We start from the raw sequence: 288,358 nt of genomic DNA on the forward strand, positions 1-288,358 counted from the left end.
TCCTCTGCACTTTACATTCCAGCACCATTCCATTGTAAAACAAAAACAAAAACTTATTCTGTCTGGGCATGGTGGCTCACACCTTTAATAACAGCACTCAGGAAGGGAGGCAGAGTCAGGAAGGTCTCTGAGAGTTTGAGGCCAGCCCGAGTTACATGGTGAGACCCTGTCTCAGAAACAAAACAAAACAAACAAACAAAACCTTATTTTACGATGTTTAGTTCATGAAGATACCTGAACTTTAAAAAAAAAAAAAAATGAGTATTGGGGCCAGGAGTGTAGCTAACATGTATGAGGTCCTGAGTTTGATTCTAAACACCATAAGAGGAGGAGGAGGAGGAGGAGGAGGAGGAGGAGGAGGAGGAGGAGGAGAAGCAGCAGCAAACAGTTTAATATGTGATTCTCCAAACTCTTTGCTTTGGTTTCCTTCTTTATTCTCTCAGATATGGGAAACTGTTTTTTTTGGTTTTTCTTTTTTTTTTTTTTCTTTTTTTAAATAGCCCAAGTCCTGTTGCGGTGCGCACCTGTAATCCCAGTACTCGGGGAAGCCGAGGCTAGAGGATCTCAAGTTTAAAGCCAGCCTGGATTGCATAGCAAGACCCTGTCTCAGAAGAACAAAAGCGAAACAGAAAAACATCTCTTTAAATATGAAGTTATTGGTCACTTCTTGGAGTGGGAAAGGAAAGACGGTGTCACTTAGATGCGCGTGTGGACAGATCTTAAGGGACTCCAGTGTGGTCAGAGGTGGGCGACACCTGCTCTTGCTAAGAGGAAGTGTTCTGAGAGGAAGAGCATTTTGATGAGTGGGGGTGTCATTGGTTAGCACCCACTGGCAAAGATGCCATGTGATAAAAATCACAGAGGTGTGAAAGCGTTTCATGCTGGGGCCAGTGAGGAGCCCAGCCCTTTTCAGCTTGCTGCTGAGGCCCTCACACAGCAGTGTGCTTCATCTGACTTCCTGGCTTCTTCTCTTCTCCTCTCTTGACTCGCTGAAGTCCTGCAGACTGGGCACCTAGGTCAGCTTCCAAATGGTGGGGGATTCCAGAGCTTGCAGACTGCTCTACAGTTTGGTTTGGTTTGGCTCATCCTGCCAGCCTTTGGGATCCCTTCCCTTCAGATCTGTCCCCCAGTTGGGAGATGTCATGTGCAGTCCTGCACTGCTTTTGGAGATGGGGGACCTGGCAGCCTAGTGCTCCCCCACTCTTCCGTAGTAACCGTCAGCTCTTGGCTCAGAAGTCACTGCCTGTGTGAGGTTCCTGTTGCTGTGATAGACACCATGACCAAAGGCAACTTGAGGAGGAAAGGGTTATTTTTACCTGACAACTCTGAGATCATGATCCACTACTGAGGGAAGTCAGGGCAGGAACCCAAGGTAAGGAACCTAGAGGCAGGAACAGAGACTAAGGAGGAACACTGTTTACTGGCTTGCTTCCCACGGCTTGCTCAGCCTGCCTTCTCATCCCATCCAGGACCACCAGCCCAGGGATGGCACCGTATCCAGTGAGCTAGTCCCTCCCACATCAATCATCAATCAAGAAAATGCCCTTCCCTACACACTTGCTTTCAGGCAATCTGATGGAAGTGTTTCCTCTTCAGCAGGGCATATTGCACACTTTTAGTCCCAGAGCTCAGGGGGCAGAAGCAGGCATTCTACACGAGGTCAGCCTGGTCTACATATGATTTCTAGACCAGCCAAGGCTACATAGTAAGACCCTGACTTAAAAAAAAAAAATCAATCAATCAGTTAATTAAAATTCCCTTCTTAGATATGTCTTGTCCCGTTGACAAAAACCAACTAACACACTGCCCTTTGCCAAAAGCACTTTATCCCTGGTCCCTACCCCAGACCTCTGTCTTTTATATCTGTTATTCCACCCCACCCCCAGACATTTATGTGGCCTGCTGGATCCCTGAGGGCATCCAAGGCCTCCTGACCTCTGTCTGGGAGGAGTACCTTCTGTCCCCTGGGCCCCTGGTGCTTGTACATCCTGTCTCCATCCCCCTCACTGCTGATTGTCTGGCGCTCAGTGCCGAGAGCTGGCTCTGTCTTCTCTGAGGGGAAAGTTACCATTAGATGAAGATGCAGAAGGCCACAGGGTAAGAAGCAGGCAGGGACTTGCCCCTCACTGCCCAAATGGCACACCCACTTCAGCAGTAACCCTCTGGGAACCCTGCCCATGCCTTGCTCCCCCACCCCCACCCCCTTCCATTAGTGATTTTCAAAGGGGAAGTTTCAGCCAGCCAGAGGGAGCAGATGGCTGGGCTTAGGGCCTCCTGCAGCATGAGTGATTTGGGGGAGTCAAGGCTTTCCTGTGCTGAGTACCTCAGGGTCCCCGTGCAGGCTCTTGAGGTATGCTCTCCTGAGAGTCACCTTGGTGATTGAAAACTGCTCTCCTTGCCCTTCTTTCACAAACAAGGAAGCTGGAACAGGGCTAAAAGAGGCTTTTTCATGCACTTTGGGAAAGAATGAGCAATGGAAAAAGGAAATGGAGAGCTTTGGGGAGTTTACAGCAGCCCAGCACTGGAGTTTGAAATAGGAGCTGGGAATCCATATGTTTGGGAAAGGAAAGAAAGGAGCAGCCACACGCACAGAGCTTTAAGGAAATAGTTATGGGAAAGGGGGCAGGGAAGCCCACGTGGGTCTCCCTTTATCAGACCCAGATGTTCAGGCAGCAGCTCTCATGATGCCTGTGAAAGGGTCCAGAGCCTGCTGGGCTAGACTGTATTTTCTTAACTACCAAGAAGCACGTGAAATCAGTGGCTGGGCGTGCACTCAATGACTCCCTGGGGTCCCGCTGGGGTCTGTGCCATACCAATTATGCAGAGGCCTGGCTGCCTAGGAGCAGGGCTTAGAAGTGGATAGGACCAGGCTCCCCGGGTAATGACACAGTCCCTCACAACCACAAGCTGCTGAAGCTGCCTCAGTTGTTTGCCTCTTGCCTCCAACTGATCTTATAATGCAGGAGTTGGAAACCCAAGGTTCAGCTTAGTTCTGTGTTGCATCAATGGCTTGGCCTCTCTGGGCTTCAGTTTTGCTGTCTTTAAAGTGTGTGTGTGTGTGTGTGTGTGTGTGTGTGTGTGTGTGTGTGTGTGTGTATCTGTATCACTTATGAGGTGTATTCAAGATAAGTGTGAAAGAGGCTCTTTACAATAAATCAAGCCCAAAACATGGTATTAAAAATATTCATCATGGTGACATGAGCCTGTAGTTGCAAATTTTTGGGAGACTGAGGCAGGGGAATCACTGAGCCCAGGAATTTGAGGCCAGTCTGGGCTTGGGCAACAAAGTGAGGTTCCATCTCAAAAATTAAATCAAGCTGAAGAGATAGCTCAGAGATTATGAGCACTGGTTACTCTTCCAGAGGACTCAGGTTTGATTCCTAGTGCACGCCCACATGGTGGCTCACAACTGTCTGTAATCCCATTCATTTCCAGGGAACCTGACACCCTCTTTTGGCCTCTGCTGGCATTCATGTGGTACACAGAGATACATGTAAACAAAACACCCAAACACATAAGTAAATATATTTTTAAAAATTAAATGATTTGGGCAGGGTGGTGTTGGTGCATGCCTTTAACCCCAGCACTCGGGAGGCAGAGGCAGGTGGATCTCTCTGAGTTTGAGGCCAGCCTGGTGGGTCTACTGAGTGAGTTCCAGCACAGCCAGAGCTGCACAAGGAAACCCTGTCTTGAAAAATAAAAACAAAATTAAATTATTTGGTACACTTTAAATTTTGCTATAGCACCAGTGAGATGGCGCAGCTGGTAAAAGGCCCTTTATCATGGATGATACTGCACGCGGGAGGCCTGGGCTGTCCGGGCCAGGGTGTCCCACTCATGAGGGAAATGTGCCGGGCAGATGCAGAGGCGGGCTGTGCCACATGAACAGTCAGTCACTTACACTCCGGGCACTTCATCCACGTGGAAAGAGTTTATTTGATAGAAAGAGCCGGGCGGTGGTGGTGCATGCCTTTAATCCCAGCAATAGGGAGGCAGAGGCAGGTGGATCTCTGTGAGTTTGAGGCCAGTCTGGTCTCCAAAGCGAGTTTCAGGAAAGGCGCAAAGCTACACAGAGAAACCCCGTCTCGAAAAAACAAAAAACAAAAAACAAAAAAAAAGAAAGATAGAAAGAAAGAGAGAGGGGGAGGGGTCGAGGCTGCACACCTCCTGGGAATGGAGAGAGAGAGAGAAGGGATGGTTTTCTTTTTTAAAGGGGACTTTATGTCAGGATGCTGGGTGGGTCTCCAAGGAGTAGATCAGAATACTAACACCCTTGCCACCAAACCTGACTGCCTGAGTTCAATCCACAGAACCCACATGATGGAAGGAGAGAACCAATTTCTAAAAGTTGTCCTCTGATCTTCACATACACACATACACCCCAAATAAATAAGTAAATATTAAAAAGATTTCATTACCATAGGTTATCGAACATGCTCAAATAGGCTGCACCCATCATATAACTTCAGCAATTATTAGCCCATGTCCAGTTCTATTTCAAAGAAAGTCTCCCCTACTTTATTTGTCTCTGGGTTATTTTGAAGCAACTCCCTAATATTCTGTTGGTTTTTGTTGTGGTGGTGGTTGTTTGCGATAGGGTTTTGCCAACTAGCTCTGGCTGTCCTGGAACTCACTCTATAGACCAGGCTGGCCTAGAACCCAGAGATCCATCTCCCGCTGCCTCCTGAGTGCTGGGATTAACAGTGTGTTCCACCACTGCCTGGTATTTTATCCCATTTTCAAAGTTATGTGGCTGAGTTTCATCCTCAACTAGTTAAAACCCACCCAGTTCTTGGGTATCCATTTTTGTACCATTCCTTTCTTACACAGTGGCATATCTCCTGTCCCTACCATGTACCTGGTACCCCAACTCCTTGCTACAAGACTGTCATGACCCACAGTAGCCCAGGATGTCAGCCCTGAGAGGCCTGAGTAGTGTTTGTATCTTATCAGGCTTCCTTAGCTCCTAAGAAAGAAGTGATGCTCTGACAGGCAGACACCGAAGTGTCTCCCTGAAAGAAATGGACCAACAGGAAGGCTAGCCTCAGCTATATAGCAAGTTTAAGGCCAGCCTGGGCTACATGAGACCTTGTGTCAAAAATAAAAAATTCTCTCTGATGAGGACTGAGTGGTGATCTGATCTGTGGGTATAGCAATATGCCACTAGGAGTCATTTTATTGCTATGTTTCTTTAGCAGAGTACTAATAGTAAGTTTTCCCCAGATCCCATGACCTGTGTGTAGTCTCAGGTTCTTGACCACTTTAGCAGGGTCAGGTAGGGGTTCCATGACAGGGAGTGGGCCCTAAATCCCGTCAAGAACGTGGTTGGTTCCTTCCGTAACATTTGTACCACTGTTGCAGCAGTGTGCCTTGCAGGCAGGCTGCTGTGAAGGGTCACGGGGCTTGTAGCTGGGTGATACTGATCACTTTTTTCCTCCTCCTGGCACAATGAATGGTAGTGAACAGATCCTTACCATCAGATTATAAAGAGTGACCCATAGCCTCATCAATAAGCTGTAATGTTTGAGTGCGGAGTTTATGGGATCCCTTTGGCCCATGACTCAACAAGATGTCACCCCAGTCCTGGCACCGAAGGTTTTACCTGGTAGCGTGAGTTGTCTAGTTGGGGCGTTCTCTCAAGCAGTATTCGGTGACTCCATTGAAATACTTTCATACGCGTGTATGTTTTAGGAAGCTTCTACAGCAGTAGGTTTCCATATGGCTTTCAAAAGGCCTTTAGTGTTTGCTGTCCTTCCTCTGCCCTCTCACCCCTTTCCTTATTTAAAATATGAAGCCACAGTAGCTCATCAGGCCACAACTACCGCTGTATAAGTCTGTCTGCATTTCTGAAAAGTATATTTTCCTGAACACTTAGGGTTCTCCCAGCATTTTGGGCCTCCTTACTCTTTCTCTGCCCCTGACATGTGTGCGCTTGTCTGCCATGTGTCTCAACTCTGTGGCATGGCTTTTTCCTTTTTTCCATCCTCCTCCTCTGGGCAGCTGCTGAGGCTCATGACTGGTCTGCCCTCAGGGTTTTAACGCTAATAAATTGTCCTTGAACTTCCAAAAGTATAATAAAAAATAAAGGACTAATGTGGTAACTAACAGGATTCTTTTGGTAGCAAGTGACAGAAAATTCAACACAAAATATCTTTGAGCAAAACATCAATTCAGGAGCTTTTTTTTTTCCTTTCCTTTTCTTTTGTTTTTTTCTTTCTTTTTTTTTTTTTTTTTTAAGAGTTTCTCTGTGTAGCCTTGGCTGTCCTGGAACACCCTCTGTAGACCAGGCTGGCCTGAAAGTCACAGAGACCTCACTGCCACTGCCTCCTGAGTGCTGGGATTAAAGGCGTGTGCCACCACCGCCAGGGGCCTAGAGATGGGCATGGTGGCTACAACTTTAATCCCAGCACTCAAGAGGCAGAGACAGGCAGAACAGGCCAGCTTGGTCTACATGGTCAGTTCGAGGACAGCTAGCACTACATAGAAAGAACCTTTCTAAAAAAAAAGGAACCAAAGACATATTGGTAGACTACTTGGTGTTTGTGAGATATTGGATTCTATTCAAAACAAAACAAAACTCTCCATGGATGGATTTAGGGTTCAAATCAGAACTTGAATTCTTCTATTTTTGTTTATTAATTTTATTTAATTTAATTTTATTTTATTGGTTTTTCGAGACAGGGTTTCTCTGTGTAGCTTTGTGCCTTTCCTGGAACTCACTTGGTAGCCCAGACTGGCCTCGAACTCACAGAGATCCGCCTGGCTTTGCCTCCCGAGTGCGGGGATTGAAGGCGTGCGCCACCACCGCCCGGCCTTGTTTATTAATTTTAATATTGGGCAGCTATACCAAGATGGCAGCATCAGTTCTAGCCCATGTGTTCTTTCAGGTTTCAGATACAAATGGGTTTTCTTTCCCAAGAGACCTAGAGAAAGGCTCATTGACCATGCCTGGGTCCCATGACCTTCCTAGTAGCCAACAAAAAGGAAACCCCCTTAATGTGTGTTGGCTGAGATTACTGAATCTTCCTGGACTGAGAGACTGTGGGGGAGTGGCTCACACAGGAGAGGTGGGTGTATGGATATGTTATGGTTTGAATGTTTAAAACTCTTGTTTAATGTGTGTGTGTGTGTGTGTGTGTGTGTGTGTGTGTGTGTGTGTGTGTGTATGTGTGTGTGTGTATGTGTGTGTGTGTGTATATGTGTGTGTGTGTGTGTGTGTGTGTGTGTGTGTGTGTGTGCGCGCTGGGAATGAAACAGAGGGCTTCTCTGGTGGTGAGCAAGTTCATTGTCACTGAGCTATAGACCCAGAAATTGAATTGCCACTGTAACACTTTTGGGAGGTAGGACTTTTAAGAGGTGATTAGGTCATGAGGACTCTGCCCTCCTAGGAGGTTATCAAGGGGGTGGGTTAGTTATGGAGGAGTAGGGCCTGGACATGATGATACCTTTAATTTTAGTACTCAGGAGGCAGAGGTGGGTGGATCTCTGTAAATTCAAGGCCACCCACCATGTCTATATAGCATATGTAGCAAGCAGCAGGCCAGCCAGGGCGATACCTGTCTCAAAAATAAGAAAGAAATAAAAGAAGAAAGGAAAGAAGAAAGGGAGAAAGAAAGAAAAGAGGGTGAGTTTAACTGGCTTTTACGTGCCCACAAGTGACCTTTCAACAGCACAGAGGCCCTTCTCAGAGCCTTATTCTTATTCTTAGACTTTTCATCCTGCAGAACCATTAGCCAAACAAACAAACAGATAAGTAATCCTGTTGCTTATAAATCACCTACTATATGGCACTCTGTTACTATGGTGGATGGGTATAGTTACCCAACCTGGAGATGCTACTGCAAATGCCTAGTAGCACCTCATGAAACACTACTTCTCTTCACTCCTCTTTGGGCTAGTCACTATTTCACGGTCTTTGTTTTTCAAAGCTATGCCCCCTGGTTAGCTGGTACTCATTCTCCTATCCTTGGCTTCTCCATTGGTGGGATTTAGAGGTGTGCCACGGAGCCCAGCTTGGGGTTAGTCACATTTGTATTGCTGTAACAAAATACCTGGCCAAAACAGCAGAAAAGATTGGTGCTTTTATCATTTGCTTTTGTCTTTGGGTCCTGAGAATTGACCCTAGGGCTTCACACATGCTAGGTAAGAGCTCTACCATTGAGATCCACCCCGAGTCCAGGAAACGTTTATTTTGTCCATAGCGTCATAAGTTATAGTTCATAGTCAGCTGGCTCCATTGCTATGGGCCTGAGTAGCATGATAAAGGAGACTGCTCACTTCATGGAGACCAGAAAGCAGATAGACAGACAGACAGACAGGAAGGGGCCAAGGCCAAGATAGAACTTTCAAAGGCTCAGTCCCTGTGACTTCTTCCTCCAGGTAGCACCACCTCCCACAGTTCCACAGCCTCACTGCATCAAGGTATTTCTGTGGAGTTGGGGAGAGGCATGCCAGACACAACAAGCGAACAAGCTGGGGTATGGTGGTGCACACCTGTAAGCTACTACTCTTTCTTCTTTTTTTTCACTGACTATCAAGTCTGTTCAGATCCATCAGTGGATTAAACAATGGATTACAAACACTCATTGTGATCCTATTGCCCCCGGAAATACCCTCATACAGACCTGGAGCCGAGCTTCATTAGTCTCTCAGGCATGCCTCTATTCAGGCAAGTTGACATTGAAAATTAATCATCACAGTCATGGAGTGCTCTGACCCTCTGAACCCTCCCACCAGCCAGGCCTGTCTTTCCATTTTGCAGGGAGGAACTCAAAGCACAGAGCTGTCATACAGAGGACAGTGTGGACTTTGCCAGCACTCACCCAGAGCTACAGCTGCTTCAGAGTTCGCTGCAGATCTGATGGGATACACAGAGTCTGACATTGGGTTTAGGTTAGCTGCCAGGGTGTGTTTCCTGAGTAAACAGTCTGGGCTGGTAACAGTCGGACATGTCAAGGACCCATTGTTGATGCCCTGGTAGGTGGCAAGGGAAAGAGCTGGTGATAGGCAGGACACTGTCACTCCAGAAACACCCTCTTATGACTAGTTCCTTTTATTCCAAATAGTCAGTACAACACTTGGTTTTCCTTGTGGGGTTGGGGAAGGACATGCCAAACAAAACAAGCAAACAGGCTGGGGTGTGGTGGTGCACACCAGTGGGCCTAGGAGTACTCTTGAGGGGGGAGCAGGAGGATCATGAGTTTATAAGGAGAGTCTGTCTAAAAGAAGAGCCGGAGGAGGCAATGTTGCCTTCTGCCTTCTCCCAAGAGAACTTGGTCCTGAAGCCAGGAGCATCCCTTACCAGGATCCAGTGAGAAGGTGGGGGAGGTCAGCTGGAGGTGGTTTGCATGGAGCTTAACCAGCCTTCTAAGCATGTTTGAATCTCCTAAGAATTGTTCAGAAAAACCAGCATCCCTCTTCTGTATCCAGGTTCTGAACACATAAAGACGACAAAAGCGGGCTGGAGAGATGGCTCAGAGGTTAAGAGCACTGACTGCCCATCAGTCCAGAGGTCCTGAGTTCAATTCCCAGCAACCACATGGTGGCTCTCAACCATTTATAATGAGATCTGGTTCCCTCTTCTGTCTTGCAGGCATACAAGCAGGCAGAACACTGTGTACATGATAAATAAATAAATCTTAAAAAAAAAAAAAAAAAAAGACAAAGACAAAGGCAGGCAGTGAGCCAAATACACCTTAACTCCCACTAAACTAGCGTGGAGAAGGGAGCGTATTGTGAGAGCAGAATCAGGTTCTTGATTGAGCCCGGGAGAAGGATGGAGCTGAGAAGATCATTCCAGAGGCTTCCCATGCTCTCCAGTCGAGAGAAACCATTCCATTGGCACACACAGGGAGTTAAGATGGAAAGTGTGTTTGGAGAAAACCCCTCATTGTATGAGCCAGAAGCCGTGAACACAAGTGACTGTAGTCTGTTATTAATCTCTCTGCCCATCAGTTCATTAAGATGGGGACAGGAATAGCCCTCTCCCTGTCAAGGAAGGTGGTAGGGGTTCAAGCGTGATCCTGTGTCTGGAATCCGGGAGGGTGGGAAGGCAGGCAAGGCTCAGAAAAGGGCTGACTGTTCCTGGGTCCAGATCAGTTCATAGCAGGTGGCCTTGCTCTTCTCCAGGCATGAAGCCCAGGGCTCCAGAGTGCTGCTGTGCTTGTGTGTTGCCCTTCCCTCCAGCTGTAAAAATTCGGGAGAATGTGGGTGTGGAGCGGCTTTCTGGCTTCTTGGCTGCTTCCCAGTCTGTGTTCTCCCACTTGGGGGGTAAGGGGAATGGCTGACATCCTTCTCATGGTGGTGAGTGCCACCCCATCCCAACCCCCATGCCCTGTTCCTGCAGAGCCTGGCTCAAAGTTCAAAGCCGAGATGGTTCTGTTGAGTAATTCAGGGACACTGCCTGCCGCATAAGGGGTAAGTCGCACTCCCACACAGGCATTTGCCGAGCATCTGTTGCCCTGTGTTTTGTGGTGTACAGCCTGGGAACAGGCTAGCCACCCCAGCCGACCGCAGTGGGGCCGCGCTTCCTTCCTTTCTCTGCTGCCCCTGGGCTCTGGGTCTCACACACAGCTCTGTGCTGGGCAGGTTTCAGATCCACTCCTAGGCCACTTGGCGTTGACTGCATCTGGATTCACACCAACCCCTTCCTCCTGGGGGTTCAGAGTGTTCTTGGAAGGAAGCCTGGGAAGGGAAAGGCCTTCCCCAGCGTTCTCTGGCCAGGGCTTGGCTGACAGCACAGAGCAGAGCTGCCAGGAGCTCTGGAGTCAGACAGGGCCGAGTTCAAATCCCTGGGTGACCTTGGATGAGCTGCTCTCTCCACTACAGTTCCTCATCTCTGAAAAATGTGACAGTAACAAGACCCGCCTCCTGGGACAGCCATGGGAATTTGACGAGATACTAATTGGCCCGTACGGCCCTGCATCTGGCCAGTAGGAAGTGCTGGAGAATTGGTACTCTTGTTCTTCAGGGAGCAACTCCTGCCTTCCAGGGGTGTGGTCACAGGAAAGAGAGTGACCAGGACCTCCTTTGTCCCTCACCCTTCCCAGACCCACCATTGTGTTCCCTTTCTTTCTTTCTTTCTTTCTTTCTTTCTTTCTTTCTTTCTTTCTTTCTTTCTTTCTTTCTTTTCCTTTCTTTCTTTCTTTTTCTTTCTTTCTCTTTCTTTCTTCCTCTCTCTCCCTCTCCCCCCCTCTCTTCCTTCCTTTCTTCCTTTCTCTCTCTTTCTTTTTTTTCTTTCATTTTATGTGCATTGGGGATTTGCCTGTATATATATATATGTGTGAGAGGGTGTTGGATCCCCTGGAACTGGAGTTACAGACATGTAACTGCTGCCATGTGGGTGCTGGGAATTGAACCCTGGTCCTCTGGAAGAGCAGTATGTGCTCTCCACTGCTGAGCCGTCTCTCCAGCCCTCTACCGTAGTGTTTCTAACCTGACCAAGATTCAGTCCTATACAAGGAGTCTTGCTTCTCTTCTCTTAGGGGATCCCTTGCCTAGTGTGCTGGTGCTTCGAAGGTGCCAAATGCTTGGAGCAAGTAAGCGGAGGGTGAAGGATCAGAGGAGTCTGGCTGGAAGTGTGTTCCAGGATGGTTTCCTGAGCTCTAGGTGGTTATTTCTGCCCCTCCACCCTTCCTCCCTCCGGTTCTCCCTTCCCTCACTTGATCTCTTCTTCCCTCCCTCCCTTATTTCCTTTTCACCTTCTTTTCCCAGACCTCTTTCTCTCTCACTTTGCTAAATGGAGATTGCATCCTCCTTTCCTTTTCTTGTAATAGCCAAGCTGCTAGACCATCCCTTGAGAGCCCTTCACCCAGCTCGGAGAGCAGCGATTCCTCTTTCAAATTGAGTCTGTCCCCTGGCTCATTCATTAAAATGCATAGGGCATGTGAGCAAACTGCATAATGATTCTCTGCTGAGGAAGGCTGGGAGGCAGGCAGAGCTGCCAACTGCCAAGGCAAACACTTGCCCCCAGCTGCGAATCAGGCTCATTGGCTGTCATGCCCTGGGAAGGTTGGGGGGCTGCCGTTCATCTCCTGTAAACCAGCCAAGCCGTGGAGAGCTGCAGGCTGACTCAGGCTGAAGTCTTGGATGCTGTGTTGCTGAAGAGAGTCCAGCCCATGACCTTTTCTCAACCTTCCTCCATCCACCCCCACTTCACATAGTTTTTCATTCATTCATTCATTCATTCATTTCAGAAGGGGTCTTGTTTTTTGTTTTTTTTTGGTTTTTTTTTTTTTTTTTTTTTTTTTTTTTTTTTTGAGATAGGGTTTCTCTGCGTAGTTTTGTGCCTTTCCTGGATCTCGCTCTGTAGACCAGGCTGGCCTCGAACTCACAAAGATCCGCCTGCCTCTGCCTCCCGAGTGCTGGGATTAAAGGCGTGCGCCACCACCGCCCGGCGGGGTCTTGTTTTCTAGCACAAGCTCATCTTGAACTTAGGTTCCTGCTGTCTCATCTCTTGGATGCTGGGATGACATGTGTGCATCTTTAATTATACATTTTAAAAATGTTTACTTTTTTCAATTATGTGCATTCGTGTGTCTGTGTATGGGTATGTGCGTGAGTGCAGGTGCCTGGAGAGGCCAGTTTGATTTTCTGGAGCTGAAGTCACCGGTGATTATGAGCCACACAGTGTGGTTGCTGGGAACAAACGGTGATCTGGAGCATCAGTGGACATTTTTAACCACTGAGCCGTTTCTCCAATCGCTTAAATATATATTTCAATGATATAACTAATATACAATGCATTCTTTTTATTGTTTTAGTACTGGTGAGAACATATTTTCCTTTTTCAACATTTTTATTTTCCATGTATTCATGCATGTATGTCTGTGCACCAAGTTCATGCGGTGCCCAAGGAAGCCAGAAGAAATTGTTGGATCCCCTGGAACTGGAGTTACAGAAAGTTATTAGCTGCTGTGTAGGTTCTGGGAACTGAACCCAGGTTTTCTGCAAGAGCAATCAGTATGCTTAACCCCTGAGCCATCTCTCCAGCCTGAAAGAGCATGTTCTTATCACAAAAAGACAAACATAAATTAGGCTGGGAAGGTGGCTCATTGGGTAAAGGTGCTTGCTGTCAAGGCTTGAAGCCTGATTTTGATTACCAGAACCCACATAATGGGAGAAAACCAACTCCCACAAGCTGTCCTCCGACCTCCACACAGATGCACCCCTCCATATATATACATTGTATGTGTATATATGTATACGCACAGTTCTCAGCAAGACTATCAGTATTCATCCTGTATATCTCCTCAGCTCCCTTCTGCAGTGTCTGTGTCTACCAGGTGTATCCCACACCTACCCAACCAGGCATCCCCCCACCTCCACACCCACCCCCATACCAGGAATCTCATTATTTGAAAAAAGCCAAAGAGAAAAAAAAGAAAAAAGAAAAAAGGCTTACTGGCTAATTCTTAGGAAGCAAAGAGGCCATTCAGATTACTTCCTGCATACAGATTGAAATTAGTTTCCCAAGGCATGTGACCTTTAATTCTGTTGTCTTAGTATGAGGAAGATACCAATCCAGTGCTTCTTGGGCACCAGGCCCACATGTGTTCTACTTTTAGGTTCTGGAACTGTGATTTGCCAATTCACAAAACTTGGGTAATAATTTCTTTACTTGGCTGTGTGACCTTGGGAAAATTATTGACGTCTCTGAATTGCAGAATGGGACTAATAACTATAGGATCTCCTTCATTGAGTTGTTATCATATTTAATTGGGATTATCCATATAGGGTCTAATTACAGCCCTTGGCAAGATGCATTTAATAGCCCAGGCTGGCCTCGAACTCACTGAGATCTGCCTGCCTCTGCCTCCCAAGTGCTGCCATCAGCATTCTTTTTTTTTTTTTTTTTTTGGTTTTTTTTTGAGACAAGGTTTCCCTGTGTAGCTTTGCGCCTTTCCTGGAACTCACTCTGTAGCCCAGGCTGGCCTCGAACTCACAGAGATCCACCTGCCTCTGCCTCCGCCTCCGGAGTGCTGGGACTAAAGGCGTGGCCACCACCGCCATCAGCATTCTTAACCTATTTACTGGGCACCTACTGTGTTCCAGGCGCTGTCCTTGGTCCTGAGGGTAAAGGAAAGAAGGAGTCAGATACGGGCTTCGAAAGGCTTCTTTCTGCTCTAAGCATTTTGTCGTTTGTTTGTTTGCTGTTGTATCACATGGTCCTCATTAATGCTTTTTACTTTAAAAAGGGCAATATGGTTGTGGCTGTTATATAAATAGAAAGCAGAGATTTCCACGGTTAAGCCAGTGGAAACATCGAGACGCTGACCAGGGGTCTTCCTGGCTCCAGCACTCTCAAGACAGGCACCGAGGATTGTTTTGGGGTACAGAGGAGTGCAAAAGCAGCTCCCAGAGCCATGAGAGCCGGAGCCCAGCAGACCCCAAAGATTGTCCTCTGTCAGCCTATCAGAGTCCCAGCCCGTGAAGCATGTATGTCAGCAAGAACTGACAATGTGTTTCCTGTGGCTGGTGCTAAATGTGTGGGTCTGGAGAACCTTTTCCTATGAGGATAAAGAGAACCAGGGGTGTCATGACAGCAGGCAGCTGGCTCCCTGAGAACTCTGCCCCCTGGGCTGACCAGAGCAGGAGAGAAGATGACTAGAGCCACAGGCTCTGCAGCCTCTGCTGCATGGTCTTCACAGCTCCAGCTGGAAGACGCTCCACTGCCCACACCAGCATCCTCCAGGCAGTGCCCTGGCAGGACAAGACTAGCGCTGGCTCAGAGTATCACTTAGAGGAAGTGAAAGTCCTGCCCAGGGGAAGTGGCCGGGGCAAGTCTGGCAAAGGCCAGGGTCAGCATTCACATTTAATCCCAGCACTGGGGAGGCAGACACAGGTGGATCTCTGAGTTTGAGGCCAGCCTGGTCTACAGAGTGAGTTCTAGGACAGCCAGGGCTACACAGAGAAACCCTGTCTTGAAAAACCAAAGGGGGGGGGGGAGAGAAAAGAAAGAGAGGGAGGGGAGAGAGAGAGAGAGAGAGAGAGAGAGAGAGAGAGAGAGAGAGAGAGAGAGAGAGAGAGAGAGAGAGGTGTCCTGAGCATGACTAGGCTAAGGGTTCCCTGACCCCATTTCAGTAAAACTCACTCTACCCCCTGACCCCAGGTGACAGTTCTAAGCTTCACATCATCATGTCGCCGCCGATAAAGGATCTGTAGATGGGTGCTGGGAACTGAATTCAAGTTCTCTGCAAGGGCAGCAATCACTCTGAACTGCTGAGCCATCTCTCCAGCACCAGTAAATTCTTTTTTTTTTTTTTTTTCTTTTTTTCGAGACAGGGTTTCTCTGTGTAGCTTTGTGCCTTTCCTGGGACTCACTTGGTAGCCCAGGCTGGCCTCGAACTCACAGAGATCCGCCTGGCTCTGCCTCCCGAGTGCTGGGATTAAAGGCGTGCGCCACCACCGCCCGGCTAGCACCAGTAAATTCTTTAATGAAGTATTTTCTGTCCATAACCATAGAAAGGGCCAAATGCCTTTGGCTCTTTTTACATTTTCACTTACCAAATACGACTTAAATGTACTCACAATTTTGCTTATAAACAAAGCTTAAAGGATTTTTAAATTTTCAAATATAACTCATCTAGTCGTAATTATAGTTTCTCAGTGGTCATCAGGCAGACTTGAGCGCTCACTGTGAGACAGACCTAACCTACAGGTTGTTCTCAAATGTCAAGAAGTGTTTACAAATTCCTTCTTTATGAAAAAAAAAAAAAATCTCGCCTTTAATCCCAGCACTCAGGAGGCAGAGCCAGGTGGATCTCTGTAATTTCAAGGCCAGCCTGGTCTACAGAGTGAGATTCAGGACAGGCACAAAACTACACAGAGAAACCCTGTCTCAAAAAACCAAAACAAAACAAAAATCTCATACCCTGTTACTATTTTTCTGTTATTAATCACACTTTCTACCTCTAGTGTACTATCTAAGTCACTTACTATTGTATCTTTTACTGACCTGCATAACTCTGTCTATATCTTGTTGACTTAGCACTCATGTATTCATGATACCTGGCACATAGGCCACCCCAAAAATGTTACTGGGATGACTGACATGCAAGAATGAATGAATGAATGAATAACGAATGAATGAGTGAATGAGTAAATAGGAAACGGAGCAGTTCATGAAGACTGACTTTAGTATTCTGATTTTGTGCTTTTTTAAAAAAGATTTTGTAGCCAGATAGTTTTTCATATGTCAAACATCTGTCTACATTGGTAAAGAAGCTGAGAAGTCTGAGATTTTGTGTTTATTGTGCCTAAAAGATAAAACCTCCATAACCTGGACACCCAAAGCGATGATGTCTCACCGTCTTTTCCTTTATCTCTTATAAAGCAACAATGAGCAGCCTGCCTCATCAAGTATAGCCTCTGGTAAAGAAGCAGAATGCCTTTGTATGTATTCTAAACAAAACAACAGAAAACTCCTGGCAGCTTGCGTGTAGCTGGCCTTATCAGCCTTGGGTGTCCTGACCCAAGGCACCCCATTACATACGCAAAACATCTGATATTTGGGTAACAGGTCCTTAACCCCTGGCAGTTATGCTTATGACCAAAGTGGGGGGCGGTGCACTAGATAGATGCAGAAATCAGGAACTTCCCTCCCAGTGAAGGATCATCTGTGGCTCACTCAGTTCTCAGAGCTGGGCCAAACAAGTAATTATAGCTTCCCTCTGTGGTGAGCAGGGCAGAAGGCTGATTTAATAAAGGAAGCTTGCTGTCTGTCTCCAGCCTGGCTGTGACTCATGGAACCCGGGAGTCCCGGCAGCTCTACCCAAAGAGGGTGGTGAGCGGCTGGGGGAGGGAGGTGAGGGTGGCTAGCTCAGCTAGCCAGAACCCCAAGAATGAGGAAACTCCCTGCTTGGCCGGTAGGAACCGGCAGCTGGAGCCAGAGGAAGTGAGTCTGGGACAGAGCGAGCAGCTGCTGCCTCTCCCCGGAAAGAAGCCTCCTGCCATGTGGACACCTACAATAAAATGGGTTAGTGATTTTCATATTCAAAATCAGGACGGAGGGGAGCACAATCCGAGTGCCTCTGATAGGGGTGGCTGCTTCTGTGTGATATGCCGGTGGCCTTGGTTTCTCTGGAGGTCTGGGTGGATGGAGTCTGGATTGATCCAGGATGTTAATTTGGTCTCTCACTTTGGCAGGGAGGTGGCTGATGAGGTGTTCACAGCCACAGAGACAGCGGGAGGCGGGTGGTTTTAGCTGCTCGTGGGATGACAGCTGCTCTGAAGAGGATTTGGATGCCACCTCAGACAGGTCACCACAGGTCATCTTATCCTTCCTTTGGTCTCCAGCAGCATCTTCCTCCTCTGCTGATAATCAGCCAGACAGGCAACTTGACCTCCTCTTTCTCCTGCAGGCCCCGCCGGCAGGGAGATTCCAGAGCCGCCCCTCCTTCCCCATCCTTCCCGCTGAGTCACCACACCTCCGGGTCAGGTGATCCTCCCCTGGGCCCTTCCGAGAGCACCTTGACCTATATTCCGAACTCTGCGACAGTAGATTGTAATTGTCCCGAGACCAGCCCGCCAGGCAATGGGCATGGTGCCCTGGCAGCCCGGGCTGCAGACAGGCGCCCCGGGCAGCGGGAGGGGCGCTCCTTCCCCGGGAGCCAGCAGCGAGAGGCCTGGAAATGGAAAGTTAAGAGGCTGCGTGCGGGCGGGTGGCCCAGGAGGGTGGTGGCGAGCTGAGTCAGCTGGGAAAGCTGACAGCCAGCCACTGGGAGCCGCATGCAGGCTTCCTCCCTCCCCTCCGTCTCTGGGTGCTTCCAGCTCAAGGGCAGGCCCTGCTGTGAGGAGGTAAAGTGGTGCCGGACAGATGCCATTGTGACTGGTGACATTACCACCCACCCCAAGGGGAGAAGTGAGGACTGTTGCAGAGAATGGGATCAACCTTGATGACTCATCCGGTCAATCGGCTCAGGAAAACTACCCCTCCACCCCACACAGAGACTAGTTCCCATCCCCACTTTACCCACAGAATGGCCTGTACTTATCTTGTGTATGGGTTCTTTGTGCAGTCCTGTGCAGTCTTTGTGTCCTCTGAATGGGAGGTGATGGGGGTGCTGTGGGAAAAGGGACTAAGAGAGAAGCGTCCAGAGTCATACTTGAAGCCCTGTCCCTGGGCATAGTGCCTGAAAAAGGTGACCGTCAGCCAAAGATCACAGTCCCTTTTGAATTGGAAAGAGCTCTGAATTCAGAGGCATTCTTTAAAACCAGCCTTTACAGCCAGCAGGACCGTGACCTTGAGGAGTTAGGTCCTTCTGGCTGTCCTTCATCAGTAGGGTGGGGATTTTAGTAGAACCCCTCCACAGAGTCACAGTGTCCACATTAAATCAGCTAATTCCTGTAAGGTTTATTCATTATGTATAATGATACCTTCCTGAGCCAACACTTGGTAGTGCAGGCCTGGAAACCCAGGTAATTGGAAGGCTGAGGCAGGGTGATCAAAAGTTCAAAGCCGGCCTGGGTAACTTAGTGAGACCCTGTTTCAAAAATAAAAAGTAAGTAAGCAAAATAAATAAATAAATAGAATGAAGAAGAGCTGGAAAGCTGGTTCAGAGGTTAGGCACTGGCTGCTCTTCCAGGGGACCTGGATTCAATTCCCAGCACCCACATGGTGGCTCACAAAACTGTGACTCCAGTTCCAAAGGGCCTTCTTCAGGCCTCCAGGCACATGCATGATACAGAGACATACATGTAGGCAAAACATCCATACACATAAAAATAACAAAAATAAATAAACAAATAATAAAAAACAAGAGCTGAGATCCAGGTTTGGTGGTTTATACCTATAATCCCAATACCTGGGAATTAGAGTGTGTAGAGGGGTGATCAGAAGTTCATAGCATTCCTCAGCTACATAGAGAATCCGAGGCTTCATGAAACAGTCTCAAAAAGAGGACAAGAGAAACTGTGTCACCTCTGACTATAGGGTCATCTACCATATCAAGCAGCTAGCCCCACAAGTTAGTCATATATTGTTTTATTATCTTATATAAAAAATGCTGCATGTTAATCACAGTTTAGGTAAAAACCTTCAGATAAAGCACAATTTGTTATTTTGTTTTTGTTTATTTCCCCCTCAAAGCCAGGGTCTCATGCTAGGCAAGCTCTACCAAGCCATGCCCTCAGCCCAAGCACAGTTTTCATTTATTTTGAGACAAGGTTTCATGTCGCTGAGACTGAGCTTGAACTCACAGTGAGGATGACCTTGCACATCTGTTCTTCCTACCTCCACTTCTTCAGTGCTGGGATTACAGGCGTGCACTACAATATCTGGTTTATGCTATGTTCGGGATCAGCCCCAGGGCTTCCTGCACGCTAGGCTAGCACTCTTACCAACTAAGCTACATTCCCAGCCCCCAACTCTTTTTGTTAATATATTCATTTTTCTTTTAATGTGTGAATGTTTTGCCTGTATGTATGCATGTGTGTATATATACATACACACACATATATACACACACGTATATATATATATATATATATATATATATATATGTGTGTGTGTGTGTGTGTGAGTGTGTGTGTGTGTGTATGTATGTATGTATATATGTATGTGCACCATGTGCATGCTTTGTGCCTGGGGAGGTCAGAAGTGGGTATCAGATCCCATGGAACTGGAGTTACAGATGGTTGTGAACCACCATGTAGATCCTGCAACTTGAACCCTGGTCCTCTGCAATAGCAACAAGTACTCTTTAACAACTAAGGTATCTCTCCAGCCCCCAGGTCCTAAGTATGGATGTGAATTTAGGAAGTTAATGCCTCAAATGTATTGGATGCTAGATGGTAGGGCAGGAACTGGTTATCTGGATTGAAAGGATGATGAAGGAAAGAAATTAGACAGCTGTCTTAGTTAGGGTTTCTACTGCTGGGAAGAGACACATCTTGACCGTAGCAACTCTTATAAAGGAAAACATTTAATTGAGGTGGCTGGCTTACAGTCCAGAAGGTTCAGTCCATTATCATCATGGTGGGGAGCATGGCAGTGTGCAGGCAGACATGGTGCTGGAGATGTAGCTCAAAGTCCTACATCTTGCAGGCAACAGGAAGTTGACTGAGACATTGGGCAGTATCCTGAGCATAGCAAACCTCAAAGCCGGTCCCCACAGTGACACATGTCCTCTAACAAGGCCATACCCAGCCCAACAAAGCCATGCCTCCTAATAGTGCCACTCCCTATGAGATTATGGGGGGCAATTACATTCAAACAACCACAACAACCGTAGATTTATCAGGACACTATACCTGAAGTTCAGGGCCCTTCAGTTACATGCCTTCTTTCTAAAATCACAGACTTTTTTATTTTTAAAAAAATGACTGGGCTGGTGAGATGGCTCACTGAGTGTCTTAAAGGGTCAAGATTCCATTGCTCTGATAAAACACCTTAACCAAAGGCAGTTTGGAGACGAAAGGGTTTATTTCATCTCACACTTCCACATCACAGTCCGGTCATAGAAGGCAGTCAGGACAGGAGCCCAAGGCAGGAACCTTGAGGCAGGAGCTGAAGCAGAAGCCCTGGAAAAGTGTTGCTGAGTGGTTTGCAGCTGCTTTTTTACAGCACCCAGGCCCTGGGAACGGGCCCTCCCACATCAATTAAGAAAATGCCCCATAGGCTTGTCCACAGGCCAATCTGTCAGGGGCATTTTCTCAGCGGAGGTTCCTTCTTCTTGAATGACAGTAGCCCATGTCACATTGACATAAAAATGAGCCAGCACAGTGGGTATAGTGGCTTGCTGCCAATGCGGATGACTTGAGTTTGATTCCTGGGACCCAGGTGGTGGGAGGAGAAAATTGACTCCCCAAAGTAGTCCTCTGGCCTCTACCCCCCACCACATACACAAAATAAATAGCAGATCAATGTAATTTAAAAATTAAATGAGCCGGGCGGTGGTGGCGCACGCCTTTAATCCCAGCACTCGGGAGGCAGAGCCAGGCGGATCTCTGTGAGTTCGAGGCCAGCCTGGACTACCAAGTGAGTCCCAGGAAAGGCGCAAAGCTACACAGAGAAACCCTGTCTCGAAAAACCAAAAAAAAAAAAAAAAAAAAAAAAGATAAAAATTAAATGAAAAATTTCAGGGGAATGTAGGTAAGTAACTGTTCTATTACTGAACCACCCTAAATTTGTATGTTCTTGAATTTAGAATCTTGCCCATATAATCCTGGCTGCTGGTACTCACCATGAAACCCAGTTGCCTCAGCTTCCCAGGTCCTGGGATTATAGGTATGGGATACTCTACTCAGCTCTGAGCCCTGCTTGTTACACAATTCTTTATATCCGTTTCTAAAACCAGTCCCCAGTATAGTCTATACTTCACACCCCACCAAGACACCCTGGCCTTGTTTAAGATTTATAAGCAGTAATGTACATGCTACTGGCTTAGTCCATCCTGCCTTCCAGATGTGACATTTGCTGAACGATCCATGTGTAGGCCAGGCAAGGACATCATAAAGAATGAAAACTTGGAGATGGTGGGGTTCGAGAATATAAGGAATTACTGGGCTAATGTCAGTGGACTTTTAGCACGTACTCTGATACTACAGGGCTCTGAAGTTTTCAGAAGGTCTAGATCTGGCTGATGCTGGTTACAGAATCATGGAGAAGCTATGGTTTCTAATCTGAAGCTGTCACTCACCCTGACTGGTCTTCATTGATACTAGGCATAGATTTGGCCTTTCGTGTCGCCTTTTACATCTGTTTTGTCCAGCCTCCCACATGATGTAAATGCAGCACGCCAGTAGCTGCCTTCCTAGTCCTTCATTTAATTTACTTAGGACTTAGTTTGTCTGCATTTAGGATAAATGGCATATGATTTTAGGCCTGTTTCTTAAGTTTGATGAAGGAAGGGACCAAACCCACTCTGTTCACCAGGGGGTTCTCATTTTGACTCCCCCATCTCAGATGATAACAATTGCTGTAGTTTACACTATTATTATAATTTTGTTTCATCTTTAGAAAGGATCTCTCTGTGTTGCCCTGGCTGTCCTGGAATTCCATATTTAGAACAGGCTGCCATGAAACTCCCAGAGATCCTCCTGCCTCTGACTCCTGAATTTGGGGATTAAAGGCCTGTGTCACCCACCACACTTGGCCTTTTCTTTTTATTTTATTTGTTTATTTTTTTATTTTGGTGTTTGAAGACAGGGTTTCTCTGTAGCCCTGGCTGCCCTAGAGCTTGCTCTGTAGACCAGGCTAGCCTCAAACTCACAGAGATCGGCTTGCCTTTGCCTCCCTGGTGCTAAGATTAAATGTGAGTGCCATCACACCTGGCTTAAAACGGTTTCTCTTGTTTGAAATCCCACCTCACTGTTTAAGCCTACCTTGGTCATGTCCCTTTGATGGTCTCAGCTTCTTGAGAATTGAGATTACCTGTGTGCATTACCACATGTGACAGTAAAGCAGTTCCATTGAAAACTGGGCAGTGGTACATGCCTGCAATGCTAGGATTTGGAAACCAAGCCTGATGCCAGCCTGGGCTGCAGAGTGAGAGTAGGTTCCAAATGCCCTATGGGATAAGGATGTACCTTGGGGAAGTGCTTGGCCAGCATGAGCAACCCAGCATGGAAAGAAGGCAAAGAGCAGACAGAACAGGAGTGTGGTGAGTGAGCTCATCAGTGAAGTGCCCCCCTCGTGGAAAGCAAGATGACTCAAGGCTCAGGGAAGGGGAATGCCTGCTTGTGAGTTCGCTCTGTGCACAGCACTTTGTGTGGCTGTCCTTACTTCATTCTAAAAGCATCTTGTAGCTAGCGTTAACCTCATTGTTTTCTAGTCAGACAGCCAAGGCTCAGAGAGGCTAGGGTACCTGCTAAGTTACCCAGCAAATGAGGAGACAGGACTAGAGAGTTCTCATCTGTTTGATCCTAATGACTGTATTTGCACTTCTAATCACAAACGGTTATTAAAAGATATTTTTGCACAGGGTATAGTAGCTCATGGTTATAATAACTGCACCGGGAGGCTAACATGGGAGGATTATTGTAAGTCTGAATGCAGCCTATGCTCATCTATGTGGCGAGCCCTTGTCTTCCAAAAATAACAATATGCCGGGTGGTGGCGTGGCATGTCTTTAATCCCAGCACTCGGGAAGCAGAGGCAGGCGTATCTCTGTGAGTTTGAGGCCAGCCTGGTCTACAGAGAGAGGTCCAAGATGTCCAGGGCTACACTGAGAAACCCTGTCTCTAAAAACCAAAATGAACAAACGAACAAATAACCAACCAAATAAATAAAGGGAGCTGGAGAGATGGTTCAGTTGGCAAAGTTCTTGACCTCAGCTTGTAACACCAGCACGATGTAAAAGCCTGGTATAGTATCACATGCCTGTAATCCCAGAGCTGGGTAAGCAGAGAGTTAGGAGGGTTGGTGGAGCTGGCTGGTCTGCCAGTCTAGCTGAGTTAGCAGGCTCCAGGTTCAGTGAGAGGCCATGTTTCAAAATATACAGTGGAAGTCAATTGGAGAGAACACAGGATACTGACCCGTGGCCTTCACACACGCGTCCATACAGAAACCAAAAACAACAACAAAAACAAAGCAAAGGTGTGGTTTTCCTTGAGCTCTTCCTTCCTGATGGTAAAATCAGACCTTGCGCTGCCAGCATGACAAGCCTGTTTCACGATGGAAGCTAAGTAAGCTGTGGTGTCTGCCAATGGCTCTCGGACCAAAGTAAGCACACCTCTGAATCAGCCGTCCCCTTCCGTGTGCCAGAGCTCCAGACCGCCATGAGAGGAAAGGCTCCTTGAAAGTTCTTCCTTATTGACTTGTTCTGTTTATGAGATAGTCTTGTTGACCTGGAATCTGTGTTCCTCTTGCCTCTGCCTCCTGAGGACTGGGATGACGGGAGTGAGCCCGGCTAAACCTCTAGGAAATTCTCCTCATCTCCTGAATGAAGAACTTCATCTTTTTGTTTTGTTTTTAGTACTGGGAGAGGAACTCAGGGCCGTGTGCATGTCAGACAAGCTCCCCACTCCTGAGCTACATGTCCCCAGCTAGTTGTTGTTGTTTCTTTTTCTTTTTACTTTCTTGTGCATGCGCACACACACACACACACACACACACACACACACACACACACACACACACCTAGGGAGGTCAGAGGGCAACTTTCGGAAGTTTGTTTTTTTTTTTTCTTATAGCTTGTTCTCTCCTTTCTTTCCAATTTTGTTCTCCAGCCTCACTGGCTCACAAATTCTAGGCAACCCCCCTGTCTTCTCCCATCTGGATGTAAGAGTGCTGGGATTACTAAAGTGTGCCAGTGAATCACTTTTGGTTTTTGTTTGTTTCCCCTTGGGTTCCAGGGACTGAACTCAAGTCTGTAAGGCTTGTATGGCAAGCATTTGTCTGCTCGGTCAAATTGCTGGTCTAGCCCTTGGAATTTTGAGACGGGCTCTAGGAATGTAGCCCAGGATGGTCTTGTCTCACCTTCTTGAGTACAGGGGCTATCGGTATGTGCACTACTGTGCCTGAGTTATTTAATGTAATTTTCTCTTTAAAGAGTTGATTTTTTTCAAGCCAGGTGTGGTGGCCTGGCACTTTAATCCTCTGTAGATCTCTATGAGTTCAAAACTAGGCTGGTCTACATAGTTCCAGGACAGCCAGAGCTATGTAGAGAGACCCTTTCTCAAAAGACACAAAAATAAATAAATAGCAATAAAATTAATTCTTCTTTATTTTGAATAGTAATTATATTTTCTTGCTTTAAAATTCAAAGAGTTGACTGGGAGGCATCCCCTCAGCCCACCCCAATCATCTAGTGGTTCTTTCTACAAGCAGCCAATCATTTGTTTTGTTTTGTTTTGTTTTACATTTTTAAAAATTCAAATAAAACACCATTCACCTTCCTCATCTGTCCAACCCTTCCTATGCCCCTGTTTCACATTTGTGGCTTCTTCTTCTTTAGTTACCTGTGTGTGTGTTTGTGTGTGTGTGTGTGTGTGTGTGTGTGTGTGTGTGTGTGACGTATAAGCAAATAATGGGGTCTAGATAGATGGCTCAGTGGTTAAGACCACCTGCTGCTCTTCCAGAGGTCCTGGGTTCGGTTGCCAGCACCCACATGACAGCTCACAATGATCTGTATCTCCAGTTCTAGGGGATCTGACCTTTCTCCTCACTTCCATGGATTCCTGTGCACATGAGCCCATATGTACACCCAGGTACACAAACACATATGCTTCAAATTAAAATAAATATTAAAAAAGAAAATACAGCTAGGTGTCATGGTGCATGCCTTTAATCCCAGCACTCAGGAGGCAGAGGCAAGCAGATCTTTATGAATTTAAGGTAGGCCTGATCTACATAGCTAGTTCTAGGACAACTAAGGCTACATACTGAGTCCCTGTGTGAAAAACAAGAAACGGAAGAAAGAAAAAAGAAGCTACAAACTTAAGTTTTGTGTGTGTGTGGTGTATGAACGTGTGTGATGTGTGAGTGTGTGTGGTACAAGAGTATGTGTGGTGCATGAGCTTGTCTGGTTCTTGAGTGTGTGTGGTGTGTGAGTGGTGAGTCTGTGTGGTGTGTGAATGTGTGTGGTACGTGAGTGTGTGTGGTGCATGAGTGTGTAGGGTTATATACTCTTGTGGAGGACAAAGTAGGACACCAGGTGTCCTGCTTTATCACTCTATTCCCTTGAGGCAATGTCTCTCACTGAACCTCAGGTTCTTTTTTTGGCTAAGCTGCTGACTGTTCAGTGAGCTCACAGGATGCAGCAGCCTCCATGTCTCGGCGCTGGGGTTACAGATGTGCATGCTCATACCCCGCTCTTTTATGTGGGAGCTGAGGACTCCAACTCAGGTCTTCAGGCTTGCACAGCAATCATTCTTTCCTGTGAGCTATTTCTCTAGAGCCGGAAACTATGTGTTCTTAATCTGTGTCTTACCCCTTTCTCTGTTAACCTACAACTTGATTTTCTTATTTGAAACCCATTCTGGTTCATTTTGTAGAGTGTTCTTATTTTATTTAATGATTTGGTTGTATTCTGTTGTTTGAATATTCCATAGTTAGGTTAAACAGTCCCCTAAAGTAGTATTGAGCATATTTCTCAGCCTTAGCTGATACTTAACACTGTAATGAAGCCTTATGGGAATGTGATTCTATAGGGTAGTTTGCAACTTTTTTGGTTGTGTTTTGCTTTGGTTTGTTTTATTTTATTTTATTTTATTTGAGATAGAGTCTCTCTATGTAGTCCTGGCTGTCCCAGAACTCTACGAGACTGGCCTTGAACTCATAGAGATCTGTCTGCCTCTGCCTCATGAGTGTTAGGATTAAAGGTGTGCAGCACCATGCCTTGCTACTTTGTGTGTGTGTGTGCTTTATGACCTCATAGTCCAGAGTGGCCTAGAACGTACTATGTATCCCAAGCTGGCTTCAGCCTCTCAGGTGCTAGGATTCTAGGCATGGTCTACCACAACTGGTTTAGTTTGCAACTTATAAAAAAGACTAGCTTTGAGGTTCTGCCAACAGCTGTGTCCAAAGGGACTGGAGGGTTTTCCTCAACCTCCAGCAGAAGGCGCCTAAGTTAGTTCAGTGAAAGAGGGCCTGTTGAGCCTGTACTAGGCCTGAACCCTAGCAACAACAAACTATGCAGAAAATTTCCTGCGTGCAAGTATTTCAAAGCAAGGTCATCTCTTGTGTCTAAGGTCTTTTGATGTGTTAGGTCCTGGGTTTTAAGTTTCTGTCTGTGGTCTCAGCGGTGATCAGGGCTGTTCTCAATAGGGTGCTTTCATTGGGTGGAAGTGCTCTCCCTGCTTCTTACTGTCAGCATGTCACACATTCATCCACACTGGCCTGTGGAGTCTTCAGTCCCCTGTATCTGACCTTCATGCTATGCTGGGTCAGTACACTAGAACTGGAGGTTCTGGCTTTATGAGATTTGTGTTTGGGAAATGAAGCAGAGTTCTCCAAGTGTGACTCTGAGAGAGCTCAAGCATAGTAAAAAGGCATAAACACCAACAAAATACCACAGTAAACAGCTGGTTCCCAAGGGATGGCTGGAGGCGGTGTTATAAAGTAGTTAGGAACATCCTCTGCAGCTTCTGTGAGTGTGGTCTCAGTTCTGAGACAGGATCTCACTATATAGCTACCCCACATCCATGTTTGCTCAGAGGAAAGGAAGAAAGGACCACAGTCTGGGGAAAGATGCCCCTGATGAGAATATAAGCCTCAGTGTACATGTGGGGTAGTTCTGTGTGCCACCCTTCGCCCACACCCCTACCTCCAGTGCTAGAGCTCGAGTACAGTATTTTGGGAAGGAAGGAAGAAAACCATCACATTCAGCGTCCTAGACTAGCTTACATTTCTTCTAGACTCTTAAAGAGAAGGAAGAAGAGGCCAATTTTCAGGGTGCTGATCCCTGCCAAATTGCTTCTCTCTTCTGCTTCTGTATTGTATATTTAGCCAGTAGGTTATTTTGAAGAAGCTAGCCACAGTTGTGGTGGAGGAGAAAAGGCCAAGCCAAGAAGTCCTCAGCTGGAGCCTGGTATGGGTTCTATAAACTCTCTGCTCCTTTGGTTCTGATTCTTAAAGATATGAAAGGAGCTGTGTGCATTTCTAGCAAAGGTACGTGCAGGGCTGGACCTAGGGATACAGGCCTGTGATCCAAGCTGTTTGGAAGGCTGAGGCAAGAGTTGGAAGCCTGAGTGGGATAGAGCATGATTTGGCCAGCCTGGGCAATTTACCGAGATTCTGTAGGAAGAGGCCAGGTGGTGGTGGTGCAGGCCTTTAATCTCAGTACCTGGGAGGCAGAGGCAAGTGGATCTCTATGAGTTCGAGGCCAGCCTGGTCTACAGAGTGAGTTCCAGGATAGTCAGAGGTGTTACACAGAGAAACTCTGTCTCAAAACACACAAACAAACAAAGAAGTAGGGAGAGGTCTGGGTAGGGACTATGAAATGGCTCAGTGGGTGAAGGTGCTTGCCACCAAGCCTGACAACCTGAGTTCCATCCGAGGAACCTATGTAATGAAAAGAGAAGAACCAATTCCTGCAAATGATCCTCTGACTACCACTCACACCGTAATAAGAGTATATGCACACCTGTACACCCCTGAAATAAATAAATAAAATGTAACACACATGTACTCACCACCACCAATCAGAAACTACCCAAACTTTTGAAATAATGGTCACTTAGTTATGTGGGCTTGGGTAGGACAAGTTCATTTGTTTAACAAACATTTATGGAGTACGCACTGTGAGTCTGGGTACTGTCACAGCACTGGGACTATGGCAGTGAACAAATAGAAAATTTTATGCCCTGGAGCAGAGGAGGGAGAGGACAATAAAAGGACAATCCTGGAAAGGAGCCTGTTCTCACCGCAGCACTGAGAATGGTGTGCTGCCTGCAGGAGATGGGCTGCTGGGGCGCTTAGTTTCATTGGAGATCAAACACTGCAGCTTGGGCAGGCTGGGTGAGGCTGCAGCCCTGAGCTAAACTCCAGCTCTGTTGTGTGGTTTAATGATGTACCTGGGAGGAGGGGGGGGAGGAGGAGGGGGAGAAGGAAGAGAAGGGGGGAGGAGGAAGAGAAGGGGGGAGGAGAAGGAGGGAGGAGGAGGAGGACGAGGAGGAAGAGAAGGGGAAAGGAGGAAGAGAAGGGGGAGGAGAAGGAGGAGGAGGAGGAGTTGGGCCTGTTAGGAGTTGTGCTGTTGCCTATCAGTGGGGACATACGCAGAAAACAGAATCAACAGCCTCAGAAAGGTAAACAAGGTGGGACCCTGAGAGTTCATTCTCTTCTTTTCCTCTTTCCTTCCTTCCTTCCTTTTTTTTTTTTTTTTTTTGTTTTTTTTTGTTTTTTTTTTTGTTCGCCTTTTTATGACTGTTTGATTTGTTTTTAAGAGCTGGCTTAGTGGTTAAAAACAGAAGCACTGACTGCCTTCCAGGGGGCCTGGGTTCAATTCCCAGCCCCCACCTGGTGGCTAGCCTTCTGTGATCCTGGTTCCAAGGGATCCAACAGTTTCTTCTGGCCTCCACTGGCCCTGCATGCACATGGTGCACAGACATGTGCCCAGGCAAAACTCCCAGATACATAAAGTAAAAATAAATATTCATGTTGGCCTGGAACTCACTATGTAGCTCAGACTGGCCTTGAACTTGCTTATTTGGTTTGTTTATTTTGTTTTGTTTTTGGGTGGTGGTGGTTCAAGACAGAGTCTCACTATGTAGCTCTGGCTGTCCTGGAACTCGATCTGTAGACCAGACTGGCCTGAAACTCACAGAGATCCTCCTGCCTCTGCCCCCAAGCGCTGGGATTAAGTCATGTGCCACTATGCCTGGCTTGGCTTTAAACTTGCGGTAATCCTTCTGCCTCAGTTTTCCATGTGTTGGAATCACAGGCCTGTGTCAACTGTACAGGAAAACAGCATTATTTCTGGCAGCATTTACTCCATCTTGGAGATCGGATGGTTCCCTCTGTACCCTTGATTTATCTTTGTTGCTAAAAATTCACTTCTTCCAAAAGCTTCTGTGGCTGTAAGGTTTAGACCACAGTGACAAACATAAATGTTCACAGGGAACAGACCAGAATGGGCACAAGCGAGTGTAACGCAGTAGGGACAGGTGGGCTGTGCCAGTTGTGGAGTGTGTACTTCTGCTTAGTCTGAGGATGGCACTGAGCATGGCAGAGGAGCTCAAGGTTACTAGACTTCTAAAAAGCTTCAAGTCTGAACTTTTAGGTAAAACATTCTGATTTTTAAATGTTGGCAATTGAGGTGTGCAGATGAGTTTATGATCTTTGACATAAACAAATAAGTTTTGCATAACCAGGACCATTATTAAAACAAAACAAAACAAAAAAGGCAGGCAAGTGCCAGGCATGGCAGCATATGCTTCTAATTGTAGCTCCTGGGAGGCCAATGCAAGAGCGTCTTAGGCTTAAGGGCAGCCTGGGCTACAAAGGAAGACCCTAACTCACAAAGCAAGGAAGAAGAGGCAGGCAGGCAAAAGACAGAAATTTGATCAAACTGATAGTTGGAGAATGTGAATGTATTAGGGAGTTGACCCGTTGCCAGGGTTCTACCCCATCTGCTCAGTCCCCAGGTTATTTTGGAGAAAGTAGCAACATCTGAGTCATCCTAGTAGAGTGGGAAAGATGTGCCACTGAGGGTAAGCCCCTCCAGTGAGAGCTCTAATTTCCTCTTCTGCAGAGTGGGCTGGAGTCAAGGGTTTTCAGTATATGTCCACCTAAGCCCAGCAAGTCTTCAGAGATGCCCTCCCCCTAGCTGGGGAATGGTGGGGTACCCCGAAGGCTTCTCAGAACCTCAGCTCAGCCTTTCTTCTATTTTCTCTTCACGGTTTGCTTTTTCAGTTTTGTATCTTGGAACTCTGCCAAAAGTTTAAAAATAAAATCTTTCTGAAGAGTTTCCCTGTTTTTCTAAAGTTTGAAAATCTGGATTAGAGGCTCAGCTCTGCTGTAAGGTGTTATTAGCTTTTCTCCATTTGTCTAATGCTGCTTGTCTGCTTCCAGGTGTCACTAGGTCTATCCCCAGGCACAAATGAACAAGTAGCTCTCAAATGCTGTAGGGGTGCAGCTCAGTGGTAGAGCAAGGACAAAGTCAGTTTTCTCACCCACACATGCATGTGTACAAGCACACATATGCATGCGCTATACACACCTCACACACATGCTCATATACCAATGCACAAACATAAACATATATGCACACAGACACAGATACACACACACACAGACACACAGACACAGAATTATAGGAAGATTCTGAAATTTAGTTCAATAATTTTTTATATATATATATCTTTTTTTTTTTTTTTTTTTTTTTTGAGATGGTCTCAGTATGTAGCTCTGGCTGTCCTAGAACTTCCTATGTAGATCAGGTTGGCTTTGAACTCACAGAGATCCACCTGCCTCTGTCTCTCCAGTGCTGGGATTAAAGCTATGCACCACCAACATCCAGATTTTATTTATTTATTTATTTTGCTTTTTAATTGACAAACAGATGTAACACTAATTGTTAGAAGGTCTTATTAATAAAAACAACCCAGGAGCCAGGTATTGGGGTGAATGCTGAAAGATCAGAGAAACAGAGCAAGCCACATCTAGCCTCACCTCACTAATTCCTCATCTGATCTCATTTCCTCAAACTGAAAGCCTGTGTCTTCATCCAAATGGATCTCAGCTGAACTGCTGCTCAAAAGCCTAAAAGCTTAACCAGGCTCTAGTTCCTGGTCCTCACGCCTTATATACCTTTCTGCTTCCTGCCATCACTTCCTGGGATTAAAGGCGTGTGGTACTATGCCTGGCTGTTTCCAGTGTGGCTTTGAACTCACAGAGATTCAGACAGATCTCTGCCTTCAGAATGCTAGGATTAAAGGTGTGTGTGCCACCATTTTCTGGCCTCTATATCGAGTGGCTATTCTGTTCTCTAAGCCCAGATACGTTTATTAGTGTTCACAATATATTGGGGAACACAATGTCACCATCAACAGATATGTTCTTATTTCTAGTATTATGCTCCTTATGCTACTGAAAAGCTTTCCTAGCCATACATGGTGGTGTATTATCTGTATGGTGGTGTATCTGTATGGTGGTGTGTCTGTATGGTGGCGTGTCTGTATGGTGGCGTGTCTGTATGGTAGTGTGTTTGTCTGTAGTCCCTGTTACTTGAGAGGCTGAGATTGGACTTAGATTCAGGAGTTTGAGGCCAGTTTAGGTAACAGGAAAACCCTGTCAAAACAAATAAAAACATAAGGAACCACCATCAATAAAAGAGAAACAGATCCACTAGCAACAGAGCCTTGTGGAGACATGTGCTTTGATAAAACAGATCAACATTTCTCAGAGATCTTCAACCTTCAGTCACTCTGCTCAACATAAACAATACTACTAATCACTTTTAAATGTTATCTGGGGGCTGGAGAGATGGCTCAGGGGTTAGGAGCACTGGCTGCTCTTCCAGAGGACCGGGGGTTCAATTCCCAGCACTCACATGGTAGCTCACAACTGTCTGTAACTCCAGTTCCAGGAGATCTGACACCTTCACACCAATGTGCATAAAATAAAATAAATTATAAAAAAAGTTCAAGGTCATCCACTGCTACATAGATAATTAAAAAAAAAATGTTGTCTAGACAACTGGGTGTAGTGGTCCGCAGCCTGTAATTCCTGCACTTTAGAGGCCCACAACAGAGCATCAGAAGTCCAACGCTCATCTAGACTACACACACAGACACACACACATACACACACACACACACACACACACAGCTACAAATTGTTGATAATAACTAATGGTGACTATGTATAAGGTTCAAAATATTAACTGTGTAAAGAAGATATATTTTTGTCTTTGTTGTGATAATAGAGAAACTAAGGCTAGATGAGGCCCCGGCTTGCCTGGACCACCAAGACTGTAATGCATACCTGTCCAACATATTTTCCCCAGGCTCCCTCTAAGGTTGCTGCTAACTTTGAGAAGTCGGGTGGCAGGAAGACTCTTGTTTGAAGCTATCTTCAGATTCTCTAGCAAACTGCTTTCAACTTTAGCTTTCCATAGCTTCTTAGCTACTAAAAATGCCTTGAATAGAAGTTGCTAACACACAGCTGTTTTTGTTCACTGCCTTAATCTTGACCGATCAGAGGATCTGTGCATTTAAATTGCCCCCTCCAATGACCTGGATTTCTTTGGTGGAAATGAAAGAACTTTAGATCTGGGGTGGAACCCATTATTCCTGCTGGGTTTCCCATGATGCAAAGGAACCTGTTTTTCCACACCTACTTTAAGGGTTTCAGGGTCCCTAGTGGTGAGTATATGTGGAGAAGATGTCATAAAGTCACAAAATTATTGATTGCAAGACTTTTTTTTTTTTTTTAACGTAGCACTTTGCTGGACACAAGGGATCCTATCTCGTATCCTTCCTTAGCTGCTAATCTCCTAGCATGTAGCAGCCACAGGTAGGCAGGTAGGGTGGGGCGATACAGTTAGCTTCCTAAATTATGGTCTTCTAGTCCACCTAGTATCTTTTTTTTTTTTTTTTTTTGTACAAGGTTTCTCTGTGTAGCCCTGGCTGGGGCTGGTCTGGAACTCTCTATGTAGACCAGGCTGGCCTCGAACTCAACAGAGATATGCCTGTCTATGCCTTCCAAGTGCTGGTACTAAAGGAGTGTGCCACCATCCCCAGGCTCCGTCTAGTATTTTAACTAATATGCTAAACACAGAGACAGGGTCTCACTATGTAACCCTGGCTGGTCTGGAACTTTCTATGTAGACCAGTCTGGCCTCCAACTTACAGAGCTCCATTTGCCTCTGTCTCTTGAGTACTAGGATGAAGGTGCGAGCCATCACTCCTGTTTGAGACACCATCCCCCACAAGTCTGTAAATTTAAGGGATTTCCTTTGCCCTGCTGGTTGAGGTTTGGATCTCCACTATAGTCTAGCTTCTTCCACCATGAGTGGATGGTGTTTTCAGAGGACTTGAGGAACATGAAGCAGGCCTTAGCACCTGTCTAACAAACCTGAATTCCAGCCCAGTTTTCTTTCCCACCCAACAGTCAGCACTGATGTTTTTTCCTTTAAATTTGCCTCCAAGACAGAAGACTAGTAATTTTCACTTGCGCACTCTAGGACTTACCGAGAATGCTTATGAGCACATTTAGAAGGAACAACCTAAAGGCAGGCAGCTTAGGTGTTCATCTCACTCCACAGGTGAGAAAATTTGCTGATCAGTTAGTCAGCGACAGCTTGTAGTGCAGTTCAGATCATTTTCTTTTCATCCTTAGCCTTTGCGTTTTATTATAATCCTCTGGCCTTTTGATGTGTGCTAGTTTGTGTATTGTTGTTTTGAGTCAGGGTCCCACTGTGGAAACACATAGGCCTGCCTGGCCTCTGAATTCACTCTTTGGCTAAGGGTAGCCTGAGACCCATGATCTTCCTCTTCAGCCTCCCAAGTTAGGAGCTGAGAGGTACCACAGCAGGCTTGTCATTTGACCATACTAATTGGTAAAGGAGAATGGCTTCTAGTTTCATTCCACTGAAAGCCATTTCCTCCTTCCTCCTCTCCCTTTCTCCTCACCCTCCCTTTTGCCCTTTAGAAACAGGATCTCATCTTATAGCCCAGGCTGGCCTAGAAATCTCAACCCTCCTTTTTCTTGAGGGCTGGAATTATAGACATGCTTCATCTTGTCAAACACGTGGAATAAGGGTGCCGCCACTCAGCGACACCCCTAAAGCAGCCTACAGTGGTGTTTTCCTCTCTTGTCTGCACAAGTCACCATGTGAGGAGTTTTAACATCCCAATGCCAACACCCATCGCCTCTAGGTGTGGGTAGGGCATGAGTAGAGACAATTTTCAAGTCTCTCTGAAGATACTCTTGGGCAGTGTCTTCGTCCCTTTTCTGTTGCTATGACAAAATATCTGATCCTGGGTAGATTAGGAAGTTATGTAGCTCGTGGTTCTGGAGGCCAAAGGCATAGCACTTGTGGCTGCTTTCTTGTCTAGTGAAGGTCCTCTTACAACATCATAATGTGGCAGTAGACATCACATGGTGAGATCGAGCAAATAAATTGGTCCACATCTGTCTTATAAAGCCATCAACACCATCATGGAGGCCCTCACCCCCAATGACCCCATCTAATCCTAGTTTTAAAGGCCCCCTCTCCTAATGCCATCAGCATATGGAATTGAAGATTATATTTCTACCCTGTGAACCTTTGAGAGACATACTCAAACCGTAGCACACAGCAAGGCTTTTAAATATTTATTTATTTATTTATTTATTTATCATTTTTGGTCTCACTACATAGCCCAGACTGGCTTTGAACTTATTATGTTAGCTGAGTCTGATCTCAAACTTGTGATCCTCCTGCCTCATACATGCTGAGGTTATAGGTTGGAGACAGCATGTTTGACTCATAAAATAAGGTTTGAGAACTTATTAAATTTTTTCACTTTGTAGGACTTGGTGGCACATGCCTTTAATCCCAGTATTTAGGAGGCAGATGGAGTGAATCTCTGTGTATGTAGTCTACACAGTGAGTTCTGGGACAGCCAGAGGTGCACAGAGAAACCCTGTCTTAAAAAAAAAAAAGAAAGAAAGGAAAGAAGGGAAAAGAAAAAATTGTTTGATTTTTATGTGTTAGTGTCTTGCTTTCATGCATGCCTGTGCACCACATTTGTGCTTGATATCAGCACAAGTCAAAAGAGGGCATTGGATTCTGCAGGACTGTAGTTACAAATGGCTGTGAGACACCATGTGGGGTGCTAACTACCAAACCTGGGTCCTTTACCAGAGCAACCAAATGTTCTTAACCAGTGAGCCACCTCTCTAGCCCCCGGAGTTGAAAACTGTTGGTAGCAGTGTCCAGTGTCCAAAGCTTGTTAAAAGGCAGGTATTTTGTTTTTCCCATTTCTGAGCCCAGAGCATCAAGCATGTTAGGCAAGTGCTGTACCACCCAGGTATCTCACCAGCCCGTGTCATGGCAGCAACAGTTGTCTCTGCTAGAATATTCGATGTGTCTTAAGGAACGACTCATTCTGTGTAAAATACACATTTATGGAGCAGCTGGCTACTGGGAATACTGAAACTGTTTATGCCTCAAGCTATTTTCTTTCTAGTAGATGGAGACAAATAGTAAATAGGTAATCAGGATGGGATAAGTGGCAAAAAGGGAACTGGGGCAAAGGAAGGCTAACTGAGGTACCAAGTTCCTCTCAAGACCTGGGGGTGGAGGAGGGTGTCTAAAGCTTCTGTAAATAGATGAAGAGGCCCAGACAAGGAAGGCTGTGTACTTAAGGAGCAGAAAAGACTCACGCTGCTCTCAGTTATCTAGAAAGGGATTAGCAGATAGTGAGAAGTGGCAGCCCGACCTTTCTTATCATTTACACAAATGACTCAGTATGTCCTTGCCAAATAATACACACTCTGCAAAGGAACCACACAGAGAAACATCCCTCAGGAACCAGGGTGATGTGTGTCAGACAATGACACTGTCACTTTACTAGCCTCAAATTGCTGCTGCTGACAAAAGTTTTGACATTAGACTAAAGGAAGAGATGCATTACACGTTTGATATTCAGAGGATTTTGTCTAATCCCTTAGTCTTTTATCCTCTTGCCAACCATTGCTTGAAAATAGGCTGTTAGTGTGCAGGAATATGGAGTACGTGCTATCAAGTTTTGGGAGTATAGCTCAGTGGTAGAACAGATACAAGACCCTGGATTCAATTGTCAGCACTGAAGAAGGGAGAAAAAAAGAATAAAGTAGAATCCAGATTGTCAATGAGGCAAACTGGATCTAGACATTTACATTTGGTTCTCTGATATACATATTCTGTCTGTGTGTGTGTGTGTGTGTGTGTGTGTGTGTGTGTGTGTTCTCCTGTATCCTAGGCTGGTCAAAACTCCTTATGTAGGCAAGGATTACCTTGAATGTATGAACCTGCCCCAGATTTCCAAGTGTTAGGATCATAGTAGGCATATGTCATCATGCCCAGTTTATTAATGCTGGGGAACCTAACCCAGGGCTTCATGAATGCTAGGCAAAAGCTCTACTATCCGAGCTACATCCCCAGCCCCTCTGGTGTAACTCCCTCTGTCTCTCTGGTGCAAGTGGTGGTGGTAGTAGAGGTGACAGACACTCCCACCAGGTTCTCAAGCATAGGGTCTCATGTCGATGTAGCTCAGGCTGGCCCTTAACTTGCTATGTTATTAAGGCTGACTTTGAACTGCTGGTCCTCTCACCTCTTCCTCCTAAGTGCCGAGGTTACAACTGTGCACCACCATATCCTACTATGTCTTAGCCAAGGTAGCCCCTTTTAATCTGCCCCATTCTAGAAAAATCCTGAATGGACATCAGTGGGGCTTTTTCTTGTTTTCTTAAATAGTTTAAATTTTACTTTATGTCTGTCTGGCCTGCTTGTGTGTCTGGTGCCCACAGAGACAGAAGAGAGCATTGGATCCAGTGGGACTGGAGTCACAGGCAGTTGTGAGCCACCATGTGGGTGCTGGAAATTGAACCTGAGTCCTTTGGAAGAGCAGCCAGTGCTTTTAACCACTGAACCATCTCTCCAGCCCCCAAAGGAACTTTTCTTCTTGTCCTTCCTGTCTTTCCTTCCTTCTTTCTTTTTCTGTTTTTGAGAGACAGAGTGTTATCCTGTAGGCTACACTGGCCTCAAAGTCACAAAAAAAATCCTCCTGGTTCAGCCTCCTGAATGCCAGGATTACAGTAGGCACCCAGGTTCCCGAAGTTCAAAAGTGATAATTATATAGTATCCACATTACCCGGGTTGTGATGGTGACATGAGGATACATGTACATTCCAATCCTCAGGTTAATGGTCACTAACTGTGTGCATTTTTTACGTACTGGCTATATCTAAATAAAGTTGGAAGGAAAATGAATATAATTTTAAAGTTATTTTTCATATTAACTTTGCAAATATACAAGAATAAAAGAAAAATGAGTACTTATGAGGCAAGAAAAAGATTGAGGCAAGGCGTGGTGGTACACGCCTTTAATCCCAGCACCTTGGAGGCAGAGGCAGGAGGATCTCAGTGAGTTAGAGGCCAGCCTGGTCTACATAGCAAGTTTTTGGACAGCCAGGACTAAGTAGAGAAACTCTTTCTTAATCCCAACCAAAAAATATTGACCCTATAATCTGAAAAAAGGGGGAAAGGAAACCATGCAGGACTATGATATGGTCATTGTTAGAGGAAAGGATTGGTTTTTTTTTGTTTTTGCACCCATGAGAATCTAAGCCAAGGCCTTGTACATGCTAGGCAAGTACTAGGCAACTGATTAGAAAAACACATTATTGAGCTGGAGAGATGGCTGAGTGGTTACAAGCACTAACTGCTTTTCCAGAACCTGTGTTCACTTCTTGGCACTCACATGGCAGCTCACAACTGTCTGTAACTCCAAGATCTGACACTTTCATATAGATGTACATGCAGGCAAAACACCAATGCACATAAAATAAAATAAATATATTATATTAAAAAAATAAAAATACATTATTATAGTTTCCATCAGACTTTTGTTTGTTTGTTTGTTTTAGACAGTATCTCATTATGTAGCTCTAGCTGGCCTGCCCAGAACTTATTATGTAAGCCAAGCTGGCCTCAAACTCACAGAGGTCCTGCTGCCTCAGTTTCCCAAGTGCTGGGATTAAAAGCGTGTGCCACCACCACACCCAGCTCCATCAGTTTTAAGGCTGAGTGGTAGGGGTCACATATGCTTTTAGAGTACAACAACCACAGTACCTGTAAGTGATGACTGTTACCAAAATTAATTATCAGGAGTTAATGAGCTGATATTTGCCTGCTCATAAAATAATTTGCCATGAGGTCAGAGGATGGTGTCTGTCATGTTCGTTGTTATATTCCTGGCAATGAATATTCCTGTGTCTGACTTCCAACAGGTGTGTTGGATGCATTCATTTTTCAAATTTCAGCCAGATTTTAATGCATCTGAATTCCTCCCAAGCTAGACACAGACCCAATTTTCCTCAATGGGACATATCATACAGGAGTGTGTATATGGCCTCAGAAGAAGATGTAAATGCATAGACAGGGAATCGGATACTCAGGGATAGCATCCAAACTTCTTTTTCCTGGAGGTCTTCTAAGGCTAGCACAAGCAGCTGTATATAAAAGCTCACAGGGTGAGATTTGACCTGTCAAGCAGGACGAGGCTTTGAAGTCTCTTCCTGGATAGGAGAAGGGGATAAACTAGATAAAGCCTGAGCGTTCTAAGATCTGCCCCAATCAAATGGGCCTAGGAGTAAGAACCCGAAAAGCATCTTCCTGGCTGGAGGAGCCCGCTGGCTGCTGCCATTCTCTGCCAACACTAGATTGGAAAACAATGCTAACCTAGCTTGCTCAGAAATGCTGGGTGGTGTGCTTCATCTACAGCTAAAAGTTTGTCTGCCCTCTGCTAGCTTCAAAGAGAGTCTGGAAAAGAAACGTAAAGAGCTTTGTGGGGATAGCCTTCACTTCTGTCTAAGAAAAGCCTCATGTTCTTCCCTGAGTCAAGGCAATTTCACAACTCCCAGGGAGCTAATGGAAAATAAACATCTACTCACTGATGAATCAACCAGATCCCTTTTCCGGTTCTTTCTCTGGAGTAGAGTATCTGAGTTGCTCAAGCTACCTTTAGTGTAACAGCGAGATAGACACAATGTTATTTCCTACAATATAATGGAATAATATATTCAAGTTAGGAATTTATATACAATGTATAAAATATTTAAGAAGCATACTTTTAGCATTAATAAGTACATATTATTGATCGGTAAAAGAACAATTTTTTAAAAAATTTATTTTATGTGTATGGGTGCTTTTGGTACCTGTGGAGGTCAGAAGAGACTGTCAGATCCCCTGGAACTGGAGTTGTGAATGGTTGTGAGCCACTTTGTGAGTACTGAGAACCGAACCTTGGTCCTTGTTGGAAGAGCCACAAGTGCTCTCAACTGTGGCGCCATCTCTCCAGCCCATTGTTAGTTTTTTTGAGACAGGATTTCTGTCTGTAATCTAGTCTAGCCCCAAACTAACTGCAGTCTTCCTGCCCCAGCCTCCTGAGGGCTGGGGTTACAGGCTGCCATTAGTGAGCATCATATTTCCAAAGCTCATCCTTGGACCATCTATCAGTACTTAATTCTTTTATAGCTGGGTAATAGATTCTACATACACACCACTGTTTGTCCGTTCACCAGGTAATGGACAGTTGGATTAGCTCTACTTTGAGATTATGAGAATAAGTCTTCTGTGAACATTTGTGAACAGGTTTTTGTGAGGATAATTTTAATTCCTTCTGTGTTGCCGAGTCACGTGGTAACTGTGTTTGGCATTGGAAAGACATGTTTTGTTGAATAGCTGTATCGTTTTACATTTCCAGAAGCAATGTGAGGCCTCCTAGTTTCTCCAGCTCTTCTTGCTCTTTTCCCTTTATGATTATATCCATCCTAATGGATGGAAAGTGGTTTGGATTTGCATTTTTCTAACAGCTAATGTGTTGAGCATATTTCCATGTGCATATTGGCTATTTGTATGTACTTTTGGAGAAATGTGTATCTAGTTGCTTTGGCCACTTTCAAATTGAGTTTGTTACTTGTTTGTTTTGAGACTGTCTCACGTATTCAGGGTGGCCTCAAACTCATGTTTACAGAAAGACCTGGAGATCCTTCCTGACTTTTTTTGGTCTTGATAATTCGGTCACCATTTTTCCATAGAATCACTAGCTAAATTCCATTCCACTACTGGGGTTTTAGGAAGAACTTCCAAAATGCATCCATATTTGCTAATAATAAAACATACCTGGGCTGGAGGTGTAGCTAAGTGGGACAGTACTTGCCTAGCATGTGCATAGGCTTGGCCTCAGTTCTCATAGGTACAAAAACAAAAACCAAATCCTTTTAGCTAACAATGACCATCTCATAGTCCTACATGGTTTCCTTTCCCTCTTTTTAAAATTATAGTGTCAAATTTTATTTTATGTTCGTAGTGGGGATGTTTGTTACAGGGTCTCTCTATTTAGTCCTGGCTGTCCTGGAGCTTGCTATATAGATGAGGCTGGCATCATCTCATCCTCCTGCCTCTGGCCTCCCAAGTATTGGAATTTCAGGTGTGCACTCTCAGAAATTTATTGTTGGTTTGTAAGAGCCCTTTCTTTATCCTGGATACTATACTATATAGTAAGTATATGGTTTTCTCTTATCTGTATTTCTTCTCCTTCCTTCTCTTCCTCTCCCAGTCTCTACCTCTTTCTCTACCTCCAGAGGCTTACTCTGTAGCCCAGGCTAGCCTGGAACTCCTTATCTGTGTAGTCTAGGATGGCCTTGAATTTGCAGCAGTTTTTCTGTCTTAGGCTCCTTTGTACTGGAATTGCTTTCGTGAACCACCAAGCTTGTTCTTTTTGCTTTGTTTGTTTTCCAAGACAGTGTCTCTCTGTGTAACAGCCCTGGCTGTTCTGGAGCTAGTTCTGTAGACCAGGCTGGCCTCAAACTCACAAAGATTGGCCAGCCTCTGCCTCCTAAATGCTGGGATTAAAGGTATGTGCCATCACTGCCTGATTCTTTACATTTATTATTATTATTTCTTTTTTTAATTTTATGTGTATAGGTGTACCTGGTACCCAAAGAAAAGATAGTCAGATCCCCTGGAGCTAGAGTTACAGACAGCTGTGAACTGCTGTGTGGGTGCTGTGGAAGAGCAGTCAGTGCTCTCAACCACTGAGCTACCTCTCCAGCTTGCCCTAGCCTTGCTCTCTTGAGACAGGATCTCATGTTGTCCAGGCTGGCCCCTTGGGCTTTGTACATGCTAGGCAAGAACTCTACCAACGGAACTATATCTCCAGTCCTCCGTTCACTTTTTTTTTTCTTTTTAAGGAAATGTTTTAGGAATTATCTTTATTTATTGGGATGGGGAGGTCAGAGGTCAGAGGGTAACCCAAGGCAGTTAGTGCTGTCTTTCTATCATGAGTTCCAGGATCAGACTCAGGTTGTCAAGCTTGCCCAAAGTGCCTTACCTGCTGACCCATCTCTTGGGTCCTCTTTTCACTTTCTTATTGGTTTCTTTGGAAACACAAAAGTTTTCCTGTTTTGATGAGGCTCAGTTTATCTGCTCTTGAGTGTGGGGCTCAATTTTCCAAGTACAACAAAGTTGGATTCTCTTTTGTCAATTTGTTTTGGATGACGTGTGTGAGAAGCCATTGCCTAATCCAAGGTTCCAAAGACCTTTCTCCTTACTCTTGTGCGCTTCTTCCTAGTTAAAATCCTATTGCTTCTGTGTAGTATGATCCCTTTGGTTTCTTTGTGTAGTTTGAGGTGGGGTCGTTTTTATTCTCTAGAATGAGTGGGCCCAAGTATCTATTTGTTTAAAGGACTGTGCTTTCCAGTTGAAATGCCTCCCCCTTCTGTGAACCATACATGGAAGAGTTTATTTCTGGACTTCTTGTTCTGTTATTGATCTCTGTGTTTTGTCCTTCCCTCACTACCACACTGTGCTCTTAATTACTATGGCTTTAAAGGAAGTTTTGTAATTGGGGATATGGATTCTCCAACTGTCTTCCTTTACAAGGCTCTTTTGACTATTCCATTGTATATGGATTCAGCTTACCTGTCTTGAGACATAATTGCTTCTAGTCCATTTTCCCTGCATGGTATCCCAGCAAACTGTAATAGGTAAAACCATTAGAGTCAGACATGGAACTTTCACCAGCAGCTCTGATTTCAGGGATATTATATTAGGATAAACCAGGTGCATTCTAGCCAAGATGAAGTCACGTATGGAACATTGTGAGGGATGGGTACAGTGGCTCACACCTGCAATCCTAGTAGTTAGGAAACAGAGGCAGGAGGGCCAGGAATTCAGTCATTCTCAGTTACATAGTGAATTTTTTTTGTTGTTGTTGTTTTGTTTTGTTTTTCGAGACAGGGTTTCTCGGTGTAGCTTTGCGCCTCTCCTGGAACTCACTTGGTAGCCCAGGCTGGCCTCGAACTCACAGAGATCCGCCTGGCTCTGCCTCCCGAGTGCTGGGATTAAAGGCGTGCGCCACCACTGCCCGGCCTACATAGTGAATTTAAAGCCAAAAAAAAGAAAAAAAAATTGTGGGGATCCAGCTGTCTTGCTTCTGTAAGCAAGTCTCCCAATCAGTTTTACTCTACAATGCAAGATCTATGTGCCTCTCTTTCTTCTATACATGGCAGAATGGGCCCCGTCTTGGTACTCTGGCGTTGGGGCATTGGGAATATATGGACATCACTATTCAGGGTTTACAAAAGTAAGTTCTAATCCTGAGTTTTGTAGTTTCATGCTTGAGTGTATCAGTTTACTCCCAAACAGGGACTGAAAGGAGGTACTAATAAAATCATTATTTATTTGTTTGTTTTGTCACTTACACCTGTGGTGTCAAGTACAAGAAACCAGTACTCAGGTATGGAGGTGCGGCTGGAGAATTACCATTTTTCAAATGTGCAGAAATAGTTTGCCAATTTGCTTTGTGGGATATTCTTTTGGTGACCTAAATTGAAATGTCTTTGCAGGGAATTCTCCCTTCTAAGGTGTCAAGTTACTTACTCACCCCTTCAAAATAAAAGTTTTTATAAACATGGAATTGGAAACTCAAACTGAACACAGTATAATGGTTAAGAATTATAGGCATTGGGGTTGGGGATTTAGCTCATTGGTAGAGCGCTTGCCTAGCAAGCGCAAGGCCCTGGGTTCAGTCCTCAGCTCCAGAAAAAAAGAAAAAAAAAAAAAAGAATTACAGGCATTGAGACCAGATAGTTCTGCGTTTAAATATTTCTGCCAGTCAATGACTGTGTAACTGGGGCAAAACTCTGAATCTTTTTTGGTTATCAAATGGGGGGAAAAATCCTTTTCTCATTGAGCAGCTGTAAAGATTGTCTAAAAAAAAAGTCAAGGTAGAATGAAATAACAACTGTCAGCAGCACAGTGCCTGCGAATGGCTACATTTCAGTAATTGTCATCTGCTGTCAGATGCTTCATTCAGGGAGGGGAAATAGCTGTGTCACTCCGCCGGCTTTCTAGTGATCTGCATCATTGTGGCCTTGCTTTGAGATACACTGTGTAGGAATGGAGCTGTTCTTTCATTGGTGTGGGAAGGGGTCCCTGCCCAGGTCCATTGTGGCCACCACTTGGCTTTGGACATCCCATGGCCTGATAAGAACAGTCAGCCACTGTTAGTAGGTTTGGTTTTTTCTTTTGTTTGTTTGTTTTTCTGAGACAGGGTTTCTCTGTGTAGCCCTTGCTGTCCTGGAACTCTCTCTGTTGACCAGGCTGGCCTCAAACTCATAGAGATCCACCTGCTTCTGCCTCCTGAGTGCTGAGATTAAAGGTGTGTGCCACCACCACCAGCCAGTAATTGTTACTAGGCTTTGATGCTGTTCATGATATGGCTCCTTGTTGACTTCAATTACAGAGTGTTAACATAGACCACGTTGCTTCAGAATCATCCCCTGCTATAACTTTTTGGGAGTCCATGTATCAAGAAATATCACTGAGAGTACCACCAGGATTTAATAGATAGATGGCCTCACTTGTGATCTCAGCAATTGGGAGATAAAGATGGGGAAGACCACAAATTCAAGGCTAGCCTAGGCTACATAGTAAAACCCTGTCTCAATAAAACACAACAGCAACACAGTGAAAACCAGTAACTGTATAGCCAAAATTAGCAGCGTGAGAAGACGGAAAGGTTGTGGGGAAGATGAGCCATACCAAAAATAAACAAATCCCAGAAATCTTGATAGTTTAGGGCCAGCGAGATGGTTCAGTTAGGTAAACGGTATCTGGAAAGTTCGATGGGATGATTTTGATCCCCAAACCCATATGGTAGGAGAGAACTGGCCCCCTTGAGCTGTCCTGTTAACTGCTACACACATGATGTGGCAAGCCCATGCACTCATACAATAAATAAGTGTAATGAATTTTGAAAATTTTTATAATTTGAACTCTAATTTTGAGTATTATAAAAACACCAAAAAAGTAAAAAAATAAATTAAAAAAGAAGTAAGTTATTTGGTTGAAGCATTGAGAAGTGTCAACTAGCAGTGATCGAGACATAAAAAAATAGGTTAAAATAAACAGTATTGTGGAGGCTTTTATTATAGAGATAAATTCTACACATATTTGAGGGCACTCACAGATTGTAATGGAGTACAGCAATGTTGATAATTGTTGATGCTCTGTAATCACTAACTATACATAATTTCCAGAAAGCTGTGTTCAAGAGACCATGAGTTTTCCATCAGAGATGGGGAGGAAAGTTCTTTAAAGTAGCCAAAAATTTTCACCTATATGGAATAATTTCTGCAATGCCAGACAAATGGTACTGGCCTTATATTCGACTCAAATTTTGTTTGCGAAATAGAATACTGTACAAATAAGCAGTGTAGGGAGTTCAAAGTTCTGAGAGCCTGACTGCCCATGGTATTTTTGTTTTGTTTTGTTTTTGTTTTTGTTTTTGTTTTTGTTTTTGTTTTTCGAGTCAGGGTTTCTCTGTGTAGCTTTGCGCCTTTCTTGGAACTCACTGAGATCTGCCTGCCTCTGCCTCCCGAGTGCTAGGATTAAAGGCCTGCGCGCCACCACCGCCCGGCTCCATGGTATTTTCGTTCCGTATCATTCTTGTTGTTATAAAGTATCCTTTAAGGGAAGCACAGCTGAAACTGTAACCTTTCTTTCTGGCACCTTTTCCTCCCAGCTGTCAGTATCTCAGTCGGGAGGATCTACTCTGGAGATGATGAGTATTCCCTCATCTAAAGAATGAGATTACTTAGGCAGAAGATGTAGCCCCCTGTAGAGTGCTGATTAGCATGTGGAAAGCCCTTAAAAACTTGGCTTCAGGGATGACTCAGTTGGCAAGAGTGCTTGCTGCCAAGTCTGATGACCCTAGTTTGGCCACCAGAATCCACGTGGTGGAAGGACAGAACTAACTCCTGTCAAGTTGTCCTCTGACCATCAGATGCCCCCTCTTCCATAAATAAATGTATAAAAATTTTTAATTAAAAATTCACCATGTATCCCGCAGCACAAACCAGGAACAAACCAGGCACAAACCAGGAACACTGTTTCCTGTGGAGCCTCACGTTCAGGAGATTTTGGATGCCTGTTAAGTCCCACCCACACTGTATTTGAAAACAGTAAGCAGTTCTGAACAAACATAGATAGGTTTGCCGAAGTTCAAACATTCAGTTATTTTGTCTGTCTTAAACCTAAATATGGACTGAAAAAAAATTTAATTAGGTTATAAGGTCAGCTCTGGGTCTGAAGGTAGAGACTGATAGAATTTTAGAGCTGGAGGGCTTTTAGAAGACATGTCTAGCCTTTTCGTTTTACAGAAGAGAAAACCAAGGCCCTGAGACATATTGAGACAATGTAGGTCACTCAGTTAATTAGTGACAGAAGGAACTCCTGTGTCCCAGCGCCTTCCGAAGACAGTGGTTTTCAAGTGCATGCTCAATTCCTCAACCAGTGCGGCACGCCTATCATTTATTGATGCAACCCCTCTTTCGTTTTCCTTCCCCTTTCTGCAACGTGAGTCCTGAGCCCGGGGCAGCCCTCTCCCTGGAGGCACGCTGTCGCGTGGATTGGGACTCGGTCCCCGTGCCCTTTTCGCGGCAGGTGCTCCACACCTGGCTTTAATCGCTGCATCATCGGTGGCGGCCTTCACAGGGTTCCCGATTTTATAGCACACGCGTGTCCCCCGGGGGGCCTTGGCGTGCACCGGGGACGTGGTGGGTCGGAGCCCATGCGGCTCACCAGGGCTTCCCGAGCCGGTGTGAGTGACCTCGGCGCCGACCCCGCGGGCCGCCAGCAGCCGGGGCGTGCCCGCGGGGCCTGACGTGGCGGGGCCTGACGTGGCGGCGGGGGTAGAGCCGGGCTCTGCACTGCCCCACGCTCCGGCCAGAGGGCGCCCGGCCACAGCCCTTTCCCCGCCCCGAGGCCGCCCGGGGCTGCGTGGAGGAACCGCGCGGGGGCGGGGGGGGGGCGCCCTGGTGCCGAGCAGCCACCCCGCCTCCCGCCGCCCTCAGTCCGAGGTCGGGCCCGGCGGAGGGGAGCGGAGCTGCGTGGGTATCCCTCCCTTCTGGGTAGCCCTAGCTGGCCCGAGCGACGACCCGAGCTGCGCCGGTCACGGCCGCCCCTGCGCGCCCGGGCCAATCAGCGGCGCGGGCACAGATATGCAAATGAGGCGGCGGTTGCTGCGGGAGTGCCGCTCGCAGGGGCTGGTGGGGTCGCGCTGGGGGAGTGAACCGGGCCAATCAGGCGGGTGCGTGGCGCGCGGGGGGGCGGGGGGGCGGCGCCCCTGCTCGCCTCCCTCCTTCGCTCCCGGCCGGGCGCTGACAGGGGGGCCTGGCCGCGCAGCCGGTAAGTGCCGCCGCTCGCCGCTGCCGCCCTCCGCCTCCGGCGTGGGGAGGACGCCCGGGGCGCCCCGGGACAGGGAACACCGCTCAACTGGTGGAGACCGGCGGGGGAGGGTCTGTTACCCCGGTGGTCGCCGGAGGCCGCCCCCCGCCCGGCTGGCCGCGCGTGTCAGTCTAGCGGGGCGAGGCGGGGGGCGGCGGGGAGCCTTAGCCGCGGCGGTGAGTACGTGCGCCCGCCGCCCTCCCGCCCGGAGCCCGGGCTCCCCAAGCTGAGGGGTGGCCGGCTGGGGCTGGGCGCCGGGGAGGGGGCGCTGCCCGCACGTGCGGCGGGGCGCACCGGGGCCCGCCCGCCTGTCATGGCTGCGGCGCTGCCCTCGCCCCTGATTGGGGACCCGGGGTCGGGACCCGGAGCCGCGCCTGTTGCGTGGGCCGGAGGTGAACCCCGGTTGGGCCGGGCGCTGGGCGGGCGCTGCTCATGGCCTTCCCCGGGACCGGTCCCCGCCTAGGCTCGGGCTTCCCTCGTCCCGCAGCCTTGTCCCCCCACTGGCTGTCTCGCCTCAGTGACTGGTGACAGGGCTTCGCGCGCGAACAGTGGGGTGCCCCGGAGCACTGCGCGGCCCCCTGCGCTCCCCCAAGCTGTGCCTCTGGGTTCCCGACACCGCCTTCCCCACGCCCAGGAGCCACATCTAGGGCCTCTCCGCGGCTGCAGTGGGTCCCCGCCAGCCAGCCGGTGCTGCTGCTTTCTTGGTGTCTGTCAGGGTGTGGGACGTGTTGGGTGGTTCCAAGGCTCTCCTCATGGACATCCATCCCGAAGCCAAGCACAGACCCGGAAAGCCTGTGTGCCTTCCTGGCCTGTCACAGCTGCCAGCTCAAAGAGTGATTTGCTTGTTCCTTTTTTGGTTTTGTTTTGCCTGTTAAAAGGGGAAAAGCAAAAACTTTTCAGGACAAAGTAGCCACGAATTAAAGTTGTGACACAGTCGAGGTATTAGCAGTGCTGTACTGTTATATTCCTGGGAGCTTGGTCCTGACACTGTGACTTTTATCCATTTACTTGAACTTGCCCTAAGCAATAAAGTTTATTAATGAAAACCACCATCACACGAGGTCGGAGAGATGGCTCAGTGGTTAAGAGTGTGTACTGTTCTCTGTCAGTACCAGAGTTCAGATCCCAGCACCTACATCAAGCAGCTCACAGACATATGTAACTCAAGCTCCAAGCTGACTCTTGTGGGCACCTGTACACGCACGTTCGTGCACACACACATAAATAAAATTTTCTAAATCCTAAGAATTACTATCGAAATTTATTTTTCCAGTTTTGTTGCGGCTTTTTCTGACTTTCAGTTCTCTAGTTCTTCGATTTAAGATTTGAACAGAAAATAGGGCTTATTTTATGTAATGTTACTCTACCTAAACTGTATAATTATAGTCATTTTGAAAAAACCACTAGGTCTACAAACACATGCATACACAGAATACAAACTTAGGATTTCACATTTCGGGGGTGGGGAAGATGTTTTTAGCATAAAGAATGATCATAGAGTTTCTCTTGGATTTACAAAACTTGAATTTAGATGACCCTTTTTGCTAACAGCAGGCTGCACAGAGCCTTATGCTGGATGTTGGATAAATGTTACATGAAATTCATCTGTTGCTCTGAGCAAGTTAACCTGTGTTATATGTTCAGGAAGACTTCTGTTTCTAATGTTCCTTTAACAATTCCCACTAGGTAGTTACAGTGTACAGAACTTTTCTTTTTCTCACTGGCTTTAATAATTCACTGGTTTGAGAGTGGTGGCATACGACTGTAATCCTAGTACTGGAAAAGCAGAGGCAGGAGGATCCCTGCAAATGAAGTAGGTTCCAACCTAACTAGGGCTACATATTAAGATCCTGTCTCAAAAACAAACAAACTTGGTGGTACACGCCTTTAATCCCAGCACTTGAGAGGCAGAGGCAGGCAGATCTCTGAGTTCAAGGATAGCCTGGTCTACAGAGTGAATTCCAGGACTGGCATGGCTGTACAGAGAAACCTTGTCTCCAAAAACGAAAACAAACAAGACAAAAAGTCACATTAAATACAACGAAGTATTCATATTAAGTACAACTAGCATGTGTCAGTCCTTACAGTTTCTGAACTACAGACTACATAATAAGGACATGAAATGCACTGGGGGACAAACTAGTTGTCACTCAAAGTTGGTTAAGAGTAACTTTATTATCCTTGACTCATAAATATCCAGGGAAATGGATATTGTAGTAAAAAGAAGAAAACAAACCCCACTTACACATACTAGCTTGTGATTGATTGATGATAGAAATACCATTAGAAAATAACAGGGTGCTGGTGGTGTAACATTAAAACCCCCTTCTTGGAGTACTTGGTAGAGAGAATGAGTCAAGAGTGTGTCTTAACGACAAAGATTTATTTATGTATATAGGTACTTTGGTCTGTGTGTACATCTGCACACCAGAAGGGAGCATTGGAATTCATGAAACTACAGTTATAGACAGTTGTAAGCTGCCATGTGGGTGCTGAGAATTGAACTCAGGACCTCACAGAACAGCCAGTGTTCTTTACTGAGCCATAGCTCCAGCCCCAGCCTTATATTTCTGTTTGATCTAGTTTCTTGGATGCCAGAAGTGGTGGTACACACCTTTAATCCCAGCACTTGGGAAGCAGAGGCAGGTAGATCTGAGTTCAGGCTAGCTTGGTCTACATAGGAGTTCCGGTCAGTGAGGGCTGCATGATGAGACCTTGTATCAAAAACAAAGAAAGAAAAAGCCATTTTCTCCAGCTTTAGATTTTTAGGATTCCAAGTATCTCATGAGATCCGTCATCTGAAACACACACACACACACACACACACACACACACACACACACACACACATTTTATGTTAAGAGCTCCTCCCTCTGTCTCCCAAGTGCTGGGATTAAAGGCATGTGAAATCATGCCCATTGTGTGTATGTTTAATTTGTAAGTTTTGTTTCATGTGTACAAGTGTTTTGCCTACATGTGTAGATGTGTACCATATGCCTGATTGGTGCCTGTGGAGGTCAGAAGGCATTGGATCCCTTAGAACGGGGAGCTGCCCTGTGGGTGCTGGGAACTGAATTCAGGGCCTCTGGAAGAGCAGCAGGTGCTGTTAACTGCTGAGCCATCTCCCCAGCCCAAAGACATTTTTTAAAAAAGAAAAACAAGTGGATGAAATAACTGATCTAGTGGGGGAATTGTATAAGGTAATGGTGTAGTAAGTCAAGGATATAGGTGAGAATATAGACGATTGATGCAGTCGCTCGGAGTGAAAGTTTGTTTATAAGTGTTTGAAAAGGCTTAAAAGCCAAAAATTGGAGAAGGAATTTATGAACATTTCACAGAAAGATTTTACTTTTAACCTTTTAAAGCTTTGTAATTGTAGTCTCAACATGGGACATAGATTTCTTATATGAGTAGCGTTTTTACACTTACTTTGCCATTGAGAGTTGCCCATTAACCAGCCTTATAAATGTTTTTGAGAACTTGGTACCTCTGTTTACTTCTGTTTTGAGGCTTTGTGCTATAGCTTTCCACCTCTTGGAACTTTACCGCTCTTGAATCCCCAGGTTTGGATCTATAAGTGAAATCATCTCTTGTTATTGGGACCATTGAGATTTCTCCTTCCCATTACACATTTGTCTCACTCATTTGACATACTGCCCATGACCTCTTGACTTTGCATTACCTTTGAGTTTTCAGGAACATTTCTGTTCCTCCCTTTTAGAAACAAGTGGAAAGCGGACCAAATGGCACTGGGAGAAAGGGAGAAGGGGCAGTCACTTTTAGCTGTAATTCATTCTTTAGATGCCAGTGGATCTGTGTCCATTCACTCTAAGTAGATTTATTGTGCTCCCTTAATTTACTTTATTAGATATAGCATATTAAGTGATAATATGCAAAATGATTCTTGCCTTAATGAAATTTACAGTCCAATAGTGAACATAGAACAAGTAATAATTTTAAAATGACAATTTTTGATGAATCCAATGAAGAAAAAGTACATTGTTGTGAGGCACAGATGTAAGGGATTTTAGAGTCTGTGTTTAAGTCTGGCATTTAAGTTAAGACATTAAAGAATAAGGAGTTACCAGGCAGTGCCAGCCTGGTCTGTAGAACAAGTTCCAGGATAGCCAAGGCTACACAGAGAAACCCAGTCTTGAAGAAAAAAAAAAAAAAACACCCTCCCCGACACACAAAAAAATCAGATGGATAAAAGAAGAGAATTTTTTGTGAGAAAGAAAAATATATTTGAAGACTATGAGGAAATTACATTTATTTTTTAAAAGAAAATAGTGTTTTGGAGCCAGGTGTGGAAGCATATCCCTGTAATCCCAGAACTTCAGAGGTGGGGGCAGGAAGATGAAGAATTCAAGGCCAGTCTTGACTCCATAGTAAGTTTGAGACCAGCCTGGGCTACATACATGAGACCTTGTCTCAGAAAGCCACTTTGAAGATGGATTGGAGCTTTGCTAGAGTGACAGTAGTGACACTATAGAACTCCAGTTGTCTAGGTAAGGCGACTGTAACTGTCTAGGTAAGGCATCTGTAGTCTAGGTAAGGCTACTGTAGTTGTCTAGGTAGGGATACTGTAGTTGTTTTGGTAATCAACTGTAGTTGTCTAGGTAGGGCTACTGTAGTTGTCTAGGTAAGGCAACTGTAGTCTAGGAAAGGCAACTGTAGTTGTCTAGGTAGGGATACTGTAGTTGTCTAGGTAGGGCAACTGTAGTTGTCTAGGTAGGGCTACTGTAGTTGTCTAGGTAAGGCAACTGTAGTCTAGGTAAGGCAACTGTAGTTGTCTAGGTAGGGCAACTGTAGTTGTCTAGGTAAAGCTACTGTAGTTGTCTAGGTAAGGCAACTGAAGTTGTCTAGGTAGGGCAACTGAAGTTGTCTAGGTAGGGCAACTGTAGTTGTCTAGGTAGGGCACCTGAAGTTGTCTAGGTAAGGCTACTGTAGTTGTCTAGGGAGCTGGTACTAGCAGCTGTAAAGCTAAAACTGTACAGGAAAGTAAAAGGTTATATGTTACACACCTTCTGAATGTTTTATAGATATCCTTTACTGATATATACATTTGAGAGAACCTGAACAGCTGATGTACTTGGAGATAGAATGGGGTGGAAGCAGTTGGCAGCTTCTTGATGGATTGAATGTTAGGAAAGGTGTCAACAATTCTTTCATTGATGATTTCTGGCTTAAGGAACAAGATGGATGGTGTGTGATTTGCTGAAATGAAGATGATGAGTGGAAGAAAGGGTCTGGCCAGAAATCAAGTTTTGAACATCATCCCCAGACCAGTGCTTCAGAAGGTTGAGTCTGCCTTTATGTGGATGGTAGGTGTCTCGGGACAGGTTTAATGTATGTGAGACTGTAGTAAGGTATGTTCATAATGTATTTTTCTCTGTTGCTTGTTTTTAAATTTTGTTTTGTTTGTTTGAAGAGTCTTACCTGACTGGTCTGAAACTCCTGGTGTAGACCGGACTGCCCAGACTCACCTTGAACTCACTGCAGTCTTGCTGTTTTAGGTTCTTGAATGTGGAAGCTACAGGCTTGCACTACCACACCTGGCTTTTTCAGAGAGTATATGTTCATAAAAAGAAGCAGCAAGTTTCAGATTTATATTTAGAACTGATAACTAGGGGCTGGGGACATGGCTTAGCAGTTGAGAGCACTTAGTACTCTATCAGAGTTTGGATCCCAGAACTTATATCAGGCAGCTCACAAATGCCTGCAACTCCAGTGCCAAAGGAGCCTATGCCCACTTCTGAGCTCCATGGGCACCTGTGTTTACACATATGCAGAGACATACACACACAGTTAAATAAAACTTAAAAGCTTTAAAAAAAATCATAACTAAGGGGACCTCTTAACAGTGATATACTTTAATTTTTGTAAATTCTTTTTTTTCCCTTTTGGTTTTTCTTTTCTTTTAAACAAATTTTTGTTTTATGTATATGGGTGTTTTGCCTGAGTGTATGTCTGTGTGAGGGTGTCAGGTCCCCTGGAACTGGAGTTACAGACAGTTGTGAGCTGTCATGTGGGTGCTGGGAATTGAATCCGGGTCCTCTGGAAGAGTAGTTAGTGATCTTAACCGCTGGACCATCTTTCCAGCCCTCTTTGGTTTTTTTCAGGCAGGGTTTCTGTGTGTAGCCCTGACTGTCCTGGAACTCACTCTGAAGACTAGCCTGGCTTAGAATCCAGAGATCCACCTGCTTCTGCCTCTCAAATGCTGGGATTAAAGGTGTGTACTACCACTGCCTATCTGAAAATTCTTACAAATTTCAAATTATGTAATTATACTGACAGCTGGAGAGATGGCCGAGTGGTTAATAGCACTAACTGCTTTTTTAGAGGACCCAGGTTCAATTCTCAGCCCCCACATTGCAGCTCACAACTCTGTAACTCCAGTTTCAGGGGATCCCACTCTCTCACACAGACATACATATAGGTCAAACACCAATACACATAAAATTAAAAAAAAAAAGAAATAGAAAAGATTATACTGGATATGAAGTTTTGAGAACTTAGTGGGTAAAGGCACTCACCACCAATCTGACAGCTTAAGGTCAGTCCCCAGGATACATATGGTGAAAGAGAGAGCCATTTGCAAGTTGTCTTTATGTACCCTCCAACATAAATAAATACAGTTACAAAGTAGGGTGGTGAGCAGTAGAGGGATACTCTGACTTTGACCTCTAGCCTCCATACATATGCACACACACACATATGAACATACACACACGTACATAAATGATAAATAAAGCTATAGGAATGTTTAAAATAGTCCTTAAAAATTTGTTATTTGTGTGTATGTGTGTGCCATGGTGTGCATTTGGAGATCAGAGCACAACTTTGTGGAGTTAATGCCCTTGTTACACCTTTACATGGATTCTTGCCAACCCAAAGGGACTTAAGACTGGATTTGACATTCCTGTTTATTTTTACAGGATTATACCAATTAAGGTACAGAAATATTAAACAAATATACCAATTAAGGTACAGAAATATTAAATCTCTTGAGGTCCAGATATTAGGGAAGACTTTGAGAGATTCCACAACTTAATGAATTCACTACTTATCTAAGTATGTAACAATATACTAACTGATTTTACTTTGGTGAAAGTATCTTCAAATCCTCAGTATACAGACATTAGGAAGTCTTTTTGTAGACCAAGTGTTTGCTCTTTTTTGTTGAGTGACATCTAATTCTGTTATTTATAAATATTCCCTTATTCTTTACTGTAGTATTTTGTTGTTGTTGTTGTTTTGCTTTTTGAGACTGGGTTTCCCTCCCTATCCCAGATTGACCTAGAACTCACTTTATAAACTAACCTGACCTCAAACTCATGGCCTTCTTCCTATCTCAGTCACCCACGTACTACAATTACAGGCATGAGCCACTCTGCCTAGCTTAGTTAGGTTTTTAAAAACTATTTTTGTTAAATTATGACAGATGTGCAGAAAAGCATATAAATCACATGTATACAAGTCTGTGATTTATTACAAAGTAAACACATCTCTGAAACTACCACCCAGGTTAAAAAAAAAAATAGAACATTGTCATTAGCAGTCCGGAAACTCCCCTCATAGGCCTTTCTAATTACCACTCCCTTTCTGTCTTTCCAGACGGGCCTATTATCCCGACTTCTGTAACTATAGAATAGTTTTGCCAAGTTTTGAACTTTATTAAGTGGAATGAGACTATATATTATTCCTTTGCTTAGTATTTCTGTGAGTCAAGTATGTCCATTTAAGGAACAGTACTCTATTCTCATTGTGTTTATTCTGATAGACACAGTTTTGGTTTTTGACTATAATTTGTAGTACAGATATGAGCATTCATGATGTCTTGGTCAGTGTACACAAATGGATGTATATTTCTAAGAGTAGAAAATTTGGTTATAGATAGGTACATGTTCAACTGGCAATAATGCCTTCTTGTTTTCTAAATTTGTTCCAATTCACACATATTTTAAGAATGCATAAAAGTACTAGTTATCAACGCAGTTATGCGGTTTTATTAACCTACTAATGTATTTGGTAAGTCTTCATTATCTTCAGAGATAAATATTGATGATAAATAGCTATTTTTACCTAAGTGAAAGGAAATATAAACTAACAAACATAAAGATTATTTTAGTTTAAAAATGAGGCAAGGTAGATGTTAGCCTGGGCTATGGGAGAGTTTGTCTCAAAAAAACCTTGAAAACAGTTAAGTAAGCAATAGCTCAGAATAGCTATTTCTGCTCTCCAACCCCAAAACAAAGGGAAAGAAAAATAATGGAAAGAGGAAAGGGAGAAAAGGAGAGAATCAGTCTCTCCTAGGATAGGAGGATAAAATATATTAAAAAGATAATATTGGCCAGACTTGGTGGTGTATATCTTTAGTCCCAGTATGTGGAAGGTGGAGAAAGGCAGATCTCAGTGAGCTGGAGGCTAACCTGATCTCCTTAGTGAGTTTCAAACCAACCAGAACCACATAGACCATCTCTCTCTCTTTCTCTCTCTCTCTCTCTCTCTCTCTCTCTCTCTCTCTCTCTCTCTCTTCTTTCTTTTCTTTTTAACTATGTATGTATGTATGTATATATGTATGTGCATTGGTGTCAGGGTGTCAGATTCCCTCGGACGGGAGTTACAGACAGGTGTGAACTGCCTTGTGGGTGCTCGGAATCGAACCCAAGTCCTCTGGAAGAGCAGCTGGTGCTCTTAACCACTGAGCCATCGTTCCAGCTCATGTCTCTCGTTTTAAAGATATGTGCCACCATGTCTAGCTTTGCTTTGCTTTATTTATTTATTTATTTATTTATTTATTTATTTATTTATTTATTTATTTTTCTGACTTTTTTGTGACAGGGTTTCTCTGTGTAACCCTGGCTGTCCTGAAACTTTCTCTGTAGTAGACCAGGCTGTCCTGGAACTCAAGAGATCCACCTGCTTCTGCTTCCAGAGTGCTTGGATTAATGGTGTGTGTCCAAAATTTTACTTAAGCAAAATCTGTAAAATAAAAACATATGGAAGGTGAACTCGGGTAGGGCTAAAGGGAGGAAGGGGAAGCCTAATGCTATTTCCTCCTTTCAGTGGCTACAGATTGCTAGCTTCCTTGGAAAACATCAAGAGTTTACCTAATGCCTTACTGGGATTATTTTACAGTCTTTCTCTATGAAGTCCTTCCCCATTTTACAGATAAGAAACAGCTTCACAATGATTTTCCTACAATTACATAGCTAATAAATGATGAAGCTAAGATTCTAACCATGCTAGCCAGTTCTCAGAACACATACAGTTAGTATGCAGTAGCAATGTATCACATGTCTGTAATCCCAGCACTTGGGAGATGAAGGCAGGATGATTGTCCCTAGTTGGAACCTGGGCCGTGTAGTGAGTTTCTACACAGACTGTCATAAAAAGCCAAAACAAAACAAAACTTAAAAGACTGCTGCGGCACAGGGTCTTGTGTAGAACTGTCAGTTGAAAGTGTTCTTTCAATAAGGGATATTTGTGAATTTAAATAGGATCGCTGGGCTATTTCTGTTAAATGTGGTAAAATATCCATAATTGTGTTTGCCATCTGTATTAGGCTTTTCTAGAGTAACAGCATTTAAAGAATGACCACATATATAAAGGGGATTTATTAGAATGACTTACAGGCTGAGGTCCAGCTAATCCAACAGTGCCTGGCTAGGAACGGAAAGTCCAAAAATCCAGTAGTTGCTCAGTCCATGGGACTGGATGTTTCAGTTAAATTTCTGTATATGCTGGAATCCTGAAGAAGTAGGCTCTAATGCCAGTGAAGGAATGGACTTGCTAGCAAGGTGAGGGCAAGCAGGCAAAGAGCAAAACCTTCCTTCTTCCATGTCCTTTCTATAGGCTGCTATCAGAATGTGTGGCCCAGATTAAAGTGTATCTTCCTGCTTCAGGATCTGGATTAGAAATGGATCTACGTACTTCAAATTAAGCAAAATTCTCTCACAGTTATGTCCTTCATTTTTGGATTTTAGTTAATTCCGGATGTAGTTAAGTTGACAACCATGAATAGCCATCACCCCACTTTAATAAATTATTTAGATTTTTATTTTTTAAAATACATTTTGTGTGTGTGTGTGTGTGTGTGTGTGTGTGTGTGTGTGTGTGTGTGTTTTGCCTGTGTGCACCATGTGTGGAGGTCAGAGAGGGCAGCTGATCTGGAACAACTCTAAGTCAAAGATGGTTGTGAGCCACCATGTGGGTGCTCTGTAACTAAACCGGGGACCTCTGCAAGAGCAACAGGAGCTCTTAGCTGCTGAGCAGCCTCTCAGTCCCAGATCATCTTCTTCTTCTTTTGAACATCTCTCTTCAGTGTGCCGTGGCAGGTGTGTGTACAGCCAGAGACCACTTGCAGCACTTGGGTCTGTCTTCTCCCTCTGGATCCTAGGGAGGACACTCAGGCCCTCAAACATCGCAGTGTGTACCTTTACCATTGTGTTAGCTTGCCTGCTCCCGTATCAGTCAGTTTTTTTTTTTTTTTTTTTTTTTTTTTTTTTAAGAAGGGGTCTTAGGGCCAGAGAGATGGCTCAGTAGTTAAGAGCACTGGCTGCTCTTGCAGAGGATGGGGTTCATTTCCCAGCACTCACAAAGCAACTCACAACTGTCTCTAACTCAAGTTCCAGGGGATCTGACACCTTCATACCAATACACATAGAATAAAGTTAAATAAATAAGCCGGGCAGTGGTGGCACACGCCTTTAATCCCAGCACTCGGGAGGCAGAGACAGGCGGATCTCTGTGAGTTCGAGGCCAGCCTGGGCTACAGAGTGAGTTCCAGGATAGGCTCCAAAACTACACAGATAATCCCTGTCTCGAAAAACCTAAATAAATAAATAAATAAATAGCTTAACTTGGCCATGATGATCTGGGTCAGTGGTCTTTCTCCTCCCATCTTTGGGATTAACAACAGTTAAGAGCTATCACGTGGGTGCTGGGAACTGAACCTGTGTCCTCTGTAAGAGCAACCAGTGCTCTAACCACTGAGTCATTTCTCCAGCCTATAATTAAAAAAAAGCCAGGTGGTGGTAGCGCACGCCTTTAATCCCAGCACTTGGGAGGCAGAGCCAGGCGGATCTCTATGAATTCAAGGCCAGCCTGGTCTACAGACAGAGATCTAGGACAGGCACCAAAACTACATGGAGAAACCCTGGCTCGAAAAACCAAAAAAAAAAAAAAAAAAAAAGACGAGGGAGTCTCATGTAATTGTAGGTGGCCTCATGTGAATTTTTGATCTTTCTCCCTCCACTTCCCAACTGCTAGGATTACCACAGCTGGTTTTGTAGTGTACGGTAACAATTTTTAAATGTACATATCAGTGGGGCCCTATAAAGCCAGGAGAGTGATGTTTTGTTGTTCAAAGAAATGCTTTTCCATCTCAGCTTTTATTTTGAGACAGGGTTTCTCTGTGTAGCCTTTGTAGCCTGTCCTGGATCTCGCTCTATAGCCCAGGCTGGCCTCGAACTCACAGAGATCCACCTGCCTCTGCCTCCCAAGTGCTGGGATTAAAGGCATGGGCTACTACCGCCTGATTGCATCTCAGCTTTTGAAATAATTGCTAAAGACAAAGAAATTTTGTTTTTTGCTTTGGTATTATTGAATTTCTGAAAGTATGTACTTACTATAGGCCAACAATTTATAGTAGATATTGGGAATTAAAAGGCCTGCTTATCCTGTTTAGTAGAAAAAACAGACTAGCACACCGAAAATGATAATTCAGTATGTAAGATGCAGAATATATAAAGTCAGTACATAACAACTCTGTGTGTGTGTGTGTGTGTGTGTGTAAAACCTTGCAAAAGTAGTACCTCAATTCAGTCTCAAAGATAGTTGAAACACCAGACTGTGAGTGGTGATCAGACATACATGCCAGCAGAACACCCAAACACCTAAGAATAAATTAAACAAATTAGTTGGACAATAAGTACAGTGCAGTCATGATACTATTTCAGGATCTCACCAGAAAATTTTGATTTATGCATCTAGTTCTACAGGCCACTGAGAGTCTATAATTACTGAGTTACTGTGCTTTAGGACTTTGCATGTGTTCTTTCTAAATTCTGTCACTTGTGACTTAGATGGTGAAGTGAAGAAAAAGACTGAGAAATTTTAAGAACCAGAAGATTCAGGGCTTGGTAGTAAGGATTTAAAGCTGTCCCTCTTTTAACTATGCAGTGACTGACTTGTATTTACCAGACGTTTTTTCTGATTTCTCAGTGAAATCTGTTGTTGTTTTGAGACAGGGTCTCACAATGTAGCTCTGGCTATCCAGGAACTCACTATATAGACCAGGCTGGCCTGGAACTTAAGAGATCCTGCCTGCCTCTGCCTTCTGAGTGCTGGGATTAAAAGTGTGGGTCATCACCACTCCGCAAATCTAATCCTCCTCCTCTTGTTCTCTTGATGAGCCATCTCTTAGGACTATGTTTGAATTAAAGAGTTGAAATTATAATTAGTGGAGATTATCATCAATATGTCAAGGATACATAGAGTAGTTATGTAGTTCTAGAACATTATGAATTATGTTTTGAAGAGAAAAAAAATCCCACCCAAGGCCTAACACTTGTCCTTTATCATGGAGCTAAATTCATGACTCCATCTTTCTCTTTCCTTTAATTTTAATGTAGAGGACGTTTTTTTCCTGCATATACATATATGCATAGGACATCGGATCCCCTGGAATTGGAGTTATAGATGGTTGTGAACCACTGTGCAGGTGCTGGAAACAGAACTCGAGTTAAGACCATGTATTGTGCTTCCAGAGGACCCAAGTTCAGTTCCCAGCACTCACACCATGCAGTTTACTACTGCTTCAGGGGCTCCAGTGTCTGGTTCTGGCTCCTTGTGCACTCGAATGCACATGTGGATGCACAGACATGTATACATACACACTTAAAATAGTTTTAAAAAGTTCACGTCTTTCATCTGATGTGGGGAGATTTCAGCTATCTTCACTGTCCCCTTTCCTCTGCTCCAGGATCTCTCACTGTGGCTTGTCATCGTCACAAGTCTCAGTCTGTCCACTTTTCCTCATTCATTTTGCTTTGTATTTCTCAGACTGGATGGTTTCAGTGGCCATGTTCTCTGTTTTTCTCTGTTTGATTAAACCTCCCTGCAATGAATTTCAAATTTGTTGTTGTTCTTTTCAGTTCCAGAATTCTTGATTGGTCTTTTTAATAAGTTCTCCTTAAGTATTAGTATTTTTATTTGGTTTATGTTATTTTCCTAGTTGCTTTCATCCTTGAGTCATGACTTCCATTAGCTCTCTGAGCATATTTAACAAAGTTTATTAATTCTTTTTCTACTAAATTCAGTAACTTTCTTAAGGACAGAGTCTACATGCCCTTTGCTACTTGTTTTTTTTTTTTAATATAAAAATGTGTGTGTATGTGTGTGTGTGTGTAAAACAGACATATTCAGCATTTGATACTGCAAATCTGTAAATAAGATTATTTTAAGTTTTGCTCCAGAATTTTCTCTTTCTTCTAGGTGGTCATTGAAGTCTCATCTTTAGCTTGCATTCAGACTCCATTTTTTATTGTTTCTCTTTTGGTGCTGGAACTGAGTCCAGGCTTTCTTCCTTCACCTTAGATACATTCTCACTGCTCTGCCAGTATTTTAATACAGATTTCTTTAATGATAGGGATTTGCTTCTTGTTACTTTTCTCTTCATTCTCTTAGTTGTTGTAAAACTTTGGCTGTTTCCCAGGTTCCTGCTGAAGCTGGTTTCCTTGATTCTCCTTTGAGAAGCACTGGCTGTTTGAAGCTGCCTACTGGGCTATTTTGCTGACATCACTCTCCTGCCTTTGCAGCTGAACAAGGGAGTGATCAAGAGAGGAGATCATGAGCTGTGGGCAGAGAGCTGTTCAGGTGGGAGTGGAGGGCTATAACAGAGTCCGAATGAGGAGTGCTGTTTTTATTATGGGTGTGATACAGAGTCACTGGAGGGTTGTGAGTGAGGTGACCTGAGACAACTGGGAGAAGGTCACTTACTGGTTTGAAATATGGCCTAGTATCGGGGCTAGTTTCATATCTATTATACAGGAGGAGAAGCCAAATATTTGTTAGGTATATATGGGTTTGAGGTTGAGGCAGAGAGGGAATAGATTTAAATTAGGAAGTTACCAACATATGTGACATTTAACACTGTGAGACTACTTAAAATTACCTTGAAAGTTGGTATAGACAGAAATGAAAGATGATTAGACTGTCCCCAAATACCATCAACACTTAAAGGTTAGATTGCCCCAAGTACCCTTAACATTTAGAGGTTAGAGTGCTTTCAAATACCCCAACATTTAGCAGTGGATTTTCAACCTCCCTAACACTATGACCCTTTAATACAGTTCCTCATGTTGTTGTGACCCCCAGCCACAAAATTATTTCATTGCTACTTCATAACTATAATTTTGCTACTGTTATGAATTGTAATGTCAATATCTGATATGCAGGATATCTAATAGGTGACTCCAAAGGGATCTCAACCCACAGGTTGAAAACTGCTAATTTAGAGGTTAGAGTACCCCCCACTACCACCAGCATTTATAGGTTACAGTCATTTACAGAGTCTGAAATTAAATATTCAGAAAAAAGGAGAGAAATGAGGTGAATTTCTTTGTCTATCATTAAGCATTTCGAAAAAGCCTCAGTGGTAGCTGTAACAAACACTGCTGATAGATATTTAAATAGTGAAAAATGAGCTGGGCAGTGGTGGTGCACGCTTTTAATCCCAGCACTCAGAAGGCAGAGGCAGGTGGATCTCTGTGAGTTCCAGGACAGCCAGGGCTACACTGTCTCGAAAAACAAAAAAAAACAAAAGTAACATTATACCTTTGGTTGGGTCACTTTAGAGAGATGGTAGGAATAAAACTGATCTCAAGAGATAAGGTGGGCATGGTGGCTCATATGTATAATCCTGATACCCAGGAGGCTGAGGCAAGATTGCCTTGTGTTCAAGGCCAGCCTGAGTAGTTTAGATTCTGTCTCAAAAGAAATAAAAAGGATTAAGGATGTGGCTTGATTAACATATATAATAAGTCCCTTAGTTCATTCCCCGTTAACATACACACAATACATTTTTTTTTCCTTATTGAGACAGAATGGCCAGCAGGAAGGGGTGGGCTAGCCTAGAATTTATTGCGCACCCCAAAGCAATCTTGCCTCAGTCTTCTGAGTGCTGGGATTACAGATATGAGTTTTCATGCTTAGGGGAAGACATTTCAAATACATTATCTTCCCAAAATGTCTCTGATGGTTTTGGGGGCGGGCGGGGGGGGGGGGGGGCGTTAATTGGCTACTTCAGTTTGTAGGCAAGACCATTTTTGCTGGAATGTATATATCTAGTCTTGCAGGTAATATTCCCTAGGAAAGGAAAGAAGACCAAATAAGAAAATAAATAGAAATACCTGACCAGTTCTTACATATTTTAATCCTTAATAATATGCAGAATTTAATAGTCTTCCCTGCCATTTAAAAGGTCTAAATAGCCGGGCGGTGGTGGCGCACGCCTTTAATCCCAGCACTCAGGAGGCAGAGGCAGGCGGATCTTTGTAAATTCGAGGCCAGCGTGGTCTACAGAGCGAAATCCAGGAAAGGCCCAAAGCTGCACAGAGAAACCCTGTCTCGAAAAACCAAAAAAAAAAGGTCTAAATAATGAGACAATATTAACTCCATTATTTGTAGATTTGTACATTTTCATTTAATATTTATTGTGCAAAACTCCCTGAGCTTCCTGTTTTAAAAATTGCATTGTAAGTGGCTAGAGAAATATTTCAGTGATTAAGAGCACTGCCTGCTCTTGCAGAGAACCTGGGTTCAGTTCCCAGCAACCACATGGTGACTACCAACCATCTGTAACTCCAGTTCCAGGGGGATCCAGTGTCCTTTTTTCAACTTCTGCAGGCACTGCATGTATCTGGCACACAAACATACATGCAGGTAACACACATACACATAAAATCATAAAATGATTAAAAACAAATAAATTACATTTTAACATACTCTAAAAATTCCATTTCTACTAATATTTCCTGTTGCATCCTAGCATAAACTTTTTCTCAGTCATTTATTCTCAGTAGTTATAGTAAACATGACATCTTCCTTTGATATGGAAAACATTTTAATATGTATTATATACTTAGTCATCATATCAAGTACTTAGGATAGGTAGTGGGCTTTTTGTTAATTTTTAAAAATTTTTACTAATAAGGAACCTTATTAATGACAGTTGCATTATCTCCTAGAATTTTTCTTTTATGACAGAGTCAGGATCCTTGTTACTCATTTTTTTTGTGTAACCAAATGCTGTGGGTTTTTTTTGTTTGTTTGTTTCTGTTTTTGTTTGTTTTTTTGAGATAAGGTCTAACTATGTAGCCCTGACTGGCCTAGAACTTACAGAGTTCCACCTGCTTCTAACTCCAGAGTGCTGGGACAGATGTCTTTTTTTTCTTTTTTTTTTTAGACAAGGTTTTTCTGGGTGGTCCTGGCTGTCCTGAAACCAGCTTTGTAGACCAGTCTGTCCTCACAGAGATCCACCTGCCTCTGTCTCCCCATTATTGGGGTTTAAGGTGTGTGTCACTGCCACTACCACCCGGCATCCTTTTTTTTAATTAAAATTTTAATTATTTGTATATGTGTGTGTCAGAATGTCGATTTGTACACATGAGGTGCATTGCCCACTGAAGCCAGAAGAGACTCTTGGGTCCCTTGGGGTCAAAGTAAAGACAGTTGTGAGCCATCTGATGTAGGTGCTGGGAACCAAACTCAGGTCCTCTGGAAGAGTAGTACATGGCTCTTAACAGCTAAGTCATCTCTCTAGTGACCAAATGTTGGTTCTTTCTCCCAGGGGAGCAGAAGCAATAAGCACACCTGAAGTCATTTAAAGATACAGAACTCTGTTTAGGACTGGCTTCGGGAGTCAAACTCTCAGGTTAGTGTATGTGTTCTTCACTCCATTCCCGAGTGAACAAAGAAAGATACATTATCTTCCTTCTCAGAATGGAAGGAAGGGTCAGGTAGATTAATGAAAAAGTGGAATACTTAGGACTTTTCCAGCAAGATACCATGTCTCCAAGAATTAATTTTCTGCCTTACTACTTTGTGCGTGTGTGTGTGTGTGTGTGTGTGTGTGTGTGTGTGTGTGTGTGTGTGTTGTGTAAATTATGCCCTTGATCTTAGTGAAGGGACTGAGAAACAAGGAATTGTAAATAGTCATGGTATTGATGGGCAGGAAATTTACATTGCTAGAGGAAGGTAATGAAATGGGAAGACAGTAAGGAAACAGGTAAGACGATAAGTTGGTTTGGCCCAGCCTGGCTCTGCTCTCTGTCTAGCATCTTTTTATTTTACCACAGAAACTTACCATCTTGTCATAAACAAGGCATTCTTAGTGCACGTAGTAATCATGCAGGGTGTACTTGGGTCAGGTCCCAGGAAAGGAAATTAAGGAAGACTACTAGGGGAATGGAGAAAAGAAAAATTGGCTAGCAACACAGGGAAATTTTGTTTTCTATTTTTTTCTCCTGTTTTCTGAGACAGAATTTCAGTCTGTAACCCAGTCAGCAGTCCTCTTCCCTCAGGCTCCCCAAGAGCAGGAATTATAGGTGTGAGCTACCTGGATAGCTAAGTTTTGAAGTTTAAAACTTTGATTGAGTGAAATGATCACAATAGCTCACTCTTACCACTACCCCCAGCTTACTTTGAAAAGAATTTTTGTCATTTTAAAACTTTCTTTAAAACGATCTTTGTGTGTGTGTGTGTGTGTGTGTGTGTGTGTGTGTGTGTGTGTGTGTGTTTTGTTTGTTTGTTTTTTGTTTTTGCTAGAGTCTTCTTGTACTTGTAGCTTTCCTGGAACTTGCTCTGTAGGCTGGCCTTGAACTCACAAATATGTGCCTGCCTCTTACTCTAGTGCTAAGATTAAAGGTATGTACCACCACACCCAGCTCCACAGTGGAATTTTTTCTAGCCTAAAGAAAAATGAAGTTATATTGTTTTAGAAAAACAAGGAAGCAGAGGTTAGAAATAAGGGGTTGATGCTTGGGGTGATGTGCTTAAGTAAAGTTTATACATGTATGACCTTATGAAACCTTGTATCATTTAGGGTACTATTTAATTTTTTTTTTTTCTCTTTTTGAGACAGGATTTCTCTGTGTAGTTTTGGATCCTGTCCTGGATCTCCCCTCTGTAGACCAGGCTGGCCTTGAACTCACAGAGATCCACCTGCCTCTGCCTCCCAAGTGCTGGGATTAAAGGCGCTAGTCACCACCACCTGGCTATTTAAAATAATTTCATTGATGTACTTCACATACTATATGATTTAATCTATTTAAGTGTATAATTCACTGGCTTTTTCATCCCTCTTTTAAAAATTTTATTGCTTATGTGCATGTGTCTGTCTGTACATGTGTATATAAATTGTGTGTGTGTGTGTGTGTGTGTGTGTGTGTGTGTGTGTGTGTGGTGGTACATGTGCCATACTAAACAGCAAGCAGTTTTATCTGCTGAGACATCTCACTGGTCTCATTCTTTCCCCTCTTTTTTATTTTTTCATTTTAGAGATCTATTTTTGTTACTGTGTATGTATCTATGAGTGTATGTCACATGTGTCTTTGTGCCCATGGAGCCCAACAGAGGGTGTCAGGTCATTCTCTGGAGCTGGAGTTACAGGCTGTTGTGAGTCTTCCAATGTGGGTTCTGGAACCCAAATGCAGGCCCTCTGGAGGAGGGTTGAGCACTCTCAGGCGCCAAGCATTTCTCCAGACCTTCTTCCTCTGATCTGATGGCAGAGTCTTTCTCTTTAGGCTGGCTTCCAACTATGATTCTCTAGAGTTACAGGCATGCATCACCACACCCAGCATGGTTTCTAGTAATCACAGAGTTGTTTTTTTGTTTTGTTTTGTTTTTTGGTTTTTTTTTCTTATTAAGAAAATTTTTTCATTCATTTTACACACCAAAGATCCCCCTCTTCCCTCCTCCTGCCCGCCAAGCCTGCCCCCCGACTCAGCCCCCGACTCCCCTCCACAAGAAGGCAAGGACTCCCTTGGGGAGGCACATCCAGTAGAGGCAAGTCTAAGCCCTTCCCCCTGCCTCAAGGCTGCAGGAGGTGTCCCATCATTGGTAATGGCCTCCAAAAAGCCCCCTCATGCACCAGAGATGGATTCTGATTCTACCTCCAGGGGACCTCCCAAGCATATCAAGCTACACAATTGTCTGGCCATGCAGACAGCCTAGTCCAGTCCCATGCAGTCTCCACAACCATTGAGCTTTCATGAGTTCCCACTAGTTTGGTTTGGTATCTCCGCAGGTCTCCCCATCATGATCCTGATGCACTCGCTCATAGCATCCCTCCCTCCTCTCTCTCTCCTAGTGGACTCCTGCCTCTGCCTGGTGTTTGGCTGTGGATCTCTGCATCTGCCTCCATCAGTCATTGGAGAAAAGTTCTGTGATGACAGTAAGGGTATTCACCAATCTGACCACTGGGGCAAACCAGTTCAGTTCAGGTACCCTCTCCACTATTTCTAGTAGTCTAAGCTGGAGTCATCCTTGGGGATTCCTGGTAACTTCCCTAGCACCAGGTTTCTTTATCCCCATGATATCTCCCTCCATCATGGTATCTCTGTCATTGCTCTCCCCCTCCATCCCTGTTCCAGCTCGACCATCCTATTCCCTTATGTTCTCATCCTCCATCCTCTACCCTCCATTGTCCACCCCTCATCCCTATTTCACTCATGGAGATCTCATCTATTTCCCCTTCCCAGGGCGATCCATGCGTCCCTCTTTGGATCTTCCTTGTTAGCTAGCTTCTCTGTAATTGTGGGTTGTTGTCTGGTTATCCTCTGCTTTACTTCTAGTATCTACTTATGAGACAGGATTTCTCTGTGTAGCTTTGGAGCCTGTCCTGGAGCTTGCTCTGCAGACTAGGCTGGCCTCGAACTCACAGAAATCCACATGCCTCCACCTGCCGAGTGCTGGGATTAAAGGCATGCGCCACCACTGCCTGGCATGCACAGAGTTGCTTAAATATCAGTGAAAGTAGCTTAAAACATTTTCATCGCCTCAAAAAGAAGCCCCGCCGGGCGTTGGTGGCGCACGCCTTTAATCCCAGCACTCGGGAGGCAGAGCCAGGTAGATCTCTGTGAGTTCGAGGCCAGCCTGGGCTACCAAGTGAGTCCTAGGAAAGGCGCAAAGCTACACAGAGAAACCCTGTCTCAAAAAACCAAAAAAACAAAACAAAACAAAAAACAACAACAAAAAAAAAACAAGAAGCCCCATAACCTATGACCAATACTCATTGGTCACCAGTCATGTCACACATCCACCCTGCCTTCAACTTTCTAACCACTAATGTACTATTGGTTGCCAGCCTGGGATAAATATTGAGACTCTGTCTCAGACAAAATGGGGTTGGGGAGTAAGCCTCTGTAATTGTACTCCTTCACTTAGTATAAGGTTTTCAAAATTAAGTTACGAGTTGAGTCACTGTTTCATTTTTGTAAGATTTTTAGTTTTGCAATACTGGGAGTTGAACCCAGGTCCTCATACATGCTATAAAAGAATTCTACCACAGCCTATTTTTATTTTGAGACACGGTCACAGCAAGTCACACATGCTGCTTTGAACTCTGGCTGACCTTGAACTTGTGACTTTCCAGCTTCAGTCTATAAGTAGCTATGATTTTAAGGTTCAGCTCACTTTTTATTATTATTGGGTAACTCCATTACACTAATATGCCATGCTTTGTTTGTCTACTTATCAGTTGTTAGTTGGTGATTTCCTCCTTTTGGTATTGTGAATAGACACTGCACTGGGCATTGGACATGCAAGTTTGTGTTTAATTCCTGCTTTCAATTCCATTGGGTATTTTTCTAGAAGTGGAACTACTAAACTATATGGGAATTGTATTTTTAAAGTTTTGAGGACCTGCTGAATTTTTTTACAGAAGCTACATTCCCATCACTAATGTGTAAATTCAATTACTTCCTCTCCCTCTCTTTTTTTCTCAACCACTCTTGAATTCAGTTGTTTTCTTGGTGTTTTTACTTTTTCACCCTAATGGGTAAGAAGTCTTTCTGTTATGGTTTTGGTTTATAGTTCTGTGGCAATTATGAGGTTGAACATTTTTTTTCACATCTTTACTAGAGGTTTATATACCTTTGGAGAAGTATCCAGATTTCTTTCCAGGAACTTGTTAAAATGTTTTATGTGTTTTAGATATAAGTTCTTATATGTTCTAGATATAAGATGGCTTTTTTTGTTGTTTTTTGAGACAGAGTTTCTCTGTGTAGCCCTGGCTATCTGGGAACTCACTCTGTAGATCAGGCTGGCCTTGAACTCAACGATCTGCCTGCCTCTGCTTCCTGAGTGCTGAGGCGCCGCCGCCGCCGCCGCCACCACTACTACTGCCGGGCTAGATAAAAGTTCTTTATTATATATATGATTACCAAAGATTTCATTTTTTTCCCCCGTGGGTGGTTTGTCTGCTTGCTTACTTCCTGTGTTTTGTTTGTTTGACAAGGTTTCATGTAGCTTAGGTTGGCCTCCAGTTAGCTATGTGGCTAAGATGGCTTTGAATTCCTGATCCACCTGCCTCCTTCTCCCAAGTGCTAGGATTGCAGGGCAGGTGTCACCACCCCCAACACTTGCTGTTCTTCTCTCTCTCCCCACTCCTCCCTCTCCTCCCTAGCCCTCTCTTCCTTCTCCTCTGCTGTCTTCCCTTCACTGTCCTCTCCATTTCCTTTTAGTTTTTGAGACAGGGTTTTATGTACCCAGGCTAGGCTCGAACTCATCCGCCTGCCCTCACCTGAAGTGCTGTTACTACAGGCATGTGCCCACAAGCCTGGGTATTCCTTGAGTATGCCACTGGTTGTTTCTTTTTCTTCTAGAACACAGCTGAGAACCAGGGTCCTGAGAGGTTGGGCTTTACTCATTGGTGAGAATGTGGACTTTAGAAGATAGTCTGGCAGCTCTTTAAGGTATCCTTTGAAGCACAAACATTTTGACTTATTTTGAGGCGATCTCTCACCAGGTCACTCACAATCCTCCTATCTCAGTAAGTGAGTAGATGGGCTGTGTATTTCGGGACCATACTGCTTGTTGTGGGGTTTTGTTGTAGTTTTTCTGAGACAGAATCTCACCATGTAACTCTGGCTGTCCTGGAACTCACTATACAGACCAGGCAGGTCTTGAACTCACCAAGATCCTCCTGCTTCTGCCTCCTGAATACTGGGATTACAGGTGTGTCCCATAACACTAGGCTTTTAATTTTAATGATGTAGCCTATGAACTTTTCATATCAAAACTTTTCATTTTGCTGAAGTAAAAACTAGGTTTTCATCTAACTAGTACTATAGGAGTATTTTGTGGCAAGTATTAGAGTATATTATAATGTATAATACAATGAAATCCTAAAACTACACAATTACACGTTCTTTCTAATTGTTTTATTATGTCTGCTTTTCCTAAAATCAAGTTAAGGGTGAGTAAATTGTTGTTAGCTATTATTTCCATTTTCCCCCTTATAATTTGTGCTGAGTGAATAATTTTCTATTCTGCAATTAAAGGGACAACTTTAGTAACTAGGTTTTTGTCACCTAAACCTTTTACTTTTCTGAACTTCATTTCATCCCATTTTTACAGGATAGTTTTCGCCAGTTAATTAAGATTATCGTGAAGTATTTTATATTCCAAGCTTGTTTTTGTTTTGCTTTGAGGCAGGGTCTTATACAGTAGCCCAGGCTGTCCTTGGAAACTCATCCTGTGGTCTAGACTGTCTGAACTGGATCTTCCTGCCTTAGCCATCCAAGTGCTGGGAGTGTAGGCATACACTACTAGATATGGCTGCATGTGGTTTATTTTTTAAAGCATATGATACTGTTGTGATTGGTAATACATCAATATCTAGGTATAATTTATCGAAATTGGTAGTTGTTACTTCTCAGAATTAAAAAAAATAACATTTCTACAGTTGAATAGTTAGTGGAGATTTTACTTAGAAAATTTATTTTTAATACTTATCCCTCAAAATAGAAGTTCTGAAAAAGTTTGTTAGCACTTTGGTAATTTTTAAATAAACTAATATATATGGGAATAAGTACCTTCATTTGTGATTTTGTGTGTGTATGTAAAATAGGAACATTAGATCCGTATTACTTTTAAAAATTTTGGAAATGATTCAAGCCTGGAACAATAATGGTTACCTATTTAGTATTAGAAAGTAACCAGTCAGTAGATCACTTTTACATCATCTCACTGGTATATACATGTGTGTATGTGTTCATGAATGCTTGGCCGTCTGTATCCTAAGGTTCTGCATTAAAGGAACCGCCACATGCTTATTAAAAACATTTCGAAGAAATAAATTACACCTACTAGTTCATTCTTACTTTTATTCCCTAAACAATATAGTGTAATACCAATTTATATAGCATTTGTATTGTAGCTGGTATTTTAAGTTATCTAGACATGATATATAATATCATGAGATATAAACAGAAATATGTGTTAAGGTTATATGAAAAATAGATCATTGATATAAGTGACTGGAGCATCCATGATTTTGATTCTGTGGGAGTTTTAGAATCAGTCTCCCTCATATACCTGGAGACAACTGCATATGTATAAGTTTGGTTAGCATTATATACATACGTATAAACTTTTACTTATTTATTTATTTGGTTTTTTGGGACAGGGTATCTCTGTGTAACCCTGGCTATCCTGGAACTTGATTTGTAGACCAGGCCGGCCTCGAATTCACAGAGGTCCTACTGCCTCTGCCTCCCAAGTGCTGGGATTAAAGGCATAAGCCTGACTGACTCAAACCTTTATCGATCTATCTATCTATCTATCTATCTATCTATCTATCTATCTATCTACCCATTTATCCATTTATTTATTTATGCACGGTTGTCATAGGAGCAGTTCATTATTCACCCATTTATTTATTTATTTATTTATGGCTTGTCACAGGACCAGTTTATCATTTACTTAGCCCAGGCTCCTGTTTGTTTTCTTTCTCTTTCTCTCTTTTTTTTTTTTTTTTTTTTTCTTTTTCGAGACAGGGTTTCTCTGTGTAGCTTTGTGCCTTTCCTGGAACTCACTCTGTAGCCCAGGCTGGCCTCGAACTCAGAGAGATCCACCTGGCTCTGCCTTCCGAGTGCTGGGATTAAAGGCGTGCGCCACCACCACCTGGCTCCTGTTTGTTTTCTATTTAGCTTTTGAATTTCAACATTTGCACAATTTGATAAATAAAATAGGAAACATGTATATGCCTAATGATTTAGCAGTTTCTCTAGAGATAGAATAATGAATACAAGTAATTATAGGAAGATACAAATACCTAAGTCCTTTGGCTGTTAGGCTGGTCTTCCATGGTAAATAAGCAAAAGCACCATGAGACCTATATGAGCATATGTTCCAGCATACTTTGCAGCTTATTTGTGTTAGTGATATCAGGTAATGAAACCAAATTTATTTCATTCTGGGTCACCTCATAGTATCTTGAAAATTGAGCTTCCGGTATTTCTGCACACACCCTACGGGACCTAGAGCTGTGATCATAATCTGATTACTAACTGAGGACATCTGACACTAGTTCTCTTAAACATATAACGTTTTGAAGGGTAGTACCTCATTATTCTAATCGTTGGTGGAAGTGCTGGGAGTTGTAGATATTTCATGCTGTAGTGTGACACATTGTTCCTAGGGGTTACTTTACATTCCTTTGTCATAATATATGTACTTCAGAGTAAAGTAATGTGCATTTTTACTTTTAAATAGTTATGTCCCCCACAGGAGCCCGTTTTCCTCTGTATAGATTATTAATGACCTATTTGCAATGAATTAGCACACACAAAATACTGTGTTTTATTTATATGTTTAATGAATACCTACTACTAAATTTAAATTATTTTTGTTCTTATTTTTCTAGGATTCTGACACTTCATGACATGTCATTATGTAGAGCAATAATAAACACTGGCCTGTTTCGGATTAGTTGATGACCCTCCGAAATGATACAGTACTGTCTACCACAGAGAAGCTAAACATAGCTGTTTGGAGTGAACACCCAAATTGTCACTGAAGTTTCAAAATGACAGACCCAATGATGGATTTTTTTGATGATACTAATCTTTTTGGTGAGACCCTAGAAGGTTTGTCAGATGATGCATTTGTCCAGCCAGGACCTGTTTCATTAGTGGATGAATTGAACTTGGGTGCAGAGTTTGAGCCTTTGCACATAGATTCACTAAACCATGTACAAGGTACTCCTACGCATCAGAAGATGACGGATTTTGAACAGTTAAATCAGTTTGACTCAATGAAATTTCATCAAGTTAATCAGTCTTTTGGCAGCCCAGCTGAACATGTATTGTCTCCACACTCTCAATATAATTGCTCTCCAATCCATCCCCCAAACCAAGCCAATGGCTTGTTTCAAGATGTAGCAGATGGTAGTCCAATGTGGGGTCATCAGACAGCTACTGGCCTTTCTAATCAGAATGGATCTCCTTTTCATCAACAAGGACATTCACACACTCTTCATCAAAATAAAAATTTTGTGGTGCACCATGATTTTGCCTTATTTCAGGCCAGTGAACATCAAACACAGTGTACTTCACTTCGCTCACAACAAAACAGAAGTAATCTTAACCCAGGGCAAAATTCTCTTGGCCAGTCTAAAAATTTTATAGACGTTAATGTTTCTGGTCCCCACAGAGTTAATGCTAACCACCCACCACACATAACTAATGCGTCCTCTTCACCACAGTCTCTCTCAGTGCAGTTTTCTCAAGCAGCAAATCCTCCAGTCCACTTCCTCAAGTGTAGCAGTCATCAGGAAGGAAACTTTAACAGACCTTCTCCAAGTATGACTTCCTGTTCTGTCAGTAACTCACAGCAGTTTCCTGCACATTACTCCTTCTCCAGTGGTCATGTGTCACCAAGCAGTCTGCTTCAGTCATCTACGGTTCTTCCACCCAGTCATACAAATCAAGCTTTATCTGATTTTGCTGGAAGTAACTCCTTTTCACCTCATAGGGGAATTAAGCAAGAATCTGCTCAGCATATTCACCTAAACCCCACTCCATCATTGAATTCAAATAATTTTCAAATTTTGCATTCGTCACATCCTCAGGGTAATTATAGCAATTCAAAATTATCTCCTGTGCACATGAACTTCCCAGATCCTGTTGACTCAGGACCTCAAATGGGTCATTTCAATGATCATGTGGAAACTAATGGTTTTTCATCTTTAGAAGAGAATTTACTTCATCAAGTGGAATCTCATACAGAACCATTTTCAGGACTTGACCCAGAGGACCTCCTTCAAGAGGGTCTCCTCCCCCAATTTGATGAACCAACATTTGGACAAGATAATTCAAATCATGTTTTAGATCATGACCTTGATCGGCAGTTTACTTCACATCTTGTAGCACGGCCTTCCGACATGGCTCAAACTCAGTTGCAATATCAGGCTCGGAGCTGGCCTTCCTCATTGTCTAATCATCAGCATTTACACAACAGAAGTCATCCATGTTTACAGCGACAGGTATGTAGCTCTCTGTTTTTATTTTGGCAATTTGAAGGTGAGTAGGCTTCTACTCAGTTAATTTTAAATGAGACCTATTCAAGATTTCTTAAAATTGGAATTCTATTGAGTGCATATTTTGACAGGTTTATCTTGCTATTAAAATCATATTAGAAGCAATTCTTTGTATTTTGGAGCTGTAAGTTTTGATATGTGTTGTTGCTTTTGTGCTTACTTTTAACAGAAGGTTATAACCATGATCGTTAAATAGGAAACAACAGTCTGGAGATGTTTTATTATGAATATGATAGACATAGTACTGATATTCGTATACAAACTCATACAGATTAACTGGCAAACCTAATATCTGTCTCATCACTGAGTAAAGCACTGAGGAAGAAACTTAGAAAACAAGCACTGTGGATTTCATCTCTGTCATCTTAGCTGAAACTGGCTAAGGCAGGGTTGCAAGTTTAGGCCAGTTTGGGTACTTTAGAAAAGCTGTGGAGAAACAAAACACACATCAAAAACCCAGGAAATCAAAATAGTAAAGCCAAGGTAATGTGGAACTTTAGTTAAAATTCACTGTGTTGAAAAAACTGATAAAATGTAGAACATTTGTTTCATTTATTAGAAACTATTTTTGAATATTCATGCTTTCAAAAATGCCTTTTATATTTATATATTCATTCTGTGTATAAATGTATGTGGAAGCATGCATGCTGAGGTGCATGTAGAAGTTGGTACTCTGTACCTCCAGGCTTATCAGCAAGCACCCTTACCTACTGTGCCATCTCACCAGTCCTAATGTTCATGCTTAATGCTGGCCTATTTGTGGGGAAATTAATAATGTTCATGGCTTTATTAACTGATAGAATCTTTTGAAAAACATTTGACACAGCAAAATAATATATCAAAAAATATTTTTAAAATTTATTATTTTATTTTATGTGTGTAAATTGTTTTGCCTGCATACATGTCTTTGTATCATGTACATGTGTGGTGCCCACAGAGGCCAGAAGAAGTTGTTGGATCCTCTTGGGCTGCAGTTACAGATGGTTGTGAGCTGTCTTGTGGGTGCTGGGAATTGAGCAGAGTCATCTGGAAGAGCAGCCAGTGCCTTTAACTGCTGAGCAATCTCTCCAGCCCCCAAAGATATTTTATGTTTATAGCAGGGAACTGGAAGCATCACAGCTTATTATCACATACAAATTAATGGATTAATATCAACATTAAAAAAAACCTTGAAGACTAACTCTGAGAATGTTACGATGCCCCAGGAATAAGGTATAACTCCAAATTATGATCATAATAAAATAGTTCAGACCTTCCCAGCTGTATAGTCTCTTGACAAGGTTTATGGTAACAGATGTGGGGCATCTCAAATCCAGTGAGACAGTGCTTGGTCATCCTCATAACAGACTTGACACTGCTGTACCAGTGGCACAGCTTGCTTGGCCAATAACAGTATAGCACACAGCTGGATAAGAATTGTTGACGACAGTTCTCTCCCAGCAGTCTGCATCGCACTTTCCACGATGATAAGGGATACTTTTCAGGGAAGACGCTTCCAGATCAAGTCTGGCTTGATGTTTCTATATTCTGCAACCAGAGCACCAACACACAGTTTTTGAAATGTCTAAGATGGACATACCAAAAATATACTAAGGTATATTTAAAAGGCACAAACTTATCTTCCAATCTACTTGTTGAGTGTTAGGATTTTGCTCCCTCTACTGGAGGGAGGGTCAAGCATGTTAGTCAGAAGGACCCTGGAGAAACTCTCCAATGACCAAATTTAGGTTCATCTGTTCAATTTGTATGTAGTCTTTTACTGGCTTTGACTAATTGCTTTGTCCAATGTATAATTAAATTATGAACCATTAAGTTTATTTACTTTTTTTTTTTTTTTTTTTTTTGAGACAGGCTTTCTCTTTGTAGCTTTGTGCCTTTCCTGGAACTCACTCTGTAGCCCAGGCTGGCCTCGAACTCAGAGAGATTCGCCTGGCTCTACCTCCCGAGTGCTGGGATTAAAGGCGTGCGCCACCACCACCTGGCAAAGTTTGTTTACTTTTTGCTTGGTTTTGTTTTCTAAGAGCTAACATGTTGTTTTTTGTTTTCCAATGCATGTTTTTCTAAAGATGTTTCCAGTTTTCAAAGTAGTAAGGACTTTCTTTTATTTAGATTTTATTTATTTTCTTTTATATAGACTTGCAAGGTCGTATAGATAAGTGATGTAGCCTCCATTGCTAGCATATAAACATATAGACATTGAAGAGAAATTCTTTCTTCTTGTTGTTTTTGTTTGGTTTTTCGAGACAGGGTTTCACCCTGGCTGTCCTGGAAATTGCTTTGTAGACCAGGCTGGCCTTGAACTCACAGAAATCCACCTGCCTCTGCCTCCCAAGTGTGAGGATTAAAGGCATGCACCACCACCAGGCAAGAGAAATTCTTTTAAAACTCCATTTCTTAGGGCCTAGAGAGATGGCTCAGTGGTTAAGAGCACATATTGTTCTTGTGGAGGACCCAAGTTCTATTACCTGCACCCATATCAGACAGCTCACAGCTTCCTGTAACTCCAACTCCAGGGGATCTAACACCCTCTGTTCTCCACATTCATGCAGATATATACACATACACACAAATGAATAATAATAAACAGTTCTTTTTTGTTTTTTTCGAGACAGAATTTCTAGCTGTCCTGGAACTCTAGAGATCCACCTGCCTCTGCCTCCCAAGTGCTAGGATCCATCACCTCCCAGCTAATGAAAAAACAAATTTTTTTTTAGACCTGAGGACCAAACCCAAGGCCTTGCGCCTGCTGGGCAAGCGCTCTACCACTGAACTAAATCCCCAACTCCGAAAAATTTTTTTAAAAACATCATCTTGTTCTATACTGATAAACTAATGAAATTTAAAAGCTACTAACCTTTTTTTTTCTATGAAAACAATGTTCAAAAATTTACAAAGGGCAATCAATTTGGGATCAAATTGATAGGCAATCAATTTGTTTTTATTTTTCAAAATTTATGTGTATGGGTGTTGTACCTGCATATATGTCTGTGTACTGTTTGTGTACCTGGTGCCTAAGGAAACCAGAGTTAGGAATCAAATCCCTTGGAACTGGAGTTGCAGATGGTTGTGAGTCCCTGTGTGGGTTCTGGGAATCAAACCTGAGTCCTCTGGAAGAGCAGCCAGTGCTCGTAATCCACTGAACCATCTCGGCAGCTCCAGTGTTCTATTTTGTTTGCTTGTTTATTTTTGTTTTTTTGTTATTGTTGTTGTTTTGTTTTTTGTTTTTTTTTTTGAGACAGTATTTCTCTGTTTAGCCCTGGCTGTCCTGGAACTCACTTTGTAGACCAGGCTGACCTCAGACTCAGAGATTCGCCTGCCTCTGATTCCCATGCCCTGGGATTAAAGATATGTACCATCACCACCCAGCTTAAATCAGGTTTCTTTAGTTCTATCTCTTGCAATAATTTTGTTTTGGACTAAACTAGCAAGCAGTATTACATAAAAAAATACAGTGATGTGCTTTAGTTTTTCAGTTTATCATAACTAATTCTGAGGTAGTCCTGGTGAGATGGTGTAGCAGGTAAAAGCACTTGCTGCACATCCTCCTGAGTTTGAAACAGACTTCCCAGAGTATATATGCCCTATGGTACACAGCTGTGCACACATACCAATAAACAAAATACATTCTGAAATAAATCATGTATCCTAGACAAGATATTCTTTGATCTACTTTCTGAAAAGTCAGTGACACTTCATTAAAATTTATGAAACTTTGATGAGAACATTGAATCTTTTTATTTTTTTATTTTTTGAGACAGTATTTTCTCTATGTACCCCTGGCTGTCCTGTCTGTCGACCAGGCTGGTCTTGAACTCAGAGATCTGCCTGCCTCTGCCTCTGGAGTGCTGGGACTAGAAGCTGTACACCTCCACTGTCTGGCTGAGAAGATATGTAAATGTTTAGAGAACATTTCTAAGCTTTGCCTTTGTTTGTCTCTCAAGAGCAGTCATGTAGACAACTGTCAATAGCTTAGCACACTTTGAGGTTTGTGTGCAGTGTTGGAAACGGTGAAGATGGCTATATTTGACTCTAGGATTTTATTTACTTTTTTGTTGTTGCAACAAGGTCTCACTATGTATCTTGGCTGGCCTGGAACTCTATGTGGCTGGTCTCAAATTTATAGTGAGACCTGCCTCTGCCTCCTGAGTGCTGGGATTAAAGACTTATGTGCTTATTTGCCATTTGAAATGGAGAAAAAGAGCAAAGGAAGAGGTCCAGGTATAGGTTAGCGGGCAGAAGGTGCAGGAGAAGCCACAGCAAGTATTTGCAAGTGATTATTTACAACTTTGGAAGCAGATAAAATACTGATTTACCACCATCTTTTGTTTTTGGAGAGAAGAATTTGAGAGACTCTAAAACTTTAAAAAAAAAAAAAACTTTTATGATAAATATTTTGTGCTATTTTATCTCTTTAGTTTTTGTCTTTGCAAAGTGAAAATGTGTAAGCTCAGTGTTTGTAAGTTAAATTCAGTGTACAAGTTCTATAGCAATGAGACGGAGAGTGGCTTAAGTGCCACTCAGAACAAGAAACACTGTTTTAGATGTGCTTATATAAATTCTCTTTTAACTTTGTATTCTGATAAGTTCTTAACTTTGCTTAATTCCTTGATGTTTTTCCCCCTCTTAAGCTACAGAGATACTTACTGCTTAAATTTTAAAAAGTTATTAACTGGTTGGGTAGCCCATGCAAGGCACATTTTTAAGATTTTATATATATCTTATTTAAGATTTTATATATAATATGTATATATATATATATCTAATATATATATATTAGACAAGGTTTCTCTGTGTGATAGCCCTATAGCCTGGCTGTTCTGGGACCTGATTTTTCGACCAGGCTGGCCTTGAACTCACAGAGGCCTCTGTCTCCCTAATACTGGGATTAAAGGCATGTGGCCACTACACTCAGCTTCCTGATAAATTAATACAAGGTTGTTATAAGCAGCTTGATTAAACAGAAGACAAATACGTAAAAATATTGCCAAGAGTGGTATGGAGTAGATATGGAATATGACTATGATTCCTTACACTCCAGAGATTAAAGCCAGAAGATTGGGAGTTCTGGGCAAACTTGGACTACTTAATGACACTCTGTCTCAAAAAGGAAGAAAGAGGAGAAGGAAGGGGGAGGAAAAGCATTGAAGTAACTACTTACTTGTGAGGTTGTTAAGAAAGATAATCACTATTGACACTTTGTTATCTAAGTATCCAGTGAGGTCTGTTATAGGGACAATTTTGCAATTTTAGGAAACAAAGTTAGAAAACAGGCCTCACTGTTGACACTTAGTTACATATTATTCAGTAAGACAGTACTCCTATGTAGTGTTTATTGGCCTAGAACTGTGCAGACCTGGACTGTCTCTCTCTGCTTCTGCATAGGCCTCCCAAACAGGCAAGCACCCAGGAATCTTGCTAAGAAAATGTAATAGCCAGCAGAGCAGTACTTGGCAAAAAATGCTATATATAAAATATTTGACATACATTAATACATTGGGTCATCACAATGAACATTTTATTTGGATTTGATCATTTGCTCTAATTTACATGGGAGGAAACTGAGTTGTAGAGAAGGTAAAAAACATCAAAGTACATAGTAAGCGGTCATGGTTAAATCAGCTCCACCTAATTTGACTCCATTATTACTTAAGTATGTTAATGCATTATACTATATAACAATACTGTGCTAATTTTCCCCCTCCTTTTCCCATTCAAACGTCAGCATTGCTAGTGCTGGGGCGATGATTCAGTGGGTAAGAGCACTTGCTGTGCAAGCCTCCAGTAAGCCAAGGGTGCTGTTGCACTAACTCCTCCATGTGAGGGGCAGAGACGGAAGGACTGATGGGACTTGCTGGCCAGCCAGTCCAGCCAAAGATGCTGAGCTCCAAATTCAGTGAAACACTGTCTTGAGGAAATAAGGTGGGGAGTGATAGAATAGGTAATCCAGTGTGCCTCAGCCTCTACTAGGGTGTAGGCGTGCGTGCGCGTATACACACGCACGCACACACACACCTGTGTGCACACATGCACATGCATGCACAATCACATATGAATTATATTGTTATTTGTCATATCATATTCTGCGTGTACTCACGCCCATCTACCCCTCCCCCATTCTGTTGAGAACCCTCAATTTTAGAAGACCATGGATTTCTTTAGGCAGTGTTGGTAATAGATTATCCATTAGCAGAGAGCGAAAAATCCTAAGGCAAAACAAACAAAAAAGATTACATGTAAGATAACACCAAATGTCCCAAAGGTAAACACAATAATTATCTTCAGATAATTTGAAGGACTGTAGAGGCCAGAATGAAGCCCAGCAAGCAGAAATGAGATAATGTGTGCAGTGTATGGAAGAAGTTTCCAATAAAGTTATTTTACTGAAAGCGGGGAAGTAGAATAATAGCCCAGAATTTTCAAAGTAGGATCTCTGGAATAGGTGGAAATTGGACTAACTTGACAGGTTATTTCAATTCAAAATTCTATAACTGTAATTTTAGGACATCTTAGAGATTATATCATTTATAGTTTGTTTAGCCTCTTAGCAGTGATTATAATATTCTATTTTTTTAGTTAAAGTAGGACATTTTAATCTAGAAGATTTGACAGAAATATCAAAATCAAGCATTAATCTTCTAACTATAGGTAAATTCCCAGATAATTTCTATTTTGTGCTTTGCTTACTCATACAATCAAGATTTTTGACAGGAGCACATAGCTGTTTTATATAGTGAAATATGACTGACTAGGTTTCTCTATTTGAGTCATTAATCTGAAAGTATTATAAATCAAAGAAGTATTTTACTATGGTATGTTGGTAGTGCTATAGGAGGAGATGTCAAGTGTGTAGTCGGGAAGCATGTATTATATCTTTCAGTTAAGTGCATTGTGCTTAACTGTGTAGACAGTATCTTACACATTTACCACACAGAGAGTACTTTACAAATTATGGAAAATGGACAGTATTTGAACAGATAATTTCTCCCACTTGAATATATATTTGTATATCTCAAAACTGACTTTTCCACGGATTCATGAATTTTAGCACTAGACAAGATCTTTCTATAATCTCATATACTAAAAGCAAAGTGAGTTAGACTTACTTATTGTTACAGTTTCCTTTCATAACTAAAAATCTACAGGTGACCAGAAATGAGAGAAATACCCCTCTATGATGAGATGTTATATTTAGAACACTGTGTTACAGAGAACAGTTATAATTTACTGACTCCAATATTTATACTATTGTTTAACTATAAGGGACTTAAATAGCTACAGATTTGGTGTATGGAATTCTGTAGATGGGGGGGGGGAGTTCTACTATATCTTCTGCTTTCCATACACTTTGATTTTACTCATACTGCTGTGTTTGGTTTTTTTGTTTTATTTTATTTTGTTTTTTCTTTCATGCAAGGATTGGGCCTTAAAGATTAGGTAGTTAAATTGGTCATCAGCCTTGATGTTTATGAAGGAGAGGAATAAATAATTTCCTCTATCCTTTTTGTTGTTGTTGTTGTTGTTGGTTTCTCTGTGTAATAGCCCTGGCTGTCCTGGAACTCCCTCTGTAGACCAGGCTGACCTTGAACTCACAGAGATCTACCTGTCTCTACCTCCAGGGTGCTGGGACTAAAGCTGTGTGCCACCACGCCCAGCATCCTCTATCCTTAACAAGTTATTTGTTCTTACACCCCCCCAATTTATTTATTTATTTGCTTATTTATTTATTTGTTTGTGTGTGTCCACTCTGAGAGGCCAGAGGCATCAGATCCCACTGGAGCTGGAGCTGGAGTTAGGTGTGAGTGGTTGTGAGCTGCATGATGTGGGTGCTGGGAACCAAACTCTAGTCCTCTACAAGAGCAGTACACTCTTTTTTTTAATTTTTATTTTTTCCCCCGGAGCTGAGGACCGAACCCAGGGCCTTGCGTTTGCTAGACAAGTGTTCTACCACTGAGCTAAATCCCCAACCCCTGAGCAGTACATTCTTTTTTTTTTTTTTTTTTTTTTTGGTTTTTTGAGACAGGGTTTATCTGTGTAGCTTTGCACCTTTCCTGGAACGCGATTTGGAGACCAGGCTGGCCTTGAACTCACAAAGATCCACCTGGCGCCACCACCGCCCGACGAGCAGTACACTCTTAAACACTGAGCCGTATCTCTAGCTGACTATTTAACTGTTGTTAACAGAATGAAAAATTTGTTTAGTATATTTCAAGACACCGAAGGCTGAGCTGAAATAACAGTATAGCCTACAGCCAGATTTTTTTAGTTAAAAAAAAAAAAAAAAAACTCAAACTGACCAGACCTTGAACTTGGGCTATAAGAAAGAAAGCTAACTTAATTAAATGAAGTAGTAATTTAAATGAGGTTTTAATAACACCCGTCTTTATGTCTATTATAAGACACATATTTAGTGCTAGTGAGATGGCAAAACAGGTAAGGGCACTTCTCATCCTGCTTAACAGCCTGAGTTTGATTCCCTAAAACCCTTAGGATGAAAGGAAACTCCCATGGGTTGTCCTCTGACCTCTACACATACACTCTCTCTCTCCCTCTCTTTCTCTCTTTCTCTCTCTCTCTCTCTCTCTCTCTCTCTCTCTCTCTCTCTCACACACACACACACACACACACACACACACACACACACACACACACCAAAAAAAGAGTTTAAAAAATTTATGTCTTTCATCAAAATTTATTGTGTGTAATTTGAATTTCCCAACAAGATCAAGGATTTTAAGTTAACATATGTATGACTATGTAATTTTGTATGTACTATTTGAACTTAGGTAAATAGCTCATAATTGCTTGTAACCCCAGCTCCAGGTCAGACATCTCTTGTCTTTGTGGGCACCTGTACTCATGTGCACACACCTATACACAAAAAATGACACGTAAAAATAATAAAATATTTAAAGATTTATTTATTTATTATATATACAGTATTCTGTCTGCATGTATGCCTGCATACCAGAAGAGGGCACACCAGATCTTATTATAGATGGCTGTGGTTGCTGGGAATTGAACTCAGGACCTCTGGAAGAGCAGCCAGTCCTCTTAACCTCTGAGCCATCTCTCCAGCCTCCAATATAATATTTTTAAAATATTGAAATTATTTTCTTTTGTTTAGTAGCCATATAACCTTGAGCAGATTTATTTTTCCAAACTCAGTGTATTTTCCCATAAAGTGTGATTGGTATTGGCACCAACCATGTAAAATTATTTTCTATATTGACAGACTTGCTGAGAAAGAAATCAAGGAAAATACCCCATTTACAATAGTAAAAAAGAAATCTGGTAATAAATGCAACTAATAAGATGAAATATATCTGTGAGGATAACTTCAGGACATGAGAGAGAGAGAGAGAGAGAGAGAGAGAGAAATTGAAGACCATACCAAATGATTGAAAGACCTTCCATACTTTTTAGAATTGATACTAATTGCTCACAGATGCTTGTTTGAACAGTTGAGTCTCTGCATTAACTGCTATCCACTGTAGTAAGCATTGCTGAGCCAGGCATGGTGGCAGACACCTTTAATTCTGTCACTCAGGAAGTAGGGCAGGAGGAACTCTTTGAGTTTGAGGCCAGTCTGGTCTCTGTAGAAAGTTTCAGGAAAGTCAAAGCTACATAGACCCTGTCTCAAAAAATAAAATGAAAAAAAAAAAATAAAAGAAAGCAGCAGTAGCAGTTTCTCTGTGAACAGCACAAATCTGTGACTTTAAACACAGGAAAGCAAGTCAAACTTCCTTGACATTCCATCTCACCTGAGCCAGAGTGGCTATTAAGAAAGCAAGTGACAGCAAATGTTGGGAGAGCACATGGAGAAAGGGGACCTTTATTGCTGTTGATAAGAGTGTGAACTGGTGTAGCACTGTGTCAATCTCAAAAGAACTAGTTAGAACTGTCAAATGACACAGCTCCACTTTTCCTGGACATATACTCACAGGACTCCCACCACAGAGACATTGTGGTGACCATGTGGTCTTAAGACACACATTCTGTATTTTACCATGAAACTTGATGCTTGTTGTGGGGTTTACATAGATGTCCTATTTAGCAAATTGTTGGCTATTCCCTTCTATTCTTTTTTTAATGAAAGATTTATTTATTTATTAGGTATACAGCATGTATGACTGCAGGCCAGAAGAGGGCACTAGATGTCATTACAGATGGTTGTGAGCCACCATGTGGTTGCTGGGAATTGAACTCAGGACCTCTGGAAGAGCAGTCAGTGCTCTTAACCTCTGAGCCATCTCTCCAGCCCCCCTTCTATTCTTAATTGCCACATCATGAGTAGTTTTATCATGAAAGGATACTGAATTTGGGTAATCTTTTTCTTCATCACTTAATAGGATGTGAAGTTTTTATTAGGCTCTTGAGAAGCTATACTACATGAATTGATTTTTAGATATGAAATTAGGCTTGCAGGCTGGAGAGATGGCTTAGTGGTTAAGAGCACTGACTGCTTTTTCAGAGGACCCAGGTTCAATTCCTAGCATCCACAAGGTGGCTCAAAGCCATCCTTAACTCTAGCCCCAGGGTATCCAACATTCTCTTTTGCTCAGACATGTACAGGTATGTATGCAAACAAAACACCTATATTTATAAAATAAATCAGTAAATTTGTAAAATATAACCAAAACAAAATAAACAAAGCTCTTTTTTAAAGGGGGGAAAAAAAACCTGTCCTTTCCCTTAAGAAAGAAAAGGAGGGGTGGTGGAGGAGAGAATTAGGCTTGTATTCCTAAAATATATCTACTTTCTCAGTCTCTTTCACTCTCTCCCTGCCCTTTCCTTTCTCTTTCCTTCTATTAGTGGTTATTTTATGGTTAAGAGTTATTTTTGTCTACAGTCATCCTTAGTCCTTAGTTTGTTTTACTTTGTTTTTAGCTATGATTTTAATTCATTAATTGTAACTGTTTACTTTTTCTTTGGTTTTAATAGGCTATCTAGATGATTGTATTAGTAAACAATGTAATTAATTAGAAAATATTTTTTTAATATCTGGCCAGAAATTAGTGCATTTGCAGACTTCCCCTCATATCTTACAGCAAAGGAAACAAATATATTTTGCTTTTAATAAGTAAGATCAACAAAGTAGGTTAAAAATTAATATTGACATTATTTTCTTTTTTTTTTTTTTGAGACAGGGTTTCTCTGTGTAGCTTTGCGCTTGTCCTGGAACTCACTTGGTAGCCCAGGCTGGCCTCGAACTCACAGAGATCCGCCTGGCTCTGCCTCCCGAGTGCTGGGATTAAAGGCGTGCGCCACCACCGCCCAGCTGACATTATTTTCATAAACTATCTTCAGTGGAATGTTTTTATGTTTGCATTTTACTTTTATTAAATTTGTTATTTGAAATATTGTGTATTCTAAAAGTGCCATATTGAACAATGTTCTTTCCCCTTTCCCACTTTCTGAATTACAAATTACAACAGAACCAATGAATGTTGTCCACAATGGTTCCCCAAACTCTTTTTTTTTTTTGTGATTTTTTTTTACATGAGGTTATTCTCTGTGGCCTGGCTGTTCTAGAACTCCTTTGTAGACCAAAATGCCCTCAGAACTCCCAGAGATTTGCCTGCCTTTGTCTCCCAAATGCTGTGATTAAAGGCCTGTCCCACCACCCAGCCTACTGAACTCATTTTTTTTAAATTTATTTTTAATTATGTGTATGTGTATGCACTTGAATTGAGTGCCCTCAAGACCACACCTATTGGATCTTCTGGAGCTGGAGTTACAGGTGGTTGTAGCTATCTGATGAACATGGTGGAAGTTGGACTCAGGCCCTCTAGAAAGAACAGAACTCACTCTTAACCACTGAGCCATCTCTCTAACCCTCTCGTACTCCTTCTTAAGGTCTTATCAATTGAAGGATAGATTGCTGATTGAAACCCTCTGTTGCCAGTTATCATAGTTTACAATGTAACTTTCTACCTGGCAGGGGAAAATACAATTTCTTTCTCAAATTTTAAAAATATTTTGTCTGTTAAAATAACAACAAAACCAAAAACAAACAGAAAACAAATCACCAGCAACCAACTAACACACTAACCAAAATGATTTAAAATTGACAAAGCATAGGATTTGTCTATAATCTGAATCAAAGGTTTCTCAAACTTGTGCCTCATCCAATCCTTGTATCCACTACTTCTCCAGTGCGTTTGAATTTTTGAGATTGAGCAGTGTTTGTCCTGATGTTTAGAGGGGGAAAGACTGTAGTGCCTCAGCATCCTGTCAGTGAGCATTTTAATATCTCACGATTTCAAGTCTACTGGACGAAACTCTTTGTTACTTGTTATGTATGATTGTCTTCCTTCCTTGGAAAGTGTCTTGCCCTTTCTTCACTTTATTCCTTAAGAGGACAATCTTCTTTTGTTCATATTGACTTGTTTCTCACAAATATGTGGTAGTTTCTTATTTACTCTTTCTTTTATCTTGCACATGCTATGTATTCTACGTCTATGATAAGAATATCAGTGTGTCTGTTTGTGTGTGTGTGTGCATGTCTTTGTGTGACTGTCATTCAGTTTCATGTTTCTTTTCCTTTTTGTTTTAAGATTTATTATTATTTTATGTGTGTGTGTACTTTGCCTTTATGTATGTCTGGGCACCACATGTGTGCCTGGTGTCTGCAGATGCCAGAAAAGCACATTGTTATGACTCTATATAAATGGAATCATGTTGTCTCTCTACTCTTGTTTCTGTATTTTTTCAGGAACATTTGTCTATATCATTTCATATATCAACATACCATAGATCTTCTTTTAAAAGATACTTATTATTGATGTGTATGTTTGTACCTGTATGAGTGTATACACACATGCATGCAGGTGTCTCTGAAGACCAGAAGAGGGCACTAGTTCCCCTGGAACTTTAGTTAGAGGGTATGTGAGCCTTCTGATCTGGGTGATGGGAACTGAATCCAGGTCCACTGCAGGAGCTGTACATGCTTTTAACCCCACTGAGTCATCAAAGAACATTTTTAGAAAGAATTTATGTGTAGTAAGATAGCCTTTTTGGTTTTTGTGCTACTATATATTCTAAGACCTTTCATATACTAGGCAAACACTCTATGTCAGGTACATTCCTAAGGCCATCATCAACTTTTTCCTCCTTCCCTTCCTCTTTCTCTCCCTTCTTTCTTCCCTCTTTCCTAACTTTCCTTCCTTTTTAAGGCTACACAGTTCCAACTATCTTAGATTTTACTGTATACCAGATATGCCCCAAATTTAGAGTAATCCTCTTGCTTTTGCTTCTCGCTTGAGTTCTGGGCTACAGATGTATGCAACCATATCCAGTCCAAAGTCATCTGTTAGACACATACACATACACACACACACATACACAGACATGCACAGGGGAGAGAGAGAGAGAGAAAGAGAGAGAGAGAGAGAGAGAGAGAACTGATACTAATAAAAATAGAATAGAGCTGGAGAGATGCTTCAGGGCTAAAGTGCTCACTCTTTGCTCTGCAAGTGTGAAACTGGCATCCATCGTGGAATTCTGGTCTCAAAAGGCAGAAACAGCAAGCTGACTAGCCAGAATATCTGCAGAAGTGAGCCCTGAACTGGACTGGGCGATCCCACCTCTGTAAAGTGGGAGAACTATAGTTCTTGACATCAGCCTACAGCTTCCACACACGCACATAGACCACATGTATATATAACATGAAAACAACAAAAACTGTATTGTGGTTGTTATTACATATTACAATGTATGAGAATTTCAGATGTTTCTCCTCCTCCAAACAGGGAATGTCAGGTCCCCCCACCCCCACCATGGTTTTTTGTTTTGTTTTGTTTTTGTTTTTTGGTTTTTCCGAGACAGGGTTTCTCTGTGTAGTTTTGGTGCCCGTCCTGGATCTCGCTCTGTAGACCGGCTGGCCTTGAACTCACAGAGGCCCGCCTGCCTCCCGAGTGCTGGGATTAAAGGCGTGCACCACAACCACCTGACTCCATCATGTTTTAATGTAAGGCTCTAGCACCAAGCTTTGGTTTTGTTTTGAGACTAGGTCTGTTGCATTTAGCATAGGTTGGCCTTGAATTTGATATGTGACCCAGGCCTCAAACCTGAGCTCTTCCTGCCTCTACATCCTGATTGCTTTTCAGTCTTTTTAATTTTAACTATTATAGTTGTGATTTGTAGTTTCCTAATAAATCATGATGTTGTATACCTTTTGGCTCAAAATGCCTATCTTGTTTAGTGAAGAGTTTGTTGAAGTCTTTTTCATAGTCAGATATAGAAGAAGTCAGTGTCTCTAGTGTGACAAAGACCCAACTCTATGTGTTGGAAATGGGGACAGAAGGTTGGAAAGGAGTTGAAATACTCAGCAGTAGCTATAGAAAGAAGTCTAGTTGGCAGTTTTGTGTGATTAAGAAGTTCCAGCAGGTTGTTGTATACACTTGTGACCCCACCACTGGAGACTGAGGCAGAATTGTAGGTTCAAAGCCAATCTGGGCTATGTAGTGAGACATTGTCTATACACACATACACACCAAAAAAACCCCAAAAAAACAAAAAAGCTTCTGGGACTGCAGAGATGGGTTGGTGGCTGAGAGCATTGACTGCTCTTCCAGAGGACCCAGGTTCAATTCCCAGAACCCACATAACAGCTCGAAACTGTGTATAACTCATGCATGTGGTGCACAGACACATTCCAGCAAAACATCAATACACGAAAATAAATGTGATTTTTTTTTTTTTTAAAGAGAGCTACTATAAATATTGATGTGCAGGTTTTTAAATCTTAAATCATTCAAATTGATGTTTGTTGGCAGCTACTTCAAGGGCAAATGAAATCATATAGTGTTTTTTTGTTTTTTTTGTTTTTTGTTTTTTTTTTTTTTTTGAGACAGAGTTTCTCTGTGAAATAGTCCTGGCTGTCCTGGAACTCACCCTGTAGACCAGGTTGGCCTCGAACTCACAGAGATCCCCCTGCCTCTGCCTCCTGCATACTGGGATTAAAGGGGTTTGCCACCACTGCCTGGCTAGTGTGTACTTTTATAATTAGGTAGTTTGAAGTGTTTTTGTTGTTGTTGTTGTTTTTTAATGTCTTACAATGTGAGTACCTTTTGTTTATTTGACATTCTTTTGTTTTGGTAAAATGCTTGTTCAAATATTTTTTTCCCATTTTAAAAATTTCTTTTATGGGCCAGGCTGTGGTGGTGCACGCCTTTAATTCCAGCCTTGGGAGGTAGAGACAGCTGGATCTCTGTGAGTTCGAGGCCAACCTGGTCTACAAAGCGAGTTCCAGGACAGCCAGGACTGTTACACAGAAAAACCCTGTTCGAAAATTCAAAAAAAAAATTGTTTTTATGTTATTATTGAGTGCTGTTGTTTTGTAGCATTGGATATTAAACTGAGGGCCTTGTGTATGAGTATGTGACACTTAGCTATACATGCCCAGTCTCTAGATTCCTTTATATAAGAATCATTAATCTTAATCACATTAACTAATACTAGCATTTACTAAGTGCTTATTTGTTAATGTTTTAAGAGCTATTAATTGAATTATCTCATTTAAATTCACAACCTATCTAGTAGGTTGTGAATTTAAATATGAAACCATCAAACATAAGGTAGATTCTAGAGCTACAAATTGAATATGGCCTTAGCTTATAAATAACTATAATGTAACATGATAAGTATAGCAATAAAGTTACATATAATAAAAAGTAGTAAATGAAAGTAAGCTTTGTTTATTTGGTGTGTTCAGGGTCTCATGCCTACTAAGCCATACTTTGTAATGGCTGTAAAGTGAATTTCTGAATAGACACTTACTAGACTGCCTTTTTCAGAAAGGGCACTGTTTTAGTCATTTTTGTTGTTGCAATAGCAAAACACTAGAGACCAAGTAATTTAGAAGAGCGGTTTATTTGGCTCACTTTCTAGAAGCTGAGAAAACCAAGAGCATGGTGTTGACATCTGCTTTGTAGACAGTTTGATTGCATTATAACACAGCAGAAGACATCCCAGGGTGAAACAGAAGGACTTTGCCAAAGAGAGCTTGCTTCTGTAACATGGCCACTTTTCTGATACTCATGAATCCATGAATGGATATTTATGAAAGCAGAACCTTCACGGTTCAGTCCTTTTCCTAATACCATGGATGTAATTTGAGGGGTTATTTCCACCCACCCCCCCAAACACACACCCTTTTTTTTGAGACAAGGTTTCTCTATGTAGCCTTGGCTGTCCTAGAACTTACTGTGTAGACCAGGCTGGCCTTGAACTCAGAGATCTGCCTGCTTCAAGTGCTAGGGTTAAAGGCATGTGCCACCATGTCCAGCTCAAATATATTCATTCTGATTCTGTGTGATACCAGACTGTGCTTGATTTAGTGGTTTAAAAAAACACATTTATTATCTCATTGTTTCCTTCAGGCATATGTCTTGTCTTTTTTCCTCTCCTCCTCTTTATTTTGGGATATTTTAAAAATTGGTTTGCGAGACTATCTCTCTCTCTCTCTCTCTCTCTCTCTCTCTCTCTCTCTCTCACACTGTTCTGAGCCACCAATGTGGGTCCAGGAAACCTCTCACTCTTAGCCACTGGGCCATCTCTTCAGCCCAGGTTTTAGTTTTTGCTCATAGATTTGTCCTCTAGTTTTCTCTAATATAAATGTTATGATATTCTAATTGACTTTTAGTGTAGAAAATGGCAGTATAGTTTTTCATAATGGCAGACAAACAGAAAGGGTGCCCTTCTGCTATCAGAGTCTCACAGAAAATTCACCAAATAAGAGTGTGCTGCTCTGTCACCCCCAACGTAGACCTAATATATGTTGAGGTTGCTTCTATGGTGAATATATTGTCTCTATGAAAAAAAAAAAAGGAGGTGGAAAAGAAAAGACTGAAAGACATTGGTGGGCTGGCGTAAATTTAATAAGAGTGTGGGTTTTACCTAATACTGTTTCTTCTTTTATTTATTTATTTATTTATTTATTTATTTATTTTGGTTTTTCGAGACAGGGTTTCTCTGTGTAGCTTTGCGCCTTTCCTGGAACTCGCTTTGTAGACCAGGCTGGCCTCGAACTCACAGAGATCCGCCTGGCTCTGCCTCCCAAGTGCTGGGATTAAAGGCGTGCACCACCACTGCCCGGCTCTTCTTTTATTTTATTTTTGGTTTTCAAGACAGAGTTTTTCTGTGTGGCCCTAGGACTCCATCTGTAGACCAGGCTGGCCTCGAACTCACAGAGATCTGCCTGCCTCTGCCTCCTGAGTGCTAGGATTAAAGGTGTGCACCACCACGGCCAGGCTGTTTTTTCTATTTTATAGTGGGAATAATAACTTCTGTCACAAAACTGTTTTCTGGGATGGATGAATGAAATAAGGTAATACAGATGGAATGTTAGTTTTCATTTCTAAATCATGTTGATAATTGTAGTAGTAGTTGAGTAACATTCTTTGCTCAACAGTACATAAAGAAATTGATATTTATATGATCAGCCTAGTCTTGGTTTATTGAGGTTTCAGAAAATGTAACTTTCCAGAAGACCTCAGCCCACTTAAAATACCTAGAAAGTAATTTTGTATTGGTACTTCATTATATTGTTGGAGGAGGCGAGATTTAACTGACTAATGTGTTCTGTTCAGTGGGGCAAAGTTTATTTTTTAAAAGTTAACTTAAGAAGTTTATGTGTATGGGTGTTTGCCCGCATGTGTGTTTGTGTGCCATGTACTTGCAGTGGAGGCCAGAAGAGGGTATCAGGTCCTCTAGAAATGGAGCTATAGACAGTCACCATGTGGGTGCTGGGAAGCAGACCTGGGCTTCTGAAGAGCAGCCAGTACTTTTAATTGCTGAGCCATCTCTTCAGCCCCAAGCATTAAATTTTCCTTAAAGCCTCATAACATATTCTTTTCTGTGTTATATTTTAAGTGTGTTATCATATCTTGTATAACCTCCCCGCCTTCCACTCCTTGTCCTCCTCCTCCTCTTCCTCTTCCTCCTTGAGGAGCACTCCTAAAAGTCAATCCAGCTGCAGTTAACACAGTTCCAGGACAGCCTTCACTCTGGCAGCAAATGCAAGCTTAGGGCAGGCGTGGGTAGAGGTTCCTGGAGCTGAACTGACTCTAGAAACTCATAAATACTAGGAGCTCTCACTTAGGATTTTATTACAGAGAAAGGCAACACATTAAAACTCTTTCAAGCTGGGCGGCAGTGGCACACGCCTTTAATCCCAGCACTTAGGAAGCAGAGCCAGGCAGATCTCTGTGAGTTCGAGGCCAGCCTGGTCTACAGAGTGAGATCCAGGACAGGTGCCAAAACTACACAGAGAAACCCTGTTTGAAAAACAAACAAACAAACAAAATTTAAAAACTCTTTCAAGAAAGAGGAAGAGCAGACTGGGGATTTCATACACAAAGTTTCTGTTTTCCTCTCCTGAGGATTCATGTCTCAGCTCTGAGACATGACAACATATATGGAGTAGTGCTCCTCAGGGAAGCTCACGAAGACTCTTGATGAATAATTGTCCTCAGAGCACTAATACATAACTGTTTGGTTGATTGCTTACTTACCTGATCTTAAGATTGGTGGATTCTAGGTAACTCATATCCTGCAACCTAAATCACATAATCTATTTTTCTGATGGCCAACCCTACCTAAAAGTCCAAGGGGTCTAACTCCTAATCTACAGAGAGGCATTCCTACTAAGTAAAGTATAAATTTCTCCTAAAAGTCAAGGACGGGGAGCCAAACTGATTGTATTGAGACAACCCACCGTAACTCGACTGTTCTTGAGCCCTGATCCTCCTCCACTTCCCAATTGCTTGGACTTTAGCCCAACTCAGCCAACAAGGCTAAATTCCTTCCTTCACTATTACATTTAACTGTTAGACAAACTCTAGCCTTTGGTAACTTGGTTCAGCCTCATCCACTCATTCTTTTACCAGATATTTTGCATTCAGTAGACATGTGTTGCTTCAGAACACAGTCTTGTTTTCCAAAAGCTTACTTCCGTGGTGTAACTTTTAAGTTTTTCTCCTTTGATTCTATAGTTATCTTCCAGCCAGACTTACAAAATAATATAGAACAAAATAACCTTCACTGAATTGCAGTACAGCCTTCCTACTTCTCCTAGTTCATGTTACTATTGCTGTGATAAAACACTGTGACCAAAAGCAACTTAGGAAATTGGCTTCTATATCCACTTCATTGTACATCGTCAAAGGAAGTCTGGGACCAGAATTCCAGCAGGAATCTGGAGGCAAGAGCTAATGCAGAGGTCATGGAGGGATGCTGCTTACTGGCTTGCTCCCCATGACTTGCTCAGCCTACTTCCTTAAGAATACAGGACCACCACCCCTGGGCTGGCACCACATGCAAAAGGCTGGGCCCTCCTACCTCAATCACTAATTAAGAAATTGTTCTACATGTTTGCCTACAGCCCGATCTTATGGAGTCATTTTTTCAATCGTGGTTGCCTCCTCTCAGATGACTAGTTTGTGTCAGGTCGACATAAAACTAGCCAGCACACCACTAAATGAAATGAAAGCATTCAGTAACTTCTTAGAATAGTGTTTAAGGGAAAAGGGCACAGAATGATAGAGGACACCAGACATCTTCCTTTAGTTTCCACAAACACATTCATGCACACATAAAAAGATCCCACCAATGTCTGACAAAACACTAGTCCATTTCATTCATAAAGAGTGTTACTGTCTTAAACTGAAAGCCCATAGCGAAACAATGCCTCATAGCTTAAAAACCAACGAACAAGCAAAAAACAGTCTTACACAGGCAAACCATGGAGAGTAATGATGATGGCCCATGATGGAAAGGAGATAATCCTAGCAGTTGGGAGGCAGAGGCAGGCAAATCTCTTGAGTTCAAGGTTAGTCTGGTCTACAGAGTGGGTTATAGGACAGCCAGGGTTACACAGAGAAACCCTTTCTTGAAAAACCACCACCAGGCTGGCCTTGAACTCACAGAGGTCCATCTGCTTCTGCCTCTTGAGTGCTGGGATTAAAGGTGTGCGCCACTATACCCAGCTTAAACTTATGCATTTGTGTGAGTGTCCGCATGTATATATGTGTACTGTTTGTGTGCATGGTGCCCATGAAGCCAGAAGAAGGTGTTGGGTCTCCTGTAACTGGAGTTACAGGCAGTTTGTGAGCCATCATCAGGATGCTGGGAACCAAACCTAGGACTTATGCAAAAGCAACAAGCACTCTTAACATTGAGCCATCTCTCAAGCCCCTAACTCAGTATTATTATACTGAGAATAACTTCTTGTGTTAAGGAATTCAGAATGTTTATTGTTTTCAGCAAGTAATGAACTTGATAAGGTTTTGTGATTTGAATTGTTAAATGCATACTTTTCCGTTGGATACATTGAAAAAGTGACACAAACTGTATATGAGGTATATATGGTAAGATATATAGAGTAAGATATATATTGTTTTTTTAAATATGTATGGCTTTGTTGTAAATTAAAAATTATCGGTATTCTGGTATTTTAGCAACCCTATATACCATTCTTTATCTACCTATCTCTTTCCCTCCTTTCCTTCCTTCCTCCCTCCCCTGCTTTTCCCTTCCTACAATCCTTTTGTCTTAGCCTCTGAGCACTCAGACATTTATTCTTAAAGATAGGCCTTGCTATATAACAGTTGGCAGGGGCTTATTGTATAGACCAGGCTGGCTACAAACCTGTGATTTTCCTACCTGTGCCACCAAGTGTTGAGACTGTGGGTGTGTGCTAGCATCCCTGGTTACTGTTATTCTGTAATCATTTATTGATTCTTTGATTCCCTCTGCATGAGGTCTAAATATATTTAGTATAACACATCACTTGATCTAACAGTGTTTATCATTCTTCCACATGCATCTGGTTTTCTTGTCATGATGAACGACTTGTTATTTTAGAATATAACTTCAACTTTAATTGTGCTGACATTTCAAGTGTACACAGAAGTCAGGGATCAACCCAGCTGTAGCAGCCACTTTTTCAGTGGTGTCGTCTTATAGTCATATCTTGTCAGACTTTAGATTTTCCCGGTTGTTGAAAGTGCATAACTCAAGTTCAACTTGTTCAGATCAATACACAGTGTTCATGCTTTGCATTTGGTGGATAACTCTTTTAAGTTTCTCTCATTTTAAGTCTTATCCTTCATATCCTTTGGGTCTATGATCCCCTCCCTCCCTCCCTCCCTCCCTTCCTCCCTCCCTCCCTCCCTCCCTCCCTCCTTTCCTTCCTCCCTCCTTTTCTTTGTGAAAGGAGCAGTCCCTTACCTTGAATAGTTTTTCCAAATTGTGGAATTTATTGATTGCCTCTGGATTTTACTGTTGCATCTATTATATTCTTTTCTCCTTGATTTTTCCTGTAAGTTGGGGGAAAAAAACTTGCAAATTATTTATTTATTTATTTATTTATTTATTTATTTATTTATTTATTTATTTATTCGTTCATTCATTTATTTTGTTTTTCAAGACAGAGTTTCTCTGTGTAACCCTGGCTGTCCTGGAACTCATTCTGTAGATCAGGCTGGCCTTGAATTCACAGTGATCTGCCTGCCTCTACCCAGGTGCTGGGATTAAAGGAGTGCACCACCACTGCCCAGGCACTGTTATTTTTAAACACAACTTTTAAGACTATCTATTTACTTGAGCTGTCAGTTGGTGATTAAAATACAGACACTACTGAAAAAGCATTACCATGTCACTATAAACTGAAAGTTTTAACCTAACAAGAAAAAAAGCAATGTCATCATTAACTATTGAGGAAAGCTGGATACTCCAATCACAAGATGAAAATTTAGCATTTTAATTTATAAATATTACAGTTCACAGATATGAGGAGAATGAAGCAAAATGATCTCTCCACTTTAGGTTAAAAACTCTGAAAATAAATTAAGACAAAACTCAGGAACATATTTGACTTAAGTGTAATTTTTTTCCTCTCTAAAAGCAACTCTTAGCTGGGAGTGGTAGTGTGGCACACACCAATAATTCCAGCTCTGAAGATATCTAGGGCCCCTAGTTAAGGCCGGCATTGACTAAAAATGAAAACTATGACATCAGTTTACTATTGACAACTAAAACTTCTTATGAATTGTGATTTCAAGTTATTATGGGATATTTGCTTTATATACTTACCTTTTGTGACTGGAGAAATTCATTCATTAGTTTATTCATTGATATTTTGGCACTGGGGTTGAACCTAGTGCATCAAGCATGCTAAGCAAGTACTGTATCACAAACCTACAGAAAAGTTGCAGTGGATTAAAAGGAGTTCTTGTACTTTACCTCATTTGAACAAAGGTTGCAGATCTCATGTTTCATATCCCCAAATACTTTAACAAATATTTCCTACAAATAAGAACATTTTCCTACATAATCCCAATGTGGTAAATGAGGAATTAATATAACAGAGGCTTTAGAGAAGAGGAGGAAAACAAACTATAATTAAGTAGATTTTGACAGAATTTGATTAACATTTAGGAGGAGAAAGTAGATACAGTGATAGCATTGTGTTTGTATTTTTATATTACATAACTTAGAAAATAACTTTCTCCTCATGGGGATATAGTTTAAAGCTCTGAATTCTAGTAGCAGAAGGACTGCTTGATTATTATTCTGTTAAGATTAATTGTTAAGCAGTTACAATGTTTGAGTAAGGTAGTGGAAGCTGCTGAGAAGCTTTGTAAGAAGTAAGGTGGTTTGGGGATTGCTCCTGCTCTGTGACTTGAGCACTAAGGAGAACAGCAGGGAATTGAAATATGGCCTTGCACATACTAGTTCATGTCTGAGCCGTATCCCCAGGACCTACATCTTACCTTTCAACCCAGACTGTTCTTTGTTTAAGGAGCTAGCTCCAATTTCCTAATGTTAGTGCTCACTATTTGAAACTCAAGATGAGAAGAATTACATACACATACACTTTCTCAACTAGGTTTCCTATTTCTTTTATCTTTTCGTATACCAGAACTTTGTCTAGAACCAACTGTTGACTCTTCTTGTAACTCAACCATATTCCATCCTTACTTTACTAGTCTTTGTGTCTTTGAGTAGGTGCTAGAAAGAGTTAAAAAAAAAATCCTATCTTTATTATTACCAACCTGACATTTTGAGAAAGTTGCTCACTTTTATTTGTATTTAAGTTAATCCCTGTAAATTACTATGATTGAATTAATATGCCATAAGACATAGCTATAAAGCATGGTCTCTTTAAGGAGGTTGTCTTGTCTTATAATCCATATTCCCCTATTCAGTAGCAATGGGATCTTTTAAAATGTATTTTTTTAAGAGCATGTACCATGTATGTTACTAGTGCCCACAGAGGCCAGAAGAGTGCATCATTTTCTTGGAACTGGAGTTTCAGGCTGTTGTGAAGTTCTGGGAACTGAACTGGGGTCCTTTGCAGATTAGCCAGAGTTCTATTGCTCTTAAATGCTGAACCATGTCTCTGGCTCCCTTCAGTGGGATCTTAAGCAGGTCACTTCTTTTACACAAGTGTCCTTACTGCAAATTAAGATTAGGAGCAGTACAGAACTAAAACAGATCTGTCTTGAATGTTAACTAGAATGATGTATACAATCTATTAGGATTTGTGAGAATAGTACTTGATGCCAAATAAGCAGTAAGTTTTATCTCTTATGTCAATATTTTTTTAGTTGTTTGCTCTTATGTCCCTTTGTCATTCTGTAACAAGAGCCACAAGAGTGTCTGTCCTCTTCGGTTTGCCGTCCTCCATCTCTTTGTTAATGTTATTACCTGTTTCTCATTCAGGATTAAATTAGTTAATATCCGTAAATATTTAGGCCAGTGCCTGGAGCTAACTAATTACTAAGTACATTTTAGCTCTTAATAATTTTATGAATTTTTGCATCAGTAATCACTCTGTCACTGTGATCCTTCCTTCCTTCAGACCAGGGCTCCCCTGCCTTGACACTCCTTTTACATGCTGCCCAGCTTGATCGATCCTTGTAGGACTGTTCAGAGTGTTGAATTTCTCCTCTAACCTTTGGTTTTCCTAAAGGGAACAGTAATAAAACACTGTTTTCATACCGCTATTAGCTGCCTTGTGAAGAACAGCTGGAAAGAGGGCATTAATGCAGAGATGAATCTGAATTTTGAATCAGTGAAGTTTTAACTATTTAAAGATACTGCTTGCTAATATCTCTCTCTCTCTCTCTCTCTCTCTCTCTCTCTCTCTCTCTCTCTCTCTCTCTCGGAAAACTTTATCAGTGATCAAATTCAAGAGTCAAGTATTCTGGCATTTGCCTTTAACTCTACCACTCCAAGGCAGAAGCAGGTGGATCTCTGTGAGTTCCAGGACAACAGAAGCTGACTTTGTCTCAAACAAACAGAAAATGAATTCAAATCAACCTATTTATTTTTAACAAGATATTAAACTTAAATTTTATCTGACTCATAGGTTCAGTTAGCACATTATGAAGAGTCTTTAATAAAGACCAAAACAATTAAGATTTTTGTTGAGAAATCAATGTGCCCATGGAGATAATGAAAATAGTTTCATTTCTTTTTTCTTTCTTTTTATTTATTTATTTTATTTATTTTTATTTTTTCCAGACAGGGTTTCTCTGTGTAGTTTTGGTGCCTGTCCTGGATCTCACTTTGTAGACCAGGCTGGACTCGAAGTCACAGAGATCCCCCTGGCTCTGCCTCCCGAGTGCTGGGATTAAAGGCGTGCACCACCACCGCCCAGGTTTCTTTCTTTCTTTTCTTTCTTTCTTTCTTTCTTTCTTTCTTTCTTTCTTTCTTTCTTTCTTTCTTTCTTTCTTTCTTTCTTTCTCTCTCTCTCTCTCTCTCTCTCTCTCTCTCTCTCTCTCTCTCTCTCTTTCAGATTTATTTATTTCATGTGCATTGGTGTTTTGCCTGCATATGTCTGTGTGAGAGTGTTAATCCCCTGTAACTGGAGTCTACAGACAGCTATGAGTGGCCATGTGGTTGCTGGGAATTGAACCCAGGTCCTCTGGAAGAGCAGCCAGTGCTCTTAACCACTGAGCCAACTCTCCAGTCCCTTAGTTTCATTTCTTAACTTAGGAAATAACAGTTGTTTTGTTATTGCTGCCTTTAGATGCCACGTAAAGATACTAATTTCTGACAAGTCACTTGGTTAGTGTTCATTTGCATGACCTGCTCTTTAACCTGTTGTTTATCGGCAGCTACTTTTTAGTAGTCTAAATATTTTATTTAATTTTGTGAAGAAAAGTATTTTTCTCCGGTAAAAAATGCACTGGATTAAAAAAATACTGAGCCACATGAAGCCATTTCTCTACTATTTTAGTTCCCAGATGATTTTTAAAAACTATCTTTTTATGTGTATTTTTAAAAACCTGACTGTAGAAAGTGGCAAGTTGAGAGTTAATGTGTTCCGGAGGGAAGAGCAGTCCGTCGGGGGTTAAACTGCAGTCTAATGGAATAATAACTGGTAGCACCATCTGCTGGCCTACTTCCGCAGAAGGAGTCAGTATTTTTAACGACATCTCTAATATTCATGCTGATGCATTTTGATGCTTTGTGCATTCATTTCTTTCTCTGCTTTGTTGGAATCTGGCTATCTGCTTACAGCTATTGAGGAAACAGCTTTTAGGAGGGCTTGCAGCCTTTATCAGAGCTAAAGAGGATGAACGGTGGATATAAACTTGCCAAGGCAGGAATGTGTTGATAAATCAAAATGTGTATTTGTGGACGGTTGTGCATCTCTTGGTTGCAGCTTGCTAAATAGGCCATTTAGGAATCTTCTTTCAATGCTTTTTTCTTGAGCACTGCCTGGGGTGGTGAAAAAGCAGAGGGCAAGCCTTTGTCTGACGCCAAAAATGTCTTCAGTGAAGAGGCCAAGAGGAAGGGTAAGTGAAAGCCTGAATGAGTGGGAGGAGGAGGGGTTCTTTGGGCTAAAAGGCTAATGGGATTGAATAACCCTCCTCGTTACTGGCTGCTGCTGCTGCGGGACTCGCACTGCATCGCCATCTTGAGCTTGGTGCTGTTTTCTCAGTCTTGGTTATTTGTTGTAGCCTCTAGGCCTTAAGGTGGCATTTTAGTGATTGTGGCTAAGCCTTCCTTCCTTTCCCAGTGCTGTAGCACTGCTCTAAAACCTTGATGAGGCAGGTATAGAAAAGACACTCAGTAGAACACACTGGAATCGGCATGAAAATGTGTTTGGAAATTCCTGTTTTTTTTCTCTGCTGTAGTCAGAGGCATGTTTACGGGTAAGAACATGACAAAACTGTGATCTAAGCCTATATGGATGAATGCTTGTTTGGAGAGGAAATTTTTTGGAAATGCTCTTGGTCTGCTTCCTGTGGGATTGCTAAAATATTAGTAATTGTAATATAAAACTGTAAAACTTGTTTCTTTCCCAAATTGCTTGAGTGAAATTATGATAAAGAAAAAGACAAAAATCCACATTTAACTCTTTCATGGGAAAATAAAAACTTTCTTTCATTTTTAGGTTAACTAACTAGCTAGCTATATTCCTACATTAAAATGATTGTGTGTTCCCTTCCTAGTCTTAAAATAGGGTCTTCATTTTTCTAAAACTCAATATAAGGATAAGTGATTCTAAGTTACAATAGCTATTTCTGAATTTACTTGAGTTTTGGGGGAAAGGTGAAAGAAAAGACTTTCCTCCTAAATGCAAATAATAATTACAGGACAAAATTAGAAATAACTACATTTATAGGATAAAATCTGAATCACCAAGGAGTGCTGTAGAAATATCAACAAATCAATGTCTTCCCTTAACCTTTATTTCCAAGGCAGTAGCTGAGCTGTTTACTTTGCACTAGTGTCCAGGTAAGCAGAATGCCTTACGTGTACATTGGTTTGCAGGACTCATGTATTTGCTTATATAATTTTAATGCTCTGGTTAATTTAAAATTTTCAGATATTTATGTCAGTTTTTTTTATATACTTTGGTGTTCTATTTTTTTAAAATTTGTTTGTATGTTTGTTTGTTTCTCTAGCCTCCATCTTCCAAGAAGAGTGATGGTTCTGGGACATATACTAAGTTGCAGAATACCCAGGTGAGGGTCATGTCTGAGAAAAAGCCAAGAAAAAAGATGGAATCAGAAAGCAAGCAAGAAAAGGCTAATCGTATAATATCAGAGGCCATAGCAAGAGCAAAGGAACGTGGGGAACGTAATATTCCACGAGTAATGAGCCCTGAGAACTTCCCTAGTGCTTCAGTTGAAGGGAAAGAAGAAAAGAGAGGTCGAAGGATGAAATCTAAGCCAAAAGACAGAGACAACAAAAAGCCAAAAACCTGTTCTAAGTTGAAAGAGAAGACAAAAATTGGGTAAGTTGATTGTTAGTTAAATGTAATCTTGTGCAGTTTTTGCTGAAGTCTAAGCTGTGTGACCTGTTTTTCTGCTTTTGATTTGAGTGTGATGTGTGGACTCCAGTAGGAGAGTTTGACATTGCTAGATACCAGATACACTTTATTTTTATTTTCAATGAGTTATGTAATACTAGGGTTGCACAAATATTACTTTTCTGTCGACCTAGTATTTTGTGTATTTGTATTAATAAAAGAAAACTTGCAAGGGAGGAGAATAAAAATCTATATTTTTGTGACAGTTCCAAAGTAACTTTCTTTAAAAACATATTTGAGATTTTTTTTCAAGGTTGCTTTACCTGTTAGTGGCATTGTACCTCACAGGGTACCTAATAGTTTAAAAGCATGACATAAAGTATTTTTTTCAGAAAACCCAACCACACAAAAACTCTGGACTGGCATTCTGCAATTACAATAGACATTTACTGATTTGTTTTATGTAATAAAGAAGCCAGGTGTTAATGCTTCAAGAGAATCCTAAGAGCAAAGAAATATTCACCGATTCTATTTATCTATTTAATTTTTATTATTATATTTTTTTGTGGTGCTATTAAGGATCAAAACCTGTCTTTGTTTTTTGTTTCAAAAGTTAAAACCAAGGTCTTAAATTTTATGCTAAACAAAAAAAAAAAAAAAGAAAAAAAAATGCTAGAAAGCACCCTGCAGCTCACCTTAATTCCCAGTGCCAATTCTATGAATTTTAATTTGATTGTTTATATGTCTTCAAAAAATAAATGTATTCTTTGTAATGTAAAGCTAAGCATAATGTAAGACCATCATAGAATGGAATTGTTCTTGAAGGACTAGTTAGTTATTTTTGAAGTTCTATATAGAATTTTGCATAAAGTGCTTTATCTAAGGTAATACAAGTTTTTGTTGTTCACAGATGCACATACACAGAGAACATAGTAAAGAAAATTCCTGTGTTCTGAGACTTCTGTCATTTGTTTACATTATTGCTATATAGGCTACCAACAAATTGAATTCTTTACTTTCATTCTGATGCAGTCAAATAAATGCACTCTGTTCTCAGTATAATGTATCAATAAGTAATATTATTATTGATTGTACATTATTTGCTGACAACCAACATGAAATTCAAAGTTAAATTTCTTCACATTTTTTAAAATATTGTCTCTATGTTAGCAGTCTTCATAGCCAGCATAAATTGTGCTGAGATTTCTTTTTTTAGGTTCATTTCTTTATTTTCTGTGTATGCCTGAGTGTATACATGTATAGATTCTGGAAACTGAACCTAGGTCCTCTATAATAGAAATAAGTACTCTTAACCATTGATCCATCTCTCCAGTCCCTACTCATTCAGTTTTTAAAAAGTTTTTGTTCATTTGTTCTTAATGAAAGTATCTATTTTTCCAACATTATGTCTATTTTTAACTTAGGAAGCCTACATTTCATCTTTCACTATACTAAAAGTTAATATTTTTAAGATTTTTTTGTTGTAGTTGTTTTGGTTTTTTTTGGAGAGGAGAGGGTGTTTCAAGACAGGGTTTCTCTTTGTAACAGTCCTGTGTGTCCTGGATCTCACTCTGTAGACCACGTAGGCCTTGAACTCACAGAGCTCCATCTGCCTGCCTCTGCCTTTGAGTGCTGGGATTAAAGGCATCTACCACCATCATCTGGCTGTTAAGATTTTTCTAATGTTAACATGTTCAGAGATATGGGTGAAGAAATGTAGTATTTAGAAAGATAATACTTTGAAAACAGTGACATTGAAATTGGTAGATAAGCTTTAAAAGCTATAACAACTGTTACTTGCTCTAACTCTGAGGATGAAGGAGAGACCCAAGCACCTAGAGACAAGTAATTTCAGACTTGAGTCTGATTTAAGAAAAAAATTTGAGGTACAGAAAGTAAAGATAGAAATAATTAAATCAAAGAGAAACATGGATTTTTAAAAATATGAGTTAATGTTGTTGGAAATAGTAACATTGCCAAGGGCTGTTTGGAAGAAGAGTGGATTTGTAGTTTCTTTTTCACTTTTATTTTATTTTTTGAGACTGGCCTGGAACCTGTTATGTAGATCAGGCTGGCCTCAAACTAGTGTAATCTTTCTGCCTTGCCTCCTTAATTCTAGGATTAGTCCCTGGTTTTGGCTTTTTTTTTTTTTTTTTTTTTGAGTCAGGGTTTCCTCTGTCTAGCCCTGTCGGTCCTGGAGCTCTCACCCTGTAGAACAGGCTGGCCTTGAACTCACAGAGATCCACCTGTCTCTGCCTCTCGAGTGCTGGGATTAAAAGTGTGCGCCACCACCGCCCAGTATTTGGCTTATTTTTTTAAGAGTTATATTTTTGTTAAAAGTAAGTAGATTATTTAAAATACAATATAATACTTCATCACCAATTGCTTTAATGCTTTTTTTTCCCTCTTCTTTCTCCCCCCAATCCTCAAGTCTACCAATCACTAGTAAGCAGAAAAAATTGTACTGAAAGCTCTTTTTTTTTTTTTTTTTTTTAAATTTTGGTTTTCTTTCTGTCTTGGTTAAATGCATGTCAAGATACTAAGTAGTCACCACAGAGAAAAACTTGAGAATGTACAGGCTTTATGACAGTTTATTGTCAGGCTGAACATGAACCCAAGGCACTGCCTATGGTAGGCAGACACTCTACCACTAAACTACATCTTTATCCATAGACCCTTTTGATAGAGGAGTTGATAAGTTATAGGCAAGTAAGTAAAATTGTGTTTTACCTGCTTATTATGAAGTTATTGCAGCAAATAAATAATCTTGATTATATTTATCATCAAGAAATTAAAAAAATATTGTTGTACATCAGGAAAAACTATAAAACATCTTAAATTACATTTGTGTGTGTATGTGTGTGTGTATGTATGTGTGTGTGCACACATGTACTCATGTGTACAAAGAAGTTGGAGGAGAACACATGGCTCCTAAGGATCAAACTCAGGTCATTCATGCTTGGTAGCAAGTACTTTATCCACTGAATCATCTCACCAATGCGGATAAAATATATTTATATTTCATTATTGTGTATTCTAACAAGGCAGTGTGCTTTATTGTTTTGATTGCTGAGTTCTTAGTTATTTGTTGCAGGATTGGAGGGCTTCAACCCCAGATCCTCTACATGTTAGGCAAGCACTCTCCCACTAGTCTGCATTCCCAAACCTCGTTTTGTTGTTGGCCTTTGCTTATTTTGTTTGTTTGTTGTTGTTTGAAGGGGGTGAGTTTTTGGTTTTTTTTGGGTTTTTTTGAGACAGGGTCTCACTATGTAGTTCCTTTGGCCTGAAACTCATAGAAACTAGCCAGCCTCTGCCTCTCAGATGTTTGGTATTAAAGGGTTGCAGTACCATGCCTCCTCACAGCCCTAGTTTTTAATTGTTATGTGAGAAGTTATTCCATTAGAGATCAGTTTGTATTGTCTTAACTAGCATTTTATGATATGTGAATATTTCTTTTTGAAAAAAATCAGATCCTCTAGAACTGAAGTTGTAGGCAGCTGGGAGCCATCTGATGAGAGTACTGGGAACCAAATCCAGGTCTTCTGCATGAGTAGCTTTCTCAACTGTTGACATCTCTCTTATACAAGCAGTGTACGCCTGTACAGATACTTTCCTGCCATCTTTAGAAGAGGGATAATCATATTATTCGTCTCCTGGTATCATTTTGAGGAGGAAATGGGTTAACATTTAGAACAATATGTAGACTATATGTAGTGATCAATGGATGTAAAATATTATTTTCTGAGTCCACAAATAGCGTATAGCTATTTAGGAAAGAAGTCAAGGCCAAGAGCTACACATCTTCCTAAAGTTATTCTCATTCACTGTCTAGGCTATCTTTCTTTCTTAAGGCTTTGTTCCTAAGTGATCAGCTTAAAAACCAATCAGAAAAATATGAAGAAACAACAGCAACAAAACTTAGTTACTATTTTGTTTTGTTGTTTGTGCTTTTCTTTTGTGGGACTGTTGGTTGACCCTAGGGTCTCACACTCTCACTGAGCTGTACTGTGGGTCCAGCTGTTGCTACTTTCTTTTTCTTTTTCTTTTTTTTTTTTTTTTTTGGTTTTTCGAGACAGGGTTTCTCTGTGTAGCTTTGCGCCTTTCCTGGAACTCACTTGGTAGCCCAGGCTGGCCTTGAACTCACAGAGATCCGCCTGGCTCTGCCTCCTGAGTGCTGGGACTAAAGGCGTGCGCCACCACCGCCCGGCTTGTTGCTACTTTCTAAGGTCTTTCTTAATCAGGACTTCCTTTCTTACCGAGTATCCGACTGACATAAACAGAGTACTTTTGATCTTGACATGGTCTCATAGATGTATAAATTTCATCAGTTACAGCCCTTGATGATTAACTCTTTGGTTTTGTATTGTTCATAGTAAGTCTGTTCTCTATAGGAAAATGATTTATTAAATATTTGAAGTAGTTTTCTGTTTAGTTATAGCAAAAAAAAAAAACCCTTAAATTTTGAGATATTTATCAAGCTCAAATAGAAATTAAATTTGAGACATTATGACAGGAAGCAATAAGACATTAAATCTCAATGCTTTGGTTTTGGTTTTAGGGGGTCAAACACAGGGTCTTTTTTGTGCTAGGCAGGGGTTCCACCACTAAGTTCTATGCTCAGCCTCTTTTGGACATTTAAGAGTTTGAGACCAGCCCAACAGTGGTGGTACACACCTTTAATCCCAGCACATGAGAGGCAGAGACAGGCAGATCTTTGTGAGTTCAAGGCCAGCCTTGAATGAGAGAGAGAGAGAGAGAGAGAGAGAGAGAGAGAATTTGAGATCAACTTGGGCTACATAGAGAGACCCTGTCTGACGACATGATAGTAAAGTGACATGTGAACTGTAACTTAAGTTTTTTTTTTTTTGAAATAATTGGAATTTTGAAATGATGTCAGTTTCAAATATATAGTTGTTTGGCATATGGTAACTAAAATAGCTATAAAAGTATATGGTATAAACTTATTATATATTCCTAGTATACTTTAATAGTCGGTGTAAAGCCAAGCAGTCAAAATGCTCTTCTAATTTTCTTGTTTGAACCTAAATTATGAAACTCAGATAATGTGAAACAATAATCTACAGAATGAGTAGGTATACATGATACTTAGGAATCTCAGTTATAGTTTACTTCTCCATTCTTCAGAATGATGCCTTTACGAGACTACTCAGGTTTTGTCATTCGCAGAAAGAGATGTCCTTCATTGAATATAAAATGCTATTGGATCATGAGGCACCGTCATTTTGTGTGTCAGAAAGAAAAGTGTTGCCAATTAAAGCTATGGCAAAGTACTAAAAGAATCCTGGTTGCAGAAGTATTACATGTGGTTCTTTATTTGTTTATTTATTTTGTTTCATTTTTACATGTATTTTTTTAAAAAATTAAAATTCAGCTGTGCTGTCAGTTATGATGGTGCACGGTTTAATCCCGGCACTTAGGAGAAGTAGGCAGATCTCTGAGTTCGAGACCAGCCTCTTTTATATAGTTAGTTTCAGGATGGCCAGTTCTACATGGAGAGACTTTGTCTCAAAAAATAAAAACAAACTGTACACAAATATGTTGAATGATTGTGTAGATTCTTAATATTTATATGACACACTCTCGAAAAAAAAAGCAACATTAAATTCTGGACAGGAAATACTGAAAAATTAAAGTTACCAAAATCTGACCATATAATATCCTTTCACATATTTAAGGATTACTGTTTTTTTTTTGTTTGTTATTTTGTTTGTGATTTTTCAAGACAGTTTACCTCTGTAGCCCTGCCTATCAGTGGAACTTGCTCTGTAGACCAGGCTGACCTTGAATTTAGAGACCTGACTGTTTCTGCCTATAGTGCTAGGATTAAAGGTGTGTCCACCATGCTTGACTTGAAAAATACATTTTTTTTGATGCCTTTAAAAGTGACCTCATTTCTCTTTACTTACCTGGCAAAAATAAAATAATGTAAAGTATTTTTTGCCTGTTTTCTATGCATACAATTATGTGGGTAGTTCTTGGTTTGGTTTGGGTTGATTGAGATAGGGTCTTGCTGTATAATTCAGGCTGGCTTTGAACTCATAGCCCTTCTGCCTCATCCTCCTACATGTAAGGATCACAATTGTGAATCATTTGCACCAAGTATGATGGGCGTATTAATCACAGCATATGGACTAATTGAGTAAGATTTATTGTCCAATTACTGCAATGAGAGAATCAACAGGGGGCAATTACAGCTTGACACAGTGTCGAGTTTAGCCTGTTAACAGAATCTACTAATAATCAACGGGCTGGATGTAGAGGAGTGCATAAATTACACTCAAAATCAAATGTAGGTACGTCAGGTATAGACACTATACTTAACAAGTCAATCAAGAGCTCAATTTTGGTTAGAGTTCTTTTAGGCTTTTCTCTCAACTTCCTCAAATGTTGACATTTTATGTAACTGTAGCACAAGGATCGAAACTAGGAAATAACCATTTGTAATCTTGTTAACTAATCCACTGGCTTCATTTCCAATATTGTTTTTCTTTTTGCCTCCTTTTTAACAGCCACTCTAGACAAGGTCTTGCTATGTAGCCAAACTTGCTTCAAATTCTCAATCATCCTGCTTCTACCTTCCACACACTGGGATTACAGATGATGTTTACACTTGTGACACCTACTGGTCAGTCCTTTCTAGACTTTCATTTTTACAGTCTCTGCTACTTCTCATGAGGCATCTGCATTTTAAATAGACTGCTTTCCTATTAAAGCCTAGCCCGTCCTAATCTAATACCAAGTTAGTAATTATTCCCCTAGTAGTGTTGTGTAGATGCCCTTTCACAACAGAAAATAATAATACAATTTCACACTTTCCAATTAGTGTTCCATGTAAGTAACCATGGTTTTAAATCTTCAAATATTTATGTGCTTCTACCCCCACCCAAGAATTAAGACAGTCAAAAATTATGTCGAATATTGGAATAACATGGGTTTTTGGTTTTTTTTTTTTATCATGAAACTGTGTCATTTGTAAACAGAAACGATATGTAATATTTTAGACTTAAACTTAGTAAACTACTAGATCTGAAACATCTGCTGCCACATTAGGGTTTTGTCTCTGTCTCCCCCACCCCTCCAGTGTTTGTCTGTGTAGCCTTGGCTGAACTCAATCTGTAAACCAGACTAGCCTTCAACTCAGAGATTAAAGGCGTGGGCCACTACCACGTGGCCACATTAGGGTTTTATTTTGCTTTGTGATGCCTGAGACCGAACCTAGGGCCTTGCACATGTTAGACAACAGTCTTCCATGGAGCTCTACTGCTCTCAAGAGTTAGTCTTCCAAGTGGAATGTAGTGGTATAGCTCTCAAATCCCAGCACCCAGCACCCAGGAGGCTGAGGCAGGAGCCATACTAAAGTCAAGGCTGGCTTGGCCTACGTAGTCAGAACTTGCCTAAAGAATGTCAATGAGAATTTGAAAAGGATTTTTCCCTGTGTAATTAAAAATTATTATTAAGATTTAAAATAAAATTATATTCTAGGCCTATGTTAGAAGAAAAATATAGACTATATGTAAAATAAATTTTATTAAATTTATTTTTTATTATTTGTTTATGTATATGGGTATTTTGTATGATGTACATGTGTATACCAGAAGAGGGTGTCTGATCCCATGGGACTAGTTATATATGATTTCTGAGCTGGGAATTGAACTCAGGACCTCTGGAAGAGCAGCCAGTGATCAGTGAGTTAACTTTCCAACCCTGTGAAATTAAATTTAAAATTCTTCGTTTCTTTTAAAGTACAATTTTTTAAAGACTTTTTTTTTCAGTTATTTATTTTGAGACAGAGTCTCATGTGTAGCCTTGTCTGATCTAGAACTCTGTCAGACTCAGAGATCTGGCTGTGGTGTATACTACCACCACATATTGTCCTGAGGATTTATTTTTGCTTCTGTTTATGTGTATGTATGTCCATACATACACATGGATGCCTACAGAGGTCAGTTGAGAGTGTCAGATGCTGTGACATGGTGATTACAGGTGTGAACCACCTGACCTGGGTGGTGGGAACCAAACCCCAGTCCTCTGCAAGAGCAGCGGTGCTGTTAACTGCTGAGCCATCTCTCCAACTCCTTAAGTCATTTTTTTTTAAGATTTATTTTTTATGTATACAGATGCTTTGTTCGCATGTATGCCTGCAGGCCAGACGATGACATCAGATTGTGAGCTGCCATGTGGGTGTTGGGAATTGAACTTAGGACCTCTGGAAGAGCAGCTAGTGATCCTAACCTCTGAACCATCTCTTCAATCCCCTTATGTAAATTTAAAAAATACATATAGAACAAAGGCTTTTGTTGTTGTTGTTTTGAGACAGAGTTTCTCTGTGTAGCCCTGACTGTCCTGGAACTCTCTCTATAGACCAGGCTGGCCTCAAACTCACAGAGATCCAACTGCCTCTGCCTCCCGAGTGCTGGCATTAAAGGTGTGTGCCACTACTGCCTGGCAAGAAAATGCTTTTTTAAACCTTTGTTAGGTATACTTTTGTTTATTTGTTTATTTCCATACCAAAAACAGTTTGTATTAAGATGGAGTTAGTAGTGCATAGTAATTATTGTTTAGATAATATTTATCTGTAAAAATTATTTTTCAGCCGCCTAGTACTTTGAGAATTTTCTTTTAATTTTTTTTGGAAATGAATAGTACAACCAGTTCATAGTCATTTATATTTAAAAAAAACCGATTAAATGACTGTGTGTCTTTGTCCAAGGTGTATGTGTGTTTGTTTGTTTGTTTGCTTGTTTGAGACAGGGTCTGACTGGTCTGAAACTGACCATATAGACCAGGCTGGACTCACACTCACAGAAATCTTTTTGCCCTTTGCCTCCCAAGTGCTGAGATTAAAGGTATGCATCACCATATATGGCTCACTATGGTTTCTAGAGAGTCAGGAAATAGGAGATGTAAGAGGCTGCTGCTAGGGGTTGGGGATTTAGCTCAGTGGTAAGGCCCTGGGTTCAGTCCTCAGCTCTGGGGGTGGGGGTGGTGTAGGGAAGAGGCTGCTGCTAATATGTGTATTATTTTGTAGCAAATATGTTCTTTAAATATGTTTGGTCATTTATTGTGTGTACGTATGTATGTGTGTGAGTGCATGTGTGCCACAGCATGTGTGGTGGTCAGAGAACAATTTGAGAGATTCAGTTATGTCCTTCCACTGTGTGGCTCCCAGGGACTAAACCCAGGTGGTTAGACCTGTCAGCAAGTGGCCTTCCTTCATCCACTGAGCTATCTTGCTGTGGATATCGCTCTGCATAAATAAAATGCTGATTGGCCAGTAGCCAGAAAGTATAGGCAGGATAAGCAGAGAAGAGAATTCTGTGAACATGAAGCTGAGTCAGGAGACGCTGCCAGCCACCATCATGAGTACCAACATGTAAGATACTGGTAAGCCACGAGCCATGTGGCAAGGTATAGATTTATAGAAATGGGTTAATTTAAGATAGAAGAACTAGATAACGAGAAGCCTGCCACGGTCATACAGTTTGTAAGCAATATAAATTTCTGTGTGTTTACTTGGTTGGGTCTGAGCGTTTGCGGGACTGGCAGGTGAGAGAGATTTGTCCTGACCATGGGCCAGGCAGGACTGGAGAAAACTTCAGCTATACCATCTTGCTACCCCACATTACTTTTCAAGTAAGTAGAAGTATACTTAATGATAAAAGGCATCATAAATGCATTAATCAATACATTTTTTTACTGCTGTCACAGAATTATATTTTGTGTATGATCACAGTGCACTGCAGTACAATAGCTTGTTTACACCAGTACTGCAATATCACTGCAAAGCACATATCACTGCAAAGATCCTTTATGTCAGGATGCAACAGGAATGCTTCAGCTCCTCTATGTTACATGGTTTGTGACTAGATAAATTTAGGTTTAACAACAGTTTGAGAAAGACGAAAGCTTCCAGGACTGGCAGAGAAGAGTTGATAGAGACCAAATCTCCCTGAAAACCAATATTTAAAGGGGAGGGAGAGGTAGGAGAGGGTTTTTGTTGTTGTTGTTGTTTTTGTTTTGTTTTGTTTTGGTCGAGACAGGGTTTCTCTGTGTAGTTTTGGTGCCTGTTCTGGAGCTGTTGCTCTGTAGACCAGGCTGGCCTTGAACTTAGAGATCCGCCTGGCTCTGCTTCCCAAGTGCTGGGATTAAAGGTGTGTTCCATCACCGCCCCCCCACCCCCCTTTTTAAGTTTTTTTTTTTTTTTTTAGATTTATTTCATTTTATGTGTGTGAGTGTTTTGCTTGCCATGTATATCTGTTTACCATGTACATCCTGGAACTGGAGTTGTGGGTGGATTGTGAACTGTCATGTGGATGCTAGAAATCGAACCCAGATCCTCTGTAAAAACAAGTGCTCTTACCACTGACCATCCACCTGCCTCTGCCTTCTAAGTGCTGGGATTAAAGGAGTTCACCACCACCACCCAGCTGGCTCTTACAATTTAAAGGTACTTTCCGGCTTCAGATTGTAGTACTTCAGGCTTTAGAGTGGGTCATATTTAATTTTGATCAATTATTTAAGTTTTTAAAATTTTACTTATTTGGGTGAGGAATACAAGAATGGCATGGTGTACATGTGAATTTCATAGGACAACTTGAGAATTGTTTCTTCCTTCCACCACGTGGTCTTGTGGGTTGAACTCAAGCTGTCAGGATTGGTAGCAAGAAGCCTTCCTCACTGACCATGTTGCCAGCCCATCTCTGTTTTTTCCTTTATTTTTTATTTTATGTATATGGGTGCATGTGGGTATACTATGTGCAGAAAAGGATTTATCAGTTTTCCTGGGACTGGATTTATAGACAGTTGTGAGCTGCCATGGTGGGTGCTGGAAATTGATTCCAGGGCTTCTAACCACTGAGCTATTGCTGTAGCCTTTCCCACCCCCACCGCCCAAATTCTCTATTCTTAATTTACAGTATTTTGAGCAAAAGTAATACTCCTTGCCTGTGCACTTGAACATCAAATAAAAGAGAGCATTTAAAGTTAGCAAAGAAGCTAACCCACAGCCCCGAGTAAGTGGAAGCTGTGAAGATAAACCTTAGTTCTAAGAATTGAGGTTATTTTGGATTGGGAAATGAAAATGAAATACATTGAAACCGTAGATGAGGAGGGAGAACCAGAGCATGTCACAAGAGTGAATATGGCTTTCGGGCAGATTTGTATTTTAGGAGGGAAAACAGAGTAAGAAAAGTGCCTGAATGAGGAAGGAAGGAAGCGATGGAAGTGGAAGGACAAAAGGACTATAACTATGGCTGGTTCCTTCAGTTTGTTTCAGATTATTTGCTTTCCTGGCTCCAAAAAATAACTACTTTTTCTCCTTACTTACTTACCACTACCCACATATTCACAAGGTTGCAAGTTAGAAGACAAGTAAGAATTAATATTATCTTGTTGAACCTGTCTAATTAGAGGGAAAAAATCATCTACAACTTTTTGTTATGTCACATCTTTGACTGAGAATATCTTATCAGTTTTACATCCATAGTAGAAGATCACACTTTCTTCATCTAGATTATTGTCTTCTTTACATGAATTGTCCTTTACCTTTTCAATAGTTTCTCTGGCTTGTACTTCACCTCTTTTTTTTTTTTTTTTTTTTTTTTTTTTTGGTTTTTCGAGACAGGGTTTCTCTGTGTAGCTTTGTGCCTTTCCTGGGACTCACTTGGTAGCCCAGGCTGGCCTCGAACTCACAGAGATCCGCCTGGCTCTGCCTCCCGAGTGCTGGGATTAAAGGCGTGCGCCACCACCGCCCGGCCGTACTTCACCTCTTTCTAGTGACACTACCCCCTTCTTTAAAAATTCTTATCCCTTAATATTGTTTCTTTTTTTAAAAAGTTCACTCAGATATATTTGAGGATTTAGTCATTAGGTGGTGCCTATCCTGTGGAACATAAGAGCTGACTTGAACTTTAAAATGTTCGTCTTTGCATGTCATTCCAAGGCCTTCTATGATACTCACTGCATAGTTCTCCAGCCCTCCCTTCCTCGTGGTGTGTGTTTTATTCATTATTCCTGCTGCACATTTGCCTTGCTTTCTTATGCATCTTTCTGCTGGGGATGTACCATATATAGCCTTTTCACTGTTTGCTAAACTCCTTTTCATCATTCAGTTGACACCTCAGATTCTTCTACCTTTTCTGTAATGCCTTCTCTAATCTTCCATGAACATAAACACTTACAAAATAGTCACACTGTTAAGTGATCTAACTGCAGCACACATATTTAGAAGTCATGACCAGGCAAAGACTTTCATTTTGTGGTTCATATAGCAAGAGATATTGAGCAATCCTAAAACATGGTCCTAGTTTCATTTGGACCTGATGTTAGTTATTGTCATTATGTTTTTGCTCTTTATAGTAGAGAACAAAGTAAAAGGCATACCTTATTGGTCTGTAAAATGTAAACCTCCATTTTAGCATTTTTGTCGTGCCTCTGCCTCACTACGATGCTGTAAGGTTAAACTGTCATTTTGCAACTGATATAATTTGTAGTTTGTATTTGCTTACTATTACTATCTGTTAAGATTATGTTATGAGCTAATAATATGTTATGTTAACTTCACATTGCTGGGACAAAGCATCTGAGATAAACAACTTCTTGAATGATATATTAGTTTTATCTCCTGGTTTCTGGGATTTTAGTCCATAGTTTCATCTCTTGGTTTCTGGGATTTTAGTTCCTAGGCACTGACTGTTGTTGTGGACCAGTGAAGGATCAGAACATCATGTTATACTTTCTCTGTCTTGTAGGCAGAGAAGTAAGACCAAGAGATCAGGCAGTTTGCTCAATGTTGAGGATCCAAATTGCTGAATCTGTGATCTTATCATGCTTGTAACTTCCAAAATTGTTAAATAATTGTTATAGATTTGAATCTATTTGATGTACCATCTATGAAAATATTGGAGGAGTTTTTGGATTTGGAAATAGAGATATCTAAAAGAGAATTTTGCTTGTTAGTAACATGGTTTATGATTAACATGGCACTTTAGTAATGGTGTTGTTGAGGCAGATAATGAAATCTGGAATCCTAGTTCTTATTTCGCAAGAAAACAGATTTTTAGTTTAGAGATATATATTTGATATGTATGTAATATTAAATGTAAAACCAGAAAGTTATACTGACACATACTATAAGAATTATATAAGTAGTATTTCTTATTCCTAGGTACATATGGTATAGATTCTATAAGCTCTGACATACAATTAAAATGTTAACAAATAGCTGGTCGTCAGATTGTCAGCAGTACAGAAGACATTATTGCAGGGTAGAAGAATCAGAGGCTTTTGCAGAGGAGGGTGTTCAAGTGCAGTGAGCAGCATCTCTGTAGGCAGGAAGTAGAGAAAAGTCCCTGTTTCTGATTTGGTACAGTAATAAGTTCTTTTTATTGTTAAAGAGTTGTGTGACTTGAACATTTTCCCATGAAAAGTACATTCAGAGTCCAAGAAGCAATGTTAGGACTTGACTTCTTGCCTGTATTATAGGCTGTAGTCAGTGCATTAGAAGAGTTTGTTTTGAAAATATCTATATGGATTTCAGTTTAATTAACATATTCGGTTAGACATGTATAATATAAAATTATGTTTGTCATGGCTACTCTATTCACCGAAAATGGAAACTCCAGAGTTCTGAATGTTAATTTCTTTCTTCTGAAACAGCAAACTCATTATTTCATTGGGTAAGAAACAAAAAAGAAAGAATGAGTCTTCAGATGAGCCGTCTGATGCTGAGCAGATGTCACAGCACACATTCAAAGACCAGCACTCTCAAGTGAGTACTCACGTTTATTCTGAGAAATGGAACACTATTAGAGTTATTTAGGGAGCATAATATTGCCTCTTGGATAATTACACTCTAGTTGAGTGATAAAAATACAATTTATTATATAGTAAATCCTGTAGGATAGCATGATTTCAATATACTTCTAGAATATTACCATATAATATTAGACATGGGAGGAAATTTATCTGCCTTCCTTTAACCCCTCATTTTTCAGTATTGGAACTGAAACTCTGAGAGATTAAATAACAACAAAGTCCTGGATGACTTTTAATGTAAAGCAGTATCCAGTGGTATCTTGGACTTACAGAGTGCTTTGAATGAAATTAATGGTATAGATATTAATTTTAAAAATAATCACAAATCACAGAACAAATGGATTGACTCATTATTAGAGTTAATACTTTTTGTCTGCTTGTGTTGAAGAAAAGATAACCTATGATACTAAAAATCCTGACAGACATAAATATTGTGCATTTTGCCTTTAAAAAAATAGGTAGATATCAAAATAATCCTATGGGGATATATAGATAGATAGATCGAGATATATATATATATATATATATATATATACACATCTGTAGTGAAGGTCATAATAATTCAGGCCACCCTCTGCTTTCTAATCCTTAAAATACTACTGTAGGCCGTAGGGGTGGTGGCAACTGTTGAATTATGGGGCCAGAAAGCCCCTGAATGGCCTTTCTTCTTCCTTATGCAGCTTCTTATCCAATGGGAGAGTAGTGGCTCAAGGCTCCTGGGCTGCTGCAAGAGTTGAGGTAAGGGCAGTGATTGAAGCTCCTAATACCATATGGCCTGGCCTTTTCTTCATATGCTATCCTTAACTTAGGTAAACTTCTACTTAACTTACTCAGTGTCAGAATTTTTAGTTTAATTTTTGCTAGAATAATGCTGGCCATCTTCCCATTTTGTAATTTACCAAACAGTGAAACAATAGTATAGTTCTTTGTGAACGTATCTTCCTTTTTTCACTGTAGTGTTAGGTTGCTTTGACAAGTGTGCTGCTTTAACAAAACAAAAAGCAAATGTATATTTTATAATAAGTATAAATCCTTATTATGATATATTTGATTGTGTCATTTTATAAATGAGGGAAAGGTCCATATAGCTTTCAGTGACAACAGTGGATTTTTAAAGTTGAATTAAATTTTAGAGTCAGCAAAATCTAGAATTGTGAATGTGATGTTTAATTCTCTTTAATCTTGATAAAGAGTACTTTTGTAGTTAGACTAAATTTAGAGACCTATATGGTTTTATAAATGCCCCTGCAGCAAATTATGGTAAATATTTATAGGAAATTAGTTCTAACATAACAAAGTATTAGTCACTTAAAACATAAATCCTGTGCTCTCTTTATTCATAGGGCAGTGAGCAAATCTGCCAAAGCCTTTCATTTTCATAGAGGAGGGGAAAAGCTACAAATACACTAGAAGAGACAGCATGTTACTGTTTCAAAACATGGAGAAAGCCAGAAAGGCACACTTACCAATCGTGAGGATGTCCGATTAGTTTCCAGATTTTAAAAACCCATTAGAAATGTTGTATGATAGAGAAAGGTAACTGGAGAAGTGGCACAGTCTTCAACTTCACCTGAAATGTGCTGCCATATGCTTCACCTAAGATGCTTTAGGGTGAGATCATCTGCAGTCTTCTGTCAAATCAGTTAATTAGGCTGATAAACTCGTTATAGGATGAAAGAGCAGTTTATATTAAATTGTCTTCATTTTATCCTGTGAAGTTGTCTGAGTGTACATTTTTGTGAGTGTAAGGGAAATTTTCACACCATGCATTTACTTTTTACTAGAGAACAGTGGACATTTCAGAGTACCAATAAGTAGCCAAGTAACCAGAAAGGAAACTATAAAATAGCGGAAACTATGTCATAGAATCATACAAAAATATATTCAATGACTCTCAAACTTAATTATTTAGAAATCATGTATAGTAAAACTTTGATAATTAATACATGTTTTAATATAGTAAATGTCAAGTTGAGTACTAATTTAAACTATTTTGAACATTAAGATCTATATGATGGTTGTAATAGAATTCTAAACATAACATTTAGCCTAAGTATGTTCATAGAACTTTCCCTCTAGGGAACAATAAATATTTCATGCGTTTTTCAAATTAGTATGTGAAAAAAGTAGATTTCTTGAAGTCTTTTTATTATGGTTATATATTACCTTCCTATCTCTTCCATTAACAAAGTATTGCTTTGATGTTAGAAAATGTAAATGTGAGGCCGGGCATGGTAGTGCACAATTTTAATCCCAGCAGAGGCAGGAGGATCTCTGAGACCAGCCTGGTCTACAGAGTGAGTTCCAAGGCAACCAGGGCTATAAGAGAAACCCTGTCTCTAAAGCAAACAAACAAAAAACACAAATGTGTTTATGTCCAACAGAAAGGCAGGGAGTTAGTTCTTCAGTCATAGAGTACTTGCCTAGCATCGACTTGATTCCCAGTAGACCTTTTTCCTCACCAAGAGAAGTTTAAGCAGATGGTGACCCATTCTAACAAAAAGGCATGGAATTTGGATACCCACATACTACCTTTCTTACAGTATTGCTCATCTCGGAAGACAAAGAGGCGTGATCTTACAAAGCCACAACCATGGCAAACTTAGTACAATAACAACTTGGTGCCTCTCTGCTACACAGATTCAGCTGGTTCTGTTACAGCTGGTTTTGTTATGGTTGTGAAAATAATGAAAAAGCTCCCACACAGATAATATTGCAGAAACCATTGGTAGAATAAATATGTGGGCTATTTTCTGGTTCAACTTTTGAGGAATGTCAGGAAAATTACTCTGCATAAAAGGAAATGGTGCAGGAAAAGCAAGAAGGATTGGATTCACCCAGTAGACTGCTACTGCCCAGTTGACTAGTTGGCTGAGACTCCTCCACCCGAAGGGTTCATGGAAGTACAAGAACATTTAAAAGTCCTTTTTTATTCTGAAACCAACCTGAGTTTTGAGTTTGGGGTTTGTTTGTTTGTTTGTTTTTAGTGAAAACATAAAAATTGGTATAATTTTGTTTTGAAAAATTCTCCTTGAATTATAAACTGTCAAAACAGGTATTAGATAATAGGGAGTTGGTTCTAATTCAAAATTAGACTATTAAAAAGACCTATTACTGCAAGTACTACCTTTAAAAGGTTTCTGTTGTATGATTGTGCCCTTTTTTTAATTTTTTTTTTTGTCCAGATCTGAGGACCGAACCCAGGGCCTTGTGCTTGCTAGGCAAGCGCTCTACCACTGAGCTAAATCCCCAACCTTGCCCTTTTTTTAATGTTAAAGAAACTAGTAAAGCTAGTGAAAAACTAAATTTAATTATACAGGATCATTTTATATATTTAATCTAAAACATTTCATTTTTTATTGTAAATATTTTCATATGCTTTAGAGAATACTTAATTTCTTTTGTGTTTATGCCCCAAATATTTAACAAATAACCATTTAATAAACTTTTAGGTTTGGGGCAAATGTATTAAATTATTGATAGTTTAAAATATGTATTGTCTAAGGAGTAAATTAATAACTCAGTAAGATAACCTTTTATTTTTGTAATTGTTTATAAAGAAAACTAATCCAGTAATAAAGGTATTACTGATAGAACCCTGCCTTTCCAAGCTGTGAACTAGCTGAGAACAAAACCAGGTCTTTGTATTCTTAACTTACAAAGAAAAACAAACAAAGGGGGGGGGTCACTATACTTTCATATTTGAAATTATGGGAGGTAAAGCTTTGGGAAGAGTGTGAACTCATGGCCATGGGCATGTTATAGCCTTTAGTCAGAAAAAGACAAAGAGATGAATGTTGCATATATTTTTGAATTTTTTTCTAAGAAATCACCAACATAAAGAGTAATATTCTTTAAATCTCTGCTAAAGATTTTAAAAATAATTTATATAAATCAGATCCTTATGGTTCATTACAGAAAAGAAGATCAAATCGACAAATTAAGAGAAAAAAATATGCAGAAGATGCAGAAGGGAAACAATCTGAAGAGGAGATCAAAGGCACTGTGAAAACAAAGAAGAATTCAACTCCTCTGCCTGGTGAACAACCTTTGCAGTTATTCGTGGTAAGACTGCAATTTAAACCACCACACCAGGAATTCATGCTGCCCTGTCTCCTTCATTTCCATGTCTAAATTATCACCATAAGGTCTATATTTCTATTTTTTTATTTTTCTCGTGTGCATTATGAGCCAAACATTTAGCCACTACCTGTTTGAGTTGAAACCTTGGGCAGATATTTATCTTACGTACACCTGAATTTCCTAATTGGTACAGTGGAAATGGTGATGGTGGAGGAATTGGAGATGAAGAAGCACAGTGTGGTTCCTAAAAGGATAGTGATGCCCTAAAATGTCAAATGATGACAAGGGCAACAAGGGCAGTAATAAGACTTCTCTCTCCTTTTTTTTTTTTTTTTTTTTGTTCATTCTTAGTATTTCCCATAGTGCTCAGTCTTAGTGCTACACTGATATTTGTTGAATGATGCTTATTTTTTTGAGAATATATTCCATCATATATTTTTCCTCCTCATAGGAAAATCCAAGTGAAGAAGATGCTGCAATTGTAGACAAAATACTATCTTCTAGAATTGTAAAAAAGGAAGTAAGTAATGGTACAATATACTTTACACTTTATATTTTGTGTCCTGTTTGAATCACAGTTGTTAATTTTAATTTTTAGATATCATCTGGAGTAATGCTTGATGTAGAAGAATTTTTTGTGAAATACAAAAACTAGTAAGTATTTGAATTAAAAATTATGAAATGGTGTTTAATTTTATTTTATTTTATTTTATTTTATTTTTATTTTTTTTTGGTTTTTCGAGACAGGGTTTCTCTGTGTAGCTTTGCGCCTTTCCTGGGACTCACTTGGTAGACCAGGCTGGCCTCGAACTCACAGAGATCCGCCTGGCTCTGCCTCCCGAGTGCTGGGATTAAAGGCGTGCGCCACCACTGCCCGGCTGGTGTTTAATTTTAAATATGAATTATTTAATTTGTAAATGTATTGAGTTACAATTAATATATTTTCATTTTATTTACATTTTAATGAAAATGTTTATTTCTTATAAGAACACAATCATTAAAAAGTAAAAAGACTGTATTTGAAAACCTTTTATGGCCAGGTGTGGTAGCACATGCCTTTTAATCCAAGCATCAAGATATCTGAGTTCAAGGCCAGCCTGGTCTATAGAGCTAGTTCCAGGATAGCCAAGGCTACACAGAGAAATCCTGCTTCTGAAAACAAACAAACAAAAAAAAAACAACAAACAAAAAAAAAGAATGTTAAGATTGAATTTTTTGAAATTATATCAAAATGTAAGAATCTTTATAAAATATGATTTTATAAATCATAGGTATTTATCCCTTTTCTATGTTGAGCTTTTCAGGTTTATTATTTTTATGCACAACAATTGATCTTTAGGTTGCTACATCAAATCTGTACACTGATGATTTGACTTTAAGGTTTTAAATTTCTGTATTGGTTATAGGTGAATTAAATCAATGGAGTCAGCAGTTATAAGAAATGTATTCCTTCTGTATAGTTTCCAGTTTTTCTCCATACTTTGATTAAATCTTTCAAAGAAAATTATGTTGGTTTTAATACATACAGCTTTTTGATCATGACAAAATCAACATAATAAAATAGTAAGTCATATTTTAGAAACAGTGTTTGGTCAGTTGATCACTGTTTCCATATGACAAACTGTGACTCCTTGACTGCAATTTCTGTATCATTCAGGGATCAAAATGGCTGTTTTAACTAACAGTCTTATGGAATCTATTGAAATTGAATGAAGTGATTACCTATATGTAAATTAATGGTAATATTTTTGTATTGGAAATTATAATTAAATATACATATGAAGAAACCCTTTTCTATATCATTCTAATATGTTGTTTTTATGAAACTTTTAGCTCTTATCTCCACTGTGAATGGGCCACAGAACAGCAACTTCTGAAAGATAAAAGGATCCAGCAGAAAATCAAACGATTCAAGCTAAGACAAGCGCAGAGGGCACATTTTTTGGCAGACGTAAGGAAAAGCTTTCCTGAATTTGGTATTATTTATCAAAATTTTAAGGATGGAGCTAGCAATGTAATTCAGTGGTAGAATATTTGTGTAGCCTACACAAAACCCTGAATTCTATTTTCAGAACCATAAAACAAAGCACTGCTTATTTACAATTCCAGTGTTAATAGTTGATTATAAATGTTATCTACATGTAGTATTTTTCTCTTCCCAAAATTAGCTTGAAAACTCACAAAATAAGAGCCGTAATAGGTAAGCATAGTGATGCATGTCTTTTATCTTAGGAGGCCAGCGTGGTCTCCATAGCAGTTTCAGGCTAGCCAGGGCTACCTAGTGAGTGCCTGTCTTTTAAAAAATAATAAAAAAGCACTGATGGTTCACTGGCAGTTAATGCTTGTATTTTCAAACTGGTATGTGTTTTGTTGATTAGAGTTGAATGTGGATATGTTAATATCACAAGGCATTTTTCAGTGTGTTCTTTAAGTAATAGAAGTAATAATGCAGCAAATAAGTGGGAAGCATCATTTTTATTATGTGAAACATATTGCATATTTATCATGAACTTGAGTGTAAATATATATGGCATCAGTGAAAAGGGCTTGTTCACTTCTAGGCTTGCTGAATGGCCTGATGCCCTTCTCTAATTTTTTCTTTCTTTGATATCTTTATTTTTTGGTCAGGTCTCCTATGTTGCTCCACGTGGCCTGGAGCTCACTGTGTGTACATTCAGTTATGAGTAGATCAGGATGGTCTTGAACTTGCCATGGTCATCCTGTCTCTGTGTGCACCACTACCTCCCAGCTTTGTGGGTTCTTTTTTAAGGTTTGTTAGACTTTAAACTCTATCTTGAAAAAGATAGTTACTAAACCAGCACAACAAATTCTCACATGCATTTTATCTCGATTTTTTTTCATATTCACTTTAATTTCAGTCATTGTCTCAACATTTTCCTATCATTCATGTAAATTTTTTCCTGACACATTTGAACATATTTATAGTATTTATTCTCTTATGTAAACATAGTGCAGTTATTATTTCATCAATAGGCCTTATTTATATTTCACTAATTATTTATTGTACCAGGACTCCTTTTTTTGCTTTTTGAAACAGGGTTTCTCTCTGTAGTTTTGGTGCCTGTCCTAGAGCTCGCTCTGTAGACCAGGCTGGCCTCGAACTCACAGAGATCCACCTCCCTCTGCCTCCGAGTTCTGGGATTAAAGGTGTGTGCCACCGCCACCGGCTTGTACCAGGACTTTTATAGTAGAAATGTTTCAATGTCCCAGAGTTCAGTCCAGCACTACATGTTACGTTTAGTTATTATGCTTCTTTTAATTTGAGTTTGTTTTTCATTCTTGATACTTTTTTCCTTCCTATCTTTCTTTTGGGTTTTTTAAGACAGGGTTTCTCTGTGTAGCTCTGGCTATCCTAGAACTCTATAGACCAGGCTGACCTCTGTAGATCCACCTGCCTCTGTCTCCTGAGTGCTGGGATTAAAGGTGTGCGCCACCACACCCAGCTCATTCTTGGACATTTTTGAAGAGTCTATTTTGTTCTTATTCTTTATTCTTTATTTGAAAAAAAAAAAAAAAGCCATGGGAGTGGTTCATTTTCCTTCTTCATGGATCCTGTTACATAGTGCATGGTAGTTATTTGTTTCAGATGTTATACCTGGCCAGGGTGTAGCTTGATCATTCATTGAAGATAGTACCTGCTAGATTTGTCCTGTTTAGCCTTGTATAGCCTGGAGCTTGCTTTTTAGACCAGGCAGGCCTAGAACTCTAAGACCCACCTGCCTTTACCTCTCCCTCCAGAATGCTGAAGTTAGTGTTAGCCATTATACCCAGCTCTTTCTTTGCAATCATTAAAATTCTCTAAAAATTTGGTTACTCTGAAGATATGTAACATTTTATGGATGTTGGGAGTTTTTCTATTCCTCCAGAATCTTTGACTTTCAGTCTGGAAATTTCAATAATTAGTAATCTTACTTAAATATCATTGAATTTTTCACAAAGACAATTTTTCTTTTCAGCTGACTCAGGTGCATCATAAGTAAGACCTATGTGATTTTTTTTTCTTTTAAGCATTTGAAATTTCTTTTTATTATTGAACTATATTTAACAAAAATTGCATGTATTTAATGTCCACAATTGAATGTTTAGCTTTATGGAACATCATGAAATAATCACCTCAAACACATGGGTATATCCATCATAGAAAAATAGTTACCCCTTTCTCTTCTCCTTTTTTCCATTCTGAAAATACCATTTTTGTGTTGGGTTATGCACATTGTTATCAGGTAAATCCAGTATCAAGAGTGGTTTGGTCTTAAGGCCCAGCATAGAGCCCTCCGCTTGTGCATTTGCATTTAAGCAGCTGAGAAGCAATTCGAGCTGAGCAGGCTGTGGAAAATAGGCTTTCAAAGATGTGTAGGAATTGCTCGAGCAGATGAAAGACACGGCAGCAGTGTAGTCAGCAGAGAGGAAGCTGAGGGTAAAATTAGATGGCTGTGACAAAATATGGAGTGCTTTGTGGTTTGGGAAAACATTGTATTGTACTTCTGTAGCAGGAAATTTGGGTTAACGTGTTAAGTTTAGGAAGTGATGCTTCAGGAAAAGGAAATGTGGATGTGAAAAGAAAAAGAATGTGGACCTCTTCTTTTCTTCTTTCCTTCTTCCTTTTTCCCTTCCTTCTTTCTTTCCTTCCTCTTTTTTTTTTTTTTTTTTTTTTTTTTTTTAAATGAATGTGGACCTTAGCCTCAAATAGGAAGAATCAGTGAAGGGTTTTTTTTTTGTTTTGTTTTGTTTTGTTTTGTTTTTCGAGACAGGGTTTCTCTGTGTAGCTTTGCGCCTTTCCTGGAACTCACTTGGTAGCCCAGGCTGGCCTCGAACTCACAGAGATCCGCCGGCCTCTGCCTCCCAAGTGCTGGGATTAAAGGCGTGCGCCACCACCGCCCGGCTCAGTGAAGGGTTTTAAGCAAGGGAGGCAATATATGCAATTTGTGTTTGAGAAAGATTGTGTACACTAGGGACAATAAAAAATTATTTTAAAAAGTCGAGGCAGAAGTTCAGAGACTCCTTAGAAGGGACTGTAAAATTCTCCATTAGGGGCTAGAGAGGTGCGTCATTCATCAAGAGGACTTGTTGCTCTTACAGAGGGCCCTGGTTTGGTTCCTGGAACCTACATGATTTCACAACTATCCTTAAATCCAGTTCCCAGGGTCTGACTTCCTCTTTCTGTTACCTGCAGGCACCAGGCGTGCACATAGTGCATATACATACATGCAGGCAAAACACAGACACACAAAAATAAATGAATCTTTAAAAGTTTAAAAGATTCATGGAAGAAGTGACACAGTGAGGATAAGAAAGAAGATCCCAATTTGAGTTAGTTTTAAAAGGAGAGACTGTAGCTGGGTGGTGGTGGTGCACACTTGAGAGGCAGAGGCTGGTGGATCTCTGAGTTTCAGGTGAGCTTGGTATGCAGAGTAAGCTCCAGGACAGCCAAAGCTACACAGAGAAACCCTGTCTCAAAAACCCAAAAAATAAAGACCTGAAAGGAGAGACTGAGGTCAATATATATGTTGCAGTGGTAGAATATGGTCATGATCAAGACCCTGGGTTTGATCTCGAGCACCGTATACACATATACAGAATCTATACAAAACGAACACATTAGCAAATGACAGTAATACTACTTAATTTAAGAGGATCATGAGTTTGAACTGAATTTGGACAATATACCAAAACCCAGTTTTATACATGCACACACATGTATGCATGCTCATACATACAGATAGAATGTGTACATGCATGCATGCTCATACACACGGAATGTGCACATCACCAATTTATTGATTTATTTATTTTGGATTTTTGGAACAGGGTTTCTTTGTGTAGTCCTGGCTATCCTGGAACTCTCTCACTAGACCAAGCTGGCCTTGAACTCCAAGATTCTCCTACCTCTGCCTCCCAAGTGTTGCGATAATAGGCATGCACTACCATGCCCAGCTCCAAATTGCCGTTTTATGCTTTATTAGGTATCATAGGGTAAAGGAGGGAAAGGAAATCTAGCATCATTTCTCCATTTTGGCAACTGTGAATGTGGAGCAGAGAGAGCTGTGTTTCCACTTACCAGTTAAAGACTGTGGGATGACTCACAGATTGAAGAAAATGAGTGCATTTGATGTTTAAGTAGCCACATACATAGTTGGTGTTCAGTTATATAGGTGCATTTGAAGAAAAGACCGTACATAAAGATGAGGAGTATGATAAAGTGACAGCTGCAATGTGGGGCAGTATGTGGAGTCATTGGTCTTCACGTCTTCCTACTAAAGCAAAGTTGCAAAGGAAAGATGCACAGGCTACTTTTAGAGCTTTGAACATATCTGCTAGAATAGGTTACTTATCTGGAATACATTATTTTTTAGTCCTGTTAGTTTGCTTGTATTACTTACAACATGTTTTTATTTATGTCTTTCTACTTTCTCCTCAGATATCATTAAATTTACTTTTTAATTTTAGATGGAAGAAGAACCCTTTAACCCAGACTATGTTGAGGTAGACAGAATATTGGAAGTTTCCTTTTGTGAAGATAAGGATACCGGTGAGGTAATTATTCCGTAAAAATAGTTTCTAAGGGGTTGAGAGATGGCTCAGCAGTTAAGAGCACTGGTTGCTTGTCTAGAGGATCCATTTCAATTCCCAGCACCCACATGGTTATTGTGGCTACCACTGTCTTTAACTCTAGTTTCAGGGTATCCAACACCCTCTTCTGGCATTCAAGGGCACCAGGTATACATATGGTATACAACATATGTGAAGATAAAGGTATACATTAAAATAAATAAAAATTGGAGGGAAAAGTTTCTAAGAGATAAGAAGATAAGGCTGGTAGTTAAGAGCACTGGCTGCTCCTGCAGAGGACCCTGGTTCAGTTCCCAGAACCCACATAGTAATTCACAACCATCTATGATTCAAGTTACGGGTAATCCAGTGCCATCTTCTGGCTTCCATGGGTACTATTTGTACACTTAGAACACATACATATATGCACACAAACACTCATGTACATGAAATAAAAATAAATTAATCTAAAAATTTTTTTTCTAAGAAATAACTTAAAATTTCTAAATATTCAAACCTAGTACACTTGTAAAAAAAAAAAAAAATCTAACATGTAAACCACATTCTAGAGGACCCAGGTTCAGTTGCCCACACACGGTGCCTTAACACTGCCTAAATCCAGTGTCAGAGGCTCTGATACCCTCTTTTGATCCCTGGAGACACCTGGCATACACATGGTACACATACATACATGCAGATACCCAGACATACACATAATTTAAAAAAAAATAGTTACTTTGTTTTTTTTTTTGGATAGGTGTTAGTATATATTTAAGTTGTTTTAGAAATATTTCCTAATTAAACTATTTACTTCTTTACAAGTGGTAAAATGAAAAACATTTCCTCTTTTAGGCTGTTATTTACTACCTGGTAAAGTGGTGCTCATTGCCATATGAAGATAGCACCTGGGAATTAAAAGAAGATGTGGATGTTGCAAAAATTGAAGAGTTTGAACAACTGCAGGCTTCAAGGCCTGACACAAGACATTTGGTGAGAGCCTTCCTTAGACAGCTTTTTAAGGTCTTAGCCCTGTCTGTTTAGCGGGTGTAAGGTTATCTTCAGTTTTTGTGTTTGTGTGGTATGTGGATTCACAACCAAAGCTTTTTGCGTCTAAGCATCCACTTCTTTCTTAGATCCATAGCCCTAACTTTCAGTTAATACAGTCCTTGGTGTACAATTGATACAGTATTCTTCTAAATTGCTACATAGTATCCCACGCAACTAATTTAGCTCTTCGCCATTGATAGATAATGCTAGGGTTTGTTTTTGTTTTTGCTATTATAAATAATGCTTCATTGAATATTAAATCCTTGCATAGTTTTTGAGAGATTAGAAATGTAATTTATTTGAATAAGTGTACATTGAGGATTTCACTAAGTATCTCTTTACAAATTCCATTTCCAACAAAATGTTCCAGTTAACAGTCTCCCTGGCTGGGTGGTGGTGCACGTCTTTAATCCTAGCAGATGCAGAAGCAGGCCTGGTCTACATAGTGAGTTTCATGACAGCCAGGGCTACACAGAGAAACCTGTCTCCAAAATCAAAACAAAACAATATAAAAAAACCCACATAGTTCTCCCTGTCTCTGAATTTAAGGTTCCTATCGTCTTTCTCAGATCACTCATATAAACTTTACTCTCTCAATTCTATCTCTTAACATTCTTAATTCTCCATTAAACAAAAATTTCAAATCAAGCCTACTTTTTCATTATTTTCTCTAAGCCAATTATTAATCATAACTATGCAATTCATCTGTTTCCATACTAACTTTATTTCCTTTTAAGCACCTAAAATGTTTTCATTGTATGGGTTAATTGGATTAACTGTGTTATTTCTGTATTATAAATGGTGAAACTGGAGCTGGAATATTGCTTATATTGCCATTACTGCTAAATGATAATACTACCCTGGAGCTTTACACATTATTCTCTGGCAATCTTCATTCTTCCTCACCCTCTGCTCACATACTTGGTAGCTGAGACAGATTGGCAGTGAAGCATTGTGGGGGACCCCTTACCTATTTTGCTAAGCTTTGACAGCAGTCTGTAAGCCAGCTAGTCAACATTCTGTAATTCCCATCTTGATGACATTTTTCCTTTCCTTGCTTAATTTCTACTTATTTGAGCCTACAATACAGTGTTGATAGTAGTTTTTGTTACAAAAGAACATTTACCTTTTTGCGATGCCTTTTTCTATATCTACTAAAATTCCCTTTTTTTCATTTTGTTTACTTAATCTGATTGATTTAAAACTTTAAACCTACTTGGCTATTCCTTGTAAAAACCCTAGGTTAATGTATTGCCCTTTTAAAACTTTGTCCATTTAGTGAAAATTCTGCTAAGAAAATTTAAATATCTGTTTATGAATAATATTCATGTATAGTTCCTTTTCATGTGATATCACCTGATTTTAGCATCACGGCTTCACAGAATGAATTACAATGTGAGCCTTGTTGTTCTATTTTCTGGAGGCGTCTAAGTAGCATTAACTGAACACTTAAATACTAGGTAAAGTTTTATCATATACTGTATGCTTTGGCTTCTAGGTTCTTTTAAAGGCAAGGTTTCTTGCCATGAGTAAGTTGTTCAGAAGGTAAACATCTGAAATGCATCATTCATTTTATTTTTATTCACAAAGGATCGTCCTCCCTCTAATATTTGGAAGAAAATAGATCAATCCAGGGATTATAAAAATGGTAATCAACTCAGGGAATATCAACTAGAAGGACTCAACTGGCTTTTGTTCAATTGGTATAATAGGTATGTAGTATATTATAAGATGATGTCAGTGTATTCATTTTTATGTATATACCAAAATATGTAATTAAAATAGGTACTTATGTTGATGTACTGTTCATGCCGGGAAGTTTTTATTATTTAAAATGAAGATACCTCAAAAAAACAATGTAAATTATGATTTTAGGTGCCAGTTTTAACATTGCTTCCTTTAAGTATGTATCACTCACATGTTTGTTGTGGAATATTATTTTAAGGTAGGTTACATTTGTTTATGGTATGGAACATTTTTTTAATGATGTAAAGGTGTGTTGCATTCTTCTATGTTGCATTTATTTAACTCTGTGAAGCTGTGTTACTGTGCCAGTCTAAAACACCTGATGGTCTAATAAAGAACTAAACAGTCCATAGCAAGGCAGGAGAAAAGATAGGTGGGGCTGGCAGCCAGAGAGAATATATAGAAGGAGGAATCTGGGGAGAGGAAGATCAAGGAACAAGAAAGAGAAGGAGAGGAAGACACTGTGGGCCAGCCACACAGTCACACAGCCAGACATGGAGTAAGAAGTAAAGAAAAGGTATATAGAATTAAGAAATGTAAAAGCCTAGAGGCAAAAGATAGATGGGCTAATTTAAGAAAAGCTGGCTAGAACAAGCCAAGCTAAGGTCAGGCATTCCTAAGTAATAATAAGTCTCCAAGTGTGTATTTATTTGGGAGCTGGGTGGCGGGCCCCCCAACAGTTTGTTTGATTAATAATTAAATTTGAAATAACTTTCCTATAGTCTCAAACTGTCCACTCAGGTTTAGCTTTCAACATACAATTTATGTCAACAATTGTAGCTGTAGAGTGAGCTGTATATAAATACATGTAGAAATTATATAGAGCTCTAATATTTAAATTTCAAATGATATAGACTGTGAGCAATTATTGAGTGAACATAAAATTATGGGAACATAACAATGAATTTCCCTTGGCTATTGTTCATTTTCTAAGTTGTTCAAAATACTTTTTAGAACATATCTCAAGTAATTTATTGAAGTAAAAAAAATAATTTCAAAGGAGTTAAAAGGTAGTACCATAAGTAAGAAAGAAGTATAAGTATAGTACTATGTACAGACTATCACATAAAGTTGCTGCTACTAGACATGATAGCAAAAATGTAATGGTTCTTATTTGAAAAATCCATTTTCCCTGTTTGAATTCTCATCCCTTTGTTCTGAGTTGTTACACTTAGTTATGTTGAGTTATGTGGTTCAGTTAGGTGGTATGAGAATGACCTGCTAGCCCATGCAGTGTTCTCTTCTCTGATTTATGCTTTCTAAATACTAATCATTATTTCCTTCTAGAGAGTCATTCAAGTAAAATAATAAAACATTTTTAAATTGTCTTTGTTCTTTAGTACCCCTGTACATTTTTATATTGCCTGCTTTAAACTTTCACCATTTTCCTCTAACTCCTTGTCATACTTTGTTCTGGTTACTCTCTGTATGTGACTGCTTCATGAAGAAACCAGAGACAATAAGCTTCAAATTCTCAAATTCTTGCCTGCTTTCATGTCCAATTCTTCTAACACTTCTCAAATTCAGCCCTTCATAGCTCTGACCTCATGTGTCACAACTCTTCAGGCTGTCTTGTAGTCCAGTCTTCAGTAAGCTCTCCTCTTTAATATCTTCAGGCTATGCTGGGAAACTTTTCTACCTAAATCTATCTATTTGGGCATTTATTTATAAAACTGAAATAGAAAACTGCTTTTCCTACTGACTACCTCAAGGCCCCTTTGTGTGTTCTGTGCTAAACTAGAGCTCCCCGTTCACTTCCTCAGCCCCAGTTTTCTTTTCAGTCTGTTACAGTCCAGATTTCTATTGTTTGTGGTTTACTCAATAGACTATGTTGGTCTGAAATTCACTGTGTAGACCAGGCTAGCCTCAAATTCATGATAGTCCCTCTGTATTAGTCCCATAAGGTTTACAGGCATGTTTCTCTATATCCACCTTTGGACTTTGTTTCAGTAGTTTCTCTGAAATTTCCTAATTAATGGAATATTCTTAACCTCCAATTCCCCTCTCCTGTGTTAAATATATACAAATTGCCATTTCTTCCTTTAAACTTTCTTCCCATTCTTAATTTCAACCCCTTCTACAGTGTGACTCCAAGATCTTCAGCATCTCTGTGATTCTTCCTTCAGCAGTTTGCTGGTTCCTCTTCTATAGTTTATCTGTTACTTTTTCCTTCATGCCCGAGATTTTTATCTTTAATTCATTTCTCTGATTCCATACTTTTTCTCCCTTAGCCATCTCAACATGCTACCCCTTCCCCATTTAGACTAGCCAATATTTTAATGGCTCTATAACTTTATCCCTAAGGCCTTGAACTATGACCCCATATTTTTTGTCTTTAGCTACTTGAATATGTGATCCAACAGTTTCTTTTGATATGTAACTGACTTGAAATTGATCTTACTTTCTATTTTCTACATATCAGACTTGTTCTTTCCCATATTTCCTACATGGTTAATAATGACACATTTCATTTACTCACTTAAACTCAAGTCTGGCTATTACCCCATACATGTAGTTGGTGAATAAGGCCAAGTCATGGTAACTTTGGCATGTTCTGCCTTAACTACTACTTTAGTTCCTGTGCCTGAACTTTCTTCCCTGTATTATTATAGTACCTTGTCAACTAGGCCCAAACTTCTAGTACTTTACTCTCTGTTTTCTACCATAGCAGTGGAGTAAAGCTTACAATACAAACTTAATTCTATTGTATTTTTAAAAAATTGTTAGTGCCTGACTTTGTGTAACAGAATACTGTCTAATCTCTTCTATTCATGGCTTTACTAACCTCTCCTTCCTTCTCCTTCCCCTTGTTGATCATGTTAAGCAACTGTTCGTCTCCTAGTTGGAACTTTTTTTTTTTTTTTTGTACATCTGATACTTCGCTTTGCCCTTTGAAAAATCTTACCAAAAACTGACCTGAAGCTTTCTCCTTTGTTCTAGCCGGTTTATTATATATTGTCATATCCCTGTGAATTTCCATAAAAACATTTGCTGTTTATTCTTCACTGGCCACATATCAAAACCATCTGTGGAATTTATTTTAGAAACTGCAACTGCTTAGATTTTATTCCATACACCCTGAATCAGACTATATAGAGGAAAGACTTAGTTATCTGGTTATTTGATTTTTTGTTTGTTTGTCTGCTTGTTTTGCAAGCTATGTAGGCTTTTTTAACACAAAGCCACAGATGACAGACAGGGCTGAATTTGTTCTTCTAAAATAGCACAATGCACGACTACTTATTTATGTATTTGCATCTCTAATACTATCTTGAGATAATAGAAGGTGTTTAATAAATGCTTCCTGAATATTTGACATGCCTTGCTCTTACCTTCTCACTCTTAAAATCAAACACTTACCCGGCAATATCTTTATTTGGTGCTATAAAAATCTTTAGTGTTCCCTTACAGGATTATAATAAAATTGTAATCTTGAGCTTACTCTGCTTTAGCAACTTTTTGTGTTTTTATAAATGCATGTACTTTCATGGGATCTTTGCTTCTTTTTGTATATTTATCTTTAAAAATAATAGAATTCAGAAAAGCCTGATGCTTTGTGAAAAGTATGCATGGATAATATATTTATTTATTTCAGACGAAACTGCATTTTAGCAGATGAAATGGGTCTTGGCAAAACCATTCAGTCAATTACATTTCTCTATGAAATCCTTCTGACTGGTATTAGAGGACCTTTCCTGATTATTGCACCACTTTCTACCATTGCAAACTGGGAAAGAGAATTCCGTACGTGGACTGATATCAATGTTGTGGTTTATCACGGGAGCTTGATTAGCAGACAGATGATACAGCAATATGAGATGTACTTCAGGGATTCACAGGTGTGTTATTACTGATTTTGTTTATTTTTTTTAAAAGATCACAGCTAAATAAGACTGTATTAAATGTTAACAATTTACAATTTGATACAGATTTTAATTGCATACTTAACTCTTATGTTAAGCTCATTCGTATTTATATTGTGATAGATTTAGTACTTCAAAAGCAATTTCTAAAGCCAGTTTACTATTTCTAGTTCACTATAGCATTGTATAAATTTATACACTATAAATGTATAAATTGATTTTTGTGTATAATTTTTTAGCTATAATAATTTATTTTATTTTTCTAATTCCATTTAAATATATGTTATTTCTTGATATAACTGTCTTCGACTACCCTCTTGTTCCTCCACTACCCTCTCTTAAGCACTTACTCTTTGGTGACTGGGATAACGTTAAATGCAGTTTGAAGCGAGACTAAGATTCAGTATAGTTTGATTGTAGAGTTTTTCGTTTAATTTGGTTTGTAGGCTGGCAGGGGAATCTCCACAGGAACACACCTGCCTAGCTTGTATGATTCCCTCTGAACACGGGCGACACAGAGACAGAGACAGGACAAACTGGAAGACATAGAATTCCAAGTTGTGGTCTTCAATGTTAATATGAATTTTTCTGATAAAAAACTTCATTCAGAAGTAAAAAGAAAAATCAGTAAATAAAATTACACTTTTTAATTGGAACAGGTTTGGCTGGCTACCTAAGTAGCACCTAATATCTTTCCTCTCATTTATCACTTTGTCCTAAAATAATTACTCTGCACTATGGCCATATGATGGCAGTAGAAGTCAAAGCAAGAGAGTGTGCGTAGCCTTGTGCTTTTGCTTCCAATTATAGCTGATTTTCTGTTAGATTTCCTGCTGAGAATGAATGAATGAGATAGCCAGATTTGTTTGTATGGCATCACTTTTCCTCCCGCTTACAAAGTTGAAACTATTGCACGTGTGTGAAATTGAGCATAAATACAATCTTTTATTTCTTAGCTATATCAAAAACTGATTCTTTTGTACTTTTATACTCTGTGGCATCTGGGATTCTAGTTTGATTCCCTTACATAGTATATTATCCCTTATCAAACAAGTGCAGAATTATAAAGTCTATGTTTCATAAAAAAAAAAAATGCATAACTTTCCCCCCCCACAAGACAAGGTTTCTCTGTGTAGTTTTTGCTGCCTGTCTTGGATCTCGCTCTATAGATCAGGCTGGCCTCGAACTCACAGAGATCGCCTGGCATGTGCCACCGCTGCCTGGCGCCTTTTTTTTTTTTTTTTTAAAATAGCCGGGCGGTGGTGGCACACACCTTTAATTCCAGCACTCGAGAGGCAGAGCCAGGCGGATCTCTGTGAGTTCGAGGCCAGCCTGGGCTACCAAGTGAGTTCCAGGAAAAAAGGCGCAAAGCTACACAGAGAAACCCTGTCTCGAAAAAACCAAAATATGTATATACATATATATATATATATAGAGAGAGATAGATAGATAGATAGATAGATAGATAGATAGATAGATAGATAGGAGCCTTGCTGTATAACTCAGGCTGTCCTTAAACTCATGGGAGTCTTTCCACTTGAAGCTTCCAAGTACTGGAATTAAAGGCCTATGCTCCCGTGCCTAGCTTCTGGATTCACTTTTTGAGAAAACACAACTAAAATTGTGAGACATTAAGAGGTTTATTTTATCTAAGCTGTAACTTTAATACAAATAACATAGTTTAGTATATAGCCCAAAGCCAAGAGATTTTTGATGTATAATAAAGTGAATGCCATATATCAAATATTATATTTTATGATTGTTAAAGTTTCCAAAATATTAGCTGAAGAGATTTTTTTAAAATTTTGTTTATTCATTTTACATACCAACCATAGAATCCTCTCTTATCCCCTCTTCCAACAGGGTAAGGTCTCCCATGGGGGGACTGCTATGTCTGGTACATTCAGTCGAGGCAGGACCAAGCCCCTCCCTTCTCTATCAGGAGATTTTTAATTTCAAAATGACTCATAATGAACGAAATAGATCTGTACTATAAAATAAATACAGGTACAACTTTTAGAGTTAAGACTCATGAATATATTTTAATAAATTAGTTGGATATTTCCTTCGGTTTTTAATATTTTTGAATAGCTTAAGAGTTATAGTAGTCACAAATCCTTGCTAAATATTTTACTCAGGAAAGAGTAGCATAAGGAAATAATATCTATAAATAATTATTTACTGTGTGTCAAGCATTCTTTTAAACAATTTACATATTCTCTTTTACTTAATCTTTATAATTGTAACCTTGTAAAATAGATTTTATTAAATCAGCTTTATACTTAAGTGAAATGAGTCATAAAGAAATTAGTGGATTACAGTAAAAGAACATAGCAAAACTGTTATTAATCGGACCCAAGAGCCCTGGTTATAATATGTATCCTGTTTTCAAGGCCTTATAAATGCCATGAATTTGTACTTTGTACCTATGGTAGTAATACTCTACTGGAGCTGCTGTCTAAGTTAGTGGACAGTGTGTAAAACCAGTATGAGCTAAACTACAAACAAACTGAAAGTAAAACTAAATAAGAAGACACAATTCTTAACTTCTTTTAATACGTAAGAGTTCGTGTCTCACTTGCACTTAGAATTATTAGATTCTTAGACTTGATCCTATTTTACAGCACCCTAGTTACCATCTCCATTTGCACATAGCTAATGCATATCTCAAACTTAACATGTACAGGACCATGATCATTAGCTTCCTTAAGTTAGTGAACAACAGCTCTACAATCTGACTGTTCAAGCCAAAGCTCTAGATGAGTGGGTCTCAACCTTCCTAATGCTGTGACCCTTTGATACAGTTCCTCGTGGTGTGGTGACACCAACCATAAAATTATTTTGCTGCTACTTCATAGCTTGATTTTGTTACTATTATGAATCATAATATAAACATCTGGTATGCAGGATATCTGATATATGACCCCTGTAGGGTCGTGGCCTATGGTTTGAGACCACTGCTCTAAAGTAAAGTTTTGAGTCTTCTCCATGTCTCATTCCACACCTGTAACTTAAGAGACCTGTTGCCGCTTCCTTCAAGATATATCAGACCTGGCCACTTCTGACAACACTTTTAATGGTTCCTGTGATCCTGTCCTTGGCTGGGCATCTTTAGATCATTTCACTTCAGCAGCCACAAATTCATAATCTTATCAAATCCCTTGCTAGCTTCTTGTTGTGAATAAAGCCTACCTATCAGTTTCTAGATGCTTTGGCCAGAATTTATAATGATCAGTTTTTAAGTTGGCTTAATCTCCCCTCACCCCTCCCTACCCCTGAAACAGTGTTACTATGGAGCCTTGGATGATCTGGGACTCATTATGTAGACCCGGCTGGCTTTTAACCCATAGAGATCTACCTGCCTTTACCTTCTCTGTGCTCAGATTAAAGATATATGCCACCACACCTGGCCTCAAATTCTTTTTTGTTGGTTTTTGTTTTGTTTTGTTTTTTCAAGACAGGGTTTCTTTGTGTAGCCCTGGCTATCTTTGAACTTGCTCTGTAGACCAGACTGACCTCCAACTCAGAGATCTGCCTGCTTCTGCCTCCTGAGTGCTGAGATCAGAGGCATGCACCGCCACCACCTGGCTTTTGGCCTCAGTTTTTTTCTTGAGACATTTTACTAGGATATACTTACTTGGATGTATGTTTAAATAATACACATGTGTAGGCATGCTCTGTGTTTGTGTGTGTGTGTTTTTTTTTGTGTGTGTGTGTGTGTGTAACACAGGTCTTTTGGACTGCCAGCTCTCACACAGTGACATGGAGATGTATTATTATGAAATCTTGGCCTTACTGTAGGCTTGTTCCCAATTAGCTGTTATAACTTAAATTAACCCAATATATTAATCTATGTTCTGTCACATGGCTCGTTACCTCTCCTCCATACGGTATATCCAAATTCCTCCCCATCTTGCTGGTTAATCTCTGTCTGTCTGATTCTTCTCCTGAGTTTCTCTCTCTCCCTGGAAGTCTTGTCTATCCTCTCCTGCCTAGCTATTAGCCACTCTTGACTAAACCAATCAGAAGGTGCTTTAAGCAGGTGAGGTAAAATAGACACATCTTCACAGTTTACAAAAAGATTATCAAGCCGGGCGGTGGTGGCGCACGCCTTTAATCCCAGCACTCGGGAGGCAGAGCCAGGTGGATCTCTGAGTTCGAGGCCAGCCTGGGCTACCAAGTGAGTTCCAGGAGAGGCGCAAAGCTACACAGAGAAACCCTGTCTTGAAAAACCAAAAAAAAAAAAAAAAAAAAAAAAAAGATTATCCCACAATGTGTGTGTGTGTGTGTGTGTGTGTACATGTACATAGCATGTGAAAGCTGGAACACAACCTTGGGTGTCATCCCCAGGAACTCTATCTACTTATGGAGATAGAGTTTCTCTTTGTCCTGGAGCTCAATTCAGCTAGATTCAGTGGGCTTCTATCCCCAGGCCTCATCCTGACTACTCTTGCCTGGTGAAACAACACTAAGCAGACTGAGCAAGCTTTTTATATAGGTGCTAGGAATTGAACTGTGGTTCTCAAGCTTGCAGAGCTAGCCAGCCCCATAAGTATGGATTTTTTGATAGTGTCATTGAACCGCCATCTAATATATTTCAAATAATGAAACTCTTTTTAAGTGTCTACATGTGTAAAACTGTCAATGAAAAGAAATAGTTTATAGCAAATTTTATTAATACTTTTTATGCCATTTAATAGGAATAAAAAGTGAAATTAAGACATTCTACCAGTGTATTGTATTTGGTAATTTCTAGGGGCGCATCATTCGAGGAGCTTACCGATTCCAAGCAATCATCACTACCTTTGAAATGATTCTTGGGGGCTGTGGAGAACTTAATGCAATTGAATGGCGGTGTGTGATAATTGATGAGGCGCACAGGTTAAAAAATAAAAATTGTAAACTTCTGGAGGGTCTGAAACTCATGAATCTGGTAAGTAACTTAAAGTAGCATTTGTACTTAGTTTCCTAACTATATAGTCAAGGACCAAGAAGATTCAAAACTAGTGCTAAAACATCATTTTCAAATTTTATAGAATTGTAGGGTTTTTTGTTAGTTTGGTTGGTTTGTTTTTTCATTTTGGGTTTTCAAAATAGGGTTTCTCTGTGTAGCCCTGGCTGTCCTGGAACTCACTGTGTAGACCAGGCTTGCCTCAAACTCAGAGATCCATCTGCCTCTGCTTCCCAAGTGCTAGAATTAAAGGTGTGTGCCACAACTATCTGGCATAGAATTAGTGTTTTTAATTCTATCTTACAATAGATATCTATCAATATCTAATTGAGGTATTTTGTTTATTTTGCCTTAATTAGCATATGTTATAAGCTATATCACTTTTTTAAAAAAGATTTATTTATTTTTTTATGTATTGAGTGCTCTATTGAATTTTTGCCTGAAGAGGGCATCAGATCCCACTGTAGATGATTGTGAACCACCATGTGATTGCTGGGAATTGAACTCAGGACCTCTGGAAGAGCAGCAAGTGCTCTTAAACACTAAGCCATCTCTCCAGCCCCTAATAACTTATTTATTTTTATTTTATTTGTATTGGTGGTTTGCCTGTCTGTGTGAGGGTGTCAGTCTTGGAGTTACAGACTGGTGTGAGCTGCCATGTGGATGCTGGAAACCTAGATCCTCTGGAAGAGCAATCAGTGCTCTTAACCGCCGAGCCATCTCTCTAGCCCCACCATACCACTTTCTAAGACCAGATTTAATTATTTATAAAATTAAAAGATGAGGGCCTGGAGAGATGGCTCAACAGTTAAGAGGACTTGTTGCTGCCCCAAGTTGGATGCCAGATTTTGTTCGAATCTTAGACGGTCTTTTAATAAAAAATCCAGAGCCAGATATCAGGGTGAAGGCTGAAAGATCAGAGGAGCAGAGCAGCCAGTCACTAGTTCTTACCTCTACGAAATCCTCACCCTAAAGAGAGCGAGTTTCTCTTTCTTCACACCTTATATACCTTTTTGTGTCTTGCCATATTACTTCCTGGAATTAAAGGTGTGTGCCACCACTGCCTGACTTCTATGTCTTATTTAGTGGCTGGCTCTGTCCTCTGATCTCTAGGTAAGCTTTACTAGGGTACACAATATATCACCACAGTTTTTCTTATGGAGGACCTTGGTTCAGTTAACAGCACCAGTTAACATGGCTCACAACCATCAGTACCTCTAGTTCTAGGGCATCCTGCATCCTATTCTAGCCTCTGTAGCACCAGGCCTGCATGTGATACACATACATTCATGTAAAACACACACACATACAATAAAATGAAAAGAATAACCCTGTAGCTATGTACTAGTGAAAAGAAAATAAGGCCACGAAATTTCAAACCTTAAATTCCTCAATTAAGAAGCTCTTTCTCACTCCACATCAAGTAAACTTCCCTTTGCAAGAGATAGAAACCTTTATAGAAAACCATAACGAATCAAAATGCAGAGTTATGGAGCCAAGCCCCCAAAGCGATAAGTCTACAATAGAACTCCTGAATTTGAGGCTCTGGGATCATTGTGGAAGAGGGGTTGGAAAAATTTTAAGAGCCAGAGGAACAGGGAGTTTGCTGTAAGACTGTATCTCCTAGTAATGTCAGAGCTACACTGATGGAGCCGTACCAATATGACTTCCTAAACATGTGCTGAGCAAGTGGATGGGGAAGGATCCTAGGCCTCAACCTATACAGAGAAGTAGAGGCAACTAAGGAATGCTCAGGTGGAAGAAATAGTCTCCTCCAGGGAAGAACACAGCAATTGGTTGTCCAGTGCCAACTGGTCAGCTCTGGAAACATGCACACAAGCAGCATTGTGCAGACGGAGCAAGTTATACTTATGCATAATGAAAAAGAGGCCATGAATTTGAAAAAGAGCATGGAGGGCAAATCGTAGGTTTTGACTGGAGGAGAGGGAATGGAGAAATGGTATAATTATAAGAAAGAATTTAAAAAGAAGCCATTTCGCCAAAGTTTTCATATCAGTTATGATAGAAAAACTCAAGCCTGTTTTTCTCCATGGTACAGAGAACAACCTGGAGAAGTCAGTTCTTCCATCATGTGGATCTGGGGATCAAACTCAGGTCAATAAGCTTGGCTGCAAAGTCCTTTACCCTCTGAGCCCTCTCATCAACCCAAAAACCACCCTTATATGTTCATGGTATTGGCTGTAATGATAATAGAGGTTCTTAAGGACATATTATTGTTTGATGTTTGCTTCTTTTAAATGCAAATGTTTGAAATATTTTTATTTTTAGTTACTGTCACATAATTAGTACTTTAGTACTTGAACAAATAAGCGAGAACCACGTACAATAAAAATTAAAGTGCCCCTTTTTTTCACTTATGTATGTGGACACCCAATTCAACTCTGTATCCCAATATTTACATTTGTCTGTCTTTTGAGACCAGTTCTTATCAGATATTTATGTGGAAATATGAATATATATACACATGGATTTAAAATTATTATCAAATCAAATTTTAAATATGTTATTAAAATGTTCTCCTTTTCTCTTAAAATTTGATTGCATTCTATAGTTAGAAGCATATTACCGTCAACCATTTGCTTAATTAATTAATGATCGAGTACAAAGAGACAAATAACCTTTTTGTTTTTAAAAACACCTAAATTATGTTTCTCCAAATGTTTTTTTAAATAAATAAAAAAAAGAACTTTTCCAGGTACGAATAGGTGAAAATAATATAGAAAGTGATAAATTGCAAGATTGGTAAAGAGTTTAATTGACTGGGTAATACATTGTTTAATATCTTGGGGATATTGTTGCATTTTAATCATTTTTGAATATTATAGTCAGAAACTACTTCCTTGTAATACAGTGAACGTGTGATAACCTATATCAGCTTCCATTTAATTTCTTGTTTTCTGTAGGAACACAAGGTGCTCTTGACTGGCACTCCTCTCCAAAATACAGTTGAAGAACTGTTCAGCCTTCTTCACTTTCTTGAACCTTTAAGGTTTCCCTCTGAATCAACATTTATGCAAGAATTTGGAGATCTGAAAACAGAGGAACAGGTATTCTATTTTTTTTTTTAAATCTTTTGTTATAGTTACATTCTATGGTTAATTGAAGTGTACTGGTACTTCATATATTTCTGTTATGATTTTTTTTTTTATTCAGGTACAAAAACTTCAGGCTATCCTTAAACCAATGATGCTGAGACGATTAAAAGAAGATGTGGAAAAGAAATTGGCACCTAAGGAAGAGACTATTATTGAAGTAGAGCTTACCAACATTCAAAAGAAATACTATAGGGCTATTTTAGAGAAGAACTTCTCATTTTTATCCAAAGGAGCTGGACAAACTAATGTACCTAACTTGGTCAATACCATGATGGAGCTCAGGAAATGCTGTAATCATCCATATCTTATCAAAGGTAGCTAAGGAGAGTTGCAACAGACATCTTTCTTTCCAACAAATAGTACTCAATAAGTAAGCAAAGCACCCCTTTTGCAGCTGTCCCAGTGTTATTATTTTCTCATGCTGTTCTGAGGGCCTATGAGTGTCTCAATGTCAAAGGTAGTGTGACTTTTGCTGTAGTCTACTTTGAGCACACCATGTCACAAGATTAGACTGTGACAGATTATATCTGTCTTAGAGAATTCCTTCAGGTTCCAGGACAGCCAAGACTATGCAGAGAAACCCTGTTTCAAACAAAAAAAAAATAAAAGAAAAATGTGTGTGTGTGTTTATATATGTGCATGTTTAAAAGTGTGTGCATTTTTTCCCTTGGGTTAGGACCACAGTTGTTCTTATTTATTTTGATTTTGTTGGGTTTTCTTGATTGCTTTGTTTAGTTTTGGTTTGGGGGTGACTTGGGGTTGGGTAGGAGGTAAGGTCTCACTCGGTAGTGCCTGGCTGGGACAAACGCACAAGCAGTCTTCCTACTTCAGCTTCCCATGAGTCACCGTATGCTGCAGGCCCATAGTTTTGTTCATTCTTTCCTAGAAGCACGCATTTACTATTTACTAAAGAAAAACCTATATAAAGATTTTAAAAGACTCGTAAGACATTGTATCTTCAGTGAAATTAACAATGTCATGTTGGTGGGGGAATAGACACAAACTGAAATAATTCTAATAATAGCCATGTAGTTGCCACTAGAAAGTTGTATATTACAGAAGTATAGAAGAGCACCAACTCTGATTTAAAGTAAAGCAGCTGGAAATTGCCTGATTATATCATCTTTCTCTGATAGGTGCTGAGGAGAAAATACTTGGAGAATTTCGAGATACATACAATCCATCTGCTTCTGATTTTCATCTGCAAGCAATGATCCAGTCTGCTGGTAAATTGGTCCTTATCGATAAGTTACTTCCCAAAATGAAAGCAGGAGGCCATAAAGTGCTTATCTTCTCTCAGATGGTGCGCTGCCTTGACATCCTGGAAGACTATCTCATCCATAAAAGGTACGAAAGCATACTGTGTCTTTTACCTGATTCAAAACTTTGGTATAATGTTTTTATTTCTATTTTATTTTGTTGCTATAATTAGAACTTATAAATTGCTCTTATATGCTCTATCTAATTTGTTTATATTTTTATCTTTTCTGGTTTGTTTAATATGAGTTTGTTATTCCATTTTAGTTTTTAATTCATGACAATAAAACAATATCTCATTAACTTAATATTTATATAAATAAATAAAACACACATAGGATATTTTATGAGACTATTAGAGATTCAATCTCTTATCAATATATTATAATAGGAAATCAGAAATTTTAACTGTTGATTTTAATATGAAAGATTTCTATCACTTTATCTTAGTAAGGTCTCATATTCATTCATATTATACGATTATGTAGTTTATTTTTATTGCTGTTACTTTGTGTCATGTGTGTATATTATGTATGTGATGTATGTGTGTATGTTGATACCTGGAGCTCACTGATTGTCTAGAATGGCTGGCTTGTGAGCCCAAGAATCCTCCTCTCTTCTCCTCCTAGCCCTGATCACAGGTACAAGCCACTATTCCTGGATATCACTTTGACATGGATACTGAGGATCAAAACTTAGGTCCTATTATGTGCATAGCAAGTACTTTTCCAACTGAAAAAATCTTCCACGCTCCGTTATGACTTTCTTTTCTCCTTTGCATTACTGTGGTTTGAACCTGAGGCCTTGCGTTTCTGACCAGTATTTCCACTTCTGTGAATTCATACTAAAATGTGTATTGCTCTCTCAATTTTATACCATTTAAGATCATTGCATCACAATATTGCTCCTAAAAATTCTTACATTTTCTTTTTTTGAATATTTATTTATCATTCATGTGTATACATCTGTGTCTGTGTACATTTATGTGCACTACATGTGTGCAGGTGCCGAAGGAGGCCAGAGGGAGTTAGATACCCTGGCACTGGAAGTTAGAGGCAGTTGTGAGCCACCTGATATGGATGTGACTGCTGAGAATCGAACCTGGGTCTTCTCAAAGAGCAGCAAGAGCTCTTAACTGTAGGGCCATCTCTCTAGCCCCTTATATATTTTCTTTATTGCCTTATATAAAGAATATATGAGGACATAAATCTGTGCAAACAGCTTTCAAATATTTCAAGTAATGAATTTCATGGAAAATTCTGCGGTTTTGTTTTTGTTTTTGAAACTACAAGTAACATTACAAATTATGCTCTGTTTTATACTGAAACACTAAGAAATATATAGAGAAAACCAAAAGAAGTATGGCAAATGAATACTATTTAAATTCCTGTGATAGTTTCTGAAATGAGAAATATTTGATATCTTGCAATTAAAAAATTGAATGTTAGGAACTGGAGAGATGGCTCAGTGGTTGTGAGCACTGGCTGCTCTTATAGAGGACCTGTGTTTGATTCCCAGCACCCACATAGCGGCTTGCAACTGTCTGTAACTCCAAGATATGAGTACATGCAAGCAAAACACCAATGCACATAAAATAAAAATAAATTGTTAAAAAAATTAAATGTTAAATGGGGAAGGATAAGAGAAATTAAAAATGATTGCTTTGTGTAATGACAATAAAGATTTGTACAGCATTCCAGCTTGTCCTCTACAGATGTGCTGTATCTTTTGAGAGGATGTCTTGTGGGGAACATTGTACACAGCTTCTTGTGTAGTCTTGTCAAAGTTATGTGTGCGTCTAGGAATGTGGACATTTGTATCTTTATGTTACCTTGTGTTTCAAATGTAGAAAATACTAGTTATGATGCTGTTTCTTAATTTTATAGCAGACATAGTGTGGTACAGGGACGCTGACTTTGCCATTCATTGGCCATATCTTCATTTTCACTACATTCAACATTTATACTTTCTGCTTTTCATTTGAATAGATATTTATATGAGCGGATTGATGGGAGAGTCAGAGGAAATCTTCGACAAGCAGCTATAGATCGATTTAGTAAACCTGATTCAGATCGATTCGTTTTTCTCCTGTGTACCCGAGCTGGTGGTCTGGGCATCAACTTAACTGCAGCTGATACATGCATAATTTTTGATTCTGATTGGAATCCTCAAAATGACCTCCAGGTAATAAATTTCTTGACTAACAAGGAATGTAATCTTTTAAAAATTCATGTCTACAGAGTGAGATCCAGGACAGGCACCAAAACTACACAGAGAAACCCTGTCTCAATAAACCAAAAAAAAAAAAAAAAAAAAAAAAAATCATGCTGCTTTTTTTGGTGATCCTCATCTTTTATTTTTATATAGACAGATTAATGTATGTTTCTCTAAGAAACACCTGTGCATCGTGAAACTATTTTAATTACCACTTAATAATAAAATATAGTAAAATATACTTTCTAGTGTTTCTTACTAACTTATGAAAATATATGAATAAGTGAATATAATATTTGTGTTCTTTCAAATATGGGCGTTGGCCAGACATGATTGTGCTTGTTTTTCAATACTAGTACTTCTGAGACCAAAACAGGCAGATCTCTGAATTTGAGGCCACCTTGGTCTGTATAGCCAGCTCTGGGCCAGCCAATTCTATGTAGTGAGAATTGCCTCAAATAACAAAACAAAACCAGGTGGTGGCAGGCAAGCTCAGTGGCTTGGCGGTTGGGGTGCACACCTTTGATCCTAGCACTCAGGAGGCAGAGGAGGGCAGATCTCTGAGTTTGAGGTCAGCCTGGTGTAGAGAGTGAGTTCCAGGGCAGCCAAGGCTACACAGAAACCCAATCTTAAAAAACTTAAAACAAAACAAAAAACAATAAAATAATATGTGGAGCAAAAATAAAATGTGAGTGTGGTCACCTCACAGTGTAAAAATGATTCCCTATAAAAGGTGTTATCCTAGGCTTGAGTTGTATCACTGCTCCCCCAAATCATCATATAAACATAAGAGAGTTCAACTCTACTTCTAACAATAACTTACTCACAATAAAATTAAAATGTCAGAATTTCATTTCTCTTTACATAAGTACATGTTTGTCCTAATATAATCTAAGCATCATATAGTATATATAAAATTGACCCATAATATACCCATGTTCAAAATACTATAGATAATAAAGGATTGAAAGTTATGTTTTCTGTGAACTTCATAGAACTAAAATGTTAGGGTTGACTGGGAATGATACGATAGCTTAGTAGGTAAGATCACTGGCTGTTTTTGCAAAGGACCTGTATTTAATTTCTATCAGCCACATGGCAGCTTACAGCTATCTGTAACAGTCCAGGGGAACTGATACTCTTTTCTGGCCTTTGAGGGCACCAGGCATATACATGGTGCACATATATACATGCAAGCAAAAACATACACATAAAATAAACAAAATAAACAATATTAAGAGTGTTCAGAGACTGGGTGTGGTGGCACATGCTTTTCATCCCAGGACTATGAGGCAGAGGCAGGCAGAACTCTGGGAGTTAAAGACTAGCCTGGTCTACACAAGTTTGAAAACAGCCAGGGCTACGTAGAAAACACCATCTCCAAAAAAAAAAAAAAAAAAAAAAAGTGATCAGAGAGGCTCAGAATTTACAGAAGATACATATTTAGGAAGGGATGATGTAGCTGAAGTTTTTTTGTGTCCCGGCCAGCCGGCAGTTGGGACAAATCTCTCTCACCCTTCAGTCCCGCACCCGCTTAGACTCAAGTGAACAACACATAGAGGCTCATATTAATTATAACTGCATGGCCATAACTCAAGCCTTTTGCTAGCTGTCTTTTATATCTTAAATTAGCTCATAACTATTAATGTATATATCGCCACATGTTCCATGGCTTTACCTGCGTCCTGTTACATGTTACTCCATGGGAGGCTGGCTGGTGTCTCTCTTGGCCTTCTGCCTATCTCTCTTTTTAAAATTCCCACCTGCCTGTAAGCTGCCTTGCCATAGCCCAAATGGCTTTATTTATCAACCAATCAGTGTAACACATATTCACAGAATACAGAAAGACATTCCCCCATCAAGATGAGGAATAAGAACAAATTATAAGTGAAATTTGTTTATTATTCATGATAGTCTTAATTATACTGTAATTGTAGTAATACTTTGAATAGCTGTGAAATACAATAAATTACTTAGAATATACCAAGCTTAATAAAAGATGACTTCCTTTAGATTTATTTATATTTTATTTTATGTGTGAATATTTTGTCTCTGTGTGTGTAGGTTTGCCAAGTGGGTACCTGTGCCCTCAGAAGAGTGTGTGGGATCCTATGGAACTGGAGTTAGGAATGGTTGTGAATTATCATGGGACCTTATATGAGCAACAAGTGGTCTTAACCACAGAGCCATCTCTTCAGCACCAAGAAACCATTTTAAATTGCTTTCATTTTATGTAATATAGTTCAAAATAGCAAAAGTTTATCCAAAACCAATGCATAGATTAAATTAGTCTCTTCATATTGAATGACACTGTAGGCAGGGTTTTCTGTCCTACCAGCCAGCTTCCAAATAACCACACAAAGACTTATTAATTATAAATGCTCGGCTGATAGCTTAGGCTTGTTATCAACTAGCTCTTTCAACTTAAATTAACTCATATTTCTTTTTTCTTTCTTTTTTTTTTTCTTTTTTTGAGACAGGGTTTTTCTCTGTAGCTTTGTGCCTTTCTTGGAACTCACTCTGTACCCCAGAGATCTGCCTGCCTCTGCCTCCTGAGTGCTGGGATTAAAGGTGTGCGCCACCACCGCCTGGCTCCCATATTTCTTATCTTCATTTTACCACATGGCAGTACGTTTTTTTCATCACAGAATGTTCATCTCATGCTTCTTCTGCATCTGGCTGGAAACTCTGCCCTCCTTCTTCCCTGGGCTCTCTTTTTGTCCACAAGTCCTGCCTAGCTATTGGCCATTTATCCATTTTTTTAAACTAATCAGAAGGCACCTTGGCAAAGACACATCTTCCCAAATACCAAAAGATTATTGCATAAGAGGACACAATGTTTTTCACTTACAGGCTACATAATGTCTCTCTTATTTACCATGTCATATTTATACTCAGAAAATTTCAGATTTTTTTTAATTTGTTTTAATTTTTATTGTCATTTTTAAATATTTTATGCTATTTTACTTTGAGTCACAAAGTTTCACTATGTGTCCCTGGTTGGCCTGGAACTCACTATTTAGACCAGGCTGACAGCAGTCCACTTGCTTCTGTTTCCCAAGTGCTGGGATCAAAGGCACATGCCACCACACCCAGCATGATTTCTTGTTTATTTTGGATTTGTTTATTTGGGTATTTTTTTTTCCCTTTGCCAGTGGTGTGGATGGCATGAGACTGGTGTTCCTCATATGGTGGTCAGACTGACCTATAACTCACTGTAGCCCAGACTGACCTCCCAAATGCAGAAATTACAGATGTAAAGAACTACCACATTCAGCTAGGATTTTGGATTTCTGATAAGGGTTGGAAACAACATCACTATTAAAATACCATAATCTAATAAGCAAGATGGTTCAGTAAATAAAGACCCTTGCTGCCAAGGGTCTGATTTAATCCCCAGGACCCACATAGTAGGAGAGAACCAACTCCCAAAAGTTGTCCTCTGACCTCTAAACCTGTGCCTTGGCACACACTTGCCCACATACATATACACAGATAAATAAATACATTGATTGATTTAACTTAATTTAAAAACATAACCCTTAAGTGATTTGTAAGTACAATCTTAAAACCTAATTTACTTTGAATTATGGAGTTATTTCTCATCATATCAAAAACTTCTCATATACTTTCTTGTTCTATGTATATAGTTTACTGTCACATTCATTTTGTGAAAGATAATCTATAAATTTTCATTTTCTGTAGGCCCAAGCTCGTTGTCACAGAATTGGTCAGAACAAAGCAGTTAAAGTCTACCGATTAGTAACTCGTAACTCCTATGAGAGAGAGATGTTTGACCGAGCCAGCTTGAAACTGGGCCTGGATAAAGCTGTGCTACAAAGCATGAGTGGAAGAGACGGCACTGTCAGTGGTGTATGTACACTTCTGCTCTACTTGGGGTTCTGGGTTACTTCTACTGTCTCAGTCACAGCTTGTGCACAAGGGCATCTTCAGAATGGAGGCATGTTTAGCTTGTGCTTTGGAGTGCCTTTTCTTCTGTATATGTAGCTTCAGAACTGCTGGACCATAAGAATCTTTCCAAGATAGAATATGTTTACTGTCTTCTGAGGACATCTGTATCATGCTTCCCTTACTAGAATTCCAGAAGGTTTTCAATTTTTAAGAATTACCAACTTCTAACATTGGTTTTGTCTTGTTATAAATTATGGGTTGTGGGTTTATTTGTTTTTGTTGTTGTTTTGTCTTAAGTATTTTTCTTAATATAGAATCATAGTACTAAAATGGAGATTACTTGGCCATTAGGCATTGGTTTAATTGAAACCATTTTAGTTAAGTGGTAATTCATATTTTTAAAGCAACAAAAAATAGTCAATAACTTCAATATATTATTTTAGTGTGTTTTTTCTCACATGTGGCCCAAGCCCCAAATAAGATATCCCATGTTTTTAGCATTCTTTAGGGATTTTTTTCCCATATTTTGTGACCTTTAAAATACTATAACTCCTAGAATTTCCTTTTTTCTATTTAGATTCAGCAGCTGTCCAAAAAGGAAATAGAAGACCTGCTTCGAAGAGGTGCATATGGAGCCATTATGGAGGAGGAAGATGAAGGCTCTAAGTTCTGTGAAGAAGATATTGACCAGATTTTACTCCGTCGAACAAAAACTATTACAATTGAGTCAGAAGGACGTGGGTCAACATTTGCTAAGGTAATGTTATGGGGTCTGCTTGGAGACAACACATCTCATACACCAAGTCAGTGCAGAAAACAAACATTTATTGTAATCAAGCTGCTACTGACATTCAGTGCCGCAGAACAGACCCGGGAGCTGAACTTAGAGCCCCAGCAGCATGGTACAGCGCTTTTATGTGAAAACCACACGTCTGTGCCAAAATCTGGATTCAGGGATAGGGGACATTTCTAGGAACTTACCTTGTTCCCGTTGGTTGATTTACCTGAGTGTGGTGGGTGGCTTGCCTTTTGGGTTTTGGTTAATTCCAGATGAGGTCAAGTTGACACCCAGGAACAGCCATCACAAGGTCCCAATTTATAAATGTAGTAGTAATATTCACATACTACTTTCTGAAAATATTTGTATCTTTTGTTTTTCATCTTTGAACATGCTAGATTAGCTTCAGTAACCACTTGTGGGTTCTTGTTTTGTTTACTTTGTTCTGAGACAGGCTGTCTGGTAGGCCAGGCTGGCTTCAAACTTGCAGTATAGCCAAGCATAACACTTGAGCATCTAATTTTGCTACCTCGCCTCATAGAGTACTGTGATCACAGTTGTTACGCCACTACCAACAGCCAGTTTTATGATATGCTAGGAACTGAAGCCAGGGCTTTGTGCATGCTAGGCAAGCACTCTACTAATTATAATAGTCTTCCTCCATTTGTTATCTTATATCAAGGTTTACATGTACTCTTATCCCAGTAAAATGGAATGCATGTAATAACTACAAACAGTTGTACCCATTAGTTAAGGAAAAACATTTGAAATAAAAGGAGTTTAGAAAGTAAAGATTATGGGTAACAAAGATAGAACAAAATAGAAAGTTGGCTAGAGGGATGGCCCGATCAATATAGTGCTCACCTTGTAAGCACAACGACTTAAGTTTGATCTTCAGACCACACAGACATGCTTGTCAGCCTGGCATTGGTAGGTGGAAACAGGTGAGAACAGATCCTTTGGGTTCACAGGCAAGCCACTTGAGACTATTTGGTAAGCTTCAGGCTAGAAGAGACCATGACTCAAAGTAAGTTGGTAGTGTTTCTGAGGATTTCATGTGAAGTTGTCCTCTGGCCTCCACACATGAGTACCCTCATATACATATGCATACCCACATACATGCATGAACACACACATAAAATTTAAATATTTTTTTTGTGTGTGTATGCGTAATGATGTCGAGGAGTTAATCACCACATTGATTTTAATACATAAAGACGATCTGAGGGATTGCTCAGTCATTAGAGTGCCTGTTAGACCTGAGTTCAGGTCTCCATCTACTATGTAAAAGCAAATAACAAAGCAGGGCAAAAGGCTCATCTGCACCCTTAGCACAAGATGAGCCCTGACACTAGCTGGTCAGCCTGCCTAGCTGAACTCTGGGTAAAAGGAGAGCTCCTGTCTCAAAATAAACAGAAGCGGGCTGGAGAAGTGGCTCAGAGCTTAGCAGCACGGGCTGCTCTTACAGAGGACCTGCGTTCAATTCTCAGCATCCACATGGTGGCTCACAGCTATCTGTAACTCCTGTTTCAGGGGACCTGCCACCTTCACCCAGACATACTTGCAGGCAAAGCACCAATGCATATAACTTAAAAATAAATTTAAAAAAATAAATAAATAAATAGAAGGTAAAGAGTGACCTCTGGCCTCTGCATATGTATACCCTGCAGCCCACAAACACATGCTATATATATGCATAGCACACAAACACAGATATGTAATTTAAATTTTTAATTAATTTATTTGCGAAAGGGGGAGGAGCAAAGTACTGTCTTGCCAGCTCATTACTTTAATTCTATCATAATTTCTTCTTCTTCGTCTCATCTCTGTCTCTTTCTCCTTCTTCCTTTTCTTCTTCATCTTCTTTCTTCTCTCTCGCTCTCTCTTTTTTTTTTTTTTTTTTTTTTTTTGTGTGTGTGTGTGTGTGTGTGTGTGTGTGTGTGTGTGTGTGTTTGTTTCTTTGAGACAGGTCTCTCTACATAGTCCTGGCTGTCCTGGAACTCACTATGTAGACTAGGCTGGCCTAAAACTTAGAGAGATAGCTGCCTCTGCCTCCCGAGGCCTGTGATTAAAGGTGTGCACTACCACACCTGGATAATTCTACCATAATTTCTTAATTCTCCTGAGATATTTTAGAAAGTGTGCCTCTGTCTTATGTCATTTCTTACCAAAAAGAAAATATTATCCTTGTTTATTGAAATCTTTCAAGTTAACGCACAATAGTAACTTACTTTTTCTCCTAAACTCTAGTCTATGTTGGCATTAAAAACATTTGCCTTAAACAAATGCTGTTATATTTAAGGTCACTGTATTGGAACATGTCTTGAGTATTCGTATGTATGCTGAATTCAGATTTTATGCACAGGAAATGCAAAGAGATAATGGCTTATTTTCAAAGGTTTTTGTTTTTCTTTTCAATGTCTAAGTGTTTTAACAACTTGCTACTATATATTTCAGGCGAGTTTTGTAGCATCTGGAAACCGGACAGATATTTCCTTAGATGATCCCAACTTCTGGCAAAAATGGGCTAAAAAAGCAGAAATAGATATAGAAGCTATCAGTGGCAGGGTAAGTATTTAGGAAAGTGCCATCAGACTGGTTACTGTTTGTATCAGATGTACATATGAAAGTTAATATTTCTGTTGTATAGAAATTCATCAAGATCTTAAAAGATTATGAGAAAAATACATCTGAAACATTATTCAAAGACAAATCCTTTTTTAAAGAAAGAAAAAGAAAAAACTTGGGAAAAGGAAAATGGACAATTCTTCCTTACAAAAATTCCAATTAATAAATGTAGAGAAATGAGGGAAATGTGAAATCACCCCTATTCCACTATGATACTATTATAGCGGGTAAAACCTTTAATCTTAAAATAGTGGGTTAAGAAAAAAATGGGCTAGAGAGATGACTGAGCTGGAAAGATGGCTCAGGTCTTCCAAAGGTCCTGAGTTCATTCCCAGCAACCACATGGTGGCTCACAACCATCTACAATGGGATTAGATTCCTTCTTCTGGCATGCAGGAACACATGCAGAAAGAGCACTTATATACATAAAATACATAAATAAATCTTTAAAAACATAAACTCTCTGAAATATGTTAATTAGGCAAGCAAAACTATTAGCTTTATACCAGAGAAACTTAACCAAAGATTGTATTTGTAACCAGAGATACCAACATCATGCATGTATTCTTTTAGTACAGTGTACTGTGTACAAAATAAAATACACCAGGACTTTAATTTTCTAATCCTGGCTTCCTCTGCTACTATGTATCCTTTTCTGCTCCAAGGCTTTCCTAAGTATCTGATGATATTTTCCACCTCTTGTTTCCTTTCTTGTCTACCTTGCAAATTTCCAGTTCTTTAAAAATTCTTTATACCTTAACTCCCAGCCAGCTTTTTTGTACTCTTCTTGTATTTTAAAACATTACATTCTGAGTACTATTTATTTGTAACACATTTATCTCACTGCCAAATTTTTGGATTCCTTTTAAGCAGAAACTATTAATGATCTTTGTATCAGTAGTACCTATATTAGAGAAGCAGACACATGAGTTGCATTGAATGAGTTAAACTGAATTAGTCATGTGGGATTGAGACACTGCCTTGCCTTTATATAATTATTCTGTACAGAACTAAACATGTTTCTAGTTCTGTAAAGTATTCACAACATTTGACCAGTATTTCAATTCCTGTCATTTGATTTTCCTTTTGTCTTTAAGATAAACTAAGGTCAAAAAGAGTTACTTCAGCATTATTTATTCTAAAGTTGAAAGCAATCCAAATTAAATTATTAATCAATTTTAGGTAAACAAATGGTGAAGTTGAAATTGAGCCTAAAATATATTATGGTTATTGTAGAAGCACAGTAATTTTTTTACTGATCACAGAAAATACCGATTCTTTTTAGTCTATGATTATAATGCCATAAAATTATATATGTATCATAACAGTTTTAAAAGAAAATATCTTCAGTTGACTTGATAGTGTAGTAGATCTGTTACTTATCTTTTTCTGCTATTTGTGTTTCTATTATTTAAATGGTGAAAATAAAAAGTTTTATTGCATCTAAAATTATTAAAGTACCTTCCTTAAATTTACCATTAAATTTTACAGAACAGTTTAGTTATCGACACCCCAAGAATTAGGAAGCAAACCAGACCCTTTAGTGCCACAAAAGATGAATTGGCTGAATTATCTGAAGCCGAAAGTGAAGGAGAGGAAAAACCCAAGCTCCGGAGACCCTGTGACCGGTCCAGTGGCTACGGAAGAACTGAATGCTTTAGAGTTGAGAAAAACCTGCTGGTTTATGGGTAAAAAATGTTATGTTTAGCATTTGTCATAAGAAATTATATATAAACTTAAATACATACTATTTTCAATCTTACTAGAATCAATAACATCTTTTTTATCCTAAATTTCTGTGTTTAGCATATATTATCTTGCTGTATTATTTTTCTGTTTTTGAGTGACTCACTAATGTCAAGCTCCTTGTTCTGAAATATGCACGTTCAGTAATTTGAAGCAGATATTGTCACTATCTGTCACTGAGTAAGATATACTAGAAGTTACTGTTCTATGTCTCTGCACATACACAAGAGAAAGCTTTAGTAAAACTTTATAATGACAAACTTTTTCTTTCTCCTGGCTTTTATGCATGAGTTATGGTTTTTGCTCAGACTTAAGTCAGTATTACTGTGCCTGTCCCTTTTTTAACCAGGTGGGGCCGATGGAGGGAGATTCTGTCACATGGGCGTTTTAAACGGCAGCTGAATGAACACGATGTAGAAATCATTTGCCGAGCTCTTTTGGCCTATTGCCTTGTTCATTATCGAGGTGATGAGAAAATTAAAGGCTTTATATGGGATCTCATCACTCCCACTGAAGATGGCCAGACACGTGAGCTACAAAATCATTTAGGTAAGTATATTTCTTTCCTTTAAAAAAATCTTATTGCATGAATAATACTTAATGTGCTTTTGTGTAAAATTTTTTTTTTTTTTTTTTTTTTTTTCGGTTTTTCGAGGCAGGGTTTCTCTGTGTAGCTTTGCGCCTTTTCCTGGAACTCACTTGGTAGCCCAGGCTGGCCTCGAACTCACAGAGATCCGCCTGGCTCTGCCTCCCGAGTGCTGGGATTAAAGGCGTGCGCCACCACCGCCCGGCTTTGTGTAAAATTTTAAAGTAATACAGATTATATTAAAGAAGTTAACTAAAAAATCTAGCTTCAAAAAATGCCAGTATTATGGATTTGGGGTTTTTTCATATTACTGTTAAATTTGTATCACTTTACAAACTGTTGACCTCACAGTATGTCACAATATGCCCATGTGGTTGTGTCTCATTTCCCAGCTTTTTCTTAGTATTCCATGGTATGGGTGTTTGATTATTTGACTTGCTTTTCTTTTAATGATGGGCATTCTAGATCTAATTTGACACAGTTGAAATTCAGTGTCAGTAAGGAGCTCTGTACACTCCTCATGCATATGGGTAAATCTGCCTCTGTTGAAGGTATTTGCATCTTTAGGACCTTAAATATGGTCTTGGGGTAGATCATATCATATCTTGTAAGCACAGAATTGAAAGCCTCAGACTTATGGAATCATAGGCTACTTTTTAACAGAACCCCCAGCAGTTAGTATGTCTGTTGAAGTATGGGACACTTCAGTAGTTTGCTGTCCAGAGTGACGGGTTTTGCAGTATTATCATTGGTGTGTGCAAGAATTTCTTTCCCCAGCTTTACTAATAAAATGCTCATTTCAGTATAAAATAAATTTTGACCACAAAACAATTGCATTTTCTACAAAAATGAAAAATTACTGTGTTTTTAAAGTTATGTTATAGTTTTGTTCTTCTGAATCACAAAATATTTATTGACTGCTTATACAGTGTACACATGGTATAAAAAGAAATAGAGAAGATCGCTGAGCTCCACCTTACATTCTAGCTAGGTAGACAGACATAGAATACAGATAAATTAACTAAACAGCTACATGTTGTAATAAACACTGTGAAGTAATACTGTAACCATTATACACTTCCAAGATAGCACAGCAGCAAGCATTTGTTTTGGATGAGGTGGTCAGTAATGGAGACAAATTAATTAATTTGAAGAACTAGCCTTTTGGTAAAGGTGAAAGAATCACACAAATATGATTATGTTCTTCCCTAAAATCACACATAAAGGAGGAAATGTAAAGCATTAAGCTTGCTCAACTCCATAGAACAAAATACTTGACTTTTTCAACAAATTGATTGTAGGACTGGGAATGATTCTGAGAGAATGGTTCTCAACTGGAGATGATCCTGTGTCCCAACTGCTGCCCCTCTCTCCCCATAACATATCTCAACTTTGAGCACGTTCTTGGTATCTAGTGGGTAGATTCTAGATAAGCACAGACAGTCCCTCCCAGTGAAGAACGGTGTGTGTGTGTGTGTGTGTGTGTGTGTGTGTGTGTGTGTGTAGGTGTGGTGGTGCATGCCTTTAATCCCAGTACTCTGGGAGGCAGAGGAAGGCTGATTTCTCTGAGTTTGAGGCAAGCTTGGTCTACAAAGCAAGTTCTAGGACATCCAGAGCTGTTACACAGAGAACCCCTGTCTTGAAAAAACAAAAACAAACAAAAATTTATTAGAGCTGAGAAAAAAAAACCCACTGTAACTTAAAAGAGATGTGTCTTAACAAACTGTTGCATTTTGGGGCCTTAATTTATATCATGACGGCGACAAGCAATCTAGGGCAAATTTACTTTCTTTACTAGATGACGGTACATTAGACTACTCAGTATTCTGAAACTTCATTATTCCATGTCTTAGACATTTACTAGCACCTTTAGCTAAAGGTAACTAACAAATTCATGAATTAAGTGATAGCTATCTTAGATTTATGTTCACACAGTATGAGGAGTTGGAGGAAAGATTGTAGATTAAACAAATTGGTCATGCATTAGTGGTTATTGAAATGGATAATAATAGAAGATGGGATCCATCATACTGTTCCGTCTACTTTTGTGTATGCTTATAGTCCACACTTAAAAAATAGTCATAAACCCTCAAAAATAGGAAGAATGAGAGGGAAAATAGCAATAAAATTTTGGAACTTGGAAGCAAATAGATTGGTGCTGACAATTTTATTAACCTTGAAGGAGTTAAATCTTGGCTCACTAGTTGAAAACAAATAACTCTGATGCTCTTCATATTTCTTAAAAATTTCAGTAATTTGTGATGGGAGGAACCTCTAAAAGTGGACATGAAAAGATAAGGGCTGTAGTTAAAGCTACTTGAATAAGGTCATATCCCTAATACTCTGAGACTTACAGCTGGATTCTAACCAGATTATGCTTTTCTCTGGAGAGAGTAAAGGATGACCAGGTGTGAGGGGGGATGGTCATAAGTGTGCACTGGCTAGGGCAATCCTCGGGGAAGAAAACTAAAGAGCAGGTGCAAAACTAAACAGAACGAACGGCTGCAAAAACTCCAGCAAATTAACCTCCTTTGATCACAAGCTCTGGCCATTCTGTCATGATAAAGTGTATAATTTTGAATGCTAAAAAGTAATTTTAAAAAATGAAAAACTTTATTCTGATTTACTGGTTCTATTTACCAATGAGGTAAAAATCAGATAATATAGTCAAAATTGCATCATTAGTAATTGTCAAGAATTAAGAGTAAAACAAGTCAAACATCCTGGAGATTAGTAAATATGAGCTCTCTGTTCACTGTCAATTACTACGCCATGGTTAAAGATGCTGAACTAAAGCCTCATAAGTTAGCATGAATACATCCTACAGATTCTATGAGTAATAGGTAAGTTGCAGAACATAAGATCTAGAAACAAATGCCAACTATTTCATAAGCATATGTAGTGGTAATAAACAACGACTAAGCATTGATTCATGTGTTGCTGGTTTCTGGGATAGATGAGTAGATGAGACAAAAGACTGTGGAGAGTTCAGCTGTGGTTGATTTCCTGTCCTGGAAAACTGAGCAGATGTGGCACATGTGATCAACCTGAACAATGATGCTGTTTTATTCTTTAAAGAAATTAATAGGAAAACTCTCAAGAGCATAAAAATGATGTTAGCTGTCTCAAGGCTACACCATCCCATGTTGTTAATAAAGCAAATTCTGAGGCTGGGCGGTGGTGGCACATGCCTTTAATCCCAGCACTCGGGAGGTAGAGCCAGGCGGATCTCTGTGAGTTCGAGGCCAGCCTGGACTACCAGAGAAACCCTGTCTCGAAAAACCAAAAAAAAAAAAAAAACAAAACAAAACAAAAAGCAAATTCTGAAGAGCAAAAGGACATGCATTTCTGATAACTAGTGAATCAACATTAAAAGGGGCGACTGGGTTACAGAGCCAAAGGAAACCACAATGATCATTGTAATTTGAGGTAAAGTATTGTCTCACTGGTGACATTTGACTTAATTTTTATAAAACCGTCTTGAATTGTGTCTGACTTGTGATTGTGTCAGTTCTACTGCCATTAATGTGCTAAAGACCTCTGTGTAACCTTCAGAGACCCCACAAAGTCTCCGGTAATTTCTTGCATTGGAAAAAATCTTTCAAATCATAGCTTTTTATACAAGTTATCTCTGATTTCATGTGTACTTTTTGTCTTAACAGGCCTCTCAGCTCCTGTGCCTAGGGGCCGAAAGGGGAAGAAAGTAAAGACTCAGACAAGCTCCTTTGATATACAGAAAGCAGAGTGGCTTCGGAAATACAATCCTGAGCAGCTCCTTCAAGACGAAGGCTACAAGAAACATGTGAAGCACCATTGCAACAAGTAGGTAGTGGGTGTTCTAGAAACAGCTCTTGAAACATTCACTCTCCTGAATGCATTGATCTTAAAACCTAGGGATAGTATGCTCTAAGATTTTAACTTCAGATGCTATCTTCATTTTACGTATTTTTATCATTAAATAAACTTACTATTCAGATAAACTCCTCTCTTCCCAGGTAATAAATAGTGACCATTGTGAAGATTTTGCAGTACCCTTTGTGTGTCGTCAGTAATGAGGGTCATTTGATCATATATAATCATAACTCTGTTATTGAAAGACTCTATATAAACAAGGGTATACACATGCATGCACTCTGGTCCTTGGAAGGCAATGCAGGAGACTTCATCTATGAGTCCAAGGCAAGCATGTTCTACTCAGCAAGTTCCAGACCAGCCAAAGCTACATACGAATTCTCTCAAACAAACAATAATACAAAACAAAAAATTAATAAACGTCTATAGATATCCTCCCATTTTTTTCCTTAGTGATTAATATCTTTGTCCCCTTTGGTTTATTTATTTTTTTTTTAGAGTTTTGCTTCGTGTAAGGATGCTATACTATCTAAAGCAAGAAGTCATTGGAAATGAGTATCAAAAAGTATTTGATGGAGTTGATGCAAGGTAACGAAAATATTTCTTGACTTTTCACTAACACAGTAGAGCAAAAGCCATCCAATGACAGAAAATGGCATAGTAGGTGACTCTTTGATTCATGGAGGGAAATCCCCAGCCACAGAGAATTGACCGTGGCCTTTCTTCTGTTACTCTATCCTTGACTGTTACCAAATGCAGCAGCAGGAGTGGGAGTAGTAATTTGAAGAATTGCATGTAGCCAAGGTGCCATTCAGGTAGACATGCATGAAATAAGTGATTAATTCATTTCTTCAGAAATAGGTCTGGGTTATTTTGTTTTGTTTGTGTTGTTGGAATCAACAAACCTAGGGTACTTGTGCATGCTAGGCAAGTGCTTTACCACCCATCTATACCTCTCTGAGTACAGGACCAATTTTGAGTACGCTCAGGCAATGTGAAACAATGAAGATAAAAAGACAAAATTAATATTCATCCTTAAGCGGTTTATGGTTTCGGTGAACCGGAGTGAGACTATGCTTTGCCGCATGGATAAGATGCCAGTAGGGATTTTCCATTTCTAATTTCATCTTGCCTCTTGACTACATGTGTTTCTGTTTCTCCTCTCTTCTCTGCAGCATCTGTTTTAAACTTGTACTTCTACATACCTTAACCACCCTTATTCTCAGGAACTAAATGTAAGCAAGCCATCAAGTAGAAGTAACCTCAGCTTTCTGCCAACACAGAAAACTTAACTTTCTTAAACTCACTCTTGTCTTGTTTCTTCTAATACAGCAGCCATATGAGACCCTGACAACACCCGGGCTCCTGGGCTCAGTTATCTTTCTCTCTGTCATGTGTCCACTTGCAGCCTTGCTCCTGCTATCCCACTCAGTGTGACTTTTGACCATTGCTTCTTCCTTTCCAACTCACTGACACTTGGGTACTTGTCATTATAATGCGAACCTCATCACAGCATCTTCTTACCACTCATTCATTCACTAGATATTACCTTGTCATGCCCCTCCCCTTTTCCCCTCATTATTCAGTTTTATTCTTCAGGACTTTAAATTCCTTAATCCCATTGCTTGCTTGTCCCTCTGTATCATATACCCATTGTAACTTCAGTTTAACCCACTTCTTGCCTTCTTCTAAGCAACTAAACATGGCTAGAAAAAACAAAAACCATGTTTTGAATGGATTGACTTCACATCCATGAGTATTCAACATCAAATGAAATAAGTATAGACTATTTAACCACTTTGGCTAGTAAATTCCTTTTTTAAGAGGATTGTTTGTCCCTGTTTCCCCAAACCACCCTTCCAACTCACCAACAATGTCTAATAATAACCTTGTGACATATTTCATAGAAAAACAATCAGGCAAGAGCCACTTGCATCCATGTCCTACCTATTTGCCCCCTCAGGCAGCAGTAGAAATGCCTTTCCTTTGCCAGTTCATTGCCTTGCATCACATCTCTTCTGTTCATTTAAGAATCTTACTACTATAGTAATCTTCCTCTCCTGAGCCATTTCCTTCTTCTTTCCCCATCCTCCCTTCTCCCTCCTCACACACGTGCCCATATTACTCACTTACCATCAAAAGGAAAACCCTTTCCATACTATGCATCTCACTGCCCCACTTTAATGTTCCCCTCTCAACAGACTCCTGTGTTTTCTCTTTCTACTTCTTTCTTTGCACTTTTTCATCAGCCTACTCTAAGGAATCTTTCCATGATTGCACAGAAATGTTTCTTAGCATAGCCAGTGACCACAGCCATCAATTCTTTTTTTATTTACTTCTTAAATATTAGCTTCCATAGGTATCCATGCTGCTTCCTATATCCACCAATTCTTTCCTTCCATTCCCATATGTAAAACTATTCCATCATAGTGAATGTACCACATACTGCTCTGGTAGGATTCTTCAGTCTTCTTCCCCTATTTTCATGAAGGAGAACCCATTGGCTCCATGAAAAATGTGCCAAATATGAGTACTTTCATTCTCCTCTACTAAATTTGTATTCTAGCCTCAGTTCTCTTTTTAAACTTCTGCTGAGACTTAATAATATTCTTGCCTCCACAAAACTCTGTACACTCTGTCCTTCAAAAAGCAGTTAGAGGGTTGTGGATTTAGCTCAGTGGTAGAGTGCTTGCCTAGCAAGCGCAAGGCCCTGGGTTCAGTCCACAGCTCTGAGAGAGAGAGAGAGAGAGAGAGAGAGAGAGAGAGAGAGAGAGAGAGAGAGAGAGAAGCAGTTAGAATGATTTTTCTCAAAGCCGTGGCACATCTTTTCAAAATGTCCTCTTAAAACGGAATCCGGATTCTAGATAACCTAAAATAACCCCTTCATAATTCTTTGACTTCCTTTGCTCTGTCCCTTACCTACAGTGTTCTAGCCACTCTGATGTTTCTGTTCATCCAACAAGTCAAGCTCATGCTGTATTGTTCTGCTCCAAATATATTTTCTCCAGATCACCCTAAGAACTGTCCGTTCAAGTGGCTGGAGAGTTTGCTCAGCAGTTAGGTGCACTGTCTGTTCTTCCAGAAGACCTAAGGTTAGATTCTAGCACTTGCAGAGCCGCTCACAACACTCTGTAACTCCAGTTCCAAAGGATCTGACACCTTTTCCTGGCTACCAAGAATACACAAGTGGTACATAGACATACATGCAGGCAAAGCACCCATACACATAAAATTAAAATTGAAAGAAGAAAACTATCCATTCATATAATTGAGATTTCAGCTCAACTGTTACACTGTCAAGTAGGCCTTCCTGTCCGTACCATCTAAAGTAGCCCTCCAGTCATTCACCACTGCTTTAATTCCACTTGATTCCTTTACTATTCAAAACTTTTTCTTCCATTACAGTTTACGTTGCTGTCTTATTGATCATTGCATTCCCGTCCATTATCATCTGTGGCTGGTGTTATAGTTTGCTGTAGATCACTTGCTTAACACATGAGGCCCTGGGTTCAATTCCCAGCACTTTCCTTCCCAAATGGAACTGGGAATCTTAAAACGTTGAGTACTCAATAAACATTTATTAACTAATTGCCTGTTTTCCTCTGGCCTATGACTGAACTGCTTTTGTTTTCTTAGCCACTGTTCTGTTGATTATTCCTTTACTTTCCCGTTTAAACATAAATCTACTTCTCTTTGGATTGTATCAAGTTTACTTCTCTCTCATCTTAAATATAAATTTGTATACCAAATGCATCACTTTTGAACCCAGTATCTCTTCCACTGTATTAGTGCTCTCTTCAATTTCATAGACTTTTATTTTTTTTCTAGACAGGGTTTCTCTGTATAGCCTTGGCTTTCCTGGAACTCACTTTGTAGACCAGGGTGGCCTCGAACTCACTGAGATCCACCTGCCTTCTGAGTGTGGGGATTAAAGATGTGTACCACCACCACCCAGATTAGACTAACTTCTTTAAAAAAGTGTATTCATCATGGGAGGGAGGACAGGGCAGCAGGAACTTGAAGGAGCTGACCATGTTACATTCTCAGCCAGGGAATAAAGTATTGAACCTCCATGTTCAACTCACCTTCTTCTGTACAATTTCGGGTCCAAGCACAGAGAATGGTGTCACTAACTGTGAGTAGGTCTTCCCCAACCAAAATAATCCCCCACAGGCTCCTCTCTGGGTCATTCCAGAGCGCATCAACTTGATATTTGAGATTAACTATCACACATTATTTACCAGTTAGCTTTAATTATTTGGGGGTTTCATCTTAGTGGCTTAAGTTTTTATTTCTATGCTAATGTGTTCAGATCTGTATCTCATGCTTTACTTCAAAACTTATACTTGCTTAGAACATTCTCTTTCTCTCATTTTTCCATTTGGCCCCTCCTTCTCATTAGTTGATGTGGACTGTTTGTCTTTCTATCTCTCCAAGTCTTGTTGAGGCACATACTCTAGTAGTAACATATCATGCCATTGGTCATAAACTAGTGCAGGTACCTCTTTACAAAGATGTTCTCATTTATTTCAGTTATTGGTACTAAATGTATTTTGAATGAAGGATTTAACCTGAGGAAGTTTAAGAAGGCCTTATGCAGGAAACATCACATGATTTTTAAAGACAGAAATCAATCACTTGGGAGGCTGAAGCAAGTTTCAGGTCAGCCTGATCTACATAGTGAAATCTAGTCAGCCTGGCCTACATAGCAAGGTATTGCCTTTAAAAACAAAACAAAACAGAAGAACAAAGGGTCACCAAAAACAACAACAATGCGAGCCAGTCTTCTATCCCTTTTGCTAATAGTTTACAAACACTTCATGACCATGTGGCCCTCAAATTTAAACCATGGTTTCACAAGAAGGACCATTTGTCAAGCTGATTCTACCACAATGGTCTGGACTTTGAGCGCCACCTGGTGGGGTACAGGGGATACTCGCTGCAGTTTTCCCTTCTGGGATCCAGAGGGTCATTGAGTCAGAAACACCATCAAAAATAAAGATTTCCGTTAGCTATGTTCTTTGTCTCTTTCTCAGTTTTTCACAAATAGCAGTAAAATCATTGTCTCTCTTTTTCCCTATTCAGCTAAAACATTTTCAGTTTTGGCTTATTTCATAGCAGAGATATAATAAAGTATTTGCTAAAAGTGCTGACAGATTACAGAGGTCATTTCACCCACGTTATCACCGTGGACTAAAGACTTGTGAAAACAAGTGAGAACAACGGAAGTGAGCTGCTCATCCTTTATTACTAAGCACTTGGAAAACTTAATTCACTGTCCATGTCTTCTCTTTCAAGACTATGGCTAGTTGTATATGAAGGGCTGTTTGCCTTGTCCAGGAGCACATGGATCATTTATCAGCTTGTTTTTATATGATAGCCAAATTAAAAAAGAACTTTTGTCATAGAATTTAATTGTCAGAAAGTTTAGCACGTTAAACCTAAAGGGTCTTTGTTAATTAACTTAGGAGATTATAGTGATAAGACGAGATGGCATTACTTTGTATTATATTATTTCTCTGAATTCTTAAAAATTGATAGTTTCATGAAAGCAAATAGCAGAATTCTCAGTCTATTTTATTTTCTGCAGCATACTCCATTCAGTTTCTCCCCTTTGACTATTGAATATCAGGACACACATGCGCATGCACACATACATACACAGGCACAAGCGTGCAAACACACACACACACACACATATACACATTCCCACACAGGCATGAACACATGCACAATACACAGACACACACACACACACACACACACACACACACACACACACACACACGCTAATAACCAAACATCAGGAATGCATCTTTCAGCCTACACTGACAAAGAAATGAACGTACCTACAGGTGGCATCACTTTAGCGTGTGACCTGTGTTATTTGGAGAAAGTTTCAGGGAGAATAGTCTTACATGGTAGAGGAGGTATCCTTGAGCTCTCACCAGCCCTTTCTTACTCATGAAAACAGCCAACTTGCCAAAGCATTATGGGTTTTTATCACAGTTTGAAATAATCTGACATTGTCATTTTATGTCAGAATACTGCTTATATAAACACAAAAGTAGTGCTTTGTATGGTTTAATTAAGTTATGAATCGAAAACCTAACCTGTAAAGTGTAACCTCAGGGGCTGGAGAGATGGCTCAGAGGTTAAAAGCACTGGCTGCTCTTCCCAAGGTCCTGAGTTCAATTCCCCGCAACCACGTGGTGGCTCATGACCATCTGTAATGGGATTTGATGCCCTCTTCTGTCATGCAGGTATACAGGCAGAAAGAATACTGTGTACATGATAAATAAAGTGTAATCTCCTCAACAAAACTGATTAAAAAAAAAAGACATAACCTTTTTTTGAAACACAAAGCACTTCCTTTACCCTTTCAGAACCCAGTTTTCTCATATACAAAATATTTCAACCAGATGATTTTTTACCCAGCTGTTTGCTGCCATAACATTCCAGTGAAGCACTTCGTGTGTGTATGGGTGGGGAGACTGTGCCTGAGACCAGGCAAGAACTGCTGTTAAAGTGTATTTGTTTAGTTGAGCATAATGTTAGCTGCTGTTGCATCATTTATACCCTTTGCCTCCTTTATACATATTTATAAAATTCATAATCTTGTGCTGTTTTTAAGTGACATTGATGTTTGGGTACCAGAGCCAGACCACTCAGAGGTTCCTGCTGTGTGGTGGGACTTTGACGCTGACAAGTCACTTCTTATTGGTGTTTTTAAGCATGGTAAGTAAAGAGTGAGTGGGGAGAGAGAGCTCTTATGGACAATGGAATCCCACTGTTGCTTAGTTTATTGGTTTCCAATTACAGTTTTACTCTAGTAACACACGCATACATATAATCATTAAAACCATAGATTGTCAAACTAAGTTTGCATTCACGTCATTTCCTCAGGAGGAGGTACCATGTGACTTGCCCTCTGGGCTATTAGTTACACAGTCTCCTCCCTTCGGGAGAGTTACATGAACTATGTGTATGATCTGCTTATTCTACTTTTTTTTTTTATATGTGGTTTTTGTTTGTTAAGATGTTTTTATTTTATACGTATGAGTGTTTTGTCTCTATGTATGTGCTCTGTGTGCATGCCAGGTACCTTCAGCTGCCAGAAGATGGCACTGGATCACCTGGAAACAGAGCTAATGATGCTTGTGAGCCACCATGTGGATGGGTGCTGGGAACCAAACCTGGGTCTTCAAGAATAACAGTGCTTTTAATTGTTAAACCATCTCTCCAGCTCTGTTTTTACTATTGTCGTTGGTTTGGTTTTTAAGGTTTTACTTTGTGTGTGTGTGTGTGTGTGTGTGTGTGTGTGTGTATGTGTGTGTGTGCATGTAATATCCAAGTAGTCCAAAAAAGAATGTTGGATCCCCTGGAGCTGAAATTAAAGGCTGTTATCAACCTAATATGGGTGTTGGGAACTGAACTTGGATTCTCTCAAACAGGAACACTTTTAACCACTGGGCCATCCTTCTGTAACAGATACTTTAAAATTTTTATAAGTATTATTAAACTATATAATATTTGTGATGATTTCAAAACAGCATATTTAACCCATATGACTTAAATAAAATGTTCCTTTAACCCCAAAATATCATTCACTGTACATATAAGGAATCCTTATATTTACACAACTTCTTTCTGTCCTCTGTACCTTTGTAATTGGTGGTGCTTCCAGGTTATGAAAAATATAACACCATCCGAGCAGATCCAGCATTGTGCTTCTTGGAAAGAGTAGGAAAGCCTGATGACAAAGCTGTTGCTGCTGAACAGAGAGCAAATGATTACATGGATGGGTATGTGCATTTTAGACTCAAATTCTCCCTGTATGTTTTGTTTCCGTTCTTAGTGATGTTTATCATTTTTCTTTAGATTTATTTATTATTTTATGTGTTTGTTTGCATGTATGTATGCATAACGTTATGATTCATAACCATAGCAAAATTAGTTATGAAGTAGCAGTGAAAATAATTTTATGGTTGGGGATCACCGCAACATGAGGAACTGTATCAGAAAATGTTGCAGCATTAGGAAGGGTGAGAACACTGTTTTAGAATAGTCAGTTGACTGCTTATTTCAGAGTAGAAAATTGGTTTCTATGACCACACTGCCCTGAATGTGCGTGATTTCCTGGTGGGGATGAGGAAATATCTACTTCCTCAAAAGTCAGAAGGCGGCTTTGGATCTCCTGAGACTGGATCAACAGTTGAGAACCACTGTTGTGAATGACAGGAATTGAACCTGGGTCCTCTGCTGGAGCAACAAGTGCTCTAAACCACTGAGCTAACTTTCCAACCCAAGGTTTCTCTGTGTGTGTGTGTGTGTGTGTGTGTGTGTGTGTGTGTGTGTGTGTGTTGTGTGTTGTGTTTGTAAGATCATGACCATGTGCGTAGAGGACATGGGTCAACTTCAGGTGTTATTTTTCAGGACATGCTTACCTTGTTATTTGATCGAGATCTCTCATTAGGGGCTCACTGGTTAGACTAAGCTGGTAAGCGAGCAAGCCCCATTCCCCCATCTGTGCCTCCCTATCATTGGCATCACAGGTGTGTACCACCACACCTGGCTTTTTCTAGGGTGCTCAGGATCAATTTGACCTTTAAGACAAACCAAGAAATCATCAGTCCATTACAATAACTAGAACACTTGTTATTCTAACAGGGATGTGGAAGACCCAGAGTACAAACCTGCCCCAGCCATCTTTAAAGATGATATAGAGGTATGTTTTTTATCACATTTTAAAAACCTCAATATTAAGTATTCCTTGTAAATAAGTGATCAACTTAAGTTGATATACATCACAAATAATCATTAAGATTGCCTGACATCCCCTTCTAGCCAAGATGAAGGCTGGCTTGGGCATGTATATATAATGCAGTTTGCCCATATTTTACACTTCTCAGAACTAAGAAGTACAGCATCTTGGGGAAAAAAACAGAAAACTGAGTAAAAGTCGATACTAAGGTAAATAGCAAGAGATAGAAATTATCCCTCCATAAAAAGGACTACAGTACAGGATACAGCCTACTGGGATCCCAGTTAGTGTCAATAATTACTGCTAACAGTGGGATTTCAGTAATGAGAGATTGGCTTATAAAGAGGGAAATGAAGTTGTGAGCATCAGATCAGAGGAGGATGTAGGGCCAGTGAGATGGCTCAGCATGAGTGGTACCAACTTGAATGACGGAGACCTCAATGGTGGTCAGAGAGAACAACCTCCCTCAAATTTCCCTCTGGCCTACACATGTACACCATAGTTGGCATGCACCCATGCATGCACACACTAATAAATAAAATAATACGTAAGTAAATGTAAAAAAAGTAAGAGAGAGGGAATCTACCATTCATAGTACTCAGAGCCCCCAAGGAAGATTCCCATCCCATTGTGGACTAAAATTCAGACTATACATGGCCATTGCTCATTAGATGGCCAATGAGTTACTGTGCTCCCCCACAGGAGTACTAGAAATCTCCCTGGAAGTGCTAGACATATGCTTTCTTCAGATGCCAAGGATACTTTTCCCAAGAAAAGTCTTCCTATATACATTCTTCAAGAAAGCCTTTCTAGGAGGAAGTTGATAGGAAATGCAGCTTATGTAGCAGGAGGTGGGCTCTGGAAGAGCCCATGGTGGAGCTGTGCAGTAGAGGACTTCCCCAGTAGGAGGAAGAAAAAGGTCTGCCTTTTTTCCTACAGTATCTGTCTAGTTCGTTCTACTGACAAACATTAACATCATATTGACCATCAGAGGAAAAATAGAAGCTGAGAGACAGGATAGCATGCTAGTACCTTCCATCTGCCTAGCAGACATTCCAAATGGAACGAATGGCTATCATACAGAAGGAGCACTGTGTGAAGCGGATGTCAGTTGAAAAGACATGAATCCTTGGGATTAGTAAAGTGAAATCTATATCCTGATGAAACTGTAGACACTTCAAGGTAAAGTCAAGGTAAAGGCAACCAGAGCAGAAAAGACTTGCCTGCAGTGAGGAGTTGCCATGCTTCTAACTGCATGCAGCCTGTTCCACACAGTGGAAATGAGTCATTTTTGGAATCAACTGCAGAAGCCCCAATCTAAGACAGCGCTGGGATACCCCCAGTTGAAATGAAAAGTTGAATCTACATACAAATAGTCCAAGCTAAAGAAGAGATTTGCAGTTTGGCAACTAGGACAGTGAATATGTATATCTTTGAGATGATGCACAGAATGTGAAAAGCAGCTCACCAGTATACCTCAGGCAGCTCAGGACCAAAGGAGGTCAGAGGAGGAGAAACTCATTCTGAAGGATTCATAGAAAAGGAAGTCATTTTAGTAAGTAGTGACTGATTTAAAGTGTCAGAGGAAACCGAGGAATGGTAATTGTGAGAACTAAGCCAAGAAGCCAAGTTGTATTTTGTTTTTGCTAAGTGGATTGTTACAAATTCTTTTGTGGGCTGAGGGTATAGTATTAGCTCAGTAAGTTCTGGGTTAAATCATAGCTCAGGTTGTAAAAAAAAAAAAATGTGTTGAAAGCGAGGACTCTATTATAAAAAAGTTTGCCTCTTTTTTTTCATCTTGATTCAGTTACTTTGTGACAAATGCCTGTCTTTTTTTAAAGGATGACGTTTCCTCACCTGGCGATCTCGTCATAGCAGATGGAGGTAGGTTGCACTTTTTCACTTAGTAGTATAATTTCACATCCTCATGAACTATGAGATCAACAAATCACAGTTTTGAATTTCTAATTTGTGTGAGTAATATTGAATACTGTTGTGCTTGTTATAGAAACTGTTAGTTGACTGGGAATTTAATAGTACTGTTAGTTTTTGCAAATCCTTAGCTCTGAATCCTTAGACGAGACACTTTGACTGTGGCATGGTTATTAAACTTATATGTGAGATTAAATCTTTAAATATTAATACAATAATAATGTATTTATTAGTTTCATGTGTACATTAGAGAAAAGCCTTATTACTCAGTCTCTACAAAGCTAGCTGAGCAAGGTCTGCTTTCACTGTTATTTTGTTTTGTTTTTGGTGTTTCGCTAGGTTTTGGGGTTTGGTTTTTTGGGGGTGGTATTTATTTGAGTTTTTAGACAGGGTCTCATGTAGCCAAGACTGGCCTTGAACTCCTCATCTTCCAGGTAGGATTATAGGTGTGTGACACCGGGCCCAACATTCCTTTTACCAGTTTCTAATACTAAAACAAGAAACACATTGTTGCTGAAGTCCACTCATCCCCATCTGGTACCCAGAGGAACAGTGTGCCTTCCCCTCTGAATAGTACAGCTAGGCTGGGGAAGCTGTCCAGTGTGCATGAGCATAGCTTATGGTACATATAGTTACAGTACTACACCTTAGAAATAGATTTTGCATTTTGTTTTGTTTTGTTTTTGTTAGTGCTAGGGATCAAATCCCGAGCCTTACACTAGGGATGCTGTAAGTGATCTACCACTGAGCTACATGATCAGCTCTAGGTCTTGAATGAATTAAAATTTAAAAACTGTATCATTGTCATGGTGATTTTTTTTTAAATTGTTTTGTTTGGGACATTGCCGGGGTTGGTTAGGGGATAGATAAGATCTCTTATAGCCCCAGGCTGACTTTGAACTTACTACGTAACTAAAGATGATACTGAGTATCTAATCTTCCCAGGTGCTGGGATTGCACATACATTTCATCACTCCTAGTTTTATACAGTGCTGGGGATAGAACCCAGAGCATTATGCATTTTAGGCTGTAGTAGTACTATTTCACCAGGACCGCCAGCCCATGAATAATGACTCAGAGACTTAATAATTATGAAAGCTTGGCCTTAGCTTAGGCTTGTTTCTAACAGTTCTTAAAAACTTAATAACCCATACTTTTTCATCTACGTTCTCCCATGTGGCTCATTACCTCATCTCCGTATTGCCCATCCTGCTTCTGCATCTGGCTGGCGACTGGGCCTTTGTTCTTCCCAGGGTTTTCTCTCTGTCTGGAAGTCCCACCTATACTCTCCTGCTTAGCTATTGGCTGTTAGCTTTTTATTACACCAATCAGAGCAATCCATCTTCACATGGTGTACAAATATCCCACAACACTAGGCAAGCAATCTTCCAGCTGAGCTACATTCTAAGTCTTCATAATGAATTTTTAAAATGTATATTTAAATACAGTGTTGTTCTACCTAATGACTTTAAAACTGCTTTGATTGTAAATTGATATAAATTCAATAAAAAAATTCATATTCACTTGGCTTACAATGTTCAGCATCCCATTGATTTCTGTTTGGCTTTTTTCCTTTTCTTTTTAAAATTTATTTATTTTTGTTTTATGTTCATTGGTGTTTTGCCTGCCTGTGTGTCTGTGTGAGGGTGTCGGAACCCCTGGACTGGAATTACAGACAGTCTTGAGCTGCCATGTGGGTGCTGGAAATTGAACCCAGGTCCTCTGGAACAACAGCAAGTGTTCTTAACCACTGAGCCATCTTTCCAGCCTCCATTGTTTGTTTATTTGGTTTTGGGAGTTTTTTGAGACAGGGTTTCTCTGTGTTGAGTTTCTCTGGCTTTCCTGGAACTCACTTTATAGACCAGGCTGGCCTCTAACTCACAGAGATCCCCCTGCCTCTGCCTCCCAAATCCTGGGATTAAAGGACAGTTACCACTGTCCCACTGTTTGGCTTTTAATTTATTTAAGTCATTGAATATTTGCAAGACAGTATGACTTTTAGACCTGGAATTCCGAGAGTTGTATTTTCTGTGCAGAAAAAATTCAAACATGGCTCTACTTCTGTCATATTCTTCTTTCTTTGAGCAATTCTTAAAGTTTATTGTAATGCTTTGTTGTTGGTTTTTTTGATTTGTTTGTTTTTTTGTTTTGTTTTGTTTTTCCGAGACAGAGTTTCTCTGTATAGTTTTGCTGCATGTTCTGGATCTCACTCTGTAGACCAGGCTGGCCTTGAACTCACAGAGATCCATCTGCCTCTGCCTCCCAAGTGCTGGGATTAAAGGGATGCACCACCACCACCCAGCTGTAATGTTTTTTAAAACTATAAACTTTTTTTTCTTTTGATTCAGGGTCACACTTTGTGACCCTGGATGTCCTGAAACTCACTCTGTAGACCAGGCTGGCCTCAAATTCAGGGATCTGACTGTCTCTGCCTCCTGAGTGCTGGGATTAAAGGTGCCCAGCAACTCTTTTTTCTTTTTTTAATGATGTAAGATTTGGTTGGTTTACTTCACATAATCAGATTAAAGGAAAAATTATAAAGTTTTCAAATTTTGGGAGTTTCGTCCAATATCTGCATAGGTTTTATTGTTATTGATACTAGTTTCTTTAACTATAGATGGTCAGTTGATGGAAGGGGATAAAGTGTATTGGCCAACTCCGTCAGCTCTGACTACACGGTTGAGACGGCTCATCACTGCATACCAGCGAACTAGTAAAAACCGACACATCCAGCAAATACAGCCAACTTTCTCAGTGCCTGCCAGTGTAATGCAGCCTGTTTATGAAGAAGCCACTCTTAACCCTAAGATGGCCGCCAAGATAGAAAGACAGCAGAGGTAAGACAAGAACACTAAGTTTTAATATACAGTGTCTACAAGTTTGTTCATTCTGAAGATTATGAAGTTGTTGGATTATCATTCTAATTTTCCAAAGCAAAAGACTTACATATGTATATGTATATACTCATACATTTGTATATGCAGAATTATGAAAAAAATAGCAAAGATTCTTGTCTTATATGTACAGCACATAGTTCATATTAATTAGTCTTTTCATTTTTACTAACATTGAAAAATTTAAGAAATGAAGGCATAGATAAAATTTATTCTTAGAATTTTAAATTATCAATAGATCCAAAGATTAAATTATATTAAATAGAGCTTTGTCTATTTTATTTTACATTAAAACATTTATAAAATTTAAGAGTAGGAGCTGGAGAATTGGCTCAGAGTTTAAGAGCATTGGCTGATCTTCCAGAGATCCTGAGTTCAATTCCTAGCAACTACATGGTGGCTCACAGCCATCTGTAATGAGATTTGGTGCCCTCTACATGCCGGAACACTGTATAAATAATAAATAAATAAATCTTTTTTTTTTAATTTAAAAATGGATAGAAAGCAAATCTACCTCTACTTTATAAAAGGGTAAAGTGTTGGAACTATTGTTGTTGAGGAGAAAACATTGTAAGAAATGTTAAGACAGGGAGCTTGCTGTGGTGGCACAGGCCTTTTAATTCCAGCACTCTGGAGGCCGAGGCAAGTGGATCTCTGTGAATTTGAGTGAGTTCCAGGATATGTAGGGCTATGTAGAGAGACCCTGTCTCCAAACAAAACAAAACAAGACAGGGAAGAGTCTCAACCATAAGTTCTAACTTCTTTTCTGAAAATATGTTTTCAAGATTTATTATTCATTTATTTTTATCTGTATGAGTAGTTTGCCTACATGTACGTATGTGTGTGTGCCTGGTGCCTGAGGAGGTCAGAAGAAAGACTTGGATGCCCTGGATCTAGGATTACAAATGGTTGTGAGCTTTCATATGGATACAGGGAGCCATTCTCCAAACTGCTGAGCCATCACTCCAGCCCCATGAAATTTGGAAAATAAATAAATAAATATTTGTGTGCGTGTGTGTGCTCATGTGGAGACTGGGGTCAACCTAGGCTCCTGTTCCTCAGGACACTGTCTACCTTGTTTTGAGTCTAGCTCTAGCCAGGAAGCTCCGGACATGCACACATCCCTGTCTTTCTTTCTTTTTTTGTTTTTGTTATTTTAATTATGTATATGTATGTGGGGTTGGGTATATGTACATGAATGCAAGTGCCCACAGAGGACAGAGGTGTCAGATTCCACTGGAGCTGGGGTTACAGGCAGTGTAAGTCACCTGATGTGGGTGCTGGGAATCGAACTCAGGTCCTCAGGAAGTGCAGTAATGTGCTCTTAACCACTGAGCCATCTCCATTCCTGTCTTTCTAATGCCAGTATTACGAGCCTGCACCACTTCACCAAGGGTTTTTTTAACATGGGTTCTGGGGATCAAGCTGAGACCCTGTGCTTGTAAGCTAAGCACTTTATTTGCTGATCTATTTCACGAGCCCCAAAAGCTTTAACATCTTAAATATGATAAAAATAAATGGAAAAGAACAGAGTCCATCATTAACCGGGACTCTTTGTTAAATCTGGGTCTTGAATTTTCTCTGTTAAGGTCTGTTATTATGTTGAATTTGCAGCACATTCATCTGAGGATTTCGGTGATGTGGAACCCAGTATGTTAGCCATCTGTGTTAAAATGACAGAATCCTGCGACTTCTGTCAGTAGCTCCTTGTAGCCAGCAGGTGTTGTGCAGCGATCAGCCTGACAGTGTCTGAAAACAGGGTCGGGTTTTAGGACTTTTTTACTCTTACAATTCTGATTAGGTAGTTCTTCTCCTTCGTGAGCTGTTGCTTGGACTCTAAAATTGGTGGGGAATCAAAAGTAGCCTTGCTCGTGTGGCTGGCAGCTGGTGTCAGCTTAGAGCTCACATTCTAAGGAGGGCTCTTCCAAGTGGCTAAGGCTGATGCTGCACATTATTATTATTGTTGTTGTTTTCTTCTTCTTCTTCATCTTGTGTAATTTTTTTTTAAGATTTATTTATTATGTATACAGTGTTCTGCCTGTAGGCCAGAAGAGGGCGCCAGATCTCATTATAGATGGCTGTGAGTCACCATGTGGTTACTGGGAATTGAACTCAGGAGCTCTGGAAGAACAGCTAGTGCTCTTAACCTCTGAGCCATCTCTCCAGCCCCATCTTGTGTAATTTTTAAATGATTTAAAAAATAATAGAAGTTCATTATAGATGTTTCTTAAAAATACAAAAAATTGGGCTGGAGAGATTGCTCAGTGGTTAAGAGCTTTGTGAGCCATGAGTTGTCTCTCACTCCAGCTCCAAGTGATTCGATACGCTCTAACCTCAGCCTCCTTCAAGCACACACACACACACACACACACACACATACACACACATACAAATAATTTAAAATTTTTTAAGTGGTTATAAAATATGGAAAACTAAAGAAACACAAATACATAATTATTGTTCACATTTGGTCATGTTACTTCTCTTAGCCTGCTTTCATGAAATCAAATTCACTCCCACTAGGGAACGTATGATCTTTTGTTTCACCATGAATGTACAATTACACTTGAGTCAAGCTTTCTTACCCCAAAGAGAATGAAACACTTGTGTTTGAGGAAGGTGAAGTTGTGGTGTAGAAAGAACATGTGTCTTAGAAATGATCAAAGTTGAGTTCTCATTGTATTTCAAATTTTCTGTCTTCTTTACTCAAAACTACTCCCCAGGAATTCTCCAAGTTATAAAAACATTTATCAAAATGTTCAATTTTGGCCTGGTGTAGTGACACTCTCCTTTAATCCCTGCACTTGGGAGGCAGAGTAGGTGGATCTCGGTGAGTTTGAGGCCAGCCTGGTCTATACAGTGAGTTCCAGGTTAGCCAGGAGAACATAGAGAGACCTCATAAAAAATGTTGGGTTTTGTGCACATGTGTGTGTGTGTGTGTGTGTGTGTGTGTGTGTGTGTGTGTATAGAGGCCAGAGGTTCATGTTGGTTGTCTTCCTCAGTCCTTCTGGCCTTATATATTTCTCACTTGAACCCAGAGCTTGCCTTTTGGCTAGTATAGGTAACAAGTTTGCTCCAAGTGTTCTGATCTCCGCTTCCTGAGCATTGAAATTATAGCGGACTATATAGCAAGCACTTTACACACTGAAAGTTTCAGTAGCTGTTTAACTGCCTGTTGCACAGAAATTCTGTAATTTACAGAACCACTCCTCTATCAGCAGCTACTAAGTTGATTACTTTTTTACTGAGGTATATAGCACCTCAGTGAAAGTCATATACATATTTTTAATTATACCTTAATAGCTAAACAATGATTATAGTTTATAAATAAGACTCATCTTTGAAAAAAGTGTGATAAGCTCTGTCTGTTGGCAAGGTATATAATAAACTGTTGATTGACTTAGGTATTGAGGTTGCAGATTTCTTAAAATCTATTCTCATCAGTTACAAAATGTCATTCTCCCACATTCCTGTGGTCAAAACTGTCACAGAATCAACCTAAACTAGACTTAAAGGAAGAGAAGCAGATCCCATCTCTATGGATAAAGAATTATAGTCACTGTTAATGTACTCTGTCCCCTCCCTGTAGTCTGTTAGATGTGTATTAATTTTCCTAAAACAATAGGATTTTTTTATGACTCTTGATGACTTTTATTTTGCATAGGTATAAAATGTTATGTTGTGAAGTCTAAGTTCAAGGTCCCTACAGTTAGGGTTTTCTTGTTTTTAAGGAGTATTATTATTTTTTAAAGATTTTCTTGTCATTAATTTTGTGGGTGTGTAAATATGAATGCCTTAAGAAGCGAGAGGTGTTGATCCCCTTGGAGCTAGAGTAAAGGCATTTATGAGCCAGCTAATGTGGGTCCTGGGAGTCAAACTTGAGTCCTCTGGAAATGTAGTGTGTGCTCTTAACAACTATGCCATCTGTACAGCCCCTGTTACTGTTATTTTTTTATGTGTATGGTGTTTTACCTGCATGTATTTCTGTGTACCATGTGAACGCAGTGTACATTTAGGCCCAAAGAGGGCATCAAATCCTCTGGAATTGGAGTTACAGATGATTGTGCATCAAGTACATGATGTGAATGGAAGCTGTGTTCTCCATGAAAGCAGTTGGTGCTTTTAACAGTTGAGCCATCTCTCCAGCCCCTCTTCTTTTATGGTTTACTTTGCATTTCTAACTTTACTACAATTTCCTCAGCTGAGAATGCCCTAATTAGTTTTAGTCCCCCAATTTATGTTGTCTCTTACCTGAAATATCCTTCTTCTCGTCCACTAGTCTATAACACAGCCCGTCTCTTGGAGATAAGCACATGGCCCATGTGGTTTGGTTTTCAGCTTAAATCATAGCATTTTCTCCTTTTCCTATGCCCATAGAGCACTTACTGTGCCATTACCAGGATAGTACACAAGATACTGTTGTGACATATATTTTTCTAGATCTTGTTCTATGTTGCAATGTTTGTGATGATAATCACTGTCATTTTTTATTGCTTATTTATGTCCTGAATAATGTTTTAACACACCCTTCATTTTCCAGTATATTATTTGTACCCAAGTCTATAATTCATGACTTAATTAGTTTCTCAGGCTGTATTTTGCGTCATAGTTAACATTAAGCTTTCTTTTTTTTTTTTTTAAATGTGTATGAGTGTTTTGCTTTCATATATGTATGTTCACCATGTGTGTATCTGGCATCTACAGAGGTCAGAAGGCAGCATCAGATCCCTTGGGACTGAAATTACAGATGATTGTACCATGTAGATGCTGGGAACTAAACCCAGGAACTCTGAAAGAGCAACAAGTACTCTTTAACTGTTGAGTCATCTATCCAGCTCCCCACATTAATCTTCTTAATGGAACTTTTTACATGGGTTCTGCAAACTGAACTCAGGTTGATGGACTATGATCATTAATGTATGACTGTGATAAAAATGAGCCATTAACATTTTACAATGAATTAAGCTTGTCCAGTGTTTTTCTTGTACACAATGATTCAGTGAGCAAAGCAAGGAAACTAGTGTGTAAATGGATACTATAGTATGGAGATTTGTGACTGCAATGAAAACATACCCTCTCTCAGTATCAGAAGCACTTTTATAATTAGACCTCATCTCTTTTTTGCTCTATTCTCAATATAAGATGTATCATTGTCAATTTGGAATACTTATCAGCGGGCCCCCCCTCCCCGCCCCGAAGTGCAGAATGCTCCTTTTGCTTACACTGTGCCTCTCCCTCCACCCAAACTGTAGCCTTGTCTCATCTTACTCTCCAGTGTGCCACTCACCCGTTTATGGTTCTTTTTACATTACTTTGTGGGTGGTGGTGGTGGTGGTGGTAGTGTGTGTATGTTTATGTGTGTGCATAACTCATGTGTAGGCATCAGAGAACAGTTTGCAAGAGTCTCTTCTCACTTTCTACCATCTGTGTCCTAGGGATCAAACTCAGGTCAGCATACTTAGCAGCAAGCACTGTTTTGTCCACTGAGCCATCTTGCTGGCACATTGATGCTTTTCTTGATCATCACTCAAGTCTCAATGGATACTTCTATCTTCTCTGCTCTTCTGAAATTCTTTCTTTATAACTCATGCAATAATAAATAGTATTTCATATTGCAGCTGTGTCTAAAAATACTTTGTCATTTTATTTAAGAACAGGGTCATATAATTTGTCTTCCATGTATGCTTTCTCATTTGGTAAATATGTAAAAGCAATGTCTGAAGGAGCACAGCAGTATATATCAATTGAGTTATGAATGGGTAAGTCAACTAGAATTTGAAAATTATTTTCAAGGCTAAAATCTGAATTTAACCCTGTAAAGTATTAGGTACTACAGATGTTTTAAGTCTGTGTTACAGTCGTTATTTTCACCATTAATAAATATTTTAGTGATGTTTGTATATTTTTTTTCCTTAATCTGGTTCAATATAGATGGACAAGGAGAGAAGAAGCTGACTTTTATAGAGTTGTGTCTACATTTGGAGTAGTTTTTGACCCTGACAGAGGCCAATTTGATTGGACAAAATTCAGAGCTATGGCTAGGCTCCACAAGAAAACTGATAACAGTTTGGAGAAGTATTTGTATGCATTCATGTCCATGTGTCGGAGGGTGTGTCGTCTTCCTTCCAAAGAAGGTATGTATGGGGTTTTCCCTGTATAATCAAAGAAACAAAATTATCAATATTTAGAAATTTCTAAGTTTTTAGAACTGCAAATTATGCTGAAAGACCCTTGTTCCCTGAACCTGTTACTATAATGAGGTAAAGAGACTAAAGATACACACCAGATTTTAAGAAAATAACTTGTTTAATCCTAGCACTAGATAGGTAGAGGCAGGTGCATCTCTGAGTTCAAGGCCAACATGGCCTACACAGTATGTTCCAGGCCAGCCAGGGCTATATAGAAAGGTCCTGTCTCAAACAAAAACAAAAGTAAATGAATAACTTGTGCTATGTCAGGAAAACACTGTTTCCTTTTAGTCATCCACTACCTCTGGCTCTTACCATCTTTCCAGTCCCTCTCAGTTGTAATAGCACATATAAGACTTATGCAATCTCAAGGCCAAACCCCAACATGGAGAGGGGAAATGGGCAGGATGTCCCATTCCTAGCTAAGGAGCTTTGGACAATTTAGAGTTTTGTTTAAGGATGTAGCCCCTGATAGGTCTTCCATGTGCCAGTGACTGGGCACACATCTAAGAGCATAAGGGCAGTACAAACTGTATTTGATGGGCTTTAGATAAAATAGGGACACAAAATTGAATGGGTATGGAAGCAAGTGTAGTTTTGGGAGAATTTTGAGTGAATATGATCATAACACATTGTATGAAATTCTCAAAATGAATAAAAATGGGAAAAAAACCTATGTTTAACAGAAAGTTAAAGGATTTTGTAAACAGAAATAACATATTTTGAGTCCCTCATAAAAACTGTGAAAGGGATTATTTACTAAATAATTTGCAGAGAATGAGGTCCCTGTTTTTAAAACACGTTAAAGAATTTTGGTAGGATCGTCAGAAAAGATGACAAGTGAGCTAAGTGACTGCAGGTAAGATGCTATTCTGGGATGATGTCTTCTGGGAAGCCCAGAGAAAGCACCTGTTGCCATTGTGTGAGCACTTCCTTTCAGCAGGAACTGTGCTGTGTTTAGGCCTCCTGTGCTTTCGTTTGTTTGTTGTGTTCTTAGGAGCCCAATATGTGTGGGAGTTGCTTTTCCCCTTCCACCAAGTGTGTTTGTTGGGATTAAGCTCGTGTTATCAGGCTTGTTAACAAGCACTCTTACCACTGAGCTATCTTGACAGCCCCTCGCTTATTGTCGTCATCACTCTGTGTGTGTGTGTGTGTGTGTGTGTGTGTGTGTGTGTGTGTGTATGTGTGTGTTGTTTTATTTTGAGACAGGCTCTCACTGTGTAGCCTTGGATGGCCTGGAACTTACTTTATAGAGCTTGAACTCCTGGAAACCCATCTGCCTCTGCCTCCCAGGCGCAGGGATTGAAGGCATGTATCCACCCTACCCCACTGGCCATTCTTTTTTGTTTTTTTAGACATGTTTTCTCTGTGTAACAGTCTTGACTGTCCTGGAACTTGCTCTGTAGACCAGGCTGGCCTCGAACTCACAGAGATCAGCCTGCCTCTGCCTCCCAAGTGTTGGGATTAAAGGCATGTGCCACCACCGCCTGGCTCAGCCCTGCATTCTTTATTGATTATGATTGCTAACTGCTAAATCCAATAGTCATTTATTTATTTCACAGTAAAAGCATAAGTAGCTTACTAAAACTCCTGAAATTCCACATGGGTTTCTGTTTTTACTTTTATTTCCTAACAGATTTATTGTCAATTTGGCAAAAAATATAGCAAATCTCTTGATTACCCGGTGTCAGGAAATTCAGGGTAGTTTCGGTCTTCTTTACTTCTATGGCTAACACAGTGTTAGTACTAAATAAATAGTTACTATTCTGTGTTCTTCAGGAAATAATGACAAGGAAAACAAATTGCACATATTCAGCACAGATACAGTTTAGCTTCCTAGATATGCTAACTGAGTCCTTGGATACAGACTAATTGAATTTTACCAGTTTTTTTTTTTTTAAACACATGTACATTTTAGGGGTTTGATGGTTGTTTTGAGACAGGGTCTTACTATGTAGCCTGGCTGGCCTTGAACTGACTTGCAGTCCAGACTTTTCTTGACTCAGTCCTCCTACCTCTTCTCCCAGGGCCAGGATTATAGACATCACTACCACACTTGGCCTCTACAGATGTCCGTTTGTTTTCTAGGACACCTATGTGGTACTTGAGTGTTCCAGTTGTTCCTCATCATAATATAGACCTTAATATCTTTGAAAGTATCATCTGTCATTTTGAGTTTTCATATGATTGGATTGAGTGTGTTCATTTTGTTCATTGTTGTGTCATTCTTTTTTTACTTTTATTGAAGCAAAATCTCAATTTATAGACCATGCCAGCCTCCATCTCACAGAGATCCTCCTGCCTCTGCCTCCCCAGTGCTGGGATTGAAGCTGTGTGTCACCACGCCCACTTTGTTGTGTCTTTTGTATAATGTGTTAATAGTGTCATGAGGTTTGTGCCTCCAGAACAGTACTCATTTGAATCATTTGGTCAAGGTCGTTTCTGATGTATTTTTTCTACTTTATCTTTTCCCATGTAAGTAACAAATAACTTACTTCTGCCTAGACTTTCAAAAATCTATTGGGGGGCTGGAGAGATGACTCAGTGGTTGAGAGCACTAGCTGCTCTTGCAGAGGACTTGGGTTTGATGTCCAGCACCCACACAGCAGCCAACAATTGTCAGTAACTCCAGTTCCAGGAAATCTACCTCTTCAGCCTCCTTTTGGCAACAAGAACGCACATGGTTGCACACATGTGCATGTAGGCAAAAAAATCCACACACATAAAATAAAAATAAATAACCAAAACCAGAAATCCATTGGTTGTAGTGCCTGCTGTATATTCAGTCTTATGTGCAATAGTTTTTCTGTGTAGTCCACTGCAAGGAAGAATGCTTCTTCATCTGGACTCATGTGTAGGATGTAACCTATAAACTATAAACCCAACACTTTATATTATTATTATCATCATCATCATCATCATTATAAACCCAACAATTTTGCTCAAATTTTTTTACTTTTATTTATTTTTTTTGTTTGTTTGTTTTTGGTTTCTCAAGACAGGGTCTCTCTGTGTAGCCCTATAGGTTGATTCCTATATTATTGGTTTTGTTTTTTTTTTTTTTTTTTTTTTGGTTTTTCGAGACAGGGTTTCTCTGTGTAGCTTTGTGCCTTTCCTGGAACTCACTTGGTAGCCCAGGCTGGCCTTGAACTCACAGAGATCCGCCTGGCTCTGCCTCCCGAGTGCTGGGATTAAAGGCGTGTGCCACCACCGCCCGGCTCCTATATTATTGTAATAAGACATTTTTAAAAGTGATTTCCAAGAGCCATTAACCAGATTCACAAAGATAGGACTTCATCAAAACAAATGTACTGTGAGCTAATGCTGAAGCTGAACTCCCTGTCCCCGGTACCTTGTGTGATGTTTGAATGATAGATGATGTTTCCCTCAAACATTAAAAAATCCCATTGTTGCTGGGCATGGTGGCACACACAGGAGGCAGAGGCAGGTGGAGTTTGAGTTTGAGGCTAGCCTAGTCTACATAGTGAGTTCCAGGGCAGCCAGGGCTATGTAGAGAGACCCTGTCTCAGAAAAACAAACAAACAAAATTTCTTTGTAACCTAAGTTATCTTACACACTATGAGATATGCCAGTTTCCATTTGTTTATTGGATATCACTGAACCGTTGAAGTTGTGTTTATAAGTAAGCTTAGAGAATTTTTTCTTTTCCTTTCTTTCTTTCTTTCCTTCTTTCTTTCTTCCATTTTTTTTTTTTTTTTTTTTTTTTGGGTAGCTTTTCAAAACAGTGTTTCTCTGTGTAGCCCTGGCTGTCCTGGAACTCGCTTTGTAGAACAGGCTGGCCTTGAAGTCACAGAGACCCGCCTGCCTCTGCCTCCAGGGGATTAAAGACATGTTCCACCATCGCCAGGCAAGAATTTTTTAAAAGTAAATTTTTATTTATGGTACCATACTTCTGAAACAATCATATATTGGTCATTTAAAAAATATACATATTTTATGTTTCATGAGTTTAGGAATTTTAAAAACAATTTACATTTTTAAAAACAAATTTGCAATCCTGGAAATTATAATGATACTGTATAGAGGTATATTTTTAAAGTTACCTTGTGTTAAATCTCCCATAAAACTTTTTTAATTAATATTTTGGTCCTTGTTTCAATATAGAATTGGTGGATCCAAATATTTTTATCCAACCAATCACAGAAGAGCGTGCTTCTAGGACTTTATATCGCATTGAACTTCTCAGAAAAGTGAGGGAACAGGCCCTTCGACACCCACAGTTGTTCGAACGCTTGAAGCTTTGTCGTCCAAACCCAGACTTACCTGTCTGGTGGGAGTGCGGCTCTCATGATAGGGATTTGCTTATTGGTGCTGCCAAACATGGAGTAAGCCGGACAGACTATCACATTCTGCGAGATCCTGAACTCTCCTTTATGGCAGCTCAAAGGAACTACAGTCAGAGTAAAGTGGCTCATTCAAGGACTTCTACCCCACTTTTGCAGCAATACCAAGTAGCACTTTCTGCTTCTCCTCTTACCTCTTTGCCTAGGCTGCTAGATGCTAAAGGCTCTCTTGTAGAGGATGTGAAAGTTAAAAATGAAAACCTTAAGGAAGAGCCCCAGTCTTCTGAAGAAGAGTCTATGTCTTCTGTGGAAACAAGGACACGAGTTCAGTCTGAGCCTGGAAGTCCAAAGAACGGTGTGTTACCACAGGCTACTGGAGACCAGAAGTCTGGTGGGAAAAGTGAAACAGACAGACGCATGGTTGCAGCCAGAACAGAACCCCTAACTCCAAACCCAGCTTCTAAGAAACAGAGAGTCCACAAAAGAGGATCAGAATCCAGTTCTGACTCTGACTCTGACTCTGAGCACTCATCATGTTCTTCCAGGTCCTCCTCCTCCTCCTCTTCCTCATCTTGCTCACACTCTCGATCAGGCTGTAGTTCTTCTTCATCCTCATCTTGTTCTTCAGCATCTTCTTCCTCTTCCTCTTCCTCCTCCTCCTCCTCATCTTCATCATCATCCGAAGAAAGTGACAGTGAAGAAGTCCAAAAGCGAGGTACATGCATAATTTTGTTATTTTATGACAGCTTTTCAAATAAAAATGTGTAGAGCTTGATTTAAATAACTGAAGCATGCTTAAAGTTGTAAGCTCAAATTTTTATGCTTATAAATTTTCTTAGAAAAGCATGATTAAGGAAACTAGAGTTAGATACATAAACCCTATTCAATATTCAAGGCATTGCTAAATAGACAAGGAGTTTGACGTTTTATATAATAGCTTGTATTTTTGTGATTGTCTTAAAATTTACTGTTTTCCCCAGAAGAAGTTTATTAATGAACACATAAAGGATGTTTATAGCAACTACCAGCAATCTTAGATTAAATGGACAAACAAGAGTAGCATAGGCTGTCCTTGGCACCTACAGTCAATGGAAGGATGCATTCTCGGGAGTGTAGTGCCGGCTGGTCCTTTTCTTTGGGTGTCTTTGCAACAAGCCAACCGATCAGATACAGGGAATTGAGTCAGCATCAAGCTTTTTCAGGAACCTCTCTGGCTTAAAGAGCCTCATCTTCCACTGGAGCCAGAGTACCTTGTCACAGTTCTTTTGGCATAACTGTCAGGGTTGTCACAAGGAGCATGTTCATGTCTAAGAGTTACCATTTCAGAGAATTGTGGAGTATTTAAGAGATCACATAAACTTGTGAAAGTATGCATAAAATTATTTTATGTGGATTTTAAAAGGTGATTGTAATTGTTCTCATTAGAAGGTACCCCTCATGTGAAAGCCTTTGATGAAGAAAGTGTTGCATCACTGAGCACTACCCAGGATGAGACCCAGGATAGTTTCCAGGCAAACAATGGAACACCCGAGTCTGCCTACCTATTACAAGGTGGATATATGCTGGCAGCCTCATATTGGCCAAAGGTAAAAAAAAAAAGTTATTTTTGACATAGGTAATTTTTAATTCTTCTGACTAGCTTTGATGGTAGACATTCTTTTGTTTTGTCTTTTGTTTTGTTTTGTTTTTTTTTCAGTCCAGGTCTAGCTGTGTGGCCCTGGCTGACAGACTAGCCTCATACTCCCAGACATATGCCTGTGTTTGCCTCTGCTTCCCAAGTCCTGGATTTAAATGTGTGCACCACCTCATCTTGCCTAATGGCAGATACTTTTATATGAAAAAATTGTAATTTTTTGATGATTTTTTTGCATCAAAAGTATAAATTATTACTTCCTATTAAATGAGTTTTACTTACATGTATATACTTCTCAATGTAACTTTAGAATGTTTAAAATAATGGGCAGTGAATGCCTTTTGTAGTTGTAACCTACCAAAAGGTTTGTTTTAAAATAAGTAAACTCAGTAGTAAAAGCAGCTATGGCTGGATGAGTATAATTCCTAAAGACTAGTACAGGATTTCTTTAGGAATGAGGTTGGGAAGTGAGAAATGGAGGAGTGTGTTCTCTTTCTATTTTATTTATTTATTCTTTTTGTTTGTTTGTTTTGAGACAGGGTTTCTCTGTTTAGCTTTGGTGCCTGTCCTGGATCTCACTCTTTAGATCAGGCTGGCCTCGAACTCACAAAGATCCGACCTGCCTCGGCCTCCCGAGCACTGGGATTAATGGCGTGTGCCACCACTGCCCGGCTCCTCTTTCTATATTTCTAAATTGCTTTTTTTCTCTTTAATAATGAACCACTGTATTACATTTGTTATTGCGAAGAAAAAAGAGAGCTGTAGCTGAACAAATCTTTCCCGACTGCTGGTATCGAATAACCAGTCAGAGGCTTCATATTAATTACAGACTGTTTGGTCTATGGCTCAGGCTTCTTGTTAGCTAGCTCTTTCATCTTAAATTAACCTATTTCTATTCATCTATATATTGCCATGTGGCTGTGGCGTTACCAGTCTGTTGGCGTGTTGCTCCTTAGGCGGCGGGCTGGTGTCTCCCCTGACTCTGCCCTCCTCCTTGTCTCTCTGCTTGGATTTCCCACCTGGCTATAACCTCTCTTGCATAGGCCAGAGCAGCTTCTTTATTAACCAATGGTAGCAACACATATTCACAGCATACAGAAAGACTATCCCACAGCAGAGGGCTACCGATGTAGCTCCACTAATGGGGTATGTGCCTAACATGCACAGAGCCTCAGGTTTAACTGGGCACTGTGGCATACATCTATATTACATCTCTATAATTCTAGTAATTATGGGGTAGAGATAAGAGGATCAGAAGTTCAGGGTCATCCTTGGGCTATTTAGTGTGTTCAAGGCCAGACTTTGTTGTAGGAATAAAATATTATAATAATAAAAATGTCTTTGTGGAATAATGCTCTTGAGCTTCAACCAAAAGGAATTTGTACTTGAATAATTACAGAATTATAATACATATGAGAATATGTATGCATACTACACACAGTGTTATACCTGGTTTAAGTCATCAAAGCTTTTAGATTATTTGATCTCCAAAGATCTGGCCTGATTACTAAAAGAATGCCTTGATGTTACCTGCTTTTCTAGGATCGGGTAATGATCAACCGCTTGGACAGTATTTGTCAAACAGTTCTGAAAGGGAAGTGGCCTTCAGCTAGAAGAAGTTATGATGCTAACACGGTGGCGTCTTTCTATACCACAAAACTGCTGGATAGCCCGGGAGCAGCTACAGAATATAGCGAGCCCAGTGTCCCCACTCCCCCAGCTGTTGCTGTCAAAGAAGAACATGAACAGTCAACACAGATGTCAAAGGTGAAGAAGCATGTACGCGAAAAGGAGTTTACAGTGACAATCAAAGACGTATGTGTATTTTTATTGCCCTAGGGCCTGGTTGCGATTGCGGTGTGCAGCATGCTTTTCCTGCAGATGGCTGCCTGCTCTCACTCTTCCTTCCTTCACATACTTGTTCCTGGTATCTGGATTGTTTCTCTTCTGATATCTAGGTTGTTCAAGCTGAATATCCCATTAAAGGGCTAATCATTAAATATGTTTCTCTCCTGACTATAGTTCTGCTGAGCAAGATATTTCTTAAAAAATGTGGCAATTTCCATTCTGGTCTTTTTCTATAGTATTTATGTGGTATATCAGTGTACTTTCTCTCTTAAACATTTAGTATGCCCCATTATTAGTAATGATTATTTTAATATGATCTTTGAAACAGTTATTTGTTATCTAAAATATGGGTGAGATTTAGTTTGGAGGTTACACATGTAACCCTAGCTCCTTAAAGTCTGAGTTAGGAGCAAGGAGAAATTGAGGGCACACAGTAAGGCCATATTTCATACAGAAAAAAATGCATATGTGTATATATGTGAATGTGTGGTGATGTCCTCTAATGATGTCATGAATAGTAAGTACACCTAGAGATGTCTGTGTGAAGCTGGAAATGTTATAGTTATCATGTACTTCTCACATGAAAAACTTTGGTTTGTATTCATTATAGAAATGAGTAATGTGTTTTTCTTGTATTGATTTATAAACAGGAAAACCTCAGTAGTATATCAGGGATTTTGCCTTCACTCTTTCTAAGTAAAATATTTTTCTTGATATCCTACAGTAAGGTTTTCTTTAACATTTCTTATCTTAATAATGGTTTTGGTTTGTTTGTTTGTTTGTTTTAATAGGAAAGTGGTTTGAAGTTGACATTTCAGAAGCAAGGGCTTGCCCAGAAAAGACCATTTGATGGTGAAGATGGTACCCTGGGCCAGCAGCAGTACCTTACTCGACTTCGAGAGCTCCAGAGTGCTTCAGAGACGAGCCTTGCTAATTTTCCAAAATCTATGCCAGCATCAGGTAAATATGCAGATAGTAACTTTTTATTAATGAGATGTTCCTTTCCATTTCCAAATCTTCTTTTATAGACTTTTGAAACAAAAATTCATTTTTCTTTCTTTAGTGTTGGGGACCTCTCTCAACATTTATAAAGTAGTCAGTATACCATTGAATCTTATTAATTCCTAGAACATGCATATATGATGCATGTGTGTGTGTTTGTATATACTGGAGTTCAAACTTGGCACTTCATGTATGCTTAGTCACTTTACCACTGAACTTCACCACCAGCCCAGCTGGAACTTGAACATGACATTTTGAATCATAGCAGTTTGGTTTGAGAAGTTTCAGTATTTGGATGGAGATACCATTTTTTTTCAAGTAGATTTTAACAGATAAAAGTTAAGAGTAGCAGCTGAGAAATGGTGGCGCATACCTTTAATCCCAGCACTCGGGAGGCAGAGGCAGGTGGATCTCTGTGAGTTTGAGGCCATCCTGGGCTACAGAGTGAGTTCCAGGAAAGGCACAAACCTACACAGAGAAACCCTGTCTCGAAAACCACCACCCCCCCAAAAAAAGTTAGAGTAGCATTTTGGTAAGACAGTATATTTATGCTTCAAACAATGATTTAAGTCACATGGTAATGTTGTTGGTAGAAGACCAATGTATGTCTTCATGGCAAATCATAGCATTTTGAAAGCAATTAGCATCCCTAACCCTAACCCTTCTAACCTTGTGGCAACTTGAATCAGCACATTTACTGAATACATCACTATGCCATGTGTTGCATGCTCGGTGAACAGTGAAGAATGCATTGGACAGGCTGGAGAGATGGTTCAGTAGTTAAGAGCACTTGTTCTTGCAGAGGACCTGGCTCACAACCATCTGTTTCTGTACCCTCTTCTGATATGCAAATAGTTCACACACATACCTACAAAAAAAGCAACATACCCTAAAATAAAATTGAATAACTAAAAATGTATTAAATGCGCTCAACACTGTTTTTGTCTTGTTTAGCCTGTTTCTACCTGTGTTCTTCTTAAGTTGTCAACAATTATGAATGATGTTTAAGATCAGTTGAGTTTCAAGATTGTTTATCACCTACACTACCCCCAGAAATACTAGTTTTAATTAAAGAAAATAAATGAGTTGAATTTTCTTTATTTCAGAAGGCCAAGGACTCTACTTTAGTAGGAACTAAGTCTGGTTGCCACATAATACTTGGAAGCATATCAAAACTGTTACTGTGCATGAGTGTAGTGTGCGGGACTCCTACAATTGGGGAATTGACTGCTGTTTTCAGTTGATGTTATTTCCACCTTTTAAATTGTAGACTAGTTTAGCTTCATTGGCATCAGTTTGGTCTCCTGTGGATCCGTTAACCATTTTAGATCATCTTCTAGGTGTCACACATGTCAGACTTGCACTTGAAGGGCTGAGGCTATAACTCAAACCGTTTGCCATATAAGCTGAAGATCAGCCTGAGGATCCTTGGCACCTCATAAAAGCTAGGCAGGTGTGGTTGCCCACCTGTAATCCCAGTGCTTGTTCACCAGCAACAGGGGATCCTGGGAGCAAGGTGACTAGCTAGACTAGCCAAATCAGTGAGCTCTGATCCCAATGAGAGACTCGGACTCATTAAATAAAGTGGGGAGCAATTGAGGAAGTCATCCAATGACAATCTCTGGCCTACACACATGCACACATGTGCATCCAGATCTACCACATACATACTCATGTTCCCCTCACCCCGCAAGAACATTCAAGTGAATGTTTTTGTTTCATGAAGTGTAAGTTTCCCAAATATGCTTTACAGTGATAGTTTTGTAGTTAAGTAGCTCTTTTTTTTCCCCAATAAAACATGAGGACAAATGGAGATTAGCTGTGAGCTCTCTTGCCTACAGTAAGTGGGTTTATTATTCCCACTCTTAACCTGAAAGCTCCTCTATGACATACAGTCAGTACTTAGATCATGTGCAGGTTTTAGTGGCATTGCTGCTAACAATTGTCCAGCTTTTACCCTATGAGTAATTCTTTGATGGATAATACTATACAGAGTACATCATCGTTATATATAAAATATTATATATTATATAGCAAGTATAGTTTATGTAGTTATTACTGTTATGTTTCTTTTTGTATTGTATCAGTACATTTCATATTTGCAATAAAAATATACAGCCTGAAGGCATGGCTCAGTGGTTAAGATTGCATACAGCTCTTGCAGAGGATCTGTTTCTAGCACCCACAAATGCCTTAATTCCAGCTCCAGGAGCTTCAGTGCCCACTTCTGAACTCCACAGGCACCTGGACTTATGTGTACACATCCATACACACAGACACGCATACACATAAAATTAGTAAAATTTTAAAGAATATAATGATAATGATATATAATATATACTAGTAATGATCACACTAGTTTTAAAGCTGTATAAAACCATGTTAAAAATCTCAATTATTATTATTAATACTATGTAGTTATTGCAGTATTTTATATAATACATTGGATAATTGAAAATGTGAAGTCTGGATCTATCTTCCTTCCTGGACTTTTTGGAAATCAGTTAACATTAATATTTTTTGAGCCTTCTCGTCTGTAAAATGAAGTGGGAGGAGAAAGAGATGTCACATTTTGTGGTAAATTGAGTAAAACAACATACAAGTGTCCAGTAAAGAGTTACTACAAGTCAGGTAAGGTGATACATGCCCATAATCCCAGAATGTAGGTGGTAGGAGGAATGGGATTGGGAGGCTAGTGTGAGCTACTGAAGGAGAGACCTAGATTACAAATCTCCAAGTTTTTAAATTGAGAAATTAATACATTATAAATCCAAGAACTTCTTAGTTTGGGGTATAAAAGAACTAATTTCATATACATTTAGAAAAGTTGTAATGTACCATTTAAGTTTTGAGTCACAATTTTGCATTTTTAATTTGATTAGGTACTTCCATTCAGTCAACCCTTGGTGCCAATGGAATGGTATTAGACAACCAGCCTATAGTAAAGAAAAGACGAGGAAGGAGGAAGAATGTAGAAGGTGTTGACATCCTCTTTTTGAACAGAAATAAGCCACCTAATCATGTAAGTAAAACTATTTTAAAATTATTTATCCTTAAGTCTGAAGTTCAGTTCTAATAAGTATACAGTTGCTATTTCATATTTTTAATAAGATATTCATATTTTTAATAAGGAAATTAGTCTCCCAAACTTTTAAATTGAATCTTAATAGAATTTAATATTGACAAAGAGCCATAAAAAAATTTAAGTTTAAAAGACTTGGCAGAATTTTAGGCACTGCTTCCTCCTCCTCCTCCTCCTCCTCCTCCTCCTCTTCCTTCTTCTTCTTCTTCTTCTTCTTCTTCTTCTTCTTCTTCTTCTTCTTCTTCTTCTTCTTCTTCTTCTTCTTCTTCTAATCCTTCTCCTCCTCCTCCTCCTCCTCCAAAAAAGAATGACTCTGTTGAATCTGGGCATGGTAGAATACTTGTGTGGCCCCAGTATTCAGTATGCAGAGGTAAGAGGATCTCTGCCAGTTTCAGGCCATCCTGGTGTATACAAGGTGAGGTCCAGGGCAGTCAGGAATGCATAAGAAGGCCTGTGTGTGTGTGTGTGTGTGTGTGTGTGTGACAATTACTCTGTTGAATGAAAAGTAGAATAATCAATAAAGCATGGAAGTAAAAATGTTACTTAATGTTTTTCTGCAGTTTACTTTAGACTTAACCACCTCACAGATTTCCACAGGGATAAATCCAGCACTCTCCTATACTCAGCCTCAGAGAATTCCTGATATAGAAAGTCCAGTTCCAGTTATTAATCTCAAAGATGGGACAAGACTTGCAGGAGATGATGCTCCGAAGAGAAAGGACCTGGACAGATGGCTTAAGGAGCACCCAGGTTATGTGGAAGACTTGGGAGCTTTTATCCCAGTAAGTCCGTTTTAAAATCCTAGTATACTCTGTCCCTTTGGTTCATCAAAGCTATAATGATTAAGTACAAATTCTCATCCATTTGTGCTAAATATGTGTTCTGCCTAATAGTTAGGAAAATTACCAGAAAGAAATAATTACCATCTTTCCCAAAATGTAATTCTGTGTTGCTTTCCTTTCTGCATTCAATAAATAGTTAAGTATAAGAATCATTTCAGGCCAGATATGGTGGCACACACCTGTAGTACCAGTGCTCAAAAAGAATTTTAAGTTCAAATCTGCTCTTGTTTAAAAAAAAAAAAATTCTGATGTAAAGTACTTTATCACACCCAATAAAGGCTGAAGTAGTATAAAACTTCTAACCCAATTATCAATTGTTGAAGCAGGGCTTGGTGGCATAAACCTGTAATCTCAGGATGTAGGAGTCAGAGGCAAAAGGGTCACCCGTTCAAGCACACCCTTGGTTCAGAATGAGATCAGGGCCAGCCTGGGCTACATGAGACCCTGCCTCAAAAACAAATAAATAAACAAATGGTCATAGCACAGAGGAAGTCTGAGGAGCTTCTCCTGGAATTTACTAGATGAGAAACTTATCGAATGAAATGTAGGTGATGGAAAATAACACACTATTTCAGAGGAAACTGTTCCATTAGCACCAGTGACCCCTCCATGTGTCAGGTGTCACTCTGGAGATATTCTGTAGCCTTTAAGGAAGAGCTGGCATAGACTCACTGCAAGAGTCATAATTTCATATAGGACCATAATAGTGATCAGCACAGTGGCCTTGAGTCATTTTCAAATATAAAATTTGGAAACAAATGTAAAACTTCATTAAAATGTTTAAAGTTTAAAATTTTCAGCTGACTAACTAGAGAGTAAGAGCTTTTACCTCATGCAGAGCTGAGCTCCTGGGTCAGCTCACACTCACCGTTCTGAATAGTGTTGAAGAGAGCCACAGGGCTGAGCTCCTGGGTCAGCTCACACTCACCATTCTGAATAGTGTTGAAGAGAGCCACAGGGCTAAGCTCCTGGGTCAGCTCACACTCACCATTCTGAATAGTGTTGAAGAGAGCCACAGCTTCAGGGTGTTCCTTGGTGTGTTTTAGAGAGTGCAGCTTCACGAAGGAAGACCCAAACAGAAAAGACATCGTTGCCGCAACCCAAACAAACTGGATGTCAACAGTCTCACTGGAGAGGAACGTGTGCAGCTGATTAACAGAAGGAATGCAAGAAAGGTATCTATTTCTTGTTACCCTTTCACACCGTTTCCACATTTAAAGAAACCGATTGCATTATGCATTATTTTCTAACAGACTAGAGAATGGGTTGAACCTTGCACATTTGTGGGAAAAGACATGCATGATAATTTGATGTAGTCTAATATCAAATCCCACATTATTGATGAAGCCAGTAAGTGAAATAAGCAAGCCATTCCACAGATCTGGCCAAGCGGTATTAATTGCTTATGGTTGTGCAGTGTACAAGGACACTTCATCTCAGGCAGTGGTTCTTTTCAGGCCATAATTTTATTCCCTCAGGGGACATTGGTTGCTGTCTAGACAGAGGTTTGATATCCACACTCAGCATGGTGGGGAAGGGGTGAGAAGGGAAAGAAGGCTGCTTTCCTCTACAAGGAAGAACTGAGGTACCAACCTATAGGTCTTGGGCCAAAAGTTGAGAAACCTTACTCAAAGGTGGCACCCTTTACATTACCATGATAAATTTACTGTATTTTTATCAGTGTAATCTTGTCTGATAGCTCAAGTTAATCTTGTTCTCTCAAGTAGGCATATTATATAATTTTCTGATACATGGAAATAAACTATTTCAAAATTTACTTTATAGGTGAGTGGAACTTCTGTGCTTAGTTTGTGCTAACTGTTCACAAATTATTAATAGTTGAACATTTTCTTTTTTCTTGTTCAGATATTGTTATTAATATTAACTTTGGTAAGACTACCAAATAATTATTTCTAGTGACATTTTCACACGTGTATATCATTTGTACTGTGCTCATTCACCTCTGTATTACCCTTCCTTATTCAGTGTACCCCCAACCCCATTGGTCTACTTCCTATCCCTAAATAGTCCCCTTCTGCTACATGAAGTGCTATCTCAAGAAAGTGGGGGCGAACTGGGTGCTGATGGTGTAAGCCTTTTAATCCCAGCGCTCGGGAGGCAGAGGCAGGTGGATTTCTGTGAGTTCAAGGCCAGCTTGGTGTATAGAGCAAGTTCCAAGACAGCCAGGGCTACACAGTGAAACCCTGCTGAGAGAGAGAGAGAGAGAGAAAGAGAGAGAGAAAGAGAGAGAGAGAGAGAGAGAGAGAGAGAGAGAGAGAGAGAGAGGAGGAGGAGGAGGAGGAGGAGGAGGAGGAGGAGGAGGAGGAGGAGGAGGAGGAGGAGGAAGAAAGAAAAAGGAAGAAGAAGAAGAAGAAGAAGAAGAAGAAGAAGAAGAAGAAGAAGAAGAAGAAGAAGAAGAAGAAGAAGAAAGGGGGCAGGCAAAACAGGCTAGGGAAATGATTCAGTTGGTTGCTGGTTAAGTATGAGGGTACGAGTTCAAACATATCCCACAGCACCCACTTCAAAGTCAAGTATATCAATTTGTCCTTGTAAGCCCAGGAGGACCCCAGGGATCACTATCCAGTGTAGCTGAATTGGTAAATTCCAGGTTCACTGAGAAGACTTGTCTCAAAAAATAAGATGGAAAATAATTGAGAAAGACACATGAGGCTGACCTCTGATCTCCACAGGCATGCGTACACAAACACAGAAATGTTTTTAAAATCAACTAAAGCTAACTACTATAGCAAATAACCATAGAAAAGCAAATGTCAGAATTACATAGAAGAACTTATGAAGTAAAAAATTATAACAATGCAAATAGAATGAATTGAATAGACTAGAGGAAGTAGAGAAAAGCGGAAGGAAAGAAGAATCTATTAAATAAAAGGCAAAAGAAGCAGAAAATAAGAGAAGAATGATTAGGAAGGAGAAAAAAACAATAAGATATCGGGAAAAAAAAAGGACTACATAGTAAAGATAAGGTATTATCAACAAAACCAGAGGGAAGCTTTAACAAGAGGAATCAAAATCAATAAGCCTGCTTTTAAAAATAAAATGAGGGGCTAGAGAGATGGTTCACAACAAGGTGCATTGGCTTCTCTTGCAGAACTTGACTTCATTCCCAGCATCTACATAGTAGCTCACAACCATCTGAAACTCCAGTGCCAAGGAATCTGATCCCTGGTCTTTATGCAGGGACCAGTCACACATGCGCTGCACAGATACACACAGGCAAAGCGCTTGTCCACATAAAATAATTATTAAAAATAAAACAACCCTAAATTGAAAATAATAGTAAAGGTGTAGGACGGGGCATGGGTGGGTGGCCTCAACCTCAGAACAGTGATTGGAGCAGCCTCTGTCCATCCTCTGGCGTCCATGCTGGGTGGGAGCTTTAGTGAAGTTAAAGACTTTTGTTTTCCTGGGCCTTCTATGATCTTAGCTTCTCAGCGTGTCTTCGTCTAGCCCTAGTCTATCACAAACTTCCTCATGTGCTGTGGCTGACTGTCTACAGGCTCCCTAAATCCTAATCTTGCCTAATTTTCAAGCCCCCTGAGTAGCTCAGTCCCACAATGGCATAGGGGTGTAGCCCTCTGTGATTTACAGAATCCAGTTAGCTTCTCCCATGCTGATTTGTCATGCAGGAGTCCTGCCAAATTCCCCAACAGGGTTTAAAGATGTGAAAACTCATTCTGTGGTTAGGACTGACTGCCAGTCTTTTTTTAAACTAGGACAGACTAGATTACCTTCTGGAAGATTCTTTGGTTCTTTCCACTGTGGAGTCGTGTAGAATTGTTCCTCATTTACCCTGCTTAGCTTTGCTGTTGTTCTAGGTTTTCTAGCTGTTATGTGCTCTCTTGTGTACCTTCTGATGTTCTCCTCCTTGTCTCTTGGGTAGAGTCCAACCTCTGCTTCCCTGACTTTTCTCAACCTTGGCATCATACAGTGGCTGCTTCTAATCCTATGAAGTTTTGGGTTTTTTAAATATTTACTTTTATTTATATGTTCATGGTGGGATGTGACTGTACCTGCAGAGGACAAACAAAGGTGTTAGATCTTCTGGAGCTGGAGTTAGAGGCAATTGTGAGCCTCCTGATAAGGGCGCTGAGAACCAAACTCAGGTTCTTCAGAAGAGCAACAAACATGCTTAACCACTGACCCAGCCCCCAAGTTAAAGTTTTCTAAAGCTTATTTCCGAACCAGATAGGACTTCGTAAGATTCATTTCTAATTGGGCGGTGGTGGCACATACCTTTAATCCCAGCACTGGGGAGCCAGAGGCAGGTGGATCTCCATGAGTTTGAGGCTAGCCTGGTCTACAGAAAGAGTTCCAGGACAGCCACAGTGCTCACACAGAGAAACCCTGTCTCAAGAAACTTAAAAAAAAATCTTTTTCTACATTGATTTGTCTCTTTTTCCTTATAATGTAAATGATAGGTGAGTTGTGATATCCTTTGTACATATAGCTGTAATATGCTGGGGTTTGTTATGATAACCAAGCAGTAGCATAGGGGAGAAAACATGATGTCAGAATAAGACTTTGCTCATAATCAGTTACTTCACCTTGGACATTTTGTGTTTTGGTTTCTGTTAAATGGCCTCACTGTTAAGATAACAATACATAAAAACATTTTCTCATACGAAATTTCACATTAAAACAGAGCATTTAAAAAGTAACAGTTGCTGTGATGTTATTATTTATACAAGCACTACTGATGTCCCCAGTCTGCTAGGTGCACTTTATTCACCTGTGGTGGTGCATCGGTGTACTGTATGGTGATAAAACACTGATCAAAAGCAGCTTGGGAAGAAAACGATTTATTTCATCTTAGATTTCCAAGTAACAGTTCATTACTGAAGGAATTTGGGCAGGAACCAAAGCAGAGACCATGGAGGAACACTGCTCACTGGCTTGCTCCTCATGGTCTGCTCAGCCTGCTTTCTTATACAACCTAGGACCGACCACCTGCCCAGGGTTGGCACTGGCCACAGTGGGCTGGGTCCTCCCACATCAATCGTTAATCATGAAAATGCCCTACAGACATGCCCACTAGGCCAAGCTGATAGAGGCATTTTCTCAGTTGAGGTCACTTTTCCAGATGACCTTGGCTTATATCTGGTTGGTATTATCCAGCATAAGCAGTATTGTAGAGTGAAAACACAGATGTCTTAGAGAAAGAATAAGGAAATGTTGCAGTACAATTTCATGTATTTTCTGCCTGCAAAAGACAAAAAAGATGTGTTTTGTTACATTTACGCTAAAAATTCATATTACTGAATAAGGCATGATAGTATAAGCCTGTAATCTAGCATTTAGAAAGCTTTGGGCAGGAGAATCATGAGTTTAGGCCAACCTGAGTTACACAGGAAGTTTGAGGTTTGCGTGGTATGATGGCTATTCTTGATTGTCAACTTGACCATATCTGGAATTAACTAAAACCCAAGCAGCTGGGTACATGTGTGAGAGATTTTTTTTCTTAATTAAATCATTTGAAGTGGGAAGGCCCACTTTTAATCTGGATCTTTTGAGGTGGGAAGGTTCACCTTTAATATGGGCCACACCTTCTGCTGGTAGCACGTATATAAGACATGGAAGAAGGAAGCTCTCTCTCTTTGCCTGCTTGCCCTCAACTTTCACTGGTAAGTCCATTCTTTCACTGGCATTAGAGTCTACTTCTGCAGGATTCCAGTGTAAATTAAAGACTAAGACATCCAGCCTCATAGACTGAGCAACTACTGGATTCTTGGACTTTCTATTGGTAGACAGCCATTGTTGGACTAGCTGGACCACAGCCACATTCTAGTGTGTGTGTGTGTGTGTGTGTGTGTGTGTGTGTGTGTGTGTGTGTGTGTGTGTTTAGATTCATTGTCAGTTCTGTTCTTCTAGATAACCCTCACCAATACACCTGGGCTACACTCTAATGAGACTCTCAATGAACAAAATTTCACATTACTGAATATTTTAATTTGCCTCAGCCAGTTTGGAGGTTTTGCTTGTTTGTTTTTCTTTGAGGGGGGTTGTTGATGATGATTTTGTCTTTTGAGACAGGGTCTCATGTTTCCCGGGTTGGCCTCAAAACTCACCATGTAATTGAAGATACCCTTGATATTATGATCATTTGCCTCCGCTTCCCAAGTCTTGAGGTGACAGGTGTGTGCCACCATACCTGGCAGCTTCTTAGCCAGTTTTAAGGAGAAGGAATGCTTTTGTTTTTGTTTTTGTTTTTAATTTGTTAAGTTTAATACCAAATACTTGTGTGTACAAAGGTCAAAGGACAACATGCACATGTCAGTTCTTTCCTTCCTATGTAAGTCCTTGGGATTGAACTCGGGTCAGACTGGGCAGCAAGTGCCTTTTTCTGCTGGGCCATGTCACTGGCAATAAATATTCTAAATGTTCATGTTGTAAATTTTCTGGAATTCTGTTCATTCCCTTGATTTTAGGGTTCTCTCTTGTCTCTAAGATGAGGGTTAGGTTGATGAATTACTAAGAAAAGAATCTTTCTAATAGATCCACTTAGTGTTAGGGGAGGAGTTTATGTTATGCTATGCTATTTTTGTTTTGTGTAAAACAGGGTCTCACACTGTAGCTCACTGTGTAGGCTGGACTGGCCTCAAACTCAGTGAATTCTTTCTGCATTGGCCTTCTGGAGATTGAATTACAGGTTGTAAATCCACTTTAACCTAAAACTTAATAAAGAGCAGAGTGCAACAGAAATCAGAGAGACTAAAGAATATAAGAATTTTAGATGAGAATGCTTATAGGTATGGGTGATACACTGACAATAATAAATGAATGTACATCCTGCCAATATATAATATATATTTATCAGTTGGGGATATAGCCAGTGATAGAATGCTTATATAGCTTTCACAGGCCCTAGTTCAGTTCCCAACGTGACTCAAGATAGAAAGATAAAATGCATATGTTTTCAGTGGGGTGTGGAAGAAGGAACTGACTGCTCCAACGGCTTTTAGATGGCAAAGAGACATTAAATTGGGAGGTCAGAATCATTGATCTAAATATTACTAATTTGAATCTTGAATTTATCATATACAAAAGATATTTATAATTTAAAAGCATATATTTAGTTAATATACATAATGAATAAATAAAAGCATGGAATTCTGAGACCTAGGTTTGACTCCTAACTCTTCCCCGCCCCCCCCCCCCCACCTTCCCACCTTCCCCCCAGAGCTGAGGACCAAACCCAGGACCTTGTGCTTGCTAGGCAAGTGCTCTACCACTGAGCTAAATCCCCAACTGACTCCTAACTCTTGACATTATTAGATGGCTTTGTAAAGTTAACTATAACTGCTCTGATGCTCAGGTCCTTCATTTTGAAAGTAGAAATACTATCTCAAATACTATCTCAAAAAGATGTCTGAGAACTCAAGTAAATGCAATGATCTTAGCCCAGTACTTGGCATATTATTAAGCCAGATATTGTAAAATACTTGAATTGTTTCATTTTATCTTCATCAGACACTTGGAAGGAAATATTATTGTCACCCCATTTTATAGATCACAAAAGAGTTTTACTGATTTACCTGAGTTTCCATAGCTGGGAAATCTGACTCCAAAGGGTATACTTGAAAGTAGGCTAGACTGCCTGTCTTGCCTTTTAAGTGCGCCATGAATAGTAGTTCTTCATTTTCTACTCTAGTTATTCCACTTAAAACATTTAAGATTTACATTATTTCTATTTCAGTTCATTCCTGTCACTGTGACAGATATTGTGACCAAAGGCAACTGAGGGAAGGAAGCATTTGATTTCCAGTTATAGGTTTATCATCAAGCGAAGTTGTGGCAGAAACTGAAGCAAGAACACAAAGGCAGGGCTGCTTGCTAGTCTACAGAAACATCCCTGACCAAGGCACTCAGCCGAGCAGCTCCAGCAGGAACCTGGAAGAATGCTTCCTGACACTTGAGTCCCTGCTTGCTAACTTACTTATGCTCAGCTAGCTTTTTACAGTTCTGGACCACCTGCCCAGGGAATGGTGCCACGGATAGTGGGCTGGATCCTCCTACATTAATTAGCAATCAAGACAATCCTCCATGGACATGCCCATAAGCCAGTCTGATCTAGGCAGTTCTTCAGTAGAGATTTTCTTTGTCAGTAGTTCTAGGTTGTGTCTGCCAAGTTGACAGTTAAAGATAAGCAGAGGACAAAAGCTAACGTGTTTATATAGTATTTCAGTAGTCTGTGTAGACTGGAGTTATCCTTTCTTATGTAATTATACAGATTGTTGAAGAGTGTTCAAAAATACATATTTTAAAGAAATTCTATATCAGAAATCAAATAAATAACTTCATACTTAATAGTGTTAACTGTCTAAACTGTTCATCTCTCTCTGTTTGTTTACAGGTTGGAGGTGCATTTGCTCCTCCTTTGAAAGATTTATGTAGATTCTTGAAAGAAAATTCAGAATATGGAGTAGCTCCTGAATGGGGAGATGTTGTTAAGCAATCTGTGAGTATCTTACAAATACACCATTTTAGAGATTAGAGCCACTTGATTATGTCTCGGGCTAAACATCCTTTTCAGAATAAGAATTTCATGAACATGTGGTAATAGCTTTCAGTTCACAGTTTTCATTTTTCAAAATGTGTAATTGATGATAGAGTAGAATGCCAAACCAGAGATCCCTCCCATACACGCTTTTTTTTATTGCAAACATTATTTGGATGGTGCCACAAAGAATAATCAAGTAGGTATGCAAAGAAATGTATATAATAATATTCATCATAGACAGGATCTCTGTAGATAATCCAGACTGGCTTTGAACTACAGTTCTACCTCAGCTTTCTGCGTACTGGGATTACAGATATGTGCAACATCCTGGGTTCATTATGGTATAACGGTAAAACAATGGATAAGCCTGGGCGATGGTGGTGCATGCCTTTAATCCCAGCACTCAGGAGGCAGGGACAGATGGATCTCTGTGAATTTGAGGCCAACCTGGTCTACAGAGTGAGTTCCAGGACAGGCTCCAAAGCTACACAGAGAAACCCTGTCTCGAAAACAAACAAACAAACAAACAAACAAACAAAATGGATAATAAACCAATGGGCTATCTATATATTGGAATTCTATACAAATACTTAAAAATTGTGATTTAGAAGAATGACTGAGCTGGGAGGTGGTGGCGCAGGCCTTTAATCCCAGTGCTCTGGAGACAGGGGCAGATGCAGGTGGATCTCCGTGAGTTCAGGCCAGCCTGGGCTACAGAGTGAGTTCCAGGACAACCAGGGCTATACAGAAAAACCCTGGCTCAAAAATAACTTAAAGAAACAATGTCTGGTGCCAAGAGAGAAAATATTGAAATATTAACAATATACTAAGTGTCTTAATAGTTAAGATCTTGGGCTATTAAAGCCTAACTGTGTTATTTCTATAGATGTTCAAGTAGAAAAGCAAGCTATGAAACTAAATTCAGTGTAACTATGTTTTTGGTTTGGAAAGGGGTAGGGAGAGTCCTAAGTCTGAAAGCAAATGATGCATTGTACACTCTCAATGTTAGCAGCACTATGGCTGTGTGGTGGGAGAAATATGGTTTTGTTCTCTTTGTATTTATTATTGTGTGTTCTGCAGTGAGCCATAATGCTTTTAAAGATCAAACGAAGTTGACCAATTAAAACCAAACAAAAAGTAGTCCCATCAGATTTCTCCTTAAACTACTGCCTACATCTGCACCCCCACAGATTGGCCACTAAGCACATGGCTCAAAGTGTGCTTGTTTTAAAATACACACTTTGGGGGAACTTAGTAGCTTAGTTTAGAAAAAATATAACATATCTCAATTTTTATACATTACATAATGAAGTAAAAATATTTATGTCATGTTTTATTTCATTAGCCTACATTATGAAAATTTATTTGGCCACTAGAAAATTTAACTACCTGTGTGACTTGCATTGCATTTCTGCTGGACAGTGCTGTTGTGGAGGTTATAAAATGAAACTCGGAAGAGTTTTGTATCCTAGAAAACCGTAGGATAATTACATGAAAGCAACCCAGATGGCCACCTGTCTTGTGCTTGGTCACTGTCTTCCAGCAGGTGCCACTACTGTTCCCAGCCAGGTGTTAACCCTCATCTTTCTTCCTTCTTTTTTTTTTAACTGCTCATCACCAATATGTGGTTATACATCAAATATGGAACAAGCTCTTTTGAATATAATATAAATTCATGATGCCTCCTGCCTATCAAACATTTACAAGTGATAGATGTATACACAGGCATTGAAGCCCCCATAGTATCCAGATAATAATGAATAATAATGCCTTTTCCCTTTTAATCTACCTTTTGTGTCTTAGCTGTGTTTACGTTAATCCCAAAGTGACAGTCAAGATTGGTTTGAGGCTTCTCAATTTAACCTCAACCCTTTGCTTATTTCCCCTGTCCTTCCTGTATTGCTTTCCCAGATCTGAAGGAACTGAACAGGTGCTGATGTGCACCAAGAAAGGGTTATGAAAATATGCTTGATAGCCTTTCTTTGGTTCTTAAGTTTTCTGTCCTACAAACTTAAGATTTACCGTATAAAGAAAAGTAAATGCCTCTTTCTAATGATTTAAAAAATGGGGCTAGGGGGTAGCTGGTTGAAGCTGCAACTTTTGCCGGGCGGTGGTGGTGCACACCTTTAATCCCAGCACTCGGGAGGCAGAGCCAGGCGGATCTCTTTGAGTTTGAGGCCAGCCTGGGCTACAGAGTGAGTTCCAGGAAAGGCGCAAAGCTATACAGAGAAACCCTGTCTCGAAAAACCAAAAAAAAAAAAAAAAAAAAAAGTTATGTCTTTCATAATTATTTCATATCAATACAGAATAAGTTTATGAATACTACCTCTTAATAGGCTATTTGATAAGCTGGTTTCATCTTTATGTAGCTGTTATTAATGAGTATGTACTTTCTCTAGGGGTTTCTTCCAGAAAGTATGTATGACCGTATCCTCACTGGTCCTGTTGTGAGAGAGGAAGTCAGCAGGCGGGGCAGAAGGCCTAAAAGTGGAATTGCCAAGGCTCCAGCAACAGCCCCTGCCCCGGCCAGCAGTGTGCCAGGCAATCCTTTGTCGGCCAATGGATTACTTCCGGGTGTGGACCTCACAGCTCTGCAGGCCTTACAACAAAATCTGCAGAGTCTGCAGTCGCTGCAGGTGACTGCAGGCTTAATGGGCATGCCTGCTGGCCTGTCTTCTGGAGGAGAGACTAAAAACATGGCTGCTGTGTTCCCCATGCTGCTGTCAGGAATGGCTGGATTACCAAATCTGCTGGGCATGGGGGGACTCCTGTCAAAGACTGCAGAATCTGGGGCTGAAGAAAAAAAAGGAAATGACTCTAAGGAGCTAGAAGGAAAAAAAGAAAGGACAGAGAGCCAAAGTTCAGAGAACGGAGGAGAAAGCTGTGTGTCAGGTTCTCCTTCAACTTCCTCCACAGCTGCATTGAGTCCAGCTGCAGCTGCCAAGCCCATAGCTCTTAACCCACTGTTGCTGTCTAACATACTTTACCCAGGGATGCTGCTCACTCCAGGCCTTAATCTTCATATTCCAACCTTGTCTCAGTCCAATACTTTTGATATACAGAAAAGCAAAACTAGTGACTTAGGTTCATCTAAGTCGGTAGAAATAAAGGAAGAAGACTCCAGAGTTAGAGATCAGGAAGAGAAAGGGGAAACTGAGCCCAGTCCTCTCAATGAAAACAGCACAGATGAGGGTTCAGAGAAAGCTTCTTCCGGGTCTGATAGCACATCATCATCATCTGAGGATTCAGACTCAAGCAATGAAGATTGATTGGGGACTCTGCACTTCATCCTAAACTGATTTTACCTTTTCTTTAATTACTAACTGTAAATATCCCGGTGTTGAGTGCATCAATAACTTACTGACAGAACATTTCAGTTGTTTGTTTAGAAGTGCAAACTGCTTTCAGAGACGTTTTTGCATGTCCTGTTTCTTAAGATCCATAAGTTTCTGAACTCGGATGTACTATCAGATACATACACGTATAAAGTTACAACAAAAGGCATTATAATTTTGTTGGGGCTTAATTTTATGAAAATGATGCTCAATAAGAGTTGTATATTTAATATATTTGCAGTGAACATAGAATACTTTATGCATATTACTGATTTAATTTGAATATAGTTTTACAGCCTCCTTGACACCTATAATTTACAGATGAAAACTCAGCAATAATTTGGGCAGCTAATGAATGTCTTGAAAGCTGTAGACTCTCCATCACCATCCATTGCTTTAATTACATGAAAATGCTCTAGTGTCGTGATGCACTGCTGATGTTTCCAATTCAGGTACAAGTATGTTTTAAAGAAGAAATAAGTTTCCCAGTCAGCCAATTTATCTGGCTACCTGTTACCTCAGCTGAGTTAGTTTAGGAAGTTTACATTCGTTTCTAATTCTGTACTTGTTTTCAGGGGTTTTTAAACACATCCTATATATCATGTCAATCTGGCAAGGAATATGACTTTCATTTTACTGTGCTTAACTCAGAATTCGGTAAAAATGAAGTCATAAAATAATCTTGTGTCATATGGCTTTGGCACCCTGTACACATACATTAAAACTTTTCGAAGTTTGGCCTCCTATTACAAATAATTATGTCTCAGATGAATAATGTCTTGTTTCCAGGGTTCAGAAAGGCAAACTCATGAAACACCACTGAGAACTTTCAATAGAGCGCCCTTCATGTACAAGAAAGTGTTTGTTTGCTTTATTCGTATAGGTTTCTGTTTGTGTCTTATGTCCTGGAAATATTCCAAAATAACAGGTAATAGTAGTCAAGTAATATGCAGATAGTTTGAATTAATTGAGTTTCTAGGAGTAAGAAGACAGCATGTTACCCAGAATCAGTGTTGGGCTATCAGTTTATAATAAATGCTGAGCTGCCCACTTTGAAAATGCACTTTGACTAATCTCAAAAAGATGTACAAACTATACCTATGAAGTCCAAGGCTTCTGTTCTGTTTTTTTACAATCCTTTATCATGTACAATTTGTCTGGTATTTGATTTGTGATATCATTTCTCCTGCTAAAGCTGCTATCATTCTGACACGGTAGAGGTCCAAGGTTTACCTTTATACAAATCAGAAACAATTAGAATGGACTTAGACATTCTAAGGAAAGATAAATATTAGCATTTTCCTGGTGTCTAAGTAAATCATGGTAAAGTTTGCAAGGTGGTAAATTTCAGAGGAGTACCCCAGTTCTCTCCTATAGGAAAACTAACTTCCAGTATGTTTTAATAGAGCTGTTGTTTGTCATGGACTAAGTGATTGTACTGGGTTTCCCAAGACCTTTACCAGTAAATTATGTTTCTGTATGTAAAAATGTAACCCATTATTAGACAATGTTATATGTATTTACCAAATTATATAAGTTCCATTGGGATTGTATTATTAATTTTGTATTTTCTCAAAATAGTCCTTTGAATTGATAGTTCTTTATGCAATGTTTTAGCAATAGTCACTGTAATGCCCATCCAGGAGCAGTGGGTAGTAATTCTTCATCATGAAAATGATATAGTGCATATTTAGTGTATTCCCTTTGCAGTATTGCACTTTTGTTTAACTAGAACACACCCGTGAAATAGCCAAAGTTTTTCAGACAGTTACCTTGGTTTGCCAGTGGAGTGTTTCAGCACCAACCATCTCCCCTCCTACCGCTAGGTCTACCCATATGATCTTTATTCCTGTCTTTCCCAATTCAAAGAAAAAAAGGAGTTAAAAAACTTAGATCTTTCATTAAAATCTAATTTATAGCAAAATCTATGAGATAAAGTATTTTCCTAATTATGGTCTAATAAGTTTGGGTAACATCCTAGTGATTCTCTTTCTGTATGTAATAAGGCAGTTACAGTTTTCAAAGCATTAAGGCTAGTGTTAACTTTAAACATTCTCTTGGGTTTCAAGACGTTTCTTTGTAGATTGATTGGGGGAAAGTTGTCCAGGTGCCAGCTAAGACAAACATTCAGATATGGAAATGGAAAGTTAAGGGTTAGAAGAAAAGAGTCGATGGAATTACATTAATACTAATGCTGCAGTTGAAAGGATATCCCAGTATGTGTTGGTAGTTACTGAAAGAGTTATAGCTGGTGTTGCCTTGTATTTTAGCCCTTGTTTCAGGTTTCATGACTCAAGTCTTAGTCCAATTTTTCTTTTGGACATTTGCAATATTTACCAGTTGTGTTTTGTGTAGTCTAAATTTGCTTTCTGTAGTTGAGCAAACGTCTTAAAAAGTCATTTGTAATTTATTAAATTACTTTCTATGATGTTCTATAGAGCAAATGGAAGTTTAATTATTTTTTATTAAACATATTCTTTGACTACCCATGATGTCAGCCTCCATACATGACAGTAATTTTTCACTTGAGTTCTATATATAATTTATCTCACTCTAGTTATAAAAGAAACCATGTTATAAATCTTCAAAGTACTTTAGAAGAAATATGTACTTCAGAAGAAATGCTTTTGATTTGTATGTTTTTATTAGGCCTTTGTCACCCAGGCTGGCCTCAAACTTAGGGTTCAGTGATGTACACGGATTTGGAATTTTCTATATTTGTACTTATAATAGCATCTTAAATGTCATATTTTCATTTTCAGTTCATTGTTTGTTCATTGATATTGATGTCTGCATAAAAAGGAAATAGCTCTTTAGGAGCCTTAAGTGTTAAAGCCCATGTCTAGATAGCAACATCCACCCTATGCTAAACTTGTGTTTTCTTTTTTTCCCCTTATACCCCTAAAACTTCCAAAAGGACTAGAAAGACAAACCTCACCTCTTTCTCCACTCACCCCCAGGGTTTCTCTGTGTAGCTGTCTTGGAACTCACTCAGTAAACCAGGCTGGCCTCGAACTCACAGAGATCCGCCTGCCTCTGTCTCCCAAGCGCTGGCATTAAAGGTGTGTGCCACCACCGACCTACTAACCTCACCTCTTAAAGGAGTTCATTTTGGAAATCAATAATTAGCCCTTGGACATAGAATTTTTTCTGACTTCACGCCATTTTGGCAGTTTTGGAAACATTTAACGAACAGCTTCTCTCATTGTGGAGGGTCTTGTGCCTTCGTTACCCTGAACACCTGGAGCTGTACTAACTTTGTATTGCATAGCACAGAACACATAAGCCAGCTACTTCATTTCGTTTTCACCCAGAGGAGCAGTCGCTACTCCAGGGCTGCAGGCAGAGTTATGGCTGAGATGGGTGTTTTTAAGAAAACACATCTTGTGTGTATATGTATATGAAGTGACATATTTCAGGTTTTGTGAAGAAAAGGTAATTGTGATTAGATAGTAGTCATACTGGTTTAGGATGTCCTTTTGAGGAGAGGACATAGCAAAGGCAGCCATGGAAGATGGCCCCTCTAAGAGGGAGTGGTGGGGTGGTTTAGCAACTGCTAGCCAAAGAACGCCCACTGGGACCACAGCTAGGAACCAGAAGAGGTGAGGAGCAGTTAGGACACATTCAAGCACCTTAAGGCAATTTTGCTTCCAGCCTCAACCTTGAAGAGTGAATTTCTCTTAAGACTTCTACTTTGTTACTAGTTAGCCTCCATGGAGCTGTGGGTTGCAGTCTGGTTATCCTTTGCTTTACATCTAGTATCCACTTACGAGTGAGTACATACCAAGTTTGTCCTTCTGAGTCTGGGTTACCTCAGGATGATATTTTCTAGTTCCATCCATTTGCCTGCAAACCTCATGATGTCATTGTTTTTCTCTGCTGAGTAGTACTCTATTATGTATATGTACCACATTTTCTTTATCCATTCTTCAGTTGAGGGGCATCTAGGTTGTTTCCAGGTTCTGGCTATTACAAATAATGCTGCTGTGAACATAGTTGAGCATGTGTCCTTGTGGTACCATTGAGCATTCCTTGGGTATATGCCCAAGAGTGGTATAGCTGGGTCTTGAGGAAGAATGATTCCCAATTTTCTGAGAAACTGCCATACTGATTTCCAAAGTGGCTGTACAAATTTCCATTCCCACCAACAGTGTAGGAGTGTTCCCCTTGCTCCACAGGAAGGATGCATGGATTGCTCAGCGATGGAGAAATGGATGAGATCTACATGAGCAAACTGGGGGTGAGGAGGGGGTAATGGAAGGCAAGGGAGGGGGGACGAGAGCTTAGGGGAGCGGTAGGATAGAGCTGGAACAAGAATAGAGTGGGAGGGCAAGGAAAGAGATACCATGATAAATGAAGACTCCATGGGAATAGGGAGAAGCAGAGTGTTAGGGAGATTCCCAGGAATCCACAAGGATGACTCCACCATAGACTACTGGCAGTAGTGGAGAGGGTGTCTGAGCTGGCTTACTCTGGTGATCAGATGGCTGAATACCCTGTCATCATAGAACCCTCATCCAGTGACTGATGGAAGCAGATGCAGAGATCCATGGCCGGGTCATCCCAGGCGGAGCTCCAGGAGTCCAATCAATGAAAGAGAGGAGGGATTCTATGAGAAAGAGATATCAAGACCATGCTTGGAAAAAGTACAAAGACAACTAGCGAGACAGTTGTTTAGCTTGAACTGTGTAGGAGGCCCCCAGGCAGTGGGATCAGGACCTGTCCCTAGTGCATGAGCGGGCTTTTTGGAGCCTAGTGCCTATGGTGAGACACTTTGTGCAGCCTTGGTACAGGGAGGAGGGGCTTGGACCTGCCTCAACTGAGTGTACCAGGCTCTGCTGACTCCCCATGGGAGACCTTGCCTTGAAGGAGGTGGGAATGGGGCTGTGTGTTGGGAGGGAAGGCCTGAGGGCGGGAGGAGGGAGGACAGGGGAATCTGTGGTATGCAAAATGAATAGAAAATCTCTTAATAAAAAAATATGAAAAAAAAAGACTTCCACTTTGTGGCATTAGAGAAAAAGCATACACTCTCATACTAAATTATAAGTACAGATCCCTGTCAGGAACCTTGCAGTGTAGAAATGAAGCCCGTGCACTCAAAATGAGCATTAGCTTTCTGTGCTTGTGTATACTCATCCCCAATACTTTGCTTAGTTTCCAGCCCTGAATGTGCTGCTTTTTTCTGTTACTTGAGGGGCTGAGGGTTGAACCCAGGGCCTTGCACATTCTAGGCAAGCACTCTGCTACTGAGCTACACTGAGCATACTTTCTGCTTCCTGTATATTTAAGAATCTTAGTTTATGTTGCCAAGTCCATAGAGAAAGTATCACTCATAATTTTTACTGTCATTAGAAATCCATTTACCCTAGTTCCTTAACAAAACTGTAGTGTTTTTATTAACAAACTGCCTAATTCATAGGTAAAAATCAATATTTTTATTTTCTTTAAATTGTTCTTTTCCTTGATGAAAAATACGACTGCATATTAGAAAACCTGGGGGAGAGGCAGAGCACAAAGTAATCACCCAGAGTGCTCCCACTCGCAAAGATGCCTGGTCCTGAATGACCTTCAAATTCAGGGTGACTGCTAGCCTTCACTTTCTGTGTACATTTATATGGTAATTAGAGTGGGGTTGATTGATAGCTGGGTGTGGTAGCTCGTGCCTATAATCCCAAGGCCAAAATGAGGTCCCGCCTTATTGTGGAGGGATCTGGGAGGCCCACTCCTATTTTTTCCCCAGGGTACTCTTGAGGAGAGAGGAGTGAGAAATATTTAGATAGAAAGATAGAAGGGAGAGAAACAGAAACATAGAATAACCGGGCCCTTCTGTCTCTTCAAAGGGGCTTTTTATAAGAATGCCAAGGGGAAGCCTCCCTCTAGTACAGTGCAGACCCTTCCAATCACCTGGTAACCATGCACATGGTCAAGCGATCCTCTAATGCAGCCCTGCTGGGTAAAGCAAGCTCAGATCTCACTAGGAAACCTCTGTGGAGAAGAGAAGGCAGGTAAACTGGACAAACTGTTTTGCAGCCTGCTTATTTCTGCCCTTTAAAGACAAGGCCTCGTGTAGCACAGGCTAGTCTGGAACTTACTACGCTGCCAGGGATGAACTTGACCTTCTGAACCCTCCTACTCCCACGGACCAAGTGCTAGAATTATAGGCATGTGACACTACAGCTGCTATTATCAGGTTCTGAACTGAACACAGGGATGTTCTTGCATGCCAGGGGAGCATTCTACCAATTGAACCATATCTTCCTGCAACCTGCTTCCTTTACGGTATCACGTTCATCTAATGCCTACTTATTGAACATTTAAGATGAGTTGTTAGTATTGGGCTAAACATAATGTGTCAATAGTTCAGTATTTAAGGCTTTGTTACTTTCTTGTGCTTTTTGGTTTTGATTTGTGGGTGTTTTGTTTTTATGGTGATAGGGCTCAAAGGCAGGACTTTGTTCATCCTAAGCAGTCACTCTACTACTGAGCTACATGCCCAGTGCCTTATAGTTAAATAGTATCTACTTGTTTGGGGGGGTTTGTTGTTGTTTATTTGGTTTTTTTGTTTTTGTTTTTTTTTTTTTTGAGACAGGATCTTGCTGTGTGGTACTAGCTGGCTTGATGTAAAGAATGTATATAGCCCAGGCTGCTTTCGAACTCACAGTAATCCTCCAGCCTCAGTCTCCCATTTTATCCCTCATTTTTGGAAATTCTTTTCACTAGGTAAAATTTGTTGATTAGTAGTGATATAAGTTTATTTCTTCTGCTGTGGGTTCACTGTCCAGGTTCTGTGGCATTGTCACGTAAGTGGTAGCGGTTTTTCATAATCTGCCTTTTTTTGTATGCGGTCTTCAGTTGTTGGGGGTGAAATGAAGAGCTTTGCACATGTTGAGTGTGTCCTCATCAGGCAGTGGTGGCACACACCTTTAATCCCAGCACTCGGGAGGCAGAGGCAGGCAGATCTCTGTGAGTTTAAGGCCAGCTTGGGCTACAGAGTGAGTTCCAGGAGAGGCTCCAAAGCTACACAGAGAAACCCTGTCTCAAAAAACCAAAAAAAAAAAAAAAAAGGGGGGGGGGGAGTGTCCTCTGCCATCAAGCCTTTTCACATGCTAAGTGTGTCCTTTGCTATCAAGCCCATTTGTTTATTTATTTATTTATTTATTTATCTATTTATTTATTTGTCTGTCTATCTATCTATCTATCTATCTATCTATCTATCTATCTATCTATCTATCTATCTATCTACAGGGTTTATCTGTGTAGTCTAGGCTCGCTCTGTAGACCAGGCTGGCCTCGAACTCTGAAAGATGTACCAGCCTCTGCCTCCTGAGTGCTGGGCTACAGAGTGAGTTCCATGTGCCACCACTGCTCAGCTAAGCCTCTTTATTTTATTTTTTTTATTTTTATATTAAATTTTTTCATTTATTTTACATTCCAACCAGAGTTTCCCCTCCCTCCTCTCCTCCCATTCCTTCCCCCCACCTCCCATCACCCCCACCCCTATCCACTCCTCCTCCACCTTGGAGGACTCATCCCCATGGGAGTCAACAAAGCATGGCACATCAAATTGAGGCAGGACCAAGCTCCTCCCCCCTGCGTCAAGGCTGGGTAAGGCAACCCAGCATGGAGAATAGGTTCCCAAAAGCCAGCTCAAGTACCAGGGACAGGTCCTGATTCCACTGCTAGGAGACCCACAAACAGACCAAGCTACACAACTGTCACACACATACAGAGAGCCTGGGTTGGTTTCATGCAGGCTCCCTAACTGTCAGTCCAGAGTCCATGTGCTTCCACGGCTCAGGTCAGCTGTCTCTGTGGGTTTCCCCGTCATGACCTTGACACACACACACACCACACACTTTGTTCATACAATCCCTCCTCCCTCTCTTCATCAGGACTCCCAGAGCTCGACCCAGTGTTTGGTTGTGGATCTCTGCATCTGTTTCTATCAGTTACTGGATGAAGGCTCTCTGATGAAACTTAGGGTATCACCAATCTGATCACAGTAGATGGCCAGTTCAGGCACCCTCTCCATTTGCTAGGAGTCTTAGCTGGGGTCATCCTTGTGGATTCCTGGATTTTCCCTGCCACTAGTTTCTCCCTGGCCCTGAAAAGCCCCCCCCATCAAGACATCTCTTTCATTACTCTCCCCCTCCATCCTTCCTCCAAACCGCCCAATCCAATCCCTGGTGTTTCCAGCTTCCGTATGTTCAGTGTGCGGCTCTTTCATTCATTTTCTGTTGGTTCTGGAGGCTCTTGAAACAGCTTCACTAGGTAGCCCATGCTGCTGAGCAATGGGTTGTGAAGTCCTGTGCCGCCGCCCCCCTCTGCAGTTGTTAGGCATTTTGTTTTGTGTGTGTGGCATATATATGCCTTAAGTGATTCATAATGCACGAATTAACTGTGAATAATTCAAGAGTGGGCAAAAGCATGAGGCCCTGCATCAAGTAAACCAAAAGCTCTGTAGAAGCTGAGGTATGTGTGTATGTACACATTCCTGTTGGGGGTGGAGGCGTGGGGCAAGTGTTTGTGGAGGCCTGAGTTCAGTGTGAGCTGTTCCTAATCATCCTCCACCATGTGTCTGTCTGTCTGTCTGTCTGTCTGTCTCTGTGTGCGCACGTGAGCTCATGAATGTGCACACATGTGCACGTGAAGGCCAGGGGTCAATACTGGCTGTCTTCCGTGATCCCTCTCCACTGTATCTTTTGAGGCAGGGTCTCCCACTGAACCTGGTACTTACTGACCGTACAGCAAGTGCTAGGGAGCTGCCTCTCTCAGCCCTCACTGCACGAGGGTCACGGATGCACAAAACTATGCCTCACTTTGATGGCTACTGGGGAGCCAAGCTCAGGCTTGCACAGGGTTGTAGGTGAGCCACAAGGGCCCAGCTTTCTACGTGGGTGCTAGAAATTCGAACTCAAGTCCTCACGCTTTCATGACAAGCACGTAACTGACTGAGCCATCCCAGTGTTTGGGGCCTTTTTTTGAATAGGGCGTCTGGTACATACTGGTCTGGAACTCAGCTGCCTCAGCTTTCACAGAGCTTTTGGTTTACTTGATGCAGGGCCTCATGCCTTTGCCCACTCTTGAATTGATCACAATTAGTTCACACATTATGAATCATTTAAGACATATATGTATTATAATTATAGCTCACTACTAACAACACTGCAAAACTAAAAAAATACCTGAACCCGAATGAGTCCAGCACAACAAAAGGAGAAGAAATGGACAATGCTTTAAGAAAAGGTGGAGGGCTTTTTTGGTTTTTTGTTTGTTTGTTTGTTTTTGTTTTTGTTTTTGAGACAGGGTTTCTCTGTGTAGCCCTGGCTGTCCTGGAACTCGCTCTGTAGACCAGGCTGGCCTCAAACTCACAGAGATCCGCCCACCTCTACCTCCCAAGTGCTAGGATTAAAGGTGTGCATCACCACTGCCTGACCAAGGTGGAGTTTCTAATATCCCAGTGTCAATCATGAATAGAACAGGGAGGCAGAGGGTCAACAAGAAAGTACAAAGCTTGGACATTGGTCAGCGCCCTGAGCACCACTGGGCTAGATCCTGGGCCATCAAACAGTCTCTCAAAATTTAAGATTAAAACAGAAAAGGTGCTTTCTAACCACAATAGAAATTAGAAATCAGTTATAATGCTTTGAAATACGCAAGTGTGTGAAAAATGTTTTCCTAAATAACCAATGGGTCAAAGATGTGATCTCCAAGAAAGTTAGGAATAAATGAATGAAAATACAGCATAGCCCAAGTAAGTGGAAAAGTATAGCTTTCAACATCCATGAAGAAAAATGGGGCAAGGGGAAGGGACTCCAGCCAGCCTAAGCACAGCAAACATGGCTCTGACATGGCCTTGCCCTTCTCCCCAATTCCCTCTACTTTGCTAAACCATTAAATTATATTTCTAAAGCTAGTCCCCAAGACCATTCCCTATGGCTGCTTCCTCCTCCTGAGGCTGACTACCAAGGTCCAGCTATCAATGTATTGAAATCCAGCAATCAAAAGCTCACCTAATTAACATGCCCATTAAAATTAAAAACCTCATCCTAGTGTGGGGTTTCCCCCTTTACCTTTATAAACCGCCATTTGCCTATGGATCACATCTGTCTCCTCTTCATCCAGAGGCAGTCCTTTGTCCCCCTCCAGGACAAATACCCCTGCCCCCTCCCTTGCCCCTTTTCTTCCCTCTCCCTTGTTCCCTTCTCCTTCTCTCTCATCCTCCATCTCCTGTCTTTGTCCCTTATCCCTGCCCTCTGTCCCTCTGGGGCAGATAAATCTCCTTTGTTCAGAGAATTGGTCTTGGAGTGTCTTGCCTGACACCTAGATTCCCCACAGAAGGGAGAACCTTCACAAAGCCTGACAGCATGAGTCTAATCCCAGGACCCGTTTGGAGAAAGAAACAAGTTATCCTCTGACCTCTCTGACTCATGCACCCATGTACATGTAAATAAATGTAATAAAATAAAAATTAAAAATAAAACAATGAGGCTCTCAATATACTGATCTGCTCTTGGTAGTATTTACCAAACTGACTTTAAGAAACAAACAAAAATATATATTTTTGGCGTAATTTGAGAAAAAGTTTGTCAGGCTTTTAACTGTAGAAAACAGTCTTGAAATCAAGTCAATAGAAAGTCTGTTTTTGACTAAGCAATGTCTAAATGTTATACAAAAGCTAAAAATAAAATCCAGTACTTCTTCAAGACTGGTAAAGCTTCCCTTCTTGGGTGTTCAACAACCAAACCTTGGAGCCCTAAACCAATGAAGAGTAAGGGGCTGAATTGTCAGTGACTAGTTTGACCCTTGCCTCCCAAGGGCAGCCAGGAACTAGAAGAGATAGGACTCTCTTAGAAGAGAGTCACCTAAGAAATGTCCCCTGTCTCCAAGTGTCTTAGTTAGGGCTTTATTGGGGTGAAGAGACCCCATGACCACAGCAACTCTTATAAGGAAAACATTTAATTGAAGGTGGCTCACTTTCAGTTCAGAGTTTCAGTCCATTATCGTCATGATGGGAGCATGGCAGCATGCAGGCAGATGTGGTGCTGGAGCTGAGAGTCCTACATCTTGCAGGCAACAGGAAGTCACCTGAGACACTGGGGCAGTATCCTGAGCATAGGAAACCTCAAAGCTTGCCCCCACAGTGACACACTTCCTCCAATAAGGCCATACCCACTCCAACAAAGCCACATCTCCTAATAATGCCATTCTCTTTTAGGTTATGGGAACCAGTTACATTCAAACAACCACACCAAGGGAAGCCACATAGTCAGCAAGACTCTGACTCACCTGGGTAGATGGTAGAGGAATAATGAAAAGAAAGAAGGAGCTTTAAAAAGTTCCTACCACTAACCCCATGGAATTCAAATGACTGAAGAGCAGGGGAAGGTTAACTTTTGGTCACCTACATGGTCTTAAACACCCAGTAGAAAAATACTAAAAATGAAATAACTAGGGGTTGGGGATTTATCTCAGTGGTAGAGTGCTTGCCTAGCAAGCGCAAGGCTCTGGCTTCAGTCCTCAGCCTGGGGGAGGGGGGGGGAGGAGAACTAGTGATACCACAAAATGGTAACCTGTGCTGGCTCCGTAAGGGCATCCTTTCCCATGACCAGCTTCAGACAGTATAAAAGAGACTTGACCACGTCTTATTAAAAGTGCTTCAACAACTGTGAGACTCCAGGAAATTACTTAAGTGGGTTCACCTGTCAAAGATAAAGCAGTGTTCCAGGAAGCACTCAAGGTAAGACAAAGAGAGAGCCTTGTTGGAACAGTAACACAACCAAGCTCAGGTCTGTGAATCTATGGACCCACACGTTAACTTACGTTCACCCTTACCTGTGTCCCATCATGGAAATCCTTTCTTGAAAGCCATGAATAAGAAATCTTCAAGATGCTCTAGGGCCACATAGATGTCTCAGCAGTTAAGAGCACTTGCTGCTCTTGTGGAGGATCCAAGTTTGGTTCCCAGCACCCACATGGTGGCTTACAACTGCTTTGAATTCTGATTCTAGAGGACCCAGCACCCTCTTCTGACTTCTTTGGATACTGAATACATCATACAGTGCACATACATATGCTTAGACACATATACACATAAAATATTTTTAAATGCTCTATCCTATCATCAAAACTGATTTATCTAGCTGCCAGTAAGTAAAGATACAATTCTGTGTTTAATGTCTTCTCTATTTGTGCTGGGAAAATAGTTCATGGTAAGTGTGTGTGTCATAGTCATCCTCGAGCTCAGTCTACAGTGCCTGTGCCCCACCACAATTTAAAGTACGTAATTTTCATTGTTCTACAATTCTTGAGCTCTGAAGGACAACCCCCAAGACATCACAAGGCAACTGAGACGTACTAATTGATCATACCTAAACCCATCAACTGTTGATTCTCCCCTGCCTCGTGGGGGCTTTCAGAAAAGCTAAAACTCCCAATCTTCTGTCCTCCACTCAACATGTTCTGCTTTCTTCTCTAATGAGAACTTTTCACTCTTGTGGGATTTCTTATTCTGCTCCACATTTTCAGTCCCTGTCTTCTTCATTTTTTTTTTTTTTTTTTTTTTTTTTGCTTCCAAAAATCAAGTGATGAAGGTTCACGTGGTTCTAGAACAAAGGTATTGGCCAGTCACTCCTGGGCCATATCCTAAGACATCATACCCTACACGGAATTAACTTGACACAAGTTAGGGTCATCTGGGAAGACGTAACCTCAATTGAAAAGATACCTCTGTCACATTAGCTTGTAGGCAAGTCCGTGAAAGCATTTTCTTGATTAGTGATTAATACAGAAAGGCCTAGCCCACTGTGGGCAGTGCCATCCCTGGACAGGTGGTTCTGGGTTGTGTAAGAAAGCAAATAGAACAAGCCGGGGTTGGGGATTTAGCTCAGTGGTAGAGCGCTTGCCTAGCAAGCGCAAGGCCCTGGGTTTGGTCCTCAGCTCTGGGGGGGAAAAAAAAAAGAGCAAGCCAATAAGCAACATTCCTCCACATCCTCTGTTTCAGTTCCTGCCTCAGTTTCTCTTGATCATGTTCTGTGATTGGAATATACAAGCCAAATAAACTGTCCTTCCCAAGTTGCTTTTGGTCATGGGATCTTTGTTACAGCAATAGACAGCCAACTAGAGGGTTCAGTGGTCAAGAGCACTGGCTACTCTCCCAGAGGACCTGGGTTCAATTTTCAGCACCCACAGGGTGACTCACACCATCTGAAACTCCAGTCCCAGGGAATCCAATGAGCTCTTCTGGTTTCCACCAGCACCAGACATGCACACAGCATAGACATGCATACAGGCAAAACACCTAAACACATAAAACAAATTTTTTAAAAAGTAAATTAGGACTGGGCATTGGTGGCTCATGCCTTTATTCCCAGCACTTGGGAGGCAAAGCCAGGTGGATCTCCGTGAGTTCCAGGCCAGCCTGGTCTACATAGCGAGATCCAGGACAGGGACCAAAACTATACGGAGAAATCCTGTCTTGGGGGGAAAAAAAGTAAATTAGGTCAGCCTTCATACCTGCTTTTGGACTAAGAAGGTTGGTCACCCAATCACACATTAGGCCATGATTGTACCCCTACACTCAGTCCTCTTGCGTCATAATTCAAAGAGCTCAGAGATTCCTTCATGGCCATCACAAGTTGCATGTGCCTCATTTGACTCTCCACTGCCTCACTCCCCTAAACTCAGCTTCAGGGAGCACCCTTGACTGCCCATGCTTTGTGCCCACAGACCAGAGCCTTCCTGCCCACCTGTAGAGTGCTTTCCAGACATCCCCCAACCTTGACCTGTTGGAGAAGATTATTTTAAGGTGTGTTACTTTTGTTTATGTTGCATTTGTTTAACTCTGTGAAGCTGTGTTACTGTGCCTGTCTGAAACACCTGATGGTCTGATAAAGAACTGGCCAATAGCAAGGCAGGAGAAAGGATAGGCGGGGCTGGCAGGCAGAGAGAGGAAGAAATCTGGGAGAGAGAGAAGGGCTCTAGGGGTCAGTCACTCAGCTATATAGCCAGCAATGGAGTAACAGTAAGATTTACAGAGTCAGAGAATGGGAAAAGCCCAGAGGCAAAAGGTATGTGGGGCTAATTTAACGTTAAGGAAATAAGCCAAGCTAAGGCTGGGCATTCATAAGTAAGAATAACCTTCCATGTGTGATTTATTTGGGAGCTGGGTGGTGGGCCCCCCAAAAAGAGTAAACAACAACTTTGACCACAGACATCCTCTCCTTTACAGACTTACTTGAGAGTTTTGTGTAGGGAAGGCAAGAAATTTTTTAAAGTGGTGTGCTCCCGATGCATAGGTTAGCTTCTACAACTTTGAGATTTAAATTTTCTACCTTGTTTCTAAGGAAATAGAGTATTTATGAAGGAAATAGAGAGTTCTCTGCTGACCTTGCCCATTCTCCCCCCCCCCCCCAGCTAATAGTATACAGGATGCTGTACTTCTTAATAAACTTGCTTGGCATAAATTCTGAGTAAATGTAACCAATGCTTGTTAGAGTGCTTTGTGACTGTTTTCATGGAGTTTTGTGTTTCATTTTGTCTGCTGTCCAGCAACCAGTCTGTGACTTGATGTATTTTGTTACATATCAGTCAGTGCTGGCTGGTTTTTGTCAACTTGACACATATCTCAATATATCTGGGAAAAAGGGATCTCATTTGAGGAATTGCCTCCATCAGCTTGTACTGGAGGCAAGTCTTTGCGGTATTTTCTTGATTATGGACTGATGTGGGAGGACCCAGTCTACTGTGGGTGGTACCACTGCTGTGGAATATTTAAAATGTGTTATATTCATTTATGCTGTGGAACATTTGTTTAATGATGCAAAGACATGTTACATTTGTTTGATTAAATAAAATTAACGAGGGGTCAGGAGGCTGAGTCAGCAACTAGTTGACAGGAAGTGGTAGGGAGGAAGCATGTGTAGTTAGGGTTCTTAAGTAGGAGTGGGGCAGAAGGACGCCCTGTTTTGGGGGAGATGCGAGCTTAGGAGAGATTAGCTACTTGCTGCTCAGCCTCTCTGCATGAGCAGAATTTCACCTCAACCTTTGAATCCTGAGTTCTGTAGAGGGATAGAGATCTAAGTAAAGTTTTCTTTAGAGCCAGTGCCTGACGGAACAGAACTCCCACCTGGCTGTGACCAGTGTGGCCGAACTGCTACTGGAAGCTGTGGAGTTGCCAAGTAGAACAGCGGTTGCTTGAGGAGCAGCTACTGAATTTAATGAAAAACAACATGCCACCCCTAGAAAGATGGCCCTGTGTTGTGTAAGAAAACAGAGAAAGCCGGCAAATAGCATTCCTCTGTGCTCTGTGACTTCCGCTTCAGTTCCTGCCTCCGGGTTCCTGTCCTGTGTGGGGAGCCAGACCGGCCCAAGACTGTCTCAGAAGCACTGATGAAATGATAAAGGGAACTTTAGGTTTCTATCTTTGCTCAGGAGTGGACTTGGCAAGGCCAGTGTGAGGCTGGAGCCAGTGTCTCAAAGGAGTCAAGGCTGTGGTTTCTGGGGATCCGACTCTTCCCCCTGGGCTGTGATTGTCAGTCCTATGGCAGCTGTGTCTGAGGTGTCCTGTGTTCTTTGTCAACACTGTCTGACTTAGCTCTCTGCTGACCTTTGTAGGTGGAGTTTTCCTGTCCTGCAGCTGCTCTCGAATAATCACACTGAGGCTTGAATTAAGTATAAATGCTCAGCCAATAGCTCAGGCTTATTACTAACTAGCTCTGACATTTTAAGTTAACCTGTTTCTATTCATCTACATTCGGCCGTGTGGCTCGTGGCTTTACCCATCCTCCAGCATGTCCTGCTCCCTCCGTGGCTCACTGGCAACTGTCTTGACTCTGCCATCCTTCTTCCCATCATTCTCAGTTTGGCTTTGCTACCTAACTTCCTGCCCAGATACTGGCCTGTCAGCTTTTTATTAACCAATGAGAGTAATACATATTCACAGTGTAGCAAAGGATTATTCCACAACAGACCTTGGCCATCTCCCCACCACCACTGCTAATAGTATATAGAATGCTGTAGTTCTTAATAAACTTGCTTGGTGTAAGTCATCAGCTTATGCAAGACCTCATGGTCCCAGTTAGAGCTTTTGTCTCTTTATTCCCCAGTGCTCGGTCCTCCCGCTCAACACCTCCCCATTGAGGACCCTTGTTCCTGTGGGTTCGGGTCAGTCTTGAATTCTTACCTTGGCTTCCCTCAATGAACTGAGACTAGGGATATGTAAGCCAAATAAACCCTGTCCTGCCAAGTTGCTTTTGGTCATAGTGTTTATCATAGCAATAGAGAACAAAATAGAATACCACCTTTAGACAAATGTTTAGACATGTTTTTATGATAAAGTTCCCCAAAATGGTTTTATTCAAGGTGGCTTGTAAGTAAACAAGAATACACACAATCTAAGTCCAAATTCATTCTAATTCATAAGATGTAAACAAGTGTAAGAAATTAGTTATTTTAAATTTATGTGTGTGTGTGGGGGGTGAAGTTGGCATTATATGAAAAATTGGAAGTGCATGTTAGAAATAACAATTTAAACTTTAGTATTCTTCAGCTATTTATTACTTTATAAAACAAAAAAAAAGATCAGGTGTGGCCTATGTCTAAGTTTTTTTTTTGTTCGTTTGTTTGTTTTGTTTTTTGAGCCAGGGTTTCTCTGTGTAGCTTTGCGCCTTTCCTGGAACTCACTGGGTAGCCCAGGCTGGCCTCGAAATCACAGAGATATGCCTGCCTCTGCCTCCTGAATGCTGGGATTAAAGGCGTGCACCACCACTGCCCGGCATATTTCTGTTTTTTGTTTTTTTTTTGGTTTTTCGAGACAGGGTTTCTCTGTATAGCTTTGCGCCTTTCCTGGAACTCACTTGGTAGCCCAGGCCGGCCTCGAACTCACAGATATCCGCCTGGCTCTGCCTCCCGAGTGCTGGGATTAAAGACGTGTGCCACCACCGCCCGGCCCCCGGCATATTTCTAAGTTTTTATGGATTTAAAATAAAAGCCTAATATTACATCAGGAATTTTATTTTAAAAGGCTAGGCAGAATTAAATTCTTTAAACATGAATTTAAGATATCTGAATAATAAAGTGAGAAGATTATTAGAGATATGTTTAAAATAATCATAATTTTGAAATTTGAAAACTCCAAGGAATGCTGATTCATTGTCCCTGGATCTCAAAGAGTAATATGCCAGGAATTTAAAAACACTGAGAAACTTGTTTGCTTTCACTATATATAAGAGTATCATTTTTGCTGAATAAGATATTGTAATTAAGAAAGACAGAAAGGAACAATTAAATGTGTGAAGGAGACATAAAAGTTTATAACTATAGAGACATCTTTTTAATTTATGTGTTTTATTGAAGAGGATCTGAGTTCAGTTCCTAGCACCCACATCCCACAGCTGACAACCACCCATAACCAGCTCCAGGGGATGTGCTGTCCCCCTTTGGCCTCTGTAGGCATACACACTCACCAGCACATACCTACAGACAGACAGACACACACACACACACACATACACACACACTCCAGCCACCATTAACTAAATGACCCAGACTCTCCCACATGCTGCCTCTGACTGCCCTTCCCTGTGTCCACAGACCTCTGACTAGGACAGCTCCTAGGTAGACTTTCTGGGTGTGCTTGGGCTGGCTTCGCTCCACGGCCCTCCTCTTGCTCTCTCTTGCCTTCTCTCTTTGGTCCCTGCTCAACTCTAACCTACTGGTGTAGTTGATGTATTCTAGATTACAGGTCATTAAGCTCCAGGTGGTAGTGTTTTCAGAGCTAATGACCATTACAATCGATCTATGCTGACATCTTTCTTCCATACCGAGGACCTCTTAATCTGCAAGCAATGTCACAGTCCAACAGTCAACCTCCTGTGATCACCCCTGCCTTCCCCAGGTACATCTCCAAATACAACCCACAGCTCTGGGGACAGCTCCTCAATGCCAACCAACACCAAGAACGGGACACAACAAACCTATAGCTGGGTGACAGCCAAAAAGAGTGCCCGAGCTCAGCAACAAACGTTGTGTGTCTACACCGGCAGTTTTCAACTGCCGGGGGTGGGAGTGGGGGTGGGGGTGGGTGACAAATCCTAAGCCGTTGTCACACGTAAGCAAGCCCGACCGGAGGAGGAGGAGGTGGTGGCGACCAAAAGGCGTGAAGGAAGCTTGTTTTGCGCTTTCTTCCTCCACGCCTTTTGGTCCCCCTGAGATCCCGGCCGAGACTACATTTCCCAGAAGGCTGTGCTCAGACTTACGGGTGCCCGCATGGGGCCGAGGGGCTCCAGGGGCGGCACAGCCGTGTTGCAAGCTGCTGACGGGCGGGCGGGCGCTTCGCGGTTTGAATGGCTGCCGGCCCCGGCCTTGAGCGCGTCTGAAGAGCCGCGGCCTCGGGGTGCACCATGCCATCTGGAGGCGACCAGTCGCCACCACCTCCTCCTCCTCCTGCCGCAGCCAGCTCGGAGGAGGAGGAGGAGGATGGCGACGCCGCTGACGGCTCACAGCCCGCGGGGTCCCCGGGCTCTCAGATCCAGCAGCGGTTCGAGGAGCTGTGCAGTCGCCTCAACATGGACGAGGCGGCGCGCGCCGAGGCCTGGGGCAGCTACCGCAGCATGAGCGAGAGCTACACGCTGGAGGTGCGCACGCAAACCATCCGGGGCGGTCGGGGGACTCGGTGTGGCTCTGGGGTCGCTTGGTGGTGTGCACCGCACCACTGCCCCTGCCCGGGCTTTGCAGCCGTCAGAGGAGACGAGTTAAGTTTCGGGCTTGCTTACGTGTGAGAACGGCTTAGGATTTGTCACCCACCCCCACCCCCACCCCCACTCCCGGCAGTTGAAAACCGGTGTAGACACACAACGTTTGTTGCTGAGCTCGGGCACTCTTTTTGGCTGTCACCCAGCTATAGGTTTGTTGTGTCCCGTTCTTGGGACGGGGCTTGAGGTTGACAAAAATGGCCATTCGGGCCAGTGCCTGTCAACTCTGCAGGCACCTCCCCTGCATGGGCCAATAGGAAGTGACACGGAAGTCCGGATTGTTTATCAGCTGCCTGTGCGTATGGCCCTTTTATTTTATATATAGCTTATGGAAGGAACAGGGTAAAGAGGCCCACGACTTGATGGTTAAGCAAGGTATTATTTAACCATAATACGGTGGTTGTGCCTGTGTCGTTCTGCTGAGTCGGTGTAGTTTGATACATGCATATTTTTTTAATCAGTTCACACATCGAATTCCCCCCTCTCCATTGATAACAATGAAATGCGGCGGCTTCAGACCTTAAAGATCTGAGTAACTCTGGACAAGTTTTTAAGCACTATTTTCTTTTTCAGGGAAACGATCTTCATTGGTTAGCATGTGCCTTATATGTGGCTTGCAGAAAATCTGTTCCAACTGTAAGCAAAGGGACTGCTGAAGGAAACTATGTGTCTTTAACTAGAATCCTTCGGTGTTCGGAGCAGAGGTAACTATATTAGAACTTGAAAAGTAGAATGTAGCTAAAATAAAAAACCTACAAATCAGACTGATAATGAAAATTCTCTTTGTTTACTATTTTCTGAGCATCTAACATGTAGATAGCTGAATTCAGAAACTGAGTCAAGGTTTTCCTTTACCATTTCAGAGTCAGGATCATGTTTTACTAACTTAAATATATTTGCATTTAAATACATTAAAGGTTATGACTCATTGTATAATGTTAATATAAATTTAAATAAAGATATTGAGGAGCTTTTGAAGATACTATGGATCAAAAAGGTAAATGAAATATCAATTATGTGGCATTATACTTAGATACATATGTATGAAACTTGTGTTTTAACGTACATTTTGTGTAGAATTGAAGCTGCACGTTCTCTGACCCTAATGAAATTCCTACATACATACTAATATATTTATTGCACCATTTAAAAACTCATGATTTTTATATGTATATGAGTGTTTGTCTGCATGTGTGTATGTGTACCACATGTGTTCCTGGTGTCTGTGGAGGCCAGAAGAAAGCACGGGATTCCCTGGAATTAGAGTTACAGGTGGTTGTGGGTAGCTGTATGGATACTGGAACAGACCTGGGTCCTTTGCAAGAGCAACAAGTGCTCTTAACCACACGCACCTCTCCAGCCCTACACTGCTTTTTTGTTTTTTGTTTTTTTAAAGAAAATTATTAGTAACCTGAATTTCTTTTGCTTGAGTGAATGCAGAAAATTATTGTATGTTCATAGGAAGGATGGTTTTAGTGATTAAATGAGTTAGTAATTAAATTAATGAATCTCAGAAACATTAAATGAAAATTAAGTTGCAGAATGCTACTTGTAATATGATACATTTTACATAAAACATAAAAGCAAATAAAAGATACTACTTATTTTTTAAGAATATATATATGTATGGAAAATTAACTTCACCATGGGGACTATAATAGGGGAAGTGAAGAATGAGATTAGGAAGATTTATAAATTGAAATTTTGAATGTTTTATGATAACTTTAGTGTCTTGTTTTTAAAAAAATTTTAAGATTCATTTTATTTTATGTGTCTAAGTATTTTGCCTACATGCATGTACGTGCACAATGTGCATGTTTAGCACCCAAGGAGGTCAGAAGAGGACATCAGGTCTCCTGGGACTATAGTGAAAGATGGTCATTAACCACTTGTGGGTGCTGGGGATTGAAGCCAGGTCCTCTACAAGAAGAGCAAATACTCTACTGCTGAGCCATCTCTCCAGCACCACAGTTTTAGTATTTAAAAGATCTGAGCCAGGGCCAGTGAGATGACTCCATGGGTAAAGACTCCTGCCACTCCCAGCAGAAGAATGTAAGTGGTAAGGTGGACAGTGGTTGAGGAAGGCACGCAGCATCAGTTCCTGGCTTCCGGTGCGTGTCCACACATCGCCTGCATGAACATGTGTACACATACACACAAAGAAACCAAACCCTTCATCGTCTGAACAAAGTAGATTCGGAGGGTTAGAGTAATAAGACAAATGGTGGGAGACAGAGCTAGTCAAAAGCACACGTTTGAGTTACGTCATTGTCAAAATATGATTTGATGAAATGACTTTGGTTTACTGTTGTATTGGCATAACATCACCTTTGTGTTATTAAAGTACCTCTTTTTATTTTTAATATCAGCTTAATTGAATTTTTTAACAAGATGAAGAAGTGGGAAGACATGGCAAATCTACCCCCACAATTCAGAGAACGTACTGAAAGATTAGAAAGAAACTTCACTGTTTCTGCTGTGATTTTTAAGAAATATGAACCCATTTTTCAAGACATTTTTAAATATCCCCAAGAAGAGCAACCTCGCCAGCAAAGAGGACGAAAGCAGAGGTAAGCTTCTGTTTCTATGATAACTGTAGTGCCTTGGGAACAGCCTTTCTCTGGAGCACAGGTCAACACTCATTAAAAAGAAACATGATTTCAGAAATTACCTTTTCCTAAGATGTTGGGTTTTTTTTGTTTGTTTTGAGACAGGGTCTCACTATGTAGCCTTGAGGGGCATGGAATTCACTCCGTAGACCAGGCTGGCCTCAAGCTCGTTCTGTCCTATCTCAGTCTCCTGAGTGGAGCTCTCCTTGACACCACAGTCCCCAGCCTTGTGGCAATGTGTTCTGAACTCTGATGCAAGCTTTCTTTGAGTCTTAGTAAGGCTACCATGATCGTTTATAGAAAAATACAAAATAGCTGTTTTTTTCTTCAGAGTGTCTAAAAATAACTTCAAATCATACTTGTTTGGGGTGTGTGTGTGTGTGTGTGTGTATCACCTGGTTCTAATTAAGAGGCTTGTAATATTTCTTTAAGAATTTTACATTTATGGGGGTTGGAGAGATGACTCTGAGGTTAAGAGTGCTGACTGCTCTTCCAGAAGACCCAGGTTCAATTCCCAGCACCTACATGGCAGCTCACAAGTGTGTGTAACTCCAGTTCTAGGGGATCTGACACCCTCACACAGACACACATGCAGGCAGAACAGCAGTGCACAATAAAATAAATAAATTATTAAAAAAAGAATTTTACATTTATACTATTCTGTACTTGCGGTAAGTGCTGGAAGCTGAATCCAAGGTTTCATGCATGCTACACACACACACACACCACACCACACATGCACACGCACACATATATTATTTTATATTTATTTTTGGGTTGTTTTTGCTTCTCTGAGATAGGGTCTTCTGTGTAGTCCAGGCTGGTGTCCAACTAGCTATTCTCCTGTATCAGCCTTCCAAGTGCCCAGATTACAGGAATGTTCTGCCACGGCCAGCTACTCTATCGGCTCTTGGCATTTTCAAGCACTTTCTGCTAACAGTCACACTAGTGATGTATGGCACTTACCTATGTGTGTGTTATGAGGCAAGCACCCTTCTCAGATGTGAACATGTAATAGGACAACCTTATGGGTCTTCAACTTGTTAGGTGCAGGAACATAAACTCTTCAAGGGCCATTGGAGCACCTGCTGAGTGGGTAGGCTCACTGCAGAATCCATAGGCTTTCCCACGTTTGTACTGCCTCTCCAGTATGACTGTGATGTACAGCTGTGATACGAAAGCTTGCCACTGTGTGTTAAACACAGCAACAAGAAATAATTGTTTAGATACCATGCAGGGGATGGGAGCCAAACAGAACCCATGGTCTCTCCTCTGAGGGCCGACAGTCAATCGAAGGAGAGGGAGTAACATACAGACCGTGTGGGTGCAGTAGACACAGGAAAGTGGGATTTCTGAGCAAAAGTAAATCTAATGAGCCAGTTTGATGGCATTCCATGGAGTAAGCAGAAATGAGTAGGATTTGGGCAGATGACTTGAGATCAAGGTGGGCCTTCAGTACAGAGGAAATAGCAATGGGCACAGAAGGAGGGAAGCCAGAGGGAATTGGGAAGCAGAGGTTAGTCAAGGTATTCCCAGAGTCCTAATGTTACAGAGCTGAAGTTTAGAGTAGCTTATGTATTACAAGCAAAAAACCCTACATTTTATATTTGAGGTCAATCAAAGTCATAAGTAGTTTATTATGTACTAGGGCAGAAAGGCCGTATCCTTTTTTTTCCCTCTGAGACAGGATGTCATCTAGCCCAGGTATCCTTGAACATGTTAAACATCCAAGCACGACCTTGAACTACAGATTCTTCTGCTTGCACCGCCTGAGTGCTGCCAGAAGCTGCCTTTAGAAGCACATCTCTGACTGTTCACTATGACCGTGGCCTAGTAGATTAAGTCAGGTATTACTCCTAAATACAGGAACTTTGATGAGCGAAGATCGAGGGCCGAAAGAAACAAGTGCTTGCTCATGTTAGCACCAGAACTAAACCGAGTCTCCTGCTCTTCTCCGGGGCATCCTGCTTTCCTTGATCCTTATTAAAATAGGTTCTGCGAAGCTGGGCATGATGACTCTAGCACTTGGCGGAGTCAGGTGTTCAAGGTCAGCCTGGGTTATGGAGAGCCTGTCTCAGAAAACAAAGACAGAAGTTGAGGTTCTTGGGATGTGACACCATAGAAGTCTGGTATAAGCACTGGCAGAGATGTTGGCAGGAAAGCCAAGCCAACGCAGGTCCAAAACTCCCATTAGCAGACAGCTTGGTCAAATAGAACAGGTCTCTTAATAGATGGAGTAAGACATAATAAGTGTGAGGATAGAATGCCTCCAAAGTGACCTCTTGTGATTTTACATAGACAGTGTGGAGTATCTTATGGAGAGGCCACAGTTGTAACTCTGCCTGCTGCCTGGAAGTGACCTCTTGTGATTTTACGTAGATAGTGTGGAATACCTTATGGAGAGGCCACAGTTGTAACTCTGCCTGCCGCCTGGGAGCAGGATGAGTTGTACTGTCATCTCAAGAATGGCTGGTTTTCTTTTTGTTATGTGTCTTGACCCCAAACCTTAGAAAGTTTTCCCCCCCTCTGAGCTGCCTTTTCTGCCTCCCAGCTGTTTGCTCTCAGGGTTTGGTTGAGGTGGAGCTTCTTGTCTGGTTTCACTCCTCTGCCTGCAGGCTTCTTTCACACCTGATTTGAGTCATTTGGGATGTCTCTTTGTAATTCTTGTATTTATCTTGTGACTTTGTTTTTCCCCCTCCAGGCGACAGCCCTGTACCACGTCTGAAATTTTCCACTTCTGTTGGGTGCTTTTTATATATGCAAAAGGTAAGAGAAAAGTAATATTTGGATAGGAATTAGCTAATCTACATTTTTAGGTGCTGATTTTATCAGCTGTATTTTGTATCAGGAAGAAAGCCTCACTTTTCATAAGAGACTCTTTAGACTATCTCCACAGTATCCACATTTCCTGAAATTAAATGACATGCCCTCTCATTTTCTTCTTGCTCCACATCTCTTTGATGAATTGTGAGTGGAACCACTCACTCTGTGTCAGCTGTGTCTGGGGCTGTGCTCTTCCTAAGACCTGTCTGGTTCACTGAGTGAGACTGAAGGCCTCAGAGTGGTTCTGATGACTTCCCACAGGTAACATGTGTCTAAACTTAACCAGACACTTAGAGTCTTTTTCTCTCCTTACTTTAGGGTCATTGTTAAGTAAAATACAGATGACTTGAATAAAATCACTGCTGTATGGAGACAGTGGAGCAAATAACCATGAAAGCAAAAGGCTAATGGGTGCACAGCATATTCAGCCTGGATATGCAGAACACAGGGGTGATTCATGTCCCAGGTGGCACAGAGCTGGGCAGAGCAGAAAAACATGCAATTTTAAACTTAGGTTTTATTTGTCTAAGGCTTGCTGTGCAGGCCAGGCTGACCTGGAACCTGTGACTCTCCTGCCTTGAACTCCCTAGTCTTAGATTACAGATGTCCCTGCCTATCTGAGAATGATTTCTTAAATTTTCTATTTGATATTTTTGGTCTGTTGATCAAAGGTAACTGAAATTATAAAAATAAAACCATGAGTAAAGGAAAATTACTGTGTAAGAGATTCCCTCTATCAGATCAGCTGTGTCAACTCAATAATGCTAGGATTTGAATCCAGATCTCTCGTCTCTGGGTTTGATGCTAAACGTGAAGGTGTGGTCTCCAGGTGTGATGTGATTGCAGCTGGTCCTCTCTAGCTCAGGAGTCCTCCATCCTCATCTGAGCTGTATGCCCTAGCTGAAGGGGGAGTCTCTGTGAGCTTCTTAGTTGTGCTTTCCATAACAACAATGCTGGCAGCATTCTATAGTGCAGTCAGAAGTGATAGATGTGGCCCGGGGTGGGGTGCCTGCTTAGTGTGCACAAGACCCTGGATTTGATCCTAAGCACCACAAATATAAAACAAAATGAAATAAATGTGGCATAAATCAATGATCTAAAATAAAATCTTAGGCATACATAAACTTTCGGCAAAGGCTCCCACATTAGCTTGTGTGGAGGATAGGATAGTAATCTTGTGATTGTATTGGATAGCTGTGTGACTACTAGGATTTTGATCTATTTTGTGTGCCTAGGAGCGAATGTATTTGCTAGTGTCTAGACTATCAAAATGACTGCAGAGTCTCACTTAGGCAGGAGACGCCACACTTAGCTTTGTTTTTTGAGATGGGAGTCTGTCTCTGTTGCCCAGGCTGGGTTAAAACTTCCAATTATTGAGTTCAGGTGCACAGCACAGCTCAGTGTGGCTTCTGTGGTGTGCTTGGGTCGGTTCTCCTGGGTAGCTTAGTTGCTTTCATTCAATGCTTGGTTTATTTGTGGGGAAGATAGACTGTGCCTGCAGCATGTGGACATTTTAGATCGTCTCATTCCCAATAATAAGCTAATTATTTGTATGTTTGTTGATTTGGTATGGCAACTGTCACATGAAGGGCTTTTTGAGCAGAAGACCACTTCCTGTTTTCATAAAATCACATTCTTGAACAAGTAAGCCAAATCTAGAGGTCAAGTCCTTCCATTTTTCTGTTATCTCTTAATTAAACAATAAAATAGCCGGTGAAGGGAGGTCCATTTGTGAGGTCAGGGTTTGGGATTGTCCTAGAATTTAAATTAGAATGCACTCTTTGGGAGCGTTTCAGCCCTTGGTTAGGAGTCACAGTGCTGCCGCTTTCTCCTCTGCTGCAAGTACACACAGGGACAAGTTCAGACTTGCGGCTGGTGGTGGCTTTGTAGCTTATAACCAGTAGGTGTGGCTTCCTGTTTTATGTACAAGAATAGGAGCAGGTTCTTAATATTTGACCTTTTATAGTAGAGGCAAGCAAGTTAGCTGGCTGCTATTGATGCAGAATTTAGTCTCTTAGTAACCATCTGCCTTTCTGGCAGCAGCAGGCTTTTACTTATTTATTTTTTTGCTTAGACTTATCCCTCAAAGAAAAAGCATCATATATCCTGAGACCTAAGGTAGGTGGTAACTTTCTTTGGAAGGAAGCAAAGGGGGAAAATCTAAGACAGACCCAAATGAGATAAAACCAAGCGTGTGTGATGCATGCATTCAGGTGGACACTGTGTGTAAAAGTGTGGTGTGTGCCTTTGGGTCTGCACTGTGTGCCAAAGTGTGGTGTGTGCCTTTGGGTCTGCACTGTGTGCCAAAGTGTGGTGTGTGCCTTTGGGTCTGCACTGTGTGCCAAAGTGTGGTGTGTGCCTTTGGGTCTGCACTGTGTGCCAAAGTGTGGTGTGTGCCTTTGGGTCTGCACTGTGTGCCAAAGTGTGGTGTGTGCCTTTGGGTCTGCACTGTGTGCCAAAGTGTGGTGTGTGCCTTTGGGTCTGCACTGTGTGCCAAAGTGTGGTGTGTGCCTTTGGGTCTGCACTGTGTGCAAAAGTGTGGGGCGTGCCTTTGGGTGGGCACTCTGTAAAAGTGTGGGGTGTGCCTTTGGGTCTGCACTGTGTGTGAAAATGAAGTGTAACAACAGCTCTTCAGACATACTCGCCAGCACTGTCACTGGAGTTGTTCAGTGCTCTCTTAAACCAGCCCTGCACATTGGTAGGCCTGGGCTTGTGGTTGTTTTTTTGCTACAAGCATTGGCAGTTATCCTTGGGATAGTAGCTTTTGAAGTCAAATGTCTGTATTTGTGTTCTGTTGAATTAATGTGTATGAACTTTGATTACTATATAGAAAAGTATTTTAAATTGTTACCATTAGGGCTCTGAAGAAAGGCTCTCTTCTCTTTAGAGTATATATATGAGAAAAATCATATATGAATCATTTTCCGGTGGTTTACCTCTAAATATTTCTAGTAATTTTCACTTGCAGAAAAATTTTTTATGTGAAATAATTTATTACAGTTTAAGAGAGTTGCTAAATTTTTTCTGTTCAGAATTCCAAAGACTAGACCAGTAATAAAGTTTTAGTTACTAGCTACTTAATAGATGCCTATTAAATGTATATTGAACTTAAGTAAAGTTTTAGTTTTCATTAAATTTTTAGACATACATTAAAATATCAGTCCTCAAAACATAAATTTGCCAAAATACTTTATCACTCTTGAACCAACGTGGTACGATAGTATATGGTGTCATTAGAATGAGAGGAAGCCGTTCTTTAAAACCTTGTAAAGTGGATACTGAGTTAATGCTGTGATTTTATGTGACCCCATAGGCAACTTCCCCATGATTAGTGATGACCTGGTGAACTCCTACCATCTCCTGCTGTGTGCATTAGATCTAGTGTATGGAAATGCCCTGCAGTGTTCTAATCGTAAAGAACTTGTGAACCCTAATTTCAAAGGTAAGTGTCTATGTGAAACCTTTTTGACAGCTCAAGCTTCTATAAGATTTTTAGTCTTGGGAATTGCATCCCCAAATCTAGGTTTGCTAGCCTCAGAGAATGTGAGTATGGGAACATTTCTACCATCAGAGTCATACAGAGTACTTACACTGAAGAGTCAGCATATCTACATTTTCTTAAAGTTTTATTTTATGTGCATGGGTGTTTTGTCTGCATGAGTGTTTGTGTACCACGTGCATGCCTGGTGTTCTCAGAGGCCAGAAGGAGAGTGCCAAATCCTGTGGAACTGGACTTAGAGATGGCTGTAAACCATGGGCGCTGGGAGTTGAACCCGGGTCCTCTGGAAGAGTAGCCAGTGCTCTTAACTGCTGAACCATCTCTCCAGTCCCTAAGTTACCCCCCTTTTTAAAACAAAAGAAAGTATCACCAGTAAAATATAATTTAGTCTTAAATGAGAACTTTAGAAGTTTTTGAAAAATATATTGAAAAAGTGAAGAACTTAAAAACTCAGAGTATGAAAGATAACTCTGAAGTCATGGTAGTATTTTTCACTGTTAGCAAGTTTTGTGCACTCCAGGTAGCAAAAAGAATTTACTGAGAAAATGTCATTTCAACTCTTTTGCTACAGGAAAATAGAATTCTAAAATAACAAGATCTTTATTCTCTAGTGACAAGCATGTGAATCACAGTCATTTTGGCAATGCATATTCTAGGCTTTAAATGATGTAATTTCTATGAGCCGTACATGTCAATACTCAGAGTGTGCAGTCTAACTGTACTGCCGATTCTGTTAGAAGAACACCGTGAAAAAATTCGGATTGTCATTTTGGGCATGGTTTCAATTAGAATTTCAACTTCTCTATCAGGGTTGATTTCAAAATTAGTGGAGTTAGTTACTACAATTACCTGCCGCTCAAAAAGTTGAGACATAGGGCTGCAGGTAGAGTTCCCTGACAGATTGCTTGCCTGGCCCTGAGTTTGATCTTTGTTACTATAGAACAGACAAAAAAGTAGAAAAACAAAGCAAAAACCAAATTCTAGATTCCATTTGAGATTCTTTTGATTATGTATGTCCATCTAATAAATGATGCAGACGTTCCAAAATTCAAAAGGCTGCACTCCAAACCTTCTGGTCAAGCGTTTTGGACAAGGGTCACTTGACCTTTACCCTTTCTGTCCTCCTTTCCCTCTTCATGTCATTTTACTCTTTCCCTTTATTTTTACTGGGAACTGAACCAGTGTGCCCTACATCTGTGCTTCCATGTGGTAGTTTTTATGGTGTTCTTCTGGTTTTACCTCCTTTAATTTTCTTTGAAAATGTTGTGTTCTTATGAAAGTACTTTATAAATCAGTATAAGGACATCTGATATGATCAAGTCAAAGTGGGTGATCTTTGAGCTGTGTGATTAAAAAATCGTTGCATTTTAGTTGGGGGCAGGGAGGAGGCATGTACATGCCACAGTACACATGTACATGTGAGTACACATGTACACATGCCACAGTACACATGTACAAGTGAGAGGCCAACTTGAGGGAATCAGTTGTCATAGAGACCAAACTCAAGGTGTCAGGCTTGGAAGTGGGGCTTTACCTGATGTGTGTGCCATCTCACCAGCCTGAATTGGGTAATTTAAAATAATAATAATAACAGTAGTGCATTCTTAATGTTAATTATTAATATATTAATATTATAATGATCTGTTATTATTAATTTGTTTGCTTGTTTTGAGACAGGGTCTCTGAAGCTCTGGCTGTTGTGGAACTCTCTGTGTAGACCAAGCTGGCCTTAAACTCACAGAGATCCACCTGCTTCTGCTTCCTTAATGCTGGGATCAAAGGCGTGCACCACCACACCTGGCAGAACTGTGTAATTTTTTAAGTGGTGTTTTTGTTTTGTTTTGTTTTTTTCATTTGAATGTAAGCCTTATTTGCAGAATACAATTCTTATGTTTTTGGATATTCCTGCAATAGCTTTTTTTTTTTTAAGTTTTCTAGCAATCTTTAGTCACATAACAAATCTCTTGAGTAGTGATATACTTTATCTTCATCTCCATTTTAAAAAGTACTTAGCCGAGCGATGATGGCGCACACTTTTAATCCCAGCACTCGGAGGCAGAGGCAGGAGGATCTGAGTTCGAGGCCAGTCTGGTCTACAGAATGAGGTCCAGGATGCTCAGGACTGTTACATAGAAAAACCCTGTCTCAAAAAACAAACAAAAAAGTACTTAGTTTATAATGTATATAGTCATTTCTTTATGTGAGACAGGATGTTATAGCTCAGGCTGTCCTTCCAATTCATGATAGTCCAGAGCACTGGATTATAGGTGTGAGGCAATGTGTCTGGGCTAAAGTGTCCTTTTTTGCTTGTACTGAGGATGCCACATATTCAGATTTTTCTTCAGTTTTGAGGTATATATAAATTAGTTACACATGTCAATCATATCATGACCAGACTCACTAATAGTTATGTCTCAGCTGATTGGTGCTGACCAGTATCTCTGTTTTGTGATTTTATACATCATAGGCCTATCTGAGGACTGTCACCCTAAGGATTCTAAACCTTCCTCTGACCCACCTTGTGTCATTGAGAAGCTCTGTTCCTTACATGATGGTCTAGTGTTGGAGGCAAAGGGAATAAAGGAGCATTTCTGGAAACCCTATATTAGGAAACTTTTTGAAAAAAAGGTTGGTAAGCAATGATATAAGAATGCTTTCTGGAAAAAGACTTGGTTGCATGTAATATAAGGACCCTCTTTTCATCATAGCTCCTCAAGGGGAAGGAAGAAAATCTTACTGGCTTCCTGGAGCCCGGCAACTTTGGGGAGAGTTTGTGAGTACCGTGCTGCCGACTGCTGTGATACTGAGTTATCTGTGAGGAGACCTCAGTGCTCAGCCTTTGGACTGTTCACACAGTGCTTTATGGTAGAACTCAGAAAACACAACACTTCTGGAAACCTCTACTATAAGTTCATATCTTTAAGCCCAGTGAAACTTGTTTTTGTTCTGTTTAAAGTTTTATTAGTCAAGATTTTAGATTATAAATTTTGAAATTGGATGTTTTTGTGCTGGGTGTGATGGCACTCGTCTTTAGTCCCAGCACTCAGGAGGCAGAGGCAGGTGGACCAAAATTCAAGGCTAGCTTGGTCCACACAGCTAGTTCTAAGACAGCCAAAGCCACACATAGAAACCCTGTCTCAAAAAACAAAACAAAAAAAACAAAACAAAACAACAACAACAAAAAAAGCGAGAGAAAAGAAATGCTTTTGTACCTAGCCATCAGGTACACGACTGACATCCCAGGACTTAGGACCTGAGGTAGAAGACTGTAAGTTTGAGGCTACTTTGTTTAAAAGAAAAAAAAAGTTAAGAAAAGGGAACAGAAGACAGGTTTTTGGAACTATAGAGGTGACAAAATGTCACCAGGTCTTCAGAGGTGCTAAGAATAGCTGAGGAAGTGTTCCTACATGATCATATACCAGTTATATATTAATAGTCCAGGCTTACTGTTTTTATACTCAGTTTAGTATAATTAAGTGTATTGAATGCTTACTATTATTTGTTATTGCTATTATTAGCTTATTGAATGCAGATTGGTTCAGAGTCCCTACCTTGACACACTATTGAAAAACTATGCTCAGGGTGTGCTGGATACACAGAGTAAAGCAAGCTACATCTTCTCTTCAGTTTTTGTAATGAGCAATTATTCTATTGAAATAGGACTTTGAGAAACTTACCAGATTTTATAGTAAAAAAATGAAGTAAGTGGTGTGGAACACGAGCTGAAATGGTGGCCCTGTTTCCCCACAGTAAGGCTGTTAATAAGGCTTATGAAGAATACGTGTTAGCCGCTGGGAATCTGGATGAACGGATATTTCTTGGCGAGGATGCTGAGGAGGAAGTTGGGACTCTCTCATGGTGTCTGAATGCTGCCTCGGGTACAGAGAGTGCTGACCGAACGCAGGTGAAAGACATCTTACAGCAGCATCTTGACAAGGTGAGCCAAGCCAAGTAGAAAAGAGGTGAGCCCTGTGTGATGTCAGAGCATATCTCAAGGTCTTGGGAGACGGGGGGCTGGGACAAGGGGAAGACAGCCCACTGTCCTCTTTTCATAAGAGTGTGTGCGTGTGCGTGTGTGCGTGTGCATGTGTGTGTGCGTGCGTGTGCGTTTGAAATCTGTGGTAAGGAAAAGAAAATTCAAGGTATCTTACTGAATTATTTATTTATTTATTTATTTTGTTTAGTACCAGCTTTCAAAGGTTTTAGTTAGGTTTGAGAGGGGAATTGACTATTAATCTGACAGATATGTCCTGCTGGCAGTCTTTGCTTCTGGAAGGATGGACTGTGGTATATACTCTGCACAGTGGACACAGGAGGCATTTAGGAAATACTAATTAACCCTGACAGGGGCCTGTGGATCTGTGGTCAGTCTTTAAGAAAATTCTATTGAACTGAAACCAAAGTTTAGGATGATGAAAACTAGTGACTCTAATTTCCCTTCCCCGTAACTGAGAAGCTTCCGACTTGACACTGGTCTGCTTGTTCTCTCTCTCTCTCTCTCTCTCTCTCTCTCTCTCTCTCTCTCTCTCTCTCTCTCTCTCTCTCCCTCTCCTTTTCTTTTGTTGTTGTTGAGACAGATCTCACAATGCATCCCAGGTTAACCTCAGATTCATAGTGATCATGCCTCAGCTGCCTAGGCACTGAGATTATAGATATGATCCACCATTTGATAATACTCAAATGGTTTTATATGCTAGGTTATGTCCCAGACTCTGGGAAATACAGCAGTGGACAAAACAGCAACAAACAGCCTGTCCTAAAGAAACTTCCATTTTAGCTGGGGAAGACAGGCAATAGCTAACCGAATAGTTGAATGTATAATATGTTGGATGATGGTACCTGAAGACAAAGTTGATAAAACAGTATTGTGAGTGGGGCAGAATGGATGGACCTTGGGGCCCACTGTAGATGTGCTGGCTGGAAATGTCTCTGAGAGGCTAGCATTAATAGATTCCTAAGATAACTGAGGAAGCAAGCCTTGGGTATAACAGAGAAACTGATTTGAAGCCAAGAGACTAGCAACTAACTGCAAAGGTGTGAGGTAGGAACATGTCTGATGTGGGAGGCACGATGAGAAGGTCTGTGTAGTAAGAACATAGTTCCTAAGGGAAGAGTCTCAAGATGAGGTCAAGGAGGAGGAGACAAGGAGGTCATTTAGTCTTTGGAAGCCACTGTAAGGACTTTGGCTGTAATTGAGATGAAAGCTTTCAAGAGAGTATTTGAAAAGATGAGCCCTGTGTGATGTAATGAACATTTTTGAAGATCCTGGGAGAGGTGGGGTCATGGCAAGAGGATGTTAAGAGGCTATTTGAGCAGCTCTTCATGGTGGCTTGGTTAATAGAAACATTTGTATTTGGACTACAGGACTGACTGATATTTGGATTATGGTATCAGAGAAATAAGCCAATGACAATCATTGGGTGAATGATGTAAGTGTAAGTCCTCAAACAGGCCTGTGAGGTCCTAAGTGATGTGGCCCTGCCACTCTGTTTTCGTCCTTCAGATATGGCAAGCATGCCAGCTCAGCGCTTTTGCCCTTACTATTGTCTCTGCCTAAACATGTTTCTTCAAGGTACTCATGTGGCTTCCTCATTTTGTTTCTGTTCTCTGCTAAGTTGATTTCTGTAAAATAATAGCCCAACACACCCCACCTTCGAGACTTCTCATACTCTGCTCTTGGTGCTCTTGGTATTATGGCACCTGACAGCACATAAGTAGGTAATTGAACTGTCTGTTCTGTCTTTCTGCATTAGACTGCAAGCTTCAGGAGGGCTGCAACTGGTGCCATATACAGTGCTTGCCCTGTAGTAGTTATCCTTACAATTCACTCTGGATATTATCAAGATTTAAAGTGAGGATTATTAGCACATTGCATTTGAGATGTCTTTTGGGGATCCTAGTTGACTAACTGAGTGGGCAGTTTAGAAATGTATTACTGGAGCTTCCCGGAGAGGTTGGATTTGTGGTTGTATGTTCTGGAGTCAGCTGGGTGTGGATTGTTAAAATCACAAAATGAACATTCCCATCAGTGAGTTGTTGGAGAATAAAGATCTAAAGGAGGCAGAGTTCTGGAGCACACCAAACCCTGTCCCCACTGGAAGAAGATATATCTTAGTTGTTGTTGTTGTAGTTTGGGTTTATTGAGACAGGGTTTCTCTATGTACCCCTGTCTGTCCTGGAACTCTCTCTATGTAGACCAGGATGGGCACGAATTCACAGAGATCTGCCTGCCTCTGCCCCCTGAGTGCTGGGATTAAAGGTGTACACCAATATACCTGGCCTAGTATTTTTTTGTATCATCTCTGTATTCAGACCTGAATTAAAGGAAAGTACCCCCTAAGTGAGAATGCACAGGAAACTGTAAAGCTAAGCCCCTTAGCAGTGCTACAACACGGGGAAGCCCCATGTTGACCTTGAGGGCTTTGGGCAGGAGGCTGTGGTTGATCACACCTAGTTTCTATGAAACCAATGCTGCTTGTGAGTGAGATTGTTTTGTGTTGCTGGCTGCTGTGACTTCTTCATATGCATCCAGGGCATTTTTATCTCACAGTACAGGCAGGTAGTGGTTCATGTGCAGGGATGTGGGCAGTGCAAAAAACCAAGATAGCAGCAGCCCCTGATGCACCTAACTCACCCAGACCATTCTATTGCCTTTAAACAATAATATGAATTTCCTTGAAACAAAACGCAAGTCTCAGCTCTGCGGTTAAGACATCTGGAACACATAATTAATTCTAGTTAGTGAATCTTTTGGGTTTTTCCGTGTCCTGAGAATTGAACAGTTCGTTCTGTTTCTAAGTAAAAGCTTTGCTATGCATTTTTGAAAGTCTAGGATGAATATATTCAATACTTGGGGAAATGCTGAATTTTGAACATTAAAAACGCTTTAAGCTAGCAAACTTTCAGAGTTTCTTTGGGAAGTTAGAAAAGCTGATTTGCTAGCATATATACTCATGCTTAAATTCTTGGTCACATATTTTTCATGTGTATGTTCAAGAATGTTGGCTCATTGGCTCCTCTGAAGGTCTGTCTGCTCGAGAAAAACTGTCATGGGTTCTAGGAATTAAAGTCAGGGGATGACTGATGAGGACTTAGATTTTTATTTTTTATTTGTTTTTTTGAAATGTTTACCTTCTAAAGTAAATTTGATACATTGATTTTTATTTAGGTTAGATTCAAGTCATTGGTTTCATGTGTCCGTCTCTGAGTGTTAGTCACAGCAGTGAGTTAAAGCTGTGAAATCAGGTTTCTCAGCGATTGGCACGATGCTCTTGATGTTTTCCAGTGTGATTCCCCTTGGCCCTGAGCATGAGCTCTGAAGGAGAGCTACTGGAGAGCTAGAAGGTATATGTGTAAGTGTACACTGCCGTTGCGCTCAGCCCTACACTGGCATAGACCTCATCTTTAAGATTTACTTAACGAGAACTGTTAGTTGCCTGGAGTGTGTATTATTCTTCTTTGGAAGAACATCTTTAGTTAATGGAAGCTCTGAGTGGAATTATGTCTAAATTCCCAAAATGGCGATGTTTGGGATACTAAAATAAGCGACAGAAAGTCTCATTGTTTTGAATTCCTATTTGTGGTGTAGTTTAAAGAAACATAATTTTTCTCCTCTAGTCCAAAGCACTTAGAATCTGCACACCACTGACTGGCGTGAGGTACGTTCAGGAGAACAGCCCTTGTGTGACCCCCGTCTCCACAGCTGCATATAGTTTAAGTCGTCTCCACGCAATGCTGAGTGGCCTCAGGAATGCACCCAGTGAGAAGCTGGAGCAGATGCTCAGGTTGGTTTTAGTGTTGTCTGCCTTTCAAGAGTTAGTTGTTGACCATTTTTTTTTTTTTTTTTTTTTTGGTTTTTCGAGACAGGGTTTCTCTGTGTAGCTTTGTGCCTTTCCTGGAACTCACTTGGTAGCCCAGGCTGGCCTCGAACTCACAGAGATCCGCCTGGCTCTGCCTCCCGAGTGCTGGGATTAAAGGCGTGTGCCACCACCGCCCGGCGTAGTTGTTGACCATTTTTTAATTTCTTACCTAAGTTTTCAGTATCAGTGCTTAAGTTGCCCTTTCACAATTTTACGTTAATTATATAGTTTAGTCTTATTAGGCAGTAAATGATATAGCAATATAAAATGTATAAGTTGGCATACATATTGGTACTTGCTTGTAATTCCATGACTCAGGAGGCTGAGACAGGCAGGTCACAAGTGTGAGGCTAGCCTGGGCTACAGAGTGAGACCTTGCTTCATAAATAAATAAGCAATTTTTAAAAAAGTTATTTATTTATTTATTGTGCATTGTTGTTTTGCATGTTTAAGGGTGTTGGGTCTCCTGAAACTGGAGTTACAGACAGTTGTGAGCTGCCATGTGGGTGTTGGGAATTGAACCTGGGTCCTCTGGAAGAGCAGCCAGTGCTCTAAACCACTGGGCCATCTCTCTAGCCCCTAAATAAGCAATTTTAAAGAAAATATGTAAGTAGATAATCTCCTTTGCTCGGATTTATTTAATGTAGTGTAGGAGACAGTAACTACAGCAGACCCTGAATACCAGCCTTTAAAAAATAGCTTCATGTTGGTTAGCAACAGACGGAAAGGAATAGCACAGAAGACTGACACCGTTAAAAATGTGCTTGAGCCAGCACATGCCTCCCTCCTAGGACTGGGAGTGAAAGCAGGAAGATCAGGAACTCAAGGTTGACCTCCACCACGAGAGTTTGAGGCCAGCCTAGACTATATGAAACCCCGTCTTAAAAAGAACCTCCTTCAAACAAAACAAAACCAAACAACTAAGCAAAAAAACGTGTGCTTACATGTAGGATAACTCAGAAAAATACAGTTTATGGATGGAATCTACTGTGTAATAAAAACACAAAAACTCTATGTAGTTACTGTCAGTAAGGAAATTTACAGACTTAAAAAAATTAAAATTCTGGCATTATCCAGAAAAAATGCAGGTTTGTGATTCTAATTGTTATAAATCTGTTTTTTAAATTTTGTTTTGCAAACTTTGAGGTTGTTTGTTTGTTTGTTTAATGTTTGTTTGTTTTGTTTATTTGGGACAGGTCCTTTCTATGCAGTCCTGGCTGGTCTGGAATTCACTATATAGACTAGACTGGGCTTAAACTTATGGTCCTGCCTTTGCTTCTTGAGAACTGTGATTATGAACATATATGACACCAAACCAGGCTAAATATTTTTCCTAACTAGAAGTACTTTTTGTAATTGTTATGAGGTTGAGCTGCTGGAACTTGATCAAGATAACATTTTGACTTGCATCAATACTTTACATCTATCTCTACATTATATTAAAAATTCACGTATACATGAAAGTGAAAGAAACAGCCAATACTTTGTTTCTGCCCCATTTTACTGCTCACAACCATATGCTTATGTACTTTGACCCCATTTGGAACTATTGAAGGAAGAGTAGGAAAAAATCCCTGTATGTCAGGGTCTCATGTAGCTCAAACCGACCTCAACCTTCTAAGTAGTCACAGATGATGCTGAACTTGTGATTTTCCTATCTCCACTCCCACATGTTAGGAGTATAGGCATAAACTTTTGTCTCATGGTGGATTCAAAAGCACATGGCCCACATCTGCACTGTGCTAGCTGGGTATTTTGGGGCATAATTGTTGTATATTTATTAGACATGGACAGCACACACAGGTTGTTACCTTCAAATAGATCAACCAGATAAGTTCACTTTACCTCTTGCAAAACACTAATAGCTCTGCTCTGGAAGCACAAATTTATTTTGTAGTCTCGACTAATTTCTCATACTTGGAGAGAGGGGAGTTTGTGAGCCAGAGGTTCAATGAACTTCTGATAGCTCACCAAGAGCCACAGTACCAACAGTAAGATCTCTTCAGCCTTCCAGTAGAGGCCACAGTTTGTGAGTGGTTCTTGTAACCAGTTGTTGCCTGTGATTTCCCACTAGTGGATCTGTGGACAGTTTTGTATGAACCACAATATAGAGACTTCTCATTTACTCCTCCTGCTGGAACTTGGCAAGCCCTAAGTGGCATTGCTGTAAGAGAGGTGGTAGTGGTACAATGGTGGTTATAGAATCCTCACACTGTCCCATTCTCAACTGTTTAAAAAGTTTAAGGAGGGGGTGGAGTATCAGTGATGATGGGGGGACTGGTCTTGACAAAATTCTGAAGAGTGGCTCAGATTTGAAAAGACATGACATTCAGTGTGTCAGTCACCTAATTTCTGTGAGCTCTGTAAAATACTCCTAACCTGGAAAAGACCTGCTTTAGTTCTTTGCTCTGCTCAAGGCTGATAGGAATATCAATGGCTTTTCAAGAAAAACACGGTAGGCTGGATGTAATTTTTGTTTGTTTTGAGACAAGGGCTCCTGTAACTTGGGCTAGCCTCCAATGCAGATGTAGTGGAGGGTGACCTGAAGCCTCTCCATCTCCTGCTCTCACCTCCCTAGTGCTGGAGTTACTGGCCTGCACCACCAGTTCTATGCATTGCTGGTGGAACTCAGGGATTCCTGCATGTGCATCAGCTGAGAGACATCTCCAGCTCAGAATGTACTTCTGTGTATATCTTTGGCAAGATGATTTGAGAAAGCAGATTCCAGAGTTCCTAAGACTTTATGGTTTGATTTTATAGATCTTCTGTGATACCAGCTTATTCTGGCAATATAGAATAAAGAAGACAGTATCTATACACCTCAACTATTTCCACCCATAGCTAGCTAGGTTCACTAAAGTTCAAGAATGATTACTTTTCCTTTATATTTCACAGTCCTCTTTATTCTTAAACTTGATTATGATTAACACTGAACAGTCCACATTTCTGTGGCTTCTTCTAGAGCTATACTTTTCAGATGGCCTTTATATGCCTAGAATTTAGAAGCATTTTATTTTTGTTTTTCCAGTTTATTTGGTAGTGAGCAATTTACAAAGCATTCTGGGAATTTGGGTGTGCACACAGTCCTGTGAACCCATGCATAGTCCGAGTGCATTTTCTTTCTCATCTGCTTCCTCATATGAAAAACAATAAGAAAATTGGTCTGTAGAATCTAATACTTAGACAGGACTTTATGAATTATATATGGTATGGTAGCTAATTTTATGTATTAGTTTGGCTAGGTTATAGTACCTGGTTTTGCTAAACACCAGTCTGGATGTTGCTTCAAAGGAGTAATTATTTATTTACATTTTTGAAACAGGGTCTTGGCCAGACACATGGCCATGATCCTAGCACTTAGAGCTGAGGCAGGAGGATCACAAATTTAAGACTAGCCTGAGTCACAGAGTGAGGCTATGTTAGAAATGGAGTCTGTGTTGCTGAGGCTGGACTTGGACTTGAACTTACCATGTAGCCCAGGTTGGCCTTAAACTCATTATTGTCCTGCCTCAGCTTCTGGAGTAGCTAAGAGAAGCATTTTATATGTATGTTATAAAAGCCTATATTGTAGCTATATCTTTCAAATCTTTTTATAATCTCTAGTCATGACAGCTTTCATCATAGATATTACTAATGGAATTATATATTACCAGTAGATGCTAGGTAAAGCTAACCTTTTTGGGGGGCAAACTTTAAGGTATATGTATATGTTCATAACTAAAATACTCTATTATACTCTAGTATATTATATAGTTATCTCCAGTTATGTCTCACAAATATGGAACTTTTCTTTGTAATTTTATAAACTGGCTAAAATTTTGCTATGTGTGTATTTGATCATATATATTTAATTTTATACATGTATATGATCAAGTTAAAACATAGCTGTTTAAATATATAGTTGTGTAGAGTTTTCCTGTGTCCCACCTGGTCCTGCAGCCACTCAGACCCAAATAAACACACAGAGGCTTATATCAATTATGAATTGCATGGCCATAGCCTATGGCTCAATTTTCTTGCTAGCTAGCTCCTATAACTAAACTCAGCCCATTTCTATTAATCTATATGTCACCATGTGTTCCATGGCTTTACCTGTGTGCCGTTACATGCTGCTCCCTGGACGGTGGGATGGCATGTCCTCTGCCTCTACTTTCTTCTTCCTGTCTCTCCCCTGGATTTCTTGACTGGCTATATCCTGACTTGCCATAGGCCAGAGCAGCTTCTTTATTAACCAATCATAACAACACATATTCACAGCATACAGAAAGATAACCCACAGCATAGTTGTTATAATTTGATCATTTATATGTGTGTGTGATCAAATTAAATAGTTGTGATCAGATTAAAGCAATTGTTATAAAGCCCCAAAGGTAATAATTTGTATGACACTTCTGCATTGAATATATATTGCTAATAAAAAAGAAATCAATGAACAAGAGGGTGAGGGAGATGGTCCAACTGGTAAAGAGCTTGCTTTGTATGAGAACCTAATTTTTATTCCTAGCTCCTGTGACAGTGTGGTGTCACAGGCTTGTTACCTCAGTACTAAGCTGGTGACAGGTGGATGCTGTCACCTGAGGCTGCTGGCCAGCCATCTTAGCTTAATTGTGATCTCCAGGTTCCAGTGAGAGACCCTGTTTTAACAACAGGTATACATCTGCTGAGGGACAACTTCTGAGGTTGATCCCTGGCTTCCACACAGGTAACCACACACTTACACAGGCCCCCATACACGTGTGCCCGTAAGTAATTTGAACATACACACATACAAACACTCCACACACAAATAAAAGATTTAAAAGTCAATGAAATAAACCTCATTTGGAGGAATGAAAAAAAGTTAACATTGGCTTATATGTGTTTCTAGTATAGCTTCTGTACCCCTTTATTCTAATTTTTTCCCCAGGAGTTCTTCCTGGAAGTTTTACTGCCCATTAGACAGTCACTTGAGGGCAGTTTGGTTGCTGTTAATGGTGGGAAATATAAGGTTATGGGGTCAGTCACAGCACCAAATGAGCCCCAGATCAAGTCCACTGAACTTAGTGCAATCAAGTGTACAGCTCCGCACAGCAAATACTTCTGCCACTTGAATAGTAATACCGCCATCTTTGAAAAGAAAGTATGGTTTCCTTCATTTATCTGCAAAGTATAGAGTGTCTGTTCAAAGCATTTTCTATCTATATGTTAATGAAATTTATGTTTTAGACATTGTATCTCTTTGTGACGAAAACATGTTAAATTATATAATCTTACATTACTTTTTAGGACATGTTCCCGAGATCCAACTCAGGCTATTGCTAATAGACTGAAAGAGATGTATGAAATATATTCTCAGCATTCCCAGCCAGATGAGGATTTTAGTAATTGTGCTAAAGGTAAGATTTACTATTTTCCAGACTACTCCTAACCTAGACATCTGACGACGTGGAGTCAGAAAGACAATTTATAAGCTGAAGGCTATGGTGCAACTGTCCATCTTGTCTGTCAGTAAAGTGATTTCTGGGCCCTTTTCAGAAACAGAAAGTTTACTGTAACATCTTTATTGTGCTGGACTTTTAGTACTTTGTGATTTGTAAGTTTTCACTTGTAAGCTGGAAATAAAATATAAATATCTGGATTCTTCAACGTAGGAAAAACAAACCCGGCAGCCGCACAGCTTGAGTCCCCTTCTCTGAAGTGATGGGACCACAAGTACTTCTGTGTTTTCAGCTTGAGATTGTTGCATATACAAGACAAACTATTTTGGACATGGAACTCAAATCTAAAGACAAAGTAGTTTATGTTTCATGTAGACTGTATATAGTCCAATCCTTTTATATCACCTTTTTAGTGCACTTATATCTGACTGGCACATCTTGTGGCATGATGCTGATTTTCAAAGTTTCAGATTTTGGATTTTTGCTTTGGCAGTTCTCAGTCTATAGCTGGAACAGGCCTAAAGCTGGCCTGGGAATTTCTTCATGTCATGAATCAGAACCAAGTATACTAGAATAATAAACCAGTTATATACCAGTTAATATAGAATGAGTTAGTTAGCTCTTGTTCCTGTTAATACCTAAGATAATTAACTTCTAAAACAAAAAGTTTATTCAGCTCCTGGTTTGCAAGTTTCAGCTTATGACTAAGTAGTCCAGTTGTTTAGATCTCTGTGAGGTGAATTGTCATGGCAGGGAGAACGAGGTGGTACCCACTCATCAAGCGTCTGGAAGCAAGAACAATACAAGGAACCCACAATCCCTTTAGAGGTCATGCCTCTGGTGACTTAAGAACCTCTCTTGATGCCGGATAGTGGTGGTGCACACCTTTAATCCCAGCACTTGGGAGGCAGAGCCAGGCGGATCTCTGTGAGTTCAAGGCCAGCCTGGGCTACAGAGTGAGTTCCAGGAAAGGTGCAAAGCTACACAGAGAAACCGTGTCTCGAAAAACAAACAAACAAAACAAAAAAGAAAAAAGAAAGAAAGTAAGAAGAAAAGAGAAAAGAAAAAAGAAAAAAACCTCTCTTGAGGCCCCACCTCTTAAAGGTCCCACTACCTTCCAACAGTGTCACTGTGGGTACCAAATCTTAAACACGTAGGTCTTTGAAGAACTTCAAAGCCATAGCAGCATACCACTGTTGTGTTCAAAATGACAAAGTGTGTGCGTCTGATGTACAGACGGTGATAAAGTGTGTGTGTCTGATGTAGAGACTGATAAAGTGTGTGCGTCTGATGTAGAGACTGATGAAGTGTGTGCGTCTGATGTAGAGACTGATGAAGTGTGTGCGTCTGATGTACAGACGGTGATAAAGTGTGTGCGTCTGATGTAGAGACAGTGATAAAGTGTGTGTGTCTGATATAGAGACTGATAAAGTGTGTGCATCTGATGTAGAAACGGTGATAAAGTGTGTGCGTCTGATGTAGAGACTGATAAAGTGTGTGCGTCTGATGTAGAGACGGTGATGAAGTGTGTGCATCTGATGTAGAGACAGTGATAAAGTGTGTGCGTCTGATGTAGAGACGGTGATGAAGTGTGTGCATCTGATGTAGAGACAGTGATAAAGTGTGTGTGTCTGATGTAGAGACTGATAAAGTATGTGCGTCTGATGTAGAGACTGATAAAGTGTGTGCGTCTGATATAGAGATACTAAGTTCTTTATATGCTGCTTTCATGTTAGTTTTAGAAAATATGAAAATGTTAACATGAAAGATATTAAAGATGCCAGCTGGGGAGTTCACATTTATTTTTTATTTTATTTTATTTTCTAAAGATTTTTTTATGTATATGGTGTTCTGCCTGCAGGCCAGAAGAGGGCACCAGATCTCATTACAGATGGTTGTGAGCCACCATGTGGTTGCTGGGAATTGAACTCAGGACCTCTGGAAGAAGAGCTAGTGCTCTTAACTGCTGAGCCATCTTTCCAGCCCTGAGTTCACATTTATAATCCCAGTCCTGTGGCAGGACTAGTGATTAGAGTTAAGGCCATCCTGGGCTACAGAGTGAGCCCCGACTCAGGGAAAATTTTTAGGGATAATTGAAACATCAACTATAGAAAATATGGATTTGGGCAAGAGAGATTCTCAACCTGCGGGTTGAGACCCCTTTGGGATTCAGGTGACCTTTTTATAGGGGTTACATATCAGATATTTACATTATGATTCGTAACAGTAGTGAAATTACAGTTAAGAGGTAGCAACAAAAATAATTTTCCTCACCACAACATGAACTGTATTAAAGGGTCACAGCACTCGAAAGGTTGAAAACCACTGGCTTAGCAGTTAAGAGTACTGGCTGTTCTTCCAGAAGACCTAGCTTTAATCCCTAGCACCCACACAGTGGCTCACAAACATCTGTAACTCCAGTCCCAGGGGATCTGGTGCCCTTTTCTTGCCTCTTGGGCAACCAGGCACACACATGGCACACAGACATACATGCAAGCAAAACACCCATATACATTAAATAAGTAAAATTAATTAAAATAAAAGAAAGTATGGATTTGGTTTTTAGGTTTTATTTTGTGGCTAGAGAAGGGAAGGATGAGTCTTTTCCATGATATTTACTTAATTTGTATTTAATTTTTGTGATTTTTTTATTTCGACAGAAATTGCCAACAAATATTTTCGTTTTGCAGAAATGCTTTACTATAAAGTATTAGAGTCTGTTATTGAGCAGGAACAAAAAAGATTGGGAGACATGGATTTATCTGTGAGTACAATAGTAATGTATTGATCACCACAGTAAGACATAGCTTTGCCCCCACCCCGCTACCCACCCCCCCAACAAAAGGCCATTATAAAGAAATGATGTGTTCTTTAGGGAATAAGATTAGCACCTAAGGAAACTTGTATGTGGAGCCCTCTGACCCTATCCTAACAATGAAAGGTATGTGGAGTGGAATAAAGGAGTGATTCTCATTGCAGCAGGTCATGCATTATAACACTGATTTTAGACTAGGAGGACTCTGTAGATGTAGTAATTGCTTCTTTATTGTTGAGATAAAATACAACAACCAAAGCAACTTATAGAAGAAAGAGTTTATTTGGGCTAACAGTTCCAGAGGGCTAGTTCCATGATGGCTGAGTGAAGGCATACTGACAGGATCAGGAAGCTGAAGGCTCACATCTTCAACAGCAAGCACAAGGTAAAGAGAGCAAACTGGGATCGGTGTGAAGCTTTGAAACTGTAAGGCCTGCCTCCAGTGACGTACTTGGTTCAACGAGGCCACACTTCCTAAATCTTTCCCAAACAGTACACCAAATAGAGACCAAGTATTCCAACCACAGAGTGTATGAGTGACATTCTCATTCACACCTACCACAGTAGTCAAGTATTAAAATACTCAGATTTGACCTTAGCAGGGTTGTTTAATAACATGGAGTTTTTATACAAGCCTGATAGAAGGAAAACATTGGTTGTTGACTAAAGGGTATTCAACCATTCTTCTTTGGCTAAAATGGTGATTTTTCTTATATTTTCTAAGCAAGAAATGTAAGTAGCTAGGCATCATGGCCTACTCCTTTAATCCTACCTGCTTTGGAAGCTGAAGCAGGAGAATCACAATTTCAGAGCTTGCCTGGGCTTCATAACAAGTTTGAGGCCATCCTGTGCAACTTTGTGAGGGCATGCCTAAAATTAAAATAAGACAACAAAACCCCAAAGAAGGGTTGAGGATGAATTTCATTTTATTGTGACTGCTTAGCATTGCAAGGTCTTGGGGACTATCATTTAAAAAAAAGATTTTTTTTCCAAAATGATCTTTAATAAACCAATAAAATGCCTTGTAAACACAAGTGTCTTACAATTGTACACAATTTTATGTGGCAATTAAAAATAATCTCTTACAAAGATAAAGCTAGGGAAAACTAGAACTGTTCAATTTGAAAAATTAAGGCTAGGAACATGAAATGTGAGAAATATGTGAAAATACTATAGTACTTTTATGGTTGTCTACATTTAATTCACATTAATTTAAAAGAGAAATCTTTACAATTAAGAGTGCTAATTTTGTGCTGGGCGGTGCTGGCATACACCTGTAATTCTAGCACTTGGGAGGCAGAAGCAGGCAGATCTCTGAGTTTGAGGCCAGTCTGGTCTACAGATTAAGTTTGAGGAAAGCCAGGGCTACACAGAGGAACCCTGTCTCCAACAACAACAAAAAAAAAGAGAAAGAAAAAAGAGTGAGCCGGGTGGTGGTGGCGCACTCCTTTAATCCCAGCACTCGGGAGGCAGAGGCAGGTGGATCTTTGTGAGTTCGAGGCCAGCCTGGGCTACAGAGTGAGTTCCAGGAAAGGCACAAAGCTACACAGAGAAACCCTATCACAAAAAAAAAAAAAACCAAAAAAAACCCCACAAACAAACAAACAAAAAAAAAAAAAAAAGAAAGAAAAAAGAAAAAAGAGATGACTCAGCAGCTAAAAGCATTGGCTGCTTTTGCAGAGGATGTGGGCTCAATTCCTAGCACCACATGCCGAACACTGTTTAACTCTAGTCCCAGGATATCTCATGCCCTCTTCTGGCCTCCACAGGCACTAGAGTACCAGAGAGTGGGGCACAGAAAACATGTAGGTGAAACACTCAGACATATAAAATGCAATTTTTAAAAAGAGCTAATTTTTAAAATGACATTTTTCAAGTTATAAAATTGGCCAGTAATTAGTTTGAATTCTTTGTAAGTGTTTACATTTAGCCCTTTTTCTTTTGTTAAAATTTGAGACAAGGTCTTACTATGTAGTACATGTAGACCTTGAACTTAGTGTAACCGACACTGGCCTTAAATTTCTAATCTTCGTGCTCCAGTTTCCCAATTGCTGTGATTACAGGGGCATATTACTATGCTTGACTTACATTTCTTTTTTGGTTTGTTTTTAACTTTTTTTTTGGCTTTTATTTTATGTGTATGAGTGTTTTGCCTGCATGCTTATGTATATGCACCATGTGTATGCCTGGTACCCTCAAAGGTCAGAAAAGGGTGTTGGATCCTCTGAAAGTGGAGTTACAGATGGTTGTGAGCCACCATATGGGTGCTGGCCACTGAACCCAGGTCTCTGCAACACTAACAAGTGCTCTTGATGTATATTACATGGCTGTATGCACTAAGGGGCCACTTTATAACTTAACTTTCTATGTGAAACATACACTGAATAGCATATAAACCATAGCTACAATTTGGGGACTAATATTAAGTAGGTACCTGTATGTTCATCTAAATAATGTTTTAAAATATTTTTATTATGGTGAGAGATACTTAAAGCATTTTTAATCATCTTGAAGGTTACAGTCGATCTACATTAACAGTGGTTTGTAGCCATTATCCCCACCGTCTTCCACCCATTAAACACAAATTTTCCATTCAGCCTTCCCTCTGGCCCTCTGTGTACTGTCTTCCAGCTTTTTGGGTTCCTCACATAGTTGGAATCTATTGTCCTTTTGTGTTTGACTTAAGTTTGCTCTCATTGTTTAGCTATGTTCTAGCAGGTTTTACAGTGTCTTTCCTTGTGTTTAAACCTTTTGTTTGTGACTTATTTGTTGATAGACACTGGGATCATTCTGCCTTTGGCTGTTGTGAACAGTGCTGCTATGAATCCTGGTTTGCAGGCATCTGTTTAGAATGCTCGCCTTTGGTCCTTTAGGGTTCTTTATTGCTAGACTTAGGATTGGTGTAACACACTGTAGTTCTGGAGACTGGACCCAGAATCTCACTTAGATGAGGCAAGTGTTCTACCACAGAGCTACATTCCTAACCTCATACAGTAATTTTATGTTTAACTTTTTAGAGCCATCATATTGTTCTCCACAGCAGCATTTTATGTTTTATGTTCCCACCAGCAATACATAGGGTTGCAGTTTTCTCATATTCAAAAGACTTGCTTATCATTTTTAAATACCTTTAAAAAAGTATTTCATAGCATAAGTTTTTGGAAATTCTTATATATTCCACTAATCTATATTTTAATAAAAAGATAAGTGCATTTAAACTAATTGGATATGAAATGTGTTTTCAGTGTTGGCTACTGTTTCTAAATGTTACTTTGTTTTATAGGGTGTTCTGGAACAAGATGCATTCCATAGGTCACTCTTGGCCTGCTGCCTTGAGGTTGTCACTTTTTCCTATAAGCCTCCTGGGAATTTTCCATTTATTGCTGAAATATTTGATGTACCACATTATCATTTTTATAAGGTATTTGAAAATTATACTGATGATTATGAATGAGACCAACCTCTTGCTAACACCTTGTTCACATTAAACATATAAATCCATCCTATTAAATATTTAATAATGTCTATGTAGAGAACAAAGGAGAAACAGTCTTAAGACCTATATAAATTCTTGTAATATACAATAGTGTGGCAGATCCCTTTTGGCTGAAACATTCGTCTGATTTCTCCCATCTGCCAAAGGGCTGCAGAATACTGTGATTGAAGAGCTGAGAAGGGGCTAGATACAGTGGATCACACCTCTAAGCCAGGACTTGGAAAGCTTAGGTAGGAGGATTGCAAGCTTGACCTGGGCTGCATAGCAAGGGCTGTCTCAGAAAGGAAGGGAAGAAGAGAGGCAAGGGGGAGGGGTGAGGAGAGGGGATGCTGGGACTGGAGAGACAGCTCAGCGTGAAGAGCACTTCCTGCTCTTGCAGAGGACCTGAGTTCAGTTTCCAGCACCCATGTCAACTCTAGGTTCAGAGGACCTGAGACCCTCTTCTGGCTTCCTTCCCATCCATACACAGGGCATAAAGACACACATGTGACTTAAAAATCAATCTTTCTAAAACAGCAGCATTCATGTCACTAATTTGTATATCTTGTACATCAGTCTTTCTTATTTGTGAAAGCTTAGTATTGAAGATAGCTTTCAGAAAAAATTTAATTCTGTATAATCCTACTTATTTACTTTCGAAACAGGGTATCATCTAGCCCAGGCTGGCATCAAACTCAAGGATAACTTGAAACTTTGGATTCTCTTGCCTCCACTTCCTGAGTACTAGGATTACAGGCAAGAGCCCCCACACTCGGCTTGTGTTCAGAGATTTTTAATATTATTTTTGTATTATTGATACTGGAAAGTGAGCCCATGGCCTTCAGCCTACAAGCACATACTGTACCTCTGAATTGTACATCCAACCCCTTAATATAAAAATTTAAGAGTACTGTTTTCAGGCTTAATGTATAAAGTGTATTTTTGGTCTATAAATTTTGAAATATACAATTGTACAAAATATTTTATATTATTCATATGTGTAGATTATTTACAGAGATTATAAAAGGAAGAGCAGCTTGCTACATGTGGTATTGCATTATTAAACTTGTCATTTCTGATAAATTTTGTGACTTTTAAAAAGCATTTAGACATTTCATTTTAATTTTATACTCGTAAGATCATAGCAATTATTAGTTAAACAGGGAATTTTCTTTATTTCAGGTAATAGAAATATTTATTAGAGCAGAAGATGGTCTTTGCAGAGAAGTGGTCAAACACCTCAATCAGATTGAAGAACAAATTTTAGATCATTTGGCATGGAAAACAGAGTCCCCACTGTGGGACAGAATTAGAGATAATGAAAACAGAGTCCCTACGTGTGAAGAGGTTTGTGACAGTATCTTAACATCTGCTTGTAAGAGAAGCACATCAATATTGTTTACAGTCCCCATGCTACAGAGAGCAGTTAGAGCTGGGGTCTGCCCTTTGGGGGGCAGGGGTTTGCAGTGTGGCTAATGGTTTCTTCCTGTATCAAAGAGGAAACAGAATCCAGTTCCTCGAGGAACCTGTAACTGCACTCAAGATTTCAATGACAGTAAAAATTGAGGCTGCTATTCTGACCTTTCAAATCAGTAAGGAACACTGGTTCAGATATAGTATTTAGTATCTGGTTTGAATCTTTTAAGACTGTGGATTTTAGTTTTAGTAATTTTATTAAGAAATAACTAATCAGACAAAATTGTTTCCTTTTGCCTTAGACTATTGCTGTATTTCTAGTGAAACGTTTTTTGACTATTAAGATTTTGTGCAAACAATTCTTTATAGGTCATGCCACCTCAAAACCTAGAAAGAACAGATGAAATTTGTATTGCTGGCTCTCCCTTAACCCCAAGAAGGGTGAGTGAAGTACGCGCTGATGCTGGAGGACTTGGAAGAAGTAAGTTTAAAATACTAAGAGGAATGTTTTTGAGTCTTGAATCTAGATACTTAAAATTCATCTAAGCCTGTAAGTAAAGTTAATAGGCCATGCAGAGCAAAGAACAGTCTGTCTTTTAGGGACATATTGATCACTTAACAATGCTTCTTTCTGGGCAAGAGGGTTGGGACAGGGTCTGGTGTAGTCCAGGCTGGCCTTGAACTTGCTATGTGACCAGTGATGACCCTGAACTCCTGACTGTCCACTTTCCAAATGCTGGATTCCAGGTGTGTACCAGCACACCTACCTTAAATATTCTTTTAAGGACTATTAAGAACATAAAAAATTTTTTGAGAGAGGGTTTGGTTATATAGACCAGGCTGACCTTGAATTCTAGATCCTCTTGCCTCCACATCCCCGATACAAGGATTACAGGAGTGTATCACCATGCCATGCTTACAGGTATCTTTTTAGAACACTTTACATTTAATTTGGTCTTCATTTGTAAGTGAATTTTCATCTTTAAACACACAAAAGGGCAGAAATGGGGAAAACTTACATTGCTAACTATAGAATTCTCAGTGAATTCTCTCATTCTTTCAGATATCTCTTCCTTTTTATGGTTTTGTTTTGTGTATTAGAGATAGGAGTCTCACTATGTTGGCCAGGCTGATTTCCAATCCTTGGTCCTTCAGGCTCAACCCCTGGCATAGCTGGGAATACAGGTGTGTACCAGCACACCTGACTCTTAATCATGGAGCTATGAGATCCAGTTAGATACAGATAAGCCATCGAGACAGGGTGAGTCCATGGCTGGACCATGTTCAGCTTTGTCACTGGAGCTGTGCTACTTAGGTAAATGTGACATCCCTGCTGGCCCAAGAAGTATGGAAAATACAGCCTATGGTTTAGCTGGCACCTTAGATGACTGCCTAGGTGCAAGGTTTATATTTATGTATGGGGGTCTGTTTTCTTTGCGTTTCTTTTCTATTTTTCACATTGGTGCTGGAGATTGAAGCCAGGGCCTCCCAAATGCAAAGTACACATCCTACTATTGAGTACATCTTCAGCCCCACAACTGTTTTCAAAGAACAATTATATAGCAATTCCAGAGTGCTCTGAATCCATTGGAACATTGCTGTTACTGGGTCAGTTTTATAATGTACTTAATAAGTATTAGCTATAAAAGGATCAGTTTTAAAGTCGTTTACTCTAAGTGCCTACTCAGTAAACATAGATGCTACAGGGTGTGGTGTACACTCCTGTACTCTCAGCACTTGGAAGGCTAAGGTAGGAGGATCCTAACTTTAAGGCCAGTCTGCTTTAGCTACATAATGAGGCCCTGACTCAAAACAATAACAGAAAACCAAACTAACTCACTAATTAAATGCTTTATGAAATTTTCTCATTTAAAAATTGTTTTTAGATTTATGAGTGTTTCAACTGCATGAATGTCTATGCACCATGTTGTTCCTGGTGCCTGCAGAGGTCAGACAGTGTTGGATCCTCTGTAATTGGAGTTATGGATGGTTGTGAGCCACCATGTGGGTGCTGAGAACCAAATCCAGGCCCTCAGCAAGAGCAAGTGCTCTAAAGTACTGAGCCATCTCTAGCCCTTTCTCATTTCTCAAAGAACTACTTTCAGTCACACAGAGCTGGTTTCAGATCTGATAAGCTGGTCTTTTTCAGACCCTTTTTGTAGTTTTCCCTTCCCAAGTCTGTGAATTAAAATTTGACATTAAACTTCTGTTTCTTGCACTTGCTACTTCTCTCTTTATGAATCTACATGGTTGGGTCTGCACTCTGTCCTAGTCTTTGTGTCCTGTAATGCAGGGAATGTTAAGACACAGCTTTCAGGATTCACTCTCGTTGGTGTCTGTTATGATCTCCCTACTTTTATTTTTAAATTTGAAAGAGCTATTATTATGCAGGTCTTATAGGTGGACCTGGGAGAAAAGAATACTTACATTTCAAAAATGCACACATTAGTAAGAATACTTAAAAATAAACTAAGCCATAACAGTTAGTTCTTGTTTAGAGTGACTAAGAAAAGAAAAAAAAGTTGTTCTGAGCATGGCAGTGCATTTCTTTAATCCTAGAACTTGGGAGGCAGGGGCAGGTGAGTATCTGTGAGTTCGAGGCCAGCCTGTACTAAATAGTGAGTTCTAGGACACCTAAAGCTACATAAACCTTGTCTCAAAAAAACGAACATTTAAGAAAGTGTTAATGGTTAAACAATACTGTATATATGTATTTAAAATAGCCAATGCTGATAATATTACATTTTGCAACAATTTAAAAATTATTTAATATATAAGCCATTGAATTATATAACTTAAGTGGATGAAATGTATGGCACATGAATCATATCTCAATAAAGCTGTTTAAAACTAAGTTTATTAAATCTAAGCCATACATGTCTACCTTACTGAAGAATATGAAATGTTGGTAATCTTCCCTATGTGGAAAAGACAGGAATATTCATAGGAGCTGAGGGAGAATACTGCTGGATGACATGTCATCATGTCTCCTAGTCAGGTAATGTCTTTGTTAAAATTTGAGTATGGGGGGAAATTAAATAATTCCTTAAATTACCTCTACATCCAAATATGGTAGAGGAGCCGGGCAGTGGTGGCGCACACCTTTAATCCCAGCAGTCGGGAGGCAGAGCCAGGCGGATCTCTGTAAGTTCGAGGCCAGCCTGGGCTACAGAGTGAGTTCCAGGAAAGGCGCAAAGCTACACAGAGAAACCCTGTCTCAAAAAAACCCCCCAAAAAAAAAAATATTGTAGAGGATGAAGTGGTGGGGGATGAGGTGATGGGGGATGAGGTGGTCGAGGACAAGGTGGTGGAGAACCAGGTCCACTTTGATTTGTGGGAAGGAAGACCAAGAGAATACTGCCAGACAGAGGCCATGTCCTTTGTGAAATGCTTTGTCTCGAATTTTCACTAGAATAAATTATGGGTATACTATGACTTCTGTACATTTTATTTGCTTTAAAAATTATGAAGTATTTAAAACACTGTATTTCCTTTTGAACAAGAGCTTAAATGGAAGTCAGATCTGTTTCTGTGTTAAATAGTCTGTTTCTTTTGATTGTAGGTATAACATCTCCAACCACATTATTTGAGAGGTACAGTTCCCCAACAGTCAGTACTACTAGAAGGAGACTATTTGAGAATGATAGCCCTTCTGAAGGAGGCACATCCGGGCGCATCCCCTCCCAACCCCTAGTCAATGCTGTCCCTGTGCAGAATGTATCTGGGGAGGCTGTTTCTGTCACACCAGTTCCTGGACAGACCTTGGTCACCATGGCAACAGCTACTGTCACAGCCAATAATGGACAAACAGTGACCATTCCTGTACAAGGTAAGGAAGGCAGAGTTAGGTATTGAGTTCTCTGGCATTTGTCAGAAAGTCACTTAAGATTTTGAAAGAATGTCAGTAAACAATTGCAAGGATGGAAGACGGAGAGGAAAGAAAGAGTAGCCTCACGTGAACAGTCCTTTTCCTCTTTTGTAATAAACTAGGTATTGCCAATGAGAACGGAGGGATAACGTTCTTCCCGGTCCAAGTCAATGTTGGGGGCCAGGCCCAAGCGGTGACTGGCTCTCTCCAGCCCCTCAGTGCTCAAGCCCTGGCTGGAAGCCTGAGTTCCCAACAGGTGACAGGAACAACTTTGCAAGTCCCTGGTCAGGTGGCCGTTCAACAGATTGCCCCAGGTGGACAACAGCAGAAACAAGGCCAGCCTTTAACCAGCAGCATTAGAACCCGGAAGACGAGCTCGTTATCACTTTTCTTTAGAAAGGTAATTTTTCACATACTCTTCCTGGACTACAAGCTTGGGGAGTGTAACTGTGAAATAAGGTTTGAAATATTCTTGTTTCTCTGTTAGGTTTATCACTTAGCAGGTGTCCGCCTTCGGGATCTTTGTGCAAAACTAGATATTTCAGATGAACTGAGGAAAAAAATTTGGACCTGCTTTGAATTCTCTCTAATGCAGTGTCCTGAACTGATGATGGACAGACATCTGGACCAGTTGTTAATGTGTGCCATTTACGTAATGGCAAAGGTGAGTACAGACACAGCTAGAGAAGCAGAGATGCTGTCTGCTCCTCCCAGTATTTCCCCACAAGACGTGAGGCTTTACTGTGATGAATAATCTTTAGGATCACAGGCCAAAGGAGTAACTTGTAGACCCAAAGTCCTGCTTTTGGCTCCAGAACATTTTTTTAAATTAATTATTTATTTTACATCCTGGCCACAGTTTCCCCCTCCCTCCTCTTTTCTTAGTCTCTCCCCCACCAATTCACTCCTCCTCCATTTCTGTTCAGAAAAGGGCAGGCCTCCCATGGATAGCAACAGAACATGGTGTATCAAGTTACAGTAAGACTAAGCACCTTGCCATGTAGTATTAAGGCTGGGCTTAATACATGGGCAACCCAGTGTGGGGAATAGGGTCCCAAAAGCCAGTAACAGTCAGAGACAACCCTGCGCCACTGTTAGGAGTCCATAAGAGGAACAAGCTACACAACACTAACATATATCAGAGGACCTAGGTCAGTCCCATTCGGGCCCCCTGCTTGTCCCTATGAACCCAGGTTAGTTGATTCTGAGAGTTTTCTTGTGGTGCCCTTGACCCCTCAGGCTTCTACAATCCTTTCTCCCGCTTTTCTGCAGGATTCCCTGAACTCTGCCTAATGTTTGACTGTGCGTCTCTGCATCTGTTTCCATCAGTTGCTGGATGAGGCCTCTCTGATGACAACTGGGCTAGGCATCAATATGGTCACAGGAGATGGCCAAGTTCAGGCTACATATCTGCTATTGCTAGGAGTCTTAGCTGGGGTCATCCTTGTAGATTCCTGGGAGATTCTCTTCTGCCAGGTTTTTACCTGACCCTAAAATGTGCCCCCCCCCCACTTCTAGTAGTCTCTTTCAGTACTCTCACTCTCTGCCCACCCTGCAACCTGATTGCTCATGTTCCCATCCCCACCTGCCCTTAGTCCACTCATGAAATCTCTTCTATTTGCCTTTCTCAGGGAGATCTGGGTATCCCCCCATGAGCCCTCCTTATTACCTAGCTTCTCTGGGTCTGTGGATTGTAGCATATCAGAGGATAATTGTAGAATAAATTAGCCATTAACCAGGGACTATATAAAGATTTCTGCTTTTAACATTGCACTGGATGTCCTAGCCATGGCAATTAGGAAGGAAAAGTAATTTGGACAAGCAGTAGTACAATTATTAAAACTGCATAATCTGCACATAAAAAAGTCAACACAGAACAGGATTAAAATCCACTCAACTAATAGGTTCAAGACTGGGGATTCAGCTGAGTGTAGAGTGCTTATCTAGCATTCCCTGGTCTTAGGGAGAAAATTACTAGTCTTTCACTATTGGAATATGGTATTAAGTATATCCCCCCACCTCACCTATATCCTCAGGTAGACTGCTTTCATCCTGTGAAGAAGTTACTTTATCTTCCTAGCTTATTGAATATTGTTTCATTAAAAGGTGTTGGATGCTATTAAAGGCCTTTTTCAATGTTCATTGCGGGTTTTGATGCTCCAATGATATTGTATATTACATTGGTTGGGTTTCATGGTAGATCATTTGCATTCTTTTTACAAATCCTTTTTAATTATGGCGCTAATTTTGGCTTTCATGCATGGTTTGTTAGTTTGTTGAGGAATTGTGTTTTCACAGGCTGTTGTCTGGAATTTTATTGCATGGCTTTGTCTGGTTTTGTTCCTGGGGCAAATCTGGCCTTTTAGAAAAACAAATGTTTCATCTTATTCTCTGTGAAGCTCAGATTAGCAAAGAAACCACTAGAGCCTGGTCTTTCCTTTGTGGGTAATTTATTGATAAATTCAGCCTCATTTTCTCATAGGTCTGTTCAGGTCACTTGTCTTTTCTAGAGTCAGTTTTGGCAGTATGCATCTTTCAAAGACATTGTCTGTCTCTCCTGAGTTAATGACGTGTAATCCTTTTTGTCTTTTAAGGTCTAGAGTAAGGGCCTCTTTCATTTCTGATTGTAGTCATTTGTTTTTCTTGGTCCATCTAACTAACAGTTGTAAATTTTGATAATTTCTAAGACTATTTGGTTTCATCTGTTTTCTCTATTAACACTTACCCTAGCATTATTTTCTTCCTTCAATTAACTTTGGCCTTTGTAAAAATTGCACTTACTTGTTGTTGTATATGTGAGTGTGTGCATGTGCACTGGGTCAAAGAACAATTTCCAGGAGGTGGTTCTCTCTTCCTTTAGGTCATTAGGCCTGCATCAAACATCTTTACCCATTGGGTCATCTCAGAGGATCTTGGATTATGTTTTTGTTTTTTTCCTAATGCATTAGATAACTGATTAATGCTATATTTTTTTTCAGTGTCTTTAAAAAACAGTATTTCAGTATCCTTTGTAAATATGGATACTAACTGCAAAAGTGGTCATTTTATTAGCTGCATCTCCTAACTTGGCATGTATGTTTATCTCAAATTACATTTGATTTTCATATGACTTCTATTTAATTTGTATTTTAATTCTATTTAATCTGCAGGGCCGTGTGACTTCCAGTTTTGTGAGTTTCCCAGACTTCTGTTGCTGATTTCTAGTTTCATTTCACTGTGTCTGAAAAACATTTTATATATTTCAGTCCTTTTAAATGTATCCAGAGTTTCTGTTTGCTTGATGACAGGGTCTCATATAGACCAAAGGGGGCTTGAACTTCCTCCATTCCTAAGTGCTAGAGTTACAAGTGTGCACAGCCATGCCATTTTACCCAGTGCTGGGGATTGAACCCAGGCTTGTGTGTGATAGGCAAGCACTGTACCAACTGAACAGTGTCTCTAGCCTTCCACATTTAACAAAAGCAGTTCTTTTCCTGCCATCAGGAAAATAGTGTTTTCTAGATGTCTGTTGGGTCAAGTTGTTTATTAGACTTGTTAAAGAATTCTCTTTGATGTTCTACCTAGATCTTTTATTGTCGAAATTTCTGTATTGAAATCTTTATATTGTTAGGTTGTCTGTTTTACCTTTTTTCTGTCATGGGGTTCATGTATTTGGTGCTGTATTAATAGATACACTTATGTTTATTACTTACAGCTTCTTGATGGATTGATCCTTTAATTATGAAGTGAACTAACTCTTCAGTAATATTTGTGTTTCTAAAACCTGTTTTACAGTTTAATAGCTTATAGCTACCCAGCTCTCTTTTGACTACTGTATAGTGAACATATGTGTTATTTACTGTCAAACATATTTGCATTTTTAAAGTAAAGTGTCTCCCAAAACAGTAGTTTGATATTTATTCCCAGTCTTACAACTTGCGTTTAATCCATTTGCTTTTATTGTTATTGACTCTACTGCATTTGTCTATTTTACTGGCCTTTTTTCCCCCCTTTTCTGGTGTTTTCTGGCCTTTTCTTTTTCTTTTCTGGTGTTTCAGAACAGGGTTCTTTGTGTAACAGCTCTCCCTGGCTGTCCTAAAACTTGCTCTGTAGACCTGACTGACCTCGAACTCACAGAGATCCACCTGCCTCTGCCTCCTGAGTACTGGGATTAAAGGCGTGCCCCACACTTGGCTACTTGTTTTCTAGGTATTTTATATTCATGCATTCTGGTTTTTGTATGTCTCTGTTCCTTTATTTCTCCTTTTGCTTTCTTTTGAATTAGGTATTATCTACTTTTTGCTATATATATTCTTTCTCTCTCTCTTTCTCTCTCTCTCTCTCTCTCTCTCTCTCTCTCTCTCTCTCTCACACACACACACACACACACACACACACACACTCTTTAACTTCTTAGAACTTAGCTTCAAATTCATGTCAGCAAGATATATATGCATTAATATTCTCTTTTCCCATTTAACTTTTGCGAAGGTCTTGTTTATGTATTTATCTTTTGTGAAGGTCTTGTTTATGTATTTATATATATTCCATTGGAAGTGCTGCAAATCCACTATTACCTTGATTCAATGGTATGACTTTTCAAGGAGCCAGGAAAAGGCATGTGTGTATTTAGAGCTACTGCCATATTAACCTATTTACGTTTCTGTTTATTGGTTCCTGTGGGTTGAAGTGGCGTCTGCAGTCCCTTGTGTAATACCCTACCCACCTCCTTGGTACATTTTTGGTAAATGTATATTTCTGTTACAGCTACAACAACACATCATACACATTTTATTTTATGTAACTGCTGTTTTTAATTAAGCAGAATATGCATTTACCCTGTCTTTGCAATATGGTAATGCTTTACAAGTGCCCTTTTCATGTGTATTTGTATCACTTGTTTCTATGGCCTTTCTATGAGGGTTTACTCTAAGTGTTTACTCACTTCTGAAAGAATGCTCTGCACTATACAGGAGGCTTTTCTTTTTGACCTTTCTGAATCTGTTGTTCCACTTATATAGTTTCTGATGAGAAGTCAGCTCCTACCTTATTTGACTTTCCCTGTAAAGGAAAACTGGTTTTCTCGATGCTTTCTATAGCTTTACACATTTTTACTGATAACCCTGGTGTGGATCTCTTATTCAGTCTGCTGTCTGATGAGCTTCCTGAATGTGTACATTAACGTTTTAACGTAAACTTGGGTGCTATCAGTCTTTCTTTACCCCGGTGTCTTGCTATGTAGCCCAGGCTAGCCTGAAACTCTGGATCCTCCTGCCCCTGCCTATCATGATGCTCAGCTTAGTCTTTGTTTCTTTGAACATCTTTTCTTGCTTCTCTGCCTCTATCTTCTTCTGACACTCTTGTTCCATGAAAGCTGATGTGCTTCCTCATGTCCAACAGTTTTCTGGGGCTGTGTATCTTTTTTTCTCTTCTTCAGACAATATACTCCTTAGGCAAGTTTGTTGATTTTTTTTTCTTTTCCACTTCAGATCTATCAACTTCCACTTCTAGTCAACTTCTCATTTTAGTTACTGTATTTTTCTGTACCAGGCTGTGGTTCCTTACCAAGCTCCACACTAAACTTCAGGTTTTCATGAATGGATGGCTGTTCATTTGCTCTACAGAGTCTCTGAATATACTGGCAATAGGATCACTGAGCTGCTCACTGTCATGCCTGATGTGGATCTTTCTAAGTATTCTCCTGTTTGTAGGTCACAAAAGAAGACAAATCCTTCCAGAATATCATGCGTTGTTACAGGACTCAGCCACAGGCCCGGAGCCAGGTAACCGTGTTTTCTGTCAGGGCTGAAAGTAAAGCTTAAGTCTGTGATGAATTAAAAAAAAAAAAAAAATAGCTATAGTTAGTTGTGTGCCTTTCTCCCCTGCCAGGATTTATAACTAAGAATCTAAGAGGTTTGGCTATTTTCATTTTTTACATCACTGGCATACAATTTCATGCAAGTTATTTAAAGTCCTCTTTCTCCAAAGGCAATGATAGGAAATATTTACTCTTATGTATATGGGTGTTTTGCCTGCATGTGTATCTCACATGGATGCTTGGTCCCCTTAGAGGCCAGAAGAAGACATTGCATCCCCTGGAACTGGAGTTAGACTCTTGTCAGCCATCATGTGGGTTTTTTGAGAATCGAACCTGGGTCCCCTAGAAGAGCAGCCAGTTCACTTAACCAATGAGCTAACTCTCTAGCCTGTGACATATTTCTTAATTCAGAGAATCATAAACTAGATAAAATTTAGAAGTTAATAGATTTTTATGTCACCTTTTGTCTGGTTTAGTAAAAGCACAGTAATAAAACTAAGACAATGACAACTGAAAATAAAAAATCCACTTTGTCTTGAACATGGCTCATTTGTCACTTACCCAAGAATCTTTGGGTTAGATCTTTGTTATGACTTGAATTTATAGTCGGTATTAGTACTGCTCTGTAGTGTTTTAGGCAGTACTTGGAACTGAAGTGAGACAGGCTCCAGTGTAAGTGCCAACTGTTAGTGAATAGCTTCTGTGACCCAGATCACCAAGTTTTGTTACTGTTATTGAGAAAGGCTATGTAGCCCTGGCTGGCCTGAACCTGCCTCATCCTCCCAAGTGTTGATATTAAAGGATGTACAAACACCAAATTCTAGAGAATCAGAGTATTTATTGCTTTTAGCAAGTAGTGTGTGTGTGCACATATTACCCACGTCTGGCTAGATCAAAGGTTTTGTTATTTTATCCTTTTTGAGATAGTAGCCCAAATTGGCCTTGAACTTGCAACACTTCTCCCTTAGCCTTTTGAGTGCTGGCATGCTAGACATGCACAATGCCTAAGTTGGCTGCAGTTCTAACATTCCCCGAAGACAGCCATCGCTAAGTATATTTTCGTGAGAAGCAAGTATCATATGTTAAGGTCCTAGCATCTAGTATAGAGTCAGTAAATGCTAGCTTCTGTCCTCTTCTCGCTGTCTCTTTAAAGGTATACAGAAGTGTTCTGATAAAAGGAAAAAGGAAAAGAAGAAATTCTGGCAGCAGTGACAGCAGAAGCCACCAGAATTCTCCAACAGAACTAAATAAAGACAGAGGTAAATATGACAGATCTTTATGAACATTTAATTTTTAGGCCAAGAAGACTAAGAATTATAAAATAAAAAATATAGAGAGAGGTAGTTGATTCTCAAATAATTTGCTGGAATAAACTTAGTCATCAGTTGTCCTTTAGTCCAGTGCTTTGAGGCACTTAGAGAATAACATGTTTCAGATAGGAATTTCTAGCCTGAATTCCAGAAGAGCTTGCCTGTTGGTTAGACCTGTGATATAGAAATACTGTTCCTAGTTGTTGACCTAAACTTGTTAGTAGAGGGCTCAGGTTCCAGAAACCTCTGTGTAACTTACTAATATAAACTACTCAGTCAACCTGTGGTGCAGTTATGATAAGGGAATAAAGTTCTTAGTATTTTGAGCTTTGCTTTTTGATATGAAGAACACAGCTCAAGGTCCAGGAGTGGTGGCCCATGCCTGTAATCTCATCTCTACTAAGTCTAAGGCAGGAGGACTGTAAGCTCCAGACCTGCCTGGACTGTAAAGTGAGACCTTCTCTCATTGGACGATGATGAAGATACAGCCAAGGGCTGAGGAGATAGCCCAGTCAGTAAATGGTGTGCTGCACAAGGATGTGGACCCATTTGATCCCTAGCCCCCACATAAGAAGCCAGCATGACAGCAGGCACTGTAATCCTAGTTCTTGAGAGGCAGACACAAGTGGATCACTGGGGTTTGCTGGTTAGCCAGCTAGTGCAGTTGGTGAGCCCCAGGTCCCACTGAGAGACCTTGGCTCAAAAACAGAAGGTAGACAGCTCCCAAGGAATGGTACCCAAGGTTGGCCTGTGGCCTCCACACATATATGCACCTGCATACACATGACACACACCAAAGCCCTAAACCCAGAGTGCCTGCTAGTTGCCATTGATGACTAATGCACACATAGAGCTGTTTCGCCCTTTTCCTAGTCAAGTGTCTTTTCAAACAATCCAGACCAACATCTTTTGTTTTCTTGGCTGCAGCCAGTCGAGACTCCAGTCCAGTTATGAGGTCAAATAGCACCTTACCAGTTCCACAGCCCAGCAGTGCCCCTCCTACACCAACTCGACTCACGGGTGCCAACAGTGACATTGAGGAGGAGGAAAGAGGAGACCTCATTCAGTTCTACAACAACATCTACATAAAACAAATCCAAACATTTGCCATGAAGTACTCGCAGGCAAACGTAAGTGCATCAGGGACCACTGGATGCTGCTTTACTCTTGAGGGGGAGGAGTCATTCGTTTGACCTTTTCCATCACAAACTATAAACAAATAATTCTTTCATTAAATAAAACTAAGGAAGTCTCCAACCCAAGTACCTTGCCTAATCAACATAACCTCTGCTGATGCTCAGCAGTATGAATAAGACTGTGTAGAATTCTCTACATCCAGTGGAACAGGAGACAGCAACCACATGGGCTTAGATTGTGCAGTACTTAACAGCGATGGCTTTGCAAATTACTAAACTCTGTGCTTTCTGTCACCTCATATATTAAGAGAATAGTAGTTAATAGTTTATCTGGTTGTTGTAAGGCTTAAATGAAGTATAAAAATGCTCAACAGAGGAACTGGCAGAAACCAAGCCCCTACAGCTGTTAGCTATTAGTATAAGTTTCTTTGGTTGTTGCTAATCCATTGCTGGTCAGCATTGAAAAGCTTCTGCTTTATTATGTCTTTCCACTCAATAAAATAGATGACTTTTAATACAACTTGGCTAGAGAAGTGTTTTCTCAGAATTTCTATTTTATTTTTCACAGATGGACACTCCTCCCCTCTCTCCCTACCCATTTGTAAGAACAGGCTCCCCTCGCCGAATACAGTTATCTCAAAATCATCCTATCTACATTTCCCCACACAAAAACGAAGCAATGCTTTCTCCTGGAGAGAAGATTTTTTACTACTTCAGCGACAGCCCATCAAAGGTAAGACTCAAGAACGGCTTTCACTAACTCTCAAATGCACTAGGAGGCTGGGAATAGAGTTTTTGCTAAGTGTGAGTACTTCCTAGAGCAATAGCAACTGCCAGGAAACAGAAGGCAGTAAGTCACAAGGGACAAAACCCAGGGTGAACTGGCTTGATTTTTGAGGACATCAGGGTTAGAAATAAAGTAGGGGAACTAAATCCATTTTTCTGGATCCCTTTCCTATTCCTATTTTGGAGTTTTGTTTTATTTGTAAGATTGTATTTTTCTATTTCTGTTCAGAATAGAAACCTTGGACCCCTAAACTGGTTACCAAGTTTTGTTTCTGCAACAGAGTGCCTGTCTTTTGGACTCTGTCTGAGGAAAAAATGGAAAGCTCATTGTTAGACATATGTGGTAGCATGTGCTTCAGTCTGAGAGCTGGGAAGCTTGAGGCTGGACGGTGAAGAATTACACATTTCCTGAGATATAGAAGTGCAATCCAACAAGCAGAGAGAGGAAGAAAGTGATATCCTTAAGGCAAAGGCTGTCTCATTGGTAGTAATGTAGACAGGCTCAGCTGGGGACCGAAGAGCTATGACAAGCCAAATGCAGATGCGCCCTCTTGACTGGGATGTGCTGGGGAACCATGCTACTTTACTACACAGGGCAGGGTGTGGTGCCTACATTGATGACACTGGAGGTCACACACTGTATTTGGCTTGTTACAGTTCTGCTGACTGAGCTGTCTCCCCAGCCCTTTTACCTGTTTTATTCATTTCCCCCCATAATCCACTTGGGAATGTATTTGGTTAAAATTGCAAGTCCAGTTTTACAGGAAGTACTGTCCTAATATCGAAAGCTCATCCCACTGCAGTTGCTTTTGGGATCAACTGCTGTCAATCTGTTTGTAGGTTTCACAAATAACCCCACTAAGACAACCTGAAGTTAGATGTAAAAACTTAATGCAATTGCTTCAAATGTAAAGACACAAACAGTTTAAAGGATGGCAATCCTGCCTGGTGGTGGTGGTGCACACCTTTAATCCCAGCACTCAGGAGGCAGAGGCTGGCAGATCTCTGAGTTTGAGGCCACCTAGTCTACAGAGCAAGTTCAAAGATGGCAATCTAAATGTCTAGTAGTTGATGAATAAAATATGTGCCCCCCCCCCAAGAGGAAGTACTAGTACGTAATTCAGTGTGGGTGAGCCTTGAAAACATGAGTGAGTGAGATTAGTTATAAAAGACTACATATGAGTCTACTGAGGTACACATTTGCAGAGGCTGAAAGTAGATTAGTGATTGCCCAGGAGAAAAGGAAGCATTTCTCCTAGTGGGAAAGGTTTCTCTGGGAGCAACAAGGTTGAGTGTGGAGATGGTTGTACCGTGCAGACATCACTGGAGTCACACACTTCAAATGGGTGAACTAGATGGTATGTAAATTATAACTCAGTAAGGCTGTTTTAAAGAGAATGTTTAAAACATCATACTAACACCAAGGAAAAAGACAACTGGAGAGCTATGTAACAGGAAAACTAGACTTCAGAACAATGAGTATATGCCCAAGAGATCCATTTCCTGGGTTGGGAATATTGCTCAGTGCTAAAGCACTGGTCTAGCATGTACGAAGCCCTATGTTCAATTATGAGAGATGTGAGATGAGAGGGGAGATGTGAGAGGAGAGAAAAATACATTCATAGTTGAGAATTCAACATAATTGATAGGATAAGTAGAGAAAATTAATAAATATAAAAAAGATGGGAACATAATCCAACAGCATCGGTTGCATGTGGAACATTTTTACCAACGTAGACCACACTCTAGACTATAAAGACAGGTCTTAATACAGTGCTGAGGACCAATCTAGTGACTTGGCCATGCTAGGCAGGTGCTCTACCACTGAATTACACCTACACATTCTTAGTAAATTAAAGCTTTCAAATAATACATTTTTTTTTCTGGCCATGATGGCAATGAATCAGAAATTATTAACAAGAATGCTATCTGGAAACCTCCAAGTTTTTTTTTTTGTTTTGTTTTTTTTTTTTGTTTTGTTTTTTTGTTTTTGTTTTTTTGTTTTTTTTTTCGAGACAGGGTTTCTCTGTGTAGCTTTGCCTTTCCTGGAATTCACTTGGTAGCCCAGGCTGGCCTCGAACTCACAGAGATCCGCCTGGCTCTGCCTCCCGAGTGCTGGGATTAAAGGCGTGTACCACCACCGCCCAGCAACCTCCAAAGTTTTGGAAGCTAAACATCAGATTTCTGTGGGTCAAAGAAGAGATCACAAGAAAAATTGAAAGCATTTTATATTGAGAATCTACAATATTAAAATTGTATGTGTCACTGTTCTATTGCTGTGATGAGACACATGACCAAGGCAGTTCTTATAAAGGAAAGCATTTAATTTGGGGTTCACAGGTTAGTCCATTCTCATCATGGAGAGAGCATGGCAGTACACAGGCAGACATGGTGCTGGAGAAGTAAGCAGCTAAAAGTTCTACATCATGAGCCATAGGCTGGGGGGAGGAGGGGCGTGGTATGACTTGACATAGGCTTTTGAAACTCAAAGCTCACCTCCAGTGATACAATTCCTCCAACAAGGTCACACCTCCTAATCCTTTCAAATAAAGCCATTCACTGGTGACCAAGCTTTCAAATCTATGAGCCTATGGGGGCCATTCTCATTCAAACCACCACAGTAGGTTATAGCTGAAATAGTGCTAACAGGTAAATGTTATATCACTCAACATTTCTAAATGACACACTGCCAATACACTAAAAGTAGCTTGAGGGTTAAGGAGTAACTTTCATGCCTATAATGTGGAGGCACAGAAGAAATGGACAGACTCTGTGATGTACCTACACTAAGAAGAAGAAGCCTTAGGAGCCCGGTATTGATTAGATTTGTTTGCTTTTAGATTTTAGATTTTAAATTTGTTTGCTTTTAGATGTGTATGCGTATTTTGCCTATATTTGTATATGTATACCATTTGTGTGTCTGGTGCCTGGGGAAGTCTGAAGTGGGCATCAGATCCCCTAGAATTGGAGTTAAAGATGGTTATGAGTCACCATGTGGGTGCTGGGAATCAAACCGAGGTCTTCTGCAAGATAAACTCTGAGCCATCCCTCCAGACCATCGTTTTTGAAACAGGATCTCACCCACTAGTCCAAGCTGACCTCAAACTCCTGCCAATCTTCCTGCCTCAGCCTCCTAAGTGGAGGGATAACAAGCAGAGCTACCATACCAGTCTTAAATTTCTAGTTTAAAAACATAAAAAAAAAAACCTGTAACTGCAGGCAGCTGTACTGGTGAATTCTACAAGACATTAAAGGAAGAAATAATGCCAATTCTATATAAACTCTTCAAAAAATGTAAAGATAAATCATTTTGTAGTTCAATAAAAAACATCTTGGGACTGGAGGGATGGTTCAGCAGTTAAGAACACTAGCTGCTCTTCTAAAGGACCAGAGTTCAATTCCCAGCATCCACATGGATTTGTTGCTGGGCGGTGGTGGCGCACGCCTTTAATTCCAGCACTCGGGAGGCAGAGGCAGGCGGATCTCTGTGAGTTCGAGGCCAACCTGGGCTACAGCGTGAGTTTCAGGAAAGGTGTGAAGCTACACAGAGAAACCCTGTCTCGAAAAAAACAAAAACAAAAACAAAATCTTTGGAAGAAGTGATTTGGTGCAAATTTGCCGACACAACACACCATTAGGGAATGGTGAGAGCCGGAATGCCTCCCTTCCAGTGTCCATTCTCACTGCTATTCATCTCTGGCTATCGATTCTGTCATTGTAATAAGGCAAGATAAAGAAGCCATTATGCATCATTTATAGAAAAACCACCAAGAAGTATGAAAGTTTCTCTCTGATCCCACATGTACAACTTGGTACCCCTTCCCCACCAAAAAATGTTAAAATTTGAATGTTTGAACTGTGAAAAAATATCATGTAATGAATTATGTACCCAAGACCACGTACTGTATGTACATAATAGAATTACTTACAAAACTATACTTTATAAATGTGCTATGTATTAAGGTATCTAACTCTACAATGAAGAGTAACTTTATAATTTATGTACCATTTAATCAACTGATGTAGTCAGTGAGCAATGTAAGGAATATTGAGGTAAACTGGAGACCCACAGAGACAGCAAATGCAGACTAGACTGCTTTTAGGAAGGCAAAGAGTAGAAGAGAAAGGATCAAAGGAAGCTTTGGAAATACATATGCTGACAAAAACACTGATTTAATTTAGAATTTCAGTTTATTTCAGAGTAAAGAATTAAATGATGGGCTAGAGTATAGTTCAGTGGTAGAATGTTTATCTGGAATGCATTAGGCCCTGGGTTTAATCCCCAGAACCACAAACATGGGGGGTGGGGGGGTAGGGGGAGTGGAGAAGGTAAGTGAATTATGTCTAGGATATACTATTCTTTTGACTTTAGGTCTCATGTAGCCCAGGCTGGCCTCAACTTTGCTGTGTAGTTGAGAATGGCCTTGAACTTCTGATCCTTCTGCCTCCATCTCGGGAGTGCTGGTATTGCCAAGCCATTTATGCAGTGTTGGGAATTGAACACAGGTCTTTTTTCCATGCTAAGAAAAAAGGATAAAGCATGCTATCAATTGAGCTACAGCCTTAGCCCTAGGATATGCATTTTACAATCTGAGGAATGAGAAGTGACCAGAATTGTCCAAGCAGGGTGGTGTGAGGAGTCACTATTCATTCACTACTCTGAAATTCCTTAAACTATGTGTATACAAACATTCTCAATATCCTTTTTAAATTAGAAACATGAACAAAATTCTAGCCAACAGTTACCAGAAGAAAATAGTTTCTGAGCAGACTTTGAGGCCCTGAGAAACAATGCTGATGACATATTCTGGCAATGCCTTTCTTCACTGGACTGCTCTCTGAAGCCACTGAACATGAGGAATAATTTTAGTAACTCCACAGTTCATAGAAGAACCTATGCCCCCAGAGGCCGCTGATGCATTACCTGTAAGGAATGCCTTCAGGAACTAAGGGTATTTATTTCTCTAGTGACATTGTGGTTGAGGAGGACTGCTAGAAAACAAGTGACTCAGGCAGTGTTATCCCAGCTACTGGGGACACGGAGGCAGGGAAATCACAAGTCCTGAGAGTTCAAAGCTAGTCTCCAAATAAAAAGAAACTTGGCATAGTGGCTCACACTTTTAATTCTAGCATGCATGAGGCTGATGCAGGAGGGATGATGTGAGTTTGAGGCCAGCTTAGGCTACAAAGTGTGTAACAAAATGGCCTGGCCTATAGTGGTACCTGTCTCAAAACAAGAAAAGAGGTGGGTGGAGCTTGAGACAAGGTCTTCCTGTATAACTCCAGCTGACCTTGTCCTCAATATGTAAGCTAGGTTGACTTTGAACCTACAGCAATCCTCTTGCTTCTGCCTCCCACGTGGCGAGATCATAGGAGTGAGCCACTGTGAACTTTCAAGTCATGCTGTTATTTTAGAGTGTATGTGAGGCTGTCGAGAAGCCTGTGGTTAGAGCCCCACATAAAGGTAGAAGGAAAAAACTCCACAGTCGTCCTCTGACCTCCACGTATCCATGCACATGCACACACACAAATCTCAAAAGTGGATGTGTGACTAAACATGGCATAACTATGATACTCTAGAACTATCAATCACAAGTTGTTGAGCATGTGTATTATAGCTATCACAATCACCAAGGAAGTTTGTTAAAAACAGAAATGCTCTGCTGGACCTGGAGTCATCAATGTCCTGGCCGGATCTGCTTAGGTTTTCTTTCTGCAAAGGTGTTCAAATGCTTACACTGCTGAATTCACTTGAGACTCTTTAACTTAATACTGAGCAATGTGCTTTTAGCATTTTAAAGTTTTTGTATCTATTTCTTCCTCCCCACAGAGACTGAGAGAAATCAACAGTATGATACGGACAGGAGAGACTCCAACTAAAAAGAGAGGGATTCTCCTAGATGATGGCAGTGAGTCACCGGCAAAGAGAATCTGCCCAGAAAACCATTCTGCTCTGTTACGTCGTCTCCAAGATGTAGCTAATGACCGAGGGGCACACTGAGGTTAGTCTCCAGTATGGAAACTGTCTTCACAGGAACTGCTTAGCAGTTAATGCATGCAGGATTATGGAACCTTGTTCCTTAATCCAGCACTTACTAGAGCCTGGTAGAAAAGGGAAGCTCTCTGACTGGTGTAGCGGTATATACCTGTTATTCCAGCACCCAAGAGGACCAGGAGTTTGAGGCCAACTTGGGCTATATGTAACCCTGACTCAAAAGCAAAAAAAAGGAGGACATTTTGGTGAGAAATTAGACTACTTTGGGATAGTTTTATTCATCCCAATTGCTTCTCCCCTATTATTTAATGCCTATCTTCAACACTGCCCAGAATCCAAATCTAGATTTTTAACTCTGGTAAGCTTTTACAAGTACCACAGAAAACAACTCTTTAGTAAAAGGCCTGTGTAGGTATGCCCCAGCAGAGGAACTGTATTTAAATTCATTCCTAGCTGGGTGGTGGTGCACGCCTTTAACCCCAGCACTTGGGAGGCAGAGGCAGGCCTCTGTGAGTTCAAGGCCAGCCTGGGCTACAGAGTGAGTTCCAGGACAGCCAGGGCTGTTACACAATGAAACCCTGTCTCTTTCATTCCCACTTGCATATGGTTAGGTCCAACCATATGTTTTAGGATGAAAATACCTGAGACATTTACATTCATGAAACAGAACAGAGGGGATGGCCCAGACCTGGAAGTCTCCAGGCACTTGCCTAAGGCTCCTGTTCCCTTTGCGCACTATCCCTTCCCCAGTAGATATGGTACAGTGCGAAAGTTGTGCAATGTCTGAATGAACCTGTGTAACTGGTGGCACTTTAGGGCTGTAAAATGCATGGCGCTGTAACCCAGAGTTTGCTGTATATTTATGATGGCACTTTCTATAGTGTGGACCTTAGTAGATACAAGACTTCTAGGCTAAAAAGCCAGTGTTTTCTTAAAGGACTTGATGTAGCTACATGTTCTGGCCATGTATAAAATGCTCCAATTTGTGGTAGTGGCATAAACATAGGGATCATCTGACTAAGTAAAAATTTTTGAATCAAGTTGAATTGAGAATTTGAAAAATGATGACCACTTCCTTTTGGAGGTAGTCATCCAAAGGAAAGTTATCTTTAAGGATATTCCTGGAAGTTAAAAAAAAGGTTGGAGAATTTAGGTTTTTATTAGTACATAGTACCATTTATACAAATTAGAAAATTATTTAACAGCTATTGATTACCTACATATATCTTTATTATTCATTATTGTTCCAGTCGTTTTTAAGTTGGATTAATAATCCTAAGGAGAACATTCAATTGTAAATTGGATCGTTATAAGCAAAGTTACTAGGTAACTTCATACTGCTCTAAATAGAACTTGCACTGTCCACTAGAGTAGTGCTGTGCAAAGTACTTACAAAACCTCTTGGGATTGCTACTGTAATTTTATATGAAAATATGTGTATTTTTCAATAAAGCACTTATAAGTTAGTCTCTGTCTAGTTATATTGAAAAAGAGCATGTGTTTCCTGCATAAATGACAATCAATCATTTATTGGTTTATTTCATCTCTACTAACACATCGGTCATTCACCATTTAAATACCTGACTTCATTAGAAACCGTTTGAACACTTTTCTCTTCCTCCTGCCATAAAAATACAGTAATTTGCTTTTAAAAAACAAAAACAAAATGAACAAGCATCCTGGTTCTGCCTACTTTCCTAACGCTTCTGAGATAGACGTTTACAGCAAGTCAGCAGGCTGAGGCCGGGAAGCCAGTCTTCTACTTGAAAGTGCTGCCCTCTGGAAATCTCTTCTCTACACCTCCTTCATGGCCTAACATATGTACAGTACAGCTGAAACTACCAACTTCCAACCACTACACAGTGCTCATTTCTCTCTGGGAAAGTACACACAACTTACCTCTAACATATTCAGAAAAATACTTAAGCCTCAAGGTCCCCAGTCATTTGGAGTACTGAACTAGATCCACCCTGACACTTCTGACAGAAGTAAGGCATTACTTAACGAGAGGTCTCCACAACCTGCTGTTAGAGCCTACGCACACACAACACTGAGGCAGTCACTGTTCACGCTGTTTACTCTTCAGGCAGTCCTTTGCCGTTAGTCAGCTTTAACTAGGCCAGAGTCCAGCAGGAAAGTGCATGGTGCACCAGGTCCACCATCTCTTAGGTTGCTACTGTTTTCTCTTCTTTACTGAAAGGTTGTACTGAGCCAGGCTTTACCCATGACAGGCCAGCAACATGAACACTTTTATTGTGCTGTTCGTCAGGCTTCTAGGCACAATCAAAAACAGACATTAAAAAAAAAAAAAAGGACTGATGAGCAAGTTCAGAATCATACTGACTAGTTTCCCCAAGATAGCTGTATGTAACCAGTGGCCTCAAATGCAGACCGTTGAGAAACCGGGATAGCCATTTTAAAAACGGTTATGTACTTACTTTCTGAGTCAACATCTTCTCTCTGGCCTCATCATGGACAGAAGGGTTCCATGGAGAAAAACTTGAAGGGCAGAAAATATTAAAAAGAGTTCATAGCTTTAAAACATGTATAGCATCCATTTTTCAACAATTAAGACAATTCTAATAAAACTTAAGAGGGAAGAATTTTATTTTAAGGTTTCTCTATATAGCCCCTGCTGTCCTGGAACTCACTCTGTAGACCAGGCTGGCCCCAAACTCAGATCCACCTGCCTCTGCCTCCTGACTGCTGGGATTTAAGGTGTGCACCACCCCACCACCCATCCCCTCCACCCTGGCTAAAGAACAATCTTTAAAGTTTTTCCTATCATAATTACCTCTTATAAACACTTAGCCCTGCAAACCTCATAGCACCCTGAAATGTTAAAGATGAAGAAAACAAAGCAGAGTCATCCAAGCAGTCCATCAGCTGAGCCCATAAAGGCACCGCAGTGTGCTTCCCAGAACACCCATGTCCATATGGCTTAGGACCCTCCACTCTATTCTAACATGTTCTCTCCACCAAATCTAAATGCTGAGGAGTCAGGCTGGCTCTAGTTCAGTACTCCAAACTACTATGCACCTTGAGATGTCTTTTTCTGAATATGTTAGAAGTAAGTTGTGTTTCCTTAAACTAACAAAGCAGAGAGAAATGACCACTATGTAATAGTCTGAAGTTGGTGGTTTTGGGTGTATGCATGTTAGGCCATGAAGAAGGGTATACAGAGCAGCTCACATTGCCTTCTGAAAAGTCCTCATACGGAAAAATGAATGAGCACCTGACAGAGATTCTCAGGAAACCAGAGTCACTAAATACCCCGTTCTGACACACAAAGCCTTTGGTGTAAGGCCAAGAGCCCAAGTGGCATTAGGAGTGGAGGTGACAGAAGGTGAAAAGCTCCAGGCTAACATTATGTATGTTCCTCTAAAGCAGATGTGTAAAGGACCAGGTGACATACCACTTACCTGATTGCATAGGGGTCTTCTATTTTCGGCTGGTCAAATAAACGAGCAGTACATATGTTAACACTGTCGACCACTTTACTTTTAAAAAGCTGAATGTCTTTTTCATACCTGTGAAACGTTTAAAAAATTTACCAATTTACCTTAAATACCAGTAAACAATAAGCTTAAGTAACAAAGTACAAACCACATACAGTACTGCAGCCTCTGGGTTTAGAGGGCTTGTCGTGTCGATCTTGTAGAAGACTCTCCTTGCGTACATTAAGACCTGCCATATATGATTATGGTTCCGCCTGCAAGGAGACCAGGCGGGTTACTTCTCTTGTTCCTGATGGCTATGCTACTACGCGAGACTTGGATACACTGACCTCCACTTTGCAAATGCCCTCTTCACATCCAGTTCACCTGAGGTGGGGTCAACCAGCGGGTGAAAGACGGGAATATCAAACAGCAGGCGCTGGATGGAGAGAGAAACACTTCAGTGCGAGTGATGGCGTGCTGCTGGTCAGATCAGGCCCGGCAAGGGCCCTAACTACAACCACTTCCTGTGAACAGTCTGGCAACGGGGGAGATACTGCTCTCCTCCTGCAGCATGGCATCACCAGGCATGCAGTGCATGGTGCAGCACAGCCCCCAACCTCACACACACACCCCAGCGGAGAAAGGATGGAGCTGCAGGCAGGGTAGCATGACCCCAGGTAACAAAGCACCACCCCGTTGGCTGTGGGAGACAGACACCTGAGCAAACTGATTCATCCTAACATGTAAGGTCAGGAGAAGAATCAAGAAGTCTGTAAGCCTTGATTTCCCCAGTGACTGAAGCTCTGCACGGCCTCAACTGCAGCTCCACTTACTGGACAGTCGCCATCTGGATAGTTATCAGGAATATACACCGTAAACTTGAATACGCCATCCTGATACAGCCCGTGTCGTATGAATATTACTCCAAACCACACTGCAGGAGAACATACACACGCTAAAGTCCCATCTGTGTCAGAAGACCCCACACCCAAACTGAAGGTCGAATGCACATCTTACCCAATGCGGAGCGATACGATGGCTGGACATAGACGCCTGGTAGCTTCTGCTTCACTACCAATGTACTAAAACGAGAGCCAGGTACTAATTAGACTGTACAGATGCCAGTGACACACAGAAGTCAAAGCATCCCACATTGTCTGAGACAAGTAGCAGCTGGCACTCAAACTATATAAACAGAGTCATTCCAGTCTTACGCCCGAGTTTCCTAGATCACCACCCACCCGCTTACTTCCAAACCAGCCCAGAGAAACTTGAGCCAACACAGGGTCTCAGACTCAGAAAGCCAAACAGGGACAAAGAATTGAGTTTTACTCTCAGAAACAGATAATTTTGAACATTAAATTGAGGTAAATGAGCTGATGTGGTAACCCCCACATTTAGTCCCAGCATTGCGGGCAGAGAGCGGTGGATCTTTATGAGTCAAGTTTCTACATAGTGAGACCTTGTCTCAAACAAACAAACAAAACCCCACAAGAAAATTGAGGTAAATGTAGGTATTTGTAAAATTATTGCTTTTATCATTATAAATTAGAGTTCACACATTCAAAAATTATTTTTCACTATTAAAAATGTGGTATTTCCCTTTTGGGCTTCAGCATCCTACATTTGTACTACTAAGTGAAGAGCAAACTGTTTTCAGTTGCAATCACAGGTACTAAATGGAGTCCAGAGTTGCCATCACTTGGCAGTCGGTCCTTTTGAGTCGGCCTCACTGGGTCAGCGGGAGGGCAAGCTTTTGGGTATATAGTGTTGCTTGTGGAAGCAGACATCATTCTGAGCTCCCAAACACCCTCAACTCAGACTCTTTGGGCCTTGCTAGGGAAGGTGCATGCTGACACAAAGCAAGACACAGGATCATGGCAGAAAGATGCTACTGTTTTGTTTTTTTTTTTCTGGGACCCAGTTACACAATTGCAGCCATTTTGCTTGATTCCCTGAAGCTGCAGCTATGAGCTATGATCTGACAGTGTTGACCAAAGTACTCTAAACACAGTCACCTGCAAACCCTGAAATGGACAGAGAAATAGTTTATGGGGCTTTTTTTAAGATTGATTTTTACATGTGTGAGCATTTTGCCTGCCATGTATGTAAATGCACCATGTGAGTCCCTGGTCCCCACAAAGGCCAGAAAGGGGCATCAGATCCTCTGGAACTGTAGAAACAAATGGTTGTGAGCTACCATGTGGGTGCTGGGAACTGAAGTGTTATCTGCAAAAGTGTCAAATGCTCTTAGGTGCTAAGCCATCTCTCTAGCCCCTGGGGCCTTGTTTGCTCCCTAACTACCTCACATTTACTTACAAACATTTTCTAAATTACTTATGTACTCCAGGCTGACCTTGAATGCAGGACAGATCTTACTGCAACCGTACCAGGTAGGTCCATTACCTTTTCAAGTCTCTGAGACTTAGCAGGTCCACAGAAACATGGCGAGCAGATAGTGCTACCCACAGAGCCGTTTGTCAGAGAAGGCAGTTTTGTGTTAACACACAGCCAACTTTCAGTCACCACAGTAGGAGCCTGTCCACCTCACTGCTCAGCCACAAAACACAAGGCATCCATTATAGAGCTGAAGAGACAGACCATTGCTATACCACACTGGGCCTCATTCCCTCTGACCATTACAGCATCAGGACCCTGGGAGGAGTGATCAAGATGCTTTGAAAAGAACTGAACTATAGAGAAACTTCAAGATTATGGAGGTGAAGAATTCTCCAGACTTTGTGTCCCTGTAACAAATGATCCACACTCCATGGTACTTGAACTCCTCTATGTGCTGAGCAGTGTCGTCACTAGTGGCATGGCACGGTGCTCAGCCCTGCTCTCCTCAGACAGGCACACCTTCAGTGCGAGGGTGGGCTTGTGACGAGTGGTGCAGCCGAACCTTTCTCTCCTCATATGGATCTTTGAGGGTTGTACCAAGTAGTCTTCTAATAACAGACCTCCTAACATACAAAACAACATTCTAAGTACTTTCCTGAGGGCTGGCAAGATGGCTCAGTCAGTAAAGGCACCTGCCACCAAGCATGATGATCTAAGTTCAATCCCTGGGACCCACGTGGTATAAGAAGAGAACTGACTACAAGATGTCCTCTGACCTCTAACCCCCAACACATACATAATAAAATGTAACTTAAAGTTGTAAGCACTCTTTTGAGTTTCTTCTTCCAAGTCAATGTCTGTAGTTCCTCCATCTACTGACTGTGGCTTCCTGACCCTTTCCTACTGCATTTAGTCCTGTCAGAATGCTTCCTAAAACATGAGGGCCAAAATGGAGCCTAAACTTCCCAATGTGTGTGACTCAAGAGAATGCCACCCAGCTTCTGCCCACTTGATACACTCTTCCAGTGAAATGCCTCACAGAAAGGAAGACTGAAATTAATCTACCAAGTTCCTAATCCACTGTATGTTCTCAAAAATCCTGCCTTCCTTCCTATTCTCCAAAGTGGAGCAAGCTAGAGACAACTCTGATTAATTCACAAGTCTATCAGGAGACATGATTTCATTCTTAACTTTCAGAGACCATTCACAACTGACCAATCATCCATGAAGGACTCACAATTCTGCAAGCAGCGAATATTCCAGGTAGAAGGGTCCATAAGAAGCATGGGTGCCATTTGTTGACTGTGCGGCTGGGGCCGGAGATGTAGGCTTCGTTATGGGCAGAGCATTTTTGGGAATAGATGGCAGCTGCTTTTTGGGTGCAGTTCGTGGAGGACTGGTTTTCCCATCCCCGGCTAATGTCTTCTCTTCGCCTTCAGCTCGCTGTTCGGAATGAAATTGTGAGAGCATTTATGGCAACTCTGAAAGCAGCACACTGAGAACTCCTCCTAGCTAGTTACTCTTTACATAGGAACTCTCACACCATGATCAGGATGCCTTCAAATCCCTTGAGAAGGCAGGTCAGAGAAGGAGCAGATAAGACTGAAGTATGACTAAAGCAGGAAGAATCCCATTAGAACAATGTAGTCAAGCCTTTCCCAAGCAACTGAAGCAGGAAAGCCATTAACAAGACTGGAGAGGCCTCATGTACCCGCAGACACTGTAGAAATGGAGTTCAAAATAAGCAGTGCAGGTGACTGAAATGAGTTGCTCCCTGATGCCAGCACAGGGCTAGGACAAGGAAACGAAGCTGTCATCTCACTTGCTTAGGTCTCACACGATCCTGCCGTTCCCACACTTGCTTCACTAGCATACACTGCTATCCTCAGTCAGTGAACTCAGAATGACCAGAAAACTAGCATCTCACTGGTCCTTCCTAACCTCCAATACAACAGAGGCTATTGAATTTGTTGTACAAAAACCCTTATGTGCATAGGAAAAAAGGTAATAATGATGTTGATCTACAGGTGGAATTGAGCTTTTAAATTACTGCTTGTATATTTTAATCTTTCATAAGAGGAAAATATATTTTTTAAAGATTTTTTTTTATTACATTATTTATTTGGGATGCATGTGTGCCATGGCACACATATATAGGTCAGAGGACAAACTCAGATTTGGCAACAAGCGCCTTTATCCACTGAGCCATTTTGCCAGCCCATATATATATAATATATATATACATACATCATAATTTATATAATTTATATAATTATGATATATATAATATATAATAAAACTGTGCATGATAGCTCACACTTATTATCCCAACACTCAGTAAGCTAAGGCAAGAAGACTGCTGTTTTGAGGCAACCTAGGCTACAGAATACCAGGCTATTCTGGGCTATACAGTAAGACTTCTCCAAAAAATAAAGACATTTTATTTAGGTCACTTATTTAATGCCCAACTCTTAGGTGACTTGACTGAAGCTTCTCTAAAAACCAAATCCTGAAACTTCAACAGAAAAACATTAGAATATGTCACAAATTTCATCAAGTATACATACAAGTTAAATGAACTAATCTTAGCATAGTGATTCATCAGAACTCCTGCTGATGTGAATTCAGCCTGAGAAACTGGTTTTAATGGACAAAGTGATTTCTCAGAAATAAAACCTGGTAACTTTTGCTAAAGGTTACAGGTGACCTTGATAGAGACTGTGAGCCTTCCTTTCTATCAGATTGCTATTTATTGACTGTACCTACTTTGCGCACAGAGCCTGCAGACATGCTCCACAAAGGGTTCATAACGTGTACTCCAAACAAAGAACTTCAGCGCTGGGGCATCCAACTCTTCTGTCCTTAGCATTCACGCTGCCTTGAACAAATGGAAAGAATACAACACACCAACACCAACAGTTAAGACAGAGCCTAGCACCCTGGACACACATCATGCCAACGGTCCACAGATGGAGAGGCCTGGGAATGGCATCTGAGAACCCAATGAATAACAATCCCTCTCCACACCTTTCCACTGCAGGCTCCAGTTCCTCTCACACCATCAGATAGCTATATGAAAGTGCGTACCATAGCCAAGCATGCCGAGCCCAGTACTTGGGAGGCTGAGGCAGGAGGATCCAGAGTTTGAGGCCAGGTTGGATTACACCGTGGTACCCGCTTTCGCAAACGAAAACATCCCCTGTGTACCAGGTTCCTGACCAGCATTTAGAATAGTCAAGAACAAGATTCAGCTTTGCTTCAGCACACAGCCATTGCTGCTAGCACTGTATCCAGGCACCTGACCGATGGGAAGGCTGTATTCAGGAACTAGCACTGTATCCAGGCACCTGACCGATGGGAAGGCTGTATTCAGGAACTAGCACTGTATCCAGGCACCTGACCGATGGGAAGGCTGTATTCAGGATGCACTGACCACCTACACGAAAGCTGTGTCACTGTCCCCAGGGTCAAGGTGGTGACTAGAATGTCCTGAATGAGTTGTGTCCAGTACAAAACTAATAGTCAACGAGGTAAGAAGAAACATGGGAGACCAAGTATACCTACATCAGGAAAGGGGGTTGAATCCTGTCCCTATTACCCCAGGAAATTGCCCTTAAACAACAACAAAAAAAAAAAAGAAAAAAAAAAAGAAGAAAAGAAAAGAAACAGGCTCATTATGTGGTCCAGGTTGGTCAGGAATTCACTCTACAGCTCAGACTGGCCTCAAACTCCCAATCCCCCTGCCCCCTGTACAGGTTACAGGCAAAGGTTCATAGCAAAAGGAGGTTTGTTTAAAGTACTAAAAATATGGAAGTCTGGAGGATTAGGCACTTGAGGACTTGTGAACGTATAAATTCAGGGAGGGTTCAAGTGAGACATTTCCCGAACCTGATGCTTGAAGCATCAGGTAGTGGATAAAAAGGCAGGTTTCAAAGGTCACAGGGTCAGTGGGTCACGTACTAAACATACAAAGACTCACAGGAAGACGTAGCCAGCCCAGGTGTAAACTGTCTCCCAGAGGCTCTGCTGTGTTTTAAAGTATGGCTCCTTATCTGAATAATGTTTATCAGTGAAAGGAGTCAAAACTTAGCAACATTTCCTCAAATTCCTAAGAGGCAATGCTGTACCTAATATCTCTAATCAGCAGTGATTTATTTTCTCTGGTGTGCCTACAGCACCCATGGGTGGGTACTAGCTCTACATCCCAGCCAGTGCCTGTAACTGCTGTTGTGCTTTCCAGGAGACAATGTCACCCAATAATTAAATCAGAGGACAGGGATCCCATTTCCCCCACTAACCTGCTGACTTGCAGCCAGTTAATAGACTTTGCAAACCTGCTTTTAAAGGTGGCTGACACAACAGTATATCAAAATTGGGGGAGGGGGAGGGGGTATGTTCCTGTTTGGCTCAAATGAAAACCACATTGGATTTTCAGGACCAGCACTCCACTGTTTAGGTACACTTGTTTTGTCGGGGTCCTTTACGACTTGGCATTTCCTACTTGTAAATATACAGGCAGCAGGTACCTTTCAAGTCTGTATCTTTTGCCTTTAAAAACTCGGTACATTGTTCTTGGTTCCTCCAAGAGGTACCATGTGCCATCCATCGCGGCGATATTTTTAACTAAATGGTTCCAGTAGCAACATAAGCACAGGGAACTGTAGCCAACTTTTCAGAAACTACATAGTTTGCTAGATGACCAATCTGCCATAGTCATAGCATGACATCGGCCAATAGTAACGACATGTAAGGAAAACAGGCTCCATTCTTGTTCTCAGAAAACACCATCAGACTTTCTGCTTTTTGGGCTCTAAGAATAAAAAATGATTTGCGTGGCTTTACAGCGCACAGCTGAGCGAAGTTGGCATCTTCACCTGTGCGACGAAGGTATGCCGCAGAGGGCAAATGAGACCTGGCTACCGTCGTCCCTCCTCTGTGACACAGAGCTAATATGTATGGGCACTAACTAACGTATCGCCGCAAAACAGGGTTTACGAAATCTAACGTTAAGAGACCACCAGGCAGAACCAAGGAAAAGTAAACAGCCCCGGCCTCGGACAGTCCGGCCGGGCAGCCAGCTGGGCCGGGCACCTTCGCCCGGGGCACAAACCCGTCTCGGAGCACGTAGAGAATCTGGACAAACCTGTCCCGAGGTGATGCAAGGCTGGTGCCCGGCCCTAGCCTCTACGCTGGCTGGAGGCCGGCCGGGCCCGCGAGTCTGCAGCCGAGGCCAAGGGCCTGGGGCTTCGCAGCAGCCCCTCGGCGGGGCGACGGGACACAGAGCGGGCCGGGAGGCCCGACGGGAGAGCCACCGAGCCTGCCTCCCTTTTCTTCCACGGTCGTCCGCCGAGGCCGCGCAGCAGGTGCCTGGAGCGCACAGGTGCGGCCCCGCCCCCGTGTCCCCGCGCGGCCGCCGTCGCCCGAGTCCCTAGCGCTCCGCAGGGAACAGAACGCCGGGCCGCGGACATCGCCCCTCAGCCTGGACGGCTCAGCAGCCACCGGCCAAGAGGCAGGACTCTCACCTGGACGCCCTCGTTGCGGAGCTCCGGCGGCCGAGCGCCACCGCGACCCGACAGCATCTCCGGCCGCAGCGCAGGCCGGCCCCTGCCGCTCCTCTCCCGCAGCGCCCCGCCCCGCCCTGCCCTCGGCGGGACACGCCCTGGACACGCCCCCAGCCTGGGACCTTCCGCTCGGACACCCATGCCGAGTGGCTCTCTCGCTGTCCATCAAGGACGTGCTTCCGGGAGGTGCTGGGGGTCGGTGCTCCGGCCTGCCAATCAAATCAGCGCCGCTCGGGTGGGGCCGCGCTCGTCCCTCCCCTTACGTAACAGCGCTCAAGGCAAGCTGTCAATCAAAGAAGCTTCCATCCCTGGGGAGGTTGGGGGGGGGAACAAACAGGCACCCCGGGCCACCATTGGACACGGCGTGTGCCAGTCACCATGGAGACCCGCCCAGAGGTTTATGCGGCAGCCACTGGCGCCATTCTCTGGCAGTGATTGCAGCTAGCTCCTGGCTCTGCGGGGCGCTGCCTGGTACCCTGAAAGGGGCTGGACCTCCACGTCGGGGACTCAGAGCCAGTGGCTGGAGTGGGAGGGCTGGTAGCTCCCTGGTGGGAGTGATGTAGGAGAAACTGAAAGTAGTAAAATTGATGTTATACTGGATTTTTTAATAAACTAACTCCAAGAGCAGTTCTATACTACCAGGCTTGTTAGAAATAATTCTATCAATGTTTGTTCCCGGGGATTGCCCATAACCCAAAGAGACAAGTCTGATTTACAACCAGCCATTAAGCCCATTGCCATATCAGAGAACACGCCTCTAACAGGCAGTTCAAGGGAGGTAGGGCAGAGGGACAAACGTCCTTAAGGACTGGCCTGAAATAAAGCCGGGTTTCTCTTCTGGAGAAGCATAACTCTGCCAGGTGGACAAGATGACCCTGGGTAACAGCTATGGGTGGTGGTGGTGCACGCCTTGAATCCCAGCACTCGGGAGGCAGAAAAAAAAAAGAAGGAAAGGGAAAGGAAAGGAAGGGAAGGGAAGGGGGAAGAAGGGGAAGGGAAAAGGGAAGGGAAGAAAAGAGGAAAGGAAAAAAAGAGGGAAGAAAAAAGGAAAAGAAGGAAGGGAAAAAAAGAATAACTCTGGCAATATTTCGCTGTGTAAATCTCCCATCTGGCCAAGTGGCCAGACTTGTAGCCTACAGTCAATGTTTAAATTGTTTAAAATGTAACCTGGGGGCCAGGACCTGAAAGAGATTTAAGGATGACAGCATAAACGAAATGTATAAGCCTAAGGCCTACAGAAGAAGTTAGTAAGATTTTCTGTTGGAGGCAAGTTTCTCTTTGAGCATTAGCCAGGGCCAGAAGCACACACTATTATGAAACCGCTTTTCTGTGTTTTTCCTGGGTGTATAGAGTCAATTCTCACTGGCGGGCATATTCTTCTGCTTCCGGAGGCACACCCATTTCTGGCAGGTGAGGCAGGAGAGCTGGTAGTTCCAGGCCCCCAGTAGGAGCCCCTCCACTGACCTGTTAAGGCACCTTGAGAACCAGGCAACAACAGTGTCAGAGGTCTCCCATGGCACTGTGTAGCCCACTCCTGCGTAGCTCCTGCATGTGGCTCTCACTTTGACCTGAAACACTTGTGACTTTTCCTGCTCAAATGCCTCCTACTGGGCACATTTCAAGCTCAGTAAAACCCCAAACTCCCCTGGCTTTCAAGCCACCCTCTTCAGGCCTCTCTCTGGTCTCTCCAATTCTGTGAAGGCTGCCATTGGCTTTAATGCCTCCAAGCCCTCTAATCCATCACCACATAGTACTGAACAATCCTGGCCACTCTCTCCCTCACCGCCCCCCCCCTTTTTTTTTTTAGACACAACACTTGGGTCTTTTCTGTGGCCTCATTGGGTGCCTTCCACTCAGGAGAAGTCTTGTCTGAGTAGTTTGCTTCTTCCATTTCGGTTGCCACTGAGATTCTGGTAAATGACTTACTAAGTGGCAGGAAGCCAAACTCTGATGGCAATCCCAAAGATTGGTTCAGATATCCAACTTCCTCCCCCAGCTGAAAACAGCCCTGAGCGGCTTCCTCTCATCAGTTTGGATACATTTAAGAATGTTCTGGTCCTGTTAGTACTGGTCTTAAAAGGAAGGAGAGCTGCATTCCCTGGCCACAGAAAATCTCCTTTGGAATCTCTTTAGCCCAGTTTTTCCCAGGGTGCCGTCCTCCTCTGAGACTGTCTCTGGTTTCCAGCTTTCCCAATTCACTGTTCACTGAGAGTCGACTCACAAACATTCCTCAGTGCAGATCTCTCCACTGAGGTTTTTTCTTGCATGCATCCACCTGCCCATCTCTCATTGGATGCCCAGACACATAATTCCAATGCCAGAGTGCTTATTCCTGAATATGCCAAACAGCCACCAACTCCAGCTACTTTACATAGCAAGAGAGCGCCTTCTGTTGTGAGATGCCAGGCTCTAAAAAAGGCACTACACTTCTCCTGGTGCGGCTCTTAGTAAAAATGGCTGCAGCCAGGAGGGATCCAAGGTCTAGCAGAATACAAGGTAAATATGTCTTCCAGGGGTCTCTTTTGATGGGCATGAGTACCTTTCATCAGAAGAAATGCCGGAATGTCTCAGTGACCAGACGGGAGTCACTGGGTTTCTGAATACAGCCCAAAGGAGTCAAAAACCAGGGACTAAGCTGCCACAATTAGGGGCAGAGTCATTTTACCTTGGATCCCTGGACTTCAGGGAAAAGAGAGACACAATGCCACCGGAGTTCAGAACATGTCACTTTCTGTGGAGAGCAGATGTAGGGGCAACCTGAGGCCAGCAGGAGACAATCATGTGAGTTTAGTGAGTTTAGTGAGCTGGAGAGCTGAATCCATTACCGAGTATTTAAGAGCTAGAGTGGAGAAAAGAAAGCCATGGATTAGATACGGAGCTGTGAAAGGGGGCTTCAAGGGATGATGATCTAGATCAGTGGTTCTCACCTGTGGGTCAAGACCCCCTTGGAGGGTTGAATGACCTTTTCACAGGGGTCACCTAAGACCACTGGGAAACACAGATACTTATATTACAACTCACAACAGTAGCAAAATTACAATTATGAAGTAGAAACAAAAATAATTTTATGGTTGGGGGTCACCACAACATGAGGAACTGTATTAAAGGGTTAGGAAGGTTGAGAACCACTAATGTGGATGTTTGGATAAGTTACTGGCTGGTCAGACCACCCTGTAAAATGAGAAGTGGAACAGGGTTGTTGGGGGGAGTGTGGGGTTTGGTTGGGGGTTGAGGGGTTTGGTAGGGATGGGAAAGAAATGAGTGGTTATCATTGCTGTGGATTATGCCCACTGTTAATAAAAAAACTGATTGACTGATAGTAGGGCAGGAAGAGATTGAGCGAGACAGCCTGATACAGAGAGAATGATGAGAGGAAGAAGGGCAGAAGTCAGGGGAGTGGGGGGAGGGAGGCGCCAGCCAGCCGCCAAGCAAGCAGGACGTGTAAAAAATGAGGTAACAACATGCCAGATGGTGGTGGCACACGCCTTTAATCCCAGCACTTGGGAGGCAGAGCCAAGCAGATCTTTGTGAGTTCAAGGCCAGTCTGGTCTACAGAGCAAGATCCAGGACAGGCACCAAAACTACACAGAGAAACCCTGTCTTGAAAAACCGAAGGGGAAAAAAAAAAGAGTTAACAAGCCACGAGCCGTGTGGCAAAGCAAAAATAGAAATATGGGTTAATTTAAGTGTAAGAGTTAGCTAGTAACAAGCCTGAGCTATCAGCCGAGCATTTATAAGTAATATTAAGCCTCAGTGTATTTATTTGGGACAAGGTGGACAGGGCAGGAAACATCTGTTTACATATCATTCCCTCCTCCTTTGTTGCTAACACAGCTTTGCTTTTGTTGAGTTCAAGCCCTTCTGAGATTTTCCATTGGTCTCCTAATAGGAAAAGATTAGACTTCTCATGCTGGCTGTGTCTGGCGAAGCTCTCCCCTCCTCCAATGCCTGGAGATGTGCTGCTCTCCACAGGAGGGGCAGTTGTGCTATGGTCTTCCTACTCTCTCAGCACAAACAGTTTGTGGCAGGGCAATGCAATGCTGTTTCTTTGGGAGCTGCCATGACAAGTGTCCATCTCTCACTCTAATCAGTAAGCTCTGTGAGGGAGGACCATGACTGTTGGGATCTCCATTGCTTTCTCGCATCCAGCCTCATGCCAGGATGGAGTAGGGACACAAAAACCGCAAAGGAACAGCCGACTGAAGTATGTTTGTGCACTCTTTGCTGAGCCAAAAATGGGTGGAAATGGGGTGTCCTTCTGAAATTCTGCAGGAAATTGATTTCCAAAGGGACTGTGTCCAGAGGGGAGGCACCGTTCAGAGGGGTACAGTTCCTGTGGGACTCCATTAGCCACTCAATGATGGACTGTTGTCAGCTTGGCTACCTCTGCAGCCCACTAAAACCACAAGCTGGGGGCTCGCTTCCTTCTGTCAGATCATTTGAAACAGGAAGACCCACCCTAAATCTGGGCCACATTTTCTTGTGGCAGCTCAGATAAAAGGACGGGGAAGGAGGAAACTGTTCTCTTGCCTGCTCTTCCTCACTCTTGATGGCAAGCCAGCCTTGATTTCCTCCAGTACCACAGATCCAGATCTGGTCTGCTGAGACACACAGCCCGTCGGGCTGAACAACCACTGGGTTCTTAGCCTCTCCAGTGGGAGACAGCCATTGACGGACCACCCAAACTGCAAGGTAAATATATACATTAGCTATGGAGTAACACACACGCGCACACACATCACACACACGTGCACACACACACGTGTGTGTGTGCATGTGTGTGTGTGTGTGTGTGTGTGTGTAGGCTCACCCTATCAGTTCTGTTCCTTTACAGCCACCACAATGACGTATTGTTACAAAGTGTGGCCGCATGTCTTTTTTCTATCCTTTCCTGATTGCCTTTGTGCTTTCTGCCATGAAACGAAGCAGCACCAGCTCTCACCAGATGCCAACACCACACTCTCGGATTTCAGCCTAAGGAACCACAAGGAAAATAATCTTCTACCCTTTACAAATCACCCAGTCTCAGGTATTGTATTACAGTAACAGAAAGCAAACTAACACAGAGGTCGCTAAGAAAGGACAGTGGGTACAGCTGTGCATGACTGTCATTTGGACAAATGGATCAAGAGTTTGGGGTCAGCCTGTGCTATGTATTGTCTCAAAAACAAAACAAAACAAAAACCAGGATGGCTTATTTAACGAGCCTCGAATGAGGAGGCAGTCTCGAAGAACATTAAATCGTCATAAAATGTTGAGCTCAGAAAACAATCCATCCTAGACTTTGCCTGTTGTGCCAATTAGAGCTAATCATTACCTTGCCCAGGCTAGAATCACCTGGGAGACAGCCCTCTGGGTATGCCTGTGTGGGATTATCTTGATTATATTAACTGAGGTGAGCTTGCCTGGCCACTGTGGCTGGCACCATTCCCTGACTGGAACCCTAGACTACAGAAATGGGGAAAAGGGCTGAGCAGAAGCAAGCATTCATTGTTCATAGAGCAGGACCAGCTGCTTCAAGCTTCCGCTGGCTTCACTCCCCTGCCATGGTGGAGCGAGACAGAACAAACTCTCCCTGAAGCTGCTATTGCTCGGTATTTTATCACAGCAAAGGACAAGCAACCAAGACACCTATTTAAAAAGAAATTCTCTTAGGAACCCCGTTTTACATTCATTTATGTGGGAATGGGTGAAGGAGGTTCTCTCCTTTCACTGTGGGTCCTGGGGATGGAACTCGGGTCACCAGAAGTTAATTGTACACATAATTTTAATCTCTCATTTCCTATCAAAGATCTTAACAGAAAGAAGAAGGGAAATGATGAGCTGGTTTTCTCCCTGGGGTCATTTGCCCCTAGCTCTCCATGAAGTGTGGAGCCCGATGTCTGTACTGCTGATTACACATTTGTTTAGTACACGCTAGACAATTAGTTAACAGCTTGCAAAAAATAAAATTAAGACATCAAAGACTTTATGGATAGTGAGATCAAAGTAGGCATTTAGCTTTTCTTTTTTAACTGAATGGATTTATAGGAGGATATTAAATAAGCAATGAATCTTTTGTTAATAATTGTGATGACCAATTCTGACTGACAAGTTAGTTGGATTAAGAAATACCTAGAGCTGGGCTGTTGAGATGGTTCACTGGCTAAGGGTGCTTGCTGCCAAGCCTGATGACCTTGAGTTAGAGCTCCAGAACCCACATAGTAGCAGGAGAGAACTGGCTCCTGTGATTTGTCTTCTGACCTCCACATGTGTGCCATGGCATGGGTGCATGCACGGATGTACACACACACACACACACACACACATACACAGAGAGAGAGAGAGAGAGAGAGAGAGAGAGAGAGAGAGAGAGAGAGAGTAAATAAATAGAAATGTAAAAATCTCAACATTGACTAAAATAGGAGGTGTGGTCTGGATGGAAGAAGTACCTTGCTGGAGTTGTGTTGAGGTTTACAGTTTGCCCTGACCCTTGCCTGCCAGAGCTCATTCCTGATTTCTAGCAAACATGGGTTAAACAGCTGTGTTCCATTCGACCCTCTTTGTCATGTGTCTTAGTTACTGTTCTATCTCTCAGATAAAACACCATGACCAAAGAAACTTATAAAACAAAGCATTTAATTGGGGACTTATTTATAGTTTCTGAGGATTAGTCCATGACCATCATGGCAGGAAGCATGGTAGCAGGAAGTCAGACGTGGCACTGGAACAGTAGCTGAAGGCTTACATTTGATCCATAAGTGGTAGGCAGAAAGAGTGAGGTTGAGCCTAGCACAGGCTTTGGAAATATCAAAGCCTATCCCCAATGACACATCTCCTTCAACAAGGTCACACCTCCTTATCCTTCCTAAAGAGTTCTACTAACTAGGGATCGAGCATTCAAACAAATGAACCTATGGGGGCCATTCTCATTCAAACCATCACACCATGATAAACCGAATCCATAAGCAAAACAAATCCTTCCTTCTGGTGGTTTGAATAGGTATGGCCCTTATAGACTCATGTGTTTGCATGCTTGGCCCATAGGGTGTGGCACTATTAGGAGGTGTGGCTTTGTTAGAGTAGGTGTGGCCTTGTTGGAGGAAATGTGTCACTATGGAGGTGGGCTTTGAGGTCTCATATGCTCAAGTCATGCCCAGTGTGACAGTTCACTTCCTGTTGCCTGTGGATCAAGATGTAGAACTCTTAGTTCCTTCTCCAGCACCGTGTCTGCCTGTATGCTGCCATGTCCTGCCATGATGATAATTGACTAAATCTCTAAAACTGTAAGCAAGCCCCAATTAAATGTTTTCCTTTATAAGAGTTGTCATGGTCATGGTGTCTCTTCACAGCTATAGAAACCCTAAGACCCTTAGGTCACTTTATGTCAGGTATTTTTCTAGAGCAGTTCAGAAGCCAACAGTAATGGTCTTCAGATGCATCAGAGACCACAGACCTGAGAAGCACTGCTATGGGGAGATGGTGCCATGATTGTTCTTTCTATGCCACTACAATAGTCCCGACAACCCCCAGGTTTGAGTGAGTAGGTGGATTGCTGCATGGAGAGTTGAAAAAACAAATTTACAGACAACAGCATTTGTTTTGTTTTGTTTTGTTTTTCGAGACAGAGTTTCTCTGTGTAGCTTTGGAGCCTTTCCTGGAACTCACTTGGTAGCCCAAACTGGCCTCAAACTCACAGAGATCCTCCTGGCTCTGCCTTCCGAGTGCTGGGATTAAAGGTGTGCGCCACCACCGCCCAGCTGACAACAGCATTTTTTTTTTAAAAAGTTAGAATAGCTTATAGACTATTGAATATTTGTGGCTTAAAGAAAAGCAACCCACATACAATATTGGTGCTCAACTAGGCTGGAAGAGAATCAGTTTCCTTTTGTAATTAAACAGCATCTTGAACATGACATAATGCTTGCAAATAACCACCCTCTCTTTCAATGCTGACAACTGTATCACTAGCCACAGGAGCAATCTGCTGGCTGACTTTATTTTGTGGAAACTACCTCCATCTGTGGTTTAGAGCTTTTAAAATGTTAAATGCTTAGTGTCCATATAATCAGACCTGCAGAGTAAGAAATAGAAAACTGGGCATGGTGGCTCATGTCTGTAATCCCTGCACTTGGGAGGCTCAAGTAGGAGAATCGTTGCTGTTCAAGGCCAGCCTGGGCCAGAGTGAGACCCTATCTCAAGACAAACAA

General features: G+C 40.8%; 3 protein-coding genes across 12 annotated transcripts; 2 read left to right on the forward strand and 1 right to left on the reverse strand.

Moving 5' to 3' along the window:
* The first annotated feature begins 52,062 nt into the window (after positions 1–52,062).
* Chd9 (chromodomain helicase DNA binding protein 9) lies at positions 52,063–203,763 on the forward strand. 6 transcript variants are annotated; one of them, XM_059264532.1, is made up of 39 exons: positions 52,063–52,186; positions 71,797–73,416; positions 100,398–100,729; positions 114,422–114,533; positions 118,499–118,645; positions 119,115–119,183; positions 119,262–119,317; positions 120,497–120,614; positions 125,132–125,218; positions 126,086–126,223; positions 127,871–127,992; positions 131,622–131,865; positions 136,646–136,822; positions 139,765–139,908; positions 140,015–140,270; positions 141,093–141,303; positions 143,202–143,397; positions 147,133–147,300; positions 147,917–148,096; positions 150,575–150,685; positions 152,237–152,433; positions 152,841–153,040; positions 156,740–156,899; positions 157,428–157,517; positions 163,564–163,667; positions 164,617–164,734; positions 165,600–165,657; positions 167,535–167,577; positions 170,243–170,462; positions 176,451–176,653; positions 180,833–181,726; positions 182,437–182,597; positions 184,187–184,459; positions 185,284–185,452; positions 188,377–188,516; positions 189,137–189,358; positions 190,465–190,593; positions 197,790–197,894; positions 200,336–203,763. In XM_059264532.1, exons 2-39 carry the CDS (start codon positions 71,959–71,961, stop codon positions 201,203–201,205), a joined length of 8,682 nt encoding a protein of 2,893 aa, XP_059120515.1. In that variant the 5' UTR covers positions 52,063–52,186; positions 71,797–71,958; the 3' UTR covers positions 201,206–203,763. The 6 variants fall into 6 exon arrangements, with proteins under 6 accessions (XP_059120515.1, XP_059120518.1, XP_059120519.1 ...); XM_059264535.1 differs by having other exon boundaries at positions 184,187–184,411; XM_059264536.1 differs by having other exon boundaries at positions 184,187–184,411; positions 189,164–189,358.
* Positions 203,764–219,599: 15,836 nt separating this feature from the next.
* Rbl2 (RB transcriptional corepressor like 2) lies at positions 219,600–270,294 on the forward strand. Of its 2 annotated transcripts, none has more exons than XM_059264541.1 (22): positions 219,600–219,906; positions 220,597–220,727; positions 222,393–222,593; positions 225,334–225,398; positions 228,769–228,897; positions 231,422–231,582; positions 231,663–231,727; positions 232,705–232,891; positions 236,572–236,738; positions 242,079–242,188; positions 244,891–244,994; positions 248,329–248,466; positions 249,703–249,867; positions 250,306–250,417; positions 253,499–253,765; positions 253,927–254,204; positions 254,292–254,468; positions 259,495–259,566; positions 260,755–260,860; positions 261,839–262,041; positions 262,616–262,780; positions 268,664–270,294. In XM_059264541.1, exons 1-22 carry the CDS (start codon positions 219,673–219,675, stop codon positions 268,832–268,834), a joined length of 3,408 nt encoding a protein of 1,135 aa, XP_059120524.1. In that variant the 5' UTR covers positions 219,600–219,672; the 3' UTR covers positions 268,835–270,294. The 2 variants fall into 2 exon arrangements, with proteins under 2 accessions (XP_059120524.1, XP_059120525.1); XM_059264542.1 differs by lacking the exon at positions 219,600–219,906 and adding an exon at positions 220,088–220,175.
* On the reverse strand, positions 258,609–280,503 carry Aktip (AKT interacting protein). 4 transcript variants are annotated; one of them, XM_059264545.1, is made up of 10 exons: positions 280,131–280,244; positions 277,375–277,482; positions 275,846–276,051; positions 273,286–273,350; positions 273,102–273,202; positions 272,616–272,704; positions 272,442–272,540; positions 272,251–272,358; positions 271,267–271,327; positions 270,888–271,101 (listed from the first exon to the last, which is right to left on the reverse strand). In XM_059264545.1, the coding sequence occupies exons 2-10, from the start codon at positions 277,414–277,416 to the stop codon at positions 270,994–270,996; spliced, it is 879 nt and encodes a 292-aa protein (XP_059120528.1). In that variant the 5' UTR covers positions 277,417–277,482; positions 280,131–280,244; the 3' UTR covers positions 270,888–270,993. The 4 variants fall into 4 exon arrangements, with proteins under 4 accessions (XP_059120527.1, XP_059120528.1, XP_059120529.1 ...); XM_059264546.1 differs by having other exon boundaries at positions 277,375–277,486; XM_059264544.1 differs by lacking the exons at positions 270,888–271,101; positions 277,375–277,482 and adding an exon at positions 258,609–259,607 and having other exon boundaries at positions 280,131–280,503.
* Between the last annotated feature and the right edge of the window lie 7,855 nt (positions 280,504–288,358).

This window comes from Peromyscus eremicus, chromosome 5 (assembly GCF_949786415.1).
Source record: "Peromyscus eremicus chromosome 5, PerEre_H2_v1, whole genome shotgun sequence".
Classification (NCBI taxonomy): Eukaryota; Metazoa; Chordata; class Mammalia; order Rodentia; family Cricetidae; genus Peromyscus; species Peromyscus eremicus.

Coding starts and splice junctions, on each gene's coding strand:
- Chd9 (XM_059264532.1), top strand. CDS start 71,959: ATGACAGACCCAATGATGGATTTTTTTGATGATACTAATCTTTTTGGT. Junction 157,518..163,563: donor TTTGATGGAGTTGATGCAAG/GTAACGAAAATA, acceptor GCTGTTTTTAAG/TGACATTGATGTTTGGGTAC. Junction 182,598..184,186: donor CAGCCTCATATTGGCCAAAG/GTAAAAAAAAAA, acceptor CTGCTTTTCTAG/GATCGGGTAATGATCAACCG.
- Rbl2 (XM_059264541.1), top strand. CDS start 219,673: ATGCCATCTGGAGGCGACCAGTCGCCACCACCTCCTCCTCCTCCTGCC. Junction 242,189..244,890: donor TTTTAGTAATTGTGCTAAAG/GTAAGATTTACT, acceptor TTATTTCGACAG/AAATTGCCAACAAATATTTT. Junction 260,861..261,838: donor AGAACTAAATAAAGACAGAG/GTAAATATGACA, acceptor TCTTGGCTGCAG/CCAGTCGAGACTCCAGTCCA.
- Aktip (XM_059264543.1), bottom strand. CDS start 280,310: ATGGGTGTCCGAGCGGAAGGTCCCAGGCTGGGGGCGTGTCCAGGGCGT. Junction 272,705..273,101: donor ATCCAGATGGCGACTGTCCA/GTAAGTGGAGCT, acceptor CTCTCCATCCAG/CGCCTGCTGTTTGATATTCC. Junction 271,102..271,266: donor AGAAGATGTTGACTCAGAAA/GTAAGTACATAA, acceptor GATTGTGCCTAG/AAGCCTGACGAACAGCACAA.